The sequence below is a fragment of the Schistocerca serialis genome, chromosome 6 (assembly GCF_023864345.2).
Source record: "Schistocerca serialis cubense isolate TAMUIC-IGC-003099 chromosome 6, iqSchSeri2.2, whole genome shotgun sequence".
Classification (NCBI taxonomy): Eukaryota; Metazoa; Arthropoda; class Insecta; order Orthoptera; family Acrididae; genus Schistocerca; species Schistocerca serialis.
This window is the reverse complement of record NC_064643.1, coordinates 374,333,950-374,622,307: the sequence shown is the minus strand read 5'-3', so window position 1 is coordinate 374,622,307 and position 288,358 is coordinate 374,333,950. Positions and strand designations below refer to the sequence as shown.

At 43.5% G+C, this 288,358-nt stretch overlaps 1 long non-coding RNA gene across 1 annotated transcript; it reads right to left on the bottom strand.

Annotated features, from left to right (window-relative positions):
* Window positions 1-91,410: 91,410 nt before the first annotated feature.
* On the bottom strand, window positions 91,411-280,628 carry LOC126484559 (uncharacterized). The gene is made up of 3 exons (XR_007587877.1): window positions 280,583-280,628; window positions 127,128-127,280; window positions 91,411-91,839 (listed from the first exon to the last, which is right to left on the bottom strand). It is a non-coding gene; the product is annotated as an uncharacterized LOC126484559 (long non-coding RNA).
* Window positions 280,629-288,358: the final 7,730 nt, after the last annotated feature.

Genomic DNA, 288,358 nt, shown 5'->3' with positions numbered 1-288,358 from the left:
TAGATCTTAACTTACGTAGAGGAAAGGTGCCTATTATGCGATAGTTCCTTAATATGGGACACCCCAACTGTGCTCATGTTAGTGGTTGCACTCTGGTGGAGAGTTTCTCAAAGACGTCTTTTGCATGCCAGACGACGACACAGCGAGTAGGATGCCATAGTTGAGCCGGACACAGTACGTAGAGGTTGATACAAAATTACTTTTGTTTGGAGTTTTTGCGATATCCGTGTTCAGACAATATTTCAGCTTAAAGGTGAGTTGATATTACTGCACTCTTTTATTGATGTTATTTGTGACGGTATTACCTATAATAATTGACAATTAGGTTCATTTTCCAACAAACATTGTTAGCAAGTGAGTGATACTTGGGGTAAGATGGCGAAATTCCTAATATGCGACAGTATGGGGATCCAAGTACGCGACAGTGTCGCATATTACGGTATCTATCGCAAATGGGGGGACCCCGTTGTCTAACGATTTGTTATGTGTAATTTACGCAATACTATGAGATAACAGTATTTTATCATTTATTGTAGTAAAATTTTGGCAAGTGAAATACTGCCTTGTAATGGAAGAGCGATTTTATGCTCTTAAATGTAAGGACATACGAAGCATGGCCTTCCAGTTAGCTGTCAGGAATAGGCTGAAGAATCCCTTCAATTCACAAAAGGCTTCAGCAGGAAAGTAATGGCTTCGAGCTTTCCTTAAGAGACATCCCATTTTATCAATGAGAACTCCTCAGGGTCTTGCAGCAGCAAGAGTGAAAGCTTTAACTCCAGAAAATGTCGGGAGATTTTTATGATATTTACGTATCTGTGCTATCTAAAGTCAACTATAACCAATATCGAGTCTTCAATGTTGATGAAACTGGGGTGACGTCTGTGCAGCAGAAACACAGCAAGGTTATTGCTATGAAAGCGAAGAGACAAGTTGCTGCCTTGACTTCAGCAGAAAGGGGAAATCTCATCACAGTTGTAACGTGTATGAACGCAGCTGGCACTTACGTTCCACCACTAATCGTGTTTCCAAGGAAGAATATGAAGCAGGAATTGATGGACGGTGCACCTGCAGGATCAATATCAGCTTGTCATCCAAGTGGCTGTATACAAACTCACATTTTTCTCAGTGGTTTGATAATTTTGTGAGTCATATAAAGCCATCTTCAAGTGACCCTGTCATTTTGATTCTTGATGGGCATTATTCCCACACAAAGAATCTCGATGTGTTAGATAAAGCATGTGAAAACAATGTTCATACTGTACGTTTCCCACCTCACTCAAAGCATAAAATGCAGCCACTTGACGTCGGATTTATGGGGCCTTTGAAAACCTACTATGCCCAAGAGATAGAAACGTGGTTGGCAAGTAACCCAGGTCGTATTATCACCTCATTATTAATAGCCAGGTTATTTGGGGCAGCCTACAACCGAACAGCAGCAATGGAAGCATCTGTGAATACCTTCAGAAAAACAGGTCTCATCTCATGCAACAGTAACATCTTTACGGAACATGAATTTTCAATTCATCGCCATGCTGCCGCTCTTCAAGAAAGAGATGCCAAAAACGAAAATGAAACTACTGATGGTGATGGTCAAGCTGTCAGCCCAGCAGACATCAGACCTCTCCCACACATCGCAAAAACCACCTGGAGATAGTCAAATATAACTTCAACTCCTTATGTGAAGCAATTTCAAGAATCTAAACAGAAGAAATCAGAGGCTGAAGCTAAGAAAGCAGCCAGAAAGTTATTTGGGGCGAAGAGCGGAAAATCTTCCAATCGTAGACCTAAAGCAGAAGAATCGTCTAGTGACTCGGCATCCGATGTCCATCTTGATGACAGTGGGGATTCGGACAGCAGTGATGACGATGACGCAGAGTGCCTGTTCTGTACTGGGCGCTTTTCTGAAGGCAAACACGGGGAGAAATGGGCACAGTGCACGAAATGTTATCGCTGGGCCCATGAAGATTGCGGTGTCACAGAAGACAATTTTGTTTGCCCCGGATGTCGTAAATATAAACCTAAGTAGTGTGAAATGAATGAATGATAACAGAAATGAATGAACATGTAAAAATTGTATATTCATATGTCATTATTCTGTAATAAAATAATTAAAGCAAAATATTATTACTGTCTCATATTAGGAAACCTTGATCTCATTTCTACGAAATGCCTTGTTTGTAAAGATTTAATAACTACTCTAAAAGATTGTTTATTATTGCAAATACGATAATTGTATGATAAAATTAAATAATGCAAGATATTATTACCATCATAAAAATACAATTGCACTTACTTTTAGGTCTTTCAAATGGGTTTACAAAAGTGTGTCTCATATTAGGCACTTTCCCTCTATATCTAATTGGTATTCAAAATGTGATATTACACTTCGTTCCCAATGTTTTTCATCAAATTATCATTTTTGGAGGAAGGTGTTCACGAGATGGACACGATGTTCTCGTCCGTTAGGGCTAAAACAGTAGCCTGCAGAATCCTGTGCCGATACTGCTCAGCCCTCAAATTGCTCTCGATAGCGATGACGGGAGGTTGGACATTCGCACACCGTACCGGCTTGAAACATGTCTGACCCACCTGTCTTCACAACTTCCACTGATATCATGCGTCAATTGGTACCTGGCCAGCCGTCTCCACCCTTCTACCGCCCCTAACCAGGCGCCAGACAAATCCTGAAGGCATCATTGAAGAGTAGCCTACGACACTGTTCTAAATTAAATCCCACGTTAAAAGTTGGATGTTAAACGGACACTTTCACTTTTCAATAAATTGCTTTAGCTAACTTGTCTTGCTGTTGCAAAGCAAAGCCGTTGTGTAACCAGTATCGATAAACACCGTAGAGATTCTTTGAGTTGTCTCCCTCTAAGATGTCGCGGATCACTTAAATCAGGTCGGACAAACGATTATCCTCCTGCTGAATGCTTGTCTTTGCCAGTGCGCCACATTGCTTAGTAATAAATTTGTGACTGGAAGGCGTTGTTTGTATGGAGATCTCAAACTGTGAAATTCATAAGGGGAGAAGGTCACGTCTTGGGACCCCACGATTAAAATACCAGTAGCCATGATGAAATTTGGATTTATCTATTGCCTGAAGACGACTAGGGCCGGCCGCGGTGGCCGTGCGGTTCTAGGCGCTACAGTCCGGAACCGCAGGACTGCTACGGTCGCAGGTTCGAATCCTGCCTCGGGCATGGATGTGTGTGATGTCCTTAGGTTAGTTAGGTCTAAGTAGTTCTAAGTTCTAGGGGACTGATGACCTAAGATGTTAATCCCATAGTGCTCAGAGCCATTTGAACCATTTTGAAGACGACTAGGAAAAAAAAAAATAAGAAAGTGTTGTAAATAGTTTGTACGTCCCCTCAAAATGGTTCCTGACTCTGAATTCACTTGTTCGTCCCGTTTAGTATTGCTTCGTCGTGTTGGTAATCGTCATCGGCTCTGTGGCATTCACTGCTGGACAAGAGCCTCCTCTAGAATTTCCCACGCATTATGATCTTCAGTATACGCATCTCCAATGTTCCTGCATGTTTTCTAACGACATGCCACCATCTTTCTTCATATCCAGCCGATTCACATTTCATCTGAGCTGGAATATTTACAGCCAGCTAAATTTTCCTTAAGACCCTACAAACATAACAAATTACATTATGCATTATTAACTTATTATTAATAAATTACATATCTGTAAGTCTTACACACACACACACACACACACACACACACACACACACACACACACACACACACACACACACACACACTCCTTTTTTCCAAGCCCCAGGTGCCAGAGGTGTCTACCGACAACATAAAAGTGTTGACTGAAAAGTGATGCCTCCACCTTCGTAACTCTTCAACAGTTGGCATCATTGGTATGCGGTAGGAACTGGCTTGTACCGTGGCTCTTCTCTGCAGCTCCAGTTGGCGGTTGTGTTGTTAGAGCGTAAAGTATAGCACCCTGCGCAGACGGTCGGTCAATTACATTTAAACAACGTGCAGTCATTGAATTCTTGACAGTGAAGGTGTCACCCCAAAGGAGATTCATCAGAGAATGAAAGCAGTTTATGATGATTGTGTTGATGTGAGCACTGTGCGTCGTTGGGCGAGTAAGTTTAAAGGCGTTGAGGCGGAAACATCTGACCTGCGTCACAAAGTGTTGGACGTCCTGTGACAGCAACCACTAAGTTTCACAAGCAAAATGTTGACAGATTGAATCCACTCAGAGAGAAACTGCAAGCACATTTGACATTTCACACGAATGTGTGGGTCACATTATTGCTTTACTTGGCTATCGGAAGATCTGTGCACGACTCACCACCGTATGGCATCCTCCATACAGCCCAGAGGTCTGACTTCCACCTGTTCCCGATAATGAGAGACGATCTGTGGGGGCATCATTATGCTTCTGATGAAGATGTTGAGAGAACTGTGAGACTGTGGTTGCAGAAAAAGAGTGTCGACATCTTCCGTGACGGCTTCAGAAAACTTGTTCATCGTTGGCAGAAATGTATCCAATTGGCTGGTGATTATGTGGAAAAGTGAATATTGGTCATTAAAGATCACATTCTAAGGATTATTTCTGCGTTTGATTTATTAAAATATTCCCATCCAAACCCAATTAACGAAGGTGGAGATACTACTTTTCATTCAACCCTCGTTCATTGATTTTAACAAATGAGACTGGCGAAGTGGTGCCACCACTAGAGCAGGTAAGCCTATTTAAAACATTTTGAGAGTTTATTGAACCATGACAGCCCAAACGCGTTGACGGCTCAGATACGGGTCCAGTTTGATAAAGAGGAAATCCCTGAACCATCAGAGGAAGAAATCCGTGTTGCGCTAAAGGCCCTCAACAACAACAAGGCTCCAGGTGGTAATGGAATCACAGTTGAGATGCTACGCCTGGTGGAGGTGAAGCATTGATGGAGGAGTTGAGGCGGTTAATATCTACCATCTGGACAGTGCAAAAAATTCCTGAAGAATGGAAGGGTGCTATTATATGTCCCATCTTCAAGAAGAAGATGCCACACAAGCATCCAACTACCGCGGGATTTCATTATTTGAGATTGGGTACTAAGTATTTATAATGCCGCTCCTAAACCGCTTGAAACCATTCGCTGAAGTAATTATTGGCCCTTATCAATGTCAGTGTGGCTTCATCTCTGGATGGTCGACTCTTGCTCACATATTTACCTTGTGGCAGCTAACAGAAAAATTTTACGAGTTTGATCGGGAACTACACCTTATCATAATTGATTTTAGACAAGCACTGACTGCTACATTCTATGGAAAACGTTAGAAGATCTCGACATTTCACCTAAATACATCCGAATAATAGAAGCTTGTTACTCTGAATCAACTGCCAAGTAAGGTTCGGCAGCCAACAGTCATCATCATTCGCTATTCAAAATAGATTGCGACAAGGAGATTTATTGGCGCCAATACTATTCAACTTGGCCTTGGAAAACGTAAGCCACGACTCTGGTCGAAACAGAGAAATGGAGATGGTGGGAACAGACACAATCCTGGCGTTTGCTGACGATGTTGTGATCCTTGGTGGCACCTAGGAGCAAGTAAGTGCTAACATTTCATGATTCCTCCGCAACGCGAAACAAATAGGGCTGGTAGTGGACGAGAGTAAAACGAAATATCTCTTTGTCTCGCGACATCAAGCTCCTCTGCCATCCATTATTGTTGACGGCATGCCTTCGCACGAGTAACAGAATTTGGATATCTGGGATCCATACTGACCAATAAAAGTGGAGTGTCGAAAGAGGTGCAGCAACGATTAACAAACGCTAATCGCGTTTTCTTCAGGCTAAACAATCTTTTCAACTCCCGGCAGATATCGTTAAAAAACAATATTCGGCTGTACTTGACATTAGTGCGGCCGGTACTTTTATATGGTTATGAAACTTGGGCGATTTCAGCAACAACTGAAGAAGCAATTCGTGCGTCCGAGAGGAAGGTACTTCGAAACATATGTGGACCCGTCTACATACCATGGAAGGTAAATGGGAACGAAGAACAAAAGAAGACCTATACCAGCTGTATGGAAAGCCGCAAATCGGTCGAATATTGGGGCAGAAGAGGCTACAGTGGTTTTGCCACATCTTCCGAGCCGGTGGATCCCTCTCTAACCTTGTTGTCCGTTCCCAAACTGCTGGGAGACGCCCAAAGGGACGACCGAAGTGGAGCCGACAGCGGTAGAAGATGAGGCTGGGGACCGGCAGCGAGCCGGCCAGTGTGGCCGTGCGGTTCTAAGCGCTTCAGTTTGGAACCGCGTGACCGCTACGGTCGCAGGTTCGAATCCTGCCTCGGGCATGGGTGTGTGTGACGTCCTTAGGTTAGTTAGGTTTAAGTAGTTCTAAGTTCTAGGGGACTGATGACCTTATAAGTTAAGTCCCATAGTGCTCAGAGCCATTTGAACCATTTGAACCGGCAGCGATGGACCGCCATTTGGAATAAATGTCTCCTATATTGAAATTGTGATTGGCTGGTGTTTTTTTTCCTTTTTGTAATGTGTACCTTCGCAAGTTTTTTATAATGTGCAGTTTGTTGTATTCTTTTTATATTGTGGTTTGTATCCTTTTTTATTCTGCGGTTGGCCTTAAAGGCCCGTAAATGCAATAAATGATGATGAAATATAGACATATTAGCGCTGTTGCATCGTTAATATTAACGATAAACCTGAGCATGAAGTCTTATCCTGACTAAACATTTATTTCTAAGGAACTAAGCTAGATACAGCTGTTCGACTAGATACAGCTTTTCGAATTGTTGCAAGTGACAGCTTATCCCATGAAGTTTTTTCTGGCTACAGCTGCACATCTGCTTCATGTGTTTCCCATAGATCGCCTATTCGATACTCAACTTCTGTCCACGTCTTTTCCAACATCTCTCCTGTCACTTCTTTTGCACCATCTCCTATTCGTGCCATAAAAGTTTGCGTCTCATGAACTGGAGAACTGAACGCTTTATCCGTAACGTGATCCCACTAAAAAGTGAAGAATGGTTTACATCTAGTGAACGTGGAGCTGCGACGATGGATCGTCTCTACCGATCCATCTCTTTCGAAAGGTTTCATCCAAAAACTGGCTAACAGACAACCCCCAGCGTCGTGGTATATCACCTAGCCGAAACACTACGCATGTTTGAAATTCCTGTATGTGATGCTGTCAGAACGCATGTAGAAGTATGTCCAAAAAAACTTCATGAATTAAGCTACCATTTACAAAAGCTACAGAGACGAGGAAGTGTGTCCATGAACAACTTCTTTTGCAAAAATCGCATAGGTGTATTACCACAGTTCCGTAGAAATAAATTTTTGTAAGCAGCGAACGACTATATGTTCACCATATATGTCACCCGCTTAACAGTATAATTCTGTTGTGATAGCAATGTTTGTGCGGAATTTGGCAATCAAAGGCGTAGTTTCAACAACTTCGTTAAAGGCCTTGGTCTTAAAGCGACAAGTTTGTCTGACATTAACACCCAAGCAGAAAATCGCCAGTCCAAAGGCTAGTCTAGCGATTCTCCCCTTCACTGTGACCACTAAAACGTCCTGTTTTAACTTACGACACTATTGCCTCATGTTATTTCACTAAGTTGTCCCAGATGACATAGTTCACACAGCTGGCGACTTCATCTTTGGCGTCATCATTCTGTTCAAATGATTCAGATGGCTCTGAGCACTATGGGACTTAACATCTTAGGTCATCAGTCCCCTAGAAGTTAGAACTACTTAAACCTAACTAACCTAAACACATCATATACATCAAAACATGAGTCAGGATTCGAACCTGCGGCTGTAGCGGTCGCGCGTTTCCAGACTGAAGCGCCTAAAACCGCTCGGCCACAACGGCCGGCCATCATTCTGCCTTCACGTGTAGAGAAACATAATCGCGGACTGTATATCCTTTGCGATTTTTTATTTTCACGCATATGACAATCAACCGCCGCAAAAAAATGAATTAGCTGTTGACCGGTGTCAGTCGGGAACTTGAGGAGCCTCTGACAGCCCTGAGCCAGTAGATATACCGGGTGATCAAAAAGTCCGTACAAATTTGAAAACTGAATAAATCACGGAATAATGTAGACAGAGAGGTACAAATTGACACACATGCTTGGAATAACATGCAGTTTTATTAGAACCAAAAAAATACAAAAGTTCAAAAAATGTCCGACAGATGGCGCTTCATCTGATCAGAATAGCAATAATTAGCATAACAAAGTAAGACAAAGCAAAGACGATGTTCTTTACAGGAAATGCTCAGTATGTCCAGCATCATTCCTCAACAATAGCTGTAGTCGAGGAATAATGTTGTGAACACCACTGTAAAGCATGTCCGGAGTTATGGTGAGGCATTGGCGTCGGATGTTGTCTTTCAGCATCCCTAGAGATGTCGGTCGATCACGATGCACTTGCGACTTCAGGTAACCCCAAAGCCAATAATCGCACGGACTGAGGTCTGGGGACCTGGTATGCCAAGTATGACGAAAGTGGCGACTGAGCACACAATCATCACCAAACGACGCGCGCAAGAGATCTTTCACGCGTCTAGCAATATGGGGTGGAGCGCCATCCTGCATAAACATCGTGCGTTCCAGCAAGTGTTTATCAGCCAGGCTGGGGATGATGCGATTCTGTAACATATCGGCGTACCTCTCACCCGTCACGGTAGCAGTTACAAAACCAGAATCACGCATTTCCTCGAAGAAAAAAGGCCCGTTAACTTTGTTTTTTTGTTCTAATAAAACCCCATGTCATGGAAGCATGAGCGTCAATTTTTACCTCTGTACGTTATTCCGTGGTTTATTAAGTTTCAAATTTATACTGACTTTTTGATCACTGGGTATACTTCTGGGGTTACTTAATGAGTTTAAAAATCGTGCAGAGCACGTTTTCTGAAGAGGGAGGATGAAGGATACAACCATCATCGCCTGATGCAATAATGCAGGGAAACGGTGCTGATTTAAAAAATGTATAGTACTTAGTTAATTGCTGTAACCTGCAAGACTGACTCCGTATTTCATGACTTGCGATAGAAAGGAACAACGCTGAATCGAATTCGACCTTATCGCTCAGTAGCATGATATGAATCGCCATCAGTAGAACATGATCTGGCTGGCAGCTGTTTACGCTGCCGCCTGTCGCAGCTGAGTAAACAGAACGCATACAAGGACGCCACGCCGCACCGCTGCAGCCAGGCACGGGTTCCAGGAACAGCACGTGACTGGAACACGACACGGCGCGCCACTGCCGCTGCATATCGACGTGAGCGAATTTTCGCGGGCGCTATCGGAACGCAACATCCTTTGTATTCGAGATATATGTATATTTGTCTACGACGGAACTTACCGTAGGAGGGCGGTTACTCGGTTATCCATATTTACTACACTAGCAATGGAACAGTTTACCTGTGTTTCTGCCGGCCGAAGTGGCCGTCCGGTTCTAGGCGCTGCAGTCAGGAACCGCGAGACCGCTACGGTCGCAGGTTCGAATCCTGCCTCGGGCATGGATGTGTGTGATGTCCTTAGGTTAGTTAGGTTTAACTAGTTCTATATTCTAGGGGACTAATGACCTCAGAAGTTGAGTCCCGTGGTGCTCAGAGCCATAGCCAACCCGTGTTTCTGAATATTTGTGACAAACATAGGAGAGAAAAAGGGGAAGGGAGGAAAGGCAGGGGATTCCTAAGGTCGCAACAAAACAAAGTGGTTGCAATGCCCCGAACATTATGACGTTACTGGATAAAAGGAAACTTTTCTGAAAGAATGAGCACAGAATCGAAAAAACTCGCTCGTGTGAAACACAATATTCGGGAATAGCAGACAGAAAAGAACAGAGTCTTCCCAGAATTTTCGTAAGATGTTTGATAGTGAAACACGATGTCGACTGATAACCAACATACGACCAAACGATGTGCTATCTCCACAAACATTTAACTGATAATATCTCACTGCAAACAAACCTATTTCCTGACACAAAACATGTATGTAAGCCTTTCACACTATTTTCGTAACACACAACTGACGCAAATCTATCTGCATCCTATACAGGCTGTGATATCATACATAGTCAACCACAAGGAAGAAAACCAGCAGAAGCCATCACTGATTTCAATTTCTGGCCATCCACTGCCCCCCTCCTCCCCTCTCCACCCCCACCCCCCCCCCCCCCCCCGTCCCCCGACAAATGCCACACCAGCCGCTACAGTAACAAACAATGGACAAAGAGTTCTAAACTACTGGCCATTAAAATTGCTACACCACGAAGATGACGTGCTACAGATGCGAAATTTAACCGACAGGAAGAAGATGCTGTGATATGCAAATGATTAGCTTTTCAGAGCATTCACACAAGGTTGCCGCCGGTGGCGACACCTACAACGTGCTGACATGAGGAAAGTTTCCAACCGATTTCTCACAGTAGTTGACCGGCGTTGCCCGGTGAAACGTTGTTGTGATGCCTCGTGTAAGGAGGATAAATGCGTACCATCACGTTTCCGACTTTGATAAAGGTCGGATTGTAGCCTATCGTGATCGAGGTTTATCGTTTCGGGACATTGCTGCTCGCATTGGTCGAGATCAGATGACTGTTAGCAGCATATGGAATCGGTGGGTTCACGAGGGTAATACGGAACCCCGTGCTGGATCCCAACGGCCTCGTATCACTAGCAGTCGAGATGACAGGCATCTTAGCCGCATGGCTGTAACGGATCGTGCAGCCACGTCTCCATCCCTGAGTCAACAGATGGGGACGTTTGCAAGACAACAGCCGGCCGGGGTGGCCGAGCGGTTCTAGGCGATACAGTCTGGATCTGCGCGACCGCTACGGTCGCAGGTTCGAATCCTGCCTCGGGCATGGTTGTGTGTGATGTCCTTAGGTTAGATAGGATTCAAGAGGTTCGGTTAGGATAGGTTAGAATCTATTCTACGTGTGAAGGAGGTTAGATTTTCGCGTCCAAGGACGGGTTGGATACCACGATGCCTCTGTGCTTGGAGACGAGTGCTGCAGTGCCACGTTTGCTATTAAAAAGATTAAGATATTTTTATCCTCAGGATGCCATAAACTCATTCTTTCTCGGAATAAACATCGCCTTGTCAGAGCTCATATGTGAGAACATAGGTCGATTTGACCGAAGAAAACAAACTGATTATAATTTCACCGATTGTCGTCCGAAGCCTATACGTTCGAGTGATGAAATCGGCTACAGTGTGACAGCGCTCACAGTGGCTTACTGATTTGGAAAGATCCGTCGTCTTCGGCCGATGTTGGTCGCCAGCGGAATTCGCCGATATCGGTGCCACTATGACTGCAGCCTAAGTCTCCTTCCTAGGAGTCCTGGATCGCAAACCTTTTTCGCAAAGTTTCAGTCCGATGGTTCAAACAGAAACTTCAACCCCTGCAGTCTTCAAGATGTCTTTCGCGGTACGCCGACGATCTTGATTAGTCAATACTGGTTTCCTGCCGGTTCTTGGAGCATTTTTCATTGATCCACTTTCTTCACACCAGTCGAAACCTTTCCTCACACCCTACTTTGTAGCGCCTACACCGAACCTTTCTGCGTACGTACAGCCTTCTTCGCGGAATGTTACTCCGTTTACTTAGTGACCAATCAGCACGTTTTGGTTCAGGAGACATCGGTTTCATTCCGTCATCCGTCTCAGCTCACGCTGAAGAAACATTACACTTCAACAACAACAATATATGCAGCTACTGGAGTTACAACAATTGTCAGAAAGGCTTATCTCATTGTATAATGCAATAATAAGACGCTTCCATTGATTAATAATAATGAACGTATGGCATTGGCCACTACGGCGACTTGCTAGTGAAAGAGGATGAAATGACGATGGAAGACACACAACACCCCGTCATCTCGAGGCAGAGAAAATCCCTGACCCGCCGGGAATCGAACCCAGGACCCCGTGCGCGGGAAGGGAGAACGCTACCACAAGACCACGAGCCGCGGACTTCCATTGATTGATTCATCAGAACAGAAAAAATCAGAAACGGCTGTAAAAGCAGGTAAACAATGAAGTTCTTTGGTCGTTTTCAGTTAAATCTATGCATACATTTTTAATTACGCTACTGGCCATTAAAATTGCTACACCAAGAGGAAATGCAGATGATAAACGGGTATTCATTGGACAAATATATTATACTACAACTGACACGACCAAACTGTCGATGTTATCGGGAAACCTTTAGCGACAGCGTCTGACGACCGTCGTCGGTGCCGCTGTGAACGCAGCCTTTTCTAAAAAAAATGCAGAAGCAGAAAACTTGTGCAATGAGCATTAGCACACAGGGAATGGACGCAAGCAGGCTGGAACAGAGCCATTTGGAGCGACGAGAGTAAGATCAGCATCTTTGGAAGTAATAGAGTCAAGGTCGTCGTCGACCAGGCGAAGACTTATTGCCTCAGTGTTCCACTGCCACTATGAAGCATCCCATCAGCGTCATGGCGTGGGGCTGCATGACAAGTCATGGCATTGGCCATATCACAGGGAACATTACCGCAAAAGTACCAAGTACCAGTACCAAGACGAAGACTTAATATTCACATTGCTGCCCTCTATTTGCGATTTATTTGAACAACCTTCAGAGCACTTTCAGCAAGACACTGCGCCATCTCATACCGAGAAAATAAATAAGGAATATTTCGATGACCATCAGATTAATGTGACGCTTTGGCCTGGCAACAGTCCCGACCCCAACCCAAAAATGGTTCAAATGGCTCTAAGCACTATGGGACTTTACATCTGAGGTCATCAGTCCCCTAGAACATAGAACTACTTAAACCTAAGTAACCTAAGGACATCACACACATCCATGTCTGAGGCAGGACTCGAACCTGCGACCGTAGCAGCGGCGCGGTTCCGGACTGAAGCGCCTAGAACCACTGGGCCACAGCGGCTGGCCACCCGAACCCAAATGTGAACTTGTGGACAAGGCTTAAAATCATAGTGTCAAGACGGAATCCCAGTAACAAGAGGGAGCTCCTGGAGGGCATTGTCAGTTTGTGGTTCAGAGTGATCAGACCAGGAGATCTTCGGTATTTAGTGGACTCGATGCCGTTCACAATTGAGGGAGTGATTAAATCAAAAGGATGTCCCACAAAATACTAAGAAATATTCCAACAGCTTTTGTGCTAAGTAATTTGTAACTTTCTGAAATAGTTGGGGTTGTGAGCATTATGTTAGATTTTTGAAATTTGTAATTAAATTTTTATATTTTAATTTTAATTTTCGAGTAATGAGCGTTAAGGCATGTTTTCTGATAATATATATTGAATTATATAGTATATTTCAACTAAAATAAACCCCTGAGTGCAATATTCAATGAATCTCCACAACGTGTCTAAAATTAATGCCATTACTGTACATGGTCTTGCAACTCTAAAGGTCAGCAGTGTAGTTTTGTTTCTATTTCTGTCTCTGCAACTTACATTTGACATCCAGAATGAATTTTCTCTTTGCAGTGGAGTATGCACTGATATGAAAATTTCCGACAGATTAAAAATATGTACCGGACCAGGACTCGGAACTGGGACCTGTTTGGAACGTAGGAGACGAGGTACTGGCGGAAGTGAAGGTGTGAGGATAGAACGTGAGTCGATCTTGGGAAGGTCAGTTGGTAGCGCATTTGCCCGCGAAAGGCAGAGGAAGTTTTATTTGACATGCTTTCTTTCTCTTTTCTGTATGACTGTTGTCTGCTATCTGGTTATAGCTGAGGTTTGACAGAGATACGCGTTAAGGTGGTTGTAAATAAAATTCTTTAGATTGCTTTTTAAGCAAGGAGACGTTCCGAAACGACCAGTGAGGTGGTCGTGTTGTAATCACTAGGTTTGTGTGCTCAGGAAATAGTACAAGGTTCGCTCGATTGCTAACAAGTGCCGTTTATCTCTATGCCCGAAGTTTTCCCGAGTGTCTAAAGGGAACTGATAAACAGTCTAGGGATAGGGCTAGTAGTGGCGAAATCGATCGTGACAGAGTACAAAGAAATTGAAGATTATTTCTGCTGTCAAAGGCAAGTTTATTCCTAATGCCAACTTACCACACGACTGGTTTTCCGCGTTTCATCACTTTGGAATGTTTAAATGTAGGAAAAACATAACTCATCTCACTTATATACATACTGACGGAAAAAAGTAATTAATGTACAGTATAGAAATTTCGTGAGTACATTTGTCTGGGTAACGCATTTAACTGATTAACATTGCAAGATCACAGGTTAATGTAAGCGCGAGATAAGCAGTTGCAAATGTGAAATGCTGGCACATTAATAACCAATGTAACCACTAGAATGATAAATGCAAGAGTGCAGACGTGCATGCTTTGTGGTGTACAGGTGCCAGATGTCAGTTTGTGGGACGGAGTTCCATGCCTGTTGCACTTCCTCAGTCAGTACTCGGACGGTTAATGCTGTTTGAGGATGACGCGAGAGTTGTCGTCCGATGATGTTCCATACACGCTCGACTGGAGACAGACCTGGTGATCGAGTATGTCAAGGCAACATATCGACACATTGTAGAGCATGTTGGGTTACAACAGCGGCATGTGGGCGAGCATTTCGTCTTGGAAAACACCCCATGGAATGCTGTTCAGGAATGGCAGCACAAAAGGTCGAATCATCAGAGAGGAGTACAAATTTGCGGCCAGGGTGCGTGTGATAAACACGAGAGTACTGTCTTACGAAATCGCACCCCAGACCGTAACACCAGGTGTATGTCCAGAGTGACTAGCACGCAGGCAGGCTGGTTGCAGGCCCTCAACTGGCCTCCTAACTAACGTACGGCCATCACTGCCACCGAGGCAGAACCAGTTTTCATCAGAAAATATAACAGACCTTCCTTCATCCTGCCTTCCAATGAGCTCTTGTCTGACACCACTGAAGTCATAAATGGCGGTGATTCTGGTCCCCCGCACCTGGTGTCTGGCTAGAAGCTGTCCTCGAAGTAACCGATTTGTAACAGTTCGTTGTGTCGCGAGACCCCAACTGCTGCTCAATTTCCGTTGTAGATGCAGTAAAATGCGCCAAAGCCATAAGACGGTAATCTTCCCTCTCGGCAGTGGCAGGTGGCCGTCCTGAGACCGGTCTTCGTGCGACCGTACATTCTCGTGAACCACAGCTCCCAGCAATCACGTACAGTGGCTACATTCCTGCCATGTCTTTCTGCAACACCGCTTAAGGAAGCTGATAATATGGGACAGACTTTTTAACCAAGAACTTATTTTATTTAGTGGCTTCAATCAGACCTGGCACAATGAACCCTCATTCAATTCATACTACAGAATTTATGGAGTTTGCAGCTCGTCATTTAAAAAGTTTTTCTATGTTCAAACACATTATATGCTTCTTCATAGCAGGCCATGGTTCTAATGAGTTTACCCGCGCTCTCGAATGTGTAACAAGGAACACGGGAACCATAAACGCAGGCCATTAGGGAGCGTGAATTGTCGTTGATCGGCTACTTGTTCTCAGGTAGACACGCGACCACCTCTTTGCATTAGGAATACGTTAGTAGTAGTGCCAAATAGGTCTGAGAACACAAAGGACCCGGTAACAACGTTCCGATCACATGCGCAGAGTAAAGCAAGTACCTTCCTATCGCAGCTACTCCAGCTATCACTTAGAATTCTTCGGGGAAGTGGGGCTGAATTCCCAAACCACTCCTGCCCCCCACCCCCGCTTCTTTCTTACGCCAACGTTTAAGCGCTTCTCTACAAGTGCAAGACGACTCATAACCTCCCTGCCACACAGCGCTATCTGCCAGACAAACAACACATGTCAGTTAGTTACATATCCCATAGATCATTTGAAAGATTTTTTTATCGAAATGATGTGCAACGAGGCAGTTTACAGGATATGTAAACATGATTAATGCAGCACTAACGAACACATTGTTATTTTAGTCCTACTCGTGCAACAACACTTGAAAACAAGTTTATTTGTTTATATAAGTGAACAACCTTTTTCCTGTCTACAACGAGACTGAAGCAGTATTTTATGAATTTTAATTTCTCACTCAATTTTTGCAAGAAAGCAAGAGATATTAAACACTTCCTCCAATCCCTCAATACGTTATATGTATATTCTTATAATATCTTTTTACCTTCTGAGATCTGCGTTTCTTTTTCTTCTTTATTAAAGAGGCTCGTCAACGAAATCGTTTTTAATTTCAAATATATCGTTTATTGCTCGCCCGTTCAGCTTATTTGTCAGAAAATGTATTCAGATGTTTTTCTTACTTATTTGTATTCTCTACTAGCAGCCACTTTGATTTGTGTTATGTTTAACATATTGCAACGCCTTTCGAGCATTTTCTGCTCAGCTTAAGGCGTTTACTCATACAGAAAATTGTTACTTGAAAATAAAATATCTTAAACTAAATTACATAGGACTTTTAGTTTATTGTTCGCATCTGGTGTGCGGCTGTTGGGGTACGTGGAGGGCAGGAGGGGGGGGGGCAGTAGTTGGCCAGAAATTGATGTCCAGTGACAGCTTCTGCTGGTGTGGAGCTGTATGTTGTTGTTTGTTATGATTGACAAGACAGCCTGTGTGGAATGCACAGTTTTGCTTTAGTTGTTATAGTGTGAAAATCACGTGACAAACTTTTTTATTTGACAGTTGTTCACTTGCGATTTTGGAATACTAAAGCTTCGTTTGCATCATTGGTACACTGGCGGAGCTGTTGTGAAACATTAAACTATTGCACTATTTATTTTGGCACTGTTTCTGATGTAATTCACTGCACAAGTTCTCTCTACGAATTTGCAAACATTCTACACTTAATACGGTATGGCGGCCTTCCAGGGTGTGAATGAGTACTGTCTATCGCATTTTAACATCGATATTCGCGATAATGACAGTCTGGTAGACGTTTGTTTCACATTGGCATGTCTTAAATCTATCGCATTAGAACTGGCTCAGGACTATTCAAGAATCTGAGTCCTTGAATTCTCGTTAAGAATAAAAAAATTTCAAAGGATGGCCTCTGTCTTTAATGTATGTTGCTAACGCTGATCTTTTACACGTATCCAGTCTGTAGCAGTCTAAATGGCGAATAGGCTTTCACATGTATTTTGAATTCTGTCCAGCAGCAAAGCAAATAAAACAGAAAAATACCTTCATCTCTTTCTCTCTGGTTCCCATGTCAACGTATATGGCATACAGTTGTTTGAACTGCTCCGAACAGTTGTCACATATCCCGTCCATAAGAAAAGTTCCATTTTCATACAGCATTTTCTCCGCTTCTCACAACCTTTTGTCAGGAGCAGAACAATCGTCAATTTTCCAAAACTAGTAACTTCAGTTAATTTCAAAATGTTTCCGCTCGCTTGAATCTTCGAACTAGTGTTCAGGTTCTGGGTCATCTCAGGAGCTTCCCTTCTTGCTTTACGTAATAAAGTTTTGGAGTTCTCGTAATGTGTGGCCGGCCGGAGTGGCCGTGCGGTTCTAGGAGCTACAGTCTGGCACCGAGGGACCGCTACGGTCGCAGGTTCGAATCCTGCCTCGGGCATGGATGTGTGTGATGTCCTTAGGTTAGTTAGGTTTAATTAGTTCTAAGTTCTAGGCGACTGGTGACCTCAGAAGTTAAGTCGCATAGTGCTCAGAGCCATTTGAACCATTTTTTTCTCGTAATGTGGTATATTTGCGACGAAATATAAACTTTTGTCTTTCAAATCTTGAGATTCCTCTTAAAAATTTGGGAAACGTACGTTCCCTTTCTTTGTGGACTCTTTTCCTGCAGATACGCATTCGTTTGTTAATCTGCACATTTGCTTTGTCAGGTGGCCAGGTGTGCAAGAATCAGTCATAACTCACCCATTTGAAATTTTTAAATAGGCGCGGTACTTCCATCGTTCGGAATTCACGCACAACCGGTTCGTATAATCAGCATATTTTCTGTGCATCCGGTAGCGATGCCCACCCTTTAGAATACAAGGCTTCCCTTTGGTTGTTGCAATTACATCCATTACTCGCAGTGTATAGAACTCAGTGTGGGTTAGACCGTCAGCGAGAGCGCATCTCTAGTTCCTGCTACTAGTAAGGCGACTACACCGTTCGCTTGTTACATATTTTACGAGCTTCAAACAGAAGCAACGTTTTTCAGTTATCAGGGTAGTTACTAGTTTATTTTTGTAATTTCTTGCGTGTTTGAGTGCTTGCTAGGCACAACCTTTTATTTGAATAAGTGTAGTGTACAGTTCCGTCGTTGCTATCGACCCTCATATCGCACAGACTTTTGTTTGTTTGGTTAGAACAACTCAGTGTCGGTTAGACCATCAGTGAGAGAGCATCGCGAGTTCTCGCTGCTAATAAGGCGAGTACACCATTCGTTTGTTGCATATTTTTATGAGCTTCAAACAGGGGCGACTGCAGTAATGGATAGGAACTGTGATTGTTGTGTACAGATGCGAGCTGAGTTGGCGCTCCTTCGCTCACAGCTCCAGGCTGCTTTGGCTTCCATCACACAGCTTGAGGCTGCTGCCAAGGGGCGTCACTGTGAGGGATCGAACGTGGGGATGCGAGGGACATCGAGCACGTCCCATGTGTCCCCCGATCGGTCCACTCCTGTGGCCGCCCCGGGTACTGCCTGCACTGAGGTTGACCTCTCACCCACGGTCGACTGGGAGATCATTCCAAAGTCTGGCAGGCAGCGAAAAACTTTATGAGGGGCCAATCGTAGGGCCTCCCTGGTTCGTTTGACGAACAGGTTTCAGGCGTTATCTGCGGCTGACGATGTCTCTGAGCTGGATGCAGCCGTCCACCCTGTTCCAGAGGAAGCTTCTCGGCCACAAGGTCTATGCATTCACAGAGGGTGGGTTTGCTGGTAGTTGGGAGCTCCAACGTTAGGCACGTTATGGGGCCCCTTAGGAACATGGCTGCCAAGGAAGGAAGCCGTGTGCATTTTGGGGGGAGTCATTCTGGATGTGGAAGGGTGCTTCCGGATGCTATGAAGAGTACAGGGTGCAGCCAACTGCAGGTGGTGGCTCATGTCGGTACCAATGACGAGTGTCGCTTTGGATCAGAGCAGATTCTGACTGGTTTCGGGCGGCTAGCGGAAATGGTAAAGACTGCCAGTCTTGCTTCTGAGATTAAGGTGGAGCTCACCATCTGCAGCATCGTCGATAGAACCGACTGTGGTCCTTTGGTGCAGAGCCGAGTGGAGAGTCTGAATCAGGGGCTCAGGCGGTTCTGCGACCATGTAGGCTGCAGATTCCATGACTTGCGCCATTGGGTGGTGGGTTTCCGGATTCTGCTTAAAGGGTAAGGAGTCCACTACACACAGGGGGCGGCTACACGGGATGCGGGGGCTGTGTGGAAGGGACTGGGTGGTTTTTTAGGTTAGAGGATCTCAAGGAACCACAGAAGGGACGTCTGTCTAAAAGTGGGCAGGTAAAACACAGTAAGGTAGTTGTAGAAACGATTGGTATCGTAGTTATAAATTGTCGTTGCTGTGTTGGGAAAGAACCAGAGCTCCAAGCCCTAATAGTAAGCACTGAAGCTCAAATAGTTGTAGGTACAGAGAGCTGGCTAAAACCGGAAATAAGTTCAGCCGAAATTTTTTCAAACCATCTAACAGTGTTCAGAAAGGATAGATTAAATACAGTTAGTGGTGGAGTATTTATTGCTGTCAGAGGTAGTTTGCCTTGTAGCGAAACTGATGTAGATAGTTTGTGTGAAGTAGTATGGGTAGAAGTTGTACCTGACAATCGGACTAAAACAATCCAATTAATAGTTTAGTAATGCATTTCTAGTTGCACGCTTGATGGTAGCAGACAAGCCTGCAGACGCAGAAATCTGAAAAATCGATCCGCGAGCTAGGCGAACAAATAGACGAAAAACTAATCCAGCAGACAAATAAAGTCGACAAGTCGATGCAGAGAGTGTCCGATGATATCTCACAAAGAATAAACAATCTGGCAAGTGAAATAAAAAGTGATATTATGAAAGAATTAGGCCGTACATTTGAACAAATCGATGATCGTCTGCAAGCCTTAGAACAGGTCAAGCAGATTCGTGATGCGGAATCGAAAGAGAGCAAGGAACAGCTACTTAGTAATTTCCAAGCTCTGAGAGAAGAATGCCAAAGGGAATACCAGCAGGTACCCTCCAGGGTCCAGGAGGTGGAAACGCATTGTCCCGCATCCGTTAGCAACACAGTAGTGGACAACAGTCAAGCGATTCACGCACTCGAACAGCAAGTAGAACAATTGAAGCAGACTGGGGCGGAGGACAACAGACAAATACGTGATAAGATTGCGGCATTAGCGGACATCGTAGGCACGATGCAGGTGACGGAGAGCGACAACAATACTACACCAGTAGCGGTCGCAGAGACCGAAGAAATGCATTCGCTTCTTAGATTTCAGAAGGGACACTTTGAAGTGAACAGGTGGCACAAAGCTGTAACAGGCGAATTACAAGAACGCGTGGCGCATCTGGAAAGCTGCATGGGGTGTGATTCCGAACTCGCCAATAGCACTAAAAATAGCTGTATGAACAGTGCAGAGAGGGACTGCGGCCACGATGAAGATTTTGACGACAGGGAAGAATGTATTTTGAGGGGCAGACATGAGAAAAATAGAAACATTCAAGGGCCTCGCCGGGAGGAAATGCGGGGATTTGATTTCAAACATTTCCTTATGGTGAGAAAATTTGAGATATTTCGAAATTCGCAAAAAGGAATTCATCCACAAGCATGGCTCGAGCAATTTGAGTTCTGTCTTCCCCCCGACTGGGCAAGTTCACATAAGAAAGAATATATGTGTTTCTATTTGGAAGGCAAACCAGTGATTCGCATGAGGTCGGCAGCCCGTCACTGCGACTCCACTCGGGAGTTTCGATGAGCCTTTCTGTCCGCCTATTGGTCGGAAGCGGCACAAGATAGGGTCAAGCATGGCATAATTATGCTGCCAAATTTGAACTAGTCTGGTTTCGGCAGCCCGGTACGCCTATTCGACCATATGCTGCAGGCAAATCAATTTCTATACGACACATACGGGCCTGCAGAACTAATTAGGATATGCATCACCAAATTGCTGTTGCACTTGCGCCACGTCATTCTTGCGGGACGATGCAAAGAGGACGTGGAAACATTTAAGACACTTCTCCAAGAGTTGGAATATAATACAGGAGAATGCCCGCCTAATCAAGCACAAAGTTATTATGGGGCACAGCAGTGCGTCAGCAGTCGTGGCCGTAGTACTAATCAACGGCGTCACTGGTTGTCGCGACGCGAACGGAACAATAATCGGGACCGGCCGTATAGAAACTGGGGTAACAGTCGCGAACACAGGTGGAACAACGGAAATGATCGAGGACGTGGACAAGATCGTGAACGCAACAGGTACGGCAACCAGAATCGATACTACAATGAACACGTAGGGAATAGGACTGTAGGCGGAGCACCACATGGTGTTGAAATTCGGCCGGCTAACCCTAGACATAACTCAGCAAACGGAAATGAACAAAACCGGGAATGACAAATGATCAGCGCAGAAGGCGCCCAATTGGAACATATGAATGACATGGCAAATGAGTACATAGGGTGTATAGAGAGGAGAATGAATTGATTGGTTTACATTTGTGACATATGCATTTTGAATAATATGTTGGTAAAAATAATGATAAAGATGTTTTTATGTGATTGATTGAAGTGATGTTTTTAGTTTTTTTTTCCTTGTGCAATTAGGATTTAGGTTGGTTCAAATCTGAAGATAAAAGGTTTCTTTGTGAAAGAGTGAAATGCTGTTTATGGTTTTTTTGTGTAAATTGGAAAGAGTCGCTCCTGAGAGAAGCAAGATCAGTGTTGAATTAATGCAAAACTCAGGGGAATATCCGATCTGTGGGTATTATGGGTCTGGCAAACCCAGGTCCCCATCTGTTAGTAGCCTTATTTCCGATTTTCTGCTTTCAGTGCTACTATCTTATCTATTACTATTCTATATCTGTCAGTATAAATGAGGATCTCTTACTATAGCATGCGTGCTGTATGAATATTTTAAGGTAGGAGAACTATGAGAAAGGCATGAGTAAGTTTGGAATCTTGAAAACAAGATGCGATAATATGATTGTTTAACCAATGGCTTCCCAATATGCGCTAATATGTTAATATTGATGATATATGCTTTTTGTTCTTCATAGCTGAGTACATAAAGTGCTGTCTGTGGATTTCGTAAGTAGATTGATTCCCTTCAAGGTGAAAGAAGAGTTGTGGTTTGTGTAATTTACGTGGCCCTGAAATAGTATTATGGCAGTCAAATGACGAGCAGTTTTCCAGCAAATGGAGAATGGAACGGAAATATGGATCCTTTTTGTAGTCTTGGCTGATGTTGAGCCAGAGCCTAAAAAATTATTCTGCTTTGATACTTGTCCTAGAAAAGTGACGTTTATGTGTTTTGCTGATGCTGTGAGCGTTACAGCTTACTGTTTTCGCTGGTGCCGGATGCACTGCAGACTATATGAGTTGAACTGAAGAAATGTCCCTCTTGAAGGTAGAGGAAGATTAAATAATTTTGATTATGGGACTGAAGGAAAGCTTGGTTTAATGTAATAAGGATGAAGCAAAACATTTGTCATTTAAACTACAGGAGGATTCGGATCTTTTGTGTCTGTTGTAAGTTCAATATGTTAAGATGAAACTGTTTTACAGAATAGTGAAGACCAGAATTTTGCATTCACGAGAAATGAATAAGGAATAACCACCACAGGCGAAATAACTGATTTGGAAGCGAAAGGTAACTTAAAGAAGGAACGAAATTGGAGCAAAATGGGTAAGAAAATGTAGTATAACCTGTATGATGAAAATATTTTTACCCTTCTCAGAGTCATCTGTGTGATTAATTCTTGTGATAACGTAATCTTAGATGAAATTGTCTTACTGTTTTATGTATGAACATATGAGTGTAATAAATGTATAACTGCGAGTCTCTTATCAGGTGTGTCAACTGGTATAAATGTTTTGGCGCGTAAATAACCATTGTTCTTTTTACTATGTATGTTTAAGGAAAGTATCTCCATATTTATCATGTGACAAGACATATCCCACGAGCGTCAGGAAGAGGACGAATTAGAACAGTGTTGTAGTGGTATAAACACTGTGTTGAAGTAGCATTGAAGTAGCTTGTTCGATTAACTAGTAGCGGATTGAAGTAAAATTTTGAATAATTCATGTTTATGGGTAGTTAGTTTGTAGAATAGACAACAGGTGTGCATGTGTGTGTGTAAATAACATGTGAACCCTATGCTGTCCTGTCCTATACTTGCACAAGGCATAATCCTATTTATTTTAGTGAATTAATAAGTAGCATTTGATTTATTAAAACGCAACTGAACCACATTAGTGATGTGGATTTAGATATTATATTGTCAGTTCATTTAATTTTTATTTTTATACTGTCAAGTCATTTCACTTTTATTTTTTTATATTGTCAAGTCATTAAACTTTTATTTTTATATTGTCGATTCATCTAACTTTTTATGTTAAAAAAATTAAGTTTCATTTTTGTTCTTAAAAATTGTGAAAGACAATACTAAGTGGTATTATGTATAACATTTTGTATTCACATAACTATGATGAACAATTTCTGTGAATGCAGTTGAGAACGTGAAAGCGAACCGGCTAAACTCTTACGAGACAGCGGGAGCAGTGCGGAGGAGGACTAGTTGTAAACAGGTGGGTTTCCCTGCAGGACACACTGTCAACCGGGCCACTTCGGGAGCGCAGTCGACAACAAAAGAAGGGTATGGGACAAACACTTTCCCTTGCACCCGGAGCTAATGGCCGGCCACACCAGTGCGAAACTTAGTGGAGGCGATGACCTGAGATGGCCGAGCGGTCCACTGCATGGAAATCCATCTGCTGGCAATGCACCACATGCATGCAATCATGATGAGATGGCCGCGGTGAAACGAAAGAAGACAGGGGATAAAGGGGCATGGAGCCTTTTGACAGGTACTGTCCAGTGAAACTTGCAGGCGTCAACGACGACTATCAACATTTCTTAGCGGAAGCCCATTGTCAAGCGACAGTAAATCATGGTTCGGTGTTCTCTGGTTGCTAAGGGTGGCACAAAGAAGAGCCATTAAGTGTCATCCTTGCCCAGGAATATCAAACCGGCGAGCCAATTGAGGATAACACAAGAATTTGACAACACAAGGGGCGTGGAGCCTTTTGACAGGTACTGTCCAGAGAAACTTGCAGACGTAAACGACGACTATCAACGTTTCTCAGTGGAAGCCCATTGTCAAGAGATGGTAAATCATGGTTCGGAGTTCTCTGGTTGCTAAGGATGGCCCAAAGAAGAGCCACTAAGTGTCATCCTTGCCCAGAAATATCAAACCGGCGAGCGAATTGAGGATAACTCAAGACTTTAACAACACAAGGGGCGTGGAACCTTTTGAAACATACTGTCCAGAGAAATTGGCAGACTTCAAGGACACCTATCAACATTTCCTGACGGATGCCCACTGTCAAGCGACAGTAAATCATATTTCGATGTTCTCTGGTTGCTAAGGGTGGCACAAAGAAGATCCATTAAGTGTCATCCTTGCCCAGGAATATCAAACCGGCGAGCCAATTGAGGATAACTCAAGAATGTAACAACACAAGGGGCGTGGAGCCTTTTGACACATACTGTCCAGAGAAACTGGCAGACTTCAACGACGCCTATCAACATTTCCTGGCGGATGCCCACTGTCAAGCGACAGTAAATCATAGTTCGATGTTCTCTGGTAGCTAAGGGTGGCACAAAGAAGAGCCATTAAGTGTCATCCTTGCCCAGGAATGCCAACCTGGCGTGTCAAACGAGGATACTGCACAAATTTGACAACACAAACATGGGACCAAATCGAGATGCACGTGACACGGGCCACCAAGAGAAACTTCATGAGAGGGCAGAGACGGCGGGATTGCACGCAACAGATGGACAAAAATCCCTACTGACAACTGCGACAACCCCCCCCCCCCCCTTCTTATACTGTGCCTCGGAACAGTGGAACTACTGAGTGTGTCAGTGAACAGTGATTATACGTTTCTTAGTCCAATGCATATACGCGTGTTTCTGTCAGAGAAACTTGTGTGTTTTGCAGGGGTTCGATTTATTGGTGTTTGTTAGACTGACTCTTGTATTTTCCAGTTGTTTTATTTATTGGTGTTTTTTTAGACGTTGACTATTGTACTTTCAGAGCTGTTTTATTGATCAATGTTTGTTCTTGTGTGATGTATTAGATTTGTGACATTTTTTTTGTAAATTCATTCCTGTGGCATTGCTTCGTTTATCAGCCAGATAGCTATTCATTCTCATTGGACTGTGATCGATTAGCCTTTGCATGGGGCATATTTATAGTGAGGAACCCCATAAGGGGAACAATCACATAATTAATTGTAGTTTCAGTATAATGACACAGTGATCATTGTTTGCTAACTAACTGAAATATAGTAGAGTGATTAAATTAGTGCCACAAAGTTATTTTAATTCTACAAATTATTAGTTTTATAAGATATAGAATTTTTTTGGGATAACCACTTTGTAAAACATGTTTTTTTCTCTTATCATTTTTTTTTGCTTTTGCGGATTGTGCATTGTAACGTGCTGCTGTATAATACTGATATTATTTTCATGTTTTTTTAATTGCTGTGGCACTTTTGCTATTTTCATAAATTTTACTTGTTAATAAACAGTCATAAATTTTCCTGTGATGAGTTGGCTCTTGCAATGAGCAAATACTGGTGAACTCCATAAGGGTAACAACCAGAAGTAGTTTTCATATTAATGACACAGGAACCATTGTTTTTACTTGCTGACCGAATTAGGTCTACAATATCTTTTAAATAGGTGTCACAGATATTTTTTTTCTCCTTGAAATTGGTAGATTCTAAAGATGTGTTGAAATTATTGTGTTTTAGCAAGTAGCTGGTGACCTTTTACCTTTTCTTTACATTTTTGGTTTAAGTTGGGTGTGAGAAGCCTGCATGGGAATGTCCTAGCATGGCCAGAAAATTCCTGCACAGTCTTTTCTCGGAGCGATGGGGTTATGAAAGGTCTCTGTTGGATTCCTTGCATGTTACTTTCTTAAATCTGTTGTCATTTACAGCGTAAATTTATATGTAATTCATGTCACACAGTCTCATACGGAACTACATCTGCTTTCTTTTATATACTGTATATGATAAGATACTGTCATCCCCCTTCCTTTTTGTGTGAGAGGATGAATGAGCAAATGTATTTCTAGTTGCATACTTGATGGTAGCAGACAAGCCTGTCTGCTAGAGAGCAGTAGGACCAACGTCGGAACAGGTAGCTACGCTTTGTAAGAGCAGAGAAGTTTCTATTCTTAGTGTGGTCCTGTTCGTCCCTTGTCATGTTGGTATAGGAAGCTGCCTCTCTAGTCACTTCCATTTATATCTGTGAGGCACCCTCAGGAAAGGAACCACGGCAGTCTGTCTGCGGCAAGTGCCTGAAGTGGTAAGATCTCTGGCTAAGCGCGTGTCTGCTAAGTCCGTAGGACAATGGATTTCTTAAGTTCAGCCCAACTGAAAATTTAATGACCTTTATTTCAGGTTTAGCTCTAAAATATCTAATGTTATCTTAAATTGCAACACAGTGTAATTCGAGTGTGAAGTTCAGAATATCTTCCGGTAATTGCTTTGTCACTACTTTGTGAGTAAAGTGGAACCACATGTTGATCAGTAACTCTAACTAAGATCATCAGTCTTAAATGCGAATGTGTGTGAGATTATAACGTCTCATCTTGACAATATATTTCAATATAGCAACTTTTCTTTATGTTCAACCTACGTGGGGTGTACTTTGTGAGACCAGGACCATGTGCTTATACAATTGTTTGACCCATCAGGTTAATAGTAAGACGATAGTAACCAGTTTGAGGTTTTTCTTTTGTAAATTGCGTTTCGATGTAATGTATTTTAATTATCAAAATTCTTGTGGAGTTACACTCTTTGTTTAAACCAAGTTGACCACGTGAAGCATGTGGTGTAATCATCAAAGTAGCCCTCAGCTATTCTTTTCGGGAAGATTTCACAGAGAGTTAGTATGAATTTAGTATACCAGTGTGTGGTAATTTCATGACGAACATGATTGCGCTACGAACATAACTTCTTTGGGTGAAAATTGAATCGGTTGGTTGCGGTTAATTTCCTCTTGGATCCTAAATAAGACACCAGTTTAGTTATGAATCAAGTTTTATATGCTGAAACTTTAACAGAACAATGATCAATGTTAAAATAAATGTCCAAATATAAACTGATTTATTTCTTTTTATTTAAATTGTCTTTTTATATATACATCACCAGTTATCGTAAGATGAGTACTAAAAGATTATAATTAATATTAGTCTGGTTGGGAATTTGGTAAGCTAGACTGGATACCTGGTGAAACAGTTGCGCAGTAATGCAAGGTTAACTTCCTCAGATAGCTCACAGCTTTTAATCCGCTTTTATTATCTTGAATACAGCACCGCTTTCAGAACGAATTAATGTAACAATATTACAATGTTACAAAAGAAATAAAAAAGAAAGTGGCTGGGGAAGGTTAATCACTGTCTTTCTGGAGGAATGGCTAATTGTTATCTCATTGGACAAAATACATTGAGTTTAATGGGATTTAGCTTGAGATATAGGTTTTCGTTAAGGAAAAATCTTATTTACTGTGTTTTTTCCCCATTTATAAATCCAACCGCAAGCACAGCACAGGCATTTTCTGAATTGTGTCCGTCCGCGTCGGTATATAGGCGCTTCCCTGACAAGCATATCGAGCTCATGCTTATCTGCCGTCACGGGCGACCACCGAGCCTCCTATCAGTCAAGGAGGGAACATATTTTGTAAAGATAAGACGAACAAGCGTACAGTTGCTAATAGTTCAAGAATTGCTCAGCTGTGTCAAAGTAATTTGGAATAAGTGAAAGTTGGGTTCCCGTTCTGGATCAGAGTGGAGGAGAGTAAGTGAAATGCTCATTACAAAACAAATCTTTGATCACACAAGACGAGGCGGTGCAATGACCGCTCTTTTCTCTGAATTCTTAATATAACTGGCTATTGAGTTTAGCTACTGTGCACAACAATAAGGCCCTCACAGCGAGAACAACAACTTAAGGTGTGCAACAAGTTGTATTAACCGTGAGTTTCAAAACGGACTTTAAATATTCACATAAATGTATTGAAGGAAGACATAGAGCTGTTTTTTTTTAGGGAAACACTACAAGGTTTTTTTTACCTCAGACTAAAGATGTATTTGGGTTCCATTGGTTATGCTGCACACATCCCACCGAAAGTCAATTTCTTCCCAAACCCGCTGTGGCAATGGAGGCGTAACTTGCTCAGTGGCGGCGAAAATTCTTGCTCTAAGTTCAGGTAGAGAAGCCAGCATAGGAAGTACAAACACGATATCCTCGATGAATCCCCATAAGAAAATGAATGTTGTCAAGTCTGGGGAACGTGGGGGCCATGCAATTGGTGCATCAAAGCCAGTCCATTGACCTGGATAGTGGTCACTGAGAAAATCGCAGATGTAAGCCAGGTATTGGGCTGGTGCACCAACTCTCATGAAATAAATCTGTGGCATCAAAAATTGTTGTAACATATCCAGGTATACTAACCTATTGATGGTTTTCTCACGGAAAAAGAGGCAATACACTTTGTTCTTGCTCAATGCACAAAGAAATTCAGTTTGGTGCTATCATATACATGTTGCAATGTTTGATGTGGGTTTTCACTGCCCCAAATCCTACAGTTATATATGTTAATCTTCCCACTTAAGTGAAAAGTCGACTCGTCAAAAAGATGATTTTGTCCAAGAAATGTTCATCCTCATGTAATCGATTTAACATATCCACACAGAAGTTCTTGCGAGCAATTTTAACAGTGCCTTTTATTACTTGTACGATCGTCAATCTGTACGGTTTCAAATGCAAACGGTTTCTCAACACACGCCAAACAGATGCGGGATTTGCAGTTCGCGAGATGCACGCCGAGTCGATTTCGTAGGGCTGTTGACAAAGTGTTGTCTCACTCGCTCAACGAGGTTGTCAGATGTGCTTGGACGACCTGATGATTTTCCACGGCCTACCGAGCACGCTGTTTGTACATAACATTTATGCCATTCATAAAATGTAGGCCTAATAGGACGATCTTTAGCGTACTTGGCACGGAATTTACGCTGAACTATTGTCGCGAACTTCTATTCTTCTAACCAAAAGACACAGCTAACACGCTCGGGTTCAGTGAAGGCAGCCATCTTTAACGCAACTGCCGCTAGCGCTCCTTACGGTGCGATTCGGCACTAGCGAACTACCCGAGACAAAAGGTGATTATTTCCCTACAAATTGACACCACAAATAACCTCTGTAGGTACTATGAATAAATTTATATGAATTTTCGAAGTTGTAAAGTTCTTTTTTAAACACACTGTATTAATAGTGGCTCGCCTGACCACGAAAAAGCTATAGGACAATGTAAAGGATCTGCAGATCTAAGTAAAGAACAAAATTAAAAAACATTTATTTGCTATAATGATTGACAAAAAAGCGCAATAAAATTAACAGGAAATAAAGTCCTCTAAAACTCAAATCAAATTGAAAAATCACGCTGACACTATGGGGAGGTACCAAGAAGTGTGGAAGACTGTATGGAGAAAACGCAAAACATCTGCTCATCTGGACAGCTTATGAAATCAAAGATAATGATACAACAAGATCCCACATATTATAACCAACTTACACAACACAAATTATGTGGTAAAGAAAGCAAGTAACGAGCTCCTCAGAGTATGGACTGCGCTACCACAATCGCGACACTTACATTTCCGCGAAATCTGCAAACCGTGTCCCTATGAGCACCAAACGGCGCCCGTGTGACGAGTGGGCCTCATTCACGGTGGGCGGCGATCGAATGACCACGAAACACAGATTTCCCTCCAGAGCGCTTTACTTAAAAGAAAATCTCTATGAGGGAATGACAATTCAGTGTTGGTGCTAATATGACGGGAGAAAATATCGCGTATTTCATGAAAAAAAAAAGCAGGAGAACGCGGCAGAAACTTGCCACTCTTTGTACAGAAAACACACCTTAACAAATAAGAGGTCGGAGATGTGATGTAGCAGTGTCCCATCTATTGGTCGGCTTCTTCGCGCCAAGCACAGTGGCCCCGAGTCAATTCAGCTGGGTCCGCCAAATTTTTGAGCGAAATCAATGGAACTTCCCACATTGATCGGGCAGCGTCTTGGTGCTTCTTCCATTGATGTCCGAACAGAACCGGCAAAAATATCATGCTCATTTATTCTCTGGGGATGGCAGTGTCAGCATGGCGCCTTCCGGTCAGATCTAGGAAAGGCTCCATCTCTACCGATAAAGGCTTGAAGTACGCCATGGCCTTACATCCGTGAAGATTGTCCAGCTCCTAGGGGACCTTCACCCTCCAAATGAGATTCACTGACCGCCTCCTGCGACGAATAGAACCCAGAGACCACACCAGAGGGACACTTTCCTAGTGAAAAAAAAAAAAAAAACGCAAAGGTTTCCTCCCGGCAAATGGTGGCAAAAGAGTCAATGTAGAGTTGCGATAAGAGACAGTAATGTCACAGAACAAAGCACGGAGGTTCTGAATTCACCACTGTTCAAGGCAGCAAATGAACGGGCACGGTTATTGAAGCCTCAAAAATTGTTACGTGGATGGAATCCATATCGCAGAATACGCCATTTCAGTCAAATATTGATAAACGAAGTGCAGTGTCTGTGTTATTCTGCCTCGTGATGACTGGGTGTTGTGTGACGTCCTTAGGTTAGTTAGGTTTAAGTAGTTCTAAGTTCTAGGGGACTGATGACCATAGATGTTAAGTCCCATAGTGCTCAGAGCCATTTGAACCATTTATTTTGTGTTATTCTGATTACGATGCAAAGTTCCTTTGGACATGAATGCAATACTGATATGGCGATAAGGAATAAATTTCTTAGCACAGCAATGAATGAAAATGAAACAGCGACTGTGGCAAAAACGTGGATCACAAAATATAATTTTTTTTCGTGTCTCTGAGTAGAGCATGCTGTTCGAATAATGACTCAGGAACTTTTCAGCTGAACATGAGGCGGGCTGGTACAGAGGCTGAGGGAAACCAGTTGGAATATTCCCAGTTCAGGCATTCTCCTTACAACCAAGGGTAACTTAAGGAGCCTCCGGCCAGAATCTGGAGTTGGCATCTGTTTTTTTTTTTCAATTTAATTCTGGTACAATATGTCCCAGATAAAAAAATTATGAATGTTCGGGACGGGATTTACAACTGCAGGATTCGTCTTATAACAGAGGGAAACCTACTGAAAAGCTTATTCGGACTGGGGGATTGGAAATATTTTAATTTAGTTCTGTAACAATGTTCTGCGTTGATACAGATTGGACTTGTGCCATGAAATTGAAATTACGTGGCACATTTGTCTTCTCATTCGTCCAACCAGTCTCACTAGCAAGGGTCACGTGCCCTGGCCTCTCCAGAGACCGCGTGTGACAGCGAATTGGCAGCAGGAACGTCACGCTGAGCGTTCCTGTGCTGGCACGACACAGTGTTTGGCAGTTGGAAGGACGGAGCTGAGTCGGCCACATCGTCTGGAAGACAGCACGGCAGAAGCGGCTGACAACTCCACGTTGTGTTGCTAGGGACAATGCTTTGGTGCGACGGCCGAGATTGTTGGTGCGCTGGTCCAGCTGTAACACCCCACCCGTCACTTATCTGGTTTTGGTGTGTGTTCACCCCAGGTAATTGACTAACAGATCAAAAGAGAGTGCAAAACTGCCGCAATGTCGCATAATGCAAAGAAAGTAATAGGGCCCTGTGACTCCTGATTGAACTGCAGTAGCAGTGTTGACATTAATTGATTCAGAATTGATCCCTTTTAATTAAAAAGGGATGCACATTGATGTTATATTCAGCTATTGAAAACCAGATGCAAATGTTGAACATAAAATTAATTAAGAAAGTGACTTGGAATTTCAACTACTTGATTGAAAACAGATGCAGTCGGTTAGCACAGATTTATTTTAACTCACGACCTTCAATCATCACATTACATGACTCTCCTAACAGGCAGTGGTAATAAACTGCGTTTGCAGGGAGTAAAGTGCGATGAATCAAAAGTAATTCCTATCGACTGACCCAGGTGTAATGCGAAGTGCAAGCAGAAATCCCCAATACACGGCCCATGAAACCCTCGTGGAAACTTTGCCGACGTGATCCAACAAATTAATCAGTGGCTGGAGGGGACGCAATATCACCGATTCAGCGTGGCAGAGTGGGATCGTTGTGAGGGCATCGACCGGCCTCGTGGTGGTGCAAGGCTGCGCTCGTCTATTCACTCTTAGCTATCTTGCTCAGTACATAGCTGAACCAAAGCTTTCTACCTCCAAGCTCAATCGTTCCATTTGCTAAGTCCTAAATTGCAGAGATGCTCACTCTTTCTCAGGCAAGCTGAGTAAAGAACGCCACGTCCGCACTCTAGGCAAGCTGGGAATGGAAGACCTCTACGGGGACTTCTTCCAGTCCACTCTTCGCCTCGGTTTCCCCTCCAGCCAAATCACTTACACCAATTGCAGCGCAGGTCGCATTAATTATGCGTCGCTTCCCAACGCCGACCAATGCCTGCTCGGGGAAGTGAACAAATTCCCACAAAATTTCCCTTCCTTTCAACTTCTGCTATTTAGCTCCTGCCAGGCCATCCACCAAGGTTAGCATCTGCACAAAACACCAATTTTTCCAGAATTCTGACTCCCAGGAGAGTACTTCAGATTCCTTGGTCCTACATTCCCATCGGAGGCCGGCATATTTCATTCTGTCGCTCTTCACCTGATTTACTTCAGACTCTGCGGACCATGATTTCAGCATGAAGTTGCTATAGTCACGAACACGCATATTTTGGCCTCTGTTGACTGCTCCACCAAAGCTTTGCGTGGCTTTCTCGCATGTTTCACTGAAAACGGGACGACGGACATTTATCAACAGGCATACAATTTCTCCGTCTGCTTCCCAGTACACCAGCATGGAGTCAACCACACCCTCACTGTCACTCATCTTAAGGCAGCTGGAGGCTGCGCCCCGTTACCGCTTTCTCAGTGCTTGAGCCACCCTAAGCTGCCTATTGTCGCTTCCCTTCGCCACTCCCCAGCCTGCCACGATCACTCGAATACTTCCCTGGGATAAACTAGCCTCCAGTAAAGTTTTCATATCGTGTGAATTACTTTAAAACCATCACCCGACATTAATTATTCCAAAACGTCCATACTATACCCTCTACAAGATGCATTGTGCCTTGTCAGTCATTTTTGTTCAGGCCTACTGTTCGCTCAACGTGAGTTAGGTGATCTTTAATGACTTCATGTAAGGGGCATAGTTCTTGCCATCTTACACAGCATGCGACAGGTCAAGGGTCGGCAGTATGGAGTCAGGCAGCAACAGCCGGCCGAGACACAAGCAGCAACAGGGAGGTAGCCGATTTTGTGACTTTTACGAATTCCTAACCAGGAGCTAGTTTTATAATATCATCTGTGTGCTTTAGTAGTTTAGTTTCTGCGTGTTAATTTAATATGTAATAGCCACAGTTCTCGCGTTTTCGTTAGCGTCGGAAAGTAAACCGATTTTGTGACGTATTACAATTTCCTAATCAGGGGCGAATTATTTAGTTTCACCTGAGTGTTCCAGTAATCAGTTTTAAATTCTCTGCGTATTAATCTAATTTTTTGTAGACACAGTTCCTGAGTTTTCATCAGTGTCTGCAGTAGAGTTCCTCAGCACATGCTGATAGTCCACTTATCTGGCTAGTTTAGTTTTCCACGGTCTTTAGTGTGGATAGGGACTGTGATTGTTGTGTGTGGATGCGAGCTGAGTTGATGACACTTCTCTCTCAGTTCCAGGGTGTGATGGGTTCAGTTAAACAGCCTGAGGCTGCAGTGGATGGGCACCACTACTGGGCTGGCCATGGGGATCCAATGGACTTCCAAAGATCGGTCCTCACTGGTCGCCAGCCCAGTTTCTGCTCGCACTGTGGTTGAGTGGGAGGTCGCTCCGGCGCGTAGCCTGCATGATCCGGACAATCACAGAGGGTGGGATTATTGTTAGTTGGGAACTCCAACGTTAGGCGCTTTATGGGGACCCTTAGGGACATGACTGCCAAGAAGGGTAAGAAAGCCAATGTGCACTTTGTGTGCATACTGGGTGGAGTCATTCCTGATATGGAATGGATCCTCCCGGATACCATGAAGAGCACAGGGTGCAGCCAACTGCAGGTGGTGGCTCACATCGGTACCAATGATTTGTGTCACTTTGGATTAGAAGAGATTCTCTCTGGTTTCGAGCAGAAAACAGGAGTGGTAAAGGCTGCTAGCCTTGTTTGCAAGATGAAACCAGAGCTGACCATTTGCAGCATTGTCGACAGGACCGATTGCGGACCTCTGGTACAGAACCGAGTGGAGGGTCTGCATCAGAGGCTCAGACGGTTCTGCGACCGTGCAGACTGTAGATTCCTCGACTTGCGCCAAAGGGTGGCTAGTTTCGGGTTCCGCTGAATAGATCAGGAGTCCACTATACGCAGGAGCCGGCTACACGGGTAGCAGGGGCTGTGTGGCGTGGCCTGGGCGGTTTATAGGTTAGACGGTCCCGGGAAAACACAAAAAGGGTTTCAGTCACAAAGGGTGCAGACCGAACACAGGAAGAACGTAGACACACGAACCATCGCTGTAACAGTTGTAAATTGTCGTAACAGTGTTGGGAAGTACCAGAGCTCCAATCGCTAATAGAAAGCGCTGATGCTCAAGTCGTTATAGGCACTGAAAGGTGGCTAAAGCCGGAGACAAGCTCCGCCGAAATTTTTTCGAAGAACCAAACTGTGTTCCGAAAGGATAAGCTAAACACTGTTGACGTGGCGATTTTGTTGCTGTTAGAAGTAGTTTATATTGTCGCGAAATTGAAGTAGATACTTCCTGTGAGTTAGTATAGGCAGATGGCATTGTTGACAACCGGAATAAATTAATAATTGGATCCTTTTACCGACCTCCCAATTCAGATAATACAAATGCTGAAAGGTTCAAAGAAAACTTGAACTTGATTTTAAACACGTACCCGACTCATATGATTAGAGTTGGTGGTGACTTTCATTTACCCCCGATATGTTGGCAAAAATATATATTTAATTTCGGAGGAACGTATAAAACATCATCCGAAATTGTGCTGCCTGTATCTTTTAAGAAATCTACACTGAAATCTGGAGAAACTACTAACTGTTTCTTCTTGTCTGACAGGTAGTTCAGTAATACATCTAAACTTCTCATAAATAGCTGAAGTTTTCTAGGGGTTCAAATCGTTCAAATGGCTCTGTGCGCCAGCTGGGTTGGTCGAGCGGTTCTAGGCGCTACAGTCTGGAACCGCGCGACCGCTACGGTCGCAGGTACAGGGGACTGATGACCTCAGAAGTTAAGTCCCATAGTGCTCAGAGCCATTTTTTTTGGCTCTGTGCTCTATGGGACTTAACAGCTGAGCTCATCAGTCCCCTAGAACTTAGAAGTACTTAAACCTAACTAACCTAAGGACATCACACTCACCCATGCCCGAGGCAGGATTCGAGCCTGCGACCGTAGCAGTCGCGCGGTTCCGGACTGAAGCGCCTAGAACCGCTCGGCCGCCACGGCAGGCTTTTTGTAAGGGGGGGGGGGGGAGGAATCTGTTAAATTATCAGAGAAATATTCTCCAGTAACGTCTCACAAGCACATGATTGTAATTTCTGATCAACACAAAAACTATTTGTTTCAATATTTTTGTGCTTGTGTCCAACTTTAACATATGCTGCAGCTCCTCCTTTTTCCATGTTAACTCTTCGCGAAACTGTCACAAGTTCATAATACCTGGTGTTTAACTTCTCCATCCCTGATGTTACAGCCGGCCGCGTTGGTCGTGCGGTTCTAGGCGCTCCAGTCCGGAGCCGCCCTGCTGCTACGGTCGCAGGTTCGAATCCTGCCTCGGGCATGGATGTGTGTCATGTCCTTAGGTTAATTAGGTTTAATTAGTTCTAAGTTCTAGGGGACTGATGACCACAGCAGTTGAGTCTCATATTGCTCAGAGCCATTTTTTGAACCTGATGTTACATGTTGTTCCACATCTCCCAGGCAAACAATTAGCTCATCTATCTTGTTTTTCAACGCTCTAATTTCTCATGAAACAAATTAATTTTATATTTCTGGAAAGCTGTAATGCATCCAAAAAGACTTTAAAATTTCTCTATAAGATCAAGGTTTATGAATACTGTATTGGACAGTGATAATTCTCAGTTTTATCATTTTTCCCAAACATGAAATGTAATGCCATGAAAACAAAGGAAGGATATGACTGATTAGTATCAGTGAACTCTAGAATATCATTGATGGACGATAAAATGCGACTTATTCCTTTCGGTATCTTGAGCCAAGCATGTGATTTCATTCACTAGTGTAATTTCATTAATTGAATAATAATTAATTCAGATAATAACTTGGTTTATTTCCAGAAGTTTGACACTGTACTCTATTGATAAGTATTAACAAGAAACTCTTTGCAGCTCATTAGAATTTGGTAGCATTACATTGACCACGACACTTGATGAGACGCCAACACACAGATCGAATCTTCTGAAAGCATCAACCTTGTTTTAAGTAAATTCACTTTTCGTGCTACAGATCCTTTATAAGTCAATGTTCATTCAGCGGGGCAGTTTCAATTTCCTCCGCGTAGTTAATTATTGACGTACTGCTAACGATGTATTTTACGCCCGGGCAGGAATGGCTGGATAAAAAATTATACAGAGTTTCCATTCTAACTTTCAGTGAAAATAATCAGATGAGAAATAATTTTATATTTTAGTAGTACTGTGCCTAACTGGAGCCAAATTACGTACTTTGAACTGTGGCCGCCAGTTATAACGTTTCTGCCGTCAGATATATCAGACTTTAATCAGAGAAAATTTTGCTTCCCCATTTTCCTATTTACGGAAACGTTATAAAGTGTTGCACGTATTATGGTCTTGTACTGCTCTGGTTTCTTTCAACAGTGTCTGTTTGTAACCCGACTCTAACCTAAAAGAACAAAATGTGCCCCTTTGGTTCCAGTAAGCACAGGGATTTTGTCAAGAACATAACAAACTCTTATAGGTTACTGTGCAACTATGAAATAATCTTTCTTTTTAAATTTAATATTGCACTAGGAAGTCTTTCAGGAGAACATAACCACAGAGCTTGTTGCTACTAGCAACACGAGGATAAACAGGAGATGGGGACAGACCAATACGTCTGACGTTTTTGAGGTTCGCTTCGCTCAGCCTGGCAGTGATTTTCTCGCAGAATAGGGCTTCTCGTTAGACATACGTGGTGATAACCAAACGTAATGCATTAGTGTGAAATTGTCGAGGCTTTCGTGGCCTGTTGTTGACATGTTGCCGCTTGCGCTCGTCTCAGGATTTTCGGTCGACGATCGTTTGGTTTTTTTCTGACGTTTCGCCAGCAAGACTGGCTGTTAAAATTCGCCTTCCACTTAGCAGCAACTGGGGTAGGGGGGGGGGGGGGACATATGACAAGCACTCTTCCTGGTGAAACGTCAGGAGAAACACTAAATGACCGTTCATCGGCGACACCGAGAGAGCGCCAGTTAGCAACATGTTAGTGAGTATTGCTTGTAAGTGCATAATTCATACTGTGGTAGCGAGTGACAATGCATGGTTCAAGCCCAGTAGATCTGCACCACCATCCACCAGTTTATTAATGAACCTACTTCATTGTCAATGAAGTTTTACCATCGCTTCATAGAGCTCTGCGATAGGAAAGGAATTTGACGGCGCCTGAGGTCGTGGCACGGCATGGCATTCCTGGGCACACTGCTTGACGTAGAGATAATGGTACTGATAAATTGTGGAATGCAGTAGACACGCGGAAAGCGGAAGGTGGCGTGTCACAACACTTGTGTGTGAAAATGAACGAGAGATGCAGAAACAGCAACTGGCGGGGGGGGGGGGGGGAGGGGAGGGGGAATCGAATTCCTTTCAGTGAGATGATAAGTGATAGAGAAGCTACAAGCTGAGTACTTTAGAGGAATTAAACTATCTTAATAAGAATGTCCTTTCTTCCACGAGTGCTGGTTCTGCAAGGTTCGCAGAAGAGCTTCTGTGAAGTTTGGAAAGTAGGAGACGAGGTACTGGCGGAATTAAAGCTGTGAGGACGGGACGTGAGTCGTGCTTGGGTAGCTCAGTTGGTAGAGCACTTGCCCGCGAAAGGCAAAGGTCCCGAGTTCGAGTCTCGGTCCGGCACACAGTTTTAATCTTCCAAGAAGTTTCATATCTTAATAAGGCCCGTGATCTCTTCGCTTGGTTAGTTTCGAGTTTTCTGCAGCAATATAATAATTCGTCTGAAGAAAGATTCGAACAAAACTTTGCTGCCGTGTTGCTGCGTTCAGTCCCAACGACTTACCTACTCAGCAACCAAGCAATTGCACTGCTGAATCCAGAAAACAAGTACTTCTTACAACTGTTCCATCCTTGACTCGTCCTCACCTTAGCAAATGCCTGTTCTCAGTCTTCGATCGTAGGAATGAAACGCAGATTTTCTAGTTTCTTTGTCCTCAACGCTGATTGTCACGAAGGTGCAGTTTCTTCAACGAGACAATCAGAATCAGAAGCTGTCGTCACTGTTACCAGTAATAGTGTTGGCTCTATAATGTGATTAGCGTATCTACAACAAATAAGTTATTAAAATTTCTGCTCCGGTTAATTCCTGTGATCTCAAGTGTATGCTTTATGTGAGAACGAGGCTTTTTGGCACATTACACATGTCTCCGTCATAATTAGTATGGTAGCAAATTACGCTTTTTCAAAAGCGCTTTTCACCAATTGCCCGTCCATATTTAATATCCTCTCATTCTCGACCATCGTCACTTATGTAGCTGCAGAAATACCAGAACTCGTCTAATACATTTAGCTTGTCTTTACAGAATCTAATTCCCTCGTCATCGTCTAATTTAATTCGACTACATTCCATTACTCTAATTTTATTGTAGTTATGTTTATCTCAGAACCCTTTCTGAGACACTACCCATTCCACTCAACGAATCTTTCAAGTCCATTGCTATCTCTGATACCATTACAATGTCATCGCCAAACTTAAAAATTTTATTTACTCTAGTTGAACTATCATACCGTTTCCAAAGTCCTCCTTAGTATCCTTTAGCGCTTGCTCGACGTACAGACTGAATGACATCGGGAAGAGGCTTTTATTACCTGTATCACTCCCTTCTCAATTACTGCTTTCTTTTCAAGCCGCTAGGTTCTTACAATGGCAGTCTGGTCCCTGTGCTAGTTGCAGATAACCTTTCACTCCCTGTAGTTAATCAAAAAATTACAAGCGTTAATGAATCCGACACAGTATATCCAACGATGGCTTTCGAAGCAGATCAAAACCAACAACAAAACTAAGCATTATTTTGCTGTCTGCAGTGAATTCCTGATGGTCGCTGTCTCCCCCTCATTCAAATGATGTCTACAACTCAGAAATCATCTTTAAGTTCGTGTCCTGTATGTTCGTAGGCTGGTGAAGGTAAACACAGGCGTAAAAGCGTTGTCGCACAGACGCCACTACACTATATTCTATTTAATTTTATCCATATTTCTCAGCTTCAAACGTGACTGTACTCAATACAGTCGAGGTATGAATTAAAAACGCCTTCAGTCACTATTTTTCGTGTTTTATTCAGTGCATGACGCATTACGGGCCCTGTGGGTCCATCTTCAGGTGTAATTCGTCTTAATACATGATTTATTTGTTCTCTTGAATGAGATGAAATACATATTCCTCTCCCGGAAAGGTTTGATGTTAGGTTACGAATTTCGTAAGTCAGACGCGGAACATATGTGTGAAATAGTGGAACAGATGAAGAGTGTAAACTTACCAAATAAGCCAAGAAAAACGTTTAGTGACAGTATAAATTCTTTTCAAACTAACGTTTTAATAACAATATAAGTTTTTTTAAACTAAAACGTTAAAAAGGCTTTTCTTGGATTATTTGGTAAGTTTACACCATTCATCTTTTCCACTATTTCACACATATTTTCCGCGTCTGACTTACAAAATTCGTAACCTAACATCAAACTTTTCCGTGAGAGGAATATGCATTTCATCTCATTCAAGAGAACAAATAAATCATGTATTAATGCGAATTACACCCGAAGATGGACCCACAGGGTCCGAAATGCATCATGTATTGAATAAGACACGAAAAATTGTGACTGAAGGCTTTTTTCTTAATTTATACCTCAAGTACACTATATTCTACTTTTTATCTTCACACAAAGTAACTGTGTTCTGCTGTCTGCTCTACAGTAGTCGGCTACTGGCGACACTGCCTCTGCCAACCGTTACGTCGACCCATGCGCGCTTTTGCATCGTCCAGGAATGTCGACCCGTTACTCGCTGTTTGCGAGATGCGCGCCGGGAGATACGGAAGTCACCGGAATCTGGGATCTCTTGCGCAACGTCCTATTGTCTACCACTCGAGTCAGGACTCGCAAATCTTACCACCGTACATTGTCCGTGTGTCGTTAACCTTTATTTTGTGATCGTTTGTATTTCTCTCGGGGGGGGGGGGGGGGGAGGGGTTCAGTCAGGTGTAGTCTTGGCGAGACACCATGTTTCGACAGCGTATGTTACCGTCATCTTCGGGTGATTGCTGCAGAATGAGCTTCTTTGCTACATCACTCCTCATTTGTACTTTTATCATACCCTACGATCCACGTAGTGTTGATCCGACTATGGGCTGCAGTGCGAGTTAGAATGAGCTAAATCGGTGATAATGAAGTAGTTCTTACAACGTAGGAAGGCGGAAGAGAACGTCGTCATAGGAATCTACAACACCTTAATTCTTTTCGTGATACGTATATTGGTGATCTCAAACATTATGACCACCTTTTAAAGGCGTGTCGGTCACATTTGAAATGCAATATGCCAACAACTCTTCTATCTGTGATCTCCGATCTGGGCCGTATGAATGTGACAAGTCTCTGGTAGCATCCAGAGCTATGTGACAGCAGATGCCTACTCATTTCAGAAAACTACGTGTCAGTGGTTTGTGGGCGCGGAGTTGATGCCCCATAGTGATCCAGATGTGATCCTTTGGGTTCATATTAGGTGAATCTGGTGACTAGGACACCAGCATGAGTTCACAGTCGTGCTACTCAAATCACTGTAGCACAATTCTGACTTTGTGTCACAGACAGTTATCCTATTGGAAGATTCCACTGGGGAAACAATCAAGTATGAAAATATTCAGGTGGTCTACAGTAAAGTTCACGTAGTCTACAGGTGCCATGCTGCCTTCGGTTACTTCTACAGGTCCCATGAATTCCCATGTGTAAGTTACCTATAGCATAATACTTGACGAGGCCTGGTGCATTGATGCGCAGTCCAATCTCAATGATCTCGTACCCACTCCAAATGTGATGGACTATTTCCTTGTGTCAACATGACAAACGCGTATGGTTCGTCAGTAGTAGGGTCCCATTTCCAAACATGTGTTCTCAATGACGTGCTCCAAAACGTCTCTGCATGCACCATTATTGTGATCTGTCATCAGGTCAATCACAGATCGCCACCTATCCCGCTTGACAGAGTGGGCAAGCCTCCGACCTCCACATTCAGTGCTGAAGCGTGGGCGTCCAACACCTGGCCGCCTACTCATGTTTCGCCACCCTTCAGTCACTTTCACTGGTAATCACGGCAGCATCACGCAAACAGCCGAGCAGTTTCGCCGTTTTAGATATGCTTATTCTCAGGCTCTGGACCATAACAATATGCTCTTTACCAGTGTCACGTATGGCACTGGATTCTCCAGTTCGCCTCCAGTATTGTCGCTGTAATGATTCCTCATTCGTCTCTGTCGGATGAATATATTTTCCTTACGGTACACTATAATGTGCCCTCAGCATCAGAAATTGACATTCAATCTCGCGGTGGCCAGTGATCAAAATGTTTTGGCTCCTCACTGTAGGAAGTCAACGTAATTTGGACCTGGAGAACTTCAGATACGGAGTATGACAGGTGCAGAAATTGGCCACGCCTATATTAAGGGAGTCTATCTCTGTAGATAAGTGGTCAACGTGACAGATACTTATACTAGGGACCCGGGCTCGACTCTTGGTACTGACAGGGACTTTTACTTAGTGGGAGGAATAGACCGGTGTTTGCTCAGCCTCCCGGTGCCAACTGAGGAGCTACCTGATTGAGAGGTGGTGGCTTCAAGGTTGCAACGTCGACAACGGCAGGGAGTGTGGTGAGCTGGCACCATGCCTTTTCATTCGATGGTTTATAGCCGAGGATGGCAAGGTGGTCTGTCGACTATAGCGTGGCCTTCACGACATTGCTTTGTGCTTTAAGGAAAATACGTTTGCATTCAATTCAAATGATTTAAATCAAGCCGTTTCGTGTAGCAGTTTTTGCACTGGACATTGCGGTACACTAGGAATCTTCCAGTGTTACTGATATGAATAACTATAATAATTTTTTTCTTTGATATCTGCGAAATCGAGAAAAGGGGGATGGATGTATGACAGACTATCCGTAGTCTGCCATACGGCACCTCCCTATCTCCTGACACCTACGAACGGTATTTTGGAACCAATGAAATCTGAGAACTCTGATGTCGGTTGTCTTATGAGCCGGTTAAAAATGTGACACGTTGAAGCATCTGATACCCTGATAAATTAGTGTGCGCTCTGGGAAATGCCGCTGCAATACGGCCTAAAACTAAGGTATTTTAGTATTTTATTTCATAAGATGCCGCTGTAGTACACCCACAGGGATTTTAATGACAACCAAACTGTACAACCTTCTACCCACAGTTTTCGTTATTTTAATCCATTTCATTTCAAGAGGTCTCGCTCTTATTATCCTCGCTCTGAAAAGCGAAAGGATGACCCAGTAGCAGAATAACGAGAAATGGAGACGCTCATGCAGGTTGCTCGTTTTAGAGTGTATTGGGCAGGCGACGCATTTAGATAGCAGGAGGTCGTGCCACGCCGTGGGGTAGATAAAACGAATTAAGTATTCACCAACTGCGACATAATCGCGTACACAAACAGTCATCCAATACTGTCAAATGTTTTTTATTCTAGTTTCTGATCACAATATCAATTCTTTAGACGATGACCCGTTTCAGTCCGTAATGACCATCCTCAGATCTAAAATATATAAATATATACATCTAGTGAGCAGTGTGTCTTTCAACATAAAACAGCAATATGTATCACAATATACTGTCATACAACCAGAGAAATGTACAGATAAAATATGGTATAACGTACCTTTTTTACACCATGTCCTAAAGTGAACGACTTAGAATTTAAGTTCTTTGCTAAGTTTCCACGGCTAAAAGACAAGACCATATATTATAAACGTTATGTCATGACATCTTGTTACAGTTAGAGGGGGACGAGAATGAGGTTACCGCATTTGCTCAAGCCATAGGCAACATGCACCAAAAAATAGCGTTTACTACAGAAATACAAGACGCGGACTCCATTAACTATTTAGACCTTACCATTAAGAAGGTTGATAACAGACATAAATTTTCGATTTTCAGAAAGCCTACATGTACAGATACTATTATCCGAGCCGGTTCATGCCATACGCCTCGATATAAAACAGCTTTTTACACCTCTGTGATCCACAGACTTCTTAGCTTACCATTGGCCGACAGTGAAATACACCAAGAACTTAGTATGTTAAAGCAAATTGCAGTAGCCAACGGTTTTTCAGCTAAAGATGTTATGCGCCCATACAATGGGATAAAAAAACAGAAAGTAAATAATAGGCAGACCCACAATCATCTAGAAAAAAGAAAGAATAAAGAAAACCTGAAAACTATTCCAATCAAATTTTACGGGAAAATATCCCATCAAATAGAAAAGTGTTTGAATAAATGTAAGATTAGATGTAGTTTTCAAGTTAACGACACTCTGAAACTCCATTTAAATATAGTTTGAGTAAAGACTCTGATAAATTTGACGGTTCTGGGGTTTACAAAATCATTTGTAGTAGTTGTGACAAATTTTACATCGGTCAAACTGGTCGCTCTTTTAAAATTAGATTCAGGGAACATTTGCAAGCTCATAAAAACTGCATCAAGAATGCACTTAGCAGAAACCGGCCACACTGTAGGCAATATCGAGAGTTGTATGCGTATTTTACACAGGGCACAGAAGGGTCGCGCTCTCGACTTGTTGGAGGTGTTAGAGATATACAAAGCCAAAAACCATGAGCCCACTAGGGTTATCAAGGGACAAAGCAATTTTGTGCCCAACGCCTACTTTACTTTATTTGATAACGTACTGCGATAACCAAATAATGCCTCGGGTATTTATACCTAGCCTTGCTTGAGTAGTTATGTTGAGAACAGTAGGCATTTGCCTTACTTGCGTATATTATTCGCTCTAATCCTGTAACTGATTATTTCCTACCCATTCATGAAATGTATAGCCAAACTATATAATTTTATTTATTGATTGCTTATATGTTATTTAAACGTTTTCTGTGGGAGACATGTCACGATTTACGTAAAGCCCTCTAGTGGTTAAATTCTTACGATCGGTGTGCGCCTACATAACATCCTAGCGGCCGACCCAATAGATGGCGCTGATCATTGAGCTGTCTCTCTTTCAGCTGTCATATAGACATTTTATCTTCCATAAGCAATTTATAGGTTACGTATATTAATTGTTGACCGTAAATTCACCATAAAAAAGGGTCGGACCTATTCTCTTCATATATTTCCTTTTAATAATTTTATATGGGTAACTGTATTCATCTCTTAATGTATCACAATTGGTTTCTATGATAGTCATCAATTTTAATGCCTAATGTGTTTTTATCAGATTATGTTTTTTGCGTAAATGATGACTACATCTAAGTAAGCCCACAGTAGCGACATCTAGGGAGGATGTAGGCAAACAGGTTTCTGGTTGCTACTGTACTTCAGTAGCCAGTTGCAATAATCAGTATGTGGACAATGTGGCCTATTCTACTCCTTATTTTAGATCCATGTGACGATGCTGTGCTGATTTTATTTATATGTTTTGACGATGCCATTATGGCCTTATCACTTTAGGGCACGGTGTAAAAAAAGTACGTTATACCATATTTTATCTGTACATTTCCTTGGTTGTATGACAGTATATTTGATACATATTGCTGTTTTATGTTGAAAGACACACTGCTCACTAGATGTATATATTTATATATTTTAGATCTGAGGATGGTCATTACGGGCTGAAATCGGTCATCGTCTAAAGAATTGATATTGTGATCAGAGACTGGAATAAAAAACATTTGGAATTAAGTGTTCGTGAGGCGCACGGATGTCTCGTATTTTATAATAATATGCATCTAGCAACTAAAAGCCGCATCCAAAAAGTCAACTAACTTTAAGAGCATCTTAAGACTGTAGTTTGAGACTGTAGTTTTCCAGCTCAGTAACGAACGTCACTGCTTATAGAGGTAGTGGATGTGAGAGGGAGAAAGTTTTATTGTTTGTCTTCAAGTACAAATAATGCACGGACGCATGCGACACGTACCGATCAGCTGCTATAGCACAAATTTTGACTCGGAAGTAGCGTGGGTTCGTGAATGCGCATTACAGAGACGGTCGTCTTCAAATGCAGTACTTATTTTTATAAAGGGATATAAAATTCAGCTGCAGTGCAAGCGTTTTGGTGTCACTGGAATCTTGACTTTCGAAGCAATGCTTTCCGCAGTATCCTTCCTGCCAGGAAAGATACCGCGAAATTCGGAAGGAGGCAGAAGAGATACTGACAGAAGTAAAACTATTATGAGGGAGGGGGGGGGGGGGGGCGGAGGAGAGTAATGCGTCTCCTTCGTGGAGCTACGATCCGTGTACTCTACAATGGCCGCCTTTCTCCCTCCATCTTGATCCGCCGTTCGGTGCGTCAAGACTGCCTCCTATCTGTACTGTTGTAAGCTTTCGCCGTGGAACTATTGCTCTGCGGCCCCGTCAGCGACTACTTGGGATGTCTCTTGGTGGTCATGTATTCAGTTGCACTGCTTACGCGGGCAATCTCATCATCTTTCTTCGTAGTGGTGCTGAGATCAGGGAGCCATTGGCATGGGATTCTGGTAGCTGCCTTAATGTCCGAAAATCGAGAGTGATGACTATAGGTGCGGGGCTTCCTGCGGACAGCGCTGCTCCATTGTGTGTAGTTGCTACTATCTGATGCTTAGGGCTCGATTTCCCAAGTGATCTGCGGCGCACAATTGCCCAAACTGCCGGAACCTACAGTCTCTTCTAGGAGCTGGGCTCTTTCATCACCGTTTACGAGCCCTTGATCTTCTGCAGAGGATACAATATGTAAACGTATACTTGGCGTCACGCATCCCCCACGTTGCACAGGCACTTCCTACTCCGCCGTCCACAAGCCATTGCATGCTAGCGGCATTAGGTTTATGTGTTTGACACAGCTTGCTGTTCAAGATAAGGTACGAGATCCTACCCTCCCCCACTGCAGGGGTGGTTTAGGTCTGCATCATGTGCCTGGCGGAGCGATAGCCCTTTTCGTCAGCTCCACGTGATGTGGCGCCGTAGTCCTCCGTGCTTTACCAGCCTATTGCTGGAGGCCATTGCAGTACGCTCTCTCTCAGCACCTATCCAGCTTTCGGAACGTCCCTCCGCCCTTCTTTTAATTCCGCCACTTTTTCCTCGAACTGCGCTACGTCCATGCAGTGCCAACGCACTTGATATCCACGAAGGCGATCGATGGTTTCCTTAAGTAGCAGAGTCGTTGAGGGAAACCATCCCCAAGTCTCCTGCCGAGCCCTCTGGCGATCGGTGTTCGCTCCTTATCTTGACACTGACGTCCAGTTTGCATGATACCTTACTGCCAATGGGGAGCAAGTATGCCGGTGACGCCTTCACGAGATTCACCTCGTAGACACCTCGCTTTGTGTCGCCTGTGCTGTTTTGGACAAGGACGAGCATCGCCTGGTGTGGGGACCGGCGAGAGGTGTTTGGTTCTTGGTGCGACAGATGCTGGCCCTAATTATCCGTACGACTCCTCCAGAGATATCTACTCAACTGCTCCTCTTTCCGGACGCGGGATACTTCCCACAAGCGAGGACGAACCCTGTGAAGTGTATTTGTGGACGCGGGGTTCACTACTTGTTTTATGAAGGCGATAAAAATATTCTTGATTTGGCACTTCCTTAATGAACTCTTTTGTGCAGTAGCTTGCGGCCCGATATGCAGACAATTTTTCTCCAATTTCCTTTCTAGTGTCTTTCCTAACTCACTTCAGAGTTAGGGTGGTAGTGCCATGAGGAACTGAGCCACACCTTTTCCTCTCATAGAACCGGTTATCTTCTGTCTGTCGGAATGTTCTCTGCAAAACATTGTGCCGATAGTCTCACGAAATCTGGCAACTTGCCACTCCCTCATCCTCGACGTCACCTTCCTGGTAGTCTCGGTGGTATTAATATTGATTTACAAAAAAAGAAGTAAATAAATAAATGATTGATGTTCTTTGTACCTCTATTCCATGTTCTGTTCACTTTTCTTGGTCCCTGGGCTGGGGGCAAGGGACGTGGAGGTCAGGTGACCCCTGCTCATTTTGTGGCGCCAGCTGCAGAACGAACGATTCATTGTGAATCACTAATATATGGCGCACATACAATTGATGTAGCGCATCGCCGCAGTTTCACATAAAAAGCGTCTTTTTTATATTTTTGTTGTAAACCACAATGGTTATTATGTGGCATAAAGCGAGTGTATGTGTAGCTGCCTAATGTTGTCTCCAAATGGAATTCTCACGCCCGCAAATAATTAAAATCAACCCAGGGATTTCCCTAAAACGAAGTATCGTATTGTGGTTTTAATTCAGTTTACCCCATGAAACCAATCATTCTTATCGGGATGCTACTAGAATGAATCGCAATGGTATGCTGTAACTTGATTATTCTCAACAGAAAGCATGTACAGTGCAAAAAAATATGAAATATACAATATCGGATTCTACACTACATGTCATTTAGAGATTGGCGGATGTATGTTTGACTTTAGATTGCGCCTCCGTGCCCACCATATCCGCATCCAGTGATGCCTGTGGGTTGAAGATGAGACGGCGGCCGGTCGGTACCGTTGGCGCTTCATGACCTGTTTGGGCGGAGTGTAGTTTTTTTCCGGTATTAGCCGGACACAAAGTTGGGTGATACTGATTAGCGGTGAGAAACAGAAGACCTACACCCTGAATGACGCTTGCAGAAAAAGCTCAGTGGACAAGAAAATGGAATTCATAACATTTACCGTGAATGTCTCCCTATCCGCCGAACCAGAATTCGCATATCACCAATTGGGGTACGGACAGCAGTTATACTGCACCAGTGATCTGCTCGATGGGTCATTGGCTGCTGTGCAGGTGATGTTCGTGGTGTACCCTCAGTTCTCTGCACATTCAGTGGGGCAATATGCCGTCCGCAAACTCTTAGGGATGGCATAACCTCCGTACAAGAAAGAACATGAGTCAACATTTCTGTTCGCTCATTAGCCACGAACAGAAATTCGACACAAATATTCTCACATTAAGAAACACTTAATTGTGTGTCAAACTCCACAGAGAGCTAAAGAATCGTCACTTGAGGAAGTGCAATAAAAAATTTTTCACAGAGAAACGACTTCATGTGCTCTTTGTGTCAAAAGTCACACTTCTCAAAATTTAACTGCTAGGTTCTCCATTGTGGCTCTCGCCGGCGATGTGCCTTCAATGGATGCCCAGAAGGAATTGCCTTCTCTTGCCATATGCTGCTCCCTGCTGGAGACGTGTCGTCTATGTTTGTACTCAGGCGGCGAATGCCAGCAGCCGTTAAAAAAACATTACCTTCCACTACATTGGTCATCAATCAGCCAGCCAATCTCCCCGAGTTCATACTCCTTTCAGAAGATTTTCTCCAAGCTTCCATTTTCCCTTCTTCATCCTTAGCACTCCACCAGACAAAAATACGTCTCTGCTTTTTGTCGGGAAGTGTGGCCCCCGTATCCCGTGAGTACATTCTTCAGAGGACAGCTGGCGACCATCGTTTGTGACCCCTCACGTTCCTTTGCGCTAAAAGAATGTCCTTTCGCCTTCTTCCAACCCCAACGTTCTTTCTTCAGGTGCACTATATTGATTTTTTTTCTTCTCACCAGAGAGCAACCTCCTGCCTGCATTATCCTTTCTACGAGGATTTTGCTGCCGCTAGCATCATAAACCACTGCTGTCATGCTCTGTTCTCTTTCAGGACAGTAAATGTTTACACCTGCAGAACACAAGGAGACGCTTCCCAGCCACTTTTTAGCTGATACCGTGATCTGAGGAACGTAAGGCCATTTGGCCTTTTCTTTAAGTGTTCATCCCTAATTAACCGCCAGGCATGCAGCACCACAGAAATTGTTAGTATGTGGTGTGGTGCTAGTTAGTAACAACCAATGAAATCATTAATAGTACGATTGTGCTTCGCAAATACGATATAATGTAAACATAAATCTACAAGAATGTTAAATATATGGTGGAAAAATCTTGGCATCTTATAATTGTTTTTTTGGAGCTTGTGTAAGCTTCTGGTCAGACAGAACGAGTATGACTTAACCTTCCTTCGATGACGAGATCATTAGAGATGAAGTTCGAAATGGGAGAATACTCAGCACCGAATTCGTATGTCTGATCTTCATATGAACCAATCTGGCATTTGCCCTAAATGATTTTGGGAACCCACAGAAGAACCAAATCTACGAGGTCGGATGCAAGTACAGTGCTGATGTACCTTGTCGTAACTGGGTCCTGTCTTGCAGACATCACAATATTTTCTCGAACAGTATGTTATGGAGCTCGAAACTAGTGGGAAGTTGTTTCCAGGAATGGAGACAGTATGTATAGCGTATGAAACGGTGCTTGTAGCAATTCAGTGGCGTGAAGGGCAGTTCGCTACGTGAGACAACATCTTCTATGCTGACATATAGATCAGGAATAACCGGAAGTTCAGTTATAAATGTTAGTAACAATGATTCACTTTAAGTAGAGAAAATATCGGGGAATTCTCTGTGGCACTGACCATTTCAATGCAATAAACTTCTAGTTCTGATAGGCAGAGGACAGTGTCAGTCACCCAAGAACATACAAGTAGGTACGAAATAGTAGATTTCGTAGGACGTCTAATCAGCCAGCTCCTTGAAACTATCTAGGTGAGATTTACATGCAGGTCACGACATTAATTTTCTATAATTTTCGAGTTAATTATGCTCATTAATATCAACAGTGTCGCACTGTAAATTTCATGGTAATTAATTTCAATAAACACACTATGAAGGGATTTTTCATTTCTTAACAGTAGCTACCTGCAGTGATATCAGAAGCCACACTCTTATACACTGAAGAACCAAAGAAACTGCTACACCTGCCTAATATCGTGTACGGCCCTCGCGAGCACGCTGAAGTGCCGCAGCACGTAGTGGCATGGACTCGACTAAGTAGTACTGGAGGGAACTGGCACCATGAATCCTGCAGGGCTGTCCATAGATCGGTGATAGTACGGGGTGGTGGGTGGAGATCTCTTCTCAGCAGCACGCTGCAAGGCATCCCAGATATGCTCAATAATGTTCATGTCTGGAGAGTTTGGGGGCCAGCGGAAGCGTTTAAACTCAGAATGTTCCTGGAGAAACTCTGTAGCAATTCTGGACGTGTGGGGTGTCACATTGTCCTGCTGGAATTGCCCAAGTACGACGGAATGCACCAATGTCATGAATGGATGCAGGTGACCAGACAGGATGCTTACGCCACCTGTCGGTGTCATATCTAGACGTATCAGGGGTCCCATATCACTCCTACTGCACACGCCCCACACCATCACAGAGCCTCCACCAGCTTGAACACTTCCCTGCTGACATGCAGGGTCCATGGATTAATGAGGTTGTCTCCAAAACCGTACACGTCCATCCGCTCGATACAGTTTGAAACAAGACTCGTCCGACCAGGCAACATGTTTCCAGTCATCAGCAGTCCAATGTCGGTGTTGAAAGGCCCAAGGGAGGCATAAAGCTTTGTGTCATGCAGTCATCAGGGGTACGAGTTGGCCTTCGGCTCCGAAGGCCCATAACGATGATGTTGCGTTGAATGGTACGCAAGCTGACACTTGTTGATGGCCCAGCTTTGAAATCTGTAGCAATCAGCGGAAGGGTTGCACTTCTGTCACGTTGAATGATTCTCTTCAGTCGTTGTTGGTCCCGTTCTTGTAGGATCTTTTTCTGGCCGCAGCGATGTTCGGATATTTGGTGTTTTACCGGATTCCTGATATTCACGGCACACGTAAAATGGTCGTACGGGAAAATCCCCACTTCATCGCTACCTCAGAGATGCTGTGTCCCATCGCTCGTGCGCCCACTATAACACAATGTTCAAACTGACTTAAATTTTTGATAACCTGCCATTGTAGCAGCAGTAAACGATTTAACAATTGCGACAGACACTTGTTGCCTTATACAGGGTGTTACAAAAAGGTACGGCCAAACTTTCAGGAAACATTCCTCACACACAAAGAAAGAAAATATGTTATGTGGACATGTGTCCGGAAACGCCTACTTTCCATGTTAGAGCTCATTTTATTACATCCCTTCAAATCACATTCATCATGGAATGGAAACACACAGCAACAGAACGTACCAGCGTGAGTTCAAACACTTTGATATAGGAAATGTTCAAAATGTCCTCCGTTAGCGAGGATACATGCATCCACCCTCCGTCGCATGGAATCCCTGATGCGCTGATGCAGCCCTGGAGAATGGCGTATTGTATCACAGCCGTCCACAATACGAGCACTAAGAGTCTCTACATTTGGTACCGGGGTTGCGTAGACAAGAGCTTTAAAATGCCCCCATAAATGAAAGTCAAGAGGGTTGAGGTCAGGAGAGCGTGGAGGCCATGGAATTGGTCCGCCTCTACCAATCCATCGGTCACCGAATATGTTGTTGAGAAGCGTACGAACACTTCGACTGAAATGTGCAGGAGTTCCGTCGTGCATGAACCACATGTTGTGTCGTACTTGTAAAGGCACATGTTCTAGCAGCACAGGTAGAGTATCCCGTATGAAGTCATGATAACGTGCTCCATTGAGCGTAGGTGGAAGAACATGGGGCCCAATCAAGACATCACCAACAATGCCTGCCCAAACGTTCACAGAAAATCTGTGTTGATGACGTGATTGGACAATTGCGTGCGGATTCTCGTCAGCCCAAACATGTTGACTGTGAAAATTTACAGTTTGATCACGTTGGAATGAAGCCTCCTCCGTAAACAGAACATTTGCACTGACATGAGGATTGACACATTGTTGGATGAACCATTCGCAGAAGTGTACCCGTGGAGGCCAATCAGCTGCTGATAGTGCCTGCACACGCTGTACATGGCACGGAAACAACTGGTTCTCCCGTAGCACTCTCCATACAGTGACGTGGTCAACGTTATCTTGTATAGCAGCAACTTCTCTGACGCTGACATTAGGGTTATCGTCAACTGCACGAAGAATTGCCTCGTCCATTGCAGGTGTCCTCGTCGCTCTAGGTCTTCCCCAGTCGCGAGTCATAGGCTGGAATGTTCCGTGCTCCCTAAGACGCCGACCAATTGCTTCGAACGTCTTCCTGTCGGGACACCTTCGTTCTGGAAATCTGTCTCGATACAAACGTACCGCGCCACGGCTATTGCCCCGTGCTAATCCATACATCAAATGGGCATCTGCCAACTCCGCATTTGTAAACATTGCACTGACTGCAAAACCACGTTCGTGATGAACACTAACCTGTTAATGCTACGTACTGTTGTGCTTGATGCTAGTACTCTTCAAATGGGCCAACTGGCGGTGAATCGAGGAAGTACAGTACATATTGACGAAACTAAAATGAGCTCTAACATGGAAATTAAGAGTTTACGGACACATGTCCACATAACATCATTTCTTTATTTGTGTGTGAGAAATGTTTCCTGAAAGTTTGGCAGTATCTTTTTGTAACACCCTGTATAGGCGTTGCCGACCGCAGCACCGTATTCTGCCTGTTTACATATCTCTGTATTTGAATAGGCATACCTATACCAGATTCTTTGGCGTATCAGTGTAATTTCACATTACGATCCCTTTACCGACCGCACGGGGGACATCATCAGAAGAAATACGCCAGGCACGGGATTAATTCATTTCCGAGTTAACTTCATCTTGCCTTCCTTTGCACAGGATATCTATTCCAAGTTCACTGCCTACGGCGAAGTGTCTGCTTCTGATTAACAGTGTTAGGCATAGGTATGAGAGGCATGTAGTGGTGTACGCTATCTCGAGAGACAAGGGCGCTGCCATGTTAGATGTGCAATTGTGCAGAAATCAGTGAGTTACGCAAGCAATCGTTTGCTGCGATGTCGCCACGGTCACCTAGGCGGTACACGAGTTAAGCGTAAAGCGCTCTCCCGGCTGAGTTATGCCGCGACTGTCTGGCGCTGGAAGCTGTCCCATCCGTCAGCGGCGAGACAGCTGGCAGCCACCGTAAACGGCTCAGCCGGCAGCTCTTAAGGGCAGCGCGGAAACCTGTCATCCCTGGCTGATCCGACGCGCTGTTTTTACTTCCATTTTGATGTTAATCGCCCACTACGCAGTCCATTACCGACTTGTAGAGATTTGAGTTCCAAGATGACCATATGTATCCTCACTTTGATGTATTTGCCGTAGAAAACACATAAACCTGTATTACTCAACTACATACTGATAACCGCATAAATTTGTGCAACCTCACTGAACGAGAGAGGTTGACGAATTTGCAAAATATGTCGTCACAATCAGCCATATTAAATGACTGTGAACTGTTCAAAAACTGCGAAAAGATGGCAGTGTTCGATCTACTCGAAACCAATAGAGTGATAGTTGTAACTTCCTGGCATATTAAAACTGTGTTCCGGACCGAGACTCGAACTCGGAACCTTTGCCTTTCGCGGACAAGTGCTCTACCAACTGAGCTACCTAAGCACGAGTCACGAGCCGTCCTCACAACTGTGAAGTTTGGAAGGTAGGAGGCGGGGTGCTGGCGGAAGTAAAGCTGTGAGGACGGGGCGGGAGTCGCACTTGGGTAGCTTAGTTGGGTTGCCGGCACGGTAACTCAGCGTGTTCGGTCATAGGGTTAGCTGCTCTCTGTAATAAAAAAAAACTGAGTTAATGGATCAACGACGAACTGAAATGGGTGTCTTAAGACGTCCGCCCTGAGCAGATACAACGATCAAAAACGAACAAAATGAGATTAAAAAAAAAGTTGGTAGAGCACTTGTCCGCGAAAGGCAAAGCTCCCGAGTTCGAGTCTCGGTCCGGCACACAGTTTTAATCTGCCAGGAAATTTCATATCAGCGCACACTCCGCTGCAGAGTGAAAATCTCATTCTGGAGAATGATAGTTTCTTGTCACGAGTTACATCTTACGCAGCGTGTTTTGGCTACATGGTACTTCCAATACTCCATAATCATTCACCACATGCAAATGAGGCAAGTAATAGTATTCACGTCATTTACTGTGTGATTTCTTTTCGAATTATTTTGATTACGACAGTATTTAATCGTTACAATTATTAAATAAAACGATTTAATATTTTGCTGGGAATCGAAAGCTCTCGATGGTATTTCAATGTTTCGAAAAAAATGTATGTAACTGTGAAAGAAGTGCGTATGCTTTTGATGATAGTGAACAGAGTAAACGATGGCACGCGCGCGTGTTTAAGAAGTATATTGATAAATTGAAGGCCGGCCGGAGTGGCCGAGCGGTTCTCGGCGCTTATGTCTGGAACCGCGGGACCACTGCGGCCGCAGGTTCGAATCCTGCCTCGGGCATGGATGTGTGTGATGTCCTTAGGTTACTTAGGTTTCAGTAGTTCTAAGTTCTAGGGGACTAATGCCCTCATATGTTAAGTCCCATAGTGCCCAGAGCCATTTTTTTTTGATAAATTGAAGAAAATATATACCAACAGCCATAATTTTATTTCATGATTTTATTTAGGTACGAGTTTCGGTGCCTCATTGTCACCATCTTCAGGCTCCTATAAACGAAACTAGGTAATTCATCCAGTTGTTTGTGTTATTATAGGGACCACCATATAGTATAATTATGTTGCAGCACAAGATTACATTCCCTTCATTCTTTTCTGTACAGCATCGACAAAACACAACAGGTGAGAAAGACCCATCACAGTCAGCCTTCCGATACAAATTCGCAAATCATGCAGACAAAATAAGATGGACTGTGCCTTATTCATACCTGCCAACTTTTGAAAAAGGCTATCAGTAAAAATAACGCGCGACAGAAAATTCTAACGATTTTCGGCGTACCCCGGCTTGATGAAAATAATAATACTTCTGGGCTACAAAATACAATCATTCATACTTTAAAAAGGATACGTAAATGAAATGATATCTACTTACATCATAGGCCAATTATTTGTAGATGAACATAAAGATCAAGAAGAAATCCATGTTAAACAACCGCTGGCGTGGTGAAATTTGACATAACAAGACGTCCTTGATAAATTAAGCAAATATGCAATAATTGGAAAACGCTTTACACAATAAAACTTGTTTAACGTAACACAGGCAAGAAATAATATAATACACACTGCAAATCACATGCTAGTTCGTCTTAAAAGTTATATTTGTGACCTTTTCAGTTTCCTACAAAAAGTCTTGAGAAACTTTTTTGTCATAACAGGGACCACAACTCCTGGTCTTCAAAACAGAAATAGTTTCATTGACCATGGATGATCTGAACTCTGTTCTGTTTTTCTTCCCAAGACTGAAACGCGTTCACATCCTGGTGAGAATAGAGAGCATTACTCTAGAAATTCAGTTATACTTAAGAAGTGCATCGGCTCCACGAATTCGTGATATTTGTGCCCAACTGGAATCATTGCAGCATCTTGATTTGCAGCCAAAGTGTCATCTACTTGAAGAGCTGTTAACTTCCTCTGAAGCTCACTCACCACCTCATCTGTATAACATGATAGGAAACTTTAACAAAAAAAGGAAGGAAACTGTGCATCTTAAATTTTGTCCAACCAAGCAATCTGAGAATACTTTAACACCTCATGTTTGAGTGGAAGCTTGTTAATGATGTAGGCAGTACAAAAGTAATTTCTGGCTGATGAAAAGAAAAGGGATTTATTTGTAAGTTGGAGGCCATTGACTACGTTCGAAGTCTGAATGCCAAATACTAACTCATCATAACTTCTTTGATTTTGAATCAAGTTGTATTTAACTTCAAGCACTGAGGAGTTTTTGACAATTTTGGGCTTAAGAAACCTGATGAACAACTGCTTTACCAAATACATTAGAAGTTCAAACAAAAAGTGAACTTGTGGAGAAGTAGTCTAATGGGCGACATTCAGTTTGTCAAATTCAGGAATAGTCACATGATGGAAAGTGGAAAAGATTTTGCTCAAATTTGAGGACAGGAAAATAAACAATTTGCTCTCACATGTTATAGCAGAAGTCTTACTTTTTATGATGGGTTTGTCACATCTGGAAGACTATGCTATTGTTTTAGGGGCATGTCTTGTAGCAGAATCAAGATTTCTCTTTTTCTGATACTCTTTGGATCCACTTTGTTCAGCTCTAGGTATTCTAAAAGATGTCAAGCTGTGAAAATGTTTTGGGTGCATAATATCACTTCCTCCTTGAAGAAAAAATGAGGAGGATCCCACTGGTTCAGCAGTCCATCCAAACATCTACCTAAAGATAACCACCTAGTACATACATGTTCAGAATTTTCTTTGCCTCTATATTGTGAAAGTTCTGAAATTTCTAAAGGCGCTCTTTTCTTTTGACACTCTTCTCTAAGAAAAAAAGTATATCAACAAGGAACTCATCCACTTTAGGTGATAATCTTTCACCACCTTTTTCAGCTGCTGGGTTAATCACGTGGAAAATTCAACCTATGACGGAATACCTGGCTAAACTTCCTTCAGAACAGCTGAAACCATTTTTGTGTTCTGTCATAACAGGAACATTGTTGGAGCAGAAAGCTATACAGTTTTCAATTGGTACGTTATGAGAATTCAACTGTAATAACATCAGGTTAGCTATGTTTCGCCCAGTTGAGTCCCCGTCTAACGCTGGTATGGACAGCACAGCGCTCGCTACTTTTTCCCGTGGAATATCACAGAATGTAACAACAGGACACAACATGGCATTCGTATCACTGCTTCCATCCATTGCCAGAGAAACTGGTCCTTTCTGAAGCACTTAACAACATCAGATGATGCATTTTTTGCCAATTTATTTACGTTGCATGTCGTTTTCGTGCGACCACAGCTATAGTCCTTTGTAACTTCTGATGTGGGAAACGTCTTCTTAAATAAAGCACTTGTATGATCAGCCGCACTTAAAGGCACAATGTGCTCCACCAAAAAGAAAGTAAATAGACACTCGGCCCTAATTATGGCACTGTCAACGATTCCTGACTTGGCAAGAAAGGTGTTCATTTTCCTGTTATCTTCCTTCGATTTAACATAAGTTACATGTTTACTGCACTTCACATCAGTACTTAAATCGTCTCTTCCGCCGTATTCTATATTAATATCACATCCACATGCTGTGCAAAAGGCAAATTTTTCACCCATCTTGATTTTAGTATGCACGGAAAATCAACAGAATATGATTCTTCAAGTGTCGGGACGTGCTGTTTCTTGTTGGATTTATTCATGGATCCTATAATAGGAATATAGCTTATCAAAATGTCCGAGAACAAATTTCTTGATATGTAATGAAACATCGAAAGGAACCTGGATCACTGCACGTTACATAAAATTGTAACATATACACTCAAGGCAGTCAAACACTTCATTGAAACATGTCAAAACACACGAAGTATTAAACCATTAAATGAACACGACGTCAACCTCGTGAAGAAAGGATAAGCACATTGTAAAAAGCACACATGCACACGTGAAAGGAATGTAATTACATCAAATGAATTCGCAATTGCGAATAACGACTACCATCAGCTGTAGAATGGAATAAAGACAATGAAAATTTGTGCTGGACTGTGGCTCGAACCCGGATTTCCCGCATATCGACCGAGCGGGGTGGCGCAGTGGTTAGACACTGGACTCGCATTCGGGAGGACTACGGTTCAATCCCGCGTCCGGCCATCCTGATTTAGGTTTTCCGTGATTTCCCTAAATCACTCCAGGCAACTGCCGGGATGGTTCCTCTGAAAGGGCACGGCCGACTTCCTTCCCAATCCTTCCCTAATCCGATGAGACCGATGACCACGCTGTCTGGTCTCCTTCCCCAAACCAACCAACCAACCCGCATATCGTGAGCGGTCGCCTTACCATTTTTTTTTGGTTCTCATTTCTCAATTTGTTCGCGGCGGACGTCCTATGACACTCGTTCAGGTTGTTCGTTGATCCTTTACTCACTTTTATATTACAGAGGGTAGCTAAACTCTCTGACCGAACGCGCCGAGCTACTGTGCCGGCCTACCATTTGGTTATCCGTGCATGACTCACGGCCAGACCCAAACTTCCACATGTCGTCAACCAAGTGTCTACTACCTGAACTCGTACATCCATTACGTATATTCCCATGCCGGCCGGAGTGGCCGAGGGGTTCTCGGCGCTACAGTCTGGAACCGCGCGATCGCTACGGTCGCAGGTTCGAATACTGCCTCGGGCATGGATGTGTGTGATGTCCTTAGGTTAGTTGGGTTTAAGTAGTTCTAAGTTCTAGGGGACTAATGACCTCAGATGTTAAGTTCCATAGTGCTCAGAGCCATTTTATATTCCCGTACAGGTCAGACGTTGTATTTGAAAGTCGCTCGCCCGGTATCGGCAGATAAATACAATATTGCAGTGCCTGTGTTGTTCTGATTACGATGCAAAGCTCCTTTGGACACGGATGCTTATCCAAGGGAACAGGCACTGCGGCGACCACAGCCGTTACGAAACACATCAAATGAATTCACAGTTGCGAATAAGGACTACCATCAGCTGTAGAATGAAATGATGACGGTGAAAATTCGTGACGGGCCGGGACCCGAAACTGAATTTCTCGCTTATCTCGAGATGTCGCCTTACCATTTTTTTGTTTTTTTTTGTTTTTGTGTTTGATCTCATTTTGTTCTATATTGTTCGTAGAATTTGTTCGGGGCGGCCGTCCGATGACACCCGTTTAGGTTCTTCGTTGATCCGCTTGCTCAGTTTTTTTTTTGTTTTGTTTCAGAGGGTAGCTTACCCCTCCGACCGAACACGCTGAGCTACCGTGCCGGCATGGCTATCAGGTCGTAGACGCATAGTTGACGACATTTTGTTCGCGAAGTCGTAAAATGACACCGTCCATCCGTAAAACCACAAAATGCTGTAATTTCCGCAAATTTTACGGGTAAGCAGTGAAAGTTGGCAGGTTTGCTCGTTTAATTCTTGCAAGCATGTTATACAAGAAACTATTCTTATGTATTCTCGTATGACGGATCATAACTTAATTAGCATTCATTTTTTCCCACCACATCATTTGGTCACTAATAACAACAGTTAACGTGTTGTCAAAATGTTTATTTCTTACGTGTTACAGACATACCTCATCATCAGAGGATCACGTAAAAGTGCTTAATATATGGTATGACACATTAGGGTGGCACTGATTTTTAAGTTCAGTTTTTTCTTTGTGCAATTCTTGTATCTGCCTGAATAACGTCGTCGATTTTGCTACGGAATGTATCAGCGTTATCAAGTCAGAGTGTGTTGTGCCCGGCAGCTTAGTCTATGTGGTGCGCCTGGCAAAGCACCTGGACCCGCCACCTACAGGCCACAACGCCATATAAGCAGCGGCTGGAGCTTCACGGTGATATCATTCACCGCGTGAAGACTATACACATCATCCTCGTGGTTCGCTATTGGAACCTGGCTGCCTAGTGCTGGTCTGTACTGCGGATTGCAATAAAGGCTATTAATTTCTGTACTGATAATGACTTTGCAAGGAGTTATAGTCTTACAGTTTCTTCCATCACAAATTTGCTCACTAACGTTTGGTGGGGTTTTTGTGAACTGTAGCTTGTTGTTGAACTGAGTATCAAACAGGCTGTACGCATTGTCGCACAGGAACCGAACGACCATGGACAAAATTGGCGAAGGGGATAGGTTCAAAATGGTTCAAATGGCTCGGAGCACTATGGGACTTAGCTTCTAAGGTCATCAGTCACCTAGAACTTAGATCCACTTAAACCTAACTAACCTAAGGATACCACACACATCCATGCCCGAGGCAGGATTCGAACCTGCGACCGTAGCGGTCGCGCGGTTCCAGACTGTAGCGTCTAGAACCGCTCGACCACCCCGGCCGGCCCAGGGAGATAGGATCCTGTCCAGAGTCAAAGGTCACAGGACTCGATTCAGCACGCATTCACCAAAGTTTCCCAAACTTAGGCAGCAGAAATTAATGCTACAACTGCAACAATATCAATAGTAACAGCAATAATATGGACATCAACAGTAATAACATCAACAGCCCTGCTTGGTCGATGGTGCCACAAGCTGAGCTGATACAGCAACCCCTGCTACGAACATTGAAGTTGGTACACCGGCAGTCACCCTCAGCCAGAAGTGCCTGGAAATAGAAACCATTGACTGCAATGTGCATTTGAAACGTCCATGTTCCTGCAGTTCACATGTCGAAGTGCAATTAGCTGCATTCTTTGTTGACTCTTGAACTGAGGTATCCACTGTTTGGGCGACATCCTCTTTGGCGACAGAACAATGGAAGCATATCTACCTAATCTTTGCATTCTTTTTCAAAACTTACGAAGGTGTCTACTACCTGGGACGATCGTTAGTGTGGACTTTTACAGGAACAATGGCATCCTACAAATGTTTTCTGGTCCCTTCATCCCACCTCTAACAGTGAAGCTGAGCGTTTTGTGCGCACATTCAAAATGCAAGCGATGAAAGCCATCACTACCACCAATAAGGAAGATGTGCTGATTAGCCTACAGGAACACACCAGTCCAGGACCGACCACTAGGTGAAATTTTACTTGGCTTTCAGCAGCACACAGTACTGAACATCCTGCTGCCGGTACAGCAACATCTGACGTCTGGCAGCCACCCTCACAAGACAGTGCACAATACTGTTTGGTCCTGCACCTTAGTCTAGCTCCTACTTTGAATCTTGGTCGTCCTAACAGTCAGTTGGAACCGCATGAAGCGTAGAAGCAAATGGGTCGTGCTTAGTGTGGCACGAAAATCCGCTCACCCCTTATTTGCTGTCCACTGAGGCGGTAACAGTTTGGCACCTTCCAGCACAGGCCCCAGCTCAACACCACTTTCTTCGTCTTCCCATTGCACGCTAATAAGGTACATGACGGCACGACGTTCCCCGAACTCCTTTCACCACTCAGACGTCTCAGGCCATATGCACCCCACCACATTTGGAGGTGGGGATGGATGAAGCACCACAGACCTATCCACTGAGGTCACTTTCAAAATTGCTAGATATGCATCGACCTCCCAGAACGGTTTGCTCTATTCGAACGCAATAAATAATGTAACATTACAATATTTCAATTGGGAAATTACAGCTGGCACTATGTTCTAGCTTTTTCCCATTTGTTGTTGATGATGATTCATGTGACAAAAATCATTCCTCTTCCTTCTATTTTATCCTAATTAGTTCCAATATATTTCTCCATACAATTTTCTCGTTGGAATTTGACATGCCGAACTTTTGTTTTTATCTGTTGGTTCAAAAATGGTTCAAATTGCTCTGAGCACTATGGGACTTAACATTTGAGGTCATCAGTCTCCTAGACTTAGAACTACTTTAACCTAACTAACCTAAGGACAGCATACACATCCATGCTCGAAGCAGGATTTGAACCTGCGACCGTAGCAGCAGCGCGGTTCCGGACTGAAGCGCCTAGAACCGCTCGGCCACAACGGCCGGCTTTTATCTATTGATAATATATCATCTGATAGGTTTCACTCACTTCACTGGAAGTCTAGTGTACGTCTGGAATTTTTCGCAAAGGAAGACTCTCTTCTGCAATTATGAAAACCACATACATGAAGGATGTTGTTGGCCTTGGTTGCAACGAGTATTAACCTCACTTTCTGCACCATCAAGCATTTGCTCATTGCTGGGTTTTCCATCATGTATGGCTTCCCTTCCAAAATGGAAACAGTGAGTCCCTGACCTCTACCAAACTCTCCGCCCTACAGTGAGGTCTCTGCTCTCAAATTAAAATGACATTGTTATTTTAAGAAAAAGAAAGTGACTGCTCAAAGCGAAAACGGTATATCAATTTTATTATATTGCGTAGTTCCCAGCTGAAATCAGTCGGACGTTGCAGAAGCTAGTAAATAAAACCGGTGACATGTTATTGTGCAGAGACGATTATTATGACTGGCGACGTTTGAATAATATTCTGGTATTTGAAGTTTGTTCAAATCGCCTGAAGTGGCATCATTATTCACATACATATTAACAAAGGTTTTCACTAATCCTTAGGATTTAAATTTAACAGACGGCAGACAATCCTTATGGAAGCAACTTTCGGAAGCTGATACTTCAAGCAGTACGAGCTAATATGTAGGGTAAGCGGTTGAGGTAACTGATGCTTTTGTAAACTGCGTCATCGACGTTGGCAGCGCTTCTAACCTGTGATGTCTGCCGTGGATTTTATGGTGTTACATAAAGTCATTGGTGTTTGGAACAAGTAACGAAAGGGGTGCGAGCGACTGTGACAACATTTTATGCACTGTTGCAATGGAGGCGTTGAAAGCGGCATTAGTCTTTTGAGCAGTTTCAGTTGTTGCTGTAAGTTGTAAGTCCTCTACGTCAGACAAATGCTTAACGTTTATTTCTGCTGATTACTTCCTTCTCTCAAAGGAATGAGTTTAGGATCTTCTGCTATAGTTAAATCTTACTGTAAGTGTTTGGTTTAACCTTGAAATATTCACAGGATATGATTGTTGATTTGTTCCAATCGGTTTTGCTTGGCCCCCATCGTTTCTGGGGACATCGCTGGTAGGCGACTTGCGGATACGTGGCCCATGGTGAAGGTTTATTTTAAGCAGCGCGGCAGAGCGTTCTGTACCAGCATCGAACGATAGTTAATATGGTGAGCTGAACAATGAACTCCTGGCGATTGTTCTGGGGCTGCGGTTCATCACAAATGTGATATAGTGTCTTCGCTGCAGCCGTAGAATTTTGGATTTGTGTCCTTCTGGACATTCCGAGACTCTAACTGACAGTGTTAATCTCACCTTACGGCCGGTTCAAGTGGTCAAAGGTACATTTCTGTGCTAAGTTTTTAAATTCATAAAGAAGTTGTTTTAACAGCCGTGACATATTTAGCCGCCAAATTTGTAAAAATAATTATAAGACTATTCTGGTTCTGTGTATTATTGTCCACTGGGCACAGAGTAGCCAATGACAACTGCTTGTGTGGAAATGTATGTCATTTCAGTTAACTAATTTCACTTCGCTGTTTGTTGTAGAAGCCTGATTATACTCTGTGCATTGGTTCCCGTGCTAGCACGGGATTGTTTATAATTGCGAACAGCCTGGGGTGGGTTTGACCATTCTCATCCAGGTGATGGAATGGTGCATTTTCTGGCAGCGGTTCTGTAATGGTGGTACCCGAATTTTCCAGAATTAAAACTTCTCACAATGATTTTTTTCTGCTTTGTATTTATTTAATGTTATTGGAACTATTTGTCAATGATTAGAAGTTTTTATTAATGCCAATATATAATTCTTAGATCGCTGTTTATGTGTTTTGTAAACTCTAATGTAAGGTATTACTTAAGAGATGATCGATGCTTATCTCGCAACGTGGTTCAAATGGTTCAAATGGCTCTGAGCACTGTGGGACTTAACTTCTGTGGTCATCAGTCCCCTAGAACTTAGAACTACTTAAACCTAACTAACCTAAGGACATCACACACATCCATGCCCGAGGCAGGATTCGAACCTGCGACCGTAGCAGTCCCGCGTTTCCGGACTGCGCGCCTAGGACCACTAGACTACCGCGGCCGGCCGCAACGTGGTTTGTGGATGTTTGTTGACAATAAAAATTTGCGGTCAACGCCTTGATTTTCTGGCAGTAATATCATATTCTGGACAGAGGTACCATGAAAGTTGTTTAATGTTAATATGTTATATGTGCTTTGATGTACAAGGAGGTAAACGAAATCATCCATGTTTATTAAGAAAAGAGGAAAAGGTAGCCGTAGGCTAATAGTTTTCTCTGATTACTTTATTTCCTTTTACATTATTGTTAATATTACTGGGATTTGGTCCAGTTTGTTTCCTTTACATGAATGTTGTTACTGAGCTGAAGTTGTATTAATGTGTATCTCAAGTACCAAGGAATGAATGCTTTATTGAAATAAAAACACTCCGTCTTCAGGCCACAAGTGGCCCATCGGGACCATCCGACCGCCGTGTCATCCTCAGTGGAGGATGCGGATAGGAGGGGCGTGTGGTCAGCACACCGCTCTCCCGGTCGTTATGATGGTTTTCTTTGACCGGAGCCGGTACTATTCGGTCGAGTAGCTCCTCAATTTGCATCACGAGGCTGATTGCACCCCTAAAAATGACAACAGTGCGTGGTGGTTGGATGGTCACAGCGCTTAACTTCGGTGATCTCACGGGAACCGGTGTATCCACTGCGGCAAGGTCGTTGCCTTTATTGAAATATAGGTTCTGTTAATAAATATAATATATAGGAAAAAAGGTTCAGCAGCGTTGTTCACCAGAGGAAACCTGTTTCCTGACCAACCTGCTCAAGTGGCCTAAAGGTTTGAACGTGTTTGTTACAACTGTGTGTTCTGTGAACCTGTTTTTCGTGTACTTTCGTGTCCGCGGTTAACCTGTACAAATCTACACTGCCGGAAACAAATATTAGTGCACTCATTTAGACGCTTTGCAATTCACTCAAGATTTATTGCTGCAACAGTGCATACGGAGTACATGAAATGATTACATTTACAGGTCAACAGAACAAGCGGGCCGGCCGTTGTGGCCGAGCGGCTCTAAGCGCTTCAGTCTGGAACAGCGCGACTGCCACGGTCGCAGGTTCGAATCCTGCCTCGGGCATGGATGTGTGTGCTGTCCTTAGGTTAGTTAGATTTAAGTAGTTATAAGCTCTAGGGGACTGATGATCTCAGATGTTACGCCCCATAGTGCTCAGAGCCATTTGAACCATTTGAAGAACAAGCGGTTCAGAGGTACAGGGTATCGTCCTATTCTCGAACACCCGTGCCAGTTCGTGAAGTAGCCTCCGCGGACGGCATTCCAGGCTCTGACTCTGGGATCCAGTCGATCATACAGATGGCGAATACTGTGCTGTGATACGTTATGCCACGCCTACTCGACCTGTTCACTAGTTCTGTAAGAGTTGTCGGCTGACGAAGGGCAAGAGTCACTTCTCAGCCCACCATATTCCACACGCGCTCGATTGGAGATGGTGCTGGCCAGGGAAGTGCAGCACGTTTTGCTGATCACGTTGAGTTTTACGGGCAGTTTGTGGGCGAGTAGCGTCCTGTTGGAACAACATATCACCTTTTCTGTTGTTAGAACGCAAAAGAATGAGTAAAACAATATTCTGCACGTACTGAGCGCTGGTTAGCGTCCCTCCAGAAACATCAAAGATGAATGACCATAAGGCCTGGGGTGGCGCCAGTGTGTCTTGGACGAATGCACTCTGCAAGACAGTGCTCACGATTTCTAAGTTGTACGTCCAAACGATCATCACTTGCGTGCAGGTAGAATCTGCTTTTATCGCTGAAGACCACAGCACATCATTCCATTTGGGTAGTCCTCTGACGGGGCCAGTCGAGCCGTGCGGGTCGATGCTGTGGCGTGAATGGAAGACGGCTAGAGGTGTACATGCTTGCAGTCCCTCTGCTAGTAACTAGTTCACAACAGTTCTTGTTGACAAGTCTGGGCTGACAAGCGCTGTTATCTGTGCTGTACGATCTGCCACTGCTGACCTTAGTCCGCAGCTCGTGGTCGTGCGGGTAGCGTTCTCGCTTCCCACGCCCGGGTTCCCGGGTTCGATTCCCGGCGGAGTCAGGGATTTTCTCTGCCTCGTGATGACTGGGTGTTGTGTGCTGTCCTTAGGTTAGTTAGGTTTAAGTAGTTCTAAGTTCTAGGGGACTGATGACCATAGATGTTAAGTCCCATAGTGCTCTGAACCATTTGAACCATTTTTTTTGCTGACCTTACAATGCGACGATCCTGGCGGGCGTTTGTGCTGCGTGGACATCCAGAACCTCGTCTACGGTTGTGAGGATGTCCACGTGATCAACGATACCAGCATCGTTGCACAACTGAAGCAGCACTTGCAATTCTCAGAAAGGACCATCCCGCCACTCAGAAGGCCACGCTCTGACCCTTTTCAGGCTCCCTCATTTTGCTATAGGAAGCACGAATGCGTCTCTGTGTCATTGTTGCCTGCTTGCTTCACACTATTCCACCACATTAGGCCTCAGGCTGTGAGCATTCCCTATTAGAAGGTAGAGACAGACGGCGCCCTGGTAGCTATACCACGACGCTACCTGTTGGCGGGCGGCGTCGAGACCATTATCAGTGCACCTACTATTCATCTGGTCATTCGACCAAAACCTACGTTGTCTTTCCAGGTGCACCAACTGTTTTTCCAGGAGCGTAATTTATAGTCATTGTTGTGGTCTTTAGTCCGGAGACTGGTGTGGTACAGATCTCGATGGTACGCTATTCTGCGTAAGCCTCATCTCTGCACAATTCTAAAACTTGCCTCGAATGAAAAGCAGCCCGCAGTTGCACTAAATTATGTTTATTTTAAACCTCGACCATGGTTTCAGCTATAATAATATAGCCTTCTTCAGAAGTCATACACTAATAAATGTAAAATGTCTTAGCCCAGCGGCTGCGTCACATTCAATCAAATTACTTCAACAGACATAAGCCTGTTTCGAACATCAGTAAAATTACATATGTATGTCCTCCGCCACTATCTCTGTTATACGATATATTATAACAGTATATATACAGGGTGAGTCGCGTAAGACGTAAGCGAAGTTTGAATCAAAATAGGAACATGCGTTACATCATTATGCGCGTCTTTTCCAGAGCGTTCGAATAATGGTAAAAAAAAGTATAGCGTCACATTTGAAAAACATGTACTTGCCTCATTATCTCGGTCAATATAAACGTTGTGATTATTGTGCATGCACCAAAGTATGTGCCCCATAGTCGACTATAATTCGCCGAACACCGCTTGTCGATACGTGCAATCGCCCCCCGAATAATGGGGGTGTTACGCCTTACTCGACTCACCCTGTATACTATATATATAGTATATATATACTTTTATACTATATAGTATAACAGAGATACTATATATCGAGTATAATAATGGCTCTGAGCGCTATGGGACTTAACTTTTAAGGTCATCAGTCCCCTAGAACTACTTAAGCCTAACTAACCTAAGGACATCACACACATCCATGCCCGAGGCAGGATTCGAACCTGCGACCGTAGCAGTCGCGCGGTTCCAGACTGTAGCGCCTAGAACCGCTCGGCCACATCGGCCGGCTATATAGTATATATATATTGTCATACTAAATAGTATAACAGAGACAGTGACGGACGACATACGGTGCCATATGTAATTTTACTTATGTTCAAACAGGCTTATGTCTTATGTCTGTTGAAGTTATTTTATTGGTCTTGGCGCAGCCGCTGGAGTAAGACACTTTTCATTTATTAGTGTGTATGACTTCTGAAGAAGGCTATATTATTTTAGCTGAAACTATGGTCGAGGTTTAAAATGAACATAATTTAGTGCAACTGTGGGCTGTTTTTATTCGAGACAATTTCGTAACGGTTGCTGTTGTCGTTGCCATGATGAAAATTATAAAACTTGCATACTGTATTCAAGCCTTATCTCTCCCTTTACAGTTTTCACCTCGATATTTTTATTGCAAACTGATAACTTCTCGATCCCTCAGGATGTGTCCTGTCAATCGATCCCTTCTTTTATCTGTATTTCTAAACGGCTATAAACGATCACCCTAACCCAGTTGCAGGCTGCCTGTCCAACCGTTTCCAGGGGCTAGAAAAATTTTACTTTCAGTATTTTATAAAATTATTAACCGAATTAAAAAAAATAAAATGCTGTTGTAAACTACTGATAACCAGATACAATCAAAGCTGTAGGTTTAACGCTGTAAGACAAGTATTCAAAAAATGTTCAAATGTGTGTGAATTCCTAAGGGACCAAACTGCGAGATCATCGGTCCCTAGACTTACACACTACTTAAACTAACTTATGCTAAGAACAATACACACATCCATGCCCGAGGGAGGACTCGAACCTTCGGCGGGAGGGGACGCGCGGTCCGTGACATGACACCTCAAACAGCGCGGCCACTCCGCGCGGCTAGACAAGTATTAAAGTTGGAAACATTGTATATGTCTTGAGGTAGCATAAATCACAGCACGCAAATTACCCAGACATCATTCATTCAGAATTTGAAAATGGGAGCACTTACCGACTTCCAAAAAATTTTAGACATGATTGCAAAGCTTCCCAAAACTTTTTCTCATTGACAAGTCACACAAAATAATCAAAGGAAAAAGGTTTATCAAATTCAAATGGCTGTAAGCACTATGGGACTTAACATCTGAGGTCATCAGCCCTCTAGACTGAGAACTACTTAAACCTAACTAATCTAAGGACATCATACACATCCATGTCCGAGGCAGGATTCGAACCTGCGACTGTAGCAGCAGCGCGGTTTCGGACTGAAGCATCTAGAACCGCTCGGTCATAGCGGCCGGCAAAGGTTTATCGCTTACTACATTTTCGCCGTTGATACAATAAAGCTTCATGATAAGGCGTGCTTGCTACTAACTATCCGCAATACACCTTACAAACACTAGCCACATCTGCTACTGAATGTACCTGCAAATACGGTTCATAGTCCCGAGAATATGACATGGTCAACAATGAAGTGTGTGAAAAACTAGCTTTTGCTCATAGTGGAGTTGAAGAACGGGATGAGTTCACCTCGTTGCGAGGTACAAGCGCCAAGTGTTGACCGATTGGTATCACTTAAACAAACATAACTAAGGTTTTGTGTGTCCTATCATATTGCTTTTATTCGCTTAATGTCAAATATTTAACACGTTATCTCATTTTTAAAGTAATCAGACGTCTGAAGCTGTTTTGTATAGCAGAGTTCGAGTGTTTAAAGAAGTGGGAGTAGAGGCGGGGTTTACTGGTATAATTTCTGAGAGGACAACTATTTATAGCTGGTTTTTACCTTCAGGTTCGGTCTGAACGCAAATCTCATTTTACCGCCGTTGTCTTTTTGCCAGATCCCGAATTTTTCACGAGATACACTGTCTGATCAAAAGTATCCAGACACCTGTTAGTGGATATTAATTCGGGATGTGTCCGCCCTTCGCCTTTATGTTGGCTTGAACTCTGCTGGGGACACTTTCAAAGAGGTGTCTGAATGTCTTCCGAGGAATGGTAGACCATTTTTCCTCAAGAGCCGAAACCAGAGGCGGAAGTGATGTTGAGTGCTTGAATGCTGGATTCTGAAGCAAATTATTACATTATAACTCATCCCGTAAGTGTTCCGTGGCATTCAGGTTGGTACTCTATGCGGGCCAGTCCATTCAGGAATGTTATTGTCCACAAATAATTGCCTTACAAATGTTCCTTTGTGATAGGGTGCATTGTCTCCGAACTGTTGCTCTTCTGTACACGCTATAAAGTGTTGTATAATATGTTAATACCCTTCCGCATTTAGCATTTTCTTTAGCGCAATAAGGGGACCACACTACAACCACGAAACACACTCCTCTTACAGCGACAGCAAGTAGTCCGTACTTCACTGTTGGCACTACATACGGTGAAAGGTAACATTCTCAGAACATTAGCCAAACCAAGCTTTTCCATCGGATTTCCAAAGTATATAGTGTGACTCATCACTGCAAATTATACGTTTCCAGTCGTCCACTTTCCAGTGGTGTCGCTATTTACGACACCTCAAGAGTCGCCTAGTAATGACTACAGAAGTGGGTGGCTTATGAGGAACCGCTTGATCACTGTACCCCATTCTTTGTCACCCCCTACGCACACTCATCGTGCTAGTTGGACTGCAATTACCGCTTTCAAGCTCACAAGTGACTCCTACCTCCGATTTCATGCAGTTTTTTACAGACACACTTCAAAGTGGTTGGCGGTCCCTGTCCTCAGTACAGGAGGTCTGTATGGTCTTGGTTTAGCTCTGGTTGTTCCCTCGCCTTTCCACTTTACAGTCACATCACCAAGAATTGACAAGGGCAGCTCTAGTAGGGTTATACGTCTGTGACGTATCTGCTATTCAGATAGCTTATAATGACTAGTCCACGTTCGAAGTCTCTGAGCCCTCCTAACAGAGCTATTCTACAGTTACTATTTCTCTACTCTGAACACAGTACTCCCCGCCCACTTTTATACGCATGAGTCCTATTCTTGTCACATCTAACGGTCAATTACGCATTATAAAGTGATGTCAGAATGCTTTTGCTGACATAGTGTACGTGAAAAAGGCAGCAATATGTTGGTTGTCTCTTTTAGGGAAGGAAGTTATGGGAATTCTGACAGTAAACATCTCCGCGACGCACAAAGGCCCTATTGGAGCGTCTGCCAATGGAGTCAGAGGAACATCGCAGTGACGCTTCAACTCAATATTTTATTGAATTTCCAAGCAAAACTTATTGTTTCTGTTGTGGCGTAACAAGACAGCTACGCCACACTGAAGTAGCCGAAAGGCACGCGTTAATCTCACGTAGGCTAGACAGAGGTCTGAAACAGGATACGTAATGAATGGTAGCAAGAAAAGTACGTAGCTGCTATAATTGCTATAATACTTAACTTTTAATCCATCATTGGTATACAGCATTCCTTGATGATATAAGTGAGACTCTATCTTAAAATGGTTAATGGCGCCTTTGCTAGGTCATAGCCATAGACTTAGCTGAAGGCTATTCTAACTATCTCTCGGCAAATGAGAGAAAGGCTTCGTCAGTGTAGTCGGTAGCAAAGTCGTCGTACAACTGGGGCGAGTGCTATTCCGTATCTCGAGACCTGCCTTGTGGTGGCGCTCGGTCTGCGATCACACAGTGGCGACACGCGGGTCCGACATGTACTAAATGGACTGCGGCCGATTTAAAGCTACCACCTAGCAAGTGTGGTGTCTGGCGGTGACACCACAGTTTCATTCGAATTTCAATGTTCCCAGTTTACATATCTTTTGTGTATTTTTTTTATACAAGATTGGACTGAAATACACAGAATGACAAATGGCTCTATCGTAGCACAAAAAAGGCAGATATGTCCTGGGCAGAGTTAGGGATCTAATAGAGGGCAACTAGCTTTTCGACTTATCTGGCAGCTTAAAAGACATTTAAATGAAAACATTTTTACATATTCGCGCTTATGTTTTGTTAGTGGCAGTATCTGTGACATGTAATATAAAGCATTGTGACAAATTAAAGCAACATGACACACTGCATCATGTCATTATGGCATTTGTCATGCCCTACAATATGACATAACGTTTCATTAAAGTTTAGGATGTATGCATCCCAACTGTGCGATACTTCCTGTCACAGGTGCACCACAACTCTCTCTACTAGCAAATAAATTTGTGTCCACTTGTTCTTACTCGTAAATATGTTTGTCCTGCCAATATTCGTAGAAAAACTTAACTTTGATGTACATGTACGTCCGATCTTAACACGGTTTGGGTACTGTTACGGAATGTACCATTTCGTGTGCATGGATTATTTGAAAATTGGTTCAGGTAACCTCAAAATAGTATTGAATTAAATACGAGGGTGGTTCAGAAAGTAACCTCCGATCGGTCACAGTGCGGGTTGTGGGGGGAGTAGCGACGCCATCTGTGCGTTCACGCACTCAACAGGTCAGTCGGCATCAAGCCGTGGTCGAGTGAACGTCGTACCTGCGCTAGTTTAGTTTTTGTGGCAGTTTGAAATGTGTGCTGCAATAGAAAACCCCGCCAAATGTGAAGTGCGTGCTGTCATAAGGTTTTTTACAGCCAAAGGATATTCTGCAGCAGCTATTCATCGTGAGCTTTGTGCCGTGTACGGACCAAGAGTTATGAGTGAAGGAGTTGTCCGTGAATGGGTACGTTTATTTAAAAGTGGACGAGAAAACGTTCATGATGAAGAGAGGAGTGGTAGACCATCATTGGTGACTGACGAACTCGTTCAGACAGTTGATGCAAAAGTTCGTGAAAATCGACGTTTCTCAATGTCAGAGTTGTCTACTGGTTTTCCACAGATTTCTAAGACTCTCTTGTACGAGATAGTAACAGCAAGATTGGGTTACCGTAAGTTCTGTGCACGATGGGTGCCCAAAATTCTTACCGACCACCACAAAACTCAAAGAATGGCCTCTGCATTAGACTTTCTGTCACGTTATGGGGACGAAGGAGAACCATTGTTAAACAGAATCGTGACCGGTGACGAAACCTGGATTAAGTACGTGAACCCTGAGACAAAAGAACAATCAAAGATGTGGGCACATTCAAATTCGCCTACCAAACCAAGAAAAGCCTCGCTAGATTTTTCTGCCAGAAAACTGATGGCAACGGTGTTTTGGGATGCCAAAGGGGTGTTGTTGGTTGAATTCATGGAATGTGGTACGACCATTAATCAAGACGTGTACTGTGAAACAATAAAAAAGTTACGACGGGCTATACAGAACAAACGCCGTGGTATGCTGACTTCCGGTATCGTTTTTTTGCACGATAACGCCCGTCCTCACTCTGCTCGCAGAACAACTGCCCTTCTTGAGTCCTTCAAGTGGGACGTTATCAACCATCCACCTTACAGCCCAGACCTGGCGCCAAGTGAATATCACCTCTTCATGCATTTGAAGAAATGGCTCGGGTCACAGCGGTTTGATGACGACAAAGAGCTCAAAGATGCGGTCACAGGCTGGCTCCAGGCACAAGCGGGTGATTTTTATGCAGAAGGAATTTCAAAGCTTGTGAAGAGATACGATAAGTGCCTCAATCGCTATGGAGACTATGTAGAAAAATAGTGCAAAGATGTAGTTGTAAGATGTATATATTAAAATATTTTTATTTAACTTGGTGTATTTTTTTAAATCAACCGGAGGTTACTTTCTGAACGGCCCTCGTATAAGAAACTAACTCTTCCATCTTTGACTGTTTTCTATATCAAACCGATTCGTACAAGTATAAATTGTAGAAGTGGCGCGTTTCAAAAACGTCCTAAAAAAACGTGTTTTTGCATGTATAATCCAAAGGAAACAAGATTTTTTCAAACGATTGAAGCTTGTCTTCTACCACGGTCCGACACAGCGGTGGACCAAATTTGAACATTCAGTCTCGTTCCAGTCTGGACTTCTTTGAGGGTGACTTGCATGTAAAATCCGAATGGTGACATTAGCAGAGCATTAACGTCAGCCCAATTAAAATCTTTTGCAAAAGGAATTATGGTTCAAATGGCTCTGAGCACTATGGGACTTAACATCTAAGGTCATTAGTCCCCTAGAACTTAGAACTACTTAAACCTAACTAACGTAAGGACATCACACACATCCATGCCCGAGGCAGGATTCGAACCTGCGACCGTAGCGGTCGCACGGTTCCCGACTGAAGCGCCTAGAACCGCTCAGCCACACCGGCCTGCAGGAATTATGGATTGGCGCAATTTGCCTGGGCGCCAGTTCCGGTGCGTCGTACAAAACTTGCTTGATATACTGTAACATAGCTACAGTACGATAAATGTTCGAGTAGCTGTACAAACAGCCGCTGGTCCGGGCTAAACCAAAAACCTTTTGCCCTACGTTCCTAGCTCAAATACGAACCGTGCACTAAGACTACCAACACCAAACCGCGATTCTGCACTCGGCTTTTCCACACATACTTGTTACAAAACTTCGGCGATGTAACGATAACACGAAATTACTTGGGTGACATTAGCGCGCGATGTAATACGGTCACGAGCATTGTGGTGGTCACTCCGGGTGCGGATTGTGTTGTTGTTTTGTGTTGGCAGAATTGGCACAAGGCTGCGGCGTCGGTTGAATGGGAGGCCGGACGAGGGCGTCGGAGGTGGGTGTCCGGCGACCACGGGCGCGGCGGCGTGGGCGGCAGGTGGGCCGCGCCGGCCCAGAGCTCGCTATGGCGACAACGATGCCATACGGCCGGACTGCTCTCAGCACCCACCACCGAGTCGAGACAGCACACCATGTAGGAGAATGTCGCTCTGAGCCGCAACGCAATGAATTCAACTGAACAAGAGGAAGATGGCAGGGAAAGAACGAAACGCTGTTACCTTAGTAGTTACTTGTAAACTCCCTCAACATACGGTAAAAAATGCGTCTCAAGTCGATTGCGTACATAAATAGTGTTCGCAGACTTTCCAAATGGTGCATTAAATTTGGAAACATGTGGTAAGTTCCTATGGAACCAAACTGCTGAGGACATCGGTCCTTAGACTTACACACTACTTAATTTAACTCTAACTTACGCTAAGGACAACATACACACACACACACACACGCCCATGCCCGAGGGAGGCACGTGGCGGTGCGTTAAAAGCGGAGAATTTATTTGAGATGTATCTGACTACTTCTGACGGGAAATCGACACATTCTGTATACTATCTGCTTTCCATTAAATCTGGAACACCAAGAAGGATGACAAATAACTATGGGACAAATAACTTTCGGACATGTCCGAAAGACCAGACACCATATCCTTGTAAGTATATAGTTCTGACAATACCGGCCATGACCTTCTTCTTCTGTGAGGATGCACACATATTCCCCGAACTCTTACGGGACTTGGTAAGAATGTCTTCCACGAGTAATGAGTGTCGTGGGGTGGGACACTACGAATGTAGTGTGTGGACATACAACGTGAGAATGTGGGTCTCGCGGGAGGCGTGCGCGAGATAGTCCCTGCAGTCGCGCAATCCTCTATGCCCTCGGTGGCTCAGATGGACACCGGCACGGTAGCTTTGCGTGTTCGGTGAGACGGATAGCTGTTCTCTGTAACAAAAAATTTGTAGGCACGGTAGCAAAGCGTGTTCGGTCAGAGAGCTGGTTGGCCTCTGTAATAATAATAATAATAAAAATAAAAAAAACTGAGTGAAACGATCAACAACGAACTTGAACGGATATCATGTGACGTCCGCAACGAAATTTCATTTTTGCATCCAAAACAGGTGAAATCTGCAGTATGTGTTTGCGGCGACGAGAGATACACATGAATGTCAATTCAGCGCATGCGCGTATCACGGGCGCCACTAGTCCCATCTACAAGCGCTGTATTAAGGGTAAACAAACGGTCTTGTGGAGGGAGGTAATAGAACTGTTCTTTCATTCAAAAATGGCTCTGAGCACTATGGGACTTAACATCTATGGTCATCAGTCCCCTAGAACCTAGAACTACTGAAACCTATCTAACCTAAGGACGTCACACACATCTATCCTCGAGGCAGGATTCGAACCTGCGACCGTAGCGGTCACGCGGTTCCAGACTGAAGCGCCTAGAACCGCACGGCCACAGGGGCCGGCTGTTCTTTCGTGCGGTTGTTTTGCGTAAGCTCGTAGGAGTTAGACGGAGGAAGAATAGTTGCCTATAGGGATTGCTGATTATCCTTAAGAGAAATCGGTAGTTGTGTCGGCCGGAACCAAGCAACTGTGATGCGGATCTGTAACGGCTGGATGCAGGGGGGACCGAAGGGACGGAATGCACCCACCTCGTTGCACCACGACACGTAATGACAGGCATGTCAGTGAGATGATAGATAAACTCCAGTGGAAGACTCTGCAGGAGAGACGCTCAGTAGCTCGGTACGGGCTTTTGTCAAAGTTTCGAGAACATACCTTCACCGAAGAGTCAAGCAGTATATTGCTCCCTCCTACGTATATCTCGCGAAGAGACCATGAGGATAAAATCAGAGAGATTAGAGCCCACACAGAGGCATACCGACAATCCTTCTTTCTACGAACAATACGAGACTGGAATAGAAGGGAGAACCGATAGAGGTACTCAAGGTACCCTCCGCCACACACCGTCAGGTGGCTTGCGGAGTATGGATGTAGATGTAGATGTAGATGGATCGCTCTGCCACTTCACGGACCATATCACAACAAATGCGGTCTGTTGTGCAACAGGCAGTGTCAAAAAGCAGTGTCAACACATAACATTCGACGTTTTAGCAGAGTGGACTGTCTGCAAGGCGTCCATTGCTGCGCTTAACAGTGAGTCAGCGCCACAGCTGTTTGCACCAGCAGTGGCGCGATGAGCGGCGGACATGGACAACCGAATGGAACGACGTTGTTTTTAACAACGAATCCCGATTCTACCTGCACCATCTGTACGTAGGCTGTTTAGGTTTTCTTATTGGTAACGTCACGTAGCGCTCTGTATGAAAATCACTGGCTGTGCTGTTTGCAATCTGTGGCTAGTTTGCATTGTTGTCTGCCATTGTAGCGTTGGGCAGTTGGCTGTTAACAGCGCGTAGCGTTGCGCAGTTGGAGATGAGCCGCCAGCAGTGGTAGATGTGGGGAGAGAGATGGTGGAGTTTTGAAATTTGTAAGACTGGATGTCATGAACTGCTATATATATTATGACTATTAAGGTAAATACATCATTTGTTCTCTATCAAAATCTTTCATTTGCTAACTATGCCTATCAGTAGTTAGTGCCCTCAGTAGTTAGAATCTTTTATTTAGCTGGCAGTAGTGGCGCTCGCTATATTGCAGTAGTTCGAGTAACGAAGATTTTTGTGAGGTAAGTGATTTGTGAAAGGTATAGGTTAATGTTAGTCAGGGCCATTCTTTTGTAGGGATTATTGAAAGTCAGATTGCGTTGCGCTAAAAATATTGCGTGACAGTTTAAGCACAGTCGTATATAATTTTTCAAAAGGGGACGTTTCACATCACAATGGTCGGATTAGAGGTTGGTGGCACCCTGACGAGAGATTGTTGAACTGTTGCGTTATGCATCGCCATACTGGTCTTGCATCTGGTATTATGGTTTGGGATGGTATTGGATTCCACTCCTGCACCCCCCCCCCCTACCCTCCCCCTCCTAGCCGCATAGCCGGTACAATGGCCAGCCAGCGTTACACCTCTGGAGTGTTGTCTTCCCATACCGGAGCCTGCCGACGGCCATATTCCAACAGGATACGGCGCGACCACACGTGGCATGCAGTTTTCGAGACCTTCTTGCCGCCCATCGGATCGCATTGCTGCCTTGGCAATGCGTAAAGTAACACATTCAGAGCGTCTTTGGTTCAATGCCGAGGCGTGTAGCAGCGGTTATAGCTAGCAATGGCGGGCAATACTCAATACTGATTCCGTTATTTCCCTCACTTCACATGGGGCTGTATTTTCAATCACGTGTTCTTTGTACAGTATGTTATCTCCCAAATCAGTATCTCCTGTCGTTCTTGGTGTTGCTTTTTTGGAAGGCCAGTAGTACTCATTTACATCTACATCTGTGCTATTCCGACATTGTGAAGTGCTTGGCAGACGGTACGTCCAATTGTCCAAACTATTATAGTTTTTTTCCCATTCCAATCGATTACGGAGCACGGAAAAAGTGTTAAAGTGCCCCTGGGAGTGCTGTAATTAGTTCTATCCTGTCCTCGAGATTTCTGTGGAAGCGATACGAAGGGGGTTGCAGTAAATTTCTAGAGTCATCATTTAAAGCCGGTTCTTGAAACTTCATAAGTAGGGTTTCCCTGGGTAGTTTACGCCTGTCTCCAAGGGTGTGACAGCTCAGTTCCTTCAACATGTGGCACTCTCGCACGGATCAAAGAAAACGTGCGACCATTCGTACTGACCTTCTCTTTATACGTTCAACATCCTCTGTTAGCACTGTTTCGTAGGAGTTCCACAATCTTGAGCAATATTCCAGGAACGCTAGCACCAGTAATTTGTACGTAATGTCCTTTTTAGATTGACTGCATTTCGCTTGTGGTCTACCAGTAATCTGCAGTCTGATACCTGCTTTATCCCTGAATGAGCCTGTGTGTCCCATCCAATTTCATGTCCTACACAATGTTAAAACCTGTTATTTGTATAAGCTGACTGATTCCAACTGTGACCCACTAATATTGTATTCATAGGATACTATGATTTGTTTTGTAAATTGCACAATTTTACATTCCTTAACATTTAAAGAAAATTGCCGTTCTGTGCATCACTTTGTATTTTTATTAAGATCTGTCTTCTTTCACACTCTGCTTTATTGTAGACAATTCAAATCAAAAATGTTCAAATGTGTGTGCATTCCTAAGGGACCAAACTGCTTAGGTCATCGGTCTCTAGACTTCCACACGATTTAAACTAACTTATGCTAAGAACAGCACACACATCCATGCCCGAGGGAGGACTCGAACCTCCGGCAGGAGGGGCCGCGCAATCCATGACATGAAGCCTCAAACGGCGCGGCCACTCCTCACGACCGTAGACAACTGTATTGTCTGCGAAAAGTCTGAGGTTACTGTTAACATTGTCTGCAAGGTCAATAATACGAAACACGAACAGCAAGGGTCCGAAAACACTTCCCTGGGATACACCTGAAGTTACTTCTACATCTGACGATGACACTACATCCAAGATAACATGCTGCGTCGTCCCTAACACAAAAAGTCCTCAACCCAGTCACAATCTGCTTAGGTAAACGCTACGCTATCTGTGAAAGGCGTCGCCATATCCACCTGAAACTGCGTAACTGTATTCCAGTCAACTTTTACTTAAAACAATTAGAGAGCCTAAAACTGTACACTAAAGGAGCTGTCGTGTGAATGTATTGTGCAGTGTAGTGAGCAGTGCTACAATGCGTGACGTCACACTACGCATCTTGCAGTTCTAACACACAAAACTAACAGAGTAAATATTCTGCATAAAATTATAAACTGAACTTTGACAAAATAAATGCCTATAATGTTTTTGTCAAAATGCCCTGCAAATTTACGTACCAAAACTAAGTAAAATTTCGAACTCAATGACACACACGTGAACATGTAAAACTGCGCTGTAAGAGTAAGAATGTCTGACAAAAGAAATGCGATCTCAACTGAAGTGACACTGACGAAAATTTGAAATTCAGTGCATGACTGTAGATAATCTGTGTCCTAACACTGAAGTTAAACTTGCACTAACAAACCATCGTAACTTACCTTGTGGCAACGGAAACTCGGTACGGGTCGAAACTGGAGAACGCTAGAATGCAGCGCAGCAGCAAACCAGCTAAAGAAAACCTCACCCAAGCTCAATGCAAGAGAAAGCAGCTATGCTAAGCACGTTACACTTTGAGCTGAGTAACTGTGTTCCGTTAAGTGGAATGCGGTGACACTTGATTACAAAACAAAACTTTGGTAAAGGGACGGTGGAAGGAACTAAACCTACTGAATGATATAAAAGAGAATAGCATTTAAAACAGTATTATGAAATTGCCTTTTAACGATTACAACAATATTTACAAAATTCACTTCTTATAAAAAATTCAGCCATTTACGTCGTTAATGAAACGGCAAATGAGTGATGAATCTATGACTCTGAGTCCAAGCCATGTGAGCAGATAATTTGAAACGTCCCCTTGGTTCTTGACTGGATAGTTAACTTTAGAACAATATTGTCTGACAACAGTTTCTAAGTGTGACAAAGAGTACTAGTAATGTGAAGTGACAAATTTTATAGCAAAGACTAAATTAAAAAAACAGATTATCTCTCAATAAACGGTTTTACATGTGAAATGTGATGCAATCCTTTACTCTTTCTAGTACGCAGAGTTTCAACTTCAACGCATTTATCATGTGGTATACGTAGGATTCTGTAAGGTCTATTGTAAATCAGAAAGAATCTGTGACTCAAGTGTTTCTTCTTATGTGACAATGAATGAGCTTTAATGAGAACTTTCTGCCCAATACAAAATTTCTTTGCATATGCTTTACCGTGTAGTTTTCTCCTTTTGTTTGCTGCAGAATTTATATTTTTAATAACCAAATCAATTATGTCTTTGTGTCGAAGTTTACGTGTATTCGGGAAAGGCACAAGCTCTCTGATTCTGTCGGTGGTTCTTCATTCTTCAGTACAAGAATAGGTGGTAAAGCAGTGGAGTCATGAGGCATTTCATTCACCACGTTTTGAAATAAGTGTAAATATCTGTCCCAATACTGATGCTTTCTGTGACAATAAAGTCTGCAAAGCTTATTGATTTCTTTCATAATGCGTTCAGACGGGTTGCAATGTGGTGAGTACAATGAAATAAAAACAGGTTTGATTTTATGGTTCCGAAGCATGCGTAACCAAACAGCAGATCTGAATTGCGGTCCGTTATCTGAAATGACTTTACTAACGTGTCCAACTTCACGTAAGAAGTTTTTAACAAAGGCGTTGGATACAGACCGTCCAGTGGGATGATCTGGACAGAGACAGTAAATTTGTAAGACTGGATGTCATGAACTGATATGTATATTATGACTTTTGAACACTATTAAGGTAAATACATTGTTTGTTCTCTATCAAAATCTTTCATTTGCTAACTATGCCTACCAGTAGTTAGTGCCTTCCGTAGTTTGAATCTTTTATTTAGCTGGCAGTATTGGCGCTCGCTATATTGCAGTAGTTCGAGTAACGAAGATTTTTGTGAGGTAAGAATTCATGAAAGGTATAGGTTATTGTTAGTCAGGGCCATTCTTTTGTAGGGATTACTGAAAGTCAGATTGCGTTGCGCTAAAAATATTGTGTGTCAGCTTAAGCACAGTCATTTATAATTTTTCCAAGGGGACGTTTCAAATTTTCTTTAATATCCTAGTTCGACAATCGAGCTAATCGACTCGAATCAATAAAAAAAATCATATAAAATTTTGCCTTTCTCGAACTTATCCTAAATTATGCGTGAGAAAACAATTCCACGACAGCATTACCTGAATATCTTCAAAGTTATAGAATCAGTCTTTACAAAACCGTATCTCCAGAAACCAACACCTTCTGCACCTGTTTCTGTGTTCTGCTAGTTATACCCAAACCGCTCAGCACCGAGACCAGCACCAGACTCTCTCATTCCGTGCTCTGGAATGCTACTTTGGCAATGAAAATACTACAGACAACGAAAGATTACATTGCTTGTACTCAGCAGCTCTGTGGTGTAACGTATCGACTATTAAAGACTTCTGTCTGAACTGTATCCAAGTATGAAGTATGACACATCGAATAAAAAGAGAACTGCATCACTCACGTCAAATATCAAAAATTTAGTAAGCTAGAGACCTAACATCATATTATAACACACGTCGAAAAATGACATTGTCGCTTACGGACAACATTCAAACGCTTTTTTCTAAATGGTGCAGTGCAGTTGCGTATCGAAGAATGCCTATTCGACATCTGTTGCATGTCACCTTCAAAGTGTTGCAATTTTAATTGCCAACAGTGTATTAAAAACAATCTTCAGTACAACCCAAAATGTAACCAGCTGGCGGAGATGAGGCTTGGCTTGATACAGAGCCTCTCAAACCTGCACACCAACATTAAGCTGATGTCAGAGACTCCTAAACTAAGAGCTTCAAAGAACAAATGATAGCAAATGAATATTTAGTTTATTACTCACATATGGTAAACAACTTACACATTACAGCAACGACTTAAACTTATAGTATCTGTTCAAAGTGACGAGCGCCAATCTCACCATATGTTTTCCAATGGCGCCGCATATAATTCCGTCACACTCTCTTGTGTATGTTGTACCATGAGAGTGGCAGCTACAGCCCTAGCAGGCAGTCCATCTCCAATTTCTACTGGGCTGCTGTACATCAACGACTTTGTGTGTACGATTAGTCTGCCATGGGCTATATAATTTTAGACGATTCACGGGTAATTATGATGGGATTATCACTATTTGTGTCATAGATGGTGGAAAAAAACAACGTATACGAATTTCTTGCGTTGTCAAAGGAGATGAACAGAAATGTCGAGGTGCACAGTCTCCCCCGTTGGGGTCCCTGAAGGGTTTGTTGGTGGAAATTCCTTAGACCAATGTTCACAGTTGTTTGGACTGCTTGGAATGCAACAGATTGACACTGGAATTCGATATGCAACATAATTACTCCTTAATGCTAGGAAGGGTAACTTTTCATTACTGCTAGCAATCACACATTATTACTGTTTATATTGTGTTCACATGACAATATCTGTTGATGTTTACAGGTTCTTGAAGGTTGATTACAATGTAATTGAGTTAGCTGACATTCATCTCATTTATCGAGATGCAAAGTGCAACAACCGAACAACTAGGTACCTGTATGCAGAACGATACTCAGGGAGGAGGTACCAAATCGTGTCGCATTTCAGATGCTTGACGGCTATCTTTGCGCAACAGGATCCCTTCGATCAAACATACGGGAAACTGCTTTCACAGGGGAAGAGATATTCAACACTCAGAAAAGCCGTTTCTGGAGGTTGTGAAGTCCTACGGAAATTCTTGTGTTCCACCATTAACAGAGATTAAGCATCAATGTGTGGACTGGACTTGATCATGACTGTTTAACTGGACCGTGTCTTCTGCTTAACACACTCGGGGGAGGAAATTACTTTGTGTTTCTCAGTGAAGTATTATCGGAAAATCTGGAGAACTGGCAGTCAGGTAATGATTATGGTTTCAGCACGATGGGAGCTCAATACGCTTTGCGTCTGATGTCTGAGAACGTTTAGACAAAGTTTACCCAGTTGCTGGACTGGAAAACGTGGGCCGGTACCGTAGCCATAATATCCTCCCGATCTCGCTCCCACGGATTTTCTTTTTGTGGACGGGGGCGGGGGGATGTACTAGACATCGACAGACACCCCATAAGAGCTAGTTTCCCGTTTGCCTGAAGTTGCAACCATTATTCATCAAACTTCTAGTTGTTTCTAAGGTGTTAGACAATCATTAGTACGAAGATGCCAGTTTTGCATTAATGTAAACGGAAGACATTTTCAGCAACACCTCTAAAGCAATATTCATCATACGACAGTTTTAACACCGTCCCTGAACACCACGAGCGTCAAAACCGTCACGGACCGCTAGTAACGAGAAGGCGCGCCTGTCACATTTTTGTCATAAAAAAAGGTTTTTCTTGTTGTCTCCTCTAAAAGCTCTAAAATTATGTAAGCGAAGTTTTCGTACACACTTTGTAATAATAACTAGGAGAAAGCCAGGAAAAAGAATGAAACTTTTGGAGGAAAGAGAAGGAGCTGTAAAGCTATGAAGAGCTTACTTGGCAAGCCTACGTTCATCAAAGAGGGGACGTTGAAAACGGAAATAATATATGTATGGAAAATGAATCTGAAGACAACATAACAGAAAGCGAAGATTATAGTACTTGTGGATTCAGAGCAAAGTTTTGACAACGTTCACTGGACTAAACTCTTTGAAATTCTGGAGGTAGCAGCGATAAAATTCAAGGAACGAAGGCTAATTAACTACATGTACAGAAAACAGACTGAAGTTATGACAGCCGAAGGACAAGAAAGGGTAGCAGGAGGGATTGAGACATGGTTACAACTTTTTTCCTCTATATTCTGTCTGTACACTGAGCAAGCTGTAAGGGAAATTATGGGGAAATTTGGAAAGGGAAGAACGTTCAGAGAGAAGAGATAAAAAGTTTATGGTTGACTGATGACACTGTAATTCCGTTAAGAGGCGGAGAGAAACTTGGAAGATCAGTTGAATGGAACGGATAGTGTACTGAAAAGAGTTTATAAGGTGAACATCAACAACAAAAGAGTAATAGAATGCAGTAGAACCAAATAAAACAATTTTGAAGGAATTATATTAGAAAATGAGACACTAAATGTAGCGGATAATTTTTGCTTTTTGGACAGGAAAATAACTGATGATCGAATTGGGCAGGATATAAAATGGAGATTCGCAAAAGCAAGAAAAGCGTGTCTGGAAAAGAGACATTTTTCTAACAATGAATATGAATTTAACTGCTGGTAAATTCTTGCTGAGGATATTTCTGTGGAGTGTAGCATGTACGGAAGCGAAAGGAGGACGATAAACCGAGAGACTAGAAGTTTTTGAAAAGTGATGCTACAGAAGAAAACTGATGATTGGATGGCTAGATCGCGTAACTAATGAAGAGGTACTGATTCAAACTGAGGAAATAACAAATTTAATATACAATCAGACTAAGCGAAAGGATTGGTTGATAGGAACGTCCTGAAGCATCCAAGAATCGTCGTTTTGGTAATGGAGGAAAGCATGTAGGGTTAAAACTGTAGACCAAGACTCGAATACGGTAAGAGGATTAAAGTGAATGTAGACTGCAGTATTTGTTCAGAGATGAAAGAAGCCTTGCACAGGACAGAGTATCGTCCTCGAACTGTACATCACAACAACAACAACAACAGCAACAGCAACATTAGTGGTTTAACAGATACTGTTACTTGTGGCGAACGAGTTGGTTCACAAAGAACAGTCAGATCTTGACAAGTCATCGCTGAAGCTTGGAGAATAGACTCTTGGTGTGAAGTCGTCAGTAATTGCTTCTGTAGCTGAGTTAAATTTTCACTTGGTTTCAGTCTCCCGATGCCGCCAAACTACAGTGTTGCGGGTCGGTTTCTAAGGGGTCTGGAAGCGTTGGAGAGAAACCAGTACTAAGCTGAAGCTGTTGAGCCGAACGTTAGATGCAAAGGGTTAGCGCCAACAGTACCGAATTTTCTGCGAAGGCCGAGTGCTCGAGTCCTGCCTGCCGATACGACAGGAAGCGACAGAGAAACAAAAGATTACCTTACATGTCTTCTCAACTGCGAATATGAACAGCCAAAGCTATAGAACGGAATGACGACAATGAAAATTTGTGCCTGACCGGCAGTCGAACCCGGATTTCCCGCTTACCGCGAGCGGTCGCCCTACCATTTGGCTATCCTAGTTCGAATCTCAGTCCGGCACAAATTTTCATTGTTGTCATCCCGTTATACAGCTGATGGTTCTCCATATTCGCAATTGCAAATACATTTAATTAAGGTATTTCATAATGAATGTCGTCGCCGTAGTGCCTGTTCCTTTGCACATACATGCCTGTCCAAAGAGACTTTGCCTTGTCATTCAGAATAACACATACGCTGCAATATCGTATAAAATAAAGACTGTCGTATCAGTCGTAGTGTCGCCCTCTTCATGGGTGTCAAACTACTCTCGGCGCTTCAGATTTAAGTTAATTACAGATAAACAAATCATTGCGACTTGAAGTGATATTCTTATATGCAATAATTAATTTTAATTATAATATGATTTTCAATTTTCAGTGTAATGCGAGGGAAGACGAGAGAAAAAAAGAGATAATAATGATGTCGAGGTATCGAGGTATAGTTAATTCCGTCAGGACGGCCTTTTCCATTGTAAGGGAGCACTTTGAGCTAAGACTGAACGGTCCTTCGCACATTAATACGCCAGAGAGGCGCCAAAGAAGCGGTGCTGGCCGTTAGAAGAACTCAAAGGCTGGAAAACTAAGGTCAGTTAGCAACCTGTCCAAAACTGTGCAAATTTGCGCTGTTAGGTTGGCTTTGAAAAGTATAGCCCTCTCCCAAATCAGACGTTTTCTTCGAAACCCTCCAGAAGAGCATCGTTTCAATGGGACCCGACTTCTTCTGCAGTCAAGACTTGTTTCTGTGCCTGGTACAGTCCGTCTGCAGCGTGCATGATCCCACCCTTAGGCGCCATGAGGTCGATGAAAGATTGCCTGTTGCCAGAGAAACAGTTAATGATCTTGTTCCTCGCTCCTTATGACAGTCAGATGGTCTGGAATTACTATGGAAACTTGTAACTACACTCGGATCCTAATCACCGATGCCTCCAGGCCGCCGCTAAGGTAATTTCCTAGGTTCCACTGCCATACGCCATTATTCTCTCTCTTGCTCGCTCTCAGTCGCATGGTTTATTTCTTCATTTTGTACGTGTTATTTGAGTGCTTAAGTCTATGGTTTTTATTTATTGAACGGACGTTGTCTCCCAGTTCAGTAATAACTACTTTGTACCCACACCTATTTCGTGTGAGCTTCATTATTAACATATTTATATGTCTTTCCTAAAATTATAGAAATTAAATTGAATATATCGGGCGAATTTGAGTGCCGTTTCCGTAATATCACGCTGCTTTAATATGTGGTACAATCACATTAATGTGATCATCGCCTACATTCGACATCAACGCGCAGTAACCAATCACAGACGGCACATAGCAGCACTAGCGCTAGAGGGGGTATGCAGCGTGTCGGGGGAACGTGGAAAACAATGCAGTCGTAGTCGTATTGAGAAAACGGGGCGATTTATATGACTTCCAACAAGGCATGATCATTGGCTTTCTGCTCAAGGGTGGAAGCATGTACGAAAATGTTTGCTTGCCGCCGGCATGGCAAATAGGCGCTGTCAAAAACCGGCCCCGAGGCACCTGTAATGCACAACGGGCCATAATGACACAGGTGAATGTGTTGTGTCTAGACAAGACAGCCTAGACACAATGAGAGGAATCCGAAAGGCACGCGCTAAGTTAAAGCAGGATGGCATGGGGTCTGAAACAGGATACGTAATGAATGCTATAAAGAAAAGTACGTAGCTTCTGGAATACTTAACTTTAATCCATCCTTTTGGTACATCTGGAGATTGTGGCGATACAAGTGAGACTCTTTAGATACATGCAATGTTACTAATGGCGCCTTGCTAGGTCGTAGCCATTGACTTAGCTGAAGGCTATTCTAACTATTGGCTCGGCTAATGAGCAATGCTTCGTCCATGTAGTCGCTAGCAAAGTCTTCCGTACAACCGGGGCGAGTGCTAGTCCGTATCTCGAGACCTGCCTTGTGGTGGCGCTCGGTCTGCGATCACACAGTGGCGACACGCGGGTCCGGCATGTACTAATGGACCGCGGCCGATTTAAAGCTACCACCTAGCAAGTGTGGTGTCTGGCGGTGACACCACAGAATGACCGTTGCGGAGATGTGTACAGGCGAATAGCCGTGCAACTGTTGGGAAACTGACCGCCCAGATGAACCAAGGGGCTACCAGCAGGGTCTCCTAAACGATCGTTCATCGAACGTTGTTGCGTACAAGCCTTTGCAGCAAGGGCCCGGTTCATGGATCCATGCTCACTGCTGTTAATCGCCAACGAAGGCTGGAATTTGCACGCCAATACCGCATCTGGACGTTCAGATGAATTACGTTTTACCCTCAGTCTGAAAGATGGCCGTTAGTGTGTTCGGTGTAAAACGTCTGAAAGCAAACAACTTGCATGCGTTGTGGTCTGGGGAATGTTTTCGTGGTATTCCCTGGGTGATCTCGTCATTCTGGAAGGCGTAGTACATCAACACAAGTATACATTTATCCTTGGGGACCGTGCCCATCTCTACATGCAATTTGTTTTTTCTCGGCACGATGGCATCTATCAGTTGGACAATGTGGTTCCAGGATGAGCTTACTGTACTCCTCTGTCCATCAAACTTCCCGGGTTTAAACCCAATCGAGAATCTTTGAGACCACCTCGCTACGGCCGTTTGCGCCAGCGATCCTTAATCGAGAAACCTAGCGCAGCTGTACACGGCACTGCAATCGGCATGGCTCCACGTTCCTGTCGGTACATTCCAGAAGCTCATTTGCTCTCTTCTTGTATGTGTCGCAGCTGTCAGCCATGAGAAAGGTCGTTATTCAGGCTTCTGACAAATGGTCAAGTTAATGTGTCTGTACAGTACATTACGTCACAGCTTCTTAGTGTGGCCTACCTCGTCCGTTATATTACGAGATTAGCAATCCTCACTAAGATGTTGCACCAGTAATATCATGGACATAGCATTGTTTCCATCATTGTAAACAACAATTACAGCCATGACACTCAGAGTGTTAATTAGAGTTGTGCTACCCCTTACTGTCGTTAATCTATCATCACGCCTCATCTACTCCACTGTGGTTGTGAAGAGGAGGTTGAATCATGCCTTCAGTAGGAGATGAATTCGATGTTTTACGCGCGATCAGGGCAGAGTGTAGCATAGTGGGCGCTCGCTTCCGCGCCACACGTCTGGAAATGCAAACGTCTTGACAGAGTTCACTCGTAGGGAATGTCAAAGAATCCTATAACAATTCATGGTCGCTTCTAACGTCTCAGAAAACAAATCTCTTACAATGAAAGGCAAGTAAATAGCTGTTAGCTGTAAAGCTGCAGAAAGCAGGCGACGAGAGGTACTCTTCCAAGGACAGAGTGCTGGATACGTACTGATGAAGACATGCCGCCGGTATGAACGACCGTGACGAACGCAAGCCAGATACGTGGGGGAAGGTCGCGCAGACTCGGGAAGGCCGACTTCGTAGAAAAGCGACCATAAATCTTGGAATCGTGCTGGAGATTACACGCCAAGGTGCTGCTGCTCCAGGGTGAAGTTTTCATCAGCTGCGCGTCTTTAATTGCGTATTTCTCGACGTACTGACCCGATAGGACTGTATTTCGTATCTGTAGCCACATAAACACTATTATTAATATTTTGTGTCGGTCGTCTGGCTGTATTCATTATTCATGCGGAACAACACAAATTTCTCTCCTCTGCCAACCTTTTCATTTCAAAGTAGAACTTACACCCACATCTTCCATTATTCGTTGCACTGATTCCCATCTCTGTATCTCCCAACAATTTTTGCCTTGTACTGCTCCCTCCGCTACTATGGAAGCTATTTCCTGACGTTTCAGCTAGTGTCGTATTATTATCTTCCTTCTTCTATTGTGTACCATACAGTCCTTTTCTCGCCAATACTGCGGAGAATCTCAAGTCTTTTGAATCGACTTAATTTTTACTACCTTTCTCAAACATCACAATTCAAATACTTCGATTCTCTTGCCGTCCCGTTACCCCACTGTCCATTATTGTGTGCTCCAGACGTACATTCTTAGAAATTTCTTCCTGAAATTAAGGCCTATATTAGATACTAGTAGACTTCTGTTTGCGAGGAATGCTCTTTTTACCTGAGCTAGTCTGCTTCTTATGTCCCTCTTATTTCGCTCGTCATGTTTTATTTTGCTTTCAAAGCAGCAAAATACCTTGACTTTGTCTACTTCGCGGTGCCTAGTTTTATTTCTTCTACTCCTCATTACTGTTCAATACTTATTCTGCGCTCTGTAGGGGTTAACTCCATTCAACAGGTCCTGTACTCCCCCCCCCCTCCTCCTTCCAACCCACTTTCACAGAAGATAGCAATGTCGTCGTCTAATCGTATTGATATCCTTTCACCCTGGATTTTAATGCCATTTCTGAGCCTTTATTATACAGTTGATCCTCCACTGCTTCTTCGATATACGGATTGAAAAACAGCGGAAAACGCATACCGGGTTACCCCCTTTTTAAACCGAACACTTCGTTCTCGGTCTTCCATTCCTTTTTTTCCCCCTCTCGTTTCCTCTACGTAATATGTATTACCCATCTTTCCCAACATCATACACGAATTTTTCTGAGAATTACAAACCTTTTTCACACCCTACTCTAGAGTTAAAATTCATTCTGGACGTTTACTAGTTCGACACACCCAATTAAAGGCACTTTCATTTTTTATTCATAGGTGAATGACATTTTATAAGAGCTGTTGAATGCCTCCTACTTCACCATTATAACTCTTTTGATATGCAACTACCTGAGTACCCGGTGTTGCCCGGGTATGTATTTATCGCCATCTTTTGTTGTAGGCCAGCCACTCCCTGACACCACTGCTGCTGCATCAGAGTGCTGAGGTCGCGTTGTGATCAGGAGATCCAGTGTAGCGTGTGAGTGGTCCAGCGCACGTCTACAGGCGCTTGTGACGCAGTGATATCTGTAATAACATTCACTGGTGGAGCAGAGTTGTTGTACCAGACGAAAATACTCTCGTCGGTGCACTAGTGGGTTCCTTACTTTACTCTGAGAGGAGACCGAGTGGAAACTATAGCACATAAAATATTAGTTCACTTTATTACAACACAGATAGTAAGAATTACTTAACTTCGTGCAATCCATTTCCATAGGAACGCCATGATTATTTACAACTGTGCCTGAACATTCACGTATCACTTGACACAGACAAAATACAAGTCTCTCACTCAGAGTGCATTTAACAGCAGCTTTTACGTATAGTTGTGTCTAATACATAGAGCACACAGCTGGCCTACTAGAAGACGATGCTGTCTTAGTCAATGATCACAGACGCTGGCTGTGCGGTTCTGTGGTCGGACGTAAGTAAAAGAGCGGCTGCTGCGGCGTAGCGAAACGTTTCTGGGCGTGTCTACGCCGACATCGCTCATTCGTCATGTAGCTTGCAGCGACTGTCTTCTCTTGTAGTTGCTTTGCGAGGTGCCAACCTTTCTTTGGCACTTCGCTCTTCGGACGACACCACAAGAGTTTACAAAGGTTTAAGGGGGTAGGACGTCAAACGGGCCGACTTGGAGCAGGAGAGGCACCACAGGACATTTTAATTTCCACTGTCTATACTTTTACAAATAAATTCATAAAACTTTAACAGCATGACCAGTAAGGATTCAGTATTAATACTCAAAAACGAAACAAAACAAATTTTTTTTGCATGTGAAATTTCACCATTTTTCCACATACTACTGGTTGCATATGTTGCTATAGGTACACTTTTCTTCCTAAGTAAGAGAGATTGTTCGATGACTTTTGCACAGAATACAAACCATAGTTGCAGGTGTATGAAACTCTTGAAGGTATTTAATTTATGAAAAAATGAATGAACTGTTACATTTTAAACTTCATGTTTAGAAAAAATTCAAGTTTTATACTTAATTGTCTCAATTTTTTCCACAGTTTCTTAATAGATTTGGGAATTCTAGAGTTTCATACACCTGTAACTACTGTTTGTATGCTATGAAAAATTCATCGAAGAATCTCTCTTACTTAGGAAGAAAAATGTACCTATAGCAACAAATGCAGCCAGTAATAAGTGAAAAAATGATGAAATTCCACATGTAAAAAAAGGTATTTTGCTACGTTTTTGAACTTCCACTGCGATGAGTGTGAGTCCTCAATCCTTCCTGGTCATGGTGACAAAGTTGTATGAATACATTTGTAAAAGTATAGATAGTAGAAATTAAAATGTCCTGTGGTGACTCTCGTGCTCCAAGTCGGCCCGTTTGACGTCCTACCCCCCTCAACTGTCTTCAGAGCTCCAGTTAGGCGGCCGGGCGCGAACGCAAGTGCTGCGAAGCATCGCTGATACCTCGTCAGCTTGTCGTGACGTCGTCGCCGTAGGTCAGTGCCACGGCTCCATGCCGTTGCTTGCGTTGGTCCTGCCCACCCAGCGCTCTCGTAGACAGCTCGTCGTAAGCTCAGGTGGAGACTGCCGACTACAGTCCAGGATGCCGGTTGTCGTGAAGACTAGGCCCTACTCACCCACCGTGAATGGACGAAAGCTGCAGCAGATGCTGATGAGTCGGCCAGAAAGTTGTGCAGAAGCGGCTTGCCTGGACGGTGCGAAGACACCAGTTTGCAGATCATCAACGATGACCAGAAGTGGAGGATGGCTGGCCGCTGACCCCTGGTGACCTAATAGGCAGCAGTGACAGACCGCGACTGTGGTATGCACCATGTTGGCAGCCTCTCGGCTTTGGAGTCAGCAAGCGAGTAGCAGGCTGGCGTGTCGTGGTTTCACTGCAACTCAATAGACAAACTGTCGTTCACTGTGATTGTACTAACGTGCACACACTTGTAACATGGCAGAATGGTTATAGGTCTCTCTAGTTAATAGGTCAAGCCCGTTGCTAGAGCGTGCCGGACGTGTGTGTGGCCATGTCGCCTCATTGACATGTGCTTGCCCACTTGATACATTGCTCGGAGGGATTGAATTTAAGGGGCTGGCCCGACGTTTAGTTAAATGATCTGATGATTATTATGTTAATATCGCGCAACAGATAACGCGGGGGAGGGCTCAAACAACCAAGTGGGCAAGTCAGTAAAGGCAACGCTCTATCATGATCTATAAGGACACCACTTTGTTGGTAACATTGCTCTCTACACAGGACTGGGGTTTGTAATGATCATTAAATTCATGACATTGCTCTCGACACAGGACTGGGGTTTGTAATGACCACTAAATCCATGACAACCAGTTTTTAGGTCATTTATTGTCTAGATCCCAGAAATTTTACAAACTTAATATGGCATTTATTATCTATATTCCCCAAAACTTTCCAAATTTAATAACTGCAGCAAACAAAGTCAAGTCAAATATCTTCTAGTTTTGTCTCGCACTGAAGGTGCTGAAACTAACAGGCATCTCGTTTCTACTTAAGCACTGGGAAAGAGGATGGGACTACGTTGCTGCCCTTGTGGTCCGTCTGCTGGGACAGTGATCGAAATTCGTACCCAAGATTACTACTAGGACCGAATATCAAAAATCCTCTTTGGCGGAAAAACGGGGGAACAAAGCAGACACAAACATCTCCCATATTCACAAAAGAAAGCAAATTCTTAAATAAAACATCCTGTGAAATACGGCACGCGCAGATAATCAGTTAACAGCACACATAAGCATCCTCACCTTAACTAATTTGCAGTAACGAACTGGTAGCTCGCTGGTAGTGCAATTCGGCACCACGTTGGTGATCGATACCAACAACTAATTTCTTTGTACTCACCCCTCTGTTCGTTCTTGCTTTCCATACTATACAATCATCCACACGCTCAACCTACTCTTTATCAAAGTAGTTAGGACTTACTGCTTGCAAATGGGGGTTAAAAAGGAACTGTGAACAAAATTTATGGGATGGCCTAGAAAAATTTTACGTCACACGCTTAGAACCTTAAGTATGTCACACACGTATCTCCTACCAGGTTTCACACGGAATCGTCATCCAAATTACTCATCAGCCGTTACGACCACGTGTTAACTAGGAGGGGTGAGAGGCCCCAGGTTACTTTAACATTGCCAAAAAAAAAAAAAAAAAAAAAAAAAAAAAAACAAAAAAAAACACGCTGCTTCTAAAAGTGAAATTATACGATTCTTTTTCAGAGCTATTGCTGCTATCGTGTGCTGAAGGCACCAAGTGATTGCAGCAATATAAATGAAATACGCTAGCCCCCATGCTCGCCTCTGAAAAAGAAACCCTAACTGAAAACTTTAATTGTAAAGACAAAATTTCTAAAAAAAAAAAATGAATGAATGGCCGTAACGACACACTAACTATTTCAATCCTGAAAAAGAGCGGATTAGTAACAGTGTAAAACATAATACCTCATCCCACAATGAAATTGGCGGCGAAGACGGAGATTGCCCTCGATTCCGTCCGCTCAGTTCAGCCGCTACCCCAAGAGTGACTATCATGGCGGCCCTCAACGGCCGTTCCCTTGCATGGAGTGGAGGGGGACCTGTTACCAACCCCGGAATACCCCCTGGCAAACAGGTGCATCATCTCTGTCTTTACTCCAGGCTTAGGTTAGCACTAACCGATTTACAGGGTGACCACATCTCTGCCTTGGCACTACCAGCAGACGAACTCTTAATACAAACCCCAAACTTAATCAACCCAAGGCAACGTAGTGGGGTTAGGGAAAGGAAGTGCATTTATGTAATTACGAATTGAAATAAACATGTAGTCCACCTCTTCACTCGAGATATCCAACTATTTAAACTAAAAAAAAATGTTGTAAGTATATTCAGTATAATGCAACAAAAAACTAATTGTAATGAGATGGAACAAACTGTTCCCTCTCACCGTTTCTATGACATAGTGGCTCTGGGTGTACAAGCACATTTGTCTTCATTTATCAGCGTTCCTTGCCTCCCTGTGATAATTTTAGTAATCATTCTGGGTCGCTGAGCTTGGCCCTTTCTATGTTTGATTTTGTTGTGGCTTTGGGACAGTGAAGTTACAACGTGTTTCCTCACAGTTCCTTTTCGGGTCTGCTACAACAGCTGCACAGCTTGTTGACATTACGACTGGTACACCAGTCCAATGGCTAACTTGCTCGTTTCTGAGCTTACGTGGTTCAAATGACTCTAAGCACTATGGGACTTAACATCTGAGGTCATCACTCCCCTGGACTTAGAATTACTTAAACGTGCCCGAGGCAGGATTAGAACCTGCGACCGTAGCAGCAGCGCGGTTCCAAACTGAAGCGCCTACAACTTCTCGGTCACAGGGGCCGGCTTCTGGGCTAACCTGGTAGCAATTTAACAAAATTTTAAGCGTGCACAATAAAATCAGCCTGTTGTGAAACATTTCTGTTAGTCCATCTTGTCCTTCCCGTTTCTCTGTCAGTCTCCTCCTCCCCCTATGTCAGTTACCTCCTCCCCTCTCCCTGTTCATTCCTCCCCTCCTTCTCCATCTACCTCCTCCTCTCCCATCTCTCTGTCCATCTCCTCTCCCCTCTCTCTACCGATCTCCTCCTCTCCCCTCTCTCTGACCATCTCCTCCTCTCCCCTCTCTCTGACCATCTCATCTTCCTTCTCTCTCTGTTTCCACCTCCTTCTCCCTCTGCTGATCTCTTCCTCTCCCTCTCTCTCCTCTTCTTTCCCTTCTCTGTCCATTTCCTCCTCTTCTCTCTGTCCACCCCCTCCTCTTTCCTTTCCCGGCCCCTGCCCTCTCCCTGACACTCCCCCCCCCCCCCCCCCACCCGCCCTCTCCATCTGTGCTCTTCTCTTTCTTCCTCCTCTGTATCTGTCCATCCTCTCCTCACCCCTTCTCTCTCCATGTCATCACTCGAATACGAAGTTGCTGGTTCTTACCCCCACAATATTTCTTTCCAGATAATACATAGCATCTGTCCCAAATTTGGTTGAACTCAATCCAAGGATTTAGGGGAAGCTTTTTACTCGTGGCTTTGCCCATGTATGGAAATGTTACACGTATTTCACACGTATTTAACGTATTTTACACACATATGTATGCGTAATTTAATTGTATCTCTAGCGAATTTCACGCTGTAGTCTCATTTTCTCGCAGCTCAATGTTTATGACCTCGCATCTCCTGAACTATATGTCGTACAATGATATAATTTTGCAGGTACGTTAAGAGGTGTATTTGAATACTGTCGGCAAAATGCGCAGCGAATAAAGTTGACAGTAAAGAGGAAATAAATTAAAACATCATGCCTACTACGGCAGGTTTACTGCATGAACAACGAAAATTTATCAAGCGATAAATTTTTTTCATCATTCTGCAAGGATTGTCAGCGAGGAAATGTTTCGCAAAGATTTGAAATTGTTTGTAAAGTTTGTTGAAAGTCACTTAGTGCTCTCTTTCTCAAGTACTAGATGAATAAAATCTAGGTATTCGCTCGTCTTGGGCCACTCTCCTGTTTCACTCCTACCCCCACCTATTCGATAGATAGACTGTTCTCAGACCCGGAGCGATTCTTTCCAGATGATAAGTGATTTGTGTACCATATTTGGCTGAATACGGTCCAGTGGTTTAGGAGGAGATGTGGAACATACATGCAGACATTTTTTGTAATACTTATGGATTCCAGAAGACGGAAAAGTCCTATTATTGCGGTCTCCAAATAAATCGATCTTACGGGATTAGTCGGAATAGCACAGCATGGTCCGCTGTATATCTTGGGATTGTCTACGATTTAATGTGTCTCGTATAAGAATGCAGCCATTACTTACATTGTGTTAATGTGTCTGATTTTTAATTTAAAGGACTCCCGTTCGACTAACTGTCTTTGACTCAATAAGTTGCCCTCATTACATCAACCCTTGTGCTCGGGATGGAAAAGATTCCTTAAATGCAGAAGAATCAATAGAAGTGGGCTGGTAAAGCAATAGGCAACAGGCAACTCCACTGAACGTAAATACTTGTAAGTAACTCAGATAACTAAACTTAACTCCGTTCGAACAGGCCGTGGAAGGCCCAACGGCTCCGACCGGCCGCCATGTCATCCGCAGCCCTCAGGCGTCACTGGATGCGGATATGGAGGGGCATGTGGTCAGCATACCATTCTCCTGGCCGTATGTCAGTTTACGAGACCGGAACCGCTACTTCTCTATCAAGTAGCTCCTCAGTTTGCCTCACAAGGGCTGAGTGCATCATGCTTGCCAACAGCACTCGGCAGACTGGATGGTCACCCATCTAAGTGCTAGCCCAGCTCGACGCGCTTAACTTCGGGGATTTGACGGGAACCGGTGTTACCACTGCGGTAAGGCCGTTGGCAAGTAACTCAGATACCGACTCAAAACAAAAATAAAAAAAAAAATAAAAAATGAATAGTAGCCATACGGTTTGTTTTCGGAGTGGAATTTGCTCGGGAAGGATTTACCAGAACGAAAATGGGAAAGATAGTGAGTTAGAAGTTCTGCCATTATGCAGGTGTTGCCTTTTAGGAGACAGAGGCGTAGGTATCTGTACAAAACAGGCAAAGTGACTGTGATGTAATAGCATTATTCCCGCATTTCATTACCTTTTTTTTTAATTTTTTGCATGTGAAAGAGAAATAAAAGTTCGAGTTCACAGTTATTTCACCATTTTCGTCATCTGAAGTGGAACGCTGGAGCTAAGAGGCGTCAGTTTTTGAACAAAAAAGGGCAGCGTTCAACAAGAATTACTGGAAACGTAAAACTGAAATCATGAAGTCTTTCTCGCTGTGAGACGACAGAACTGAATTACGACAGAATATGTACTGACAGTCGAGCAATACAAAACTGCCTTACAACAACGAGGAAGAGGTAACGTTAGTTTACGGTCTTTGCTGGTAATAAAGTTGTGGTATTGTTATGAGCGCGCAGCTAATTATTAGGGCCCGTAAATATCTATTTACGAGCAGGGTGGCAGCTGCGTATCTAAAATTACTGTCGTCCTTTAATAAATCGAGCCAACAGAGGGCAACAAAGAAGTTGCAGAACTGGTCTTCATTATTTTATCCATGCAGACCATACGGCGTCGGAATACGAAGTTGTCGCCTCTTCACCGTTAGTAGATATATACGATATTGCAGTGCCTGTGTTATTCAGAATTACGATGCAAAGGTCCTTCGGACATTCCTGCATGTGCAGAGGTGCAGGCACTGCAGCGACTACAGCCCTTGTGGAATACATTAAATATAATCGCAGTTGTGAATATGGACAACCATCAGCTGTATAATGGGATGACGAGAGTAAAAATTTGTGCCGATCGGGACTCAAACCCGGCTTTACCGCTTATCGGGAGCGGTCGCCTTATCATCTGGCTATGCGAGTGCTCGAAAGAACTTTGTGTCGTAATTCGGAATAACAAAGGCACTGTAATACTGTATTTATACGCCGACACCGGGCAAGTGACTTTCAAGTAAAATGTCTCACCTGTATGGGAATATACACTACTGGCCATTAAAATTGCTACTTTACTTTACTTTACTTTACTTTACTTTACACGTGGCTAAGGCCTTATCGACCATACACCTGCTCTACGAGCCTCTTCCAATAATTTCTATCCAGGGAAATTGTTGTCCAATCAGAGTTGATGCCCATCCTAGCTGCATCTTCCCGGATATTCTCCTTCCACCTAATTCGAGGTCTTCCTCTTCTTCTCTTTCCTTCTAATTTCTTAGTGGATGCTATTTTGGGTAGTCTGTTCTCCGGCATCCTTGCTACATGACCAGCCCAGTTCAGTCTTCTCTTCTTTAACATTTCCACAATGGTACTATGTTTGTACAGCTCCCGTAGTTCTTCATTTTTCCTTATCCTCCACTCCATGACATTTTCATCGAAGATTGGTCCAAATATTTTTCTTAGTATTGTTCTTTCAAATATCAACAGTTTTTCTTCATCTTTTTTCCTGAATTGCTACACCAAGAAATAATTCAGATGATAAACGGGTATTCATTGGACATATATATTATACTAGAACTGATATGTGATTACATTTTCACGCAATTTGGGTGCATACATCCTGAGAAATCAGTACCCAGAACAACCACCTCTGGCCGTAATAACGGCCTTGATACGCCTGGGCATTGAGTCAAATAGAGCTTGGATGGCGTGTACAGGTACAGCTGCCCCTGCAGCTTCAAAACGATACCACAGTTATCAAGAGTAGTGACTGGCGTATTGTGACAAGTCACTTGTTCGGCCACCATTGACCAGACGTTTTCAGTTGGTGAGAGATCTGGAGAATGTGCTGGCCAGGGCAGCAGTCGAACATTTTCTGTATCCAGAAAGGCCCGTACAGGACCTGCAACATGCGGTCGTGCATTATCCTCCTGAAATGTAGGGTTTCGCGGGCATCGAATGAAGGGTAGAGCCACGGGTCGCAACACATCTGAAATGTAACGTCCACTGTTCAAAGCGCCATCAATGCGAACAAGAGGCGACCGAGACGTGTAACCAATGACACCCCATACCATAACGCCGGGTGATACGCCAGTATGGCGATGACGAATACACGCTTCCAATGTGCGTTCACTGCGATGTCGCCAAACACGGGTGCGACCATTATGATGCTGTAAACAGAACCTGGATTCATCCGAAAAAAAATGGCGTTTTGCCATTAGTGCACCCAGGTTCGTCGTTGAGCACACCATCGCAGGCGCTCCTGTCTGTGATGCAGCGTCAAGGGTAACCGCAGCCATGGTCTCCGAGCTGATAGTCGATGCTGCTGCAAACGTCGTCGAACTGTTCGTGCACATCGTTGTTGCCTTGCAAACGTCCCCATCTGTAGACTCAGGGATCGGCACGTGGCTGCACGATCCGTTACAGCCATGAGGATAAGATACCTGTCATCTCGACTGCTAGTGATACGAGGGCGTTGGGATCCAGCACGGGGTTCCGTATTACCCTCCTGAACCCACCGATTCCATATTCTGCTAACAGTCATTGGATCACGACCAACATGAGCAGCAATATCGCGATACGATAAACCGCAATCGCGATAGGCTACAATCCGACCTTTATCAAAGTCGGAAACGTGATGGTACGCATTTCTCCTCCGTACACGAGGCATCACAACAACGTTTCACCAGGCAACGTAGGTCAACTGCTGCTTGTGTATGAGAAATCGGTTGGATACTTTCCTCATGTCAGCACGCTGTATGTGTCGCCACCGGCGCCAACCTTGTTTGAATGCTCTGAAAAGCTAATCATTTGCATATCTGAGCATCTTCTTCCCGTCGGTTAAATTTCGCATTTGTAGCACGTCATCTTCGTGGTGTAGCAAGTTTAATGGCCAGTAGTATACATAATGGATGTACGAGAACAGGTTGTAGACACGTGGTTGATGACATATGGAAGTTTGGTTATGGCCATGAGTCATGCTCGGACAGCCGAACGGTAGGTCGACTGCCCGCGATACGCGGGTAATCCAGATTCGCGTCCTGGTCACTATAGACATTGCATTATACGGCTGATGGTTATCCATATTCGCAACTGCGAGTACATTTAACGTATTTCGTAACGACTGTAGTCGCCACAGCGCCTGTTCTTTCGGGCATGCATCCATCAAGTGCTGCGGTAAACGAGCCATAGCACTCAGTGGCTCACTACCACTGAGCTTACGAAAATTTGTTAGAAATTAAGTCTTATGCTAAAAAATTTGAAGCGCTCTGAAAGGGACGAAAAAAGGAAGCTGTGGCTTTAACGTCCCGCCTACGACAAGCCCGGAAAAGGACTATTCCGGTTTCCACATGGACCTATTTAGGGAAGCCGTGGAAAACGTAAATCTAAATCGCGAGACGGAGTTTGGAATCTCGCTCCTCGTGACTGCGACCTCAGTTTATCGATTGGTAAATGAGACGGATATTTCCATTTGTTTGTTTGCTGCCGCTAAAAACAAAAGAGTATTAAAAACAAAGTTGGGTACAACTTTTGCCCAAGTTTGTAAATCAAACGAATCACACATTGACGTGAGAAAAGTATTAGCATAGCGACATGCACATATACAGATGGTGGTAGTATAGCGAACACAAGGTATGAAAGAGCAGTGCATTGGCGGAGCTTCCGTTTGTACTCCGTTTGTGATTCCGACGTGATTATGGCCTCAAGATGGGAATTAACAGACTTTTAACGCGGAATGGTAGCTGGAGCTACACACGCATGGAACATTTTATTTCGGGTATTGTTTGGGAATGCAGTATTCCGAGATCCACAGTGTCAAGAGTGTGCCGAGAGTTCCAAATTTCGGCGATTACCTTTCACCACGGACAGCGCAGCGGCCGACGGTCTTCAGTTAACGACCAAGAGCTGAGGTGTTGACATAGAGTTGTCAGTGCTGACAGACAAGCAATACTGCGTGAAATAACAGCAGAAATCGATTTGCGAGGTACGACGAACGTATCTGGCAAAGCAGTGTGGCGAAATATGGCGTTAATAGGATATGGCAGCAGCCGACCAACGCGAGTGCCTTTGCTAACAGCACGAAATCGCCTGCAGCACCTGTCTTGGGCACGCGACCGTACCGGCTGGACTCTAGACGACTGGAAAACCGTGATCTGAAACTTCCTGGCAGATTAAAACTGTGTGCCGGACCGAGACTCGAACTCGGGACATAGCACTTGCCCGTGAAAGGCAAAGGTCCCGAGTTCGAGTCTCAGTCCGGCACACAGTTTTAATCTGCCAGGAAGTTTCATATCAGCGCACACTCCGCTGCAGAGTGAAAATCTCATTCTGGAACCATGATCTGGTTAGATGAGTCCCGATTTCAATAGGTATGAGCTGACGGTAGGGTTCGAGTGTGGCAGCGGCTCCACGAAGCCATGGACTCAAGTTGACGACGAGATACTATAGAAGCTGGTGGTGGCTCCATAACAGTGTGGGCTGCGTTTACATGGAATGGACTAGGTCCTCTGGTGCAACAGAAGCGATCATTGACTCGAAATGGTTAAGTTCGGCTGTCTGGAGACCGTTTGCACCTATTCATAGACTTCATGTTCCCGACGATGGAATTTTTATGAATGACAATGCGCCATGTCACCAGGCCACAATTGTTCGCGGTTGGTTGGAAGGACACTCTGCACAATTCGAGCGAATGATTTGGCCATCCAGGTCTCCCCTCATGAATCCCATCGAACATTTATGGGACTTACTCGAGAGGTCAGTTCGTGCACAAAATCCTGCACCGGCAACACTTTCGCAAATATGGGCGGCTATAGAGGAGGCACGACTCACTGTTTTTGGAGGGGATTTCCAAAGACTTGTTGAGTCCATGCCACGTCGAGATGCTGCAATACGCCGGGAAGAAGGAGATCCGACAGGATGTTAGGAGGTGTCCTATGACTTTTGTCGCTTCAGTGCATGACGCGCCTTTGAATGATGCTCGAAATCATGTCCAGTAAATGAGATGCCGATTGGGAATTTCAGGCTCAACGTGTAAGTCAGAATTTTATAGGATATTTGTCTGCCGGATTTTGTAGGCCAAGGGGTTTACTGTTGGTGGCCTTGAGGTCACTGAAAGGTGCACCAAATGTTTTTCTAATCTATTTTATTTTTTAGTTTTAGACAAATTATTTCACAACGCGTTTGACCGTTTATTTTCTCTTTTTAATTTCCAATTTTGTTCACAAGGTAGAATACCTCATTTGTCCATTTCCCACGCTTCATTTGACTGTGACAATTCGGGCAAAACTTTCCCCTTAGATCACTAATTCACTTCTTCTTAATTGCCGTGATTATTTTCAAATAATGGCTATTTCTTTGGAGAAGGACATTTTACGCTGGTCAATCTCAAATCACTTTTGTCCAGATGAAAATTCGGATAAAAATCCATTGTTTAATTTCTAGGAAATCTTGTTTTCGCTCCACTCAAACATTTGACGAAAAGCAAGCTGGAATTGAGTCGTTTTGGTCGGTCGAGTAATATTTAGGGTAAAAACTTTCTGGCAGATTACGATATCCTTTCTTGCAGACATGCTAGGCACACAAGGTATGCGAGAGAACTTCTGTGAAGTTTGGGAGGTAGGAGAGAGGTACTACTGGGAGTAATGTTGTCAGGGTGGGTCGTGAGTCGTACGTGGGTAGCTCAGTCAGTGGAGTTTTTGCCTACGGAAGGGAAAGTTTCGAGATACGAGTCTCGGTCAGGCACACAGTTTTAATTTGACAGGCAGTTTCAAATCGGCGAACTTTGTTGAACGCTATTCTTATAGCTTATGCAGTTTGTAATGGTACTTGAATTACGGCACCTCACCTCAACCTCTCGATATCAGCAATATTCTACTGAGTTTCTGTAAAATAGTTAACATATTTCTGTGACAACATTCAGATTACGTTTCAATAATGTAGAGGTACTTCGATACATCGATATGTATATATTACAATGATATTATTCTTATGTGTATTTCTTTTGTCACTATGATCTTTAACGTACTTGTAACTCTAATTTTGGGCGGGTAAGCGGTTATTAGAGAGTCAAGTCTTGGTCGTCATGTTGAAAAGACGCAAATTGTAGTCAGTTTATGAAATGTGAACTTTAACAGTGAGGTAGATATTTTCAAGTATGTTTTATATTGTGAAGTGATGTTGCAACAAAAGTAATAAAAAAGAAGTGTAACTTAAATTCGGAGTACTAAATATTTTTTTATATCACCATTGCGCTAAGTTGCGAAAGTTTAATCTTCAAGAATGGTTTATGAAACACATCTATAAAACTTTTGAATATCACAGAATAACACCTAGGCCTCTTTGCATCCGAGCTTGGAATCATCACTACCTAGATTTTCGACGATTGAGCCATGAGTTCACAACGAGACCACGAGACCAGCGTGGCAAACACGAAAAGATGAGTGTCTAGTTTATCTATTATTTCATGAAATGACGTTATTAACTGTGCTCTAATGGCACCTGCTACATAATATAACTTTGTTGTTGCCCAAAAATGCAATATTTAGCAGCGTGAGCAACACTACAATCATAATTAATTTTTGACCTTTGTTGTGGTAGGGTTGTTAGAAGTTGCACCAGATTCTACAAGTCTCTTAAGTGGAGAACTGAAGCATAATTTCCATATCGAAGTATTAAAGGAAAATAAACAATTAATTTATTGAAACACTGTATAAGAGCGGTTATCGTAATAGGCCGAAAGAAACTATGGAGCAGTAATCGCTTCTTTAAGAGGCTAAATGACTGCTCTGGTCGCCAGTAACCGAATGTAATAACTGAGTTAATTTTAGTATGTAAGGAATTAAAAACAAGATAAATAAATTAAAAAGAAAAAAGAAATGATTAGACCTTCAGATACATGTATATTATTCTTATATTAACAAATTGTGCCTTATAGTACAAAATGGTAACCCTATAATAATTCGACAAGATTTCCTCCCCGATTTCAAGGACCCAGGAGATAAAAACCACAGTAGATACGACAGTGAAAAATGCACCACGTTGTGGAGCATCTCAGAGAATTTATATTCCCGCGTCAGAAGTGCCAAGTACCGTCACCAGAGTGCAGCATGGTCGCATGAAGCGAAAGTGGTGACTCCACAGCAGCGCGCGCAAGCAGTAGTGTGGTTTGCAGAAACAAAATCGCCGATTACTGTGCAAAGAAGTTATCGTCGTGTGTATGAATGTGATCCACCTGATGTGAAAACAATTGAGGAATGTTATAGGAAGTTTCTGGGAACAGGAAGTGTTCTGAAACATTCTGACAGTGCACATTACGAAGAGACATTGGAGGATATCAGACAAATATTTCTCAGAAGCCCACGTAAGTCAATTCGTCAAACATCTAGGCAACTTGATGTACCTCGATCAACATTGCATCGTGTAGTTCACCAGCGTCTTCGTATGTGTGCTTACAAAGTGTAAATTCTGCATCTGACGCTGAACGACAGACCACGCCGACAACAATTTGCTGCAGATATGCTGCAGCGTCTTGACATGGTTGCCATCTTCCTGGTAAGATGTTTATTCTCAGATGAGGCAACCTTTCATCTATCAGCAAGGTTTAACAGGCATAATGTTCGGATTTGGGATTCGCAAAATCCGCACATTTTCATTGAACATGTTCGTGATAGCCCTAAACTAAAGGTCTGGTGCGGGCTAATGCACGACAGGAATGTTGGACCGTTCTTCTTTGCGGAACAAACGGTGAATGGGTCAATGTATCTGGACATGTAGGAGCAGTTTGTGTACCCTCAGATATAAGACTTGCAAGCCAACAAAATTTTTCAACAAGATGAGGTTCTGCCGCATTGGTTAACGGAATTTCGCAAGTTCCTGGATAGGAAATTTCCCAATCGTTGGATCGGATGCGGAGGACCCATTGCCTGGCCACCACGTTCACCCGACATTACGCCGCTTGATTTCTTCATGTGGAGATTCGTGAAGGACAGCGTTTATGCGACCAAAGTGGACGATATTCCTACGTTGCGACATCTTATCAGTAATGCTATTGCAACAATAACAGAGGAAATGTTACAAAGAACTTGGCAATAAATTGAATATAGACTCGATATTCTACGTGCTTCAAATGGTTCACATGTCGAGGTGTATTGATGATAAATAAATAAATTATTTGAGATGCTCTACAATGTGGTGCATTTTTCATTGTGCGTATCTACTGTGTTTTTTTTCTGCGTCTTTGAAATTGGGGAGGTTTGAGTGGGACACCCTGTATAATAGATGCGCAAATGAAACTACGTTCATGTCTTTGAAAGTCAATAGCTATTGGTCTGCGACCTCATTGAAGAATAGGGAAACTTACTTTTCACTTGCGCATGCTTTAAGTCGACAGGCATCAATGATGCAAAGAATCTATAATGAAATTAATGTCAACTGCAAACTGAAATCTTACCTGCCTGATAACTCCTTTTATTCCATATTTGTGAATGTGTTATAATGCGTATAATACGTGTGTGTGTGTGTGTTTGTGTGTGAGAGAGAGAGAGAGAGAGAGAGATCAACAAATCACTAACATATTATATAAATTCAAGATGGAGGGAGAAGAAAAAAAGGAAAGGGAAGGAGTTAATGATATCAGATGCATGGAGACTTCATGCGGAATCAGCAGCGACGAGCGAAAAGTGTGTACCGGACGGAGAATTGCGTTAACGACTGCGCGACTGGGACCCAGTGTCTATCGCAAAAGCGCGGACTGTCTGGGCGCCCTCCCCCGCCGACTCACATTCTCACCTAGCGCCACCTGTACCACAGTTCTCCGCGATGTCGTCTATGCTCGCTAATTTTAGATTGCCGCTGGACGTTGAACGTAACTGTGTATCTGCACTGAACTGTGGATTCATTGTCCATCGAGGTGCGAAACAACAGACGCATTCATATACATGAATCACAAACAGTTGGCACGTGACATTGAATCTTAGAAAAGGAAGCTGTGTTAGTGCATAGATGGTCGCGTCAATGTCGACTTGCATTGTGTTGGAGCAACGAACTGTGTTGCGTTTTTTGGACAGATAAGCTTTTAAACTTGTGAAAATGCATTGCAGGATGAAAGTGCAGTGAGGTGGTTGGTACGTGTCTCTAAAGCAACTATACGAGTGGCGCAGAAAGCTTAAAAGATGTGTAACTTCACTTGAAGACGTTTCGCGCCAGGGCCAGGCACACCACGCACTGACAAACGATAATATTGCCGCGATGGAAGAGCTTGTGAAGGAAATCAAGCGTATTACTGCAAACGAAATGGTAAATGCTTTGAACATGAGGATTGATTCAGCACACAGTATTGTCTATCACATGCTGAGATAGAATAAAGTATCCGCAAAATGAGTGACTCGTAGGTTGTCTGGCTATGAGTCGTGCCTGTGAGGAATGTTTGCGTCGTTTCTAAGTTAAGGTAACGGTTTTTTTCGTCAGAACTTTTATAGGAAATCAAACGTGGCTGCACTATCACCAACTTGAAACGACAAGATGGAACAAGGAATGCTGCTATAGCATTTCGCTGAAAACGGAACATTCCACGCACCTGACCATTGGCATTCAAGCTCAAATGCCTACTCGAATCTGCTAGAAAATCACATTCGCCCTCTAACAGGAGTAAACGACAAGGACTCCTGACTGCAGGTGTTTTGTTGCAACACGACGCTGCTCATCTCCATACTACCACACACAGCAAGAACCGTCGATAAGACATATGAATGTGTCCAGCATCCACCTTAATCACTAGATATCGCACCGAGTGACCTTCATGTGTTCAAATGACTAAAAGAAGCAATTGGAGGCGAGCATATCAGAAGCAATGAAAAGAAGACAACCCCGCTCAACGAGTGGCAACACTAGCAACCAAATTAATGCTTCTCACGAGATATCGATGCAGTTCCGAAACGACTGTATTCGTGCGTTATACGTAAGGGAATTACGTCGAGAAACGGCATATCTGTAGTTTTTCTGCTTTATTTAATTTCTATAGTAGTAAATAATTAAGCTTTTAATCTGAATGATCCTCCTAAAACGCAGTATTTAATAAATTAAAGGTAGCTTTAGAATAATGTGAAAGACAATCATTTAAAGGGTCAGAATGTTACGAATTTTTACATTTGGAAAGTAATTTACACACTTATACTTTCCACATCATAATAAATGCAAATCACTAACCACTGTATAAGAGTTATCTGCCTAAGAAAGTAGCGGCGAGGAGTGATCTCAAGACCATCATCAGTACTAGCGGAGACTCAAAAGGACAAAGAACCTGAAACCAGCTGAGAATACAGAGAGTTCCTCTACTCCGTAGACGTAGCGTGCTTCAGAAATTTCTGAAGCTATACATTTAAGGAGTCATCGCACCTGTTGCCAAATGAAAAGGAGGCCACGCTAGCGAACATTATCGACGACGGATGTCCTTGGCCCGTCCCTGCCGGCCGTCTCGGCTGGAGTCGACGTTTTGTGTCCACTAATGACGTGCGTTCCCCTACCGCCGTGCACCCTCTTAATGGAGCTACACTGATATCTGAGCCGTTTATCTGAAAGCCTCTAGGGAAGGCGCAGCAGCGCAATCAGTAACCCTTCTCGTCAAACAATCCTAGCACCCCTCCCGCAAATCCGGGGTTATACTGCACCCCTGTGACTTCACCCCTATTCTGATATAGCACCTTACTTTCTGTCGTCTGTTATGGTTAATAATTGCCACTGAAAATTACCCTTGAATAATTGACATTGTGAGTCTGTTGTCTGTTAATGGTTCACAAGAGACTCGGTGAGAGTCAACTGATATAGTGCTCCCTTTTGCAGATGACGCGTTTCTTCGACCGTAGAATGATTGTTAATTTGAGATGTCGTGGTCCACGATATACATACACTACATGATCAAAAGTATCTGGGCATCTGTTAGTGGACATTAATGTAAGGTTTATCCGCCCTTTAATCTTCATGACAGCTTGACAACTCTGCTGCCGACACGTTCAATGTGGTGTCTGAGTGTCTGTGGAGGAATATCGACCCATTCTTCCTCAAGAGCCGAAACCACCAGAGAAGGTAATCATGTTGCACGCTGGGGTCTGGAGCGAAGTCGGCATTCTAACTCATTCCAAAGGTGTTCTACTGGGCAGATCAGCCCCTTTCAAGAATGTTATACTCCACAAAGGATTGTCATACACATGCTGCATTACGACACGGAGCGTAGTCATACTGATAAAATATCTCCGAGCTGTTCCTCTACTGTGTATGGTACACAGTGTAGCAAAATGTGTTCTTAGCCCTCAACAGTTATACCGTTTGCTAAAGCACAATAAGGGGACCAGACTTTACCCATGAAAACTACACTGGAGATCCAAAGAAACTGGTACACCTGCCTAATATTGTGTAGGGCCCTCGCGAGGACGCACAAGTGCCGCAACACTACGTGGCATGGACTCGGCTAATGTCTGAAGTAGTACTGAAAGGAATTGACACCATGAATCCTACAGGACTGTTCATAAATCCGTAAGAGTACGAGGAGTGGAGAGCTCCTCTGAACAGCCCATTGCAAGGCATCCCGTATATTCTCAATAATGATCGTGTATGGGAAGTTTCGTAGCCAGCGGAAGTGCTTAAACTCGTAAGAGCGTTCCTGAAGCCACTCTGTAGCAATTCTGGACGTGTGGGGTATCGCATTGCCCTGCTGGAATTGCACGTCCGTCGGAATGCACAGTGGACATGAATAGATGCAGGTGATCAGACACGATGCTTACGTACATATTGTAAGTGGGCTGCTTATGATTTGGCAGCGCTGTGTAGCGCTTTGCATTGGATCTCTGACTGCGCTTTCTTTGTAAGAGACTCTGTGGCTGGTTGGACTCGATGTTGGAAATTAATCGTCAGTAGTGTTGGGCAGTTGGAAGTTAGTCACCAGCAGCGATGGAAGTACTGTTGGGCAGTTGGAGGTGAACAGCCAGCAGTGATGGATGTTAAATGTGAGAAGTTAGCATTGATGGAGGGTAGAGGTCTGAACTGTTAGCCCTGGCTAACGATCTGGAAGTATCCGACTTGGAAATTGAAAATTATTCATGATTATATATCTTTGTACTGGATGTCAATGACGATTTATATTCGTGTGTTAACTGAGTGACACATTATTAAGGTAAAAAAATACATTATTTGGTTTGTAACAAAATCTTTCCTTTGGTAATCACATGCCTATTAGTAGTTAGGGGCTTTACTAAATTAGAATCTTTTATTTAGCTGGCAGTATTGACGCTCGCTGTATTGCATTAGTTCGCGTAATGAAGATTTTTATGAGGTAAGTGCTTAATGAAATGTATCGGTTATTGTCAGGATTGCTTCTTATTCAGGGCCATTCTTTTGTATTAATTATTTGAAGTCAGGTTGTAGCTCTTAAGACATGCGTTTTAGAGCCCATAGTTATTGGACTTTTTTTATGAGCTGTGAGAACTTCACTTTAATTTTAGTGCATAATACCACCTCTCAAAATATGGAAAGGTAATAACATGCGTAGAAGAGATCTCTTCTAACATTACCAAGGAATCACTGTCTAAAGTACCCTGTATATAGCCCTGTAAAACACCGATGGGGTACTCCAGAAATTATCTTTAAAAAAATGGCTCTGAGCACTATGGGACTTAACAGCTGTGGTCATCAGTCCCCTAGAACTTAGAACTACTTAAACCTAACTAACCTAACGACATCACACACATCCATGCCCGAGGCAGGATTCGAACCTGCGACCGTAGCAGTCTCGCGGTTCCGGACTGAAGCGCCTAGAATCGCACGGCCACCGCGGCCGGCGAAGTTATCTTTACGGTCGTCGATTGTCCCTTTAAAAACAACGCACTGAGTTCTATCTTTTAGAAAATCCTGAATCCAGTCACAAACCTGGGCGATACTCGGTAGGCATTCAGCTTTGCAGTGAGGCAGCATCAGCCTTTACAGTTATCGAAGACTTACTGAGATCTCTAAGCAGGCAAGTCTGTCGCACACACATACATGCAGTGGTGGAATTATTTATTGCATCACCTTCTATAGTTCAATACTTTTGTTATAATCATTCAATAAGTTAGGTAATTTGTCTTGATTTCCCTTGGTTTCTATAGGAAGCAAAACACAATAATTTGCATCAATTTTATTTTATTCTCTGATTTCTAAAAAATTAGTTATTTAAATTTCAACTTTTTCTTCAGGATCCGGGTAGTAGTGCAATCGTCCTCTCATCTGTTTTTTTCTGTTGAACTACGAGTGTTAATCTCGGAAGAAACACTGAATATTAGTTTTACGACGTAATACTAGTAGTTTTTATTGTTTTTACAGACACATTTACTTCATTTGAATCTACTGTCGCCACTTAATACTTGGTCGGTCCTCCACATACTTTACTCATAGCTTTACATCGTGTAGGCACTGAGAGAATTAACTTTTTAATGTATTCCTCACTCAGTTCATGAAACAACACATGCACAAGAATCCCCAACAGTAACCTGTCTATTCTGTGGCTACTTTTTTAACACAGCTTGTAAGGTGTCAGGCAAATCCAACACCTTCCATGAAAACCCTGACATGATAAGCAAATCCAGCAGTATGTCACATAGCTCCGAATAAATCGTGACATTAAATTAACCAAAGTAATACGAGTAACGAGGGAGCAAATGGAATACCACAGACTACCACAAGAATGCCTAAATGCATGTCATACCTTCCCAACGTGAGACAGACCCAGTTCCGAGGGGAGAAACGAGAACAGAAGCCGAGAGCAGAACCGTGTTAAGCTGGAAGGCCCTACGATAAGGGACGGACACCCACGTCGCCAGCTAACCGCTAGGACCACTCCAGCGTGAGACTTTTTCGCGTCTCTGTTATGTCAGGACCCCCCCCCCCCCGCCCCCAGCCCATGTTAAAAGCTAGAGCCCTCCAGAAGAACAGTATAGATCTTACGATAACACTAAAAGGACCACACCAGCTGCAAGTTTTAGCGTGAGACTTTTTCGCGTCTCTGTTACGTTGCAAACTTTAAAAACATTGCCCCACCACGAAAAATATAACGTTTCTCATTTGATAGACAGAATTTTTGTAGGCGGAGCTTAAGGTTAACATTGAGACCCTGATTGGTCAGATGAAAACACAGCCAGATAGTTTTTTTAAACCAACTTCGGTAAATTGTAGTAAGGAGAAGTTAGGAGAGAGCTGCTTGCAAGACGGCGAGCTGGACAGAGCTGCGCCGGCCGCCGCCCCCTGACGAACACCGACAAGGTAATGAACGCACGCGATGCCGCATAACAGCGCATAAAGCTTCACTCAGAACTGCAGAAGTCTCATCTATTACACCCCCTTTTTGCGTAATACTAGTGTCAATCGTCAATTAAAGCTCATGGTGTTCACATTTGCCACTTGAAGTAAAAATCTGAAACGCGATGATTTTTCTGTTATATAGTTATTGAGAAGCCACATCAGCCACTGTAATTTACGACAAGTTAGATAAGTAATTAAAGATAATTGAGGGTCACTGTAGACCATTTTGATAGTTTTCTCTCTTGTGAAACTTAATTTAAACCTAGATTATAGATGTGATATGGCATAGGTCATTCTTCGATCCATTGTAGAACTTGGAAACCCACTCAGGGAATATTCGTTCACATTTTTGTTGAACGCAGTTGGTTTTTACCATCCTGTATTAAAACATCTCCTTTTATCAATAGTGCAATTTATAAACAATGTTTTGTGAGTAGAATAAAATTTCCAATGGTAAACTTAACTGCTTTTTCGACGTTATTTTACCAGCTAACTAAAAATAGGAAAGCCTTGAACCCCTTCCACTAAATTTAGTTAGTATTAAGATTCTTTTACAGGGAGTGCAGTGGAGCTGACGCTGAAATCATTAAGTATTTGGTTATATCATCGCTAGTCTCACTGAAGTCCTCTGAACTCTACATGTCATGTGTGGTCTGGCGTCTCCTTACCAGCAACAGGTCCCAGGTTCAAACTAGTCAATTCCCCAAAAAACACGCTCAGAGCGTCGTTGCGGGAAAGTGGTAGGGAGACACGATATAGAACAAACAGACACCACGCAGAACGTTAGAAGCTTTCCCATAACATTCCAACAGTTCTCAATAGGATTGAGATTGGGTCTATTTTCAGCCCATTATAACGTTTGAAGTCCGTTCTGTCTAAAGAAAGTTTTTACGTGAAACTTAGAAACGCGTAACAAGTTCGAACACCATCTGCTTCATACTTGATACAAACATTGATCGCAGGACTTATCTTACGAAGCTCTCTTGCAAGGAGGAGAGTCATCGCAGAAAATACAACTGGAAACATCTTCAAACTGGTCTCTTATTGTGTTGTTAAGTTTCCTTTCAAGGGTGCTGATGGATACATTTGCAATGACTGTCATTTATGAAGTCCAGACGACATACTCTGTGGGTAGAAATGCATCCCTAGACCATTATCCTACTGGAAGCTTGTCTGTGATATACAGGAAGGCAGAAGTTCTTCCTCTAATATTGGACACGCGAACATTTTGCCATCAGACCCATGCAGATTAAATTTATACTCATCTGAAAAGATTACTCTGTTCCACATCTCTGACGCCCATCTCACATCTGCTTTTTCCCATTTTAGCTGCTGTCGTCGCACTGTTTTTACCAATAATGGCTTCTTTCTAAGTCGACGGGCAACGAGTCCAGCTTCCAGTAGCTTCTAGCAGTTCTACTGGTCACCGATACATAACAGATTTCTTCTAAATCTCGCTTTAGTTCATTTGGTGACAGACGACGATCTATGAGGGAAAGTCTTTTCAATATCAAATCTTGTTTGACCCCAGACATACTTTTTCTACATTTTTCCCTTTCCCCCTGCATTTTTCCAGTGCCCACGAAATTGTAGACTGATTAAAAGATTAAAACCTATCTTAAGGGCTGTCTCTCTTACCCTGAGACTAACTGTCACATAAGGAAGGGTAGCAGCTTTCTTCATGGGCGTCAATTCCACTGACCTGCCCATCTTTTCAGTTCAGTATGTTCAACACAAAATGACTATATGGTTTCATTGTGACAAAAGTGGTAACAAGAAGTTGGATATTGTTGGAAAAATGGTGATAGGAAGTGAAGCAATAAGGGAAAGAACATGTAACCGACGATTTAACAACAATGAAGTGGTATAACCTTAAGCAAACAGCCGCCAAAGACAAAATTATGAAGTAATATTTGTTGATGCAATAAATAATTTCACCACCGCGCTACCACACCTAAACTAACTGCCACAGTTTTCGTACCGCAAGCGTCCTGGATGAAATACTCTTGCCCCAGCTAGTTAGTGAGATAAATACTGATAGGCCATCGGAATCTCTTGCTCTTATTCTACCCAGTATCAGACCGTGGGACTACGACCCAACTTGCAGGAGGCCACTGATTTGAATGGATACTGGGGGAAGGTGGTAGAAATCGTAACACAAATAAAATATTTAGAAACTAGCTGAAAGAGATGTATTCTGAAATTAGCACAGAACCACGTACCCTTAACCGAGGGCAGCCTCCACTGACATGGGCACATTCACAGAATAACATACAGAAATAGCATTCACCTATAGTTACACAAATTTAACTGAGCTCTCTTCAGAGAGAACACTGAATCATGAGAACTAGATTTCAGCAACAAAAATGGGTTGGTTGACAGAATTCTGTAAACCTTTCGCATGGCTGGCGTTGCTGCTCTGCGAAATACTCGCGACCGACAAGCGACCGAAACGGTGACCGAATCCGAGCATCATTATTATACTGTGCCCGAAGTCACGAACCATTAAGATCTGCCGTCGTACGGAGGCCGTGGACGAGACGGTGGCTATTGGACCTTCCAAAAAGACGTTCCAGAATGGGCTGGAGCGGCGGTGCTCAGAGCTTTTGTGAGCTGGTCTACACATCACATGAGTGTGTCTGTACTGAAGAAAGTAGTGCCGGTGCCAACTTGCTGGATGGTCAAGCGGCTAGCTATCGCCTGCTGGACCACAGACCTGGCTGCTCCCTTTTTGCCCGACAAGTTTCCTAACCTGGCGCGGCCTCGTCCGTTGGGACGGCGGATGTTCGGTAATCGTGCGCGCCTCAAGACGAAGAAGTCGTTCACTTTAAACTTGAAACTTTTTAACTGCCGCCGCCATTTTGAACAACCCATTAATTCCTCTCAAAAAGACGGCAGCGGAGATCGGTTTACAGATTTCGGTTCCTCTATAGCCTACGTAGGTAATTACACTACTGGCCATTAAAAGTGCTACACCAAGAAGAAATGCAGATGATAAACTGGTATTCACTGGACAAATATATTATACTAGAACTGACACGTGATTACATTTTCACGCAATTTGGGTGCATAGATCCTGAGAAATCAGTACCCAGAACAACCACCTCTGGCCGTAATAACGACCTTGATACGCCTGGGCATTGAGTCAAACAGAGCTTGGATGGCGTGTACAGATACAGTTTCCCAAGCAGCTTCAACACGATACCACAGTTCATCAAGAGTAGTGACTGGCGTATTGTGACGAGCCAGTTGCTCGGCCACCATTGACCAGACGTTTTCAGTTGGTGAGAGATCTGGAGAATGTGCTGGCCAGGGCAGCAGTCGAACATTTTCTGTATCCAGAAAGGCCCGTACAGGATCTGCAACATGCGGTCGTGCATTATCCTGCTGGAATGTAGGGTTACGCAGCGATCGAATGAAGGGTAGAGCCACGGGTCGTAACACATCTGAAATGTAACGTCCACTGTTCAAAGTGCCGTCAATGCGAATAAGAGGTGACCGAGACGTGTATCCAATGGCACCCCATACCATCACGCCGGGTGATACGCCAGTATGGCGATGACGAATACACGCTTCCAATGTTCGTTCACCACGATGTCGCCAAACACGGATGCGACCATCATGATGCTGTAAACAGAACCTAGATTCATCCGAAAAAATGACGTTTTACCATTCGTGCACCCAGGTTTGTCGTTGAGTACACCATCGCAGGCGCTCCTGTCTGTGATGCAGCGTCAACGGTAACCGCAGCCATGGTCTCCTAGGTGATAGTCCATGCTGCTGCAAACGTCGTCGAACTGTTCGTGCAGATGGTTGTTGTCTTGCAAACGTTCCTATCTTATGACTCAGGGATCGAGGCGTGGCTGCACGATCCATTACAGACATGCGGATAAGATGCCTGTCATCTCGACTGCTAGTGATACGAGGTCGTCGGGATCCAGCACGGCGTTCCGTATTACCCTCCTTAACGCACCGATTCCATATTCTGCTAACAGTCATTGGATCTCGACCAACGCGAGCAGCAATGTCGCGATACGATAAACCGCAATTGCGATAGGCTACAATCCGACCTTTATCAAAGTCGGAAACGTGATGGTACGCATTTGTCCTCCTTACACGAGGCATCACAACAACGTTTCACTAGGCAACGCCGGTCAACTGCTGTTTGTGTATGAGAAATCGGTCGGAAACTTCCCTCATGTCAGGACGTTGTAGGCGTCGCCACCGGCGCCAACCTTGTGTGAATGCTCTGAGAAGTTAATCATTTGCATATCACAGCATCTTCTTCCTGTCGGTTAAATTTCGCGTCTGTAGCACGTCATCTTCGTGGTGTAGCTATTTTAATGGCCAGTAGTGTGGTATTAGAAGGTTCTTTTCGTTGCTGTGATTATTTAGATGCTTCAATTCGCAGTTGAATCATTAGGTACTTCCAAATAAAATTGATACTCACATTATGGATAGAGCCAGCGGTTTGTTCCTCGTCAATATGTCCCGAAACTGTCATCTGTTTTCATATCCTTTAATTAGTCTCCACTCATTCCTTGTTCCCGGCCTTTTCACGTCTGCCCACGCTTTCGTCACTGCACGTAGTGCTCTTGGGAGAATTTGTAGCACGATATGTTACATTACACACTTTACCCTCACTCTCTCTCTCTCTCTCTCTCTCTCGAACACACACACACACACACACACACACACACACACACACACACACACACAGGGTAAGTGAAAATGAAATTCTAAAATCTGAAATGAGGCATAAGAGAGGTATGGAGGGAACGTTCTGGGCGCTGGGGACTGCAGTCAGCTGAACGGTGGGTGACATGTTGCAGGGCAGCGAGGAGCTGCCACGTGGGCGCCGTGGCCAGTAAATCTCAGCGAAGGCTGCGGTGGGCGAGGGCAAAGCAAAGGCAGAGAAGGGCAGCGGCTGCGGCTGCGGCTGCGGCTGCGGCTGGGCTGCAGTGGTGGGCGCGCGCTTTGGCTGCGGCGGCGCCGTCCGCGAGCGGGGCCGCGCCGGTCCCTGTCCGTTGCCACTCGACGCCTACACCCACCACAGTTCTTAGACAGATTCCATCGTTCCGCTGACGTGCAAACCACACAATGCCAGCCGAGTGTGTGAAACATTAATCTGTGTTTGAGAAGGGTATCAGGTAACGAGATCGCAGGAAATGCTCGGAGTAGTCTGGCGAGGACAATTTCCGGCCGACCACCGACCAGTGCATTCCAGAGGCGTCTTTCCCGAAAAAGCCGTCGCTGGACGGGCAGCCACTTCCTTTCGCTCGCTTCCCGTCGAGAGCAGAGAGATATTCAAACGGACAGCGTAACCGTGGGACAGGACCACGGCGCGAAAGCAGTACAAAGTAATTAGCACAGTGTGCGTTATGGTTTAATGAGGGAACAAAGAGAAGAGGTCTGGCTTGTGGTGGGGGAATGTCGCGATCGCGTACCGGCTCAGTTCGAAATCGAGCAGTGAGTGCTGTACGAACACCAGCCTCCTAAATAAAGTACTTCACTCTTGGCTACGACTTGGTGCAATGTGTCGTGTAACAAGTCGCAGCCAAGAGTGAAATCTTGTCTCTCCTTCCTATAATTTACTGATCAGTCAGAACATTATATAAACCCGTCCAGGCGATAGGAGCGTCACCTGGCGAGGAAAGACCCCTAGTCACACGCACGCACGGCGCACGTAGTATCAGTGAGCGTGCTGCCCGTAGAATGGTTCAAATGGCTCTGAGCACTATGGGACTTAACATCTGAGGTCGTCAGTCCCCTTGAAGTTAGAACTACTTAAACCTAACTAACCTGAGGACATCACACACATCCATGCCCGAGGCAGGATTCGAACCTGCGACCGGAGCAGCAGCGCGGTTCCGGACTGAAGCGCCTCGGCTACAAAGGTCGGCCCGTAGAATGGTTACGGCGCGCCATCTGCCTGAGTTTAACAAGCTGCGACGTGGCCGCGAATCGAACAGTGACCCGAGTATAGAATAAATTTCCTTTACTTCAAGTCTATGGTCACAAATTTCCAGTCATCAGATTACCGGTTTAGGTCTGTAATGATCATTTTCAGATCTGTTTTATAAAAACATGTCCTACGGCTCCAGTCCATTAGGACATGTGTTTATAAAACAGATCTGAAGATGGTCATTACAGACCGGAACCGGTAGTCTGACGACAAAAAAATTGTGACCATAGACGTGAAGTAAATGAATTTTTTTTTTCTACTTGAATTTGGCCGAGGGCAGATTGTTATGACCTGGAGGCTCGGCACGAGCATTTCGGGGACTGTGCGATCTGTCCGTTGTTCGAGGAGTGCTGTGGTGAACGACTTCAACACATGGCGAAACCAAAGTGAAACCGTGTCCCGATGTCATTATGCATGACGGACGTCGTAGTCAGTGCAGACTGGTAAACAGGACAGGCGGCGAACTGCGGCGGAACTAACATCAGACTTTAATGATGGGCAGAGCATAAGTGTGTCTGAACATACAGTGCACCGAACACTGCTAGCGATGGGCCTCCGCAGCCGACGACCCTTACATGTGCCTATGTTGACATCGCGACATCGTGACTTCGGCTGAAATGGGCATGTGGCCATCGGCAGTGTACATCGACGCAGTGGTTGCACGCTCTGATAAATCCCGATATCTTCTTTACGATGCCGATGGGAGGGCGCGAACCCGTCCAGGGGAACAGCATCTTGACACGTGTACTGCGGGACGGAGACAAGCTGTCGACAGCTTCATTATGCCCTAGGAAACATTCACTTGGGCATCCATGGGTGCTGTGGAGCTGGTGCAAGGCACCATGACGACCAAGGAGTACCGTACACTGGCTGCAGACTACGTACACCCTTCATGACGGTCATGTTTCCCGATAACAGTGACATTTTTCAACAAGATAAAGCGCCAAGTCACAAGGCCAGGAGCAGTGCTTTGGAGTGATTCGAGGAACACAGAGGCGAGTTCCAATTGATGTGCTGGCTTCCCAACTTGCCAGAAACGAACCCGATCGAACACATCTAGGATGGGATTGAACGTCACGTAAGAGTTCATTGCCCCTCCCCGGAATTTGCGGAAATTAGGTGACATGTGTGCAGATGTGGTGCCACCTCCAGCGACATACCAAGGCCTCATTGCTTACGTGACAAGATACGTCGCCGCTGTCATCCGTGCCAAATGTGGTCATACCGGCTGTTAGGTAGGTAAGATACAGGGTGTTACAAAAAGGCACGGCCAAACTTTCAGGAAACATTCCTCACACACGAAGAAAGAAAATATGTTATGTGGACATGTGTCCGGAAACGCTTACTTTCCATGTAAGAGCTCATTTTATTACTTCTCTTCAAACCACATTAATCATGGAATGGAAACATACAGCAACAGAACGTACAGCGTGACACAGAAAATGTTCAAAATGTCCTCCGTTAGCGAGGATACATGCATCCACCCTCCGTCGCATGGAATCCCTGATGCGCTGATGCAGCCCTGGAGAATGGCGTATTGTATCACAGCCGTCCACAATACGAGCACGAAGAGTCTCTACATTTGGTACCGGGGTTGCGTAGACAAGAGCTTTCAAATGCCCCCATAAATGAAAGTCAAGAGGGGTGAGGTCAGGAGAGCGTGGAGGCCATGGAATTGGTCCGCCTCTACCAATCCATCGGTCACCGAATCTGTTGTTGAGAAGCGTACGAACACTTCGACTGAAATGTGCAGGAACTCCATCGTGCATGAACCACATGTTGTGTCGTACTTGTAAAGGCACATGTTCCAGCAGCACAGGTAGAGTATCCCGTATGAAATCGTGATAACGTGCTCCATTGAGCGTAGGTGGAAGAACATGGGGCCCAATCAAGACATCACCATCAATGCCTGCCCAAACGTTCACAGAAAATCTGTGTTGATGACGTGATTGCACAATTGCGTGCGGATTCTCGTCAGCCCTCACATGTTGATTGTGAAAATTTACAATTTGATCACGTTGAAATGAAGCCTCATCCGTAAAGAGAACATTTGCACTGAAATGAGAATCGACACATTATTGGATGAACCATTCGCAGAAGTGTACCCGTGGAGGCCAATTAGCTGCTGATAGTGCCTGCACACGCTGTGCATGGTATGGAAACAACTGGTTCTCCCGTAGCGCTCTCCATACAGTGACGTGGTCAACGTTACCTTGTACAGCAGCAACTTCTCTGACATTAGGGTTATCGTCAACTGCACAAAGAATTAGCTCGTCCATTGCAGGTGTCCTCGTCGTTTTAGGTCTTCCCCAGTCGCGAGTCATAGGCTGGAATGTTCCGTGCTCCCTAAGACGCCGATCAATTGCTTCGAACGTCTTCCTGTCGGGACACCTTCGTTCTGGAAATCTGTCTCGATACAAACGTACCGCGCCACGGCTATTGGCCCGTGCTAATCCATACATCAAATGGGCATCTGCCAACCCCGCATTTGTAAACATTGCACTGACTGCAAAACCACGTTCGTGGTGAACACTAACCTGTTGATGTTACGTACTGATGTGCTTGATGCTAGTACTCTGCAAATGGGCCAACTGCCGGTGAATCGAGGAAGTACAGTACATATTGACGAAACTAAAATGAGCTGTAACATGGAAATTAAGCGTTTCCGGACACATGTCCACATAACATCTTTTCTTTATTTGTGTGTGAGGAATGTTTCCTGAATGTTAGGCCGTACCTTTTTGTAACATCCTGTATATGGGGACTGTGTTAATGGAAGAAGCTAAGGAGGTAGGTCTAAGTATAAATGAAAGTAAAACGAAGTTCATGGTAGTAGGAAGAAGAGCTCATTTAGGACCAAACCATCTAAAAATCAGAAATCTAACAATACAGAAGACAGACACATTCACGTACCTCGGTGTCAACATCAGCCAACAAAAACTTGTAGAACAAGAGATAGTAACAAGAATTAAAGCTGGGGGAAGATGTCTAGGAGCTATGCACATCATAAGATCAAAGTTACTAGCTAGGAAGGCAAAAATAAGAAATATCAGACCATCATCAAGCAAATAGTGTGCTATGCAACTGAGACGTGGACCCTGACAAACAAAACAGAGAAAAAACTCATCTCTTTTGAAAATAAAGTACTGAGAAAAATATATAGACCAGTGAAAGAAAATGAACAGTGGAGAATAAGGAAAAACAGATAACTCAGACAATTGTACACACTGCCTGACGTCGTAGCGAGTGTGAAAATTAAGAGGCTAAGGCGGTACGGACATGTGAGGAGGAGAGGGGAGAACACGGTAATAAAGGCTGTAATGGATGGAGAAGCTGAAAGAAAGAAACCACTGGGACGGCCGAGAATGAGATGGAAGGATAGTACCATGGCAGACATGCAGATACTGGGTCTGGGAGATGAAGATGCAGATGACAGGAAAGTGTGGAAGTCTGAGGTGAGGTCAAGGACCGGCTTCGGTTTGCGTGGCCAGTATACGTAAGTAAGTAAAACGTTGTATAAATTAAGGACGGTAGTACCTGACAAATTTGTAACTCTCCTTTAGTCTGCTCTAATTATTTCCTTTTGAGTGGAATTTTGCCGCATAACAATAGAATGTTTGCCCCAGGCCTGGGGCAAAGATCAATTTTCTTTATTTGTGACATTTTGTTAAATATAACTTTAAGCATAATACAAGCAATCTTGAACTTGTGGAACGTGTCAAGTATGATCCTAGCTGTGTTGTATACAACTTTGATTGTCATGTAACCAGAAAAACCGAATCGAAAAACGGAAATGTGTTAAGTGTGCATCTTAGCCCCCAACCTACCAGAGGCCTCAAAATATCTTCCGTTCGCTAAGAACTACAGCTACACCATTAGTCACTGACGGCAGGAGAGACGATATCCGACTCAAGTGCACATGAATACACGGACTTGCTTCTACTTTCTGTACACTTCTGCCAATTGAAGACGGAAAGGGAAATCGCAGTAGTCGCTGGTGCTGTAAGCCGGCCAATACTGCACGACTCTCCTCTTGGTATCCCACAAGGCCTGTTAACAACATTAAACTTCAACAAAACTAATGCACTCTGGCCGTACAACTTGTCGTAAAGAGCTGGAACTGTATAATCATTTACATGCCCGCCGATAGTGACACGTCGACATCTAACCATGTCATCTGGGTGCTTCATTTCTTTTGTCAGCCATTGTAATTTTCCGTACTTCTCCAATCCGTAGGTTACAGTAGACTTGTTCGCCCACTGCTTGAGTATTGCTCACCAGTGTGGGATCCGTACCAGATAGGGTTGATAGAAGAGGTAGAGAAGATCCAACGGCGAGCAGCGCGCTTCGTTAGAGGATCATTTAGTAATCGCAAAAGCGTTGCGGAGATGACAGATAAACTCCAGTGGAAGACTCTGCAGGAGAGACGCTCAGTAGCTCGATACGGGCTTTTGTTGAAGTTTCGAGAACATACCTCCACCGAAGAGTCAAGCAGTATATTGCTCCCTCCTACGTATATCTCGCGAAGAAACCATGAGGATAAAATCAGAGAGATTAGAGCCCACACAGAGGCATACCGACAATCTTTCTTTTCACGAACAATACGAGACTTGAATAGAAGGGAGAACCGATAGAGGGACTCAAAGTACCCTCCGCCACACACCGCCAGGTGGCTTGCGGAGTATGGATGAGATGTAGATGCGCACGAAACGCTTTTCTGTAAAGAGGGCAGTGCGCTGAGAGAGAGCCATCAGCGAGCAGCGGTGGCAGAAGCGTAGAGCGTGGCGCAAGCGGAACGCAGTGGAGAGGAGTGCAGGCGGCGCTCGTAAACGCCGCGAGGAAATACGGCCGCGCCTCTGCCAGCTGCCGGCGGACGGTGGCGGCAGGAAGCCGAGCGTGGGCTGCCTGCCGGTCGCGAATTCCGCCCCTCCCCTTCCCCGTCCCTGACTAACGGCTTGCAGCAGTCCAACAGCCAAGTAGCAGCACCCTAACCTGAAGGTTCGAAGCATACAGAGAAATTTCAATAAAATAAAAAAAGAGAACATCGCTGATTGACTTCCTATATAGAAAAAGAGATAGAACTGACGGCAATAGTCATTGACGCCTTTATATCTTTCCATAAACTTACAAGCTCCAGAATGTATAGGAACCGTGATTGATCTATTCAGATGTAAGCTCAGTTGGTGACTCTTCACTTAACCCTTCACTCACAGCTCCAGGCGGTGTTGGCTTCGGTCACACAGCTTGAGGCTGTTGCCAATGGGCATCTCTGAATGGCTGCGTGGGGCGATCAGAGGGACATCCAGCACGACACAGGCATAGCCTGATTAGTCCACTTGTGTGGTCACCTCCAGAATTGCCTGCACTGAGATTGATCTCCCACCCATGGTCAGGTGGGAGGTCAGTCCAAGGTGTAGCTGGCAGTGAAAGACTTTCCGAGGAGCCGATCACAGGTCCTCCCTAGTTCATCTCCCGAAGAGGTTCCCAGCGCTTTTTGTGACTGTCAAAGTGTCTGAGCCAGATGAATTCGCTCATCCTGTTCCAGAGGAATCCTCTCGGTCTGCAAGGTCTGCATATTCACAGTGGGTGGTATTACTGGTAGTATGGAGCTCCAACATTAGGCACGAAACTGGGCATCTTAGGCACGTGGCTGGAAAGGAGGGGAAAGCATCCAGCATGCACTCTGTATGCATGTCGGGCGGAGTCAAAAATGGTTCAAATGGCTCTGAGCACTATGGGACTTAACTGTTGAGGTCATCAGTCCCCTAGAACTTAGAACTACTTAAACCTAACTAACCTAAGGACATCACACACATCCATGCCCGAGGCAGGATTCGAACCTGCGACCGTAGCGGTCGCGCACTTCCAGACTGTAGCGCCTAGAACCGCTCGGTCACTCCGGCCGGCTCGGGAGGAGTCATTCCAAATGTGGAACGGGTGCTAGCCAACTGCAGGTGGTGAGTCAGTACTAACGATGTGTATCGCTTTGGATTGGAAGACACAGTCTCTGCTTTCAGGAGGATAACTGAATTAGTAACGAGTGCCAGTCTTGCTTGCAAGATGAAGGCGGAGCTCACCACCTCTAGCATCATCAGCAGAACCGAATGTGGTCCTTTGGTACAGAGCCGAGTGTAGGTTCTGAATCAGAGACTCAGACGGTTCTGCAACCATGTAGGTTGTGATTCCTCGACTTGCGGCATAGGATGGTGGTTCCGCTAAATAGGTCAGGAGTCCACTTCAGTTTAAAAGAGTGTGAAACGATAACAGGAAGATGGTAGACACAGGAACCATCAATACTATAGTTATCAACTGTTGTAGCTGCATTGGAGAAGAGCCAGAGCTCCAAGCGCTAATAGAAAGCACTGAATCTCAAATCGTCGTAGATATGAAAAAGTGGCTAAAGCCGGAAATAAGTTCAGCCGAAATTTTTACAAAGGACGTAACCATGTTCAGATGGCTCTGAGCAGTATGGGACTTAACTAAATAGAGTTGGTGGTAGAGTTTTTATTGCTATTGGAAGTAGTTTATCTTGTAGTGAATTTGAAGTAGATAATTCCTGTGTGTTAGTATGGGTAGATGTCATACTTGACAACTGGAGTAAATTAATAATTGACTCCTTTTACCGATCCTCCGACTCAGATCATACTGTTGCTGAACAGTTCAAAGAAAACTTGCGTGTCATTTCAAACAGGTACTCCGTTCATACAAATATAGTTGGCTGTGACTTCAACACACCCTCGACATGTTGGCGAAAATATATTTTTAAAGCTGGTGGTAGGCATAAAATGTCGTCCGAAATCGTAATTAACACGCTATGCGTGACGGAATATGTGAAACATTTAGACGGCCAACTCAAAACAAGTAAGTACACCCACGCATCACTCGTTGTGTGCATGATACTAGAAGCAGTACCTCTGATGGTTTAGATGTTGACTGGCACAGGATCTAAGTAGCACACTAGCGAAGGACACAAGTCGCACCGTTTAGGTAAAGACCTGCAGTTCTTTACTAGCGAAGTGCCAGTACAAGAGTGTTCTCTTCTCTTTCTGTCAACTTTCCTCGCCAGCTCGGTAGCCTAGCAAATTTACATCTTAGACTTCTCCCACTTTAGCCCAAGTCAATCACGAGCTGGAGCGCAGAATTCGAAGATGTGATACTGCCCCTTGTTCTGCATACACAGATTTGACCAACCAGCGACTTCAAAAATTAATTGGGAGAAAAGGAAAAAAGATTGAGCTTTGCGCCCACTTTCCCACACGTTTACGCCATGTCTTTGCTAAAAGCATGACCTCAATGGAACCACAGCCCTCCGTAAAATGATCGTTATCTTCCCTGTTGCGTCCATTTTGAACTACCCGAAGAACAGCCATAAACTCCCTAAAAGCCTCATGCCTTCACAAATATGTTTTGTAGCAGAGTATGGACGTCTGAGCGCCACTGACCTGTTCCACGGTTATTCACAGAAACACACAGTCATCTCATTGGGTTCCTGACTAACAAGGGCCCATCCTCTGCTTTATTGCTGGTCATCAATGCTCTGTCCGTAGCAGCGGCGACTCCTCGGCGCTAGTCAGTCTACCTGGATGTGGCCACCGACCGACCGGCGCCATCCAACGTGCCCGCACAATGAGACTGAGAAACTCAGCAGTTCGCATTGTTTTCACCTAGGTTCCACAGAAAAAAACACTCCCCTCGGCCCTCAGCTGCCGTACACTTTTCCTGCAATCCTTTAATTCAGCACCCTCTTCCTTCCAGGTAAAGCTTACGGCTATTCCTTCAGTAGAGCACACAAGCAAGAGCATTATCTAGCGCCAACCATTTCATCATATGAATGAAGCCAGGTCGGATACAGGTATAGCAACCAAGTAATAAATATCAACTTCCCTAAGAACATTACGCAGCATAACACCATATCAGAAGTGAGAGTGCCCAGCAATCTCTCATGCCCTTCCATCACCCTTTAAATTAGCTTCCAGCCAAAACTCATGCTGTAATATGTGACCAACCAATGATTTATTCCATCCCTTAGGTTTTTTTTATTTTGTGTTTCCACTCGTTGACTCGTTTTTATTCGTTACTCTATCAGTCAGTTTGATTTGGAACAGTGTCCTGTAATACCAGTCATTCAAGAATTCAAAGGGTTTCATTTTTGTCTTCCCATAGTCGTTGAGTTATCTACTATATTTCATAGAAAGAAGAAGGACAAACTCACTTTAACAGATCTCTTGGCTGGGCCCAAAAACCTCAAAAAATTTGAAGGAGGACACTTTTCTATCAGGTTGTGTTTTAAATTATTTTATTTGCGCTACTGTTAGGGTACTGCTCATTCTCAAGTGCGCCCGGAGCTAGCAGTTTAAATAAAATAATTTAAAACACAGCCCTGTGGAATAATGTTCTCTTACCACATTTACAGCATTTGTAGATTAAGTAAAAAAGCATATGATAATTTTAACTGGAATACTCTTTGAGAATACTCTTTGAAATTATGAAGTTATCATGGATGAAATACGGGAAGTGTCTCGTTATCTACAACAAATGGTTCAAATGGCTCTGAGCACTATGGGACATGACTTCTGAGGTCATCAGTCCCCTAGAACTTAGAACTAATTAAACCTAACTAACCTAAGGACATCACACACATCCATGCTCGAGGCAGGATTCGAACCTGCGACCGTAGCGATCGCGCGGTTTCAGACTGAAGCGCCTAGAAAGTCTTTTTCTAAAAATAATCGTGTAGACTGATTCCCTACGTGAAAGTGATACGAGAACTATGGTACAGGGTGAAATATAATAGAAAGATTTAAAATGTGGCGTTACAGGAGAATGCTGATTAGATGCTTAACTAATGGAAAGGTGCTGCTTGAATTCGGAACTCTTGAGCTGCATGGCACAGCTTGATTACATCAAGGGACAGATTGCTATGACGCAATGTGACGCATAACGGAGTAGTTAATTTGGTAGTTTGAGGAAGTGGAAGGGAGTGGTTAATAACTGTAGAGAGAGAAAGAGAGAAATTAAGTCTTGGATGTAGAATGCAGTAGTTAAGCAGAAATGTACACTTGAGATCACTAACAGTCTCAATTGTTTTTCAATACGAGAAGTAGTTGTCTCAATTGGCACACAGCAACACGGATTTAGAAAACATCGTTATTGTGAAACACAAGTAGCTCTTTACTCACATGAAGTGCTTATGGAACATAGTCTCAGTTATGTGATTGGATTCGTGATTTCCTGTCAGAGAGGTCACAGTTCGAGTTACAGCCCTTTGCTGTCCCTTATTTACATAAACGATTTAGGTTGTTTGCAGATGATGCTGTCGTTTAGTACCTAGTAAGTTCATCATAAGATCAAAACAGACAGCAAAACGATTCAGAAAAGGTATCTGGATGGTTCGAAAATTGGCAATTGATCCTAAATAATGAAAAGTGTGAGGTCATCCACATGAGTGCCAAAAGAAATCCGTTAAACTTCAGTTACACGATAAATCAAATGTAAAGGTCGTAACTTCAATTACATTCCAATGAATAACAATTACGAAGGACTTAATTTGGAAAGAACACACAGAAAATGTTGTGAGGAAGACGAACCAAAGACTGCGTTTTATTGGCAGAACACTTAGAGTCTTAGACGAAAGTACTAAAGAGACTGCCTACACTATGCTTGTCCGTCCTCTTTTGGAGTACTGCTGCACGGTGTGGGATCGTTGTCAGATAGGTTTAACGGGGTACATCGAGAAAGTTCAAAGAATAGAACATATTGTATTATCGCGAAGTAGGGGACAGAATGTCACGAACATGATACAGGATTAGGGGTGGACATAATTAAAACAAAGGCGTTTCTCGTTATGGCGGGATCTAGATAGGTTGACGGAGGCCACCGAGAAAGTTCAAAGAAGAGCAGCACATTTATTACAGCGAAATAGGGGAGAGAATGTCACAGACATGATACAGGATTAGGGGCGAACATCACTAAAACAAAGGCGTTTCTCATTACCGTGGGATCTTCTCATAAAATTTCAGTCACCAAATTTCCCCTCTGAACGCGAAAATATTTTGTTGACGCCGACCTACATAGTCAGGAACGATCATCATAATAAAAGAAGGGAAAGCAGAGCTCGCACGGAAAGTAATGTGTTCGTTCTTTCCGCGCGCATTTAGAGAGTGGAATTATTGCGAAAGTGATGCGATGAACCCTCTGCCAGACACTTAACTGCGTTTTTCCGAGTATCCGTGTAGATGTAGATGTACCCAGTTGTGAATTTGGGCTTCGGGCAAACATTGGTTCGGTAGTACGAAAGTCGTGCTTACATGCTTTTTTTAAAAGCAGAATCTGATATTGCGTTCTTTTTCTGTTGTCCTCAGTGCACTCTCAAGCGTCTGGGTGCGCCACCTCCATTCAATTACCTTAATTCCACGAAGCAACGTTGCGGTCGGTCTCACGGTTCGGTTGACCTTTCCGCGGGAATTCAGCTAATCGCATGCACAATGACTTCCAGGAGGCGAGCGTCCATTCATGAAGCGGCGTTCCAGCACTCCGTTGACCGCTGATGTACGAGCCTGTGGGAACGAACGAAAACATGTTAGGAATTAGAGAGATCGGAATGAGATGTGCTGTATAACGATGCTATTTCGCTGTGAAGTACAGCTTTCAGCCTTTCCGGTAGCTCTCGTGAACGTTAGTATTAAGTATAATTGTTCCGGATTTGCCGTGGGTCGGAATGTGATCAGTTTCTTCAAGTGTAACAAACAAAAGAAAGCTTCTTAAGATTTGCTGCCGTCTATGAACTCTTTATTGTTATGTTCCTTGTACCTTGGTTTAAAGTTTCTTCCTATCTGACCCACGTTCTTCATTTCACTGTCTTGACATTTCATTTCCTTTACTCCTACTTTTCCCATTCAATTTTCATCCGTGCCAGTCTTATGTTTCAGCTTTGCCTGCAGTTTCTTATCTGTCCGAATTTCAGTCTTAACTTCTTTGTTGTTGAATAATGTAATTCTGCAACGTATAATCTTTGTAATCCTGTGGGCCTGCTGCCTAATAAATGTCTTTCAAGTACGTAATAAATTTGTATAACCAGTTATGCTACTATGAGTATTACTTTTATTTGAACCCTGACCCTATTCCAAGTATACAGAGATTGTCTGTAACAGTATATCCTATAAATTTTGGTAAATTTGTTGTATCACATGTGAGTTACTTGCGAATAATATGATTTTACATACGTTTTCAAGTCCTGACTTCAATGCAGTGTCATTGTTTCTGTTACTGTATATTTGTTACTAATTATGTTTCACTTTAATGTAGTAGTAATTATCATTTTAGTAGCATGTTATGACTATTCATTTAGTAGTGCTCAGAAATTAACCTTAGTCTGTAGTTGATCGACGATCATAGATTTTGTTATTTCCGTTGCTGTTATTTGTTTACTGATTTTTTGTTGTTATTGTAGCAGTGATCAAGTATGTGTTATGTATTGGAAAACTCAGGTATATATAAAATTCACAGCAAAGGCCATGAAAAATTCTACACAGGACTGACAGGCAGAAACTTCGCCACTAGATCTTGAGAACTTGTTAGACTAAGTGACGACAACCCAGCCACCTTTTTCCATCAAATTATAAATGAATGACACACAACAGATTGATTGGAAAATACTGTCGATATTTTACACATAATGATGAATATATTTGAGGAAATTGAGATATACTTACACACAAGAAATTATCCACATTTAATACTCAGGGAACAAATTGACCTAAAAATATAAACAATTTATCGAGAATTTAATTAACACTAGCCATCAAGATCCTGAATAAACAATAATACAACCAGAGACAAAATTTAACTTAAGTAACACAATAGATATTCTCTCAGTATAACTCAATAACATCGCAGATAGAATTGTCAACAAAGCAGATGTAAGAATACAATATTACTGATCATCTAACATAATTACTGCCACGAAATTTCAACTGCAAATTAAGTTTATTTCTGACAATTATGAATGAAACTTCAGATCATAACACACACCAGACTTACACAGAAAAAAATAGACAGCTACCTAGATAACAAAACCGGTGATCAGCTGTCACAAATGCTATCACTATATGTTAACAACAGACTAAAATTTATTTCTGCGCACTACTGAACGAAGTCAGAATATTCTACAAAACTGATTATTATTCTTACATTAACGTAGAATATAATCGGTAACAAATAGACAGCAACAGAAACAATGATAGTGTATGTAAGTCAGGACGTGAAAACGTATGTAAAATCATATTATTCACAAGTGACTCACATATGGTACAATAAATTTACCAAAATTTACAAGATTTTCTAGATAACCCTACGATGGATGTATAGTTGGAAGAGGCCCACAGTTCAAATAAAAGTAATACTCGTAGCAGCCTGAATGGTTATACAAATTTATTATATCCTTTGGTATGAGGTTGACAGTTAACTTTATTTAGTAAAGAGAGTTCTTTGCGAGTGTTGAGCACCATCGACAATTACGAACGTAATACCATTACGAACAGAGTGTTCAAATGGTTCAAATGGCTCTGAGCACTATGGGACTTAACTTCTAAGGTCATCAGTCCCCTAGAACTTAGAACTACTTAAACCTAACTAACCTAAGGACATCACACACATCCATGCCCGAGGCAGGATTCGAACCTGCGACCGTAGCAGTCGCGCGGTTCCAGACTTTAGCGCCTAGAACCGCTCGACCACCCCGGCCGGCTAACAGAGCGTCTTATATGTTTGCCAGTGCGTGTCTGCTGCTTCCTTATTTCGACTATGCCTAACGGCAAATTAATTTCAAGGTTTATAATACAGTATGGCACTACTGATGGGTTTCCGTTACATTTGTATTGGTATGTGTAACAGTGCGAAGAATATATTTGTATTTTCCTTTTCATGTAGAACGTGATAATGGGATAACGTTGTCCCAAAATATGTCATGTTAAATAAATCATCCATTTAGACAACTGGTGGATAATAATCTCCTTACTGATAATTTAGTGATATAACTAGTTTGTAGTTCTGACAATGAGTTACTTAGTAAAAACAGAATATGTGGATTTCCGTGCCTTATTGCGGGCTCCTGAATGGAATGTCGACAGGATACTCCCACTCTCCACTCAACGTTGAGAGAAGCGTATACATCACCTATCGCTTGCCTCGTTGGCGGTATATCCGTGAAGAGTTGCGTAAACTTCCAGCTGGTGCGCCATTCAAACGGCTACAGAAGCAGCACAGCAATTCTTTATATTCACTGTACGTTTACTTTGTAATTCTTCATCGTACCTGCAGAGGAGCTATATCACTGAATTTGTTTCATAGAAAACTGATATTTTGGTGCAAATAATATAGTTTCGTTAAAAAAGAGTTGGTTATCAGTGAAATTACGAAAATGTTTTGATCTACGGTCCATGAGTACTCTGATCACTATTTGCCAAGCTGAAAAGAAATTACAAATATCTTTACCAAGCCAGACGTTACTTGGGAGGGGGGGAGGAGGGGGGGGATTACTGACAATATTTCTGTCGTTATTATTTCAGGGCTATTTTTCATGTATTTTGGTATGAGGGACCCGTGGTCTCTGGTGACTCGTTACCCCATTTATCTACGTATTCATCCTGGAATGAAAATATCTGCACTTTGTATCTTCTCTGGAAACTAACTTGTTCTCTTCACTCATGGTAACCTGTTCGTAACAACGGTAATGCCTGCTTTGCTCTTCGTCCACAAGTTTGAATTCAGTAGTCTTCGCATCTATTTCTTACAGTGTTCATTATGCATTGACGATAATAAATCCCCGGTACGGATATTATCCCTGATGAAGTGTTGGCCGACATGCAGCCTGCTTATGGGTTCACTGACTGCAATGGAAGAGCGGGACAATGACGCTATGTTGAACTGTTTATTTTAGACGCATTCACATGGTGTGATACAATCGTAACCAGCTGGGCCAACAATGGCAATCGTCAGACGACTTCGACGTTTCTCTTTTTCCCTACTGCAGCATCTGAAGGTTGCCATTGTAAGTCGAAAATGGTTATGATTGTATCATATAACGTGATTGTAGGTTTTCTTATTTTTTCCTTCTGTTACAACTGTAGGCAGAAACTGCTTATGAATGTATGACAGACTGTCGTAATCTCTAAACTGAACAGACGTGTTCATAAACAGCCAGTCACCGATCTCCTTCAACAGACTGTCTTTTTTTCACTTCAGAGTGGTTTTGAACGTGTGCGAGTTGTTGCATCTCGTGACGGACGGCTTCGTGATAGCATACTACAGTCTCTCACACTGTTACTAAGATATTTTCACAGAAACAGATGTAGCTGGGGTAAAAAACCACATAAATCATAATTACATTATTATTCTGTAACGATCCACAGAAGACCACGAGTATCTTATATGAAAATACTCAAGAATATCCCTGAAAAAACGAAACGCAGTCCTGGGCGAGTGAATGTGGAGTTCCGCCGAAGCTTCATCAAGAGAGTTGCTGACTGATAGTCGCCTCTGAAACCTGTCTACTACTGTCTCCGTACGTCCAAGGGAATAAGTGTAATAGAGTTCTTGGCATAAGCCACTGTTACCGAGCGAGGTGGGCGCTGGACTCGCATTCGGGAGGACGACGGTCCAAACCCACGTCCGGTATCCAGATTTAGGTTTTCCATAATCTCCCTAAATAGCTCCAGGCGAATGCCGGGACTGTTCCTTTGAAACGGCAGGGCCGATTTCCTTCCCTATCTTTGACACAATCCGAGCTTGTGCACCATTTCTAATGACCTCGAGATCCGGGACGTTCCTTCCTTCATGAGCCACTGTTGATAGTGATCCTTAGATTACTGTGCTATCACAGTTGCAGCGTTGTAACGTTTCCACTATATTTTATTTCTGCACGGAATTTAGCCTAACTTTGCCTCCCAATCCGTAAAAGTGTATGTATTACCAAAACTATGTCCACACTAACTGTTATCCAACATAAACTCGTGTACTAACTTTTGACTAAACAGAACTTAAATGGTTCACATGGCTCTAAGCACTAATGGACTTAACATCTGAAGTCATCAGTCCCCTAGACTTAGAACTACTTAAACCTAACTAACCGAAGGACTTCACACACATCCATGCCCGAGGCAGGATTCGAAGCTGCGACCGTAGCAGCAGCGCGGTTCCGGACGGAAGCGCCTGTAGCCGCTCGGTCACAGCGGCCGACAAACAGAACTTGATTTGAACTGAAATGTAAGTGATATGAATGTAACTTTTTCTTTACATTAAATGCGTAACTGAAGTAAAACAGTTATCTGGCCCTAATCAAAATTTCCACTTACTTGCGTCTTGACAACATTATTGCAGATTTCAAAAAAATGGTTCAAATGGCTCCGAGCACTATGGGACTCAACTGCTGAGGTCATAAGTCCCCTAGAACTTAGAACTACTTAAACCTAGCTAACCTAAGGACAACACACACATCCATGCTCGAGGCAGGATTCGAACCTGCGACTGTAGCGGTCGCGCGGTTCCAGACTGTAGCGCCAGAACCGCTCGGCCACCAGCGGCCAGCTTGCAGATTTCTCGAAAGCACAACAGCAAACAGCAAGCAGTGAACGGATAAGCTAGATTTCTATTTCTAAATACGTACGCAAACTGTTGCATGTGGTAATGCGTAATGACAAACAGTGGCATGAGGAGAATAACGATACCTATGAAATGATATCCCAAGACAACAATTTCAGAATGAAGAATATATTCAAAAAGACGGAGTAAATTTAATTTTGTCCATATTTTGCAGCTTAAAACGTGACTGTATTCAAAACATTGGAGGTATGAACTTAACAACTACTTCAGTCACAACTTTTTCGTGTTTTATTAACTATACGTTGCATTTCGGACCTTGTGGGTCCATCGTCAGGTGTAGTTTGTCTTAATACATGTTTTATTTCTTCTCTTGAATGAGGTGAAATGCATATTCCTGTCACAAAAAGGTTTAATGTTAGGTTATGAAATTCGTAAGTGGAACGCGGAAAATATGTGGAAAATAGTGAAAAATGAACACCGTAAACTTACCACATAATCTAAGGAATGCGTTTTTAACGTTTTGGCACCGGCAAACATTCTTTTCTCCGTCGTTTTAGTACATGTCACTTCATTCAACCGGTACATTTGCACACACATGTTTATAAACACCTCACAGATGTTTTTGTACATGGTGTTGTCAAAGATGAAACTTCGTGTGATCTTCACGCACAACATAGGTCTGAACAGTACTGTGCTTAACAAAGTAAGCAATGACTTAAAGAGGGTTCAATGTTAACAGAGAATTTCTATTTAAATCAAACAGCTTAATCAATTAATATGTTATTGTTTGACTTAGGGAAGTGGGTGGTGTTTTCCTCAGCTCTGAGCAAGTTAACTAGCTGACAATAATCATTCCTGGCAGCGCAGTGCTGCAGTCTCAACATAATAACATTTTCCAAAATTTATCTCCTTTTCGCCTTCCAATGTACAGGGTGTTACAAAAAGGTACGGCCAAACTTTCAGGAAACATTCCTCACACACAAATAAAGAAAAGATGTTATGTGGACATGTGTCCGGAAACGCTTAATTTCCATGTTAGAGCTCATTTTAGTTTCGTCGGTATGTACTGTACTTCCTCGATTCACCGCCAGTTGGCCCAATTGAAGGAAGGTAATGTTGACTTCGGTGCTTGTGTTGACATGCGACTCATTGCTCTACAGTACTAGCATCAAGCACATCAGTACGTAACATCAACAGGGTAGTGTTCATCACGAACGTGGTTTTGCAGTCAGTGCAATGTTTACAAATGCGGAGTTGGCAGATGCCCATTTGATGTATGGATTAGCACGGGCCAATAGCCGTGGCGCGGTACGTTTGTATCGAGACAGATTTCCGGAACGAAGGTGTCCCAACAGGAAGACGTTCGAAGCAATTGATCGGCGTCTTAGGGAGCACGGAACATTCCAGCCTATGACTCGCGACTGGGGAAGACCTAGAACGACGAGGACACCTGCAATGGACGAGGCAATTCTTCGTGCAGTTGACGATAACCCAAATGTCAGCGTCAGAGAAGTTGCTGCTATACAAGATAACGTTGACCACGTCACTGTATGGAGAGTGCTACGGGAGAACCAGTTGTTTCCGTGCCATGTACAGCGTGTGCAGGCACTATCATCAGCTGATTGGCCTCCACGGGTACACTTCTGCGAATGGTTCATCCAACAATGTGTCAATCCTCATTTCAGTGCAAATGTTCTCTTTACGGATGAGGCTTCATTCCAACGTGATCAAATTGTAAATTTTCACAGTCAACATGTTTGGGCTGACGAGAATCCGCACGCAATTGTCCAATCACGTCATCAACACAGATTTTCTGTGAATGTTTGGGCAGGCATTGTTGGTGATGTCTTTATTGGGCGCCATGTTCTTCCACCTACGCTCAATGGAGCACGTTATCATGATTTCATACGGGATACTCTACCTGTGCTGCTAGAACATGTGCCTTTACAAGTACGACACAACATGTGGTTCATGCACGACGGAACTCCTGCACATTTCAGTCGAAGTGTTCGTACGCTTCTCAACAACAGATTCGGTGACCGATGGATTGGTAGAGGCGGACCAATTCCATGGCCTCCACGCTCTCCTGACCTCACCCCTCTTGACTTTCATTTATGGGGGCATTTGAAAGCTCTTGTCTACGCAACCCCGGTACCAAATGTAGAGACTCTTCGTGCTCGTATTGTGGACGGCTGTGATACAATACGCCATTCTCCAGGGCTGCATCAGCGCATCAGGGGTTCCATGCGACGGAGGGTGGATGCATGTATCCTCGCTAACGGAGGACATATTGAACATTTCCTGTAACAAAGTGTTTGAAGTCACGATGGTACGTTCTGTTGCTGTGTGTTTCCATTCCATGATGAATGTGATTTGAAGAGAAGTAATAAAATGAGCTCTAACATGGAAAGTAAGCATTTCCGGACACATGTCCACATAACATATTTTCTTTCTTTGTGTGTGAGGAATGTTTCCTGAAAGTTTGGCCGTACCTTTTTGTAACACCCTGTATACTTCATATTATTCCTTGCTGTCCATTATAATAAATCTTTCTTCACCTGACAGATACCATTACAAGGCAACACGGCTCTACTGAATACGTCCAGTAGCTACAAAACTTCGACTAAGAATGTATCAGACTGCGCAGAGGCAAAGACTCTGCCACGACGAGACCGAAGATTGTTTAACAGTAACGTAACTTGCTCTCTATCTGACGTGCAAATCGATAACATGCAAGAACGATAATGACCACCTGACAGCGTATTTGGGAAGAGGTACGACGTGTTTGGTTTAAGGGAGCAGCTTACAGAAGCAGCGAGTGCGTCGCGAGAGCCGTGCTGGGCGCATCGGGCGGTCCCGGCCGCGCCGTGGGCGGCGGATGTCGCTGGCCGCTGCCCGGCGCCGCTCTTGCAACCACTGGCTGCGGTTTTCCGCATCTCGTCTCACGCAGAGGCGCTCCTCGGCTCCGAGGCGCTCTGCACTGTGCAGAGCCCGTATCGCTTTAACGAATTCAGAACGTTTGTTCAGAACAAGTAATGTTAGGTGAAGTTATAATGAAAACGGAAATGACGCAGCTCTGTAGCTTGCCTGCCCCGTGCCTGTCTCTACACCTTTTCGCAACTACTGTGCCACACATCCATTTGAACCTGCATGCTGTAGGCGGACCTCGGTCTCCATACATATTTTTGGCTCCACTCTGCCTCCCCCCCTCCCGCCCACACACACACACACACACACACACACACACACACACACACACACACACACATACGAACACCTCACTCAGTAACCAAACTGACTATTACCTGATCAGAATCCGTCCTATCATCCGATTCCTTCTTTTAGTCAAATTGTGCGATAAATTCCTTTTCTCACCAATTCGATTCAGTACCTCATCAAACTTAGTCGATCTTATCGTCTGATCTTCAACATTATTTTGTAGCACCACATTTCAAATTACCGTGTTTAACAATTACAATACAAAAACGCTGTAAAATTTAGTGATAGAGCGGGATGTTATGAGCTATGTAAACATTTGAGTACAAAATGAAAAGGTCATAGAAAGAACTGAACAACTAAAAAGACTCAGGTATACCGAGAATCAGGAATATGGGGACAGATATGGAGGCAGTTTCAAAGAAGAAGCGGTGAAGGAAAATAACATTAAAGTATGTGAAATAGAGCATCAAGAATGAGTAATAAGTTAACAGAGATGAGAAGGTGTCTTAAGTTTGCAAGAGGTGTATGATACCATCAAACAATTCAACTCACTGATGGAGATAAGAAGAAAAAATGATTTATATTATCTACAACTTGTTATTTAGTGAATATCTTGTTTTTATTTGTGTGGCAGACGGCATGGTTGTACATATTTGATGATTCTAAAAGTATTAACTTACGTCACATTAATTTTGCAAGCAATTCGTTTTATTTCATTTATAGACATGAAAAAGTAATTTGACAAGGTTTTTTCGTTGCTGTATAAGTTTTCCACAGCGACACTTTCAAGAATGAATATGCTACGTTTTTCTTGAAATATAGACGTATATTAAAGGTGATTAGTGATTCATACATTAATTCAGTTCAAACTGTACGAAATTTAAATTGTCGTTAAGACAACATCTGAAGTGCTATCCTGTTAGCAGGTTCCTGTGTAGGGTTGGGTTGGGTTGATTTGGGGGAAGAGACCAAACTGCGAGGTCATCGGTCTCACCGGATTAGGGAAGGATGGGGAAGGAAGTCGGTCGTGCCCTTTCAAAGGAACCATCCCGGCATTTGCCTCAAGCGATTTAGGGAAATCACGGAAAACCTAAATCACGATGACCAGACGCGGGATTGAACCGTCGTCCTCCCGAATGCGAGTCCAGTGTACTAACCATCCTGTTAGCAGGAATGCACACTATTCCGTGTAAGATGGATATTTCTGATAGGAATATCCACACAAGAATTTAGGCAATTTGCACTACAGGAGGTATCGAATATAGGATGTTACAGCTAAGCTCGTAACACTTTTGCGCACTGGGATAGGTAAGAAGCTGTATTCTTTTCATTGAACTATGAACTTTTTAACGGCAGTCGAAAACCCTTGAAAAGAGAAGTGTGAAGAGGACTTTGGTTTACGGTGCAAATCTGCGAGAAAATATGACGGAAATGTACTAAATGTGTACGCCAGTACTGCATACACAGAACAGCTCCCACTTTCTACACTCGGTTTGCTTTGCAAAGCAAACTAAATTGCCATATGGTGTCAGCGCATTCCCTTCTTCTTCCAGCGAAAGAACTGTTGCACTGCTATACTCTTCCTGTCAAAGGAGCTAGACTTTGGTTCGAAGTAAACTGGGCAGGTTCTGCCTCATCTAAATGTTTCATCTATTTTTGCCCCCACATGTTTCAGTAACGTTTCATCATGATCAAAGGGGTTTCCTTTATTTTTCCGTCGAATGAAAAGTAAAATGTTACATGAGAATAACTATAGTTTTGGGACATTCGACCCAAAAAGCTTTAAAATAATATATAACTTAATAGTACATACTATTGTTTATCTATCTGTCCCTTATCTGCAGTACAGTCGATATTTCAGCTCAGTTTCTCTTTTGTAAATAACAACAATTTCTCAACAGTATATTGCTCTAAGCGGAACAAGAAATTTCAGCCAAAATTAAACTTCTGTTGCTTGGGTTATTTTGGATTTTGTTGTTGTTATTATTTATTATCAAGCTACATTTTTCTCTAAAAGTTTTGAACACAATCACTACATACCTAAAACCATGTCCGATCTCATGTAAAACCTCACGTTATCTACTTCGACACACATAACCCGCAAGCAAATTTACAGCCCCTGGCGGAAGGAACAGCGTACGAATATTATTGATTTCCTTGTCTAAACCATTTGCGCATTGAACGAGACAAAAATTACGGCTTATATGGCTCAGTCGGAGCTCTTTGTCGTAGTCTCTATACGAGATATACTATGGTGACAAAATGACCTTGGAATAGTTTCCTTCGATAACGAGTTCTCTAAATTTACCCACCATGATTTCACGAAAACTACGTCGTCTTTCTTCTAAGGATATTAGAGTTCCCCGAGCACTTCTATCATATTTTACATTGATGAACCAAAACATTATGATCACCGGCTTGATAGCTTGTTTGACCGTCCTTGGAAAGTAATATATGATTGATTCTGCGTAACAGGGACCCGACAGTTTGTTGGCAGGTTTGTTGTGGCATGTGCCATTAGATGTCTCGCACAGCTCATGTAAGTCCCTTAATTAACGGGCAGCTTATTTGCATATGCAGTGATGGCGCCAGACAGCGACTCAGATGGGTTCCACAGAATTTATATCATGCAAATTCAGTGGCCGAGGCATCAACGTGAGTTCTCTACAATGCTCCACAAACCACCGTAGCGCTGTTCTGGCTGCGAGACACGGACAGCTGTACTGCTAAAAGATGTCACCGCCGTAGGGGAAAACATCAAGCATGAGTGGATGCAGGTTGTTCGCAGCTGTCAGCATGTCTTCCATTACAAGTGCAGGAGAATGTCTCCCATGGCTTAATACTGATCCGATCAGCCAGCGTCTGTGGCGCGCTGTACATTTCGATCGCTGATGGCATTTCTGGAGAGACCAGCGCCATAGTGTAGCAAAAATGTGATTCACACGAAGAGCCTGCATGGGGGCTTAATTATTTAAAATGAGAATATTTTTAGTAGCTGTAAGTCCGATTACGCTGTTTCGTAAACGGTTGGCCCTGAGTAGTATTATTACGCTATCTGACTGCAAAGAACAACAACAAAGAATGAAATGAAAATTTTCGTTAACACAATTAATTAAGTCCCCAGCAACTATGAAACCTACGAAACCAAAGCACAAGTATAACTGTTCTGTATGTGGAAGTATGACTCAACGCACATCTGGCACGGTTCTTCTTCAACAAGACAAGAATTTTTAAATACCAATTTTACTGACGTGATAAAAGAAAATTAGAAATACTATAATTGCGCAAGAAAACCAGAATTACACTCTAATACAAGAACACACGCCAGATGCTTTGTTGACTGAACCTGTAATGACGCATTATTTAGGACACTGAAATAATGAGAAAAAAAAGAAAAGTAGTTTGTTACCTTAATTTATATTGATGAAAAGCACTCTAAACATTACAATCTCTCCACACCGACTCGCTACTACCACATCTCAACCAGAACTCTCCAATATCACATCTCAGCAAGCACTGCCTACAAACACTCTCTGCTACGAGTTCTTAACAAGTACTGACTGCTACGAGTTCTTAACAGGCACTGACCTCTACGAGTTCTCTCCAAGCACTGTGTAGGTGGCTGAATAATACTCTTTGGCGCAATCTCTGGCGCAGTGGCTCAGTGTAGCCACCTTTCAAGCCGACACGTTTCCGTTGATCGACGGTCGAATTTCAATGGTCTACCGCAATCATAATTGACGATGTCGTTGGGTCACATGTCAGCACGTAGGGGTGGTCTGCTGCGGAGCTCCGTGTTCAACAATGTACAATGAACGGTATGCTCCGAAACACTTGTGCGTGCACCAGCATTGTGCTCTTGCGGCTGAGAGGCAACAGATCACCATCTATCCTACTTTACAGAACTGACGAGCCTCCGAACCCCATGCTCCGTGAAGAGTCGTGGACGTCCAACCATTTAGCGTATAGTGGTAGTTTCATTGTCCTTCCACCTCTTAGCATGGGTGCTCACGACAGTAGCACGTGGACATTCGACCAGCTTCACCGTTTTCGAGATAATCGTTTAGAAACTCTGCGTAATAATAATCTGCCCTTTGTTAAAGCCGTTTATCTCAACGAATTTCCCCGTTTGTAGCCCATGTATTCGCTAGGGTGATTCCCCTTCCGTATCTGCTCCGCTTACATTCTTTAGTTAACGCGTCACGTGCTCACAACGCCACCAGCCAGCATCCAACTTTGCACTGGACAGTGGTCATTATGTTTTGGCTTATCAATGTGTATGGGTTTAACCGCTTTGTTACGAGCCTAGTCGCGCGTATGAATTCATACGTTGTATGCTGCCAGACGTACTTGATAAGGACGCCAAACACTGGAAGAATACTCTAGAATTTGTCACAGTAGCTTCTCATATACATTTTCCTTTACAAATGCATTGCGTTTGCCCAGAACGCTAACCAACAAATCCAAGCCTTCCATTTCCATTCACAAATACTGATTTTCAACAATAGTCCCATTTGATACCCCTAAGTACACTACTGGCCATTAAAATTGCTACACCATGAAGATGACGTGCTACAGACGTGAAATTTAACCGACAGGAAGAAGATGCTGTCATATGCAAATGATTACCTTTTCAGAGCATTCACACAAGGTTGGCGCCGGTGGCGACACCTACAACGTGCTGACATAAGCAAAGTTTCCAACCGATTTCTCACACACAAACTGCAGTTGACCGGCGTTGCCTGGTGAAACGTTGTTGTGATGCCTCGTGTAAGCAGGAGAAATGCGTACCATCACGTTTCCGACTTCGATAAAGGTCGGATTTTAGCCTATCGCGATTGCGGTTTATCGTATCGCGATATTGCTGCTCGCGTTGGTCGAGATCCAATGACTGTTAGCAGAATATGGAATCAGTGCGTTAAGGAGGGTAATACGGATCGCCGTGTTGGATCCCAACGGCGCCGTATCACTAGTAGTCGAGATGACAAGCATCTTATCCGCATCGCTGTAACGGATCGTGCAGCCACGTCTCGATCCCTGAGTCAACAGATGAGGACGTCTGCAAGACAACCACCAACTGCACGAACAGTTCGACGACGTTTGCAGCAGCATGGACTAACAGCTTGGAGACCATGGCTGCGGCTGCCCTTGACGCTGCATCACAGACAGGAGCGCCTGCGATGAATCCAGGTTCTGTTTACAGCATCATGATGGTCGCATCCGTGTTTGGCGACATCGCGTTGAACGCACATTGGAAGCGTGTATTCGTCATCGCCATACTGGCGTATCACCCGGTGTGACGGTATGGGGTGCCATTGGTTACACGTGTCGGTCACCTCTTGTTCGCATTGACGGCACATTGAACAGTCGACGTTACATTTCAGATGTGTTACGACCCGTGGCTCTACGCTTCATTCGATCCCTGCGAAACCCTACATTTCAGCAGGATAATGCACGACCGCATGTTGCAGGTCCTGTACGGGCCTTTCTGGATACAGAAAATGTTTGACTGCTGCCCTGGCCAGCACATTCCCCAGATCTCTCATCAACTGAAAACGTCTGGTCAATGGTGGCCGAGCAACTGGATCGTCACAATACGCCAGTCAGTTCTCTTGATGAACTGTGGTATCGTGTTGAAGCTGCATGGGCAGCTGTACCTGTACACGCCATTCAAGCACTGTTTGACTCAATGCCCAGGCGTATGAAGGCCGTTATTACGGCCAGAGGTGGTTGTTCTGGGTACTGATTTCTCAGGATCTATGCACCCAAATTGCGTGAAAATGTAATCACATATCAGTACTACTATAATATATTTCTCCAATGAATACCCGTTTATCATCTGCATTTCTTCTTGGTGTAGCAGTTTTAATGGCCAGTTGTGTATTTATATGATGTGATATGCTCAATAGGTTCATTACTAACCATGTATTTAGATAATTTCGTGTTCTCTCTCTCTTTTTTTTATAAACATTATCTTACGTTTCTTCACATTAAAAAGAGCTGCTGTTCATTACAAAATGAATTTTTTTTCGACAGAATGATAAACGGAACCGATCTGGCGATGGTGAAACAATACTGAAATATATTTGGACGAGAAAAGAAGGTTGAAAAAGTGCTTTCCAACGTCGGTAGCGAAATACTCGCTCCCTTGCATGTCAGCGTAGCGAAAACATTTTGTTCGGGCCTTGAACCGTTCACTAAATATCCGGGCTGTGCACTTCAGGTGTTTAATCAGTGGCCGTGTACTTGTAAGCTTAACAGCAAACAGCTTCTCTTATTACTGCTTACTCTCTCCGCTGTGAAACTCTACAGGTGTCGACGTTTCGTAATGGCTCTTGGCTTCTGCAACGCGACGTTACGTTTACGACTTGCAAGTTACGCAATCCCGGCTACCTTCCTCGTCGCTTCGCTAAAGTGATGTCCCTTTTTCTGACCGAATTAAGTGCATTTTTTTGCTTTAGCTGTTGCAGTTTACACTATCTTCCATTATGTTGTAATTAATTCTACGAAGTCGCAAAACAGCAGCTCGGTAATGCTCTCCACCATTTTACCTCTTGGCCTTTACGGCAGCAAAGAAGCGACAATGCATTGAGTGTCCTTCAAGCAATGAACAAGCTAATGCTAGTGTGTCCTCACTATCAAGGTCCTCTGTGCTAGCGTGCAGACGCAGCGCATCATGAAGAAGTGTTACCTAGTTCTCGCTGCCAACGCCCATATCTGCCCAACACTTGCCGGCCTACACGTTCTCGTGTACCTTAACATTATGTTGTCTTCCTTCTGCATTTCGGATATGTCTGCTGAGCCCATTTCTTAACCTCCTTATCTATTTGCAGTACTTGTGAAGTGCCAAGCCACTTGAAATTGGCCTCTTTTGCAGCGCTATACTTGCTGTTAATAAATTATCGTTTTCGCAGTCTAATTATTTCAGTTTTGGATCATTATTTGTCATTGGTCGCTTGATGATAGCTTGTTTAATGTTGCAGTACCAGCCTTAAATGATTAAATAAACCGAAAATTTCAGCGTAATTAAAGGCACAAAAAGACACGTAAAGCTAGAAAGCAAAAACCACCTATCAAGAAAAGAAGCATAAAATACAAGATTTTCGTTCATTGTTTAAAAGAATAGGAAACAAAAAATTTTTTCCACAAGTAAAGTTTTTGCCAAACAAGGATCTGAAACAATACTAAGACTTTTTCTCAACCAAAATGAAAGTAAAAACCTGATATGTTCATCCAAAAGTGCAGTTGACATGGGTCAACTAAATCATGGTTGTGGAAGTGTAGAGCAGATCTACGGAAGATCAGCGAATTCTCTATAATTAATTAGATAATGAAGGTTCCAATATAAGAATAGTCATACTTAGGATCACGAGCAGTATTTAATCATCCAGCGCCGAAACAAGTTACACAAAATTCACAAAACAGCGTGATTTTTTTCAGCTTGTGCAAACTCTCGGGATTGATCGACGAGAGGATACAGAACAAAAAAGGTCTAATGAATTTATGCCTGGAAATGCATTGTTTCCATGTTAGAGAACATTTATTCAGTGAATACTTTGTTACAGAGACTGCGGTCTAATACGTGCTGTACCACAGTTACACTATCCGTGATTTCCTCCTAGAGGGTGGTACTGTTCGTCTTACTTCATGCTTAGCGCCCTCACTTGCCATAGTAACTGTTAATGTTGTGTCCGATTCACTTCTCTTGCAGACGGATCTTGTAGTGGATGTGATACAACGTTGTACACAATGGTTCTGTATTCGAATCGAGATCTTGCCGACGTATTATGAAGGGCAAACCCGAAATGTTCGGACACCAGACTTGGAGGAAAACGTCATTAACATTGTGGAAGGCGATCGCCGTGTCATTACCAGGCAGTTGACCCGGCAGTACATGGAAGCCAGAGGACAGTATGGAACATTCTCCATGATAGTTGTTACTCTCCACATCACATACGACCTGTGAATCGTATAGTATCGACAGACTTGCAAGTTTTGTCACTGGTTTCTTCAACAGGCAACCACGATTCCGGAATTTTTGTCATCCACCCTATTCACATATGAGGCCAACTTTATGCGCAGTGGTATCTTCAACTTTCGTAACTGTCATCTGTGGGATAATATGCAGAACCCCAACGGTGTGATGACAGCGAATCATCAGCATCGGTGCAGCCGGAGTGTGTGGACCGGGATAATTGGCGACTGTATTTTGAGACCATTCTTCCTTACACGTAGAGTAACAGACCAGAACTACCAGCGTTTCTTGCGGGTGGCTTTGCCTCTACTGTTGGAAGAAGTGCCATTGATGATTCGAAGGATTATGTGGCTGCTACATGATGGTGTTCGAGCCCACTTCGCCGTTAACCTCCGGACGCATCTCAGTCGTGTCTTCCCTGGTCGATGAAACGGACGAAGGAGTCCACATGCAAGGCCTGCTAGTTCAGCACGTATCGTGTATGCAGAGCCCATTCCCGATGTGGAGACTCTGGAGCAGCGTATTCAACCTGCCTTTGACAATGAGTGAATAAATGGTGCCTAGCATGGAAACCGTGCATTTCTAGACATAAGATCATTAGACATTTTTGTTCTGTATCCTCTATTCGATCAATCCCTAGAGTTTGTACACTGTGCAAAAAATCATTCTGTATACTGCATGCCAAAACTTTTCGCGCTAAGATTCTAGACCCCATGTAGACATGTGATTTCGTTTTGCAATTCAATTCGCTCACACTCTGTTAAATCATCAAAACTACATTTCTTGCAAAATGGCTCTGTGGTTGACAGTGGAGTACAGTAAATGCATACACTGCTTCTCTATAGCCTAGTGTTATCGATGAGCGATACACTTTCCATATTCTACTGTGACACTACCGTCACATATCACGAAGCGATATTGTCTCAATTTCTGCTACTTTTTTGTTGTTATTTTATAAAGAGCACTGGATACGTGTGTAGCGGGATGTGTGACTGACAAGTCTCAGAATAGGACCACTGCAAGGCCTTCAGTACAGCAAGTGGCAGTGTTGGTCGTAAAGAGACGTGCAGCGATTAACTGCTACTTAGAGTTTCGACGAATGGCATGTGCCATACATGGGTGCCGACTGCAATGTTTCGCTCGTTAAGGAGCGTGCCACACTCGGGCTCCGTGCCGCCATTAAGACGAGACCTCCGCAGTCCGCTGTCTCTGTTTGTTAAGGCGTGCGCGCACATGTTTTACGAGCTCGTCCTTGCGTCTGGCTACGCCCACTTCCCTCACGTGTCTACCATCAAGCCTGGCCCGAGCGACTCTGGTATGTTGTCTGTTCGGGTGAATATAGCCTATACGGCGTTTTAACCCTTTAAGTGACACTGGTAAATACATTAACCAGTCTTAAATGCTGCTTATTACTTTATTTTTCGACAGAGAATAGATTTTACTGGTATTAATAAATTCACAGTAGTTTCTGTGATACTTGTGAATACAATTTGCCTATTTCTAAATCGGCAGGCTTGATATCAGCGAACCAGGGAGTAATGATATGAATATTTCGACCTTCAGAGATGGTTATGTATTCAGCTAGCATTTGTCCCCTGTGAACTTAACTGTTCTGACATTTTCTGATGTAACTAAGGCACTTTTAATTCACTGTAACATTACCTGCATTACAAAGAATAAAATCAATACGCTCGTGTTGCGCAAACATATTTACAACTGGTTTTCTTCCTTGTCGTACATGGAAGCAAATGAATTGTAGTGAATTCAGTTCCTAGTGACATCCAATTGTACTGATTATACGCTACGATGTTTCTAATTACGTCGAAAATGTTAGCCGCTGACAATGCACACGTAAGACGGTTACTGAAAATATACAACAAGACGAAACACACATTTATGTATGCACCTGAATATAATGGACATATTATTTACTCATTTTTGGTAGGTTTTTATAGTTAGAGGACATAATGACATTCGCGTTTCTTTTAGATCTACAGTGTGTCCCACGATTAGTGGTGGGTATTCAGGCATGTGACAGGAATGATCATTCGAAGTAAAAATGTCAAGTAAATATGGGCTGTAAAATGCATACTTCAAGAGCTATAAGCACTTGTTAATTTTCCATACTCTGAATCAAATTCCCTCTACTGCAAGCTCTTTGCTTTCCATATTCTGCGAGGAGGTAGTATGGACCAAAACAAGAAAACCGTATCCAGCAAACATGTGCTCTAGAACGCATACCTTTAGAGCTATGAGCATTTTGTCAGTAGAAAACATACTTATCACAGTAGCGGAAATGAACAAATGCTCATTGCCTTTAACACCTTAACGTACACACTATAGAGCCCCTCCCTATTGGATATTTTTCTTGTTTTGGTTCATACTACCGCCTCTCAAAATACGGACAGCAAAGACCTTGCAGCAGAAGAAATTTGCTTCACAGTATAGAAAATGAAGAAATGCTCATAGCTCTTGACGTATCCGTTTTAGAATCGATGTTTATTAGACTTTTCTTATTTCGAGTGATCACTCCGTCATGTCGGTGAATATGGAGCATTCCTCCTGGGACACCCTGTAGAAGAATGCTATCATGGAGGTGGCATAGGTCAGGTCCATGGAAAATGAAGTCCCGGCTGAACTTGTAATAAACAACTAGGAAGGGGTTACAGAAGTTCACGCAGAACATTCAGAATTTGGAGGAGACTCTGATGCAGGTGATGCAGCTACTGTCTCTACTTCAAGCACTACTACAGCAACGTAGTAGTCCAGGTAACACGGTGTCAAGTCGACCAGTGTCTGAAACGTTTAATAAAGATACAGCACATAGAGCAGACTGTTTGCCTGAGCTTGAAGAAGCATTTTAGGAATGTAGTGAAACTGACTTTGATACTGAAGTGGCTGCAAAATTAGATTTATATGCATGGTCTAAAATTGGTTGTGAACCCCTGACCTTTGGGAAATATGTTCCTCCTGAGAGCAGAACAAAATCTGACAATGCTAATATCCTGTGATTTTTTTTCAGTATAGATTTTGTGGTCTTGGTTCATAACAACTGAGCTGACTACTATTCCCAAATAATACATATTGACATGTATTTCACTGTTATGCTAGGTGCCCCGCGTGGTCGCTCAAGCAACGGGGTGTCATAATATAAATTGTTTTTAACTTTTGTTTCCAATTCGAATTCAGGTGTTGACGCCTTACTGGGAATCTGCTCCTTCTTCTGCAACCGTTAAGGAATAGCTGACAGATTTCAAATGCCACCGTATTTCTTCTGAAGACCAAAACGCCGTGAAAATGCATAATACGGATTTGGACCACCGGGATTAAGACTGTGTGTAACAGCTGTCACTATAGGCTTACTTGATGTGCGAGTCTTTCAATGTAGTAACGGTAAGTCAATTTTCCCTCGCGCTCTGGTACAAAGTGGGGACTGGATATATTTTAACACCTTTAGGTACTGCCGTTTGCTACGGAGGACACTGCTGATAGAATGTGCTTCTGGTCTACCAAATTTACACTGAAGGGCATTTATCATCCTGTAATGTGCAACTCATTTACCTACTATCATCACTGAGACAGGTTGTCACAGTCGAAGAAATTACTTTTAGCAACAGCGGTAAAAGATTGCTGTTGCCTAAGATGGAGATAAACTGACATAAAGAGCCATAAACTTCATATAATGATCATATTCGCTATCACTTGGAACTCAGCATGAGCCATAAACTCTGTGGAGCGATAGATACTGTTGATATAGATTAGGTTCGTGCGTAAGTTCCAGGGTTTTAGTTTTGTGTGTTGGTATTCCTGTTGCTATGGGTTCACTTATCAATTGTTATTTTTTATTTGTAGTTCACTGTTTATATTTGTGTTTACATCTTGTCATTTTGTCAGTTGGAGAAAGTTAGTGGAGCCGTGGACGCTAGAAAATGGAATGCCAAGTGGAGAAATAGGAACATTTCTGTGTATGGGGATAATACCATTGAGTGGAGCCGTGGACGCTAGAGAATGGAATGCCAAGTGGAGAAATAGTAACATGGGGATAATACCATTGACAGAGCAGGGCAAGAAAATGGTTTTTTCCTTTTAAGGAGGATCGTTTTGACATTAGTAACTATCAACGTACAGGAAGACTCTTGGGGTTTGGCGAAGATCATTTAAACGCATTATCCACAAAGATCCACGTCAGTGTACTCGAGACCTGGCAATTGCGATGAAATGTGATCATTCCACCATCGTTCGACATTTGCATGCATGTATGGGTACCGCATGTTCTAAGCCAAAATCATAAAAAGCAGTGGGTGGACATATGTGCATGTCTACTTGCTCGTTATCAATTGGCTCGTGAACAAGACCGACCATTCCTATCCCGTAGCGTTACTGTTAACGAGAAATGGTGTCTTCATGCTAACATATAGAAAAGAAAGGAATAGTTGAGCCCGAAGAAAGCAGTAACTCCTCGTACAAAGAGCTGCGCGCATCCACGAAATATACCGTTGTGCACCAGGTGAAACAGCTACGGTGTGGTGTACTACGAATTGCTTCCGCGAGGTGTAACCATCACTCTTGGCATTTATTGTCAACCGAGACGTCTAGAAGATGCAATCCAAGAACAACGACCAGGAAGTCTACATGAAGCGATGCTACTCCACGATAACGTCCGACCACATTCTGCTAGACTCACAAAAGACACTAAACAGGTTTGGGAAGTCATTCCTCGCCTAGCTTATTTACCTGATCTTGCTCCCTTAGATTTTCATCTTTTCCGCTCTCTATCGAACAACCTTCATGGGACCTCCTTTCCGGATGAAAATGCACTCCGAACATGGCTCAATGAGATCTTCTCCCCAAACCACGTGATTTCTGCAGACGCGGAGTTGAAAAATTACACCAGCGTTGGCAGATAGTTGTAAACAGTGAAGAAGAATACATTGATGACTAAAGTCTCTTTTACGTGTATCTGTTGTGTTTATTAAACTTATGGAAAAATGCTACGAAGTTACGCACCAATCATCGAAATAAACTTCATAACACTTCGTCTAGTCACAAAAAGTGTCACAGTCAATAGAGTTCCGCTTAATAATTTCAAACAAAAAATTCCTTCTTAATAAAACAATGCTTTATAGAATTAAAAACTATATAAATCCATGTTTTATCTCAGGGAAGTATTTAAACTGAAGAATATGGAGAAGCTATCCACATTTAAACCACTTTTAGATTTTTTAAAGTACATCTCCCGCAAAACAAAATATAGTTCTTTTTATATTCATTTTAACATGTTTCTGCACCTATGTGTCGTCCAGTGTGTGTCTCGACTTATTTATAAACGTATTGTACAAAGTTCATGTTATTTTTCCATATTTAGGTCTATTACTATTTTGATTACTCATCTGAAACATCACTAAGTGTAGAGATAGGTTTGTATAAGTTTTACTAGTTTTCATGCCTTCTTATAATTTCATGGCATGTAATTCGCAATGTAGTCAGAAGAATTTATTTACAGAGTTACTATTGTGAATAGTTTTTCCGAGAGGAGTAGTGGCGTATGTTCTGTACCTATACTATCTGTCGAATGTACATCTTTGATGAGTTTATTTTGTTGGTTATAATTACATAACTTGTTTAACCTCTTTTAACTTTCTCTAACCTACTTGACGAAGGTAGGGACATCTCCAGCACACCATCACGCTGGTGTCACCTTCTTTGTCAAGTCTAGTATTTGCAAGCGCCTGTTCACCTGACTGTGCAAATCACATCGGATCCACCTCAGATTTCTTGATCGGTGTCACTCTTTCTAAGAGATGCCACCATTATCACAAGTCAGATCAGGCTAATGTAGTTTTTCTCTCCTGTGTCATAGTTGTACTCTAATATATTCTTCCTGACCTATAACGTACGTTTTTGATGCTATTTACACCGAAAATTATACTGCTAATTTATTTATTCTTTCAGTTGAAAACCAAGAATTCTAAAAGGTAAGCAGAAGTCGAAAAATATTTATTTAAAGCACGTTGGAAAGAAAAAGATGAAGTTCTTAAAAAAAAGGAACACTGCATTTTCATTTAAAATCTGAAGAAAAATGGTTTCAGGGAAAGGAAGCGTTGGGCTTTCTGTAGGGTTGAAGGATGTGTGTATAAATACAGGGGCCGTTGACTGATTTCTAAGCAAATGAAGGCAGGTGTGGGGTGGTGGATAGCGGAAAGGCAGAGAGGGAACAGAAGCTCTTGGTTCGGGTGGGTCTGGTTTTGGGGTGTGGGGGGGGGGGGGGGGGGAGGTGTAAAGTTGGAGGATAGTTGGTAGCAAAATAGAGCACTCAGGAAACATACAGCTAGGATGGACACCAGATCAAGGTTACGAGGAAGGTAGAAAAGGGAGGGAAGGGACCTCTCTAATTGAAAAGAAACAGGGAAGGACAGGTTAAATCTAATAGGAGGGAGGCGTGTCAGGACAGAAAGGGTATCTGTCAGAATTGTGCTTGGAGAGGCAAAGAGGAGTGTAAGTGTAGAGTGCGTGGGATGTGTTGATACATGTGCGGGAGCACACCAGAATTCATTGGTGTTTCCAACAGAGTGCTAAAGATTTGTTCGCATATGCTATGCCCCAAGTTATTTGACATATGTAATGGATCACTGATTCAAGCCATTTATCCAGAGAGACTGAAATATGCCATTATTAAACCCCTCTGAAAGAAAGGTGATAGGAGAAGTGTAAGTAATTACCGACCTATTTCACTACTTCCACTAGTTTCCAAGATTTTTGTAAAATTGTATATTGCAGAATAGTATGTACTAGAGCAGCAATAACATCCTCAGGAAATGGAATGTCATTTACACTTTAACTCACCAAATTTTACAAGCATTAAATAACAAAACAGCACCGGTTGGTATTCTCTGCGATCTATCTTGACTATGTTAATCACAATATTTTCCAAGATAGATTGACGTTTTATGGGGTTGATGGTACGTATAACCAATGGATACCAACATATCTAACCAGAAGTATTTCAGCTAATTCAATCAGGGGTTATTCTTCTGAATGTGACAAAACAGTAGACACCATTCACGGATCAGGCCTTAGGCCTGTTCAGACTGGTCGACTGCTGCCTTCAAGGCGTGATCAGCACGCCAGCAAACCCTCCAGCCGTTGCGGCCAGCAGATGAATCCTGATGAAGCCACGACTTTTTTATTCAAGCAGCACCTCGTGTGGCCTCACAAGAGCTGAGTGTCCATAATTACTGCAATGCGTAACATGGGGAGCCGTGGTCTAGGGGTGCGCCGGCACGGTAGCTCAGCGTGTTCGGTCAGAATGTTAGCTGTTCTCTGGAAAAAAAAAAGAACTGAGTGAACGGGTATCATGGGAGGGACGTCTGCTCCGAACAAATGCAACGAACAATAACGAATAAAATGAGATTTAAAAAAAGCGGGTCGCGTCTTTGGTGGGGAATCAAAACGTACTCGATCTTGGGTTCGAACCCACCCAAGGCTTAACTTTTGAATAATAATCAGCATTGGCGGCCCCAGACTTCCGTTATAAGAAGTCAGCCTCATTCTGCCAACCGCCTTGTCAAAGAGGTTGGAGGAGCTGACAGAGGTTCAGGACACTCTCTTAGCCTTGGGGTGGGAAACTGGCCCTAAAGGCAGAACAATCAACAATGATCAACGGCAAGAGGTTGCAGAAGGCAATAGAAACCACTGAATTAAAGATACATAATGACAGAATGTGTATCCACCGAACACGCGGCCTGTAATTGGAAAAGTGTCATGATCATCTTTCCACTGGTAAAAGATTCCGTAATAGTCACCCATTTGGATCTCTGGTAGGGGACTGCCAAGGGGGAGGCGACCATGAGAAAATGATTGAATAACCAACGAAATGATAATGTCCTACGAGTAGGGGCGTAGAATGTCAGAAGCTTGAACGTGGTAGGAAAACTAGAAAATCTGAAAAGGGAAATGAAAAGGCTCAGTCTAGATATAGTAGGGGTCAGTGAAGTGAAATGGAAAGAAGATAAGTATAGGGTATTATCAACAGCAGCAGAAAATGGTATAACGGGAGTAAGATTTGTTACGAATAAGAGGGAAGGGCAGAGAATGTGTTATTGATCAGTTCAGTGATATCGTTGTTCTTATCAGAATCGACAGCAAACCAACACCGGCAACCATAGTTCAGATATACATGCCGACGTCGCAAGCTGCAGAGGAACAGGCAAAGAAAATATATGAGGATACTGAATGGGTAATGCAGTACATAAAGGAATATGAAAATCTAATAGCCATGGCGAACTCGAATGCGGTTATAGGGGAAGGAGTAGAAGAAAGGGTTAAGGGAGAATTTGGGCTTGGTACTAGAAATGAGACAGGAGAAATACTAATTGAGTTATGCCACAAATTTCAGCTAGTAATAGCGAATACTCTGTTTAAGAATCGCAAGAGACGGAGGTACATGAGGCAGAGGTACACTTGAAAAACACCGAGAGGTTCGGAGGATTCCAGTTAGATTAAATCATGGTCTGGCGGAGATTCCCAAATTACATACTGAATTGTAAGATGTACGCTGGAGCAGAAATAGACGCAGATCACGATTTAGTAATGATGAAGAGTAGGCTGAAATTTAAGAATTAGTCAGGAAGAATCGATGCGCAAAGAAGCGAGATAGGGAAATATTAAAGAATAGAGAAATACGCTTGAAATTCTCTGAGGCTATATAGAGACTGCGATAATGAATAGCCTAGTAGGCAGTTCAGTTGAAGACGAACAGAGATGTCTAAATAGGGCAATCACAGAAGTCGGAAAGAAAAACATAGGTACAAAAAAGGTAACTGCGAAGAAACTGTGGGTAACAGAATCAATACTTCAGTTGATCAAAAAAAAAAAAAAAAAAAGGAAGTACAAAAATGTTCAGTGAAATTCACGAAAACGGAAATACAAGTCGCTGAGAAATGAAGGAATTAGGGAGTGCAGGGAAGCTAAGACGAAATGGCTGCATGAAAAATGTGAAGAAATCGAAAAAGAAGTGATTGTCGAAAGGACTGACTCAACATATAGGAAAGTCAAAACAAACTTTCGTAAAATTAAAAGCAAGGATGGTGACATTAAGAGTGCATCGGGAATTCCATGTTAAATGCAGAGGAGGGAGTTGATCGATGGAAAGAGTACATTGGAGGCCTCCGTGAGGTGGAAGATTTGTTTGCTGTGATAGCAGAAGAAAAAAGAGTAGATTTAGAAGAGACAGAGGATCCAGTATTAGAATCAGAATTTATGAGAGCGTTGGAGGACTTAAGATCAAATAAGACAGAAAGGATAGATAACATTCCATCAGAATTTCTGAAATCATTGTGTGAAGTGGCAACAAAAGACTATTCAGCTTAGTATACAGTCTATGATGAACCATCTGACTTTCGGAGAAAATCATCCACACAATTCTGAAGACTGCAAGAGCTGACAAGTGCGAGAATTATCGCACAATCAGCTTGACAGTTCATGGATCCAAGTTGCTGACAAAAATAAAGAAAATTGAAAATGTGTTAGATGACGATTAGTCTGGCTTTAGGAAAGGTAAAGGCACCAGAGGGGCAAATCTGATGTTGCGGTTGACTATAGGAGCAAGACTAAAGAAGAATCAAGACACGTTCATGAGATTTGTCGACCTGGAAAGAAGTTCGACAATGTCAAATGGTGTAAGATGTTCGAAATTCTGAGGAAAACAGGGGTAAGCTATGAGGAGAGATAGGTAATGAATAGTATGTACAAGGACTAAGGGGAACAATGAGTGGACGAGCAAGGACGAAGTGCTCGGATTAAAAAGTGTGTAAGACAGGGATGTAGGCTTTCGGCCCTACTATTCAGTCTATATATCAAAGAAGCAATTATGGAAACAAAAGAAACATTCAGGAGGGGAATGAAAATTCAAGGCGAAAGGATATGAATGATACGATTCGCTGATGATATTGCTATCCTCAGTGAAAACGAAGAAGAATTACATGATCTGTTACACTATGTAATCAAAAGTATCCGGACACCTGGCGGAAAATGACATAAGTTCGTGGTGCTCTCCATCGGTGATGCCGGTATTCAATATGGTGTTGGCGCATCCTTAACCTTGATGACAGCTTCCCCTCTCGCAAGCATACGTTCAGTCAGGTGCTGGAAGGTTTCTTGGGGAATGGCAGCCCACTCTTCACGGAGTGCTGCACTGAGGAGAGGTACCGATGTCGGTCGGTGAGGCCTGGCGCGATGTCGGCGTTCCAAAACATCCGAAAAGTGTTCTATAGGATTCAGGTCAGGACTCTGTGGAGGCCAGTCCATCACAGGGATGTTACTGTCGTGTAACCACTCCGCCACAGGCTGTGCATTATGAACAGGTGTTCGATCGTGTTGAAAGATGCAGTCGCCATCCCCGAATTGCTCCTTAACAGTGGGAAGCAAGAAAGTGCTTAAAACATCAGTGTAGGCTTGTGCTGTGATAGTGCCACGCAAAACAACAAGGGGTGCAAGCCCCCTCCATGAAAAACACAACCACACTATAACGCCACCACATCCGAATTTTACTGTTGGCACTACACACGCTGGCAGATGACGTTCACCGGGCATTCGCCATACCCATTCCCTGTCGTCGAATCGACACATTGTGTACCGTGATTCGTCACTCCACACAACGTTTTTTCACTGTTCAATCGTCCCGTGTCCACGTTCCTTACACCAAGCGAGGCGTCGTTTGGGAGTTACCGGCGTGATGTGTGGCTTATGAGCAGCCGCTCGACAATGAAATCACCTCCTGCCTAATTGTCATAGTACTTGCAGTGGATCCTGATGCAGTTTGTAATTCCTGTGTGATGGTCTGGATAGAGTTCTGCCTACTACACATTACGACCCTCTTCAATCGTCGGCGTTGTGTGTGAATTCCTAAGGAACCAAATTGCTGAGGTCATCGGTCCCTAGACTTACACAGTACTTAAACTAACTTACGCTAAGAACAACACACACACCCATGCCCGAGGGAGGACTCGAACCTCCGGTGGGAGGGGCCGCGCAGTCCGTGACATGGCGTCTCAAACTGCGCGGCCACTCCGCGCGGCATGTCGGCTGTCTCTGTCAGTCAGAAGAGGTCGGCCTGTACGCTTTTGTGCTGTACGTGTCCCTTCACTTTTCCACTTCACTAACACATCGAAAACAGTGGACATAGTAGGGATGTTCAGAAGTGTAAAAATCTCACGTACAAGTGACACCCAATCACCCGACCACGTTCGAAGTCCGTGAGTGCCACGGAGCGCCCCATTCTGCTCTCTCAAGGTGTCTATGACTACTGAGGTCGCTGATATAGATAGCACTAGATGGCAGCACAATGCACCTAATGTGAGAAAGGTTTGTTTTTTTCGGGGGGGGGGGGGGGGGTGCGAATACTTTTGATCACAACAAAGTATAAATGGAATGAATAGTCTAATGAGTACAGAACATGCATTGAGAGTAGATCGAAGTAAGACCAAAATAATGAGAAATAGCAGAAATGCGAACAGCGAGAAACTTAACATCAGGATTGATGGTCACGATATTGATGAAGTTACGGAATTCTGCTATCTAGGCAGCAAAATAACCAATGACTGGCTTAGCAAGGAGGACATCAAAAGCAGATTAGCACTGGCAAAAAGGGCATCCCAGGCCACAAGCAGTCTACTAGTATCAAATATAGGGCTTAATTTGAGGAAGAAATTTCTGAGAATGTATGCTTGGAGCACAGCATTGTATGGTAGTGAAACATGGACTGTGGAAAAACCGGACCAGGAGCGAATCCAAGCATTTTCCGTGCGGTGCTACAGACAAATGTCGAAAATTAGGTAGGGTGATAATGTAAGTAATGAGGAGGTATTGCAAAGAATCGGAGAAGAAAGGAATATGTGGGAAACACTGACAGAAGAACGGACAGGATGATAGGACATATGTTGTTAAGACATCACGGAATAACTTCCATGGTACTACAGGGAGCTGTAGAGGGTAGAAACTGGAGAGGAAGACAGAGGTTGAAATAAATCCAGCAGATAATTGAGGACATGGTTTGCAAGTGCAGCTCTGAGATGAAGAAGTTGGCACAGGAGAGGAATTCGTGGCGGGCCGTGTGAAACCAGTCAGGAGACTGATGACTAAAATAAAAATAAAGGTGGAGGGTGGGAATTAGTAACTTCTTGCATCTTTATACTTAAAAAATGTAAAATGTCAGCAAGTTGACGTATTTACAAAATAATTTACGATGTGAGTATAAAATGACTCGTTCCACGTCACTACGGATTATCGTGGTAATGATCCGTGGAACATGAAACTAACTGACCAGCATTTGTACTACGAAGGAAATAAGAGGTTGCTGGAGTCGAGTTTACGAGAAGCATATGTTTACGGAGGTGTTCAATGTGGGCGAGGAGATGGGGAAAACACAAGTGTTGATACAGGGTTCATGTAGCGGAAGGTAAATCTAAAGAAAGCACTGGTTGCACTAGGAAATGACCTGGTTAAAATAGATCTCGGGGAAGCGATGAAATTTCCGGAAGGTGATGTAGAAGGCTAAGCTGGTGGCGTCATCGTCGTACTGGAGGAGATGGTTAGGAGACGCTGATTTAGGCAAGTCGGTCGTGTAAAGGATATACTGGGTGTTTCCGAGGTGATGGTCAATATTCAGGCATGTGACAGGAATGATATTGCGAACCAAAACGTCAAGTAAACATGGGCTCTAAAACGCATACCTTACGAGCTACAATTCTTGATTTTCGATACTGTGAAAGAAATCTCTTCTACTGAAGGCTCATTGCTTTCCATGTTGTGGGGAGTAGTAGTAAGGGCCAAAACAGGAAAATAATGTCCAGGAACATGGGATGTAAAATACATACTTTAAAAATTATGAGCACTTGTTCATCAGATGAGTTGTGTTTCAAAGTAGCGAAGATGAATACATGCTCATAGCTCTTAAGGTATGCATTTTGGAGAACATGTTTACCAGACATATTTTTCTTGTTTTGGCCCATACTACCACTTCCCAAAACATGGAAAGGAAAGAGCTTGCAGTAGAAGAGATTTGTTTCACGTCATCAAAGATCAAGAATTGCTCATAGCTGTTAAGGTATGCGTTTTAGAGCTATGTTTACTTGACTTTCTTGTTTTGAATCAAGATTCCTGTACACACTCGAATATTGACCTTCACTTATGAAACACCCTGTATAGCAATGAAGGTACGGGAATTGGTATTGTTAATAGCGACAAACATCGACGGCTATTGAGGGTGATTCTTATTAAGGCTGAAAAACCTCCAAAGCGATGTTGATGACGCTGAAACAAGTAATTTGATATAAGACATACGGGGCGGCAAATGTTGCAAAATGCGCCGAAAGTGGATGAGAAACTTTGAATATGAGACGTCAGCAGATGATGTACAGTCTTAGACATAAAAACTGACCACCTGCCAGCCGCGACAGAGACAAAGTCCGAGTCGTTCACTTAAGGTGGTCAATAAAACCGACCGCCCTTGACAACGGCAAGTCCGGCCATCTGCACGATCTGACAACAAGATGCGGAAGTGTCAGGAGAAAGTGTTATGTACTTCCGAGATGTTCTCGCCTTGCGTGAGCCCGTGGTCGAGTGGTAACCGTCGTGCACTGTGAACTTATAGTCACGTGTTCGAGTCCAACCATATCGCCTTTTTCTTTTTTTTTTTTTTTTTTCCTTACTGCATATAGGCCCTCATCTAAAGTTATGAGTCTGACTGAACATCGAAGATTATTCGCTTCACATTCTACCCACCAGTAATAATAAATCCTTTCAGAAACGATTCAGCAGGATTGCTCGTGGCTTCGTCGCTATCATAACAGCTTACGCTCGAGCGTTTCCTCGCTCTGCAGCGGCTACCGGTCACAGGCCAGACGCCACCCGCCGCCTGAAATCGGGCGCCGCCCAGGTGAACGCGACGCGACGCTGTCAGTGTATGTATCAAACATCATTTTCGAATTTGAAGTCCTAGTTATCATCTTGCAGTTAAGCATTGGATTTTGCATACTTGAAAATCATGAACTACGGTTGAGTCCACGTATTGTCTCGAGTTCTTGCTGTTTGATATGAATGGTTTCACACTAATGGGTTCTTTTGGCTATCGTAATACTCATATGGGAATTATCAAAGTGAAATTGCTAGAACACTCAACTGCCTTAATAACACCTCATTTTGAATTGAATATAACTCGAAAAGCGACTTTAATTTGACGTTTCCGTCCGTCTCCTGACGACTTACTGAATGAAGTCTGAAGTACACGCACAGTTGTGTTGCCTGCCGTATGAACTCTGTGAAGTGTTGTGACAGCTGGCAGTCATTGCTGAATACAGACATGTGCAAATATCCTCGCTGCTCTAGGGGATCTAGTCTTTGTTGCATTTTTTCCATACCGTATTTAGCACAGTAACAAAAGGCTCATTCTGCTGAAGAACTTGATGCCAGCAAGTCCTTAAACAAGAATCTGCGAGCGGTAGTAATGCATGAAAGGAAACAGACTGCTGGAGCAAAGAATGGAGAGCTCCATTCTTTTTGCGTTTCCGATAGGGCCTACGATAAGTATCTGGTTTCATATTATGCTTCAGAACCCTAAACTGTTTATTTTTTCACTTCATACTAAAACAAAAGCTATAATATGAGTAGAGGAAATGACTATATACTTCTCAGAAACTTCGGCTTTTTGTGTTTATTTTCTCACTTCATACTAAAACAAAGGCGTTGATAAGAGAGGAGGATATGAAGTATACGCTTCCAAGACATAATATTTCCTTGTGTGCTACTACTCCGTGCATGAAAGCTCTGCAGTTAACTTTTGTGTGTCGGATAAATTTTGATATCACCTGACGTTACTTTGAGAGAAGGTTCCTATTTTCTTGAGATTCAAACAGAGTGGACATTTCATCACTGGTTAATATTCTGATGACTAACGACATGATGCCCGTTCTAATTGCTCCATGGCACCTGTGAGTAGAGTCTCACGTTGGTTACTATAAGAACACGCGGGCAGTGATGTCTGCTCACTGCAGTCAGATCCAAGGTGATTTCTTTCTGTTTGTGGCGAAGCTTCTGTTGCAGTGTCCACGCTCAGCCAACATAAACAAATCGCGACGCCACTGGGCACTGCTAATCGCTTCACTTGTCGCGAGCCGCGACAGCAAGAGCACACTGGCTCTCCTAACGATATTATGGAGTTAAATACATCTTGCTTACTTAACATAATATGCAGGACGTGGGTTGGGTAAAAATTCAGTTTGTGGTAACCAGCCAATGCATTAAATACTTTACAGTTATACACTCCTGGAAATTGAAATAAGAACACCGTGAATTCATTGTCCCAGGAAGGGGAAACTTTATTGACACATTCCTGGGGTCAGATACATCACATGATCACACTGACAGAACCACAGGCACATAGACACAGGCAACAGAGCATGCACAATGTCGGCACTAGTACAGTGTATATCCACCTTTCGCAGCAATGCAGGCTGCTATTCTCCCATGGAGACGATCGTAGAGATGCTGGATGTAGTCCTGTGGAACGGCTTGCCATGCCATTTCCACCTGGCGCCTCAGTTGGACCAGCGTTCGTGCTGGACGTGCAGATCGCGTGAGACGCCGCTTCATCCAGTCCCAAACATGCTCAATGGGGGACAGATCCGGAGATCTTGCTGGCCAGGGTAGTTGACTTACACCTTGTAGAGCACGTTGGGTGGCACGGGATACATGCGGACGTGCATTGTCCTGTTGGAACAGCAAGTTCCCTTGCCGGTCTAGGAATGGTAGAACGATGGGTTCAATGACGGTTTGGATGTACCGTGCACTATTCAGTGTCCCCTCGACGATCACCAGTGGTGTACGGCCAGTGTAGGAGATCGCTCCCCACACCATGATGCCGGGTGTTGGCCCTGTGTGCCTCGGTCGTATGCAGTCCTGATTGTGGCGCTCACCTGCACGGCGCCAAACACGCATACGACCATCATTGGCACCAAGGCAGAAGCGACTCTCATCGCTGAAGACGACACGTCTCCATTCGTCCCTCCATTCACGCCTGTCGCGACACCACTGGAGGCGGGCTGCACGATGTTGGGGCGTGAGCAGAAGACGGCCTAACGGTGTGCGGGACCGTAGCCCAGCTTCATGGAGACGGTTGCGAATGGTCCTCGCCGATACCCCAGCAGCAACAGTGTCCCTAATTTGCTGGGAAGTGGCGGTGCGGTCCCCTACGGCACTGCGTAGGATCCTACGGTCTTGGCGTGCATCCGTGCGTCGCTGCGGTCCGGTCCCAGGTCGACGGGCACGTGCACCTTCCGCCGACCACTGGCGACAACATCGATGTACTGTGGAGACCTCACGCCCCACGTGTTGAGCAATTCGGCGGTACGTCCACCCGGCCTCCCGCATGCCCACTATACGCCCTCGCTCAAAGTCCGTCAACTGCACATACGGTTCACGTCCACGCTGTCGCGGCATGCTACCAGTGTTAAAGACTGCGATGGAGCTCCGTATGCCACGGCAAACTGGCTGACACTGACGGCGGCGGTGCACAAATGTTGCGCAGCTAGCGCCATTCGACGGCCAACACGGCGGTTCCTGGTGTGTCCGCTGTGCCGTGCGTGTGATCATTGCTTGTACAGCCCTCTCGCAGTGTCCGGAGCAAGTATGGTGGGTCTGACACACCGGTGTCAATGTGTTCTTTTTTCCATTTCCAGGAGTGTATTTGATGCAGTATTTATTGTTGTTTGTCTCTCTAATGTTAGTAGTATTGATTCAGATTGTGCGTGAACACGAAAACACACGCACACGCGCGCACACACACACACACACACACACACACGCACACACAGTCATTGATTCCAGTGAGAGTGACAACTTATGTATGTTGAACAACACACGTGCCAGTCAATTACGCAGATACACTGCGACCGAAAGGTGTCTCGATTGTTGGCAACAAATTCCAGCTGTGATGGACCCACCCCTGGGGAAGAATTCGTAGTGCAAAACACACTTTTGGAACTATCAGATTGAAAATATTATGTTTACACTACTCTTTGCTCGAGTTTACTTCTTTTGGTAGGGCTCAGCCTTTCATTTCTACCTAGGAAGTTAACGATAAAAGTATCATAACTCGTCACGAGCCACAGTATTGCATAGGAATGCTGAATGAGCAAACTGATGACGTTCAAGCAAAACTGCAATAATAGTCACTTCGTCGATTTTTGTTGTTTCGAATTATAGCATGCAGTAGTCCTACACTAGACTGCCTGTTGAATGCAAATGTCGCATGATACTTAAATGGTAATCCATCATTTATTTCAGCAGTCGAGACTTCCTTAATGTGAAAAATCATTCACACCAGTATGATCTTTGTTGAAACAAGAATATCTTTTTCTGGCGTATTTTCCCCAAAAGCACTCCCTCCACACACAGTTCAAATCTTTCGAGTTGCTTCCTCTGCATTCACCCCTCTATTATACCAAAAGTAAATAATGTGTTGCAGATGTTACACCTTTCTACACTTGTGACCCAATTTTACAATGGTGATTTTCAAGTATGCAAAATCCAGTGCTTAACTGCAAGATGATAACTAAAACTTCAAATTTGAAAATGACATTCGATACATACACTGACAGCGTCGCGTCGCGTTCACTTGGGCGGCGCCAGATTTCAGGCGGCGGGTGGCGTCTGCCGGTGGCCGGTTGCCGCTGCAGAGCGAAGAAACTCTGGAGCGTAAGCTGTTCTGATCACGACGAAGCCACGAGCTGTCCTGCGGAATTATTTCTGGAAGTATTTGTTATTACTGCTGGGTAGAATGTGAAGCGAATAGTCTTCGATGTTCAATCAGACTTATGGCTGAAATGTGGTGAAAAAAAAAAAAAAGAACAGTTGGACGAGAACACGCGACTATAGGTTCAGAATGCGCGACAAAATTAGCACTAGACCACAGGCTCAGCCGACCGCTGTGACCGAGCGGTTCTAGGCGCTTCAGTCCAGAACCGCGCTGCTGCTACAGTCGCAGGTTCGAAACCTGTCTCGGGCATACATGTGTGTGATGTCCTTAGGTTAGTTAGGTTTAAGTAGTTCTAAGTCTAGGGGACTGATGACCTCAGATGTTAAGTCCCATAGTGCTTGGAGCCATCTGAACCACAGGCTCACACATAACGACAACATCTCGGATGTAAATTACTCTTCCTCCTGACACTTCCGCATCTTACAGTGTTGTCAGATTGTGCAGATGGCCGGACTTAGTGTTGTCAGCGGCTGTCGGTTTTATTGGCCACCTTAAGTGAACGACTCGGAGCTTAGTGTCTGTGGCGGCCGACCGGCGGTCAGTTTTAAGTCTAAGACTGTACATCCCGCACGTGCACCGGTTCAGCCTCTCGGTCTGTTGCGTCTGACATCACAACCCGAGTGCTCTGGGCCCACGTGCGTGATATTAGCGCGTGGAGCTCAGACTTCGAGTCTTCCTTCTGGCAGCGAGTATTTTTTTCATTGCGTTAGACAACTATGTGTTTAAATTGAGATAAGATTTATTACTTCTTTTACTGGTCTCGAGGTCTCCGCAGGTTTATTGCAAAGTACAGTACGACGTAAACCTACCGTATTGCGTCACTAGTCAATAAGCGTTCTTAACAGTAAATACCCTACGTTTTCCTTACTAAATAATGTCTGCAAATGAAAAAGAAGGGACAAAAGGAAAGAACCGGAAAATAGGAGCAATTCTAACTTGGTTAGAGTGGTGACAATAATTTTATAACTTCTATGTGTACAAAAGATCAGCTTTACAAAATATTCTCGAAATTTGCACCATTTGCTCGAATCCGAGTATTACATCACTCAATCATCCCTTCACACCCAAGCGCAACCACTGTACTCGCGGCGATATACAGCACGTCATCTGGTGACATCACACGTTCAACGTTTCTCATCCATTTTTGGTGTAATTCCCGACACTTGCGACCCTTGTGTCTTGTTACTTGTGTCAATGTTACATACGTCGCATCGGGAATTTTTAAACATTGGTAAGAATAACCTTCTATAGAAAGGAAGTTGAGCGGACGTAGGTAACTGGAAGTGCGTAGGTCTGGAGTTTGAAGAGGAGACCAGAGTGTGTATAATGGTGGAAGGCTTGTTTTAGATCAACGGCTACAAAAATGGCGGATTTGCGGATATTAAGCTGATGGGATGGGAGACGGAATAATTAGGGTTCACACGCAGAGATATTGGAGTTACTTCTTCTCACGTGCTGTTCGAGAGTGGAAGTGTAGAGAGCCTGAATATGATTCTATGTACCCTCTACCAAACACTGCAGAGTACTCATGTAGATGTAGGATGCTTTCTAGAATTACTCCGCTCGTGCGAGCTGCTCATCAGCCGCGCTGCGGGCGGCAGCGCGACACGAGCGCCCTCTAGGGTTTCCGCGTGGGGCAGTGCGCAACGTCCCGACGGTCCGCGAGCGTCGCGGCGCGCCGAATGGTGTGTGGCCTTGGCATTTGTCGAGCGGCGGCGGACGTGCGCGGGAAGGCGTGCGCGCGCACTCACACCTGTTGCGCAGGAAGCCGCGCGGGTGGACGATGCCCACGCGCCGGCAAAGCACCGCCGCTAACTGGCACCGACGCTCGCCTGTGTGTGCAGATGCTAATCCGTTCGTTGTGACCGGCATCAAAAGAGTAACATTGTCATGCCGTCACAGTTTTACAATTAGCATTACTGTGGTGCTACACTGTACGCTGTTGGCCATTAAAATGGCAACAGCATGATGATGGCATGCAGGGGCGAGGCTGCTGTAATCGCCTAATACAGTTACACAGTTACAGATAAGATACTTTTTTTTTACTTTTAAAATTCTACAATTCGAGTTGCGGGCATATTTCATATTTGTAAAAAGCACTGTTGACCCGTGAGTATTTAAGACAGAAACGTCTGTCAGGACACAGAGGCTGCCTAGCTTTATGCTGTACTCACGTAACTTCCCAGCTACAGCGATTAACGGTGCGCGCTCATCAAGACCATTCCATCTGTCGCTTCCGCTATAGAAAGCGCAGTGAGGGGGAGAGGGGGGGGGGGGGAGGGCGGTGGAGCTGTTAAAGGCTGTTGAGAAACGATTCTCTAGCTCTTATAAAAACACGCGTGTTATTGTTCCGAGCGCTGCAGTGGTGAAAGTGTTCGGATATAAATCGGGGAACATATTTTAGTGTTTCATGTGTTTTGGAAATGAACTCCCACGCTTCTTGACAGAGCGTAGGGGAACGATGCGGGAAACCCGCACCACCGTACTAGGCAAGGTCCTAACCGAGGTGGTTTGCCGTTGCCTTCCTCCGACCGTTCTGGGGATGAATGATGATGATGAAGACGACACAACAACACCCAGTCATCTGCGGGCAGGTGAAAATCCCTGACCCCGCCGGGAATCGAACCAGAGACCCCGTACTCGGGAGGCGAGAACGCTACCGCGAGACCACGAACTGCGGACTTCATATGTTTTAATGCATATTATTTATTCGTTATAGTTTTAGTAAACAGATGATTATTAATGATTTAAAATTAGATTCTGCTTAAGTTGGAGTGCTGACGCAACACGGACAAAGTAGCGGCCTCCTCAAAAGATACAAACGTATCATATTGTAAATGTGTGCTGGAAAGTCTGTGGTAACATCCATTTGGAGGACTTGGCTTCGAGGGTAAAAGTGACGTGACCAACTACCGACAGTCAACAGTACACCAAATCTTCTACATTTAAATACAGTAACTAAAAATTATGTCAAACGTTTTCAAGTGTCCTCTTACAAATTGTTATGTGGCTGTATAGAGACACAAAAATTGTACTGTTGGCCATGTGTTTTGTTTACTTCCGATATGCTGTGGACAAAAAATTGCGCGAATGACATGAACAGTTTCAAAAACTTGAGGAAACGGCACGAAAATTCCAAGGATAGTATTATATATCTGTGTAGACACTCTTTAAATTTTGGAGTACAAGGATTGATTTTTATTTGAACAATGTATTCATATTAAATGTTCAGAGGCACAACGAATCTTCGAAATAACACAGTCACGAACTACACTTTCCCAACTTGTCCGCTGAGCCGGCCGCGGTGGTCTAGCGGTTCTAGGCGCTCAGTCCGGAACCGCGCGAACGCTACGGTCGCAGGTTCCTATCCTGCTTCGGGCATGGATGTGTGTGATGTCCTTAGGTTAGTTAGGTTTAAGTAGTTCTAAGTTCTAGGGAACTGATGACCACAGATGTTAAGTCCCATAGTGCTCAGAACCATTTGAACCATTTTGTTGTCCGCTGAAAAACGGACAAGTATCAATCAACGACTCCATGCTCGAAGTTTCCGACATGAAGCATCGCGGAACTGACCTCAAATATGAATAAAACGGTGAGTGTCGGGACATTTAAAGTCACCCTTATCCATGTAGATGCAATAATAGGTGTTTTCCGGGTATCCGGTATCGCTCAGTAGGCCCAGTCTTTACGAGATTCGGCCTCCTTTTTTTAGTAGACGGCATACGACGTTATTCAGCGTATTACTTGGGCGTAATGGGACGCAATAACGGCTAATCGTAAACAGTAACATAATAATAGCGGCAGTAATAATAATAATTACAACTACAATGGCCTCCCGGCGTGGCCAAGCGGTTCTAGGCGCTTCAGTCAGGAACCGCGCGACCGCTACGGTCGCAGGTTCGAATCCTGCCTCAGGCATAGATGTGTGTGATCTCCTTATGTTAGTTAGGTTTAAGTAGTTCTAAGTTCTAGGGGACTGATGACCTCAGATGTTAAGTCCCATAGTGCTCAGAGTCATTCGAACCATTTGAACAACAATGTGACTAGGATAATCGTGAAGAATAACATAACAGTGACACTAATAATAATAATAACAATAATAATTATCTCAGTACTGTTACCTACAAATTTTTTAAAAGCGATTATAGTATCGAATACCTCACGTCTCGGCAGTGGTGGCATGCCACAAACGTCAAATTGTCATTACGTGTACTTCATGCTTGGATAAGAAAATATTAGCATTTGAGCGTAACGCAATCTGTATTCTTTTTATACGGAAAATTCCTCGCACAGCAGGGTTCTCAGTCTGAAATTCCATATATATGTGCTATACTTCGTGTGGGAACGAGAAACGAGTAGCAGATCATGTCGGAATTCGACAGCTAGAAGACTGGCGCCTATCGAGAATGTGGCTTAATGTTCCACGATATTGCTGGCCACATTGTTCGGGATACCACGACTGACATGAGGATATGAAATCGATAAGCTGAGAAGGAGCAGGCTAGACGCCATGTAAAATCACAGCGGTCTATACACGACTAGCGCTCCGAGGACAGCAGTCTTTTTCGCTCGACGGTATAGGAAGCTACAGGCACGTCACGTGCACGTAGATCTATATAAGTTATCTGCAATTCATACTTGCTTGACAGGAGATTCATCGAACCACTCTCAGACTATTTCTCTGCCGTTCGCTCTCGAATAGCACGTGAGAAAAAACTTTCAGATTGTTTTCTTAACTCCTGGCTGTAATTCTTAAGCCCGGCCAAACCACGCTCTACTTCTAATATTGTGTGACGTAGACAACTATACTGACTGTAACCGGTAACATGAGTTCGCGTACTCTGCACTCGAGTTTGTTGTTAGGAATTCATACATTTCTGCAAAAAACCGCAAATCAGGACCTTCTGCTGCGGCAGCTTGCACAGTGACTGAAATACCCCGCTTAACAAATAAAGTGAAGCACCCAGAACGGGTGGAACAAACGAAACAAAACTTCATTGTTGGGGACGCTGTGTGATGTTATTTAACTCACTACAGGATGGAGACAAAGAACTTAGCATTATGAGCGCAGTTACCGGGTGGTTAAAATTAAAGTGCAGCTACTCACAGATGTGAAGCGTGGCAGCGAACGATTTACGCTGAACAAAAAAAAACCTATATATATATATATATATATATATATATATATATATATATATATATAGTTCCAGTTTTGGCCACCAGGTGTAAATGTGACGTAGTGAATGAAAGAAAGACGTATAGAAATATTTACATATATAATGTATTAGGAACGGGACGTGCGCAGAAAAGATCGAACAAGTGAGGAAGTCATAATGCTGATTTTATTATTAACCGCCACTTACACAATTTGTTCAGCACGAGCACCAGAGATGCCGACGAGGTGCTGTACAGCGCCAGATTTTCACCTGGTGGCCAAAATTGGAACTAATTTTTTCAGGTGTATATCAGTTCCACATTAACGCATTAGCCTATCTAGCTAGTTTCGCTGCCATACGATAATTAGCGCTGCAATTTAATTACAGCCACCTGGTATTTGTACGATGTTACACCCATTCTGGCCTGAATGCACTCACTGACTCCGTCGGAAAGCCTCTCAATAGCCGTTGTGTTTGGCCCACGACCGTCGTAACTGCTCCTCGGCATCCTAGATAATGGCACTGGGACAGATTTGATGTCCGGGCTGGTTCCGCACATGTTCTATTGGGGGAAAATCTGGACATCTCTCTGGCCACGGGAGAACCTTAACATCACGCCGGAATTTCATTGAGATACATGCCATGTGTGGAAGAGCATTGTCCTGTTGAGTGAGTGCACCACGATGCTATCGAATTAGAGCTTACACATGAGGAGTCAGCACGTCCATGACGAACTGCCGTGCCGTCAAAGTTCCGTTAACCACTACCAACCGTCACATGAGGTCGTACCCGATGGCTCCCCAACCATGATGTCAGAAGTAACATCGCTGTCCTCTCCAAAACATTGCAAGATGGAACCGTCCACGAGGTAACAGCCATGTTCGCCAACGATGGTTAGCCAAGGAGGTGCAGAACTGCGATCGATCGCTGAACACACAGAGCAGCCAGTACTTCCCAGTCACGGACTACTCCAGTGTTAACTCAGCCTACACACGGCGCAGTAATTCCCTAATCCGGCTGCTACTAGTCTCCGACTAGTGCTGCAGCATTACACAGGATGTTCGCAGGGAGTCCGTTACTCATTCTCGGATGGTAGACACAGATATAAAGACGTGCTTTGGGGCACAAAACGGTGATCCTCATCTGTGGCAACAAGACGAGTATAGGGAGGTTGCAAACTGCAAGTGCTACATTAGCGGATAACCTTACAAAGTCTTGCAGGAGTAACTGATTACCTTGAAAGCGACGTGCTAGTGTAAAGATGACTGAATTTAGAGCTTGAAGCTCTAGGTAGGATAACTGTAATTGTTCTGTAGTTAGTTAATTAGTTACTTAATACCCAGAAGAAAGCATTAATTTTTTCCCCGTTGGTGAGTACATTTAAAGCATATGACACCTGAATGATTTTGAAACAGAGGGCTATCAAAAAGGAAGGAACAGATTTCAAACATGTATTGCCTCCAAATTACAAAAGATAGAAACATAATTCCAGCGTTCCGGGAAAGAGAAAGTTCAAATTTTTATGCATTCAGTGTGAGCACCATGTATTACACCACAAATACGATGGTTGTCCAGAAAGTAAGGTCCGATCAGTCGCGAAATGTAAACCACAGTGAAAACCAGAAACATTTTATTTGCAACAGTTAGGTACACCTTCCACCTACTTATCTACATTGTCGCCGCTCCAACTTCGAGTGTTGTCGTAGTGTTGTATCGACTTTCCAATGTCCTCGTCACAGAAAGCAGCCGCCTGTTCTTTCGGCCAGTTATCTGCTCCGGTCTGCAGCTCGTTTTCTGTGGAAAAATTTTGTCTTCATAACCTACGGTTCTTGTGAGCAGAGATGAGACTCATGGGGAGCCAATTGCGGACTGTATTGTGGGTGATGAAACACTTCTCATAGGAAACGCTGCAGGAGCGTCTTCATTGCCCCTGGAGTGTGCGGCCGAGAATTGGCACGAAGAAGGAACTGCTCGACAGTTGTGTCATGTGGGCTGCATGACACAGGCGAAATCTCTAACCAGGCCCTCATACTTGGCGGAAGACGCTATCGCTACGAATCTGTACGTGCTCACTGTTCACTCAGAACTGAAAACAGCGACGCGACACGATCGACGGGCATACTAGAGACGCTACCCAACACATCTTGTAAGTAGGCAGTTTATGTTTTCTCTATGTAAGTAGGCTGTTTATGTTTTCTTATTGGCAACGTTACGTAGCGCTCAATATGAAAATCACTGGCTGTGCTGTGTGCAGTCTGTGGCTAGTTTGCATTGTTGTCTGCCATTGTAGTGTTGGGCAGCGGCAGCTGGATGTGAACAGCGCGTAGCGTTGCGCAGTTGGAGGTGAGCCGCCAGCAGTGGTGGATGTGGGGAGAGAGATGGCGGAGATTTGTAATGAACTGATATATATATTATGACTTGTGATGATATTAAGGTAAATACATTGTTTGTTCTCTATTAATATCTTTCATTTGCTAACTATCCCTATCAGTAGTTAGTGCCTTCCATAGTTTGAATCTTTTATTTAGTTGGCAGTAGTGGCGCTCGCTGTATTGCAGTAGCTTGAGCAGCGAAGTTTTTTGTGAGGTAAGTGATTTGTGAAAGGTATAGTTTAATGTTAGTCAGGGCCATTCTTTTGTAGGGAATTTTGAAAGTCAGATTGCGTTGCGCTAACAAAATATTATGTGTCAGGTTAAGCACAGTCTTGTATAAATTGTTCAAAGGGGACGTTTCAATCTGTGAAAAGCTTTACCGGATTTTCCCCGTGGTTTCCATTTCACGATCGATGGGAACTTACTTTCTGGACAACCCTCGTATCAAAACGCTGCTACACACGAAGCAGCTGGTCTCTCGTTATCGAAATCACAGCCTCAGCAATGCGATGTCGCACACTTTCAATAGTTTCAGTCATAGGGGGAATAAAAACGCGGTCTTTTACGTAACTCCACGAGTGAAAGTCACAAGGTGTAAGGTCTGGAGACCTGCTAGGTCACCGGTGATGAAGTTCATCATCTGCTCCACTTCTTAGAGAATTTCTCTGAGCACGTCCAAAGTTACCTAAATGACACTAGGACATTGGATTGGAAGGGGAGGAACAGAAGATGAACTTCATCGCCGGTGGCCTCCCAGGTCTCCAGGCCTCACGCCTTGTCACTTTTATCTGTGGGGTTACGAAAAAAACCGCGTTTTTACCCTCTCTATGCCTGACACTCTAAAAGTCAGCGACATCGCATTGGCGAAGCTGTGAATTTCGTAACGAGAGATCAGCTGCTTCGTGTGTGGCAGAAAATGAGCCACTGTACTGATATGTGTCGTGTAAAAGATGGTGCTCACATTGAATGCATAAAAACTTGAACTTTTCTCTTTCCAGGAATATTGGAATTGTATTTCTGTCTTTTCTAGTTTGGAAGCAATAAATGTTTGAAATCTGTTTCTTCTTTCTGAATAGCCCTGGGCTGCAACACGACCACAGCTATTGCTCTTTAATGCACACACCTGGACGAAAAGTTAAGCAATATTCAGTGAAGGCTAACTGACTGTTATCTCGACGACATTCAACAGCCGGAGAAGTTGACCTAAAGTGCTTGTTATGAAGGAAGGGCCGTGCCAGCTGATCATAATCAGCGTCTCTCAATGTTTTAATTTTGAGGGCCTGTCAACTGGCCGATGTGTTTAGTTTCCTCTCCTAAAGCTATGCTGAAAACCCTGACTGCTCCCTAGCCTGACACTGTATCATGTATCTTACTGGCTTCTAATTTTATTCGGGCGCTGTAGAATTTCTGCACAGCTTCTGAACACATGCTGTTGAAAACTAACGACGTCACTCTATCCCTGAAATTACACATATTGCTTAACTTGCAGCATATGTGAATGGCGTAATTACACTGGTCTCCGTCAGTAACACAGTCACGAATTACATTCACTTTGTTCAACAGCGTCGATTACTAACGGTTTCACAATTGAATTGGATATAACCTTAGCTTCAATTTTACATTTCTCGTAATATATGAAAAGTGGCACACTCATCCTCTTCAACCTTTTCAAATAGCTCTTGTTTATTAAGAGATTGCTGATTCTTTGTTGCAAATTTAACAGTGTGCGTGGTCTTTTTGCCTCGAAATATTTCTTCAGCCATTTCGCGTTATTAGTGCAAGCTGCAACGAGAACGACCAGCATTTTCCCGCTGTTGTAAAACGGTAGGTTTAGAAAAGTCTCTGTCGCAATTAATGGAGCAGCACATTGCAGCAATACATTTACAGCCTCCCAACAGGCCTGCTTTACGTTGACGTTAACCTCGGATCACCTTTCTGACACTGTCTATTTGAGAAAAGTGAGATACTTCACATGCCTCTTATTAACGTTATGCATATAACATTCTCATATGACACAAATACAATAAGCATATTTACGCAGCTAACTTCGATTTTAAGCGCATAAGTTTGTGAGTCATAGTAGTTTATCTTAAACAATTGTCGAACGCTGCCTCTCCCAATATTTTTGAAGGTCTGTGGCTTTCTTTGTAGTGAAAGACTTGAAGTACGACGAGTCCCAAATTACTTTCTGAAAGGAAACATAAATTGGTATTGGACGAGATAACCGAGACATGCACTATAATACAGCTGACCTCTCGGTCACTCATTCGTAATGTTTTGCTCTCATGCTGCTAGGGGCGCTCACAGTAAAAAAAAAAAAAAAAAAAAAAAAGAAAAAAAAAAAAAAAAAAAAGACTGCACTCGCACGCTCCCATGTGTAGGGTTGCGAAACGTCCCCCTTTTTACAGTCGTTTTCGGCAGAATGTACAAAAGTCTCGCCTGTCTGGCGTTTGCTGGACTTTTTAGCTGTGAACTAGAGAGAATTTCACTTTCAAGGAAAATTTTTCTGTACAAATCAAGATATCTTGATTATTAATTACGTCATTTTAAATTTTTGTTTATTTTATGATTTAACAGAAATAATTTTATCGCAATGTTATTGTCTTAGAACAAATTGTAGAATTGATTTTTTATATTATAGTTTTTGATAATAATTATGAAATATTAATTTAAATTTATTATAGTAAATTTAATTTGTTGTACAGCCCGTTCCAAGCTAATGACGTAACCACTAGGATAATGTACAAAGAGGAATGAAGAGATATAGTAACCGATACTGTTCTTTGCTTCCTGTGTCTTTATTCGTGGGCCGAAAGAGTCTGAAACACAGTGTGACAAGCACGCTAAGCTAGAGCAAGCGTGGCAAATGAGACTGTGGCTAGCAGCCAACCGGCTCAACCACGCTCGAGCGTCGCCCCTACCCGTTTTGAGGCACGCAAGTGCGCTGTGCCTTTGCCAGGAAAACGTGCGTTTCAACATGATGCTCTACTGTTCATAGACGGTAGCCTCATTACCCAGCTATACAGAGTGTTCCTGTAAGAGCGCGCAAAAATTTAACAGGACATGGAGGATGTTCCTGTGAACAATTTGAGATAGGGAACCTGAGGTCGGGGAAGCCAGTTTAAGGAGATTATAGGAATACTTTTTTTATTTACGTTAGTTACAGTTAACTGCAAGTACCATCATCGACACAATAAAAGTACAAATTGTATTGCATCTTACAAAATGTGCTGAAACTGATGGCCATCAGCATCAATACAAGAATGGCATCGGCGAGCAAGATTCTGACGCACACTGACAAATGTGACTGGAGTGTTTCGAATCACATCACAGGCAGCTACAATTCTGGCAACTAATTCCATCTCCGTATCCACTGGGGTCTCAAACACAAGTCAGCTTAGATGTCCCCATAGTAAGTAATCAAGGGAGTTCAGGTCAGTTGACCTCGCAGGCCATGGGGTAGGATCTCCCCTTCTATCGATCAGGAAATACAGCTTTGACATTTTTGTGGACATCCACATTAAAGTGAGGCGGTACACCGTCATGTTGTATCCACATCCACTCACGAACAGCCAAGGATACGTTCTCCAACAACTCAGGTAGAACTCTTTCCACGAACTCAAGTATGGTAAACAACACCTGCTTCATGACTTCCTCGTAATGAGGTCCGTCCTCCTTGTCTACTTGCAGGAAATAAGGAATGTACATGTAAATAAACAGCACAGTATGTGTGAACTTGCACGCATGTTACTTGTAAATAAGCTGGAAAACAGTAATGCTAGACAAAGCGGTAGATAAGTTTACTTCCATATCTACTTAAGCTGACTTCTCTGACCCAGGGTTCGCAAACTCAAATTGTTCAGTGGAGCATTCACAATGTCCTGTTACGTTCTTGCACGGTCTTACGGAAACGATCTGATGAAAGACTTTTGCAAATGTACGAACCATTAAAGGCACACTTTCTTTCGTTATCTAGCCAACATAGAATGCCGAAAGACTTTTTCGAAGACAATTTCTCTAAGTGTTATTTACGGCTGTTGCTCTTTTTTATGGGTATATACCAAAGCCGAATTAAAAACACTGGAACTTCTGATATTTCTGTCAATGGAGTAATCGCCCAGTGTTCACAAATCGTGGATGACATAACTGCAAGACTGGAGTATACTTTTGTCCAATCAGGTTCTAGATATTTTAAGGCGATTATCAGAGACGAATTAAATTAAGGTGGAAGGGCTTAGAACTACGATGAATAATATGCACATAATTCTCGAAGACTACTTAAAATCGTAGACGTATGGGTTTGGCTTCAAGTGCTTTTGGTGGAAGGCATTAGCTAATCTTCCAACCTGGGTACAAGTAGCTGAAACTATAGATAATTTGTCAGAGAAAGTTTAAAGTAGAGTGAGAGCATATTACTTCATCAGTGGTTAATTTTTCGAAAGTCATGCAAAAAAGGGATTCTACATTTGAAAAGTCTTTGGCACATGAAAAGTAGAGAGCTTATTTCAATCACAGCATTTTGGAACTGGCAGAATATTACTTTGCAATTCCAGGTCGGAAGGGTGTTCTCTTTGATAAACGCCAGCGGACAATGAAATGCAATAAACTGCAAACCAAGACAATGACAAAAATAATGCTGTTGTTATACACTCCTGGAAATTGAAATAAGAACACCGTGAATTCATTGTCCCAGGAAGGGGAAACTTTATTGACACATTCCTGGGGTCAGATACATCACATGATCACACTGACAGAACCACAGGCACATAGACACAGGCAACAGAGCATGCACAATGTCGGCACTAGTACAGTGTATATCCACCTTTCGCAGCAATGCAGGCTGCTATTCTCCCATGGAGACGATCGTAGAGATGCTGGATGTAGTCCTGTGGAACGGCTTGCCATGCCGTTTCCACCTGGCGCCTCAGTTGGACCAGCGTTCGTGCTGGACGTGCAGACCGCGTGAGACGACGCTTCATCCAGTCCCAAACATGCTCAATGGGGGACAGATCCGGAGATCTTGCTGGCCAGGGTAGTTGACTTACACCTTGTAGAGCACGTTGGGTGGCACGGGATACATGCGGACGTGCATTGTCCTGTTGGAACAGCAAGTTCCCTTGCCGATCTAGGAATGGTAGAACGATGGGTTCGATGACGGTTTGGATGTACCGTGGACTATTCAGTGTCCCCTCGACGATCACCAGTGGTGTACGGCCAGTGTAGGAGATCGCTCCCCACACCATGATGCCGGGTGTTGGCCCTGTGTGCCTCGGTCGTATGCAGTCCTGATTGTGGCGCTCACCTGCACGGCGCCAAACACGCATACGACCATCATTGGCACCAAGGCAGAAGCGACTCTCATCGCTGAAGACGACACGTCTCCATTCGTCCCTCCATTCACGCCTGTCGCGACACCACTGGAGGCGGGCTGCACGATGTTGGGGCGTGAGCGGAAGACGGCCTAACGGTGTGCGGGACCGTAGCCCAGCTTCATGGAGACGGTTGCGAATGGTCCTCGCCGATACCCCAGGAGCAACAGTGTCCCTAATTTGCTGGGAAGTGGCGGTGCGGTCCCCTACGGCACTGCGTAGGATCCTACGGTCTTGGCGTGCATCCGTGCGTCGCTGCGGTCCGGTCCCAGGACGACGGGCACGTGCACCTTCCGCCGACCACTGGCGACAACATCGATGTACTGTGGAGACCTCACGCCCCACGTGTTGAGCAATTCGGCGGTACGTCCACCCGGCCTCCCGCATGCCCACTATACGCCCTCGCTCAAAGTCCGTCAACTGCACATACGGTTCACGTCCACGCTGTCGCGGCATGCTACCAGTGTTAAAGACTGCGATGAAGCTCCGTATGCCACGGCAAACTGGCTGACACTGACGGCGGCGGTGCACAAATGCTGCGCAGCTAGCGCCATTCGACGGCCAACACGGCGGTTCCTGGTGTGTCCGCTGTGCCGTGCGTGTGATCATTGCTTGTACAGCCCTCTCGCAGTGTCCGCAGCAAGTATGGTGGGTCTGACACACCGGTGTCAATGTGTTATTTTTTCCATTTCCAGAAGTGTATAATTTAAAATTATGCTTTCTTTTCGTTTTACGTACCAGAAGAATAGATGACTGTTTATTTTTTTAAATAAAGGATTTTTAGTTTATTTTGTCATAAGATTATCTTAGGATGGAGAATGAAGATTTCAAAAGTCTGAGGTACGATAATTGCCAATTTGTAAGGCTGTTTGCTATTTGTTTTTATTTTGCTTTAAGAACGTTTAACGCTAACATCTCAGAAAGTAACTGTGGCTGATTATTAAAAAAGACTGAAGATACCGAACTGACTCTGTTTCTATTTTTAAAAAGTAATCAGGCTTTTGGAGTAAAATGTCCGGCTAAATGTAACGCAGAGTCCGGTTTTTCTATCTTTGGGCCTGGCAACCCTACCCATGCTGTCCAGCATCGGGCAACTGTCACATCCGAATGTCAGCAAATGTAGCTATTACACGATTCGACCGACGGTCCACACGGAGACTCGCAATAGCGTCCTTTTCAAAGTCTGTCAGGTACGGATAACGCTGCTTACACGTCTCCATGTCCTTCATAGTGATTGCTCAACATCTGACACTGTTTACGCCTCGTATATACCCTACCAAACCTGGTAAGAAAACTAAACACCAACAACACTAAATGCACTTCGGTGGCTGCTCTATCTGCCGCAGGGAATTTCAACTCTAACGATATGCATACCTACCAACGGTGTGTACATGTACGAAGTTACGTTGACATCCAAACATAGCTTCTGGGTGCTTCTTTTTTTTTAGCAGGCTGTGTAGTATTTTAGAACTGTTTTGAAGTGAGGGGACTGCGTGGGGGAGCCGCGCGGTGTAGGACGTCTTGCCACGGTCCGCGCGGCTCACCTCGTCGGAGGTTCGAGTCCTCCCTCGGGCATGTGTGTGTCGTCCTTAGCGTAAGTTAGTTTAAGTTAGATTACATAGTGTGTAAGCTTCGGGGCCGATGACCTCAGCAGTTTGGTTCCATAAGACCTTACACAAATTTCCAAAATTTTTGAGGTGAGGGGGTTTGACTGTAACAACTGAGGCAATGATAAGCAGAACGGCCCAAAGTACAGATACTAAGTTCTGAAAAACATAGATGTTTATGGAAAGCAAATATTTAGGCAAATCACCAGTATCAGTGGTTTGATTTGTTTTTAAACCAAGTCTCAACATCCCATATTTCCCATAGAGAGCCACTTACCCACTTTATGTCATGAAATGTTATTTAATATTTAGGATTATAACTATTAATGTTAATCAATAACATTTTCAAATATGGGCTAGTGGTAAAGCTGTCTTTTTGACTGTTGTATAGTTTATAATCAATTTGAAACTAGAGTAAGGTCATAAAAAAAGATACTAAATGTACCTCACACACAATCATGACCTATCTCAACACTTCATGGTCCTCGTTATCATAATTTTCATCAAGTATATTCTTTGGCTTGAGGTTTAGACAGAACGGTCTGTTCACTTTAGGCACGAAATCTTGCAGTTTTGTCAAATCTATGTATTTCAATATGATCAATACTTGCGTTAAGTCGCTATGTTTCAGGGTTGATACTTGCTTTCCATCTACGTATTTAGGCATCAGATTTTGCAAGGCATCTGCAAACTGTGGAGAAATAACAAACAGTTGTCTCCCTCGATGTGAGTGGAAGAAAATGGTGGCCTCCCATGACTTCAATGAAGAATACATTAGTTTAAACAACAGTTCAAGGCGACCTGTTGAAATTTCATCACTGTAAAACTTCTGATATGTATACTGGTGCTACGAATATCAGCTTTTGGTTTGGTAGTGATGTCAGTAACACACTTAAAGGTTTTGAATTTGGTTGATTAATTCGTGGCAGGCGACCAAACAGAGAGATCATCGGTCCCGTCGGATTAGGGAAGAATGGGGAAGGAAGTCGGCCGCTGCCTTTCAAAGAACCATCCCGGCGGCTTTAGCCTGGTTTAGGGAAATCACGGAAAACCTAAATCAGGATGGCCTGGCGCAGGTTTGAACCGCCGTGTGCCAGCCACTGCGCCACCTCGCCTAATGGTTCAGAAGTCCTCACCTTTAGTTTTACAGACAGGAAAGCTGAAACCATATAACAGGAGGTTATGATGGGGGCACTCCATCAACAGCTTCCAGCTTTTATGAAGAAATGGACGTCAGTGTGGCCAGCGAGCGTTCTTTCAGCAATAGAAATCTGTGCTTGGGACCTTGTGGGAGTGAATATCAGAGAATTCGGTGAGTCAGCTTTCCACAATTGCTGATACATTTCAAAAATGGCTCTGAGCACTATGGGACTCAACATCTTAGGTCATAAGTCCCCTAGAACTTAGAACTACTTAAACCTAACTAACCTAAGGACATCACACACATCCATGCCCGAGGCAGGATTCGAACCTGCGACCGTAGCAGTCCCGCGGTTCCGGACTGCAGCGCCAGAACCGCTAGACCACCGCGGCCAGCGCTGATACACTACTAGCCATTAAAACTGCTACACCAAGAAGAAATGCAGATGATGAACGGGTATTCATTGGACAAATATATTATACTAGAACTGACATGTGGTTACATTTTCACGCAATTTGGGTGCATAGAGCCTGACAAATCAGTAGCCTGAAAAACCACCTCTGGCCGTAATAACGGCCTTAATATGTCTGGGCATTCAGTCAAACAGAGTTTGGATGGCGTGTACAGGTACAGCTGCCCATGCAGCCTCAACAAGATACCACAGTTTGTAAGTAGGCTGTTTATGTTTTCTCTATGTAAGTAGGCTGCTTAGGTTTTTTTATTGGCAACGTTACGTAGCGCTCAATATGAAAATCACTGGCTGTGCTGTGTGCAGTCTGTGGCTGCTTTGCATTGTTGTCTGCCATTGTAGTGTTGGGCAGCGGCAGCTGGATGTGAACAGCGCGTAGCGTTGCGCAGTTGGAGGTGAGCCGCCAGCAGTGGTGGATGTGGGGAGAGAGATGGCGGAGGTTTGCAATTTGTCATGAACTGATATATATATTATGACTTATGATGATATCAAGGTAAATACATTGTTTGCTCTCTATTAATATCTTTCATTTTCTAACTACCCCTATCAGTAGTTAGTGCCTTCAGTAGTTTGAATCTTTTATTTAGCTGGCAGTAGTGGCGCTCGCTGTATTGCAGTAGCTTGAGCAGCGAAGATTTTTGTGAGGTAAGTGATTTGTGAAAGGTATAGTTTAATGTTTGTCAGGGCCATTCTTTAGTAGGGAGTTTTGAAAGTCAGATTGCGTTGCGCTAAAAATATTGTGTGTCAGGTTAAGCACAGTCATGTATAAATTGTTCAAAGGGGAAGTTTCATATGGCGACCCTGCCAGGATACGAACCTGGAATCTTTACCAGGACTACAGTGGGTCTGCACCTCTGGTGGCCCACCAATACCATTATCTCTACAAGGACTACAGTGGGTCTACATCTTTGATGATCCATCAGTACCATTATTTCTACAAGGACTGCAGTGGGTCTGCGCCTCTGATGGCCCACCAATACCGTAATCTCTACCAGGACTACAGTGGGTCTGCTCTGTGATGACCTACCTACCAATACTCTTCAAAATTTCTACTGACTCTGCTGTGGGTTTGCTCTGTTGTGGCCCATTACCTGTATGCATATCAAGAGTCAGCACTGTCTTTCCATTGGAAGGACAACACTACTTCTTCAAGACTGCATGGAAATCCACTACTTCCGTGTGCATTTTCTTTTACTGCTCAGACTTTGAGAAAAACACTGCTATTCTCCTGTTATGTACGATTAGGACTGTCTTTATGGACTGTGAGAAATTTTGATCTTTTGACCAACATAATATTAATAAGTGTGTGCATTTTATATCTTTGTTACTGTAATTGTGAAAAATTTTTGTCAAATCTGTATTGGCCAGTGCCCAACACCATTTGTAAAAATTTTTGTGGGGAGCATGGGGGCTATGTAAGTAGGCTGTTTATGTTTTCTCTATGTAAGTAGGCTGCTTAGGTTTTTTTATTGGCAACGTTACGTAGCGCTCAATATGAAAATCACTGGCTGTGCTGTGTGCAGTCTGTGGCTGCTTTGCATTGTTGTCTGCCATTGTAGTGTTGGGCAGCGGCAGCTGGATGTGAACAGCGCGTAGCGTTGCGCAGTTGGAGGTGAGCCGCCAGCAGTGGTGGATGTGGGGAGAGAGATGGCGGAGGTTTGCAATTTGTCATGAACTGATATATATATTATGACTTATGATGATATCAAGGTAAATACATTGTTTGCTCTCTATTAATATCTTTCATTTGCTAACTACCCCTATCAGTAGTTAGTGCCTTCAGTAGTTTGAATCTTTTATTTAGCTGGCAGTAGTGGCGCTCGCTGTATTGCAGTAGCTTGAGCAGCGAAGATTTTTGTGAGGTAAGTGATTTGTGAAAGGTATAGTTTAATGTTTGTCAGGGCCATTCTTTAGTAGGGAGTTTTGAAAGTCAGATTGCGTTGCGCTAAAAATATTGTGTGTCAGGTTAAGCACAGTCATGTATAAATTGTTCAAAGGGGAAGTTTCATATGCATCAAGAGTAGTGACTGGTGTATTGTGACGAGCCAGTTGTTCGGCCACCATTGACCAGACATTTTCAATTGGTGAGAGATCTGGAGAATGTGCTGGCCAGGAAAGCAGTCGAACATTTTCTGTATCCAGAAAGGCCCGTACAGGACCTGCAACATGCGATCGTGCATTATCTTGCTGAAATGTAGGGTTTCGCAGGAATCGAATGAAGGGTAGAGTCACGGGTCGTAACACATCTGAAATGTAACGTCCACTGTTCAAAGAGCCGTCAATGCGAACAAGAGGTGACCGAGACGTGTATCAAATGGGACCCCATACCATCGCTCCCGGTGATACGCCAGTATGGCGCCCGGTGATACGTCAGTATGGCGATGACGAATACACGCTTCCAATGTGCGTTCACCGCGATGTCACCAAACACGAATGCGACCATCATGATGCTGTAAACAGAACATGGATACATCCGAAGAAATGACGTTTTGCCATTCGTGCACCCAGGTTCGTCGTTGAGTACACCATCGCAGGTGCTCCTGTCTGTGATGCAGTGTCAAGGGTAACCACAGCCATGGTCTCCGAGCTGATAGTCCATGCTGCTGCAAACGTCGTCGAACTGTTCGTGCAGATGGTTGTTGTCTTGCAAACGTCCCCATCTGTTGAGTCAGGGATCGAGACGTGGCTGCACGATCCGTTACAGCCATGCGGATAAGATGCTTGTCATCTCCACTGCTAGTGATACGTGGCCGTTGGGATCCAGCACGGCGTTCCGTATTACCCTCCTGAACCCACCGATTTTATATTCTGCTAACAGTCATTGGATCTCGACCAACGCGAGCAGCAATGTCCCGATACGATAAACCGTAGTCACGATAGGCTACAATCAGACCTTTATCAAAGTCGGAAACGTGATGGTACGCATTTCTCCTCCTTACACGAGGCATCACAACAATGTTTCACCAGGCAACGTCGGTCAACTTCTGTTTGTGTATGAGAAATCGGTTGGAAACTTTCCTCATGTCAGCACGTTGTAGGTGTCGCCACTGGCGACAACCTTGTGTGGATGCTCTGAAAAGCTAATCATTTGCATATCACAGCATCTTCTTCCTGTCGGTTAAATTTCACGCCTGTAGCACGTCATCTTCGTGGTGTAGCAATTTAAATGGCCAGTAGTGTATATACAGTGTAGGGGTACAGCACTAATAAAGGTGGTTTACTTTTAAGATCAACAGATGTCAGAAGCGTGTGTATGTCCTACAATCTCGAGTTCGACGACGGTGTGCTTTAGGCCGTTATGTTTGTTAGCGCCTCAGTTGTTCCTTGACAGCAGCAGTGTGGGACAGGATTGTGAGTAGGTTTGTAATCTTCGGTGACTGCAGAAAGTCGCCGGCTGTTTATACGGGCTCCTGATCTGACATGAGCTTGCCCGCGACGCCTCCACGGATATAGGCATAAGTGCGCGACGTAAACCTCGGCGCCCGTTTCGACAGGCGGGCTCCTTTCCTGGTGGGGAGGAATACCGGTTGCTGTTGACGGCTCGTTACGGCGGAGCTGTTGTCTGCGCCGTGATAACAGCCAGCGAACTGGGTCGCACCTGTGTCGTCAGCGGATACGCCTCTTTTGACCCAGAGTCCACAGCCAGCAGGTGACCGATCGGGAAGAACACCGCAGTTCAGCTCATACTCTCCCCTTCAGTCGCGGCAAGGGTGAGCGGGCAGAGGTAATGATTCTCCACTCTCGAGCCTGAAGAATTTGCGCACTTCCGAAAATGTATTTGCAAAGGGCGAATACAGTTGTATCACGGCTATACAAGTTACTAGTAACATATGAAAATCTGTGTCGGCCGAGATTTCCCGCTTTATGTGAGCGGTCGTCCTAATCGCTATGGCCATCCGCCCACAACTCACGACCAGACATAAACTTCCATATGTGCTAGTGTCTACGTCCCATAGTGCTCGCACAAAATGTGTGATTGCCACACAGGAAGAGACACTGTTTTGCTCGTCAGACTATCTTGCTGTGGCAAGAAATACAGTAGCGCAGTGTCTGTATTTTACAGTGTCTGTATAGCTCGATGCAGTGTTTCTTCGGAAATGCCAGACCAAGCCAGTCTGACTGGTAAGAAATGTCTCTTCCCGTTTGGGTATCATACGATTTGCACTCGAGCTCTATGGGACGTAGACACTGGGACACATGGAAGCTCGGTCGGTCCTGGAAGCGTGCCCGGATGGCCGGCACAGTTAAGGCGACCGCTCGCATAAAGTTGGAAAGCCAGTTTCGGGTTTCGGTCAGGCACAAATTTTCATATGTTACTAATGAATGGTATAACCATTGCATAATCGTATTCGTAGTTTGCGACTGTATTTCATAATTTAATACCGCTGTCAGTAGTCAGCAGTATCTGTTCCTTTGGAGACGTATGCATGTCCGAAGGAACATTACATCGAACTATACATACATTGTGAAATAGAGACACAGTCCCATTGAAAAGTAGGATTTTTGGTGCCATGTTGCTGAAAACCACTTAATTTTTTGTAACTAATACATCTGATCAAAAGTATCCGGACACCTCTTTGTAATGCGGAACTGACCACTAAGTATCGCAAGAGGCGGGTCTGACAATATAAAAGCAAGCGAGGAGTATTGTGTTGTCATAGAGAAGTGCTAACAGCACACTTGAGTCGGTCGAGAGAGCTCAGTGAATTTGAATTTGGACAAGTCACTGGACGTTAGCCGAATAAGAAGTATATCAGGGTCATTACAGCCCTTCTAAAGATGCCCAGATTCGTGGGGTAGGGATAGAGTCTTTGACGACTAATCAAACCGTCCTTGACCCCGGCGTCGAATTTCGCCACTGCTTAAATTTTGAATAAAAGTAAGCAGCAATGGTGGCCGAAGACTTCCGACATAAGAAGTCAACTTCATTATGCCAGCATCTTTGCCAAAGAGCGTGGAGCGGACAAAGATTCAGAGCACTCTCATACTGTGGGGGGGAGGGGGGGGGGGAGTGCCCCTAAAAGGCGGAAGAATTAGCAATGTGTTGAAAATGGTTTCCATGTGCCTCAACGCAAGCGTGTATGCGTCATAGCACGTTCTGTCTCAAACGTTCACGTCGGCCAGGCTGCATCCGAACAGTGTCAAAGGAAACTTGAGCACCCTGCTCCAGTGTCTCCACGTCTGTAAACGGCTCTGCGCACACGATACTTTAAGATGGCTCCCTAACCAGAAATCGCACGGGATGAGATCCAGTGAACGAGTAGGCCATGCAAGTGGATCGCCACGTCCGATCCACCGACCAGGAAAGACACGATTGAGATGCGTCCGGACGTTAACGGCCAAGCGGGTTGGAGTACCATTATGTAGCAGCCACATAACCCTTCGAATCATGAATGTCACTTCTTCCAGGAGGGGACGCAATGTCAACCGCAAGAAACTACGATAGTTCCGGCTTGTTAGGAGACGTGGAAGGAAGACTAGTCCCACAATAGTAGGCAACACATTCCGGCTACACCGGTGCTGTTGGCCGCTGTGGCCGAGCCGTTCTAGGCGCTTCAGTCCGGAACCACGCTGCTGGGACGGTCGCAGGTTCGTAATCTGCCTCGGTCATGGATGTGTGTGATGTCCTTAGGTTAGTTAGGTTTAAGTTCAAAAATGTTCAAATGTGTTTGAAATCTTATGAGACTTAACATCTATGGTCATCAGTCCCTAAGCTTACACACTACTTAACCTAAATTATCCTAAGGACAAACACACACACCCAAGCCCGAGGGAGGAATTGAACCTCCGCCGGGACCAGCCGCACAGTCAATGACTGCAGCGCCTAAGGCCGCTCAGCTAATCCCGCGCGGCTAGGTTTAAGTAGGTCTAAGTCTAGGGGACTGATGACCTCAGATGTTAAGTCCCATAGTGCTTGGAGCCATGTGAACCATTTTTGTACGCCGGTGCTGATGATTCGCTGTCACCGCACGTGGGGGGTTTTGCATACTATCCCACAAACGTGTGTTATGAAAGTTGAAGATACCATTCCGCGTAAAGGTGGCCTCATCTGTGATCAGGATGGATGACACAAATCCCGGAACCGTGTTTGCCTGCTGAAGAAACCAGTGAGAAAATTGCTCCCGTTGTGGGGAGTCTGCCGCTAGTAAGCCCTGCAAACGCCATAAGTGATAAGGGCAGTAACAGTCTAAACATTCTGCGTGGTGTCTGTTTGTTCCATATCGTGTCTCCCTACCACTTTCGCGCAACGACGCTTGAAGCGTGTTTTTTTAGGGAATTGACTAGTTTGAACCTGGGACCTGTTGCTGGTAAGGAGACGTCAGACCACACATGACATGTAGAATTCAGAAGAGTTCAGTGAGACTAGCGATGATATAACCAAATACTTAATTATTTCAGCGTCAGCTCCACTGCACTCCCTGTAAAGGAATCTTATTACTAACTAAATTTAGTGGAAGGGGTTCAAGGCTTTCCTATTTTTAGTTAGCTGGTAAAATAAGGTCGAAAAAGCAGTTAAGTTTACCATTGGAAATTTTATTCTACTCACAAAACATTGTTTATAAATTGCACTGTTGATAAAAGGAAATGTTTTACTACAGGATGGTAAAAACCGATTGCGTTCAGCAAAAATGTGAACGAATATTCCCTCAGTGGGTTTCCAAGTTCTACAATGGATCGAAGGATGACCTACGCCATATCACATCTATAATTTAGGTTTAAATTAAGTTTCACAAGAGAGAAAACTATCAAAATGGTCTACAGTGACCCTCAATTATCCTTAATTACTTATCTAACTTGTCGTAAATTACAGTGGCTGATGTGGCTTCTCAATAACTATGTAACAGAAAAATCATCGCGTTTCAAATTTTTACTTCAAGTGGCAAATGTGAACACCATGAGCTTTAATTGACGACCGACACTAGTATTATGTAAAGGGAATGTAACAGATGAGACTTATGCAGTTCTGAGTGAAGCCTTATGCGCTCAAAAATGCGGCATCGCGTGCGTTCATTACCTTGTCGGTGTTCGTCAGGGGGCGACCGGCAGCACAGCTCCGCTCACCTCACCGTCTCGGAAGCAACTCCCTCTCCTAGCTTCTCCTTACTACAATTTACCGAAGTTGGTTTAAAAAAAAAAATCTGGCTGTGTTTTCATCTGACCAATCAGGGTCTCAATGTTAACCTTAAGCTCCCCCTACAAAAATTCTGTCTATCAAATGAGAAACGTTATACTTTACGTGGTAGGACAATTTTTTTAAAGTTTGCAACGTAACAGAGACGCGAAAAAGTCTCATGCTAAAACTTGCAGCTGGTGTGGTTCTTTTAGTGTTATCGTAAGATCTATACTGTTTTTCTGGAGGGCTCTAGCTTTTAACATGGGCTGGGGGGGCGGGGGGGGGGGGGGGGTGGTCCTGACGTAACAGAGACGCGAAAAAGTCTCACGCTAAAACTTGCGGCTGGGGTGGTCCTAGTGGTTAGCTGGCGACGTGGGTGTCCGTCCCTTATCGTAGGGCCTTCCAGCTTAACACGGTTCTGCTCTCGGCTTCTGTTCTCGTTTCTCCCCTCAGAACTGCGTCTGTCTCACGGTGGGAAGGTATGACATGCATTTAGGCATTCTTGTGTTAGTCTGTGGTATTCCATTTGCTCACTCGTTACTCGTATTACTTTGGATAATTTAATGTCACGATTTATTCGGAGCTATGTAACATACTGCCGGATTTGCTTATCATGTCAGGGTTTTCATGGAAGGTGTTGGATTTGCCTGACACCTTACAATAGCTTCATGAAGAACGTCCCACACGGTCGTCTGGCTTACCCTGTACCGGCGGACCAACTGCCTGGTACTGACACGGCCGTCGCCTTCCACAGTGTTAATCACCTTTACATCCAAGCCTGGTGTCCGAGCATTTCTCGTACCTCCTTCATGTTTTGCTGCTTCCTGAAACGACCCTGTGTCAGACAAATGGCGCAACACTGTTGCAAACATTGAATGCTGCGGTTGTTGTCGCCGGGGATAGGTCTCCTGATAAAACCTTGCTGCCTGCTGCCAGTTGCCATCTGCCTTTCCGTAAGTAAACACCATGTCGGCAAGCTCTCGGTTCGAATACGGAACCAATGTGCACTTTCACTAAAAAGTGATCCTGCAAGAGAAGTCAATCGGATATAAAATTACTAATTACTACGGCAGGAGAGAGCGCGAGGGCATGACGTATGAGGATCAGTATCAGCTTCTAGGAGGAAACCATTCTTAATGTAACTGTGGGCCGCGCGGGATTAGCCGAGCGGTCGGCCGGCCGGAGTGGCCGTGCGGTTCTAGGCGCTACAGTCTGGAGCCGAGCGACCGCTACGGTCGCAGGTTTGAATCCTGCCTCCGGCATGGATGTGTGTGATGTCCTTAGGTTAGTTAGGTTTAAGTAGTTCTAAGTTCTAGGGGACTGATGACCTCAGAAGTTAAGTCGCATAGTGCTCAGAGCCATTTGAACCATTTAAAAAAAAAGCCGGCACGGTAGCTCAGGGTGTTCGGTCAGAGGGTTAGCAGCCCTCTGTAATAAAAAAATGAGCTAATCGATCAACAACGAACTTAAAAGGATGTCTTACGACGTCCGCGCCGAGCAGATGCAACGAACAAAAGCGAACAAAATGAGATTAAAAAAAAAAAAAGCGGTCTAAAGGCGCTGCAGTCATGGACTGTGCGGCTCATCTCGGCGGAGGTTCGAGTCCTCCCTCGCGCATGGGTGTGTGTATTTGTCCTTAGGATAATTTAGGTTAAGTAGTGTGTAAGCTTAGGGACTGATGACCTTAGTAGTTAAGTCCATTAAGATTTCACACACATTTGAAAATATTTGTTTTTGGTAACTGTGGCTGCATGGTACAGCGCGTATTAGACAGCAGTCTCTCTAACAAAGTAGACTGAAAAAATGGTCTCTAGCATGGCATGCATTTCCGGACATATGTTTATTACACCTTTTTTGTTCCGTATCCTCTCATCGATCAATCCCTAGAGTTTATACAAGATGGAAAAAATCGCACTGTATAGCTAGCGTGTACGCCGATAACGGCAAAACAGCATTGCTCTAGGCTGCTTACACGAAATGCGAAATTGTCAGTCATCAAGTTCTCGATCACAAAAGCAAGTAAATTTACTGCCAATTTTCTTTGGTTCATCTTTTGTCATTATTGTTATCAACGATGTAAAGAAAATGGTTATCTGGCGCTATGTCAGTCACGTGCGCGAACGTTGTTGTTGTCAACGCTGCAAACAATATCGATAGCTCGCGCCGTGACAGTCGCACGCTCAATATATATCGCTTACAACGGATCTTGCAAATTACAAAAGGCGTTAATAACAAGAACATCCTCCCATTCCCCACCCAATCCTTCATATTTCCATGGCGACCTCGACAAATGGTACTTGAGATACGTCTGATTTTATGACGTCATAGGCTCCATAGTGGTTGATAACGTCACAGAGCAAAGCTGTCGGGTTCTTTCATGTGCTGCAAATTATTTAGCTCCCTGTCTCAAGTCTTGTGCTGTTACCTGTGCTCACACGGACACATTGCAACTAATGAAAAAATTGTATTTCGTAACTACACAGCCCTCCGCCACACACCGTTGGGTGGCTTGCGGAGTATCAATGTAGATGTATTTCAGAGAGACATTTATTGACGTACGGAAACGATGTAGTGTGGCAAATGTGGTAGAGGTTAATATCATTATGACGTAGATATTAAACGAACGCAATACCGTTTTGGGAAGAACGAGAATGTAAGTTACTGGTTTAGAATCCAGTTCATCGGTGTATTGGAAAAGGAGATGGACTGCCTTTATTTTCAGTGCAATAAATATCTTGACGACTATGAAGATCTTTTTGACATGGTAAATACATTTAGCAGCAAATTTTGGCGCTAGCCATTTATGTCTGACTGAGCGAAATACGCAGATTTGCCGATACTGTCAGAAATGACGGTTAAGACCGTTTTAAACGCCTACAGTATGACCTAACTGTGTTTTAGGAACCGGACTCATTGCAGCCCGGGGTAGGCTCATTTCTAGCGATTGGGCTTGCCTAGAATGGAAATATTAATTACAGTCCGAACTGACTTGACAGCCAGTTGGCATGTCCATGAGATAACTTGGCGTGATTCGAGCAGTTATCCTTGTAGCATTACTAAGCGCGTTTGAAAGCGCGATGACGAGCTGAAGAATGGAGTATCGCGCCGACAAAGCTCCGCCATTACGATGGTGCTAGTGAAGAGCCCATTATGTGCAAATGATGCTCAGTGACTATCGCTGCCCTTCGCCCGGTGGTCGGCTCCTCTCGACGGCCGCGAAATCAGCAGCAGACTCGGGAAACTTCTCTCCCTTCTTGCTAAGGCCGCATTTCCAATCTCTGCAGGTTAAGGCTGGTCCCAGATGTGGTAAGATCTACCGAATAGTTAATAATAACCATAATCATCATTCAGTCGTATCGTAGGCCTGGGAGGCTTGCTACCGTCTGAGACAAAAGCTTTCCTCTAATTTCTTCATGGAATGTCCCATCCTGTCCACCTCATCTGCAGTTGCGTTGGGCATCCGGGTGACATGTTGCAGCGACTTTTCTAGATACCGATGTGTGTACGGTAGACACGGTTATCTTGACGATGTTGGTCGTTAATAAATTTTAAGGAATTCAGTTTTGGAGAGAGTGTTTCTTTGCACATACTTATCAAATTGTCTTTTATTGTACTAACCTAGTGATATAGATTTTTATTTTAGAACAATCACTATTATTTTTTCAATTTTAGAAGCTACTGCTACGGTGTCATCTTGCCCCAGTACTGATGACAGTTCTGATAAAAGTTGCATGTATTTTTATTCTTAGAGAGTAAAAACACAACATTAATTAAACATTGCTATTTATTTCTTATTGAATGCTTGTTAATGAAAGCATTATTATGTTGAAAATTTGTATAACCTTAGATCAGTGTCTAACATTAACAAAAATCAGACGAAAATTTTACTTCTTCAATGTTTCAGCAGTCTTCATCTCACCTTGTGCAGCATTTGGAATACGGTATCCAGTCTTCTGATGGAGGGTCAACAGATTTATCATCACGAGCAGAATACTTCACCACATCTTCTTTGGAATTCTCTGTTTTTTTAAATATTCCTGTTCCACTTTATGTGGTTTCTTATCAACCAACATCAGATTTTTATGCATGAGTTCATTTAAAAACTTGCACTTTGTATACTATGACTCAACCGTAGTTTTTTTTTTTTACCCATGATATTTCTTTAGACAGTGATTTAAGATGGAAAATACTTCGGCACTATGCGAGACACCGTGTGTGAGTGAAGTTAACTATATCAAAACTAATTATGATGCAGACACATCCTTAAAACCCACTGCTTGAGTAAATGTACGCAGCAAAATGATGAATGCCTTGAAAGAACGCAGCCCTAGCAGTGAATGTTAAGGTCGGAATATGCATTTTATAGCTGAAAATATTAGATATTACCTGGGAGAGACTACTTTAATCGAGGATATGTTATAAGTAAACCCTTTAGTTTATTACAAAAGGGCATGAGAATGAAAAAGCATCTAAATCACGAAAGCATGAAATCACGAAAATTACAAACATAAAATATTATCTATGAGAAATAGATAAGTGAACTATCGGTTAGCAAAGTTACTCGGGGGGTCAGAATTGGCTCATGATCACATATGCGAGTTTGTTAAATGATCACATATGTGAGTTTGTCAAATTTAACTCGACATGCCTACAAATCAGTTTCTGTAATGTTTGACCGGAGAAACTAAGAAGCCCATGCAACCGAAAATGCTCTGACGAAAGTGTAAAAGTGAAACCAAACACGGTTCTAAGTTTCTAGTGCATGATTGTCCAAATATGCCAAAGTTACAAGTTACACTCACCATTACCGACCGGGCGATATGAGTAGATCAGTGTCTGCCTGCTGTCAAGTATGTCACTAGAACCACTGTCCCGAGGACTGGAATGCTGGACCCCTTTCGGCTAATGGAGTCTGCTGTTCCAATTGAGACTGAAGACTGCAGGGTACTGATGCGTTCAGTGCCAGTTCGGGGGACAAATTCCCAAATTTCTGGTCAGTAAAGAACTGACTGCTTACTTATTCCCATCAAGAATCTCAGCCATCAATCCTCTTCAGTTATATCGGTCTGCCAATGACGTAATTGCTTCCTGGTGACAAAGTCTCCTTCCAGAAGAGGCTTATTTCCTAGCCGCTTTTGCTAAAAATGTTACACAACGTGTTACTTCTTCTGACATTGCACCAATTTCACCAATTTGAGCCCTCTCAAGCAGCACCTAGCCTCGCGTCGCAGACCTTGGGAAAAGCTAAAAAACTGCACTCGAGGCTTCCCATAATATGTCGGAGATGTTTTGCCCATTTTTGGACAGCCAAGAGATATGTCAGTTGAGTGTACTTTTCTTAGCATAGCCGAGTTGCCTACTCCCTCTGTCATCTGGAGCAAACGGTCGAATTACTTATCAACTATGAATGAAAAGAGGCGAGCAGAACTGCTTGTCAGTTTTCAACAGTTTCGACTTAATGAGCAGCATTTATTGTAGGTTCTGGTTCTTCATTCACTCTACTTAATGCTCATCAGGAGCTACATCTGGAGTCTCTGTGAGTTGGCCTTTAGGTGCTGCAGACTGCTCAGCAACATTCGCAGTTACGGCATATGCTGAGAAAAAAAATAAATATATACATACATACACAAAAAAATAAAAAAACACGACTTACGCTTTCCGCTGCAGCAAAAGGATGCTCATTAACCACAAGGGGATTATGGGTATCGATCGCATGTTCTTTGAACCCATTAACTGCTTTACCGACTGTAACTGCTTTGAAACAGAGTATGCAGTGCTCAAAATATGTCGAGGTCACCAAGTTTTCCCAGTCGGCTGTGTTAAAAGTCTTTGATTTTTGTTGTAGGATTAACGAAAAATCGGACGATAGAGGGCAACAGCTATCAACTAAGCTACCTGAAAACGTAAGTGAGAAGAGGCATGGATTGCGAAAGAAATAAGGGCGTGCAATACACCTGTTCACGAAGCAGCTTCAATGATGGGAAAACACGAGCATTTGAAGCTCAATCTCTTGCAACGCCTCATGTGCCCACTACATCTGGCACCCTCTGATTTCTGCCTGTTCCTATATATAAGGACGCTTTAGGAGGGAAATGTTCTAAACTCCAATCAAGAGTTAATGCCACCCATAGCAGGGCATTTGGTAGGTCTCCCAAAATCTCACTTTACGTATGGAATTTATTCACTGGAAAAGTGTTGGCCACCTGTTTATCAAGGGATGGAAATGGAAATGAGCGTTGGGCGTCATTGGCCGGGAGGCCTCTTGTGAGGCAGGTCCAGCCGCGTTGGTGCAGGTCTTATTACATTCGACACCACACTGGGCGACCTGCGCGCCGGGTGGGGATGAAATGATGATGAAGACAACACAACACCCAGTCCCTAAGCGGAGAAAATCTCCGACCCAGCCGGGAATCGAACCCGGGCCCGTAGGACGGCTATCCGTCACACTGGCCACTCAGCTATCGGGGCGGACAACAAGGGATGGTGTTTACCAAGTCTTCGGCTCAGAATGGGTCGCAGTTACTTCACAGACATTGACACCTCATTGAAAGTGACCCCAACAGAGTTTTGGCTCAAAATGGCGCAAATGGCTCTGAGCACTGTGCGACTTAACTTCTGAGGTCATCAGTCACCTAGAACTTATAACTAATTAAACCTAACTAACCTAATGACATCACACACATCCAAGCCCGAGGCAGGATTCGAACCTGCGACCGTAGCGGTCGCTCGGTTCCAGACTGTAGCGCCTAGAACCGCACGGCGGCTCCGGCCGGCCAATAGAGTTTTCACGTCACAAAAGCGAAGGGTGGACACGTGTCATATTAATGTCCTCTGGTAGGTGTAATGTTGCTTTTGATTAGATACGGTGTAGGTGTATTCTTACAAGCTGTTCCCGCAAACGCTCCCTGCTACTGGAGAGCCGCTAAGAACCACACAGATGAGCGGGCTGCTCAGTATTCCTGCGGCAGTGGCGCGGTCACCGCCCACGCAGCGTCGCGCGCGTCCGCCGGCGTCGCGTGGCCCGGCGCTGCGTCACCTGTTGCGGCGGCGGCGCCCCCGGTAGCTGATGACAGGCGCGGCCCCCAAGGACGCTTCCCTACTCTTCGCTTCCCTTCCCGTTCTCTCGCCGGATGCGGTTACCCATTAGAGCGCTAGCGCGGCTGCCGCCGGTTTCTCCATATTCTTCTGCCGGCCTTGGGCTGTCGCACACGCGGACCGTATGACCGTACGACCTTGTTCAAGGTCGTTCACGAGTGAGCTCTTTCGCTCACCACTACTTACGCTGTCGAGTCGAAGTAGCATCCACTAGTACCCAACACACGCCAACTGGCGGCTGCAAGGTGCTGACAGATATCCACTGGCAGCACCCCAACCGGTAAAACGTTAAAATGCCATGTCTTAGTATAGTGTCTAATAAATCAGCTAAATTATTCGTGACTTGAATGTAAAAGCCAGCCTCAGCATCACTAACCACCAAAGGAGGAAATTATTCGCAACATAAAATCGTCAGATACGAGTCTTTACAAATCTGACATTTACAAAGTTTCTTGCAGCCAGTGCAACAAATACGAGGGTTATTTCAAAACTTCTGCTCACTGTAAGACAGAATGGAAGAAAATAATTTATTTTACAAAATATCTTTACAGTTCTTTAACATAATCTCCATACTTGTTTAAGACAGCTTCCCAAGTACTTGGCAACTTCTGTATTCAGGATGGAGCACCTTCATTGTTGAGCTGTCTGATTAATCGAGTCACTTCAAGAGAATACAAGTGAAAGAGTTTCTGCGTCAGTTACTGGCGTAGGAATTGTTTTATTTGTCTTTACCATCAGCCGCAGCCGTCATAAGGCCGTTTCTTATGGACGAAATACTTTCCTCACTGGAAGCTTCATCAATTGCGTCAAAATGTTCTCCATGTAGTTGTTACTTCAATTTGGGAAACAAATCAAAGTCAGGTGGGCTCATTCTGGGCTGTGTGGTTGGCGGAAGTATTCCCCATTCATGTTTGTCGAATATTTCTGTCACTGGCACGCAATATGCGGTCTTACATTGTCGTGCAAAGTAAGGACATACGCCGCAGGCTCCTTTGACGAATTTTTGGGTGCAAAACATTTTGCAGAAATAGTTGTTGTGCGCTCCTGTTACAGACGTCCCCTGGGGCACTCTATTAGCAGCTATGACTCCACTTATGTCATACGCAAATATCATCATCAGTTTCACTTTGATTGCTCTCGGCGGTATTTTTTCGGGCGTGCAGAGTCGAAAATTTTCCATTATGACTATTAAGACTTCAGTTCTGGCTCAAAATCTCGTATCCAGCTTTCATCATGTGCAACAATCCTTTTCAGAAACTGTTCTCCTTCTCTTCGATAACTCCGAAGCAATGCTTCTGCAATTCTTTTGCCTACTGCTTTCAGCTCTCCACTCAGATCACGCGGAACCCATCTGGCAGCAACTTTTCTCATCTTTAACTTTTCAGTTAAGATTCTGTATACTGAAATGACAAACAGTCTGGCTTCATATGCAATTTCCTCGCATTTTTCGATGAGCCTCTCTCAAAACGTCATTAATCATTAACAATAACCAGAAAGGTGTAGTATGCTGCAGTTGATGGCCTTCCGTTTCTTGGGTTGTCGTCAGTGCTTACCCGACCTTCACGGAAACGAGGAGATTACCGACCCGCTACACTACTCACACACACACACACACACACACACACACCTCTCTCAAAGAGTTGCCACTTTCTGTGACGTTCTTTTCACGTAGTGATTCGCTTTTGATGTAGGAACGCTGTTCACTAGATGCAATCCAACCTGACTCGGTTACAGTTTCTATTTTAAAACTGAATTACTCACGACGTAGCCATGCTTAACAGCGTATACAATCGTCATACCTCAGGTCTAGCTCACAAATGACACAACTTTCAACTTGACCCCGCCACCATAACGGTCGCGCATGCGCAATTTGTGGGACTTTCGAAATGACTCTTGTATTGTTTAGAGCAGAGTCGCATAAAATTCACAACTAGATTTAATGAACATTTAGACTGATACAGACTAGACAAACGTAACAAATTCGCAATAGCAGAACACACTAAAAACACAGGCCGCTCTTGGAACATCGGAGACAGCCTTGTAATGTTGCACAAAACCGGAAAAGTAAAAGAATGGATAAAATGAATTGAGAGTATGGCATTGTTGTTCGGGAGGTCCAACCGGGGAAGTTCGGCCGCCGAGTGCAAGTCTTATTTCAGTCGTTGGCACATTAGGCGACTTGTGTGCCGATGATAATTATTAAGTGATGATGAGGACAAAACAACACACAACCCAGCCGGGAATCGAGTTCGGACCCGCTGCATGGGAGGCAAGCACGGTGCCAACCAGCTAATCAGGCGACAAAGAATGGATATTATGGAAGAAATGGAAATATTCATTCACAATACAAAATCACCGGATAAATGCTAGTAAGATCGCGCTCTGAGGTTCTTTATAAACGTAGTTATGCTTATAGATAGACCATCTATTGAAGAGTCTGTGAGTATCAATATGCGAGACGTAAATGCCCGCACTACCTTCCAAACTTAAATTATTTACACCGCCAAGGGGTCGTAGTTCTTACTATTTGACACATATTTCAATTTGACGCCTCTACCCATTCCTGAGAAAAAGATGTCTTAACATTCGAACAGAGGCACAGACAACAATGAGATCCTATAAGGGATCCGTTTTTACCGAACGGAACCCTAAAGATGGAGATAATTAAAAAACTCAAATTTCTTCACTAGTCATAAACCAATTCTGATGTGATGTGTTTAACACATCCCAGTGTAGACAAATGACTACGAAACTTCAGTACTGCGAATATCGCTGTATTATTATTTTTTTATTTTTTATTATTTGGTATGCATATTCCATGGATCCGTACATGCGAGTGATTCGCCTGGATGTGGAACGTGTCAATACAATTATACAAATACGATTAATGCTACAGAATAGTAATATAATACAATGATGTAGATATTAATAAGTATCACTTTTTCTCATTTAACTAGTATAGAATTCACACTATAACATTATAACTATAACATTAACACTATAATATTAACATGATATTGTATCGTCCATCTAATAACTAAGAGACTAAATACATTTATTATTAAGGGAGGGCACTTCTTCTGGAAAAGAATTCATCTAAGGAGTACAGTGGATGGTCAAGCAGGTATTTTTAAGTTACCTTTGAACAGCGTTTCATTTTCTCTTGTACATTTAATATAATTAGGCACTGCATTAAAAGTCTTTATAGCAGCATACTTTACTCCCTTCTGTACAAGTGATAAATTTTTTAGTTCAACATGTAGATCATCTTTACCTCTAGTATTGTCGTTATGGTATGAACAATTTGTTTCATACTGAGCATAGTCTTTATTAACTACATTCATCAGAGAGTGCATGTACTGACATGTTGTGGTCAGAATACCTAACTGTGTGAAAAGTTTTCTACATGAGGGTCGTGGAGGGACCCCACACATGAGTCTGACTGCTCTCTTCTGAGCAGTTAAGATTTTTTTGAGGCTGGTGAATTACCCCAGAATATTATTCCATAACTCATTAATGAGTGAAAGTACCCAAAGTAAGCTGATTTTAAAATGTTGATGTCCCCAAAATGAGTAATGATTCTTAGAGCAAAAGTTGCTGATGGAAAAGCCTTTTTAGAGCAAGGGACACATGCTGTTCCCAGTTGAGCCTACAGTCAATGTGAACCCCCAGGAATTTAGTGGAGTGCACCTGAAAATAAGCGATAGTCGATACTCATCCACACACAGCAAGGCCGCCATATTGTATTACGTGTATTAAACGCGCAAACGAAGTTGACATTCGGCGCCCTGGCTAATGGGCGCGGCTGTAAATGGGAAATGCCTTTGCAGTCGCTCCCATTAGCCACCGCGCCAAGTGCCAACTTTGTTTGCGCGTACAATATGTTGTTTACGTCGCCGGAAAAACGTTTGCGCAGTGAAGTACTTCGAAATCATTGTCAGACTAAGCAGTCCAAGAGTGTAACGTTACACATCAGCTGTGCCAGTGTGCCGACGATGTGAATGAAGCTTTGAGACGCTGTAATCCTAAGTGAACGAGTGACATTAAAAGTGTATCACGAGATTATTGCCATAGTAAGTTATGCCCAAATGCCTGATGATAAGCAAAACATGCTTGAAATCCGTTACAATACGTTAAATTAAACATTAAATAACCAAACGTCACTGGTAGCAGAAAAACACGAATAATTAAAAGTACGCACCTGCATATGGGGCCTTGATATCTGTGAAACATCGAAAACTTGATGAAGTGAAAATTTTATGTAGGTACTGCTCCATTACTTATCAATACTTAAACAGCTTCACGATCGTCAGGTTGTGCTGTTCCTCGAATAAAAACATTTTATTGACTTTCAGTATCAATCACACACATTATCATCAAAAAATCAGGTCAGTCCACTGCAATTAACATAGTACAGAATCAGGACAAAATCTGAAACCAGGATCGTCAGTGAAGTAGAAAATTTAACACTGAAAGCACGTTTGTTGTGAATACCAGCTTACAGCCAAAAAAGAACTGAACCCTTAGAGAGAGAGACAGTTGTTATTTATACAGCCATCGATTATTCCAGAATATGCAAATGTTAAAACACAAGAAATTTCCAAAGCCTTCCAGAAATGATAAATACTAAATAAATAAATGGTGCTGATCGGATCTCTATTGGCGACCATCAACGTGCCAGCCAGAGACTCTAAACGCTACGCCACACCATATGCAGCACTGCTCGCAGCAGTATTGACGTTATGGTACTAAATGTAAATACAATTATCTAGCTAACATGGTAATCGAAAGCATCGGCACGCGGCTCTTAGAGAGCAGATTAACGCTAAACTGCAACAAAATGCAATGCGTACAATTTCTGACATGAATCTTTTGTAAAAGCGAACTTTAGCTGTCCCAAGGCGATCCAACAGTAATTTACGTATGAAGTACAACATATCAAGTTCTTAAAATGGAACGGTCCAATCCGCCGTGTCGAAACCTGGCCTGAAATTTTTTATGCAGGACGAATACACGGCAAGAAACACTATATTATAGTTTTAGCTGCTAAGACGCAGTGCAACTATTAAAAAAAGTTGAAAATTACCAAATTCGAAGGTTGTCAGGCGGCTGGAGAATGTAATCGGAATCACGTTCTTCTCGTCAAGACCTACGTACGCGTTATACACTCCTGGAAATGGAAAAAAGAACACATTGACACCGGTGTGTCAGACCCACCATACTTGCTCCGGACATTGCGAGAGGGCTGTACAAGCAATGATCACACGCACGGCACAGCGGACACACCAGGAACCGCAGTGTTGGCCGTCGAATGGCGCTACCTGCGCAGCATTTGTGCACCGCCGCCGTCAGTGTCAGCCAGTTTGCCGTGGCATACGGAGCTCCATCGCAGTCTTTAACACTGGTAGCATGCCGCGACAGCGTGGACGTGAACCGTATGTGCAGTTGACGGACTTGGAGCGAGGGCGTATAGTGGGCATGCGGGAGGCCGGGTGGACATACCGCCGAATTGCTCACACGTGGGGCGTGAGGTCTCCACAGTACATCGATGTTGTCGCCAGTGGTCGGCGGAAGGTGCACGTGCCCGTCGACCTGGGACCGGACCGCAGCGACGCACGGATGCACGCCAAGACCGTAGGATCCTACGCAGTGCCGTAGGGGACCGCACCGCCACTTCCCAGCAAATTAGGGACACTGTTGCTCCTGGAGTATCGGCGAGGACCATTCGCAACCGTCTCCATGAATCTGGGCTACGGTCCCGCACACCGTTAGGTCGTGTTCCGCTCACGCCCCAACATCGTGCAGCCCGCCTCCAGTGGTGTCGCGACAGGCGTGAATGGAGGGACGAATGGAGACGTGTCGTCTTCAGCGATGAGAGTCGCTTCTGCCTTGGTGCCAATGATGGTCGTATGCGTGTTTGGCGCCGTGCAGGTGAGCGCCACAATCAGGACTGCATACGACCGAGGCACACAGGGCCAACACCCGGCATCATGGTGTGGGGAGCGATCTCCTATACTGGCCGTACACCACTGGTGATCGTCGAGGGGACACTGAATAGTGCACGGTACATCCAAACCGTCATCGAACCCATCGTTCTACCATTCCTAGACCGGCAAGGGAACTTGCTGTTCCAACAGGACAATGCACGTCCGCATGTATCCCGTGCCACCCAACGTGCTCTAGAAGGTGTAAGTCAACTACCCTGGCCAGCAAGATCTCCGGATCTGTCCCCCATTGAGCATGTTTGGGACTGGATGAAGCGTCGTCTCACGCGGTCTGCACGTCCAGCACGAACGCTGGTCCAACTGAGGCGCCAGGTGGAAATGGCATGGCAAGCCGTTCCACAGGACTACATCCAGCATCTCTACGATCGTCTCCATGGGAGAATAGCAGCCTGCATTGCTGCGAAAGGTGGATATATACTGTACTAGTGCCGACATTGTGCATGCTCTGTTGCCCGTGTCTATGTGCCTGTGGTTCTGTCAGTGTGATCATGTGATGTATCTGACCCCAGGAATGTGTCAATAAAGTTTCCCCTTCCTGGGACAATGAATTCACGGTGTTCTTATTTCAATTTCCAGGAGTGTATGTTAGTTAACTTCTTGGCCATCCATTCGAAAGATGTCGACATTTCGTTAGAAATTGTGGAACCATCGTAGAACTGGGAAATAACTCTGACGATTCTGTGCATTGTGGTTCCTACGATGAATGTTAAAGTTCAGAACAAAAAGCAGTACCTTCCTACCCCAAGGAAAACATGTTCAGTAACAGCTTTCAGTGACAAAGAAAAGACTCTAAATTTTTGATTAAATGAAGGGGCCACAAACCGCTGAAAGTAAAGCAGTGTGCAAAGCCGTTTACATTTCGTAAAATGTGAACGTGAATTGTATAAATGGAAGAATGATTCACACGAAGAACGAAATATCCGCCACAATGAAACTCGCGAAAATGTGAAAGAAAAACTGTTTGAAAGATTTAGAACTGCTTGTGAGAGTCAATGCACCTTTAGTGAGGAAGGTCTGGGGCATTGGCCCTCTGAAATGTGTAGAGGAGATGTCATTAATAGAGAATTCGTAGGTGACGTGACGGCAAAGTTTCTTGTTATCCCATAAAATGCTGTGTATAACGCCAATCGGTCAGGTTTCCTGCAAGAACTGCACTTTACCATTTCGAGTGAGGAGAAGACAGTGTCACTTGTGCAGTCGATGAATGCTACGACAGATTCGTAAATAATAACGCCAGTGGTTTGGTTTCTAGTTTCCATAGCTTTGTATCTGTCTTCAGTAGCCTCAAAGTAAGTTAGGACCAAAACATATTTAAAAAAGACTGTTTAGTTGCAAAAATCTTGTAACCGACGTAGTAAAATACGGAAAAATGGGAGAAAATAATTTCCGAAGTGGCATCCGAATCGTCTTTTTATCAGCTGCAGAAAATTATTCATTACTTTTGTTGGACTCTTGGCTTGGACGTAACGACACCTCTGAGGATGACGGAAAGACTTGATTAATTCGGGTTTCTCTAGAAAAAAAATGTTTGTTCTCGTCATCCAGTACTACACATTTTTGTGATGACTACAAGGAATAAACAAGGAATTGCTTCAGTGTTCGTAAATTATCATCAGAACTGTGTTACAAGAAATGTTCATGTCGGGAAACTGAAGTATCAACCGATGGAAGTCGTCTAAAATATAACCTAATACACTGCCTTGATGTTCTTCGCTCTACTAGTCACTTTTATAACAATTACATCTGCATCTTCACGGTACGCGGGGCTACCTTCTTTCGTCACCGCTGCGTCTGCTTATTCGCCGATTTGCGGGCTAGGCATGAACCGCTCTACAAAAAGCTCTAATAAGTCGTTATTCGTGCGGCAAGAACAAGTAACGTTAACATTTTTTAAAAGAACTTGCAGCGCGCCTTAACAGCTAAAATTTTGACACAGCTTTTACTTCGATATATTCTTCCTGTGTGAAAAGTTTCACGATAGGTTTTGACATGTCAGGTTGGATCATTCCCTCGTTAGGACTGGAGGTAGACGAAAAGCGTTCTTAAAAACATCACATTTAAGACGTCGTGCAGAAACTGAAAGCTGGTATCTTCACTACAAGAATGATCTCCACTGTCTCTGACGCTGAAACGCGAAGTTTAGTTTACTTTTCTAATTTTCACTCCGTTACCTCCTACTGCAGATTTTGAGGCAACTTCGGTCACTTGCCGAGAACATACATAATCCAGAAAGAGGGCCGTGAGTCTGATATGCGATGTCAGTTCTCGATCTTCATGCAGGACGTAGCTTCAGCTGTTCTAACTCTGTTATCTCTGTACGTGGACTCCTTCACGGCATTTGTTTTTGACAATATTGTCTCACTCAGAACAAACTTCAAAACCATTCTGTGAACGTTAGACGGAAGAAGAATATGCATTAGGGTAAAGTTTCCTTCAGAGCAGTACTATTCACTAGGTTTTATTTTCCGTAGGCTTCCAGAAGAGCAGAAAAAACCACCAGTATTGACATCTCATATGAAAGGTTCCTTGTGCAACACTCGTTCTATTCTCTACAGGAGTTTTTGTAATGTGTTATTTGATCGTATATTCTCAAACTCAACAGATGTAGTCGTACTAGAGCATGTATAACAACTCCGAAATATTGCACTGATAATGAATGACTAGTTTGTAATAAATGTAGAAAGAAAATGACGACTGATTGCTACACTCTACCATTTTGAAAGTTATATCGCAGTCATGGAGCGTACGCCGCTTTTCTAGCGAAAAGTAATTTAGTACATACAACCGTCACGCCTAAAATTTCGCTCACAACTTGAAATTCATGCAAGTTGATTACCCCACCGTAACGGTCGCGCACGTGCATTGTGCGGGACTTTTGAAACAACCCTCGTAGTGTGAAATGTCGCAGTAATTAACTGCAGACAACGAACTTCGTGAGGGAGTCAGTGAACTGTGGTGCCAGGAGCTACGCGTCTTCCACAACAGCTGAACCTGTCCGACTGCGTATATTTTGATTACTCGCTGTAAACATTAATGAAAGAATAAATAATTTGAAACAAAGCTGTGACGGCGCAACGGAAACTCTGCTATAAAGACATAGTAACGTTCGCTGAAGGCTGCTCTGGTATTTCCCTGCAATCCGATAACAGACAGCACACGACCCACTCGCATTTTGAAGGAAACCGCTTATCCCACGCGCATCCGTTTGCCTGTTGAGCGGCAGAAAATCTCTTTCGCAAATGCCCGGAAAGAAAGTTTGATACTGCGGGTGGAACTCTCAAAGCAATAAATACGGAGAACAGTGAGATATTCTTACGTGAAACAGAATAATAATTAAAGATAAGTAACTCCATATGAGGGAAACGTATGAAACAGACAGCTGTTGATCAAATATTTCACAAGCCTTGTTCACAATTTACGCTTGAGGTCACAGCGAAACATCTAAAGGAAATGTTTCCTGGTTGCATGCAGAATGATAGATGCCAAACAGACCATCTGACATTTATACGCTTTTACATTATGTTGCGTATCCGCGTCTTGAGTGTGTTAGTTGAATGAATCACGAAAGCTCGGCTTATTTAATCGTCAACGAATAGCCTGAGCCAGACGCATCTTCGAAACCGTGCAGGCTACTGATCAGACTATTGGATCGGAAACAATACTTGGCGAACAGTCTCCACTTAACATCTACACTTCATCCTTGCAGTGTCGTGGAAATCTTACGAAGTCACAGTGAATCAAACACTTCTGTTCACATTGCTGCGTAGAGATCTTTCCTCCTTAACGAGACTAATCAGCTCAGTTTTTCCGGGCAAGGCGTCCTACTCGTAGTTATTAGCTCAACAACTTAATACAAAAAACTTATAGTACCAACCGTTTGGGCAAAACCAAAACGGACTCTCCTTCTAAAATCGAACTGCTGATACAACTCCAAACCTGTGTAACGCCATTTTCACAACTCATCGCTCTTATGATTCTTAGGATCTGGCAAAGTTATGTTACAGTTTTCATCTTACAAAAATTGAAATTGTTGACAATGAGCGCCATGCTCCTCATTCTATAGGACCTACCCACTACCCTGCGCAAGAAGTCACCAATTATTCGCACACAATAAATGTACCAAAAATGTTTAACATTTAGTTTTTATTTTTCAACCATTCAGCACTGTGACTACAGACTGGTTAGATTTCGTCTCAGTCGTGGACATTCCCATTATTTCTGCCACGTCTTCCACTAAAGGCAACCTTCTGTTTATATATGGATCAGAATAAGAGAGTAACCACCACTCACAGTACACACTTCGTAGCCCACATCCTGGTAGGACCTAGCGTATGATATTCTAACTCTTCATGTACAGTGAAATTTGCCAGACATTGCTTGATGCCCTCCAGTTAATTAGGCCAGTCGAGAAAGTTTGCAAGAGTACCCAGTGAGCGGGTAAACCTTACTCTAGGTCGAAAGGCCGGGTTATAGACGACGGCACCGTAGGCCAGAGACTTTTGCTCCCCCCACCCCCCCCCCCCTTCCACCCTTTCGCCGCTGGTTTGTTTTACGAGTTTCAGTTTTGATTCAGCACTGTCACTACCGTTTCACCGACATAAATGATTTCATTAAACTGTACTAGGATCTCTCCTTGGCCGTTGCTGTTACTACCGGAGAACGGGTGGTTCAAATTTGCATTTTCAGGCCTAGAAAAATATTTCTCAAATCTCTTGATTTGAACGACTTCTTCCGTATTTCGTGCAATAGTTCATTTCCTATTTTGTGCATCACTTGTCCTCAAGCCGTTCATCATTTCTTTTTAAAAAAGTGCGGCAGGTAACAAGCGCAATGACAACTGACAAGCAATGCGAAGTCAACTTGTATGTGAAGCGATGAAACAACATCAACGACGCAGCTGTTGCAGTCAGCGTTACCAAATGCCTAAGAGAAAATCTCGCTGAAAGGTGTTCGAAAATAAGCTATTATGCGTTGATATAAAGCCATATTATACGGGTATTGTATAATATTTATAGGAGTAAAGAAAAAGAAGACATGGACTTGAACATTACTAATTTATGCTGGACGATATTTTTTTTATTTTTATTTTTTTAAACGTAGTTCACAAGGTCACTGTGCTTGGCGTGAAAAAAATATGAAATTAACATTTTCCCTTAGGTCCCACTTTCGCCATTAACCTCTATTAGCCATTCTTTAGAGAAAGGATAATTTATCCGTTCCTTCCGAAATTTATGCTGCTATTTTGGAGGCATTTTAAATTAACACTTAAGTATTTTCTGCTTATGTATGTACATTACAAAATAAAACCAAATAAATTAGCCGGAAGCTCACGATGGCGTTTTGAGGCTAGAAAAACATGGCATTGAATGCATAGGGATTGTTTACATTTACTAGTATATTTGACTCTTGCCTTTACTGACTTGGCACACGTCAGATGCGGATAGAAATTCATGATGCATTTAATGATGCAAAAAATAACCCACCACAAAAACCTAATAAGCTAGTATACTCCGTAGAACACGTAGACCCTCAGTGTGGTGAGAGAGCGTCTGTGGTATTTATCTAGTATAGAGAAGTACTGGGTAGTTGGAACTTTGAGAGACGTATATATTGGGCCTTTTTGGAATACCGCCGCCTGCTAAAGGCAGATTCTTCGGTAGGACCTCAGATCCAGTATACTGTCTTCCTTTTCACAAAAGAGCTTTTGTCTCATGATGTTTATCGCCAAACATTCTATTTTCTTACAGATAGTATGTTCCATTTACTAACTGATTTTTTTAAAAAATGTTGCGTGAGGTCTTAGAAAAATAGCTGTTTGCTGTGCTTAAAGTGACACGTCCGTAGATGAAGGAATAAATCTAGATTATTCTTCAACAGTACGCTACATATGGCAATATCGAAGCCTTATTTTTCACTAACTAAATATGTGGTCTGTCTGTACACTTCGTTTAAGAGTTAGGAATGAAACGATTTTCTTAGAATCTAGGTGTCTTTCAGGCTTCACGTTCGCTACTGACAGTCGTCATGAACACTATGTTTCTTGCAAACCCGGTAATTACATAACAGTATAATAGAGTTTGCTTCACATTCGTGATCTTTTCTTTATTTGTAGCACTGCCATTCTCACCAGCCCAGATAGAGAGCGCTAACGTGACCGCTTCCGGAATACGACCATCCCCGGATCGAATTCGTCTTGCTGTTTAAAGACGAGGGTTGGTGGGCCAGAAAACCAACGTTCTCCGCAACCATCTAGATGAATACCGGGCTGGTATCCACGTCCTACCTCTCAGATACACGCTACACGAACCGAAATGACAAATGGCAAAATCTGATATTATACCGCCGACCCCATAGAGAAATGAGAAAAACATAAAGAAGAAAGGTATCTATTGCCATTGCGACACACCAGGAAACATTCTGCCGCAGGTTCTACGTATTCTTTCTGCAACCGCGGCTGCCATTTCTGGCAGTCACCAATGAGACATTTAACATTCCTCTAGCTACAGAAGCTGAATAGTGATTTGCTAATAAATGCAGAAAAAAACTCTCAGTTCTGAAACAAAGCACCATGTTTCAACGTCACGTTATATCATTTTGACTTCAAATTAATGAGCCCGTATTCACGGTTTTACTGGATGTATATGATTTTATGATGCACGAATCGACAGCTTAGTTGATAAATGTTAAACATTTTACTCAACAATTTTTGTTGTTCTAGGAACCGCATTAGTTAGTGATAATCCTTTATTCCAAGATTATACACGAGCGTTTCCGTGACACTGTAACCGCATCTTCAGGTGAAAAAAATAAAGCTAATTTAACAGTAGGCCACTGAAACAGTACGGTCTCCCATCGTTTGTATGACACTTTCTATTAGCATTGCTATTTAAAACAAATGGTGAGTAATCCAGACAGAAAACCAAGAATTAATGGTTGTAGTCCGTGCAACTGAGCACTGCAAGTCGTGTTTATAAACAATTAGAAGCCACATACATATTGTGAGCGTGGCTATGTCTGCAGCATTAGGATCGTATTACGGAAGCCAAGTATTTGGGAAAACTGAGGTTGGGCAACGCGCCGTGAGGAAAATAGTCGAATATGCCGCTAGAGGGCGCGAAGGTGGGTACGAAGTAACATTAGTACGTTTTTAAAACGAAGGTCGGAAACTGTTACATAAACAGGAATGTCTAGATAGAAGAAATACGGCCTAGGTAACATAGCAACACAACCGTTGTATATAAAATGGTTAAATTACAGCAATGCTGTAACAACTGCTAAGAAAAATTTGTTTAAAATTCTTTGATGAAACCCCAATACGTCAAATTTATAGAGCAACCTTAAAAATAGCGTTGGTTAAAATTATTAAACAGGCATTAAAAAATTTTAATTGTTGTTAGGAACCTCAATAGGGATTATTAGAAAAGCGTGCTGAAAGGGGACAAATAAATGTTCCAACAGCATAAAATAACAATTAGAAGTAAAAAGTACATTTTATTTAAAATTTAACGCGAGGACTACCTCTTCAGTAAAATTAGAGAAATAAGACGTTCAGGCAAGTTGTAAACAGATGGCCAACTTCTTTCCGACAACGGAATCGTCTAGAAAGCTTTTTAAGATTTTTTCGGCAAAAGCAATGCTTCTCGAGATGTCACTGAAAGACTTAACCGGTGAAACTTATCATTTCTTCGCCAGAAACTATGGGCTTTCATAGCACTTTGTTGTCTGATAATTGCTATTTCTTGCACATTTGGAACTCGCTCAGTTTATTAACTGAATGCGGCTTTTTTTAATTGATTGATTGATTGTGTGAACATTAGGACGGCTGTAGCTGGGACGAGATTTTTCCAGCCAGTGAAACTTGGCGCGCCATTAGGGATGTCTCCTTAGCATGCATCCAACGGATCACAAGCCTAGCCAATGTACCTGGGGTGCCCGCAGGTTTAGGGAGACGAGAGGAAAGAGAGCGACGAGAGATGTCGGTCGGTGCTTGTACATTTGGTAGATCTGCTAGAGACAGAGAGAGAGAGAAATGCATTTTAGGCAAGCCAGCAGCACTGGTACTAGCCTAGTGTTCGGTCCATTGTTGAATTTGGTTGCAGAGCGATTTTTACAGTCGCTGGTCGAACCAGGGTCGCCAATTTAGCTTTCTTCTAGGTGTCGCTTATTTGGAAAAATGATTAATTTCGCTAGGCGAGAATATACTCTGGCCGAGCATATGTTTGGACATGCGTGAACTGAAAAGGAGAAACTGCTAATTGGAACTGTAAGGGACCACTAAAGATTAGGCAAATTTGGAACAAATTCTCGAGGATGTTAAGAGAATCAAGAAATGCAATATGAACCGATGACCACATTATGACAAGAACGAAGAAGGTAGATCCAAGTTGAGTATCCTCTCCACGGATGCAGATATGACGGGATGGTGAAGGGGATTGCCAGTATCCTTTCCAAAGGAACTACTCTAGCATTCGTCTTAAACGAGTCAGGGGAAACGCGTGAAATCTAAATCTGGATGGCTGGAAGGGCATTTGAACCCCGGTCCTTCAGTGAGCGTGTCCTATTGTAAGGGACCAGTATCAATACCCTTAGTAAAGACCGAAATGAAGAACTTATTTAAGATGGCTACGATATCGTTGATGTTCTAGAAGTTTCTGGAAGTTACAGTTGCAGGGCAGCGGTGGAGGAATCCCAAGTAGAATGCTCACCCTTTCGAATTGTTGGAGTGAGTCAGTTGGTGGGTGATGATCGGAGTCTGACGAAAGCCTAATTTTGAAGTAGATATAGCTTCAAACTAATAAAGAAAGGCATTTGAGTAGTGATAGTGATTGAATACTCATGGCAAATGGTTTTTTGAAGCTAATTGAGAGGAATCGCGAACCTTTTCATATGACGTAATGCGCAGCACGTTAACTTGCGAAACAGGAAGGTGAGCCACAACAGGATCGAATCGGCACAGCAGGTGAACGACCGTGATTGGTGCTACGGCTAGCCTGACCGTGGGTTTTAGGCGGTATCCCACACTTGGTTAGATGAATGCTGGGCTTGTCCTCAATTTCCTCCTCAGAAGTTACAATACACAATCAGTTAAAATACGATCACGCACAGAAGAAAGTTTACACGATTCACAGACAGGTGACGGCACGACTTCCCTGCCTGAGATAACTGATGACTGTGGCGGGTGGGGGGGGGGGGGCATCCGGTCACAAAGTTAAATAATAAATAAATTTGAGAAAACTTGAATATAGCAGACGCGATTAATAATAGGCCTACGTAAAAGAATAAGAAGAAGAGCTGTGAAGAATCATGAATAACTGGAAGATTGTAGAGTGACACATGTATAGGAGCCCTTAGAAACACTTAGCGACAACTGTCTTTATAGGCGACTGTGCGTAAAAACTGGATATCGGGAGTAGTCGGTAATAGGTTGCTGGCGATGTTGCCGCAATTTTGATATCAAATTGATATTACCTCCTCCCCCCCCTCCCTAACAGCCCCCCATCACCCACACCCATCCCAACCCCCACACCTGGAAGACGGGGTAGAGTAAAGAATTATAACAAACTTATATGTCAAATCACAATTACAGGAGTAAAAGTTATCGGTAACCATCTTATAGATTTAAGTGTCCAGACACGAAACTCCGAGAAACTTTTACGTCTTCTTTGGCTAAGGAGGATGGTATTACCAGGCTGGAGGTTACAATATACAACTACAGAATGGATCATGTGTTTGACCCAGTGCAAGGGTATTTAAGTTTGTTCGACACCAACAAGCAGTGTTTACCATCTGCTCCACTTTACTCTGTGCCAATTGCGTCCATGTTTTATCAGCTAATTAACAATTTACAGAACAGCTGCTTTGTGTTGTTTAACATTGTTCTGTAATTTGTCTACTGGGATAACAAGAACACCCGAAAACTGACTGGTGTGCAAGGCACACGGCTATAACATGAGTTATACACTGATGAGGCTAACCATTACGACTATTGCCCAACGTGCTACTGGATGCGTTGAGGGCATGTGACACGGTAAGCAAAGTGAATAAGCGCAGCAGAGAGGGATGGGTAATCATTCTGTGACGGTACGGGCCGCAAATGGTGAAATATTCTGGCATAAGCGACTTTGACAGATGGTAGATGGTTATGGGCCGGCACTCGGGAGCAGGTACAGCATAAATGGCAATGCTGGTTTGCTGATCGCATACTACTATCGTAACCGTATACGGGAAGTGACTGAAGGACTGTAAAGCCACGAGGTGGTGGACGTTCATGGCTCATTGGAGAACGTGGAGGTCAAAGGCTTGGCCGCTCTGTAAAGCAGGGTAGCTGGCGATCTCCGCCAGGTCTGGCGACAGAGTGCAATCGCTGGTGCAGGCACAAGAGGTTCGGAATACACCGTCCAGCGCACGTTGTTCAGCATAACAACCCTTGTGTGTTTCCATGTTCACCCAGAGACATCGTCAACTATGAATGCATTGGACACAGGATTATCGAGATAGGACCATGGATGGATGGAAACGTGTCGCATAGTCGGATGAATGACGTTTCTTGTTAAGCCGGTCGATGGTCACATCTGGATATGCCGCTATTGGATGCAGGCCAGGGGTGAGGGGCTTTCACCTGGGCGTCCACGTGGCAATAATTAATGGCACTATACTAACTGTGGACTTTTTTTTTTTTTTTTTTTTTTTTTTGAGTTTGATGTGGCCCGCCACTAATTCCTTTCCTGTGCCAACCTCTTCGTTTCAGACTAGCACCTGCAACCTACAGCCTCAGTTATTTGCTGGATGCATTCTAATCTCTGTCTTCACTACAGTTTTTGCCCTCTACAGCTCCCCATTAGTACAATGGAAGTTATTCCCTGATCCCCTGACAAATGTCCTCTTATTCTATCCCTTCTCGTTGTCAGTGTTTTCCATATATTCCTTTGCTCGCCGATTGTCCAGAGAATCTCTTCATTTATTAATCATTCCACCTTATTTTCAACATTATAGCTTCGATTCTCTTCTGTTCTGGTTTTCCCAAAGTCCATGTTTCAGCATCACACAATTCTGTGCTACAAACGTGCATTCTCAAAAATTTCTTTCGCAAAAAAAATGGTTCAAATGGCTCTGAGCACTATGGGACTTAACTTCTGAGGTCATCAGTCCCCTAGAACTTAGAACTACTTAAACCTAACTAACCTAAGCACATCACACACATCCATGCCCGAGGCAGGATTCGAACCTGCGACCGTAGCGGTCACGCGGTTCCAGACTGTAGCGCCTAGAACGGCTCGGCCACTCTGGCCTGCAATTCTTTCGCAAATTAAGGGATATGCTTGATACTAGCAGAACTCTCTTGGCCCAGAAATGCCCTTTTCGCCAGTTCCAGTCTGCTTTTTATGTCCTTCTTGCCCTGTCCATCTTGGGTTATTTTGCTTCCTAGGTTGCAGAATTCCGTAACTTGATCTACTTCGTGTTTACCAATCCTGATGTTAAGTTTCTCACTGTTCTCATTGCTGCTACATCCCGTTTCCTTCAATGTACTCTCAATCCATATTCTGTTTTCATTAGACTGTCCGTTCCATTCAGCAGATCATGTAATTCTTCTTCACTTTTAATGCGGATAGGAATGTCATCGACTAGTGTTATCAGTGGTATCCTTTCAAAAAAAAAATGGTTCAAATGGCTCTGAGCACTATGGGACTTAACTTCTGAGGTCATCAGTCCCCTAGAACTTAGAACTACTTAAACCTAACTAACCTAAGGACATCACACAACACCCAGCCATCACGAGGCAGAGAAAATCCCTGACCCCGCCGGGAATCGAACCTGGGAACCCGGGCGTGGGAAGCGAGAACGCTACCGCACGACCACGAGATGCGGGCGGTATCCTTTCACCTTGAATTTCAATCTCACTCTTTAATCTTTCTTTTGTTTTCGTCATTGCTTCTTCGATGTATAGATTGAACAGCAGGGACGAAAGACTACACTTCTGTCTTACACCTTTTTTAATCTGAGCACTTCGTTCTTGGTCTTCCATTCGTATTGTTCCCTCTTGGCTCTTATACGTATTGTATATCATCCGTCTCTCACTATAGCTTACCCCTATTTCCATCATCAACAGCGCTGCTCTTTAGATCATAGTTGCAGATGGGTGGCTTTGGGGCTGTCACGCTGAAAGCTATAGGCCATGTGTTATATGAAGTGAAGCGTAGCACGTGTTATGATACCGTGCCAACAAACGATTTCTGCATGCCTTACACGCCGGGGAAGACGTAAATTTCCTATATTAACGACTTCATTGGTTACTTAGTTCCATGTTATATAGATCATATTCGCGATAAATGTTATAATGTCGAACAGCTGAAAAAAAGTTTACAGAGACATTTAAAAATATATACTTTTATCTGGCTACATTTCGATCATTTTTGGATGTAACTACTTATTCCCGTTCAAGAATTCCTCAATGGTTTTCAAGAAGACAGACATTTAATCTACATTTGAAAACACATTTGTGGCCTGTCAGATATTTTATTTTCATGAGCAGATCGTCAAACTGTTGTCTAGCTGTGTACTTTGCTCTTTTCTGTGTCAAAGATTAGATTTCCTAGAGGGAATGCACATTATGTTTTCTGCAAGTACTATATTGGTGAATGTCTCCTCTATTATGTAACTGCAGTGAATTATTGACAATAAATTTCATCAGCAAATAAATGTACTGTGAGACTGTGATTAATATCACTGTTTCTGAAACACATACCTACACGATGTATGTGTATGAACGCTACAAGTAACTCTTAAAAATTTCTGTTACGGAATGAATACTTCTTGACTAAGAGAAGAGTTATCCCAAAATATTACTCCACAGAGCATCAGTGGATGAAAATATGGAAAACATGTTAACTTACTGATTTCTTTATTCTCAAAGTTGACAATTAGAGTAATGGAAAAAGTAGTTAACGCTAAATATTTTTGTTAACCTAATGTAAGAATTGTCCATTTAAGTTTTCGTCAATACGTGCATGCATGAACTTTCTGCACAATATTTCTTGTTCATTACAGCAACAGAAGATGGTGTATTTTTGCAGTAAAGCTGCAATTTTTTTTAAGTTTAAGGCTAATCCATTTGGCAAAATGCAAATAGAAATTTTAGCAAAACATTTACTTTTTCCCTTTTGGACACATGGTTCGAGATTAATCCTTGAATCTCCTGCAAAATGGACTAATTCTGTCTCCTGATTTAAATAAAACCGCATATAATTGGTATTATGAAAGGATATAAGGTAAATCCTGGCTATGGTTTGAAATATATGAAGGAATACTGGAGTTGGGTGGGGCGGCAAAACCTGTCCAGTGTCGTTATATCTAAAGGAATATGGGAGGCAGGTGGTATTGTTGGTTGTAATTCGGTGACCCAGGCCTGCTAGTGCCTGCGGAATACCGTCAGCGACCAAGATCTGCTTTATAATGCCACAGCACAGCTGTTCCCGAGCCAAAATTTGATCTGTGTGCCGTGTCGCACATCGGCCACACTCTGCACTCTGCATCAGCATGGAGTATTAATACGTCTACATATAGCAACCCGGAAACGATTAACTAGAAAGTTATGTTAACTAGATTTTTACTGCAATAAGGAAACCGCGTTTTCATTTACCTTGGGGAATCTCACTTAAAGATCCTATTCTAATAATTCAGGATAAGGTAACTACCATGTTAATCACTTAACCCAGCTAAACCACTGGAAGGCCGTCAAGAAACAGAAGTTCTCCGAGTACTAATCTGTTCCTTTAAAATTAACTATGCCTCAAATTGATGGTTGAGAGGACGACACAACGCCAAAGGAGGAAGGTATTGGTTGTGCCATATCTTACGACTGTTGCATATCACTTAAATATACCGTCGTCTTTGCACATCTTAACCTTGCCAGGGCCCAGCAACAAGTGTAGTTTCAACTCCTCCTCTCCAGACAGGCTCATACAACTTAAGGTTGTATCAGAAAGTCAGAAGCCGGCACCTCACTCCGCCATACTCAAGCTTTTACTATTGTTGTTATGTTTTTGTTGTTGTGGTCTTCAGTCCAGAGACTGGTTTGATGCAGCTTTCCATGCTACTCTATTTTTCTCTGCCTCGTGATGACTGGGTGTTGTGTGATGTCCTTAGGTTAGTTAGTTTTAAGTACTTCTAAGTTCTAGGGGGCTGATGACCATAGATGTTAAGTCCCATAGTGCTCAGAGCCATTTGAACCATGCTACTCTATCCTGTGCAAGCTTCTTCATCTCCCAGTACCTACTGCAACCTACATCCTTCTGAATCTGCTTAGTGTATTCATGTCTTGGCCTCTACGATTTTTACCCTCCACGCTGCCCTCCAGTACTAAATTGGTGATCCCTTGATGCCTCAGAACATGTCCTACCAACCGATCCCTTCTTCTAGTCAACTTGTGCCACAAACTCCTAACCAATTCTATTCAATAACTCCTCATTAGTTATGTGATCTACCCATCTAATTTTCAGCATTCTTCTTTAGCACCACATTTCGAAAGATTCTATTCTCTTCTTGACCAAACTATTTATCGTCCACGTTTCACTTCCATACATGGCTACACTCCATACAAATACTTTCAGAAAGGACTTCCTGCCACTTAAATCTATATTCGATGTTAACAAATTTCTCTTCTTCAGAAACGCTTTCCTTGCCATTGCCAGTCCACATTATATATCCTCTCTACTTCGACCATCATTAGTTATTTTGCTCCCCAAATAGCAAAACTCATTTACTGCATTAAGTGTCTCATGTCCTAATTTAATACCCTCAGCATCACCCGATTTAATTCGACTACATTCCTTTACCCTCGTTTTGCTTTTGATGATGTTCATCTTATATCCTCCTTTCAAGACACTGTCCATTCCGTTCAACTACTCTTCCAAGTCCTTAGCTGTCGCTGACAGAATTACAATGTCATCGCCGAACCTCAAAGTTTTTATTTCTTCTCTATGGATTTGAATATCTACTCCCGATTTTTTCTTTTGTTTCCTTTACTGCCTGCTCAATATACAGACTGAATAACATCGGGGAAAGTCTACAACCCTTTCTCACTGCCTTCCCAACCACTACTTCCCTTTCATGTCCCTCGACTCTTATAACTGCCATCTGGTTTCTGTACAAATTGTAAATAGCCTTTCGCTCCCTGTATTTTACCCCTGCCACCTTCAGAATTTGAGAGAGAGTATTCCAGTCAACATTGTGAAATCTTTCTCTAAGTCTACAAATGCTAGAAACGTAGGTTTACCTTTTCTTAATCTTTCTTCTAAGATAAGTCGTAGGGTCAGTATTGCCTCATATGTTCCAACATTTCTACGGAATCCAAACTGATCTTCCCCGAGGTCGGCTTCTACCAGTTTTTCCATTCGTCTGTAAAGAATTCGTGTTAGTATTTTGCAGCCGTGACTTATTAAACTGATAGTTGGGTAATTTTCACATTTGTCAACACCTGCTTCCTTTGGAATTGGAATTATTATATTCCTCTTGAAGTCTGAGGGCATTTCTCTTGTCTCATACACCTGTCTTACCAGATGGTAGTTTTGTCAGGGCTGGCTCTCCCAAGGCTATCAGTAGTTCTAATGGAATGTTGCCTATTCCTGAGGCCTTGTTACGACTTAGCTCTTTTAGTGCTCTGTCCAACTCTTCACGCAGTATCATATCTCCGATTTCATCTTCATCTACATCCTCTTCCTTTTCCATAATACTGTCCGAAAGTACATCACCCTTCTATAGACCCTCTATATACTCCTTCCACCTTTCTGCTTTCTCTTCTTTGCTCAGAACTGGGTTTACATCTGAGCTCTTGATATTCATACAAGTGGTTCTCTTTTCTCCAAAAGTCTCTTTAATTTTCCTGTAGGCAGCATCTATCTTACCCCTAGTGAGATATGCCTCTGCATCCTTACATTTGTCCTCTAGCCATCCCTGCTTAGCCATTTTACACTTCCTGTCGATCTCATTTTTGAGACGTTTGTATTCCTTTTTGCCTGCTTCATTTACCGAATTTTTATATTTTCTTCTTTCATCAATTAAATTGAATATCTCTCCTGTTACCCACGGATTTCTATTCGTTCTCGTCTTTTTGCCTACTTGATCCTCTGCTGCCTTCACTATTTCGTCCCTCAAAGCTACCCATTCTTCTTCCACTGTATTTCTTTCGTCCATTCTGGTCAATTGTCCCCTTATGCTCTTCCTGAAACTCTCTACAACCTCTGATTCTGTCAGTTTATCCAGATCCCATCTCCTTAAATTCCCACCTTTTTGCAGTTTCTTCAGTTTTAATCTGCAGTTCATAACCAATAGATTGTGGTCAGAGTCCACATCTGCCCCTGGAAATGTCATACAATTTAAAACCTGGTTCCTAAATCTCTGTTTTACCATTATATAATGTATCTAAAACCTGCGAGTATCTCCAGGCCTCTTCCATGTATACAACCTTCTTTTATGATTCTTTAACTAAGTGTTAGCTATGATTACGTTATGCTCTGTGCAAAATTTTACCAGACGGCTTCCTGTTTCATTCCTTACCCCGATCCCATATTCACCTACTACGTTTCCTTCTCTTCCTTTACCTACTACCGAATTCCAGTCACCCATGACTATTAAATTTTGGTCTCCCTTTACTATCTGAATAATTTCTTTTATCTCATCATACATTTCATCAATTTCTTCATCATGTGCAGAGCTAGTTGGCATATAAACTTGTACTACTGTAGTAGGCGTGGGCTTCGTGTCTATCTTGGCCACAATAATGCGTTCACTATGCTATTTGTAGTAGCTTACCCGCACTCCTATTTTTTATTCATTATTAAACCTACTCCTGCGTTACCCCTATTTGATTTTGTATTTATAACCCTGTATTCACCTGACCAAAAGTCTTGTTCGTCCTGCCACCGAACTTCACTAATTCCCACTATATCTAACTTCAATCTACCCACTGCCGTTTTTAAATTTTCTAACCTACCTGCCCGATTAAGGGATCTGACATTCTCCGCTCCGATCCGTAGAACAACAGTTTTCTTTCTCCTGATAACGATGTCCTCCTGAGTAGTCCCCGCCCGGAGATCCGAATGGGGGACTACTTTACCTCCGGAATATTTTACCCAAGAGGACGCCATCATCATTTAACCATACAGTAAAGCTGCATGCCCTCGGGAAAAATTACGACCGTAGTTTCCCCTTGCTTTCAGCCGTTCGCAGTACTAGCACAGAAAGGCCGTTTTGGTTAGTGTTACAAGGCCAGATCAGTCAATCATCCAGACTGTTGCTCCTGCATCTACTGAAAAGGCTGCTGCCCCTCTTCAGGAACTACACGTTTGTCTGGCCTCTCAAGAGATACCCCTCCGTTGCGGTTGCACCTACGGTACTGCTATCTGTAGCGCTAAGGCACGCAAACCTACCCACCAAGGTCCATGGTTCATGGGCAAGGGGGGGATTGTTATTATATCTGTATGTTGGATAAAAGTAAAGTCTCCCCAGAAGACATGTTCTTTTTAATGGTTCTGACAACCCTCTTTATACTGAAGAGGAGATAACACAATTCAAGTGCCGAGCTGGCATTCGTCCATTTTGTTTCAGATGGGTACAAGCGCACTCTCCGTAATTTAGGTCAGTTACCAATTTTCGCGCCATACAGATATCTTTTCTAAATCGTTCTGCAATTTTTTTTGAGCTTCTGATGACTTTACTAGTCGATAAAAGACAGCTTCATCTGCAAACAACGTGAGGCAGCTGCTCAAATTGTCTGCCAAATCTTTTACATAGGTGAGGAACAGAAAAGGGCCTATAACACTACCTTGGGGAACTCCAGAAATCACTTCTGTTTTACTCGATGACTTGCCGTCAGTTACTACGAACTGTGACCTCTCTGACAGGAAATCACGAATCCAGTCACATAACTGAGACGATATTCGATAAGCACGCAATTTCACTACAAGCCGCTTGTGTGGTACAGTGTCAAAAGCCTTCCAGAAATCCAGAAATACGGGATCAATTTGAGGTCCCTTGTCAACAGCACTCAACACTTCATGCGGGTAAAGAGCTAGTTGTGCTTTACAATAACGATGTTTTATAAACCCGTGTTGACTGTGTGTCGATAGACCGTTTTCTTCGAGGCGATTCATAATGTTCGAACACAATATATGTTGCAAAATCCTTCTGCGTATCGACGTTAATAATATGGGCCTGTAATTTTGTGGATTACTCCTACTACCTTTCTTGAATATTGATGTGACCTGTGCAACTTTCCAGTCTTTGGGTATGGATCTTTCGTCGAGCGAACGGCTGTATATGATCGTTAAGTGTGGACCCATTGCATCAGTATACTCTGAAAGGAACCTAATTGGTATACAGTGTGGACCAGAAGACTTGATTGTATTAAGTGATTAAAGTTGCTTCACTACTCCGAGGATATTTACTTCTACGTTACTCATGTTAGCAGCTGTTATTGATTCGAATTCTGGAATATTTACTTCGTCTTATTTTGTGGAGGCACTTCGGAAAGCTGTATTTAGTAACTCTGCTTTGACAGCGCGATAGCAACACAAGGCACCGTACGCCACCTGAACACACCCATCGTATTCGTCATAAACTTACATTTTGATGATAAAGTGTGAAATAATCGCAATAATGGATTTTCGCTGCAAACTTAAAATATGAAACTTCTCCTTATTTGGAGCGCTTATTTGGAAACGTATCGCTGCATATTCGTTGCACATTCGGCTCGCTAAATGGGATCAGCTATTAGAGATGTACGAAATTGCTGACGCAACAGGTATATCAGAAGGAATATCATTTTACACTAGCTATGAATAAGATGAGCGACAGAGTATTATATTCCACGAGCTATGAGCAAGATAAGCGCCATATTCGTTGAATATTGTTCAAAAAGAAATTAAAAAACGAAACTTTCAGCAAAATTTTAACCGAGGTACAAAGAGTTGCACCGAAAACGGCGAAGTCGATTTCATCTTTCGTAACAATGCTTTCTGGTATGTAAAACGGTGTCTTGTTGCTGAGTACTTTACACGAAATAAAACAAGAATCCCACGCAATAACGGAACTCTTCTGGAGGAATAGTGTGGGGAAAAAACAGGCTGGATTAGGAAAGTGGAAGAAACGTCATCTTTTTTTAGGACAAGGTATATGCGCTCAGAGGTCTTTTAGCGATAAAAAACGTGAGGGACTTTTAGTACAAACTATAGCAATGTTAATCCCATTCACCAGATCAGTCACTGCATGACTTCCACTTACCCGAACTACTAAATAAAGAGTCTGGAAAAGATTTTAAGATCCACTCAAGTGGTTGTTACAGTCATATATGGTTATTTTACAGACCTTGCAGAGTCACACTTCAGAATTTGGAGCTACTCTGAATAAAGTGCATTGAGTTAAACGCGTACAAGGTCGAAAGAGAACACTTCGTACAGCATCCTTCTGTCCGTAAGTTGTAGATCTTATAACAATGCTACACCGTATGAATGGAAGCGTATATTAGCGTGGGTCCAAGGCTTCATCAGTGTTAAGACCCCCCTCCCAAACCATGTCACTTAAAGCAGTATATTTTTATGAACGTATATCAGTTTCTATATTTCTCAACTAATTTTAGAAGAAAAAAGTAGCATAAAAATTGTCTCGTAAATGGGAAGAAATTCAAGGAAAGTAAAAGCTATGTTTAACACATGATGCATTTCATGTGTTTGCCTGAAAGCAATCCCAGATGGATAAGCTTGCAGACATACCGGGTGCCTGCAGGAAACATTCTAGACAGGTAAAGTCGCCCGTTCAAATGCTGACAGTACCTGCTGTCAACAACAAATCAAACACGGTTTGCGAGCGTACAGACAAAACCAGCAAACCATAGGAACTTGTGTGAAGAAGGCAGAAAGGGAAAGATTATCGGCAAAGAAAACAGTAACAACAAAACTGACTTTCTTTCGTTTATACATTAGTACAGCTATAGTCTCAATACCTGTGTTCACAATTGTAGCTTTAAGTGAAACTATATGCTTAACTTTATTACATTCTGGGGCTGATCTAGATTAATATGAAAAATAGAAGGAACAAACCTGAAAATGCCATGATCGGTTTTCTAGAGCTCTGTGTATGATATTTTATGTAATGATTACTTTATTTTCTACACGCCAATATACTGTGCCTTCCACGTCCTTGAATTATCTGTTTATTATGTGACACAAAGTATTCTACGTACAGAATAAATTCTTTTATGTGTAGTGCACAATGTGCGTTATAGATCCATAACACGTTAACAGTCTTATGTAAATATCCCATACCCAGTTTTGTGCTTACTCGGTTTATGCTTCAAAGATCCGAAGATTGCAATATCGTTTGCCGAAACAGGTAAGTGATACGCTAGTAGTAGTAAGTGAACGCTTCGATTTTATTTCGTGGAAATTTTGGCGTTGTAAAAGCTGTAAGAGTTTGTTGCTATTACAGTTGCATGATTCGTGAACATGTCAAATTTTCGGACGAAAGCCTTCAAAATAATGTAATTTTGTGAATGCAGTTCCTTACAAAGTGATACTAAAACGGCGTGCTGCACACTGAGGTAAGCAGATTTTTATTAATGTTAAAAAGGAAGACAGTTCCAAATGTTCTGCGAAATTATATTTATTTGGTCAGGAACCAGCTTTCGGCTTCTCAAGCCATACTCAGGTAACCACTGAATGTCGCAAACACAGATAAACATGATGTGCGACTTACACAGATATTATTTGTATAGAAGGTTCAAAAATGATAAAAGTGTTAACAGATGAAAGTGTTACAATAATTACATTAACTAAAAAAGGATAAACAATTTTTTTTATGGGGAGGTACATTTATCAAATGCTGAGAAATAAGATGAATTTACAGTTTGAGTCTAATATTTGTAACTAAAACTTAGTTTAACAATGGGGAAAATGGAAACTCAGTCTTAATACTAGACTGGCAGTGTGAAAAAGTGTGTATTGGTCAGTCAGACAGAGCTGTGTCAATTAGGCTGTGTGAACATGACAGAAAAGTGGCTATTAAGGAAGAAAGATTCGACCTCTGCTGACCATCTTTGAGCAGTAAACTATTCATATGAGGCAGAACGTGAAGTTTTACATTCCGTCAAGGAAAGCAGAGAGATGAACCTGCTGGAAATGTTGGAATTCAATGATCAGATTAGTATTCAATGATCAGATTCAATATCCATTTCCCTCTTTGTTAAATTAAGTTTTCGTTACAAATACAAATTCAAATTGTAAATTTATATTTTTCTCATCATTTGTTAAATGTATCTCCACGTAAAAACGTATTTTTACCCCTTTTGAGCTAATATAATTATTGAAATGTAATCCCATGTAAGGACCTCATCATTTTTGTATCTTCCGTACAAATAATACCTGTATAAGTCACACTTCACATTTATCAATGTTCGCGACATTCAGTTATCACCTGCCGATGGTCTGAGAAGCCGAAAGACGGTTCGTGACCACATAAATATAATTTTGCAGAACATTAGGAAGTGTTTTCCTGTTTGATCTGATTATAATGTTCCGCCAAGTACAGTCGGAAAATTCAGTTATTAAAATTGTTATTATAAAATTTACCGCATTTTACTGTGTTTTTTAAAAGCCTAGGTATATGTGGCAGTTTAAGTGGGAGCGACAACAACAACAAATTAAATGGATACCCTCGCCGCAAACAGGCGTTTATATTCTTCATTGGGGACATGTTGGAAACGTGTGCCCCGACCGGGACTAGAACACGGGATCTCCTGCTTACATGACAGACACTATCCATCTGAGCCACCGAGGGCATAGAGGATAGTGCGCCTGCAGGGACTTATGCTTTGCACGCTCCCCGTGAGACCCACATTCCCAACATGTCCACACCATTACATTCGTAGTGCGCCTAATAAATGTTTGCCCATCATACTCATTTCTCGTGGCAGATTAATCTACCAAGTCCCATACGAGTTCGGGCATAGCGTGTGCGTTCGCACACTGCCACATATACCTAGGCTTTTAAAAAACACAGTAAAATGCGTTAAATTTTATAATAACAATTTTAATAACTGAATTTTCCGACTGTGGTTGGCGGAACATGATAACCAGATCAAAAAGGCAATGTAGTGGTGTGGACATGTTAGGAATGTGGGTCTCACGGGGAGCGTGGCTCAGATGGATAGAGTATCTGCCATGTAAGCAGGAGATCCCGGGTTCGAGTCCCGGTGGGGGCACACACTTTCAACATGTCCCCAATGAAGTATATAAACGCCTGTTTGCAGCGAAGGTGTCCGTTTAATTATCATTTCATTCTAGCAAAAGCTGCATGGTCATTAATGGTAACTGTTCTTTCGGGAGCAGATACTACCGACATATATAATACCAAATTATATTTGGAGGGGTAGGGAGGAATTAACAAACTGTCACTCCCTGTCCCACCTCCCCCTCCCTCCGGACCCCAAAACACAACCCTCGACTCGCGGCATGAGCGCACAATAAGAAGAATAGCTCATGTACTCGTTCAGTGTTATAATGATGACGTTTTCTTCTGTTCACATTTTATTTGGGGAAGGGAGTCTGGACCTCTGCTTTTCACCTGCAGCAAATGCCAGAAATAGCGTGCTGGTTGTGTAACGGTGATCCGTCGCAGCGTGTCACAGACAGAGTGCTCGGCCGGCCCAGTAGTTTTGGCGCCGGTGGGAAGCACACGACAGGGCGCACCCCACTCCACCCCCGGGAGGCTGATGCACGCGCTAATACCGGAGCTGACGGCACCAGGCGCACAGCCAGGGGACCCCAGGACCCCCACGCTGCAGTCATCGCGTAACCAGTCTCTTCCCTGAAAACTGCTCCAGTTCTAAGAGAAGAGCGATGTGACGTTCCATGCTTTCCTGATGTGTTGGATATCTGGCGCGTTCCCTCGAACTCAATAGCTATGTTATCCGTCAGTGAGTTATAGGACAGTATTAGTCGAAATCTCGCAAAATGACGTAGATGTCTGTGTATAATATAAATGATGGGTTTCCACGTATTACCCAACTGGTAACCGATATCACGGCCCATCACATTTTCCACCATGTGTATTTCCACGGACTCTTTATAATAGAAACTGATGTTGATATCGCTTAAGGGGGGTAGGACGTGATACGGGCCGACTTGGAGCAGGAGAGGCACCGCAGGACATTTTAATTTACACTGTCTATACTTTTACAAATAAATTCATAAAACTTTGTTAGCATGACCAGGAAGGATTCAGGATTCACACTCATAGCAGAGGAAGTTAAAAAAAAAAAAAAAAAAACAATTTTTTTCTTTCATGTAAAATTTCATCATATTTTCACTTGGTATTGGCTGCATTTGTTGCTGTAGGTACACTTTTCTTCATAAGTAAGAGAGATTCCTCGATGAATTTTGCACAGCATACAAACCATACTTACAGGTGTATGAAACTCTAGAATTTTCCAAATCTGTTAACAACTGTGGTAAAAATTGAGATAATTAACTATAAAATTCGAGTTTTCTCTAAACACAAAGTTTAAAACGTAACAGCCCATTCGTTTTTTCCATAGATTAAATAAATTCTAGAGTTTCATACACCTGTAAGTATGGTTTGTAAGCTGTGCAAAACTCATCGAAGAATCTCTCTTACTTATGAAGAGAAGTGTACCTATAGCAACAAATACAGCCAACAGAAAGTGAAAAAAATCATGAAATTTCACATTTAAAAAATATTATTTTTTCGTGTTTTTGAACTTCCACTGCTATGGGTGTGAATCCTGATTCCTTCCTGGTCATGCTGACAAAGTTTTATGAATTTCTTTGTAAAAGTATAGACAGTGCAAATTAAATTGTCCTGTGGTGTCTCTCCATCTCGAAGTCGGCGCGTTTGACGTCCTACCACCCTTAAACTATTGCTTTATCATATGGCATTGAATGTGCAGTGGAGATGCAATGTTCTACAACATCAGACTTGTTTGGTTGCATAAGGTGAGAGCAGCGCTGATGTTTGGTGCGGTGTTCTTCCACTCTGCCAGTGGTCTGGTCTGTGTAAACCCATACCACACGGGCAAGGTATTTTGTAGATTCCGACCTTCCGCAATAACAAATCGTCCTTTTCTGACACTAGGAGGTATGAAATTTTAGATGGTGGGCGGTAAAACACTTTGAAAGGTATCTGTTAGATCTTTGTCTTGGTGTTTAACCTGTCTGTGGTGTCGTTTCTGCCCCTCGCACCTCAGTTGGGTCAGTAGCAGACCTCAAGGAAGGAGGACTGTGTCTGTTTGTTCATTTCACGATACAAAAAGAAATGTTTCAGCATTATTCCTATCTTCCCTATGAGAGTTGGCAATACTCTCTTAGGATTTAAAGGTTTGGCTACAGCGCGCATACACAAGCTCTGGAATCTAAGATATTGTTGTCGCGCTTCGCAGCGCACGGATTAATTAGTGGTAGTTTGGAAGCCAGTGTAGGAGCCCGCCTGTTGTGGTGCGCACGTGTGTTAGGCGAGGGGTCGTCGCCGAGCTGCCGTTCTGCCTTGTCCGCCAGCAGCGACACAGGATTTGGTATTTAGTTGATATTTTTTATAATTTGCAGCGCTCTTATTAATTTAAAGAAAGGGTTTGTGTATGTGCGCAGCAGCAGACGGTAATTTTGATAATGATAGGAGTTGAATTCTTAAGGGAAACCATTGTTAGGTGAATAGATTAAGTATTGATTTTTGTGATTGATTTCTTCTGTAATTGTCAGGGAATTATTTCACTATGTATTTAATTGAGAAGTATTTCAGTCCGTCTCAAGAGAGTGATTAATTTGTAATATTGCTTTAATGCCGCTGAAGGCAGATTTACATACGAAGCAATTGTTCAAAGAGCTTCTAGCGTTTTGTTAATTTAATGAGAAAGAATCGCTTTCAGAATATAGTTTTTGAAAAAAAGGAATTACTTGTTTGGGTTATCATTTATCGAGTTTAGATTTGACCAAACCCTTTCTCTTGAATTATATGTATTTGTAGTAAGCAGCAGCAGCCGCAGCAACAGCAGGAGCCGCCATACAGAACATTCATTGCACTCAGCATGAATAATAGGTTTTTTATGTTTTTGTTAAATAATGGAATGCAGCACATCAAGCAGTGGCAGCAGATGATGATGTAGTGTGACGAGGGCCTCCCGTCGGGTAGACCGCTCGCCTGTTGCAAGTCTTTCGATTTGACGCCGCTGGAGCGGCTTGCGTGTCGATGGTGATGAAATGATGATGATTAGGACAACACAACACCCAATCCCTGAGCGGAGAAAATCTCCGACCCAGCCGGGAATCGAACTCGGGCCCTTAGGATTGACAGCCTGTCGCGCTGACCACTCAGCTACCGCGGGAGGACAGTGGCAGCAGAAAGACCAAGTAAGTTTTTTGTTGTGCACAGGACCAATAAAAGAAAATAAAGTTTAGGCGATCTCTGTAATAGTAAAGTTAACAAGAGAACAAGCACGAGATTTTCGGTAAAAAACACGAGATAAGGGATAGAGCTCGCGACATTCACCTATTCTGAATGTACGTAAATACACTTATGAGCCAAAACATTATGCCCTATGCCCACCGCTTGGCGTTGAGGACACCTTACGTGGTAAGGCAGGTATTATGAGTGGAGCACAGACGAACGGGGAATCAGTATAGCGACGATAAGTGGTGAAAATGAGGAATACTGCTGGCTTAAGCAACTTTGACCAAAGCCAGATTGTAGTAGCCCAGTGCCTGGGAGCGAGCATTTCGGAAACAGCAAGGCTGGTCGGCCGGTGTACCGATGTCGGCCAGGTATGTGTTAATTATAGTCTTCTATTAGCCAATCTCCACCTTCGCCATCCTTGGTTCACTTCTTCCTTCCCCCCTCTCTGTCCATCTGCTCCACCCAACTCTCTGCCCACCACCCACTCCCTCCACACTCTCTCCTCTTCCCCCTCTCACTCTTCATGTATTCCTGCCCCCTCTGTCCAACTGCTCCTTCTCTGTCTCCCCCCTCTAATTCTGTCTCGTCCTCCACACTTTCCTCATCCACCTTCCCCCCACCTTTTCTCTATCCATCTCCTCCTCTCCCTTTTTCTGCCCATTTCGCCGTCCCCCTGTGTTCATCTCCTCCTGGCCACTTTGTCAGTCTCCTCCACTCTGTGCCTCAGTCCATCTCCTCCTCTTTCCTTTCTCTATCTTCTCCTCTCCCCTCCCCTCCTCTCTCTGTCCATGTCCTCCCTCCCTCCCTATCTGTGTCAGTCCCCTCATTGCCCCCTCACTGTCTATCTCCTCCTCCCCCTTCCACACTGTCATGTTCACTCGAATACGAGACTGGTGGTTCTCTCTCATACAGTAATTCGTTCCAGATCGTAACTAACTGTGTACCAAATTTCGTTGAAATCGTTCTAAGGCTTTAGGATGAACTTTTTACCAGCTTCTTTGCCCATGTAGACATATGTAAAATAGAATGAGATTTTCACGCTGCAGCGGAGTGTGCGCTGATATGAAACTTCCTGGCAGACTGTGTGCCGGACCGAGAATCGAACTCGGGACCTTTGCCTTTCGCGGGCAAGTGCTCTAATTGCGGAGACGCGGAGACATGGCTTAGCCACACCCTAGGGGATGTTTCCAGAATGAGATTTTCTCCAGTCCGGCACACAGTTTTAATCTGCCAGGAAGTTTCATATCAACGCACACTCCGCTGCAGAGTGAAAATCTCATTCCGGAAACATCCCCTAGGCTGTGGATAAGCCATGTCTCCGCAATATCCTTTATTTCAGGAGTGCTAGTTCTGCATGGTTCGCAGGAGAGCTTCTGAAAAGTTTGGAAGGTGGGAGACGAGGTACTGGCATAAGTCCAGCTGTGAGGATGGGGCGTGAGTCGTGCTTGGGTAGCTCAGTTGGTAGAGCACTTGCCCGCGACTGGCAAAGGTCCCAAATTCGAGTATCGTCCGGCACACAGTTTTAATCTGCCAGGAAGTTTCATATGTCAAATATATTTCACATTTATTTTATTTCATCCGTATTTGTACACGTATTTAGCCAGTCTCGCTAGCGAATTTTGCCCTGCAATTTCACTGTCACGCAGCTCACTGTTTATGACGTCATATCCCCTGAATTATATGCTGTACAATTATATAATTTAGCAGGTATTCTCTGTGAAATATACTGTGAATAGGGCCGCTCGTAGCATCCGCACCTGCTCATGCTCGGTGATGGCCGAAGACGAGACTCGCTTCCAGGTCGCAATGGTTAGTCCTCTATCGGCCGTATCGAAGTCTGGCCAGCCGGCGAGTCTTCCCGGCACGCTGTGCCTTTGGCGATTCGTCCGATATCCTAGGTCCGCTGCCCGAACGTTCTCATTTCTGGCTACGACGTGGGCAGTGACAGCCACCACTCTTTCGAATGAAGTTAAGATGCTGTAAGAAATCTATTAATTACCGTACCTTTGAGACCACACTACCACACTACGAAAGCTTCGTGAAGGTGAAGGTGACGAAAGAGTGAAGAGTGCGCAATTAAATCGAGCGAAGCCCTGGCGAGTGCTAAACAAAGCAGCGGCCGCCACGTCAGAGTGTCCGGTTTCTGCACAACACGGTGGGAGTCGTCGCGTCGCGACTCCACAGCAGAGCGGGGGCCGGTCCAGCTGGCAGCCGCGACGGCCTTCCCAGAAGCGCGGGCAGCCGCCCAATCTCACAGGCTATTAACCTGCGCGCCGCCGCCGGGAACCGGGCCGCGCCGACAAAGGACGCCTTTCTCTGCGCTAGCACCGAGAGCAAGCGGCCGCTGCTGGCGGCTCTAAGTAACAGGGGCGTCCCGTATTGATTTACAGCTTTTCCCCCCACCAGTCATGGTGCGCCATCGGACTCATCATTACAGTTGCAAGTACACTACTGGCTATTAAAATTGCTACACCACGAAGATGACGTGCTACAGACGCGAAATATAACCGACAGGAAGAAGATGCTGTCATATGCAAATGATTAGCTTTTCAGAGCATTCACACAAGGTTGGCGCCGGTGGCGACACCTACAACGTGCTGACATGAGCAAAGTTTCCAACCGATTCCTCATACACAATCAGCAGTTGACCGGCGTTGCCTGGTGAAACGCTGTTGTGATGCCTCGCCTAAGGAGGAGAAATGCGTACCATCACGTTTCCGACTTTGATAAAGTTCGGATTGCAGCTTATCGCGATAGCGGTTTATCGTATCGCGACATTGCTGCTCGCGTTGGTCGACATCCAATGACTGTCAGCAGAAGGTGGAATCGGTGGGTTCAGGAGGATAATACGGAACGCCGTGCTGGATCCCAACGGCCTCGTATCACTAGCAGTCGAGATGACAGCCATCTCATCCGCATGGCTGTAACGGATCGTGCAGCCACGTCTCGATCCCTGAGTCAACAGATTGGGACGTTTGCAAGACAACAACCATCTGCACGAACAGTTCGACGACGTTTGCAGCAGCATGGAATATCAGCTCGGAGACCACGGCTGCGGTTACCCTTGACGCTGCATCACAGACAGGAGCGCCTGTGATGGTGTACTCAACGACGAACCTGGGTGCACGAATGGCAAAACGCCATTTTTTCGGATGAATCCAGGTTCTGATTACAGCATCATGATGGTCGCATCCGTGTTTGGCGACATCACGGTGAACGCACATTGGAAGCGTGTATTCGTCATCGCCATACTGGCGTATCACCCGGCGTGATGGTATGGGGTGCCATTGGTTCTTGTTCGCATTGATGGCAGTTTGAACAGTGGATTTTACATTTCAGATGTGTTAGGAGCCGTGGCTCTACCCTTCATTCGATCCCTGCGAAACCCTACATTTCAGCAGGATAATGCACGACCGCATGTTGCAGGTCCTGTGCGGGCCTTTCTGGATACAGAAAATGTTCGACTGCTGCCCTGGCCAGCACATTCTCCAGATCTCTCACCAATTGAAAACGTCTGGTCAATGGTGGTCGAGCAACTGGCTCGTCACAATACGCGTCACTACTCATGATGAACTGTGGTATCGTATTGAAGCTGCATGGGCAGCTGTACCTGTACACGCCATCCAAGCTCTGTTTGATTCAATGCCCAGGCGTATCAAGGCCGTTATTACGGCCAGAGGTGGTTGTTCTGGGTACTGATTTCTCAGGATCTGTGCACCTAAATTGCGTGAAAACGTAATCACACGTCAGTTCTAGTATAATATATTTGTTCAATGAATACCCGTTTATCGTCTGCATTTCTTCTTGGTGTAATAATTTTAATGGCCAGTAGTCCATGTTGTACCGGATGGTTATAATTAAAGTGCAGCTACACACAGAGATCCAGTGCGGGCTGTACTTATCGTATGGCAGCGGAACTTGGTAGATACTCTAATGCTTTAATGCGGTACCAGTTTAAGCTGGGAAAAAATTAGTTCCAAGTTTGGCCACCAGGTGTAAATCTAGTGCTATGCATTCAAGAAATACTTATAGAAATGTTTCCATATCTAATGTATTAGGAAGGGTACGTGGGCACAAAAGATCTCATACGTGAGAAAGACATAATGTTGATTGTGTTATTAACTGCCGCTTACACTGCTTTCTCAGTATGAGCACTGGAGATGCCGACGAGATACTGCATCAGTAAAACGACGTCATCAACAGTTGTTCGCAGCAGTTTCGGTGGAATCTGAGCAACGGTTTCCTGTATACTGGTCTTCAGATCAAGTAGAGATCGAACATGTTTCTGGTAAATCCTTTCTTTTAGATATCTCCAGAGCCAAAAGTCACATGGATTCAGATCAGGTGATCTTGCAGGCCGTGTATCTGGATAACCTCTGGAGATAACATTTTCGTGGAAGGTTGCATTAAGCAGATCTTTCACTGTGCGAGCAACAAGACGTGATGCTCCATCCTACATGAAAACAGTGGTTCCCACGCAGTTGTGCTCTTCCAAAGCAGGTATCACATATTGTACAAAGATGTTTCTACAACTTGGAGACGAGACGGCTTGTATGGCAGGCGTTCTGGGTGTATTCTCTTCAAAGAAGAACGCACCGAGAATAAAGGGGCTCGTCACTCCACACCACACAGTCACATACGGCGAGTTCTTCGTGCACGACACGCCAGTTTTAACAGTATCCTAGCTTCGACAGTTCAGTGTATTCATTTTGCCCTGTAGCGTAAAATTTGCCAAGTCACTACATAGAATATTGCCCGGCCCTTGCAAGAAACCGAAGAGAATTCAGAACATTGTTGCGGATCATGAGATTTTAGCCGCTGCACCGTCTGGATATTTTATGGTTCTTACTTTTTTCTTGTCATCAGTCTTCTGACTGGTTTAACGCGGCCCATCACGAATTCCTCTGTTGCACCAACCTTTTCATCTCAGAGCAACTACAACCTACGTCCTCAGTTATTTGGTGGATGTATTCCAATTTCTGTCTTCTTCTATAGTTTTACCGTCTACAGCTCCCTCTAGTACTATGGAAGTTATTCTCTAATGTCCCACCATTCTGTCCCTTCTTTCTGTTAGTGTTTTCCATACATTTCTTTCCTCGCGGATTCTGCGGAGAACCTCCTCATTCCTTACCTTATCAGTATACCTATTCCACATTCGTCTGCAACAGCGCATATCAAAAGTTTCGATTCTATTCCTTCCGGTTTTCCCACAGCCCATATTTCGCTGTGGTTGCACTTGTTGAAATTTTTCCGCCTTGGCTCTTCATGGAGTCGCCATTGGGACGATTGGGCCTTGGTTTCGACAACATACCCTTACACTCATGCTTTGCCACCTGTTATAACCTTCTTTAGAAGTTCGTTGTCGACTTCATTCAGCAAAACCTGAGGGATGTCTACACGATGTCGGTTTTGGTCGAAATTCAACAATTTGAGAACAGACTTTGGTGCTACACGTTTCATGCACAAAACTTTCGAAAAAATTGCTTTGTGCGACATAAAGAGTACGCCGACATCATCAGCAACCTCTCTGATGGTATCTTGGCGATTTTTCGGAACCATTTTCTTTATTTCTTCCACATTGTATTCAGTAATTGATGGGCTAGGGCGTCCAAGGCGGTGTGGCAATGGGGAGTCCTCTGTCCCCTATTGTTGCCGATCTTTTTATGGAAGAGTTTGAAGATATCGCACTCAGGACTACTTCTCTTCAACCTTCATGTATTTGGAGATACGTAGATGATATTTTCATTGTTTGGCCACATGTAACGGAAGCTCTTAATCGGTTTTTAGATCATTTTAACTGTCTTCATCCATGCATCAAATTTTCGATGGAAATTAAAAAAGATGGCAAATTACCTTTTTTGGATGTTCTAGTACACAAAAACGTAAATGGTACCTTGGGACATGGTGTTTACTATAAACGCACTGCTATCTTCATTCTACGAGTTGTCATCCATCACATCAGCGCGTGGGAGTTCAACGTACATTGGTGAAGAGAGCTTATGCCATTTCTGATTCCGAAAATTTGATACAGGAACTTAAAGTTGTCTTCAATCTCAACGAATATACCGATCATCAAATTAATCGTGCTTTCCAGTTTAAACCATCAAGTGAACCAGCGCGGACACTAGTAAATCAATTGCTTTTCTACCCTTCGCTGGTAGTATTTCTCCAAAAATTTCTAGAATTCTCAGGAAATATGATATTAAAAGTGTTGTTTTGCCTTTGGCCAAGACTAGAGCCCTGTTTGGATCTGTTAAACATGATTTGGGATTGAGAAAGCGTGGACTTTATAAAATTCCCTGTCATTATGGAAAGGCCTATGTTGAACAGACTATTCGCACTGTTTATGACCGACGTGTGGAACATCAGCGTCACGTACGTTTTCTCGAGCCTGGAAAATCCACCGACGCCGAACATTGTCACAATGAAGGGCATAACATGTCTTTTAAAGAGACGCAGATTACTGCTCCCGCTTCTCGTCACTGGGATTGTGTGCTCAAAGAATCCATCGAAATAGATATGATGGCATTATTAATAGAGATGAAGGTTTTCCCCTAAACAAGATACGGAACCCTATTTTATCTGATATAAATTAACAACGGTTTGGCTTTCGACCCGCTACATCTCAATTTGCGGTTTATCACTTTCTCCAGTTTCTACCGCCGGCGGCGCTGCAATTCTTCACTTCGCAGGGGGCAGCTCTTCCGCTTTTCGCGAAGGCACGTTGGCCTGGACCCGGAGTATAAATGAGCCCCCATTTCTGATGTTCATTCGGTTCCGGCGTGATTGTGCACTCAGCGATCGGACCTGAATATGGCGGCCAGATGGATCGCCGAAATATCGTGTAGTGAAGACGATCATACCCGGCAGCATACCCGTGAAGAGAATAAACATGTAAGACGCCGGGAAAACCTACGGAATCACAAAATTCGTGGATGTTGGTGCATGTGCAGAGGGAAGAACACTGGTCGATCACGCACGTCTGATGAAAACGTCGATCGTATCCGAGATGCAGTCACACGGAGCTCTCTGAAGTCCACAAAACGGGAAGGACGGAACTTAAGCTTCCTCAAACAGCGTGGCGTGTTCTGAAACGACGCCTGCATATGAAGCCTTGCAAGTTGCAGCAATTGCGCCCCGGCGGCGTTAACAGAAAGTACTGCGTGGAGAGTTTGACAGAAGGTTCTGTAGAATATGACGTCTTCGGACGACCTATACCAGCCATGAACCATGGACGTCGCCTTTGGTGGGGAGGCTAGGATGCCTCAGCGATGCAGGTAGCCGTACCGTAGGTGCAACCATAACGGAGGGGTATCTGTTGAGAGGCCAGACAAACGTGTGGTTCCTGAAGAGGGGCAGCAGCCTTTTCGGTAGTTGCAGGGGCAACAGTCTTGTGGATTGACTGATCTGGCCTTGTAACACTAGCCAAAACGGCCTTGCTGTGCTGGTACTGCGAACGGCTGAAAGCAAGGGGAAACTACAGCCGTAATTTTTCCCGAGGACATGCAGCTTTACTGTATGGTTAAATGATGATGGCGTTCTCTTGGATAAAATATTCCGGAGGTAAAATAGTCCCCCATTCGGATCTACGGGCGGGAACTACTCAAAAGGACGTCGTTATCAGGAGAAAGAAAACTGGCGTTCTACGGATCGGAGCGGGGAATGTCAGATCCCTCAGTCGGGCAGGTAGGGGAAATGGATAGGTTAAAGTTAGATATAGTGGGAATTAGCGAAGTCAGGTGGCAGGAGGAACAAGACTTCTGGTCAGGTGAATACAGGGTTATAAACACAAAATCAAATAAGTGTAATGCAGGAGTAGGTTTAATAATGAATAAAAAATAGGAGTGCGGGTAAACTACTACAAACAGCATAGTGAACGCATTATTGTGGCCAAGATAGTCATGGGTGACTGGAATTCGATAGTAGGAAAAGGAAGAGAAGGGAACGTAGTAGGTGAATACGGACTGGGGGTAAGGAATGAGAGAGGAAGCCGCCTGGTAGAATTTTGCACAGAAAATAACTTAATCATAGCTAACAATTGGTTCAAGAAATTGAAAGAAGGCTGTATACATGGAAGAAGCGTGGAGATACTAGAAGGCATCAGATAGATTATATAATGGTAACACAGAGATTTAGGAACCAGGTTTTAAACTGTAGGACATTTCCAGTGGCAGATGTGGACTCTGACCACAATCTATTGGTTATGGACTATAGATTAAAACTGAAGAAACTGCAAAAAGGTGGGAATTTAAGGAGATGGGACCTGGATAAACTGACTAAACCAGAGGTTGTACATAGTTTCAGAGAGAGCATAAGGGGACAATTGACAAGAATGGGGGAAAGAAATACAGTAGAAGAAGAATGGGTAGCTTTGAGGGGTGAAGTGGTGATGGCAGCAGAGGATCAAGCAGGTAAAAAGACGAGGGCTAGTAGAAATCCTTGGGTAACAGAAGAAATATTGAATTTAATTGATGCAAGGAGAAAATATAAAAATGCAGTAAAAGAAGCAGGCAAAAAGGAATAAAAACGTCTCAGAAATGAGATCGACAGAAAGTGTAAAATGGCTAAACAGGGATGGCTAGAGGATAAATGTAAGGATATAGAAGCTTACCACATTAGGGGTAAGATAGATACTGCCTACAGGAAAATGAAAGAGACCATTGGAGAAAACAGAACCACTTGTATGAATATCAAGAGCTCAGATGGAAAACCAGTTCTAAGCAAAGATGGGAAAGCAGAAAGGTGGAATGAGTATATAGAGGGTCTGTACAAGGGTGATGTACTTGAGGACAATATTATGGAAATGGAAAGGGGGTAGATGAAGATGAAATAGGAGATATACTGCGTGGAGAGTTTGACAGAGCACTGAAAGTCCTAAGGCGAAACAAGGCCCCGGGAGTAGACAACATTCCATTAGAACTACTGACAGCCTCGGGAGAGACAGCCCTGACAAAACTCTACCATCTGGTGAGCAAAATGTGTGAGACAGGCGAAATACCCTCAGACTTCAAGAAGAATATAATAATTCCAACCCCAAAGAAAGCAGGTGTTGACAGATGTGAAAATTACCGAACTATCAGTTTAATAAGTCACGGCTGCAAAATACTAACGCGAATTCTTTACAGACGTGTGGTAAAACTGGTAGAAGCCGGCCTCGGGGATGATCAGTTCGGATTCCGTAGAAATACTGGAACACGTGAGGCAATACTGACCTTACGACTTATCTTAGAAGAAAGTGTAGCCATGTATGGAAGTGAAACATGGACGATAAATAGTTTGAACAAGAAGAGAATAGAAGCTTTCGAAATGTGGTGCTACAGAGAATGCTGATGATTAGATGAGTAGATCACATAACTAATTTGGAGGTATTGAATATAATTGGGGAGAAGAGGAGTTTGTGGCACAACTTGACTAGAAGAAGGGATCGGTTGGTAGGACATGTTCTGAGGCATCAAGGGATCACCAATTTAGTACTAGAGGGCAGCGTGGAGGGTAAAAATCGTAGAGGGAGACCAAGAGATGAATACACTAAGCAGATTCAGAAGGATGTTGGCTGCAGTACGTACTGGGAGATTAAGCAGCTTCCACAGGATGTAACCTCCCCCTCACTTATCAACCTTAATGACAGTGAAAAATTAAACCGCGTGTACCTAAAGGGAATTTGGTAAAAGCAGTCGTCACCGAAATTTATCTGTCAGTAAAGAGCGAGGAAAGTGTTACATCTAAATGAAAAGAGAAATGCAAATGAAACTGGAGGAAATTAATTTTGAAAAGGGGTAAATTTAATAAAGAAAGTAAATGTGCGGCCGTTACGTTAACAATTAATTGGCGGTAATTAGATATTTGAGATTTAGGGCAAATTACGGTCGCCAGTCCTATGGACAATTACTATAGTAACTAAAAAGAAAGGTTATTACACATATAATTAGCACTAGAAGCGTGGCACCTGAAGTGAAAACTGAAAGTTTGTCAGAAGTAATAAATTTCGCTACACTCTGACTTAATTTAGCAAAAGAATTAATAAAACCGGAAAATTGAAAGTTAATTTAGTGACTGAAATTAATAGTGAGCTTTGTTTCTGAAGCACATCGAAATCCAGTAAAATACGGTTAGTCTTGGGCTACGTCAACAATCGTTTCAAAAGCTACTTGAATCTCCGCAATTTAGAAAGAAGAGATTTAACTTTGAACTTGAATTAAATGATTCTGAACAATTAACAATAGTAAAATTTAGTACGTACCAAGCTGAACTGCAGTCACAGGTAAGCTAAAATACGGTAACAAAACTCGCACTCTTAATTTGTGCTTGTGTAATCTAAATATTGTAGGCAGCTATGAATACCTTAACTGAACTTTGAAATTAAAGCAGTGAAATCGAATGATATTACTTTAATGCTGGCGTTTGAATTTCAACGACACTCGGGTTCATTCCGGAAAAGGAAGGGACTCTGCTTGGTAATGCAATTGGGACAATGAGCAACAAAGGTTCATGCTACGTTGCTGTAATTTTGTGAATGGAACAATATTAAAAGCTGAGGTCTGCCATACAGTTCTAAAACTTTACGTGCTTCCAGTCTTCCTTGTTGGTTGATTGAAGGTTTGCAATCGTCGGTCGAGCGGGTGACGACAGTCACTCATTGTCGGCCTTCGCTGTTGCAGAAGCTGGATGTTGGCGCGCCCCCTTCTGACACCGTGTCAGAAACTATCATAGCAAGTCGATCGCAATTACATGCTGCCAAACCCCGAAAGCGCGGCAACTTGCGGGGGCGTCACACAAAACACCTGCTCCACTGCACTACTCCAGCCAGACTCCCCCTGCCCGCGCTCCATGCGGCAGAGTTAACACTACCAAAGATCCTAAACACTTTTGTTCTCCACACGACCTATCGATGTAATGGTTCGATAGCATAGTTTTCTCTAGGCCAGACCCAGCGTAAAAATACAAATAATCTTTACACAACAAACCAATTATACCTCGACCTAAATGCATATATATACAAATAGTAAAATAATTACAATATACAAAGACAAAGAAACGTCATATATTCAGGTAACAAAACAAGAAAAAAATTATAGTACAATAGATGGAAATACGAGGATATGCATTTCCGGCGTTACAAGGATATAGTAGTATGGAGAGCTGCATCAAACCAGTCTCAGGACTGAAGACCAGAACGACGACAACATACCAGCAATGTGTCAAGACCTGAGGAATCGAATTGCTGAAGCTGTTGATTCAATAAACAGGGATATGTTGCTTCGTGTGTGGAATGAAAGGGAGTACCGTTTCGCTGTTCCTCAAAAAAATGGTTCAAATGGCTCTGAGCACTATGGGACTCAACTGCTGAGGTCATTAGTCCCCTAGAACTTAGAACTAGTTAAACCTAACTAACCTAAGGACATCACAAACATCCATGCCCGAGGCAGGATTCGAACCTGCGACCGTAGCGGTCTTGCGGTTCCAGACTGCAGCGCCTTTAACCGCACGGCCACTTCGGCCGGCGCTGTTCCTCGAGCAACCCCTAGTGCTTAAGTTGAGTGTGTGGTGTACTGTCTGTGAGAACATAAAACTTTGACCCTTCTCTATCTAGTGACATACGAATTGTGGTTCATTTTTCATAGTTTGTCTTAATAAACAGTTGAAATCGATCTTTCTTTTTGAATCACCCTGTACCATACAGTTCTCACCAAAAATATCGCGGCCAGGTAACTGAAGAATGCCACTCACGCAGTACTGTAGCAGATTAATCTACTGCTCAATTCGGCGGTTAAAATCGTTTGGCTAGAGTTAGAAGAGCTGCACAAATTTTCACGATCGAGAAGAGAGATTTTGTTCCATTATTTGGATTGTGTGCGAGGCCGAATAAGGCTTCAGTTGACTGTCACACTTAAAAGCACTGAAAATTCTCCTGAAACCAGCAAATCGATGAAATAAGTGTAAACACTTGTCCATTTCTGCGCTGACTTGAAGTGAAACTTAGATGATAACTGCAAGAAATTTGTAGCGTGTGTAATGTTGCCAGTAACTCTCGCATAAGAACATCAAAAGACTTCATCGTCATTGAGAATACTCCATCTTAGTCGAAGGATCTCATCCATTCTCGTTTATTTTCGTTTGCAAATCCAGTGAAACACTTTTCTTGCTGTGTGATATATACATGCACTGGTCGGCGGAGACAGTGGCGTTGCTTCGCCAAGACTTAGCAGTCAAACACGCCTGAGTTATGGGAGCACTCGCTCACGATCAGGCGACGAGTATTTGAGAACGTGCCAAATCGTTGTGGTCTTCTTTTCCGTTCTGTTATCCTGCGTATATCTGTCAACGTATTTAAACCAAACAGAAAACGTTTTAGCAATCAATGGCTTGCATGGACAAGAAGCGTATCTTTCCTTCTGTCACAAATTTCCTTCTTATTTTGCGTTTCCCGGATACTGTTAACAGTCGGACGGGGGCTACTTTGTCACCTCGTGGTTTGGAAGTTAGTTAGCGCTGGTGATTCCAGTTCGCTTTTTCTTCTGCATGTTGCCATGTAACGGGTCCCTATCGTACATGAAAGGTGATGAGGAGTATGTTTTATGATATTCCCACCGCGTGTGATGTCCAGTAACCACTACAACTGTCTCATACTTGACATTATACCGTTATTATAATACACTGCTCCTTTCACAATAATAAATTTTAACTTGACTTCGATTGGGCATCACGGCGTTGCCTAGGTCGTAATAATAAAGGTTCAATCCTTTGTTCTCAGTAAATAATACCTTTGGCTGTATGTCGTTAATTTATTCTATATCTGCAGATTCACTTCATTTGAGGGAGAAAAAAGTAAAAAGAGGAAGGTTATTTTAACTAGGATCAGTTTCAGAAACTGTCGTAACATTCCATTACTGATTGTCTTCGTTACCCAGACAACGAACGATACTGTTTAAACAAACACTGAGTAAAATCGGTGAATCTCTGCCTGTTGAACTTGCAATTACTATTTAAACTACACTACTGGCCATTAAAATTGCTACACCAAGAAGAAATGCAGATAATAAACGGGTATTCATTGGACAAATATATTATACTAGAACTGACAAGTGATTACATTTTCACGCAATTTGGGTGCATAGATCCTGAGAAATCAGTACCCAGAACAACCACTTCTGGCCGTAATAACGGCCTTGGTACGCCTGGGCATTGAGTCAAACAGAGCTTGGATGGCGTGTACAGGTACAGCTGCCCATCCAGTTTCAACACGATACCACAGTTCATCAAGAGAAGTGACTGGCGTATTGTGACGAGCCAGTTGCTCGGCCACCATTGACCAGACCTTTTAAATTGGTGAGAGATCTGGAGATTGTACTGGCCAGGGCAGCAGTCGAACATTTTCTGCATCCAGAAAGGCCCGTACTGGACCTGAAACATGCGGTCGTGCATTATCCTGCTGAAATGTAGGGTTTCACATGGATCGAATGAAGGGTAGAGCCACGGGTCGTAACACATCTGAAATGTAACGTGCACTGTTCAAAGTGCCGTCAATGCGAACAAGAGGTGACCGAGACGTGTAGCCAATGGCACCCCATACCATCACGCCGGGTGATACGCCAGTATGGCGATGACGAATACACGCTTCCAATGTGCGTTCACCGCGATGTCGCCAAACACGGATGCGACCATCATGATGCAGTAAACAGAACCTAGATTCATCCGAAAAAACGACGTTTGACCATTAGTGCACCCAGGTTCGTCGTTGAGTACACCATCGCAGGCGCTCCTGTCTGTGATGCAGCGTCAAGGGTAACCGCAGCTATAGTCTCCGAGCTGATAGTCCATGCTGCTGCAAACGTCGTCGAACTGTTCGTGCAGATGGTTGCTGTCTTGCAAACGTCTCAATCTGTTGACTCAGGGATCGAGACGTGGCTGCACGATCCGTTACAGCCATGCGGATAAGATGCCTGTCACCTCGACTGTTAGTGATACGAGGCCGTTGGGATCCAGCACGGGGTTCCGTATTACCCCCCTGGACCCACCGATTCCATATTCTGCTGACAGTCATTGGATGTCGACCAACGCGAGCATCAATGTCGCGATACGATAAACCGCAATCGCGATAGGCTACAATCCGACCTTTATCAAAGTCGGAAACGTGATGGTACGCATTTCTTCTCCTTACACGAGGTATCACAACAACGTTTCACCAGGCAACGCCGGTCAATTGCTGTTTGTGTATGAGAAATCGGTTGGAAACTTTACTCATGTCAGCAGGTTGTAGGTGTCGCCACCGGCGACAACCCTGTGTGAATGCTCTGAAAAGCTGATCATTTGCATATGACAGCATCTTCTTCCTGTCGGTTATATTTCGCGTCTGTAGCACGTCATCTTCGTGGTGTAGCAATTTTAATGGCCAGTAGTGTATTATTTTTCAACATTAATATCGCATTGGACTAATTACAAGATAACTTGGTTACGTGCTTTTCATTAACATGTAGTTTGTACCTCTTATTCTCCTTGGAACATCAATATTTTGTGTCATAAATTCACATCTTCGAGGTGTTACAAGCAGATGTACTGCTGAATTTCAGCACCTTTCAAATTAGATATATTATTCATATTCATTTGGTTAAAATTTCATAATAAATACGACTGACATTTTCTTCATTTTTGATAAAAAAGTGTATCATTCAGTGGCTATTCTTTTACTCCACAAAGCACTTTCACTTCTTTTATTCACTCAGGTTACCCCCAAACAAACTTATTCCCCTCTTTAAAACAGTTGCGCACAAGCTTGTTGAGGGAGTTTTTAGGACATGTATGGCCCTTCTGGCATGTGTGGCCCCACAGGAAAAGCAGCTGAATGTATGGAAACTTCAGCAGACTGATGTTCTTGCCGCAGAGTTAGAGTTTATTGACGCGTGGGTAGATTGCTCGTTTTCCTGCGTTTAATGTTGGTTTGTTTGACGCAACAGAGGTATGACGTAGCTGCAGCACCAACAAACCAGTTATTTATAGCTTTTACTCCTGCACGTTTAAGTGATTCACGTATATATGAATTGCAATAAACGATCAGTTTAAATGAATGCGTCAGCTTTTCCAGAACGAGTGTGTGCTTTGAATGGATAACGTTAAAATCACCTCTTACGGCAATTTCGGCCGGGGCATAATATTTATTCTGTATTTGCAACTGAACCCGTTACCTAGGGGTTAACGTCTGTGTGTAGTAATCAAAACGTTCTCGGTCCCGGTTTCAAGCCTAGCCCCTGCTTAAATACTGAATAAAAAGCATCAGCAATGGCGGCCAACGATTTCCGACATAAGAAGGCCTTGTCAAAGAGGGCGGAAAAGCGGACGGAAGTTCAGGGCACTTTCTTGTCGTTGGGGCGGGAAACTACTTCTAAAAGGCGGAAGAATCAGCAATGATCAACGGCATGAGGATGCACAAGTCAATGGAGACCCCCGCACGTAAGACATATAATCTGTATCCACAGGACATGTGGTCTGTAATTAAAAAGTCTCATAATGATCTCTCCATTGGCAAAATATTCCGAATTAGTCACCCATTCGGATCCCTGGAAGGGGACTGCAAAGGGGAGGTGACCATAAGAAAATGAGTGAATAACAAAAATAGCCAACGAAAGGGTAACGTTCTGTGAGTCGGGGTGTGGAATGTTGGAAGTTTGAACGTGGTGGGGAAAGTAGAAAATTTAAAAAGGAAAATGGCTCTGAGCACTATGGGACTTAACATCTATCGTCATCAGTCCCCTAGAACTTAGAACTACTTAAACCTAACTAACCTAAGGACATCACTCAACACCCAGTCATCACGAGGCAGAGAAAATCCCTGACCCCGCCGGGAATCGAACCCGGGAATCCGGGCGTGGGAAGCGAGAACGCTACCGCACGACCACGAGCTGCGGAAAACGAAAATGCTAAGGCTCAATCTAGATACAGTGGGGTCAATGAAGTGAAATAGAAAGAAACATTGCCGGTCAGGAGAATATAGAGTGATATCAACACCAGCAGAAAATCGTATAATTGGTGAAGGATTCATTATAAATAGGAAGGTAGGGCAGAGAATGATGTACTATTAATAGTTCAATGCCGACAACTATAGTTGACATATACAAGCCGATCCCGCAAGCAGGAATAAAGAGATAGAAGACGTATATGAAGAAACTAAACGGGTGATTCGGCATGTAAGGGAGCTAATTAATCTAATAGTCATGGGGGGTTGGAATGCAGTTGTAGGAGTAGGTGTAAAAGACAGAGTTTTGGAGGAATTCGGGATTCGTAATAGGAGTGAGAGGGGAGGGAGACTAATCGAGTGCTGCAAGAAATTTCAAGTAATAATATCGAATACTCTGTTCAAGAAACACAAGAGGGGAGGTACTCTTGGACAAGACACGGTGACACTGGAAGATTGTAGCTGGATTACGTCATGGTGAGACAGAGATTCCGAAAATAGATATATTGTAAGGTGTTCCCAAGAGCAGATATAGACTGATCACAATTTAGTAATGATGAACGTAAACTGAAGTTTGAGGGAACGTCTAGAAGAACCAGTGTGGCATACTGAAGTCCTGAGAAATGAGAAGTCTCGTTTGAAGATCGCTAAGGACGTGAACACTGCGATAAGGAATACCACAGTAGGCAGTTCAGTTGATGTGGAATGGACATCTCTAAAAAGGGTCATTATAGATGCTGGACAGACAGACATAGGCAAAAGGAACATAACTGCGAAGAAGCCTTGGGTAACAAATGAAATACTGCAATTGATCGGCGAAAGAACAAAGTACAAAAATGTTCAGGGAAAGATAGGGATACAGAAATACAAATCACTTAGGAATGAAACAAACGGTAAGCGCAGATAAGCCAAGGCGAAGTTCTTACAGGAAAAGTTGTGAAGAAATCGAAAAAGAAATGACCATCGGAAGGACTAATTCAGGATAGAGAAAAGTCAAAACAACCTTCCGTGAAACGATGGGGAAATTGGCAACATCAAGAGTGCAATAAGAATGCCACTATAAAACTCAGAGGAGAGAGTGGATAGGTAGGAAGAATACACTGAAGGATGGGAAGAATTTGTCTGATGACCTTATAGAGGAATAATTTGGAGCTGATATGGGAGCCGGAATTTAAAAGTACTATGGAAGATGCTAGACGAAATAAGGCGTAGATAACATTCCATCAGAGTTCCTAAAATAACTGGGCGAAATAGCGACAAAACGAATATTCACTTTGGTGTGTAGAATATATGAGTCTGGGGATATACCATCTGACTTTCGGAAAAATAGCATCAACACAATTCCGAAGACCGCAAGGGCTGACAAGCGCGAGAATTATCGCACAATCAGCTTAACAGCCCATGCATCTAAGACGCTGACAAGAACAATATACAGAAGAATGAAAAATAAAATAGATGGCATAAGGAAAGGTAAAGACACCAGAGAGGCATATGAGACTGCAGGCTTTCTCTGCAAATCTCGATGATAAAATCTTCTCGGGTTGACAGCCGAGTCAAAGCACTGACTCGGCTGTCAACCCGAGAAGATTTTATCACCAGAGAGGCAGTGTCAAATGGTGCAAGGTGTTCGAAATTCTAAGAAAAATAGGGGTAGTAAGCTATAGAGGGAGACGGGTAATATACACCATGTACAAGAGACAAGAGGGAGCAATAAAAGTGGAAGACCAAGAACGAATTGCTCGGATTAAAGAGGGCTTAAGACAGGGAAGTAGTCTATCGTCCCTACTGTTCAATCTAGACATCGAAGACGCAATAATGGAAATAAAAGAAAGGTTCAAGAGTGAAATTAAAATTCAAGTTGAAAAGATATCAGCGATAACATTCACTGATGAACATTGCTGCCCTCAGTGAAAGTGAAGAAGAATTACGGATTTGTTGTATGGAATGAACAGTTCATTGAATACAGCATATGGAATTAGAGTAAATCGAAGGAAGACGAAAGTAATGAGAAGTAGAAGAAATGAGAACAGTGTGAAACCAGTTGCAGGTGAAGATGAGGGTGTGACCTTAGAGCTGCATCGTTCAAATGGCTTTAAGCACATGGGACTTAACATCTAAGGTCATCAGTCCCCTAGAATTAGAACTACTTAAACCTAACTTAACCTAAGGACATCACACACATCCACGCCCGAGGCACGATTCGAGCTAGTGACCGTAGCAGTCGCGCGGTTCCACACTGAAGCCCCTAAAACCGCTCGGCCACAGCGGCCGGCGGAGCTGCATGATTTCACAACTGTGGCACTAAACTGGAAGTCACATGTCCTTTGCAGATCGGGGTGTTGAGAGAGCTTTACTATAATTGCCAAGCTTTGGTGCTAGCCAACATTTTCCGAGCACTTTCCTTCGCATGGATCTCCTGAACGGTTGTCTCATTCAGGTAGATTGGACAGTCACAGGAACAAGCAGCATGGTACCTTTGCAGTTGATACAGTGAGGGGAAGGAGATGGATACCCACACTCATGAGTGCCCCTGCCGCAGGTTATGCATTTGGCTGCATTTTCACTAGATTCAGGGGTTGGTTGTAGCGCTGACATAGCAACGCGTGGGATTCAGAATATATCATCTGACAGTATTAGCTTTGTAGCCAGCTTTAATTTTTTATGGAAGTACCACACGGTGGAATGTCAGGAATAGAGTGCGGTTTGGCACTAATTCTTTATCAACCCTTTCTAGGATGTGGGAACGAAGCTTTTCGCGATGGCACTTATATGTAAAACATTCTCGGTATTCTTTCCGCGTCAGTTCTGGATAAAATCTCGAGCTTTCGACGATTACCTCCATCGTCATCGTCAGGAACAACTGGCTGTCTTAACTGCTGCTGTGGTAGCCTTTTTATAGCCCGTGGACGGCTTCTGATTGGTCGGCTTATGATTGGTCGGCGGTTACGTGCTGCTGTCGCAGACGGTGTCACTGTGTGCGCCGGTGGCGCCACCGCTTCCGTTGGAACGTAAGCCTTGGAAGGAACGTCTCTGCTGCTTTTCTGCATCAAGCTCTCGTTTCCATGCTCAGTTCCTTTGGCTCACTCTTTCCATGATACGGTGAACTACATTCACTCAGTGCTCAGTAATATAGCCTATTATTTCAGCCTCGGCCAGGGTATTTGGCAGCCGAATGTATATGAAACCACGGGAGGAATTCAGCGTGTGGCGGGCCTCTACATTAAAACGATAGCTGTGGAGAAGTGTTGCATTAAGCAGCTTCTGTGTTTGGAAAGCACTACCCGTCTCCAAAAGCAAGATCTCATTATCAAACCGAAAGCAGGACTTCACAGGACCGGCAATGGTGTCGACACCCTCCTGAATGACAAATGCATTAAGTGTATGACATTGCGACCATCTTCCGTGCGTGACACCACGAGATATTGGGTTGCAGCCGGGAGAGGCACCGATTCTTTCATCTCAATCCATGTACGTTTTTGAGCTGAGGAACTCATCACAGAGAAATCCTCTTTGATGGCCACTGTCTCCAATGACACTCTCCTTGGTGCTGGGGGCCCTACTCTGCGGCTCACCCGCCTCAGATGAGATTGCACACTTCAGGTGACAGAGAGACCAACTGGCATAGAGGAAGACACCACCTCAGGCCACAGTGGGCCTGGTCTTTACCAGGGGGCACGTACCAACCCTACTTATCGACCCGGGGCTGGGAATTACGCGTTACCCAGTCACCTTTTACGCATCAAACGCGTGGGACGACCTTCAGAAATCAACATGGAGGAAGAAGTAGAAAAGGAAAAAGAGAGACCTCAAACGCCAAAGCGGAGGAAGGGTAAGAAAAGTGAAACCTGGTTCCGCAGGATAGAGTGGATCAGGTTATGGTTGTGGAGGGGGCCGTAATCAGTTACTGTTAGTTGCACAAAACACAGAAACCTTTATTTTCCTTAAAAGGATCAAATTAAAATGATACAGCTGAAGGACTAGATAAGAAAACTTGCAATACCTCCTGGGCTGAAGGCCCAAAACCACACCAAAAACAAGAACGACTGAAGGCCTGAATACAAGCTATAAAAATTGTTTTAAAGAAGGCCTTATATAAAAAAAAATATTTCACGTAAATACTCGGCTAAAGGCCACACACAAGACAGAACAACTCAGGGCTTAGGGCCTCGATAACAAGAATTTCAGATAGAACAAACTTTCAAAATTTTAGCTATTAAACAAATCAATCTTCAAACTTTAAGTTGGCTGAAGGCCTTATTTTAAAATTAAAACAAACTAAATTAATAGTCGTCTGAAGGCCTCGCACAGTACACCAGACTAAAATGAAAATCACAATGTAAAACCAACAGAACAGTGGTGCTCAAAAGTTCCAAGGGTCGGCCTGAGGAGGTAGCTCTAACGTAAGGTGAGGTGAGACAGGCAGCCAAGAGTAAGGTTAAATAATCAGATGGCAAACCGACCCAGGGACAGCTGAAGGACAGACCAACAACCTAATCAATTCCCTTCTGCCCGACCAATGGTATGACAACGGAAAATATCAGCTGAGGACGAAAATACCAGCTGCACTACGTCTTCAAAATCGGCGTCTAAAAACAGCGAAGGCACAATAACCACTCTCAAGGAAAAAATACGAACAAACAACTAAAAGGCTGTCGGACTATACGCCATGCCGGACAGCATCAACACGGCGAGGAAACACACACTGCCGGAAAACAACGCTAACGAGCAGGGCAGGTAACTAGGGCGTTAACGGCCACAAGGCAGAAAATACCGCCGGTGCACTTCACTGATAAGTCACAATCAATTTAACAGTTAACGATCATAAAGGGAGGACGGCTGCAAAATTTCGCCGACTCCAACACACCATATGTTGCTGCTAGCTGGAATGGTCCAGGAAGCAACAACCGGCTATGAACTAAGATATGTCATAGCACTTGAGGTTTCGTAACAGGTTAACTGATCACTCAACTTCATTGTCCAGGTTCGGTGGGCAACGAACTTTTTAGCCCTCACAGCTAGCACCTCACAATACGACCATGCGTGCACGCCGCCAACGATCCCGGCCTGACCTGGCGCCGTGGAGACTTCCTCGCTACTCTGTCCCAACCGACTGTCTGTATCCAACACGCAGACAGCGTTACAATAACTGGTCAGTCAAAACCACAAGCTACACACGGTTCCACGGAAACACTTCCACAAACAACTCGAACGATACTACAATCAGTCACTGAGGAACAACTAGGAGGAATCACAAGTCGACACACACAGAGAACCCAAAAGCGGTCGGCGACCAAATACACGTCGTCCGATGAGACGACCGACCAAACGACCAATCAAGGTCGTCCCCGCTGAAGTCGTGTGTGTCGGCAACGATCGGGGGAGTCATCGCTGTCCGGACCCCACTGTTGCTCCGTCCCGACTCAACCCCCGACACACGACGACCCGGAAATACTAGCGGTCGCTCCAAAGATAATACTTCAGTGCTCTTATCGATAAGCGCTGCTGCTGCCACTCACGGGCAGGCAAGAAACGAGGCGGCAGTACCGTAAAGGCAAGATGACAAGCAATAAACGGCATGAACACTAACTGCGCATGGCTGAAAAAGGAAGGACAGGGACAGAAAGATGAGTGGACAGGATGTATCCACATAGTTTTACTAAGAACTTAGGTTTCCCGAAGGAGGCATACGACTCGGTCCCAAGGGAAGGGAAAAAATAGCAGGGGGATAGACATGCACCACGGAAAGGGAAGTAGCGTCGCAAGGTCTGTGGCTCCTCGGTAGCCATGCACATACTCACCAAAGAATGGTGAACCCACTGATGGAGATCAGGATTGGTGATTACGAAGTTCTGCTTCCTACGCAGGAAACTAGCCCATGACGGACTGAGTAAAGAGGCCATAAAAAAACAGACTAGCAGTGGCAAAAAAAGGCAATCCTGGCCAAGAGAAGTCCACAAGTATCAAACACAGGCCTTAATTTGACGAAGAAATTTCTGAGAATGTACGTTTAAAGCACAGTATTATATGGTAGGACATCTGTTAAGACATCGGGGAGTAACTTCCATGGTACTAAAGGGGGCTATAGAGGGTAAAAATGTACAGAAATACAGAGATTGGAATACATCTAGCAAATAATTGAGGACGTTGGTCACAAGTCAGAGTGGAAGACTGGAATATATCCAGCAAATAATTGAGGACCTAGGTTGCAAGTACTGCTCTGAGATGAAGAGGTTGGCACACGAAAAGAATTCGTGGCGGGTAGCCGCATCAAACCAGTCAGGAGACTGACGAAACGCGAAGTAGCGCAGAGAGAGAGAGAGAGAGAGAGAGAGAGAGAGAGAGAGAGAGAGAATGAAGACTCGAGATTCGATAGGCCAGAAGGGATAGATAATGTTTCATCGGAATTTCTGAAATCAATGAGAGAAATGGAAACAAAATGTCTGTTGAAGTCAGTGTGCAGAACCTTTGTGACAGAAGACATAGCATCGGACTTTCGGAAAAATATTGTCCACACAATTCTGAAGATAGCAACAGAAGGTAAGTGCGAGAACTACACTACTGGCCATTAAAATTGCTACACCAAGAAGAAATGAAGATGATAAACGGGTATTCATTGGACAAATGTATTATACTAGAACTGACATGTGATTACATTTTCACACAATTTGGGTGCATAGATCCTAGGAAATCAGTACCCAGAAAAACCACCTCTGGCCGTAATAACGGCCTTGATACGACTGGGCATTGAGTCAGACAGAGCTTGGATGGCGTGCACAGGTACAGCTGCCCATGCAGCTTCAACACGTTACCACAGTTCATCAAGAGTAGAGACTGGCGTATTGTGACGAGCCAGTTGCTCGGCCACCATTGACCAGACGTTTTCAATTGGTGAGAGATTTGGAGAATGTGCTGCCCAGGGCAGCAGTCGAACATTTTCTGTATCCAGAAAGGCCCGTACAGGACCTGCAACATGCGGTCGTGCATTATCCTGCTCAAATGTAGGGTTTCGCAGTGATCGAATGAAGGGTAGAGCCACAAGTCGTAACACATCTGAAATATAACGTCCACTGTTCAAAGTGCCGTCAATGCGAACAAGAGGTGACGGAGACGTGAAACCAGTGGCACCCCGTACCATCACGTCGGGTGATACGCCAGTATGGCGATGACGAATACACGCTTCCAATGTGCGTTCACCGCGATGTCGCCAAACACAGACGCGACCATCATGATGCTGTAAACAGAACTTGGATGACGTTTTGCCATTCGTGCACCCAGGTTCGTCGTTGAGTACACCATCGCAGGCGCTCCTGTCTGTGATGCAGCGTCAAGGGTAATCGCAGCCATGATCTCCGAGCTGATAATCCATGCTGCTGCAAACGTCGTCGAACTGTTCGTGCAGATGGTTGTTGTCTTGCAAACGTCCCCATCTGTTGACTCAGGGATCGAGACGTGGCTGCACGATCCGTTACAGCCATGCGGATAAGATGCCTGTCATCTCGACTGCTAGTGATCCAGCACGGCGTTCCGTATTACCCTGCTGAACCCACCGATTCCATATTCTGCTAACAGTCGTTGGATCTCGACCAACGCGAGCAGCAATGTCGCGATACGATAAATCGCATTCGCGGTAGGCTACAATCAGAGGTTTATCAAAGTCGGAAACGTGTTGGTACGCATTTCTCCTCCTTACATGAGGCATCACAACAACGTTTCACCAGGCAACGCCGGTCAACTGCTGTTTGTGTATGAGAAATCGGTTGGAAACTTTTCTCATGTCAGCACGTCGTAAGTGAATGCTCTGTAAAGCTAATCATTTGCATATCACAGCATCTTCTTCCTGTCGGTTAAATTTCGCTTATGCAGCACGTCATCTTCGTGGGGTAGCAACTATAATGGCAAGTAGTGTAACTTACAATCAGCTTAACAGCTCATGCATCCAAGACGCTGCAAGAATGATATGCAGAAGAATGTGGAAAAGAAAATTAAGAAAACTGGAGATTTGTTACATGACAATCATTTTGGCGTCAGGAAATGTGAAGGGACCAGAGAGACAGTGCTGAAAATGGAATCAATACTGAAGAAAAACTAAGACACGTCCATAGGATTCTTCGACCCGGAGAAAGCGATCGAAAATGTAAAATAGTGCAATATGTTCGAAATAAGAGAAAAATTGGAGCAGGCCTATGCAGCAGGGGACAACCGCCAGTATACACAATACTGCATATACGAGGGTTGGAACATTAATAGTGGCAACTATTTATTTACAGTTCGTACAAATTAGATACGTCTTTCAAAGTGTTACTGACCTTCAAAGTAGTTACCAGCATTGTGTACAACTCGTAGCCAGCGATGTGGAAGTCGTAGGATACTCTTAGCAGTGCCAGTTGTGTTGACAGTTCTAGCGGCGCGGTCTATTGCCCGACAAATTTGTAGCAGTTCTGAAGCGAATGCCGTGAAGTGTTTCCTTCAGTTTAGAAATCGAGTTGAACTCACGAGGGCTTGAGTCAGGGGAATGCACTGTCAACACAACTGGCACTGCTAAGAGTATCCTACGACTTCCACATCGCTGGCTACGGGTTGTACACAATGCTGGTAACTACTTTGAAGGTCAATAAAACTTTGAAACACGTATCTATTTTGTACAAACTGTAAGTAAATAGTTGCCACTATTAAAGTTCCAACCCTCTTACAAGAACCAAGGAGGGACAATAAGACTGGAAGATCATGAAAAAAGTGCTCGGATTAAAAGGGGTACAAGAGAGGAAGGCAGTCTTTTGCCGCTACTCTTTATTGGTGGAAATAAAGGTTCAAGAGTAGGATTAAAATTGAGGGTGCAAGTATGTTAATGATAATATTCGCTGATAACATTATTATCCGTTGTGAAGGCGAATCTGTTGAATGAACAGTCTAATGAGTACGGAATAAGGATTGAGAATAAATCGATGAAAAACGAAAGTAGAGGGAAGCAACAGAAATGAGAATAGCGAGAAGATTAACATCGCAAATGGTGATCACCAAGTAGGCGAAATACATGTGTATCGTGCAGCGACATGGTAAAACCGGAATGCACGCTTACCTATGCCTCAGAATAGAGTGTATGCAGAATGGAAACTCTGCTGCAATCCGTGTACCAAAATGTAGTGCGTATGTGCGAAGTCTGCCAAACTGAAAGCGAGTAAACAGCTGTGTCTGAAGCTAAATTTTATAAATTTAGCTGTTAGGCTTACCTAAAAATAAACAGCTATTTGGTGTACTGTTAAAGTTAGAAAAATATAATGAGCAGTAGTGAGAGAAAAGACCTCACAAGAAATTAAAAAGCGGTTCCCACAAAGCAGCTGATGGCAGTACACTAGAAAAATGAGTCTTCTGATTTTCTTGCTGTAAAGTGTAAACAATGAAAGGTTGTTCGACTGTAATAAATAATGTACCAGGTGATCAAAAGGTCAGTATAAATTTGAAAACTTAATAAACCACGGAATAATGTAGATGGAGAGGTAAAAATTGACACACATGCTTGGAATGACATGAGGTTTTATTAGAACCAAAAATAAAAAAAAAAATAAAGTTCACAAAATGTCCGACAGATGGCGATGGACAGCAAAACGTCAGTGACTGCGCATGACAATCGTGTATAAAAGGCGCTGTAATGAAAGAGAGAATCAGATGCGCCAGCAGTCGCAGCGTGTTGACGTTACCTGAAAAGGCGCTTTTAGTGAAGCTGTATTATCAGAATGGGGAATGTGCTAGTTCAGCGTTACGATCCTATCGCCATAGGAAGGTGATTCGAACGGGTAAAGGTCCATTGACAAATGCAGCTGTGGCGAGAATGATTTCGAAGTTCGAAGCCACGGGTTGTTTAGACGATAGACCCCGTAGTGGCCGACCGAGCACAAGGCGTAATGCTGCTGAGACAGTTCAGGAAGAAATGGAGACTGTAGCGGGTTCGTCTATGCACGGGGAAGTCATCGCTCGTGCAGTCGCACGTCGCACTGGCATTCCATACCCTACTGTTTGGTTGGCACTGAGGCGTACCCTCCGATGCTATCCGTACAAAATCCATCGGCATCATGAACTGTTACCTGGCGCTTTAGTGAAGCGGAAGGCATTTGCGGTGTGGGCGTTTCAAAAGATGGCGGAAGTTGACAATTGGTTGAGTAACGTGTTGTAGACCGACGGAGCTCATTACACGCTCCGAGGGTCTGTCAACGCCCACAACTGCAGAATTTGGGCTACCAAAAATCCTAGAACTGTCATGGAAACTCCTCTGCACGACGAGAAGGTCGCGGTATGGGTTGGATTTACCACATCTACCGTTATCGGGCCTTTTTTCTTCGAGGAAATTCGTGATTCTGGTTTTGTAACTGCTACCGTGAAGGGTGAGAGGTACGCCGATATGTTACAGAATCGCATCATCCCCAGCCTGGCTGACAAACACCTGCTGGAATGTACGATGTTTATGCAGGATGGCGCTCCACCCCATATTGCTAGACGCGTGAAAGATCTCTTGCGCGCGTCGTTTGGTGATGATCGTGTGCTCAGCCGTCACTTTCGTCATGCTTGGCCTCCCAGGTCCCCAGACCTCAGTCCGTGCGGTTATTGGCTTTGGGGTTACCTGAAGTCGCAAGTGAATCGTGATCGACCGACATCTCTAGGGATGCTGAAAGGCCGGCCGGGGTGGCCGAGCGGTTCTAGGCGCTACAGTCTGGAACCGCGCAACCGCTACGGTCGCAGGTTCGATTCCTGCCTCGGGCATGGATGTGTATGATGTCCTTAGGTTAGTTAGGTTTAATTAATTCTAAGTTCTAGGGGACTGATGACCTCTGAAGTTAAGTCGCATAGTGCTCAGAGCCATTTGAACCATTTTTATCTACATTATTCCGTGATTTATTCAGTTTTCAAATTTATACTGACTTTTTGATCACCCGGTATGTTAATGAAGCAAGGCCAGATCAACTTCTGGAGTTAGTTTACCGGTAGAGATTCTCCCTTTCCTTCAAAAAAAACGAAAACGACTTGTTTCGCATTTGCGTGTTTTCTTCACAAGCGTAGATAATACCTCTCAATCGATTCTGAGGAAACGAACTGGCGTACAGGAGTGACTACTTTCGTATATTATAGTTTCATATCACAGCTCGTTGACGAAATGTCTGTTTTAACGATATTGGTCATAATTACTGTGATACTTAATTTCGTAGTACTGTGCAGCGTAAAATTTGTAGGGTTTGCGGTGAGTAATGTGGTCGCTGGCTTGGTTCATCTACAGTTCATTGTTTCGCTTCGCTTTTGGGCAGTAGGAGTAAAGCTGCCTGACAAGGTCTACAAGTCTTCTTCATTTTGTAATCTATAACAATCGGTCTTACCAACAGCAAAATTATCCACAAGAACATATTCTCATGAATGAACCCGACAGTAGGTATCATCCAGAGCGTAATACGTCTGGAAGAAATAATAGAACAGTTCAAATAGTCGAAATGCCACAACATCATCCAGAAAATAACAACACGCCAGATAGAATCTGACTAGATACTGTACAGGTCGCATCTTCCAGTAACACAAGCACTACTTTAGACACGCAGAAAGTTGTTCACGAAAATGTTATTACTTTTGACGACATCCGAGACACTCTTTTACAGGAAAGATCAGTTGTTCAGAAAACCATTTCACACCCTGTCATCGAAATTAAAATTGGATCATCGAAATTTTCAGCAGTAATCGATTCTGGATCACCTAGGTCTGTTATAAATGAGGAGACGTTCACCGAGTGTAATAAAGAGAATACCTATCCTACATTACCATTAGGCAAAACGAAAGTAAAAGGAGCAGTATCGAGCAAAGGAGTGGATGTAAAATTACAGACACATTTATCATTTTGTATTGCAGGTCACACATTTCACTCAAATTTTTGGATTATTCCTTTATTGACAACAGACATTATTTTAGGTACGAATTTTCTGGTACAACACGACGCAGTTATTGATTTTCAAAATTCCTATTTAATGTTAAAGGACGAAAATGTACAACTAGCTTTAGAATTTCAGCACTCATTATCTGCGGAAGAACAAACAATTAATCGCACAGAGGTCATTTCCGCATCACGTAACATAGACTGTAATTCCACATTGTTCACAGATATGTACGTACATAACAATAATACTCCAGACGAAGCTGACTACGACGTAATGCAGATGATTTCTGGCAAAGTTAAACAAAGCAGTGCAAATACAGACGACGAACGCACGCAACTACACAAAATTCTTTTACAGCAAGCTCCAGTTTTTGACAACATTCCCGGTACTATGTCCGGATTTATGTATGAATTTCAAGTCAAACAGCACGACACATTTAAAGCCAAGCATTATCCCATTCCGTATATTCATAGAGAACAGGTTAAGGAAGAATTGTAGGATATGCTTGACCAAGGAATTATTGAACCAGCAGTTAGTCCGTACATAAGCCCGCTACATATTGTTAAGAAAAAAGATGGCTCACTTCGCCTCGTACTTGATTCACGTCACATGGATGACATAATTATTAATGAAACAGATCGACCACAGACACTAGAAGAACTTCTACAAAAATTTCATGGTACTGCTATTTATTCTACATTAGATTTAAAATCGGGATTTTGGCAAATTCAGCTTCATCCAAATTGCAGAAAGTACACAGCATTTCTCTGTTTTGGCGACTGTTATCAATTTTGCAAATTACCATTCGGTTTAACTATTTCTTCTGCAGCTTTTATTCGCGGTTTGAATACAATACTTCCGACAGAACTTAGAGACAGAATCACGACGTACGTAGATGACATTCTTATTGCAGAAGCTAACTGGACTGAACACAATCTGATTCTAGAACAACTGTTGCAAACTTTTCGTGCACAAGGACTCACAGTTAATCTCAGTAAATCGCATTTTGGTAAAACTTCTATAAAATTTCTTGGACACGTAATTTCAGCAGAAGGCATTGCGCCTGATCCGTAAAAACTTCAAGCTTTACGTGACATTACTGTTCCTACGACGAAAAAACAACTACGCAGTTTTTTGGGCTTAATTAACTTCTTTCGTAAATTTAGTCATCACTCTGCTTTAGACACACCTAGATTATGCCAATTGACAGGTAAAAACACTATTTGGTCCTGGGATAAGCAAGCACATTCTGAATTTATGAACCTGAAACATGCTTTGTTGAATGCTCCACTTTTATCGCATCCAGATCTTACTAGAAATTTTTCCATCGCCACCGACAGTTCAAACACCGCTTTAGGCGTACATATTTTCCAGGAAATTGAAGAAGATGGTTCTACAGTAATTAAAAACATCGCATTTGCAAGTCGCATTCTGTCACCTGCTGAACGAAATTATTCCGTTACAGAATTGGAAACATTATGTGTTGTATGGGCTTTTACGAGATTTCGGCACTTTCTTTATGGCAGAGATACCACCGTTTACACAGATCACAGAGAGATACAATTTTTACTTTCGGCTAAATTCACACACGACAGGTTAAGCAGATGGAAGCTTTATTTACAGGAATTTAATTTCACAATTATTCACATTCCCGGCACGCAAAATATTGTAGCAGATGCACTATCTCTTTCTCTCAGCAACAATTAGCAAGACATCGCAACCAACTTCTGCAAAGCAAATTTCAGCGTTATGTACATTCAACAAGTTGCATTTGAAAATTTTATTTCGTCGTCATTACAGGACATAGCACAAGAGCAGAATAAAGACAACGTGTGGAAAGAGATAAAACACCTCTGACAAGATAGAAATAATGTTACGATTAGAAACCATTACACTATACGCAATGACATTCTGTTTCGCCGCTCTCATCCTGACAGCAACAATTGGTTATTATGCATTCCTGATGCACTGGTTAACAAATTAATATGGTATACTCATTTAAGTTACGCACATTACGGAGCTAGAAAATGTTTTCTTATACTGAGACAGAACTGTTATTTTACCAACATGGAAAAACGTATACGACGAGTTTTAGCGTCATGTAAAATCTGCCAGAAAGCTAAGTCAGACACAGCTTCACATATTCCTCCATTATATCCAATTGTACCTGTTAAATTGAGACATATGGCCGCTGTAGACATTTTTGGTCCAATTCCGAGAACTAATAGAGGTTTCTGTTACATCTTTGTCGCTGTTGAACTCACTTCAAAATTTGTTACCTTCACTCCGTTACGCAAAGCTACTGCTAAAACCGTTTCGAAAGCATTTGTAAAGCATTTCTTATTTCATGTAGGGCATGTGTTGAAAGTAATTTCTGACAATGGATCACAATTTCGTTCTGCTATATGGACACGCATGTAACGAACTAGAAACATTTCTCCGATCTATATATCCAGGTACCATGCTTCTTCGAACCCTTGTGAAAGATTAATGAAAGAAATTGGTAAACGGTGTAGGATATACTGCCACAAAAGACATATTGATTGGGACACACACATATTCTCATTCCAAGATGTAATTAATTCCATACCAAATGAATCCACGATGCTCTCTCCGTCTGTTATACTGAAAAATGTTGAACTGCCTAACAAAATTACAGAATTAGTAAACTTTCCTACATCTCGTCGACTACGACACCATGAAATAATTGACATTGCGCTGAACAACATCAAACGTGCCGCAGAGCGCCGGAGAAGACAGCAATAACAGGTTTGTATACGCCGTGACTTTCACGTTGGACAGAAGATATTAGTACGTACACACTATTTATCCAGCAGAATAAAAGGTAAGTGCAGTAAATTTGAACTTCTATACTCAGGTCCATATCGGATTCGCAGCATTCCTCACGCCAATGTTGTACACGTCGAAACTCTGAGAACCAGAAAAAGTAAAGGCAACCACCATGTCTCCAATATTAAACCCTTTATTGAATGAAGACACTTTACGATTTAAACATGCTATAATGCCATTTTGCTAATTTTATGATCACTTATGCAATTATATTCACATGACTAATTACCAATGATTATCGTATTTTTTCTTGGCAAGTGCCCGGCAAGGTAAGTTTAGCAGGTCGCTCTTCTTGTCGTTACATATCAGACTGTGCACATTTTTCCAGATAAACTTACGTATCTTATGAATAATTATGCAATGTTATCTAGTGACATATTAATTTTTATGAAATTTTCTCTCCATTAAAGTCTTTAATTCTCGCCTCTATTAACTACACAACATACAAGCTGAACACAACGAACGTCACATTTTTTTGTCTTTCTTAGGTATATAAGATTGTTTCATGTTTTGTTTGCATGCACTATGAAATGGTTAAGATATAGCAAACACCAGTTAACTTTGACATTTTGCCTTATGATATCTCAACATCGTGACTACTTTACTGTTACATTGTGATACACTGAGTACATTTTTGCCTCTGAACACTGTATAAGTTTTTCACATATTACGTTTTCTGTCATGTTATGCTGTATGCTTAATTATGTTACCATAAACCAGTCATTATTTAATGAGTATATGAAATAAATGCAAGACATTAATCTCTGTTCATCAATTTCAGAAAGAAATGATGCGTGAAAGAAATAAATTAAACAGAAATGGGAATTTCACCTTCGGAATGATCGAAAGAAGATGCAAACCTCGTGAGGAAGAGTAAATGGATCAGGATTAACAAGCATTAACAAGAATATACTATACAGATCTTAGAATAGCAGTCTTAACTAATTTTTTTCTTTCAGAATACAAGGCGATTGATGCAGGCTGTCAGACAGAACTACACATCTTAGTTTTAGTGGTGGAATATGCTAGAGATAAGGAATAGTTATGTAATGAGTAATGAAGTGATTCTTTTGCAGATGATAATGAATGCTGATGAATAATGATGAAGAATATGCTACTATGGATAATGAAGTTTTTCTTTACAGGTGATGATAATAATGGAGTTATGATAATGAAGTGATGGATAATGAAGTTTTTTCTTTACAGATGAGGATATTGTTGAAGTTATGTATTTATGCTATGTAGTTATTTAAGTATTTGTTGCAGTTTGCTTTGACAGCAGGTGTTATATTGCATAGTATAATGATGGAAGATTTTGGAAAGGACAGCTATGGAACACATTTTTATACACATCTCACTACCTGTTAATTCGAAGTTCACTACTTTTCAGCATAAAATGCATTTCTTCTTTCAGCTTAATAATCCATTTTTTATATATTTTTGCAGGAGAAATTATTTATGAAATTAATGTGCTATAAGCAGTTGTTCATTAAATCTATGTCATTTATGAATGTGATTACATATACTCTACTTGTTTCATAATCTTGCCACAGCTGACTCATGACGAATGATGTTACATATTTTCATTTACACCAACAACCCAGAAGCAAATTTTTCTCTCTTGCTTTCCCCTATAATTACCCAATGCAATGCATTGCTAACAAAAAATGTATTACCAGTCCCAAATAATGATACCAGTTTAAGAGTTTTCTGAGTAATGCTGATCAGCTATGAATAATATGCCACTTGAATAATGAATGCTACTGATTATGCTTTGTAACTGGGAAAAGAATGCTACTGATTACTGTATTGGGATGATTACTGTATTTAAATGACCAATGATTAATTAATAATGGTTTGTAACTAGGAAATGAATGGTACTAATTATGCTTTGCAACTAGGAAATGAATGCTACTGATTACTGTATTGAAATGATTACTGTATTGAGATGAACAATGATTAACTAATAATGCTTTGTAACTAGGAAATGAATGATACTGATTATGCTTTGTAACTAGGAAATGAATGCTACTGATTATGCTTTGTAACTGGAAAAAGAATGCTACTGATTACTGTATTGAGATGATTACTGTATTTAAATGACCAATGATTAATTAATAATGGTTTGTAACTAGGAAATGAATGGTACTAATTATGCTTTGTAACTAGGAAATGAATGCTACTGATTATGCTTTGTAACTAGGAAATGAATGCTACTGATTACTGTATTGAAATGACCAATGCCAAGGTTGTCTGTAAAACAATTAATGAACATTTTTCTGTAATACTACATACATGGTACAGAAATGTTCAATAACTGGGCTATGAATGCCGCAAACTACTAATGTAATTCCCAATGAAGACTAGTATGTGACTTAATGTCCTTCACCTTCTGACCTAACTACCCTGAATAACTGCAATATCCATTTGTCCTATATATCCTCTTGATCATGGAGCACTATATTTGGTTTTTGCACTAATTCTACGTTGGTGTGCCTTGTAAGAGCGTGGTGTTGACACGACATGCTGTCCACCACCGTGAGCGATGGAGACGTTATTATGGTCCCACTGTTTGGTATACCTGATGTACTGCCAAAATGATAACATGGAATATTACTACGACATTTCAGTGTCTTGGGTACGCTGATAAATACTTCTGGGAAAAGAACTTCAGATTGTCTCACTTGGTGTTGTACTTCTGTGGAAAGATATGGACTTTCAGTGCAGCTACGTGCAACCTAAAGTGCTACAACCATGATGCAATCCTTCCCTTTCCTATCCTAATTCTTGTAACATAGTGAAAATCTTTTTTTGCTAACATGATTTATATTCATGGCCTATACATTTTTTCGATTTGCTGAAATATTCTGAACTTTAGTGCGTGTGCACTTTTGTCATTTTTCTAACATGATTTCTACTTATTGTATACACATTTTGTGATTTGCTGATATATTCTGAACTGCAGTGCATGTGCACTTATGTCACTTGTCAACATGATTTTTTGCCATTATGTTTATTTGTTGTGAAAATGCAAAAGAGTTTTTCAGTGCGTGTGCACTTATGTCATTTGTTTTGTACTCATTGTATATATATTTTGTACTCGGTGCATGTGCACCACATTTACTTCATGATCTACATCTGAATATTCTGTGATTGTAAAGTTAATTAGTTAAGAAAAAATTTGTTGCTCATGGCGAGTCCAAATGACTCACCATCGCTGCCTGAAACACGTATGTATTCAGTAGCAGCGATGGCGAGGCATGACAGAATCTCTGACCAGAGAGTTATTTATCGTTGCTAGTCTGCGATTGACCGCGCGAGTGTTCAGTGGCGAGTTGGATTCAGTTGCGAGAAGGTTGTTGTACGAAGCGAGTCGCGAGAGCATGTAGTTGCAGTTGCGAGTTGTACTCAGTCGGAGTTGTGTGTGAGGAGTCGGCGGGCGTCGACATGGGTCTCTGGTCAAGGTTCGCGACGAGGTATATTGTTAAATAAGGTAATGAAGCAGCACTGCGCACATCTGATAATGTAATGTATGTTAATTGTAATTAATTTGTTCAAGACATGCCCCAATAATAATTTTGTTTTCAAAGCAATCTTTTTTTTTTTTTTAAAAAAAAGGAATCATTCCAATTGAAACAATATTTCCTATGCTTTTCCTCCCTGAATCAATTTATCAGATTAATTATTGCACAGGGCCTAAGGTCAGCGCAGCTGCCCTTATAATATTTATCAGGTTGATCTTAACGTTAATTTTGTGGGGACTTAACATTTTTGCACATTTTTATTATCATTGAGTTTTATTACTGCAGGAAGCTAACATTTGGGACTATTTGGAATTCTATTCAATTCTTTTCATTTTTCATATTTTCACGGGGAGGTTACAATTAGCACGATGTCCATTTGCATTTAATTATTGTATTTTCAAAATTTTGCGGGGAGGTTACACGGTTCTAGGCGCGTCGGTCCGGAACCGCGCTGCTGCTACGGTCGCAGGTTTGAATCCTGCCTCGGCATGGATGTGTGTTCTGTCCTTAGGTTCATTAGGTTTAAGTAGTTCTAAGTCTAGGGGACTGATGACCTCAGATGTTAAGTCCCATAGTGCTCAGAGCCATTTGAACCATTTGAACCTGTGCTCGTCAACACCGACATGGACTGTTGATGCCTGGAAACATGTTGCCTAATTGGACGAGTCTTGTTTAAAATTGTCTCGAGCGGATGGATGTATACGGGTATGGAGACAACCTCACGAATCCATGAACCCTGCATGTCATCAGGGGACTGTTCAAGCTGGTGGAGGCTCTGTAATTGTGCAGGACGTGTGCAGTTGCAGTGATATGGAGCCCCTGATACGTCTAGATACGACTCTGACAGGTGACACATATGTAAGCATCCTGCATCCATTCATGTCCATTGTGCCTTTTGACGGACGTGGGCAATTCCAGCAGGACAATGCGACACCCCACACGTCCTGAATTGCTACAGAGTGGCTCCGGGAACACTCTTCTGAGTTTAAACGCTTCCGCTGCCCACCAAACTGCCCAGACATGAACATTATTGAGTACACCTGGGACGCCTTGCAACGTGCTGCTCAGAAGTGATCTCCACCCCCTTGTACTTTTACGGAGATACGGACAGTCCTACAGGGTTCATGGTGTCAATTCCCTCCAGCACCATGTCAGACGTTCAATCCCTGTTGGTCCATTATGGCCAGGAGACATCGGCTGTTACGTACCTTTCAATTCAATAAATTCTACCACTTATTAGTCGAGTCCATGCCACGTAGTGTTGCGGCACTTCTGCGTGCTCGCGGAGGCCCTACGCGATATTAGACAGATGTACCAGTTTCTTTGGCTCTTCAAATGGTTCAAATGGCTCTGAGCACCTAAGGACATCACACAGATCCAAGCCTGAGGCAGGATTCGAACCTGCGACCGTAGCGGTCACGCTGTTCCAGACTGTAGCCCCTACAACCGCTCGGCCACCTTTGGCTCTTCAGTGTAGCTAGTCGCGTCTGCCACCAGCTGTCAGCAGTGAAGCAGTTCTTGCGCACATGTTGAGTAACTTATTTTGATTGAAAGTGCACCTGCGTCAACTGATATTTTGCTTGCCTGTCCAGAAACCTGCGGCGACAGATCCCTTCGGCTACCTTCCACCAATTTATCATTAGCAACGTGGACATAACATTTTGCTCCTCGGAATATAGCGGTTGCCGACTCGCGTAACACTGTAATTTTATGGAGAGGCAGTATACGAAGTTTATTTTTCCATCTGGGTGCTGGACCAAGATCCTTGTTCTTCATGACAGGTCTGACAGCTAGTGTCTGACGTTCCTACAACATATTCAGTAAAGGCACACTTGTGACTCCCGCCGCATCTAGTGGACAAAATATGAGGTGTTACGGCTATCCTACAACCGGTAGTCCTGCAGCGTGCGGGAAATTGCATTTCAGCAGATGCGGAAGTTGCCCTCGTAAGAGATACGGGCGTCATCCACACGGCAGGTACAAGCTGGCGCGTATGGTGTACGAGCGCAGTTTTGAATGGTAACTCATAAGACGACAGCGAAAAATGGTTTCCAAAATTCATTTTCGTGCTCTAAAAGTTGCCATTCGTGTAAACGTAGCGATTGTGTTGTGGCGTGCTGAAGGAAGATGAGCAGGAACAGCAACAAGTGCAGTACGCATGCGCGGCGCGGAGTGTCGGCTGGCGCAACACAGTCGCAACACGACGAGTCCGGGCCTGCATCGGCGGGCCCCTGCCGGCAGAAAGGGGAGCGGGCGCGCTGGCGTTGGGAGGAGAGGGCCGAGCGACTGGCCGCTGGCCAGGCAGGAGCTGGCCACAGGCAGCGCCCCAGGCAGGCTAGGTTTCCGGTGTGTGCCGGCCGGCTCTCTGCCGGGGGCGCGCGAGCTAATGGACGCACCATACCGCACTCATTACGCGGAGGCGGCCGCCGTTGCGCAACACGCATTACGTAATCCAAAACATCCACAAGGTGAATGCGCAAAGCTTCTACCTTCCCAATCACTCTTTCTCTCTGCAACAGCGTGGCGTCTGGCAAATTACGAATGAGGGCCGCACCGGCTTTCGAACCAGTAACCTGGCCGTTCGCGGACAATACTGCTATAGTTGGAATCACAAACGATGGCGGTCGAATTTAGGCACGCATTCTCCAACAGCCAATGACAGTTCTGAGTGCTTTGCTGTGAATGTCATAGTCAATGCGAGCATTAAACGCGAACGGTGCGAGTTACTTAGTGACTTTTTATTCCATTTGTTGCGAGTTACCACCGCTGATGACGGTGGTAAACGACAAATTCTCCATAAGCAAACGAAAGACAACATTTGAAGGATACACGCTTTCTTCAACTGTGTTAACACGAGTATGCAAGCACCGCAACCATCGTTTGTAACCTGCAACAATGCAGTCCCAACACGTCCCTCGACATGCGCGAACTGCCATCGTTCCTGAATCAGACTATAACGTTGTTAACAAACTTCCTGGCAGATTAAAACGGTGTGCCGGACCGAGACTCGAACTCGGGACCTTTGCCTTTCGCGGGCAAGAGCTCTACCATATTTTTAAAAAATTTTTTTAAATCTCAACCATCTGAGCTACCCATGCACGACTCACGGCCCGTGCTCACAGCTTTACTTCTGCCAGTATCTTGTCTCCTGCCCTCTAAACGTTACAGAAGCTCACCTGCGAACCATCAGGACGGGCGTGAGTCGTGCATGGTAGCTCAGCTACACGGCACGGTATCTCAGCGTGCTTGGTCAGAGGGTTAGCTACCCTCTGTAACAAAAAACTGAGTGAACGGATCAACAAAGAACCTGAACGGGTGTCATCGGACGTCCGCCGCGAACAAATCCAACGAACAATATAGAACAAAATGAGATAAAAAAAAGATGGTAGAGCACTTGCCTGCGAAAGGCAAAGGTCCCGAGTTCGAGTCTCGGTCCGGCACACAATTTTAATCTGCCAGGAAGTTTCATTTCAGAGCACACTCCGCTGCAGAGTGAAAATCTCATTCTATATCGTTGTTGATGCGGTCTACACTTGAAAGACAAGTTTGATACAGCTCTCCGCGCAAATATGTTCTGCCTAACCATTGCAACCTGCATCCAGTCGAGCGTGGTTACTGTAGTGCTCTCCTACCCCCTCCCAACCCCAACATACATATTCACTCCCTGATCAAAAGGATCCGGACGCAGATATGTAAGGCGCTAGTGACCGGTACATGTCACCACAGGCGGGCCTGCCAGTTGGTTCGTCGGTTAGTTAGTTGATTTGGGGGGAGGGGGGGGGGAGCTCACCAGTCCCATGGTATTAGGGAAGGATGGGGAAAGAAGTCGGCCGTTCCCTTTCAAAGGAACCATCCCAGCATTTGCCTGAAGCGATTTAGGGAAATTAGGATGGCCTGAAGCGAATTTGAACAGTCATCCTCCCGAATGCGAGCCCAGTACGCTAACCACTGCGCAGCCTTGCTCGGTGCCTGCTAGTATAAAAGGAGGCGGGAATTACTGTGTTGCCAATAGACGAGCAGTAACAAGAGAGTGCGTCGAACAGCAGAGCTCAGTGAGTTCCACCGTAGGCTACTCATTGGAAGTAACGTGAGTAACAAATCCAAAATGTTCAAATGTGTGTGAATTTCCGAGGGACCAAACTAGACTTACACACTACTTAAACTAACTTGAAGTAACTTACGCTAAGAACAGCACACACACACCCATGCTCGAGGGACGACTCGAACCTCCGGCGGGAGGGGCCGCACAGTCAGTGACATGACATATCCATCAGTGACAAATTTTAAGTGGAGGGAGAAGGTGGGAGGGAAAGTAACCGAAAGAGAAGTAAATCTTGATGTCACCTGCATCAGAAGTTTATGCAGAATCAGCGACGACGAGTGAAAATGTGTGCCGACTGGAATTCGAACTCGGGATCTCCTACTTCCTGTGCAGCTGCATTACCCACTGAACCACCAGGGACACAGTTGTCGCAAATGCGCGGACTACCTCGGTATGTCCCTCGGTCGACCCACACTGGAGGTGGTGGATTCATTGCCCATCGAGACGAATCAATTATGAATGCGTGGCATCTACGCTTTCGGACATGTCCGAAAGGACACCACTTGGAATCCGCAGCTGTGATACATATTATGTAAACTGAAGTTGGCAAGGGGAGTAAGAAAAGGAGAGGGGGCTGCATCGGACAGGTAGCGCTAGGTGGGTATGTGGGGACCGAGACAGTCTGCGCTTTTGCAATAAACACGTTCGAAAGAACAGACAGTGACGTTTCAGCTCTGCCATATTTGGCCAAGTCGACTGTTAGTGATGTGACTGTGAAGTGGAAAAGCGAAGGAACAAACATAGCTACTAGAGCAAGGCCATAAATAAAATGGCTCCAAGCACTATGGGACTTAACATCTGAGGTCATCAGTCCTCTAGACTCAGAACTACTTAAACCTAAGTAACCTAAGGACATCACACACATCCATGCCCGAGGCAGGATTCGAACCTGCGACCGCAGCAGCCGCGTGATTCCAGACTGAAGCGCCTAGAACCGCTCGGCCACACCGGTCGGCTGATCAAGGCCAGGCAGACCTCACGTACTGACGGACAGGGATAGTGCAGCACTCCAGACTGTGGTTGTAAAAAATCACTTGAAATCAACAGAAGGAAACACTCGAGAATTCCAAAGTGCTACCATCACTTCAGCTAACACAATCACTGTACATAAAGGGAATGGCCGAGCACCTCTTCATAAGCCATCCATTTTTGAAGTCAATGCTAAGCGACCTTCGAAGTTGCGTAGAGTGACGCCATTGGACAGTGGATGACTGGATGAATTAGAGTGACGAATACCCACTGGTAATCCAGCGGAAGGTTCTGTAATTGGAGAATACCTCGACAACGTTACCTTTCATCAAGTGCCACTTAAGTACGGTGGAAGTGGTGTTACGGTACCTTGTATATCGTCGTTAGGGTGTTGTTAGGTTATTGTGCTTAAGAAGACACTATATACGGAAGGATGCTATCACATTTTACAGCACTGTGCACCGCGTACATTGGGGGAGCAGCCCGGAGACGAAAATTTCTTGTACCAGCGCGACAGCGCACCCTGCCACAAAGCAGCGTCTCTGAGTCCATCGTTAGTGGACAACATAGTTCCTGAAATGGACTGGCCTGCCTAGAGTCCCGACCAAGCCTCCAGCTACCGCCTCTGGTTTCCGCCCTTCGTGACGAATTCTTCCACATACTCAGACAACTCACTGAAAGTGTCCCCAGCAAAGTTCAAGCCATCGTAAAGCCTAAACGTGGAAATACACCACATTAATATCCGGTTATGTATAGGTGTTCGGATACTTATGATTGGTTAGTGTACTCCCCTCCACAGCAGTATCGAATATTCATTGATGCCTCCTTAATATGTCTTATGAACTGACCCCTTCTTTTATCCTGGTTCTTTCACAATGCTCATTTCTTCTCAGATTTTTCGCAGATGGTGAATTTATCTATAATGTATTATCTGATAAAAGCTGCAATAATCTGTGAATGTAGGCTTTGCTGGTGTATACTGCTGATGAAATCTTCTCGGGCCTCCATCCGGGTAGCTGCGTCGAAAATCCGCCGGATTTTCGATGCAACTACCCGGATGGAAGCCCGAGAAGATTTCATCAGCAGCTGCAGTAATATTCCTTCAAACCTTGATAATATTTGGAAGTCGCGTAAAGTTTAGCATCCTGCTTAAAACGTACACAAAAATAAAATTCTATACTTCACAAAACGAAAAACTGTAGTGTTCTAGAACTACAAATGTTAGTGATTTACAGTTACAGTCAATCTATTCAAATACATGCGTGTAACAGTTTGTAGCGATAGTCGGTGTTGTTGAGCAGACAACACACAAAAGTGAGGAATATTATCCACAGCTATGTGTTTCGGAAATCAAGCTCCCAGCATCTGGCTGTCCGCATTCAACGAATCGCACAAAACACTTTAAAAAAAGCGCGAAATAAGTATGAAATGAAATAAAATAGATACTCGGGCAGAAAGACCTAGTCTTACTTTAAAATTGCTTTGAGACTGGGAAATTGTGGTAAATCTGTGGTAGCCATATACAAATACGACAGGTCACCCGCTAAGAGGGACGAAGAACATTTAGAGGTGGCGAACGTAGCGAACTAGAAATATCAGTTCTCAGAGGTACATTTGATAATTTGCTTAATGTACACTAGGTAGAGCGGTAACAATTCTTCAGCAGGTTCATCGGCCTTTTTTTGAATTCAGTAGCATTACAATACGATTTATGTGAGCAGTCCGCATAGGTAACATTTGGCTACGTTGCTTCTCCATGTCCGCTGTCACACCTCTGGGCGGGTTTGTGGCTCAGTACAGTCAGTTGGAGCCGTATGCTTGGAGCAGAACGAGACAGTCTACGGGAAGCAGTTGGTTCAAAATGGCTCTGAGCACTATGGGACTTAACATCTGAGATCATCAGTCCCCTAGACTTACAATTAGACCTACTTAAACCTAACTAACCTAAGGACATCACACACATCCATGTCCGAGGCAGCATTCGAGCCTGCGACCGTAACAGCAGCGCGGTTCCGGACTGAAGCGCCTAGAACCGCTCGGCCACAGCGGATGGCGGAAGCAGTTCGTGTGACGTTGAAGACATGCGGTCGATGTTATCACTATAGGAAAGTTCACTTTGACTAACAGACGCTAGTATGAAGAAGCAAAACAGAGAATCAGGCAAGCGCCGATTTTAAAGTGACACGAGAGCTTTATGCCCGAATACTTTTATTTTATGACTATTTTGTGCTTCTTTAAGTGCGTGTGTGTGAAGATTTGAACGAAGCCAGATCATGTCAGTTTGATTCCCGAAATGGGTACTTGCGGATAATATTCCTCACATCTGTGTAGTGTATGCTAAATAACGACAACGAAAATCTTCGCAATCGTTACCTCCTGTACTTAAAATGGATAATGTTAGAAATTTGTAGGGATATGCAATGTTATCATCACACAGGCTCAGTCGTAGGTAAGGCAGGTGGCAGATGCGATTCATTGTTGAGATACATGGAAAACAGAGACTACTTACAAATCACTTGTGCCTCCCACCTTAGAATATCACTCAAGTGTGTAGTATCTATGCCAGATACACAGGACTTGCAAGGAAGGTATACAAAGAAGGACAGGACGGATGTTCACAGGTTTGTTTGACCCATGGGAGAGCGTCACCGACTGAATTGGCTGACACTTTACGACGACAGACCCTATACCATGGAAATCTACTTCCAGAGTTTCAGGAAACAGTTTCAGTGATGACTCTGTGGATATATTACAACCACCTGCGTATCACTCTCATGGTACAGCGAAGGCACGGTTAGACTAATTGCACTGTGCACAGAGAGATTTAAACAGTCATTCTCCCACGCTCCACTGTCGTATGTCACGTGGTACAATGGGAAGCATACTCTGCCTTGCACTCGACAGTGCTTTGCTGAGTACCCGTCTGAAAAACCTAGTGCCAAAGACAACCAAGTCCATTTTTTTGATTTTCTGATGTCAATGTCTTATTATAGGCTTTTCCGCACTGAATCGAATAGTAGCCTCACTGAGTGTCAAAAACGGACGAAAACGGATTAAAAAGCCGCTTAAAAGTGTGACTTTCCTTCTAAAAGGGCCAATTCCAAGCAGATGTTGTTTCAACTCCATCAGTAGCCAATTATAACAGAGTACTCGGTACGCGGCATCCATCTTTTTCTGTTTACTTGTGTGTGTGTGTGTGTGTGTGTGTGTGTGTGTGTGTATGTGTGTGCGTAACATTGAACGACATGCGGAGTTTCCATGCAAAAATTATAGTAAACCCTAACCTGAGAAGTATGTGGATACAAATCCAGTAGTTAGTACCAAAGCCGGCCAAGTCCAGCTCTTAAGCTCTTTGTACGACTTAACCATTGATTTTTGCCACGTTATCCTTATTGAAAATTATTTCTTTGCGTAAAAGAGAGCAACCAAAACAATTCAGAAGCGTGGGTACTTTGCTAATATGCTTTTAAGTTTTCTACCTCTCCTGTTAAAAAAAAAAAAAAAAAAAAAAAAAAAACGGAGGTGGACTTGGCCGTCTTTGATATTAGGCTCCTCTTGTAGATGTAGACGTACTGTTCCATGTTTTGCTTTTAAAAAACGCTACACTTCAGACAAATATTTTCGAAACGCCCTCCTAACATTTAAATTTATATTCTGTGTTAACATATTTCTGTTCGTCAGAATTCTTCTTTTTTTGTTTTGGCTAGTTTTATATTCTGTACGTGAGCATAGTCATTTATGATTCGAACTTACAACAAAATAAAGTGACGTCTTTGGTGCTGTAAGTGATTTCAACTTTATTTGCTGTAAATATTTACAGACTTTGCAAACCCATTCATCCGTTTGCTTTTCCACTTTTCCCCCCATTCAGAGACTAGTTCGCAGTTAAGAAACACTGAAGTTCAGGTTAGCCACAGAATCAAAGGTCTTCACGCTCTAAAAGCAATTCCGTAAATCGGGTCGAGAAGTGTAGAGTTATTTGCTAGAGTCAGAGAATATTCTTTACATATCAGTAATCTACACAGTGTGTCGGTTGTCATAGACATTATGCTATTATTTCTGAAGAGGTCTGCAGCTTTCTTATTGCATGGAAAATGATATTGATTAAGGTAAAGTGATCGAAAATCGAACGTGACCTACATTCCTTTATTAATCAGATAAAGGTAATCTATATTTGCAAGGTTCTCATTATAAACCTGAGAATTATATATTTTATTACCATTCTTCATGATAAATTTATCTTATGAGTACTGCTCGTAATAAACGAAGAAGTCATACAGTAGGAACACTGCTGTTCATTAAATAAGAACTTCATTGGTTATAATGACTAAAAATAAATCTGATAAACATCGAATCAAGATTTGACAGTCATGTATGACGGCACAGTTTGCAAGACAGCAGTAGATCGATCTTGAGGAGCAATCAGATATGTTACGAAATCAAATTTGTTGAAGTACAGATAGGAAAGTAAATGCCACATTACCTCTCAACAGTCTTGATCTTTATAAATAGTTCGTTTCCGTGAAGCCGAAGTTCTACGTAGAGCCGCCAGAGTGGGCAGTGCCAAGTTTACGGCGTGGGATCTATTTCGTTGACTCACTCAAGGGCGGCGTGTTCACTCTGACAAACAAACAGCGGCTGCTCACAAATTAATAGTCTCCGTTTCTTAAGAGCTGCTACTGCACGTATCCAGCACTTGTCCCAACTCCTGAGTTAGAATAATTATTTGCAAAGAGAAGTGGATACTGTTGCAACATTTGGAACACCTGTTAGATCTCAGTCCTGCTGATATAATGTGTTTCTTTATTCATCAAGTATTGACGATATTTTCGAACACATTTCAACTATAAAAGACCTTACGTTGAGTTATTCTGGGGAAAATGTGTGCAACAAATGGGAGGCGCCTGAATAAATAGTAGTGAAGGGGATATATCGGTTGACTGGCCTTTAGTATATACATCTTTGTGAAAAATTTGAAGGCATGGTAATCAATGGATCTAACTGCACTTAGCCTACCAATCAGTTTATTAGTTCATAAACACGGAAAACCGACCAAAATTCGTAAGGATAGACGATTTGGCAAATAGATCAATAATTCAGCATGAAGTAGTTATTAATTACTTCGTCTCGGGTTCTTCGGCCGACGTTTGTTTGACGATTTTTCTGACGTTTCGCCAACACGAGTGTCTGGCATTGTCAAAGCTTCACCCTCCATTGCCAACAAGCAATTTGTCAACAAGTGGCCACAAAAACCTTAACAATTCCGTAATGTTTCGTTTATCACTCCTAGGCTCGAAAATCCTGGATGTAGTAGATGCGGATGTCCATCAACAGTATGCGTGTCACATGTAATTAATTTTTCGAAATTTAGGATATAGACGCAGTTATTATAATGTGAAGATGAATTGGTGCTCGATACACTCGACGTTTTTAAGAGTCAAACACATACACTGCCAGAAAAGAAAAGATTAGTATGCCTGGAAAGACGACGTCGATTTTTAACTGATGACGGCATTAAGCCACCTAGAAGATAGTGGATGTACTGACAACAGTCCGCCAACAGAGAGCGTAGTGGAATGGCTATCAGAGCGCCATCTGCGTCTACTCTCTAACAGGGAATGCTCACAGTCAGAAGGCTCAGTGCGATGCAAACGTGTGAATCAAGCACGCAATCATGCCACGCAGACGCACTCGTGCTTCCCACAGCCAACTAAGCGAGTTTGAAAGGGATCAAATTGTAGCCTTCCGAATGGCGGGATGATCCTTTGGGAGAAGTGCCACATAAGTTGGACGTGCTGGGACATTTGTGCAACGATGCTGGTATCAGTGGTCACGTGAACATTCCCACACCCGTAGAAGAGGTTCTGGACGTCCCTACAGCACAGACGCCCGCCAGGATCATCGTTTTGTAAGGGCAGCAGTGGCAGATCCCACAGCCACCTCAGTACTGATAAGAAGGCTTCTGAGCCCAGACATGTCAATACGATCTGTTGCGAACTGGTTATTAGCGGTGGGACTACTGGCACGCACACCTCTAGCCCGTCTTCCACTCGCGCCACAGCATCGACATGCACGGCCAGCTGGTGCCATCAGGGGATAATTTGGAAGATTAAATGGCGCTCCATGGTCTTCAGGGAGGAAAGCAGATTCTTGCCTGAACGCAAGTGATGGTCGCTCGCACGTTCGGGGTAGGCCTGCTGAACGCTGTGTCGTAGAGTGCATTCGTCCAACATACACTACTGGCCATTAATAGTGCTACACCACGAAGATGACGTGCGACAGACGCGAAATTTAACCGACAGAAAGAAGATGCTGTGATACGCAAATGATTAGCTTTTCAGAGCATTCACACAAGGTTCGCGCCGGTGGTGACACCTACAACGTGCTGACATGAGAAAAGTTTCCAACCGATTTCTCATACGCAAACAGCAGTTGACCGGCGTTGCCTGGTGAAACGTTGTTGTGATGCCTCGTGCAAGGAGGAGAAATGCGAACCATCATGTTTCCCACTTTGATAAAGGTCGGATTGTAGCTTATCGCGATTGCGGTTTATCGTATCGCGACATTGCTGCTCGCTTTGGTCGAGATCCAATGACTGTTAGCAGAATATGGAATAGGTGGGTTCAGGAGACTAATACGGAACGCCGTGCTGGATCCCAACAGCCTCGTATTACTAGCAATCGAGACGACAGGCATCTTATCCGCATGACTGTAACGGATCGTGCAGCCACGTCCCGATCCCTGAGTCAACAGATGGGGACGTTTGCAAGACAACAACCATCTGCACGAACAGTTCGATGACGTTTGCAGCAGCATGGACTATCAGCTCGGAGACCACGGCTGCGGTTACCCTTGACGCTGCATCACAGAGAGGAGCGCCTGCGATGGTGTACTCAACGACGAACTTGGGTGCACGAATGGCAAAACGTCACTTTTTCGGATGAATCCAGGTTCTGTTTACAGCATCATGATGGTCACATCCGTGTTTGGCGACATCGCGGTGATCGCACATCGGAAGCGTGTATTCGTCATCGCAATACTGGCGTATCGCCCGGCGTGATGGTATGGGGTGCCACTGGTTACACGTCTCGGTCACCTCTTGTTCGCGTTGACGGTACTTTGAACAGTGCACTTTACATTTCAGATGTTTTACGACCCTTGGCTCTACCCTTCATTCGATCCATGCGAAACCCTACATTTCAGCAGGATAATGCATGACCGCTTGTTGTAGATCCTGTACGGGTCTATATGGATACAGAAAATGTTCGACTGTTGCCTTGGCCAGCACATTCTCCATATCTCTCACCAATTGAAAACGTCTGGTCAATGGTGGCCGAGCAACTGGCTCGTCACAATACGCCAGTCACTACTCTTGATGAACTGTGGTATCGTGTTGAAGTTGCATGGGCAGCTGTACCTGTACACGCCATCCAAGCTCTGTCTGACTCAATGCCCAGGCGTATCAAGGCCGTTATTACGGCCAGAGGTGGTTGTTCTGGGTACTGATTTCTCAGTACCTATGCACCCAAATTGAGTGAAAATGTAATCACGTGTCAGTTCTAGTATAATATATTTGTCCAATGAATACCCACTTATCATCTGCATTTTTTCTTGGTGTAGCAATTTTAATGGCCAGTAGTGTACACTGGCCCAACACCAGGCCTTATAGTCTGGGATGCGATAATCTACGTCACCTGTTCACCTTTGGTGTTTCTGGAGGAGACACTAAGCAGCGTTGGGTAGGTGCAGGATGCTGTTGGACTCCTTTTTCCGTTCTTACAACAGGAAGGTGATGTTACTTTTCCAACAGGTTAATCCTTGCCCACACACTGCCCGCAAAACTCAACGTGCTCAGAAACACGTACAGCAATTTCGCTGGCCAGCACCATCTCTGCACTTGTCTCCGATAAAGCACATGTGGCGTATGATGGGACGATAAGTAACTAGTGAGAGTCGTCAACCAATAACAGGTCGAGTAGGCGTGGAATAACGTTTCCCAGAACAGCATTCGCCATCTATACGATAGACTGGATGTCTTAGTCAGCACATGTATTGCCGCCCATATTACTATGAGTGTTTCAGCATGGGTCGATACCTGGTACCTTAGAACCGCTTGTGTTATTGGTCTGTAAATGTAATCATTTCATGCACTCCACATGGATTGTTGCAATAATTAATCTTGAGTGAATTCAAAAGCTCTAAAAAAGTGTACTAACTTTTCCGGCAGTGTGTTATACAAAGGAAGATAACGGTAAAGGTGTCTTCAACCCAATGGTACGGCCTTGTTGGAGGTGGCATTCACTTTCGTTCCTAAAGCTTCTGAACTGATTTGCTCAGTCCGTTATTGGTGGAACCTGTTGTTTAACTTGGTTCCCGATGTGCATGTAATAGTCTCTGGTACCAGCATCACAAATCCCGAAAGATCCCAAATCCTGAAAAACATAACAATTCTTGAGGCTCTGCTTTCTCAAGAATTAAGCTAATATTGCTTCCCATTCTTCCTAAGTTGAGATGTTTCCAGAAATCGATAGTTGTGTTTCATAGATAACCTTATAGCGAGAAATAATCCAAAAAGATAAATTGTACGCAGTCGTAATTGTGGTGGCTTTTCAACCGCATTCATGTCGTTGACGGTCAGTGACGACTTGTTCTGCGATCACCTTCTGCATCAGGATTGGAGAAGGACTGTTAATACATTTCATCACAACTTCTGCCTCCAATTGGCCCGTTTAATGCATCAGTCTTGTCGTTGTGTACGAAAGTGCAGAGTCAAAAGCAAGCATCATAGTACATGACGTGCGTAGAGATTGGACTTTTTATTTTTTATTTGTAATCGTTGTATACTCAAGGAAAATCCGCCTGCTAGCTAAATCCTTAGGGAGTACTGAAAACAGCGAACGGTTTCCTCACGTAAAAGTCAGAAGAAACGTTTATATCGACATCGGTTTGCAAGCGTTTATCTTCTGAAAGATATGAAGGGCTTATTTCAATAGTGGTACAAGTCCATTACCTCCACTTTTCTGCCTATAATGCTTCTGAAATTAATGATCCAAACAAACAGAAAGAAAGGTTCGTCTCTAGCAAGAAGCCATATGCTTGAATATTTCAGGTATCTCACAGATTTTTCAGCGCTCATTTTACTTTAGGACTCTGTATCTCACAATGAACAAAAACGGACTTGTACCACTATTGAAATAAGCCCTTCATATAGACATCAGGTGAAGCGATCTTTCGTTAAAGTTCGAGACAGGATCATAACAATGCGCAAGAAGTGTTCAGCTCTCCACCTCACGCATGAATATAGGTTTCTTCTTGGCACAACAGTCAGTTACAAACAAGGTTGAACACACCTGTCTCTCTCTTCCACAACACGGATAAAAAGAAATTGTTCCTCGCTGCAGGTTTATCGAGTCTGGACAGAGAATGCATTAATTGGTGATTTGTCTCAATGCAGATTGAGAATCAAATTCTTTCAATACCGTCACTATCAGTTTAGCGCAGGAATTATGCACTCAGTTGGCTGTACATACATTGTTTCGTTAGTGACTTCGCTGTAAACTTACTTTCTATTGTTAGTTTCGTGTTTCGTGGATCATTTGTACGACTAACCGTAATGATGTGGAACGAATCATTTTACATTCACATTACACATTAATATTAATATGTATGGGGGGGGGGGCGATTTTCGTGGCTCGAGTATTGAGTGACGGAGAACCTCGGGCAAACCAGCCTAACGTGAGCAAGTCCAGAACCGGAGCACTTGGGCCAAAATTCATGAAACAGACTACCTTGCCCAAAAATTACGTATAGCGGGCGATTGCCAGAGAAAATCAACGTGATCACGACGGCCACATCAGCAGACGCTCACTCCGAAATCCTGGTAGACAATCGGGCGCAACAGCGTAGACCCCAACACTTCACGCCAACACGACCCTGTACAAATAGCCGCCCACTCGGGCGAGCAACCGCCGATCAGGCCTCGTAACGGCACGCTCACTGTTCGTTGTAAGTTCCTCTCCGTCATCGTCCCACCGTCCGTCAATAAACTGCCTCCAATTCCCTCTAATCAAAGACCGAGGCGCCACCTGGTAGCGTAACACGAAAACGGATTGCGCCAGTAAGCAAAGATATCACAGCTCGGAAAACGACCCGACGCGGCTCGCATTCTTTCTGCGTATTCGTGTATTTAACATGAAAGGGCGGAGGGGGGGCGGCGTTGGTACACAAAATATTCCCGGTCACACTCTGTATGTTGCCCAGAGGATTTTAGGTAGAGATGATTTTGATGTTAGCGTTTTACCTTGAATCTACACTGACAAGACAATGGTCACGCGGTAGCAATACACACGTATACGGATGGCGGTAGCATCGCATACAAGAGGTATAAAAGGGCAGTGAACTGGCGGGGCTGTCATTTGTACTCAAGTGACTCACGTGACAAGGTTTCGACGTCATTAAGGCCGCACGACGGGAATGGTAGTTGGAGCTACACGTATAGGACATTCCATTTCGAAAGTCGTTAGAGAATTCAATATTCCGGATACATAGGCAGGAGTGTGCCGAGAATGCCAAATTTCGGACGTTACCTCTCACCTCGGACAACGCAGTGTTTGACGCCTTCCTTAACGACCGAGAGCGGTGGCGTCTACGTAGAGTTATCAGTGCGATCTGACAAGCAACACTGCCTGAAATAATCGCAGAAATCAACGTGAGACGTACGACGAACGTTTCCGTCACGACATTGAGGCGAAAATGTGGCGTTAGTGGGTTATGGCAGCAGACGACCGACGCGAGTGCCTTTGCCAGCAGTACGACATGGCCTGCAGCGCCTCTACTGTGCGCATATCCGTTTCGGTTGGATCCTAGACGAGTCTACATCTACATATCTACATATATAGCTACTCCGCTAGCCACCAAGCGGTGTGTGGCGGAGGGCACAATTCGCGCCAAAGTCATATTTTCCCCCCTCTGTTCCACTCGGGGATCGCACGAGAGAAAAACGACTGTCTGAACGCCTCAGTACGAGCTCTTATTTCCCTTATCTTTGAATGATGATCATTACGCGATTTGAAAGTTGGTGGTAATAATATATGCTCTACATCCTCGGTGAAGATTGGATTTCGGAATTTAGTGAGCACCCCCTTCTGTTTAGCGCGTCGTCTATCTACGAGTGTGTCCCACTTCAAACTTTCTATCAGATTTGTAACGCTCTCGCGATGTACCAGTCACGAATCTTGCCACACTTGTTTGGACCTTCTCAATCTCTTGAATCAGACGCAACTGGTAAGGGTCCCATACAGACGAACAATAATACTGGACGAACTAACGGACCTTGGAACTAACGTATTGTAAGCTATTTCCTTTGTTGAAGGACTGCATCGCTTCAGGATTCTAACATTAAACCGCAATCTAGAATTCGCCTTACCCGTTACTTGTGTAATCTGATCATTCCATTTGAGATCATTCCGAATAGTCACACCCAGATACTTGACTGATGTTACCGCTTCCAAAGACTGATCATTTATTTTGTGCTCATACATTAATGGGGATTTTCGCCTTGTTACACGGAGTGGGTTACACTTACTAATATTGAGAGATAACTGCCAGCCATTACACCACGCATTTATTTTCTGCAAAACCTCATTGATTTGTTCACAACTTTCGTGAGATTCTACTTTCCTGTAGACTACAGCATCATCGGCGAACAGTCTAAGGTCGCTGTCAATACCATCAAACAGATCGTTTGTGTAAATCGTAAAAAGCAGAGGACCTATTACGCTGCGCTGGGGCACACCTGAACTTACGCTTGTTTCTGTTGAAGTCACCCCGTTCAGGACGACATACTGCTCCCTGACTGTTAGAAAACTTTCTATCCAACCGCATATGTCACTGGATAGACCGTAAGCGCGCACTTTTTGTAGCAAGCGACACTGTGGAACTGAGTCGAACGCCTTTCGAAGGTTGAGAAACATGCCATCAACCTGGGAGCCGGTATCTAGAGCCTGTTGTGTATCATGCTCAAAGAGGGCCAGCTGTGTCTCGCATGACCGCTGTTTCCTAAAACCGTGCTGGTTTCTGCAGATGAGCTTCTCAGAGTTTACATAGGTCATTATGTCTGAACACAAAATCATAGCCTGGTCAGATGAGTCCAGATTCCAGTTGGTAAGAGCTGATGGCAGGGTTCGAACCCACGAAGTCATGGATCCAATTGTCAACAAGGCACTATGGAAGCTGGTGGTGGGCCCATAATGGTGTGTCCTGTGATTACATGGAATGAATGGGATCTCTGGTCCAACTGAACCGATCATTGACTGTATCTTGTTATGTTCGGCTACTTGGAGACCATTTGCAGCCATTCACAGGCTTCAAGGTCGCAAACAACGAGGAACATTCTGGGCAATTCGAGAGAATGATTTGGCACCCAGATCCCCGACTTGAATCCGATCGAACATTTATGGGACGTAAACGAGAGTTCAGTTGGTACGCAAAATCCTGCACCGGCAACACCAACGCATTCGGCTGCGTGCGTGCTGACAACATGACCTTTTTAAAACGTGCACAGCTGTTGGTAATCCTGTGGAGTAACGCGCCGCAAACTAATGAGTCGCGAGCCACACGCAGCACTCACTCGCACGCAGCAGAGACACACGCACTCACTGCATTCTACGTTGTGGCGAACCAGCTATGATGTTTTACTTCCTATAAATGAGATCGCCTTGTCCTTCCGAGGAGGCCGGTGATATATGAGTAAAATGTGTAATTCGTGATCTCAGTAACATTTGAATTTGTTTGAACAGATAATCAGTTTCGGCATCAGATCTAATGAAGGCAGCAACAGTGAGAACTTATAGTCGTTGACGACGAAGCGTCCTCTGTGCCGCCGCCTATTTGAGATCTGATAATGGCTGTAAAACCGATACGCGTTATCTGTAGAAATCAGTTAAAATGTAATATTACAGCGAACTATAGAGAGTGTTTATTTACGTACAATTTTTATCTCCTCGTAGGTGTGGCGGTTTGTTCTGATCACGGTGAGAGCAGATACTCGTTATGCGCTTCCGGATTTCCAACACCAGGCACTTGTTACTTAAACGCACTTCTTTTTTTCAATTTGCACTCCAAGCGTTTTCGACAACAGGAATACAATAGGCCATGCAAAAATAGTTCAAATGGCTCTGAGCACTGTGGGACTTAACTTCTGAGGTCATCAGTCCCCTATAACTTAGAACTACTTAAACCTAACTAACCTAAGGACATCAAACACATCCATGCCCGAGGCAGGATTTGTAACTGCGACCGTAGCTGTAGCGCGGTTCCAGACTGTAGCGACTAGAACCGCTCGGCCATCCCGGCCGACCGGCCATGCAGAAAAAGTGATTTTAATGTAAGTAGCTTGTTCTTGTTCTTTTTGGTCTGCTGAATCATAATATGATAAAAAGCTGTATCGCCCATTATTTTTTTAATTAACACGCAGTTTTTAAGAATAACATTAATTTTTAACAATTTTAATGATATATATTTCACATACCATTTGAACTGAAAACTACTGCAGTATAACTAGCTCCTTGGCTCTTTTTTTCGCAAAATAACGTCCGAGCCATACTTTGAACGGAAAATTACTATGAATGAGAAGCAACTTGTTTATCACCCAAGGATATTTTACAAAGTTCTTAGGTAACATGCTAGAAAAGTTAAAGAATTGATGCGCCTTAAGGTTTTGAACAATCATGTCATTAAAATTTAGATATCAGTGAGGAAATAGGTGAGCGCTTTCATCAATGCATCAAGGTGACGAAGAGACGGTATCTTAGGCGCAAGACGATGCGAGAATACAGTTAGCCGCATCACCGAGACTTAGACCAGGCAATTTTTCGAATGGATGCTTCACTACACTTCCAAGTGACACAGGTATAGGACATTATTTTTTTAACATAGTCACCAAGTCGTTGAGTTCCTCGACAGTAGAAATCCGCTCCTTGGTCACCGAGCCAGATGTTCTTTCACCTTACCGACAAGATGGAAACAAAGTGGCGCGCTATTTGGACTTGTCAGTCAGCATCACGGACTTCCGTGCGGCATGGTCAGCTTGTGGGCACCATTTCACTACGGGTGGACACGACATTGTATTTGGTCCGTACACCGCCAGAATTTCGTCAAGGACACATTCGTTTAAGTCATCAATTATGCTGCAAATATGTGCTACGAAAATCTGAATTCGAGAAAAGGGCGGCAGTTCTGGCTATTAAGTGTACGGGTATCATGTCTGCCGACTGCCTGGCGCCGGAGGTATAGCACACGAGCCGCGTCCAGTGATTTCAGCACTGTGTGGTCACGTCTTGCCAACTAAGGGAGAACTTGGCCTTGGCTTATGCAGGGCGACGGGGTTGGCTGCGTCAGTCACCCCACCTGAGTTAGTATCCTCCCACTTGGTGGGAGCCACAGCGAAATGTTGCCAATAATTTAGCCAAGCCCACTGATACGTACGTGACGTTGATAGAGATGGAAGAACGAGTGGTAGAAAGTTCCGGTCGTTCCTAGCACAGACTTGGTGACTGTGTTAAAAAATAGTCTCACTTTGAAGTGTAGCGAGGCATCCAGTAAAAGTTACTTGGCTTGCCACAATAATGGGTAATTTAATTTTCGAACGCCGCTCGTGAAGTAGGGTACATCTTAGTGGGTGAGTAGCTGTTCTGCAAATTTACAATCACAACGTTAAATTGGCCGATTCAGGTTTGGTACTTCAGGATAAGCCATTTTTTATTAATCATTTCACATGGATACATTCGTTATACAGGGTGTAAATTTTAAGTTGACAGACCAGAATAACTCGAAAAGTAAGCTTCACACGAAAAAATGTGGAAAATCCGAAGTTGATTGTTTTCGAGGGGGACCTCTGCTGGTGCTAAAATTAGCCCGCCACCCCAGCCCCCTGAGAGTGGGGCGGGAGGCAACTTTAAAATTTCAAATGGGAACCCCCATTTTTTATTGCAGAATCAGATTCTACACAAAAAAACTAAGTACATTTTATCTTAAACATTTGTTTTGATTCTTGGTAGTTGGCGTTGTAATTCAAGAAAATCCATGTTCTCATTTTTGCGTCGAAAATGGTTACCGATAGATAAAAAATACTTATTTACTTCGTAAGTAGGATGTTTGGTTAGTTAGTTAGCTTGTCAGATGATTTGTTGGATAATTAAAAGTTGAAACAAACAAAACTTATCCGAATATGCGGGAAAAATTAACATTTGGGTTAACTGTGTAAAACCCTAATTCCTCCCTCTCAAACCCCACCTTATGGGGAGGGAGGGAGACTTTTAGTTTTTGCGAATCAAAATTTACAAAGTAAATAAGTATTTTTTATTCATCCGTAACATTTTCGACGCAAAAATGAGAACATGGATTTTCTTGAATTACAGCGCCAACTACCAAGAATCAAAACAAATGTTTAAGACAAAAGATACGTAGTTTTTTTATGTAGAATCTGATTCTGCAATAAAAAATGGGGGTTCCCATTTGAAATTTTAAAGTTGCCTCCGGTCCCACCCCCAGGGGGCTGGGGTGGCGGGCTAATTTTAGCACCAGCAGATGTCCCTCTCGAAAATAATCAACTTTGGATTCTACACATTTTTTCGTGTGAAGCTTATTGTACGAGCTATTCTGGTTTGTCAACTTAAAATTTACACCCTGTATACCACGTATTCATTCCTCCGATTGGCTATGTCCTACTAACTTTATTATTTTTGTTATGTTTCTTGAAAGAATGGAGGTAGCTACAGCCTCTCGCATCCTGTTTGGAAATGAAGTGGTATACATTTTTGCGGTTGTCATCGGTTGATCCATTCGTATATCCAAGGCTATTTGTGAGTTTTAGAACCCCCTAGCTACATTACGAATGTTGCGCAGCTTCATTCATGCGATGCAAAGAATTCGAAAGGATTAAGATGACCTCCAAAGATCAGTTTACCCGATGAAATGAATATGCTAGAAATACGTATTAAATGTTTCTAGCAAGAAAATAAAACTAATGGCATTCTGAGGGAAATATCCTGTCCGATCAAAAATTGTTTTAGGTAACTTAGTTTCAGAAAAACTCTCTCAAATCTCTCATTTGGGCTGTGCTAACTTTCATATTTAAAATAAAATTTACCATTCCAAGCTGTATGTTGTGCTTTTACATGAACACTGAGAGAATGTACAAAGAAAGACCACCATGAAAATCTATAAAGTGATGGCGATTCGTGTGTTATCATATTGTAGTGGAAGCTAGATTCCCACAAAAAAAACAAGAAAATAAAATTCAGACACAGCAGATATGAGGTCCCTACGGCGGACGAAGGGGTGCCCGAGAAGCGACTTGATTAGAAATTACGATATTAGAACAGAAGTAAATATTTTCATCATGAATGAAAAACTGAAGAGTATCGCCATTATTGGAGACACGACCACATGAGAATGCCAGGTCACAGAACTCCCCGTAAGATTCTGAACTACAAGCCGAATGGGAGAAGAGATACTGGAAGACGTCGGAAAAGTGAGAATGATTTTATTTCTGTGTTCGGAACAGACAGTAGCATCATCGTTCAGAGGAAGATGATTATATTGGTTGTTGTTGTTGCTGTTGTTGTTGTTGTGATCTTAAGTCCTGACACTGGTTTGATGCAGCTCTCCATGCTACTCTATCCTGTGCAAGCTTCTTCATCTCCCAGTACCTACTGCAACCTACATTCTTCTGAATCTGCTTAGTGTACTCATCTCTTGGTCTCCCTCTACGATTTTTACCGTCCACGCTGCCATCCAATACTAAACTGGTGATCGCTTGATGCCTCAGAACATGTCCCACCAAGCGATCCCTTCATGTACACAAGTTGTGCCACAAACTCCTCTTCTCCCCTAATTCTATTCAATACCTCCTCATTAGTTATGTGATCTACCATCTAATCTTCAGCATTCTTCTGTAGCACCACATTTCGAAAGCTTCTATTCTCTTCTTGTCCAAACTATTTATCGTCCATGTTTCACTTCCATACATGGCTACACTCCATACAAATACTTCCAGAAACGACTTCCTGACACTTAAATCCATACTCGATGTTAACAAATTTCTCTTCTTCAGAAAAGCTTTCCTTGCCATTGCCAGTCTACATTTTATATCCTCTCTAATTCGACCATCATCAGTTATTTGGCTCCCCAAATAGCGAAACTCCTTTACTACTTTAAGTGTCTCATTTCCTAATGTAATTCCCTCCGCACCACCCGACTTAATTCGACTACATTTCAGTATCCTAGTTTTGCTTTTGTTGATGTTCATCTTATATCCTCCTTTCAAGACACTGTCCACTCCTTTCAACTGCTCTTCCAGGTCCTTTGCTATCTCTGACAGAATTACAATGTCATCGGCGAACCTCAACGTTTTTATTTCTTCTCCATGGATTTTAATACCTACTCCGAATTTTTTGTTTTGTTTCCTTTACTGCTTACTCAATATACAGATTGAATAACGTCGGGGAGATGCTACAACCCTGTCTCACTCCCTTCCCAACCACTGCTTCCCTTTCATGCCCCTCGACTCTTATAACTGCCATCTGGTTTCTGTACAAATTGTAAATAGCCTTTCGCTCCCTGTATTTTACCCCTGCCACCTTCAGAATTTGAAAGAGAGTATTCCAGTCATCATTGTCAAAAGATTTCTCTAAGTCTACAAATGCTAGAAACGTAGGTTTGCCTTTCCTTAATCGTTCTTCTAAGATAAGTCGTAGGGTCAGTATTGCTTCACGTGTTCCATCATTTATACGGAATCCAAACTGATCTTCCCCGATGTCGGCTTCTACCAGTTTTTGCATTCGTCTGTAAAGAATTCGCGATAGTATTTTGCAGCCGCGACTTATTAAGCTGATAGTTCGGTAATTTTCGCATCTGTCAATACCTGCTTTCTTTGCGATTGGAATTATTATATTCTTCTTGAATTATGTTGGTAACGATGACAATGATGCTGAAGTGTTACTAGGTGGCAAAGCCTCACCGTAGTGGCAGGTCGTAATTCCCCACTAGTTTTCACTTTGCGCAAATATCGATACGATTCCGTTGACAGTGCCGCAGTGGGTCCCCAACCACATCTTAGTCCAATTACAGCCAGTGATCCGTCTCCTACGGCTTCGAGGTCGATTGGATGTTAATCGCTTACCTTCCGCTTTCCGTTACGGCGAGGAAGGGTCCACGTCGGGCTACGGAGATGTGCCAACTGTTTGCCGGTGGGGGCCGGGCGGTAAGCGTGTGTGTCGGCTTTAAATAAGCGCGAGTGTTTGCCTGGCCGGCGTCCAGCGCACAGAGGCAGGAGTAGAGGCACAGGCAGAGGCAGAGGAGTCCACCGCGTCCCGGGGAGGACCGCGGCTGACTCACAGCGGGCCGGCGCCGCCACCGCTCCCCGCTCCGGCTAAAACCGACCGTCCGGGCCCGCGCGCTCCAATTAACGCCATTACCGCTGTCCGTTCCGCATCGCGGCTCGCACATATAGCGTGGCACCCTGTGACATTAACTATGACGTGTGGCGAGGGGGAGGGGGGATACAGTCTGAGCGCCATTCACTACTGCATGCTACAAATCCAACTCGTAGATTTAATCAATGTAACATGACGATTTGATGGCTTCAGTAGATTCCACGTCTGTGGTCCCGAAGTTGATTTGTGCTGCCAGGTTTCTGTAACTCTGCAGAATATAATTAATGATAAATGAAAACGAGTCTTCTTAGCTCAGTATTTATTTTGAAAACATCTCACAAAAGGCCATCGTGGGTGACATCGCACATTCTTGCACACTGTCGACAACCTACAATTCATCGGCCTTCAGGAAAATTAAAAGCACTGCAGGTCTACGCGACCTACCATAACAGCGAGTGGGAAGTTTGGCGTCTGTCCAAAATGTATTTAAAGACATCCCTCTCCTCACCAGCTTAAGGGGTGTGATGTCACTAAAGGAAGTATATTTAATTATAGAACAAAGATGCCTGAAGAATGAGATTTTCACTCTGCAGCGGAGTGTGCGCTGATATGAAACTTGCTGGCAGATTAAAACTGTGTACCGGACCGAGACTCGAACTCGGGACCTTTGCCTTTCGCGGACAAGTGCTCTCTTGGTAGAGCACTTGCCCGCGAAAGGCAAGTGCTCTCTTGGTAGAGCACTTGCCCGCGAAAGGCAAAGGTCCCGAGTTCGAATCTCGGTCCGGCACACAGTTTTAATTTGCCAGGAAATTTTAAGATGCATGCAGGCTATCTCATTTATATTAATATTAATTCAAAGAGTTTTTCGTTGCATATTTATTTTGTCTGAATGTGTATTAATGTTTTAGCAATCCATACTAGAGTCCATTATTATTTCCATCAATATGAATGCCATCTTGGCAAACTATTAGGTCTATAACTTTGCTTCCGCCGTTTTGCAATAGACGGCAGTAGCGGCAAGTGGGGCTCGCGTGGTTGCTCATAGGTTTAATACAATAAGCTTAGCCATCTGTAAAAATAATGCCATAAAAATATTAGTCGGTTTGTGACTGCATCATAAGGTTATTCTCGATTAAGTACGTCAACTTACGTACCCACTTCTCGCCATTTGCGGGAAGTTTTAATTTTCTGCTTTAACCTGAAGAAATCTGCGGCTGTGGGTCTTAAAATGCTGGGTAAGACCAATGGTGAGGGAACTATTAGTAGAAGAACGTGCAGAGAATGTTTTCAACGCCTCAAGAACGGTGATTTTGATGTCGAAGACCGGAATGGCGGGGGAAGACAGAACGTTTACGTAGCTACTTAAACAGACCAAGACAGTCACAGGACATCATTATCGAAAGCAATTGATGCGTTCGAGCCCAGAACTGTGACACAAACGGCCACAATACAGCGATAGACACGTAAAGGTAATTTTTCAGCAGTTCAGTGCTCGACCCCATGTCACAAAACCCGTCAAAATATACATGGAAACGTTGAAATAAGTCCTGTTCCTCCCGCCGAATGTAGTGGTCAGCGATGGTCAATACCATGAATCATAATTTTTTTGTAAGTTTTTCACAATAAAGCCTCGAACTTCGAGAAAAAACGGCGAAGCAAAGTTTTAGACCTAGTAAAATAAGTGAAATTTAGAAAAAAAATGTAAACGGCAGATAACGTAGTTAAAAAAGGCCACACTTTGCAGTAATTTGCACGCTAATTTCTAAATTGATCTTTGATATTGAGAGTCTTTAATGTTTCTGAAGTTACGGATGATTTAATATTTTGATTTAATGTATATTAAAGTAATAGTAATTCACTTGGAAAGCTTGTATATCTATAACTTGATCTTCGGTATTTCAGCATCTGCTGAATAATGCTAAATAAATATGACTTTTCAAAACACTAGAAAATGAATCTAAATGTTACGCAACATCTTCCTTTGTTTACCTGTGATACAACTTGGGAATTACGCAAATAAGTTGATCCGCCATGAATCCTATTACGGCCTTCAGAACCAAAATATAAGGTTACGTATTAAACTGATTTCAACCGTTCGGAACATGGATTTCTTGGAGGATCCTAAAATACAGTTAAAGTTGACTGTATTGGATCAGCAAGCAACCAGCAGCAGTGCTCTGTCGGCATAAATGTGTTGTATGTATAGAGAAAATGAAATACGATTGATATAAATTTAGTTACGTTCAAAGAGTTTGTTTTTGTGGGCCATGAATGACGTTCCTTTGATAATGGATAATCGATTATGAAACTATATCATAATCTACACCTGACACTTGTAACATGCACATAACGCACAACCGTACAAATCTTACACTAACCAGGAGAAACTAATCAACGCCCCCATCTCGAGGTCGTGCGGTAGCGTCCTCGCTTCCCACGCCCGGGTTCCCGGGTTCGATTCCCGGCGGGGTCAGGGATTTTCTCTGCCTCGTGATTTGGGTGTTGTGTGCTGTCCTTAGGTTAGTTAGGTTTAAGTAGTTCTGAGTTCTAGGGGACTGATGACCATAGATGTTAAGTCCCATAGTGCTCAGAACCATTTTTTTGAAACTAATCAACGGAAAGAGTTTTAGTGTTCCGCCAGATTAAAATCCAAAAAAATTGTGGCCTTGTATGAAGTCAGTAAGTGGAAAGAAATCATCAGTCAATCGCTCAGTGACCATAATAGCACCTAAACGAGAGATAACAGAGAGAAGACCGAAATACTGCATTCACTATTCCGAAACTATATCACCGCCGAAGACCGTAATACGGCTCCTTCTTTCAGCAATCGCACGAACTTCGAAGTGGCGGATGCAGAGATTAATGATTGCGGAATAAAGGCGTCTGGTTCGGCTGAAACATCTACGAGATTCTACAAAAACTATGTGGAAGAACATGCTCCCCTTCTAGCAGTTGTCTATTATCGATCCCTGGAACAACAAAGGATACCAATTGACTAACGAAAGCACGGGTCATTCCCCATTTCCAAAAGAGTCGTCGAGATGATACACATAACTGAAAGCCTATAGGCTGACGTCATATAGTCATGCTTTACAGCGTTTCTGTAGAACTAAAATCTTCTCTATAAAAACCAAAATAGATTCTGTAAACAGAGATCTTACGAAATACTGCTCTGAGTCGTGTGAGGACTTGCTAGGAGACAGAACTCAATGCGTTTTTCTTAAAGGGACAAAATCGGCGAGTGCAAAGGTACGAGGAGCATTAATTTTTTTGCTCGTTCAGTATCGGTTGAACGCAGAATTTGCTGTGGGACGTCGTGGAATATTCCCTCTTCAGCCCCTAGAGTTTCATGAAGTTCCAATACGTGGCGACTCTATATGTAGCTGGCGTCCACAACGGAGGTGCGTTCCAAGCAGAGAGATGTCATTAAGTTTCTTTTGGCGGAAAATCAGAGCATCGCAGATATTCACAGCCACTTGCAGAATGTCTCTGTAGACATTTGGTAGACATTTGGTTTTCCGCCAAAAGAAACTCACAGGCACTTGCAGAATGCATACGGAGAATGCCGGCCAGCGGCACACAGCTGTGACTCTTGCAATACTGGAACGTGTGGACACTCTCAACTAAGGTGATCGACACATCACAATCAAGCACCTCGCTTCTCAACTGGACGTCTGTTGGTAATGCTCTTCCACCAGCTGGACTATAAACGGCAACGAAGGATCATCTGTGCGGAATTGCTTGAGCGTTACGAGGCTGAAGGGGAGGTTTTTGATTCAGCATACGTTGGCTCCGATCTCAACCAGTAGAAAGGTACTACGCAGGCGTACAGTGTGTCCCAGTAAGATGGCGTAAGTCGGTCGCGTTGAACGGAGATTATGTTGAAAAATAGGCATTTTTAGCTAAAAGTGCGAGCAACAATATGTGTACTGGAATCCTGAATGAAACCAACTTGCTTCCAGAGAAAATGTGTTGCATTACTTAATGAATGCCCCTCGTAACTTCTGGAGTACCCTAAGGGACTACTGTAGAATCATTAATATTTGCGTTGTTTATAAATGACCTAGTGGGTACCTCTCGAAGCCCCGTGAGATTGATCACAGACAGTGTTGTCCATAACAAAGTTGCAACGCCAGAAGATTGTTGCGAAATGCAGGAAGACCTGCTGAGAGTCGACTTTTGGCTCAGGGACTAGCAGCGGATTCTAAACGTAAGTAAATGTAAGATACGGCTCGTAAAAAATCGAAGAGATCCATTACTGCTGGATTACGTTACTGGTGAAAAACTATTGCAAACAGCAACTACCGTAAGATACCCAGGCGATGCGACCTAAAGTGGAATGGCCACCTACAAAAACTGTAAGCAAAGCAGATGCCAGGATCAGATTGGAAGAATGTAAGTGATCCACGAAGTCAGTCTGGCATCCTCACCAGTTTGGGTTAATGGTGGTGAGTCGCATTCGTCGCGGGACCGCTAAGGCCGCGCACTGCGTGAGCGACAGCGTACGACGTCTGGAAATGGGACATTCGTGTTACAAGCAGTAACACGTGTGCCAGGGGCTTGAGGAGTATACTTGTAGCTGTAGGGCGATGGTTCACAGCCTTTCTGAGACACGTAACCATCCTCCCCCCCCCCCCCCTCCCCCAAGTGCAATAAGGAAATGCCTAGCACCCGTAAATGATATTTAGTTTTTGTGTATGTTTCATTAAAACAGGAACCAGTGAGACAATTGGCACAATTTATTTGCAACATATTTTTTACAGAATTATGAGACAATTCACAACACACTGAATGCTACCTGCAACTGCTTCTCAGAATAGAAAGCTAATTGTTAACATTGAGGCAGGACATGGCTTACAAAGCATGGTTCATCAGCACATCTCGTGTCCCTAGCGACCTTGCTTAACCTACACGCTGTAGCTTCATTTAAAATTAATCAAGATAAAATGTCTACACTATTCACACAGTTTGTAAATTAGCTTTGTTGCTGTACTCTTTACTTCTGAAAAGACAAAAATTGGAAAACCTAAAGCTGCCAATTCTTCTAGTCTGACCATTGCCAATTAAGGCAATAGTAATACTGCGGTAGGACCACAGCAGTGTAGTACCCATTACAGAGATACTGTTGTGGTGTCAGTATGCCCATTTACTACACCAAAGTGAATAACGAAGCACTTTCCGGCCCACTGTGGGATTTGCCACAGGTGGGATAAGGCCTTTTTATGAGATACTTAAGAATAAATGATATACACCGAAGAGCCAAAGAAACTGTCACACCTGCCTAATTTCGTGTAGGGCCACCCGGGAGAACACAGAAGTGCTGCAACACGACGCGGCATGGATTCGACTAATGTGTGACCTTGTGCTGGAGGGAACTGACACCATGAATCCTGTAGGGCTGTCCATAAATCCGTAAGAGTACGAAAGGTGGAGATCTCATCTGAACAGCACACTGCAAGGCATCCCAGATATGCTCGATAATGTTCATGTCTGGGGAGTTTGGTGGGCAGCGGAAGTGTCTAAAGAATGTTCCTGGAGCCACTCTATAGCAATTCTGGACGTGTGGGGTGTCGCATTTTCCTGCCAGAATTGCCCTAGTCCGTCGGAATGCACAATGGACGTGAATGGATGCAGGTGATCAGACAGAATGCTTACGTACGTGTCACCTGTCAGAGTCGTATCTAGACGTATCAGGTGTCCCATATCACTACCACACCATACGCCCCACACCATTACAGAGCCATCACCACCTTGAACAGTCCCCTACTGACATGCAGGGTCCATGGGTTCATGAGGATGTCTCCATACCCGTACACGTCCATCCGCTCGATACAACTTGAAACTAGACTCGTCCGACTAGGCAACATGTTTCCAGCTATCAACATTCCAAAGTCGGTGTTGACGGGCCCAGACGAGGTGTAAAGCTGTGTGTCGTGCAATCATGTAGGGCAGCCAAATGGGCCTTCGTCTCCAAAAGCCCATATCGATGATGTTTCGTTGAATGGTTCACATGCTGGCACTTCTTGTAGGCCCAGCATTGAAATTTGCAGCAGTTTGCTGAAGGGTTGCACTTCTGTTACGTTGAACGATTCTCTTCAGTCATCGTTGCTCCCGTTCTTGCAGGATCTTTTTCCAGCTGCAGCGATGTCAGAGATTTGATGTTTTACAGGATTCCTGGTATTCACGGTACACTCGTGAAATGGCCATACGGGAAAGTCCCCACTTCATCGCCACCTCGGAAATGCTGCGTCCCATTGCACGTGCGCTGATTATAACACCGCGTTCAAACTCACTCAGATCTTGGTAATCTGTCATTGTAGCAGCAGTAACCGATCTAACTACTGCGCTAGAAACTTATTGTCTTATATAGGCGTTGTCGACCGCAGCGCCGTGTTCTTCCTGTATACTTATCTCTGTATTTGAATACGCATGCTTACACCAGTTTCTTCGGCGATCCAGTGTATATTCCTAAATTATATATAAGACCATTTATAATTGTAGCTTTTTGTTAATTGTGGTCATTAAATTGTACATAATTGATGTTCCTTATTGAATTATATTAATTTTCATAAAGCATAAGTTTGCATTTCTTATTTTTCTAATAAAGCAATTTTAACTTGTTTTTATTTTTCATTCTAACTTAAAAACTACTTCTGTCTGATGGAGGTTCGAATGTTGTATATTACGGTAAGTAAATGTATATTATTTGGGGTAGAAAAGAGAAAAGTACTACAGAGGCGTCAAAATAAAAATCAGAAATGAAGAAAACAAGAAGTGACACAACAATAGAAGTAATTAATAATTACCTAATAACAACTCACGTTCGAAGGGAACAGACCACGTGCCGATATTACTATTGTATAGAATATAATGGAATTTACTGCGAAAAAAAACTTATTTGAATTTAAAGGCAGCTTATGCTATTTCAATTTAAGTCTTATAGAATTCTTTCGGTTGATTTTTCTCAAGTGTTGCATTTTTAAGTTGTGTCTCTGTTCTTGACTGGGTGCGATATAACATGAACCGTGCCTCTACATCTGCTATAAGATAAAAATCCCTCGTGGTATGGAACCCAGCGAACAATTTACGCGTAGTTTTCATATTTTCACGACTGTCACCCCACAAAATGCTCTGTTGCATGATCCGGCGCCCTAAACTGACTTGTACGTTACGCTTCGTGGTAACACCGCCTGCGTCTGGTCTATGGCCCAACCAAAGACTTTTCGGGATCAGCGGGAAAGGCTTTTCCCATATCCATGATCTCCTACACGCAGACGGTCTGCTCTGACGGAATGTCGTTGCTGCCTTTGTCAGTAATCGTCCGACTGTTGGCAACCGCTACGACTGTACCGCAGTGAGGACACACACACACGTCAACATATATCAGCGTCTTCAGTCAGTGAGAGCACAGGTAGAGCCGGCGAAAACGAGACGTTAGACCCGACCGCCGAAACACACGCTCACACAGGCGGGTGGTCATGGCCGTACGCAAAGACGAGTCTGTCGCTTATGAATGGGCTCCT